The 273655-nt window shown below is 45.3% G+C and overlaps 7 protein-coding genes, 3 long non-coding RNA genes and 3 pseudogenes across 26 annotated transcripts; 9 read left to right on the top strand and 4 right to left on the bottom strand.

Moving 5' to 3' along the window:
* Positions 1-692: 692 nt before the first annotated feature.
* Positions 693-8070, bottom strand: Il4 (interleukin 4). Its single transcript, XM_087194479.1, has 5 exons — positions 7942-8070; positions 7643-7690; positions 7188-7454; positions 2449-2601; positions 693-881 (listed from the first exon to the last, which is right to left on the bottom strand). Exons 1-5 carry the CDS (start codon positions 8068-8070, stop codon positions 789-791), a joined length of 690 nt encoding a protein of 229 aa, XP_087050605.1. The 3' UTR covers positions 693-788.
* A 7989-nt stretch (positions 8071-16059) lies between these two features.
* Il13 (interleukin 13) lies at positions 16060-17834 on the bottom strand. Its single transcript, XM_004836611.3, has 4 exons — positions 17703-17834; positions 16748-16798; positions 16451-16558; positions 16060-16190 (listed from the first exon to the last, which is right to left on the bottom strand). Exons 1-4 carry the CDS (start codon positions 17832-17834, stop codon positions 16086-16088), a joined length of 396 nt encoding a protein of 131 aa, XP_004836668.1. The 3' UTR covers positions 16060-16085.
* A 71-nt stretch (positions 17835-17905) lies between these two features.
* On the top strand, positions 17906-24284 carry LOC110345560 (uncharacterized). 2 transcript variants are annotated; one of them, XR_002388963.2, is made up of 4 exons: positions 17906-18706; positions 19474-19561; positions 21527-21654; positions 22118-24284. It is a non-coding gene; the product is annotated as an uncharacterized LOC110345560 (long non-coding RNA). The 2 variants fall into 2 exon arrangements; XR_015444666.1 differs by having other exon boundaries at positions 19474-21654.
* Positions 24285-24795: 511 nt separating this feature from the next.
* Positions 24796-163485, bottom strand: Rad50 (RAD50 double strand break repair protein). 4 transcript variants are annotated; one of them, XM_087194550.1, is made up of 25 exons: positions 163361-163480; positions 129653-129736; positions 124562-124713; positions 120972-121157; positions 119658-119862; positions 104049-104177; positions 103567-103732; positions 102696-102889; positions 101542-101748; positions 100274-100456; positions 99428-99585; positions 97561-97736; positions 96741-96978; positions 89908-90097; positions 88497-88623; positions 87786-87979; positions 86157-86267; positions 85603-85695; positions 85414-85527; positions 78950-79077; positions 76729-76953; positions 39627-39712; positions 38897-39039; positions 36315-36448; positions 24796-35006 (listed from the first exon to the last, which is right to left on the bottom strand). In XM_087194550.1, exons 3-25 carry the CDS (start codon positions 124627-124629, stop codon positions 34820-34822), a joined length of 3642 nt encoding a protein of 1213 aa, XP_087050676.1. In that variant the 5' UTR covers positions 124630-124713; positions 129653-129736; positions 163361-163480; the 3' UTR covers positions 24796-34819. The 4 variants fall into 4 exon arrangements, with proteins under 4 accessions (XP_087050676.1, XP_004836669.1, XP_087050677.1 ...); XM_004836612.3 differs by lacking the exon at positions 163361-163480 and adding an exon at positions 131155-131540; XM_087194551.1 differs by lacking the exon at positions 129653-129736 and having other exon boundaries at positions 163361-163485.
* Positions 69231-70318, top strand: LOC101718835 (guanine nucleotide-binding protein G(i) subunit alpha-3 pseudogene; annotated as a pseudogene).
* LOC147823013 (WD repeat-containing protein 20 pseudogene) lies at positions 105681-108605 on the top strand (annotated as a pseudogene).
* Positions 115862-118195, top strand: LOC147823014 (nucleophosmin pseudogene; annotated as a pseudogene).
* Positions 143731-146756, top strand: Il5 (interleukin 5). The gene is made up of 4 exons (XM_004836613.3): positions 143731-144061; positions 144271-144303; positions 145561-145689; positions 145791-146756. Exons 1-4 carry the CDS (start codon positions 143918-143920, stop codon positions 145887-145889), a joined length of 405 nt encoding a protein of 134 aa, XP_004836670.1. The 5' UTR covers positions 143731-143917; the 3' UTR covers positions 145890-146756.
* A 12967-nt stretch (positions 163486-176452) lies between the features above and the next one.
* Positions 176453-178828, top strand: LOC101706784 (uncharacterized). Its single transcript, XM_004836786.3, has 2 exons — positions 176453-177739; positions 177905-178828. The coding sequence occupies exons 1-2, from the start codon at positions 177497-177499 to the stop codon at positions 178472-178474; spliced, it is 813 nt and encodes a 270-aa protein (XP_004836843.2). The 5' UTR covers positions 176453-177496; the 3' UTR covers positions 178475-178828.
* Positions 178829-183894: 5066 nt separating this feature from the next.
* Positions 183895-190700, top strand: Irf1 (interferon regulatory factor 1). Of its 3 annotated transcripts, none has more exons than XM_004836614.3 (10): positions 183895-184028; positions 185036-185127; positions 186175-186274; positions 187013-187189; positions 187290-187339; positions 187439-187571; positions 187750-187872; positions 188362-188411; positions 189120-189255; positions 189772-190700. In XM_004836614.3, exons 2-10 carry the CDS (start codon positions 185041-185043, stop codon positions 189894-189896), a joined length of 981 nt encoding a protein of 326 aa, XP_004836671.1. In that variant the 5' UTR covers positions 183895-184028; positions 185036-185040; the 3' UTR covers positions 189897-190700. The 3 variants fall into 3 exon arrangements, with proteins under 3 accessions (XP_004836671.1, XP_087050680.1, XP_004836672.1); XM_004836615.4 differs by lacking the exon at positions 183895-184028 and adding an exon at positions 184215-184301; XM_087194554.1 differs by lacking the exon at positions 189772-190700 and having other exon boundaries at positions 188362-189255.
* Positions 190701-196387: 5687 nt separating this feature from the next.
* LOC106010941 (uncharacterized) lies at positions 196388-273298 on the bottom strand. Of its 8 annotated transcripts, none has more exons than XR_015444658.1 (6): positions 269203-273191; positions 229192-229232; positions 201849-202029; positions 200651-200911; positions 199004-199144; positions 196388-198683 (listed from the first exon to the last, which is right to left on the bottom strand). XR_015444658.1 is itself a non-coding variant. In XM_087194555.1 (3 exons), exons 1-3 carry the CDS (start codon positions 269336-269338, stop codon positions 217184-217186), a joined length of 381 nt encoding a protein of 126 aa, XP_087050681.1. In that variant the 5' UTR covers positions 269339-273276; the 3' UTR covers positions 217095-217183. The 8 variants fall into 8 exon arrangements, 2 of the variants coding, with proteins under 2 accessions (XP_087050681.1, XP_021097181.2); XR_015444659.1 differs by having other exon boundaries at positions 200781-200911; positions 269203-273190; XR_015444657.1 differs by having other exon boundaries at positions 200781-202029; positions 269203-273211.
* LOC106010943 (uncharacterized) lies at positions 218377-229505 on the top strand. 4 transcript variants are annotated; one of them, XR_015444664.1, is made up of 5 exons: positions 218377-220140; positions 220293-220422; positions 225452-227952; positions 228530-228702; positions 229216-229505. It is a non-coding gene; the product is annotated as an uncharacterized LOC106010943 (long non-coding RNA). The 4 variants fall into 4 exon arrangements; XR_015444663.1 differs by having other exon boundaries at positions 218383-220140; positions 225592-227952; XR_002388286.2 differs by having other exon boundaries at positions 218390-220140; positions 225592-226825.
* On the top strand, positions 236879-256130 carry LOC110344347 (uncharacterized). The gene is made up of 3 exons (XR_015444667.1): positions 236879-237013; positions 247649-247996; positions 254052-256130. It is a non-coding gene; the product is annotated as an uncharacterized LOC110344347 (long non-coding RNA).
* Positions 273299-273655: the final 357 nt, after the last annotated feature.

Here is a 273655-nt window from a genome sequence, read left to right on the forward strand (position 1 = left end):
GGCACAAGCATCCTCCTGCCTCAGCCTCTGGAGTAGCTGGGATGGCAGTCGTGTGCCAGCACATTCAGCTTCCCTTCTGAGTGTTTTGTAGTAAATATTTTTAGTTCTATTACCTCTGCAGCTTTGAGTCGCAAATCTCTTGCTCTTGCTCCCCAGACCTGAGACAGTGCTCTCTGACCAACCCTCTCCCGGGGCAACCGGGAGATCAGCCCCTTTCTCTGCTCTGCCTGACTTCCCAGCCGTGTCCCTGTTATGTTGTCAGGTGGGAGGATTTAGGGTCTGCCCTCTGCCCATCATTAAGTCTCGTGTGTCTTGTCTATCGGAGGATTCGCATTATGATGACTTTGAATATCGGTTACTGCAGAGACATCTAGTGAATGCGAATTACTCATTTCTTTCCCCAGTGGGAGAAAAATGTTCTAAGCATCCAACCGATACCTTTTCAGTCAGAAATATGTGACAGCAGGGCTCAGTCTCACTGTGCAAGCTCTCCTGACACACATATTGCGTGGCTTTGTGTTCTGTAATCATCTTGTGTATTAATTTCCCAAGAAGGAAGTCCTTGAGAAAGAAGTAGTCTTTCCACTTGGTCCCAAACCATTTATATCCTCTCAGTAACTACAACTGGTTTCTATAAAAGTTACAAACCTCATTTGCCAAGTAAACATACCCAATACCATTAAACACTGCCATTAGATTTTACATATACTTTATTTTATAATGAGTTATAAATATATAAATATTTTTAAAATAAAGCCATTAAAATTCATAAATTAAAATGTCGAGCGTCAACACTCTGAGTATTTCTTTTTCAGGATCGTTTTTAGGTTTTCCAAGAAGTCTTTCAACGTCGTCTGCTTGAGTTCACTCACAGAACAGTTCTACAAAAGAAACCTCGTGTTAGCTCAGGTCAGGGCCTGGCGTCTTACTGCCGCCCGTGTGCGGGGTCGAGCTGACTGGCATCGCCAGGGCCTGCAGTCTGGCCCGGCTGGGAGTCGTGGCCGCCGGGCCCAGGATTCGCCTGCGATTTGGTGCCTGCGGCACTGGTGACTGCAGCACGGCCCCAGGCCACGTCTGTCTTCAGAGCCCACAGTCTCCAGCTGGGGCTGCTCAGGGGGCCGTGCGGAGGTGCGGCTCGGCCCTGCCCACTGGCCCTGGCTCTGCTGGCTCCTGAGCCGCCAGGGACAGCCGGGTCGCCCTCCCGCCGGGAAGCAGCGGCCAGCGGCACCACGCGGCACTGCTGTGCTTCCCTCGCTCCACACGTGCCCCTGGGCTGTGAGTCCACGTCTCTCTCTCAGAGCAGAGCAGCCCAGACTTCCCACTGCCCGCCCACTCTCCCGTCTTTCTCCCTGCCTGTGCCTCTCTGTCAGCTCGGCCCGTGACCGCCATCGTGCCAAGCCCAGCGGCCTCGTCAGTCCATCTCGTTCGACCTTGCGGGCCAGGACGCAGGGGCCAGGACGGTCGCTCCCTCCCCAGAAGAGTTTCCTCACTTGCCTCCTGGGACCGCAGCCACGCCACGTTTCCCTCCCCTTCCTTGGCAGAGCTTCCCAGGCCCCGTGCTGGGCGCTCCTCTCCCTGCACTCGGGCGTGGACTGTCTCGGGCTCGGCCTGGCTCTCTGTCTCTCTCGGCACTTACACGTTACCTGAGCACTCTCCGCTCCCACTCCTAGTTCCGAGCTCTCCTAGCGGCATTCATCTTAACACCTCTACCTGGGCTCCCGGTGGATGCCCTTCCTTGTGTTTCTTTTCCATGGTGCCGGGGATGGAGCCCCGCAGTGGACTCCCCGAGCAGTGCTCACAGCTCCACGTCGCTGAGCTCCATCCTCGGCTCAGCCCCAAGCCCTGCTTCGCCCCGCGCTCCCCCGTCTCTGAGGCACCAACCGGCCCCAAAGGGCTCAGGCAGGGCAGCAGGACGCCACCCTGTGTGCAGGTCCGTGCGCTCTGCTGTTAGCTGTGCTGCGCCCACACCCAGCAGCTCCCTGCTGCCCTAGCCCACGCGCCCTCTCTGGCTGTCTGCGGCGTCTCCCCCAGGCCCCCGGCGACGCCTCTCAACTCCCCGGCACTCTTTGCCAGTTGCTTAAAGTCAGAGCATTACCCCTGGCCCGCCCAGAGCTCTGCAGGTGTCTCCCACCAGGCTCGGGCTTGGGGGGACCCAAAGGCCCGTGTGGGCTCATCCTCCCGCCGCCGCACAGCTGTTCCTGTGTGTGAACCCCGCGGCCCGCTCCGTCCACGTGTTGCTCAGCGTGGCTGATTCCCACATCGGTCTCCTCGCCCACGGCCTGTGCTCGTGCCCCTCGCTTTCTCCCTGTTCTCTCCCTGGCCGACGTCGGATCGCATGTTTGGCTTTTCTACCTCTGAAGCTGCATCCTGGCTCCCAAAGCAGCACCTGGGGTGGAGCCTGGGCGGAGGCTGGTTATCGGAGGGAGGGTCGTTCCGTATGAGGCTTACCGGCTGAACCATGCTCCTGAGGTTCCTGTAGACCTTCTTCAGGAGAACCAGAAAGACTGATTCTCTGTGTCTGTTCAGGCACGAAAGCCCCACCCCGAGGTAGGATGTGCGATGCAGCACTGTCACAGCCTGGCACAGCTTCTCGGCTGTGTCCTGCAAAGAGAAACGCCAGAGGGCCATGTGCTTCTCTGTTGTGGACACAGGGGAGAGGTTTCTCCTGGTTTCTTCCTTCCAGGAAGACACAGAGAAGGTTGAGTTGTATGGATCTACTCTATTCAAGTAGCCTTGCACCACGAAGGAAGGCCGCTCATCAGCCGTGAGCCTCTGGCAATTGCTCAGCAATGCTCAGCCTTCTACTCAGAGCCTCCCGATTCTTTTCCCATGGAGAGTGTGGTGGAAGGGCCCCTGAACAAAGCCAGGTGATCTGGCCACAGTGGAGCAGGGATCTGAGCACAGGGCCGCGGTCGCTGAAGCCCGTCTCTGTCTTTATGTCATGCTAGCTCCTTTCCTGCAAGCTGACCCTGGAAGCCCCACAGCACGCTGCATGACAGGGGCGGTGTCTGGGCAGCAGGTTGTGGCTTGGCGCCCGCTCCCAGGCGGCGTGCCCCACAGGAGAGCCGTGTGTGCAGGAGTTTGGGCTCCCACAGTGTGGAGGCTGGGCACTTCTTCCGTGCAGCAGGTCAGTAAAAGGGGTGCAGGGGTCTGGCCTGAGGGGTCAGGGGAGGCCGGGAGAAGGACCGTTGGACTGGGCCCTGGACAGAGCTGCTGCAAGGGGCCTTTGGCCAGGAGTGGCGCAGAGTGAGGACTCTGGAACGCGGCCATGCTGGCGTGGTGCTGGGTGCACAGCTCTTCTGGGGACGCTGGGCCTAGCAGAGGGGAGGGACAGCTGGGCGGCAGCTCTTATGGGAAGCTGGGGAGCGACTGTGTCATCTCATTGAGCCCAACTTCATCATCCAGGTCGATGAAGCTGCCTTAGCCTTTGCCAGGACACCCGGGGGCCTTGATCCTCAAAGTGGCCATGGCCGACCGGCGGCAGGGGCGTTGCCAGGAACTTGTTAGAAAAGCGGCTCCTAGGCCCACTGAGTCAGGGTGTGGTGACAGGATCCCTGAGGCCTGACCTGAGAAGCACTGTTCCAACACACTTTCTCCAGATTTCAACATTAGGCATATTTAGCAGTCCCACCAGCCAGAGATAACGACCGATAATATTTTGCTAAACATCTTTCCAGGTTGTTAAATCCCCCCCAGTAAGGACCAACTGTTGGCGCTGTCCTGTGACTTTCACCCTTGACCTAGCCTGCTAGTTTCCCGGAGTCCCCAGAGCAGGGCACTAGGAGCTGCCGGGAGACCAGTTGCACGTTTGCGCTGTAGTTTATCCATGTCCTATTGTGGCCGATTTTTCTTCTGTAAATAGAGTGGCAGTGAGACAGCTCTGTGATCGTAGGGACTTCAGGACGCTGTGGACCCAGAATCCACCGCGCCTCCCTTTCCGCCTGGGGCAGGTGCTCCAGGCCACCCGGCCGGCCGAGCTCGCTTCTGGTCCCTGGCTTAGTGGGAAGTGCGACAGTGGGGCCAGGTCTCGCCTGCGTGCTCTGGGGTGGGCAGAGGGCAAGGACAGCGGGGGCGACCCTGCTGTGCCCGAGCAAGCGAGCCCTTGCTGCTGGTGCGCACATGAGATTCAGGAAGGCCGAAGCAGAGCGCCTTTGCGTTTCCCATCAAAACCTAGTCGGGCTTTTCTGAAACTTTGGCTTGAAGCCCAGGAATTAAACGGCCTGTTGTTGTTTTTTTTTTCTTTTTCTTAAATTTAATTTGTCACATATAAGGTTTTTATATACAATCAGTGTGCATTGTAACAGTTTATATGAAAAGTCAATCAAGTTTGTCTAAAACGTTAACCTGGCTGCATAGCACATTTGACATTATTCCCCATGTGAAAAGAGAAAACAAATGGATTTACAGTAACGTTTGGCTGTTTGGATTCTGAGAGTCTTATACCTACCCTTTAAACCAAATGCATCTGAAAAAAATGTTTCCAGAGCATGCAGTTTAGACTTTCCATATTATATCATCATTTTTTCTTTTACTACAAATATTGACTAAAAAGAGGGGAGGGGAGTAACATGTATCTAACGAAGTATTCAATATAAAAAGGACTAATGGAAATAAGTGGCCACTTTCCCCATTTTTACATTCTAAACAATGATTCCATCAAGACAAATCATTAGTGTTATTACACTGATTTTTTGAAAGGAACAGTCAAAAAAAGCCTGAGCTGCCTGTTGCTTTTAACCAGGAAATAGCCACATCATACAGGGAAAAACCTCTAAAGGTGTTTTGCAAAGGATTTGCTAAAGGTAGTTAGGATGCAACTTGAACTGAAAAGAATCTGCATCAGATGGCAAACATTTTGAAGAGCAAATTCCAAAGGCAGTTTTAGTTAAAGGTCTAGCAATTTAGTTTCCCTGGTTTTGCTGAAGGAGGAAGGCCCTCTATGCTGCCGCAGCTTCTTGGCCCTCTGTCCCCTCTGCCTGGGGCCTGAGTGGCCTTAGACGGCCCCGAGGTCCAGGCAGCTTGGAGCTGCTCAGGAAAAGGCTCAGAAGGTGATCCTGGGCCCATGATGGTGAACCTGTTAGAGCTTTTGGTGATATAAACAGCCCACTGCGGCACGCATGCCAAAGTTCGCCACCACTGTCGACCTAGGCCACAGCAGAAGCAAGTGTATCTCACCCAGATGTCAGAGAATGGCCACCTGGGAGCCGCTCCTGTGGCAGTGACAGCATTCTAAGTGGTTCTCAGCTACCCTCATTTAGGGCTGTGGTATTGTTTTCATTATCTCCAATTCCACCCAAATTTAGTCAGTGCTATAGATGGGGTGGGGCAGGCAATATTGGAGCCAGGAGTAATGGTGCATGCCCATAACCCCACTTAGGAAGCTGAGGCAAGGGCTTCCCAATTCCAAGGTCAATCAGCAACTGAGCAAGACTGTCTCAAAATGAAATGGAAAGGGCTGAGGATGTAGCTCAGTGCTTCCTGGGTTCAATCTCCAGTACTACCAAAAACACCCCTACACACACACACACACACACACACACACACACATACACACACACTATTTAAGTTCAGTATGGAGCTCACTGAAGAATTATGGACTTTAGTTCTCTTTGATAACCAGGAAAGGCCTTCACCCAAAAAGTCCCTCACAGAGCAGGTAGCTTGCTTGACTCCACTTTGCTTTTCCTCAAACAGCCTTGATTTCATCTATGCCTGGGCAGGTGTTGCCTTTAAAGCCTAGGATTTAGAGCAGTATATTCTTCCCAGCAACTGCCAGGACCAGGATGCTGCTCAACATGGAAAAGCTGGAATTCTTGATCCTCAACAGAAAGAAAATGAATGTGTTGGGTTTGGCCCCGGGACCCAAAGAAGCCTCCCACACAGGTTCACGGGTCTGAGAACAGTGTCTCCCGGTCCGACACCTTAGTATAAGCCGGCTGGGCTGAGTCTGAGGGACAGGAAGGAATGAGAGGCTGCGCTTGTTGGTGCCAGAAGGCACAGAGCAGCCTGCGGCGGGCACGAGAGACAGGTGAGTGTGCAGAAGGCGGGGGAGTGGCTTAGGGGGTGTCTGCGTGGGGTGAGGGAAGGTGGGCAGGGTCCTGTGGGAAGGCCTAGAGGGTCACCCCGGGCTCGGAGTCAGGAGGTTCCGATCCTTTCCTTCCTAGAATCAGTGCTGCTCTCCGCCCAGGCTGCGCTTTTAATCAGGATTATATCATCTTACATTAACACTTTCCCCTAACGCAAGAGCTAGATTCCAACCAGCCTTCAAAACCCTTTACAATCACTTTCCTATATTCAGGTGTGGAAACTGAGGCTGAAGGGGGTGGAGAGATTGCCAAACAGCACACAGCTAGTTCATGCTGCTTCAGCCCCAGGGCTCCCTCACCGCCAGTCCTCTGCGCCCCCTCGGGGCCGGTTCCGCTGAGCCAGTCCCTTGCCGTGGCCTTGGCAGAGCGGCCTCAGAAAGCCTGGACAGGGCCAGAGATTTAGCTCAGGGATTCCACCGCCTGCCTCACAAGTGCAAGATCCTGAGTTTGATCCCCGGTACCGAAAAAAAAAAAAGGCCTTAAATAAAAATGTTAAAAAAAAAAAAAGCCTGGACAGCCCAGGAGCTTGGCTACTAGAAGGCATCACCTGGGCCAGAAGGACTTTGAGATCTCATACGTACAAAGATACATAAAACGTCATAGACGAAAGAGTCCTGGAGAAATCTCCAATGAGACAAGGTGGTCCAGATACGGCCTGAGGCAGGATGGTCCTGCAGGTGGCCTGGCTCTGGGGTGTGGCCCACCCACTCGGGGCTCAGGTGCCCCTCTAGTGCACATGGGAAGCAGGCAGCTAGGAGACCACTGTACGTGGAGGCTCTGGGCCTTTCATTCTCAGTTGTGTGTTTCCATGAAAACAGGAACTGAAGAGCTCAGAGCTATTGATACGGCCACAGTCATGTGTTTGTCGGAGCAAAGGCACTATCAGCTGTCACATCTGTCTCCTCCCACTGCAGATGGGGGTGGGGGTGACAGATGCCCAGGCAGCCAGAGGCAGGGATGAAGGGACTGTGCTCAGCAGGGCGGCTCCGGACAGGCCGGAGGGGACTCGGGCAGCACAGTGCAAGCCGAGGCCTCCGGAGCCGAGCGGTCGGGCCCAGCGTGTGTCAGGTGACAGGCCGGGAGAGGAGGGCTCTGCGATACCTTTTCTGTTGCCGTAGGAAGTTTCTTAGACAAAGTGAAAGCTCCCTGACCTGTAATCTCAATATCTGTTTTTGTGAGAGTGTTTGGGTTTTCAGAAAGGCCAGAAAGGGCCAGAACAATCCTTTCATCCTCCAGGCACTTGTGAATCCCCCCACCCCTCCGTGTGCCAGGGGCCCCGATGCCCGGGCAAACCCTCAAGAGTTTTTCCTCGCCTGCTTTTTCCTCCTGGTTAGGGTCACAGAATCCAAGCTTTCTGTAACCCATCTTCTGAATCACACGAAACCAGAAACTCCAGAACAACTTACAGATCAGAATTCTCACAGGACAAACACTCCTAACCCTTATGGGTCACTCGGACCTGCTCATTATCCTTGCAGTTTCTTGTTTAAATGCTGGAGGATCCCCCCTCCCCAGGCGGCCCATCGGCCGAGGAAGACCAGGGAGCAGCCTCTTACCTTGGGGGCAGCGAAGACGTCTGCAGCAGCCAGCTCAGCACATGGAGTCTTGGCAAAGGTGGGAATCACGGAGCAAGAGACAGAGTTAACCTCAGTGGGACACAACCCCCCCAGGCAGCTATCACTCCCTCACCCTGACAAGCGTCCCACAGTCCCCAGCAGAAAGTGGCAGGGGAGAGGGCTCTCTCTGCCCCTGTCCGCCTCCAGCCACCCGCCACCAGCATCTCCAGCCGCTGTGGCCTGTTCAGGGTCTAGAAATACCCGCTGCCTCTGGAGAGATGGTGCCAGATGCAACTTACCTTTTGGCTTGAGAGCACATTCAGATCATTGATGATTTCTTGTAAGGCATCGTTGCAGCCACGGACGAAGGTGCCGGTACATGCTAGGAGGCAGAACAGGGTGACTGTCAGCTGGGGGACAAGACCCATCAATAGATCTCTCTTGGCAGTGACAACGTGGGACAATTAGTTTATCAGGGGAAGCTAACAATGCAATTCTGACAAAGATATCTCTATATATAGATTTAAAATTGCTGAAACCAAGGGAAAATGAGTTTACGTTGGAAATTTTTGTTACACCAGATTGTCAGTCATTTGGGGCCAATCAGTGCCTCTCTTCCAGGAGAAAAAATGCCTCACCAAAACAGGTTAAATGTTCCTGTGAAATCAGACCAAGAGGAAAATGAAACCTTTTTTTAAAATTAACTACAAAGTTTCAGCATAGGAAATTACACCATAATTTGCTCTTTAGATTAATCTTATCAGCTTGGGGTTGGTGCTCCTTTTTGCTTTGCATAGGAGGAAGAGGCCACAGGTGTCCGAGTTTGTGCTAGTGCAGTCCTCCTGGGGAAAGATAGAGTAATATCAAGAAAGTGACTTGCATGGTATTGCGACCTGGCTTCTTCCAGGTACGGGGCGGATGGGGGCACCTGGAGACGCCTGTCATGGGAAAGCTGACCTGGGGCGGTTCTCCGGGTGAAGGAGGGTCACAGGCACATTCCACACCCGGCCTAGCATGGGGGCTTGCTATTCTCAAAAGGTGAGGTCTTCGGAGAGGGACAGGCGACACCAGGTGGGCCCAGTTTGGGTCCCAGCAGGCCCCTGTGGTCTTTACTGATAAGGAGACTTGGTCACATTGAAGCTTGACTGTCCCAAGGTCTCAGCAATGGCCACTTGTGCAGTAGAACTCTGTGCATGCCCTGTGCTCTGGTGGGTGCCCCTCGCCCTGCCACTCCCTGGGTTCTGAAGCCCCCATTCCCCTCTGCAGCAAGGATCCCTGGGCCCAATGTGCACTGCACTTCCCCCACAGCCAGTTCTCTCCATGTCCCTGGCCTGGTTTCTAATTTTGATTTTTTTTTTTTTTGGTGCTGGGGATCGAACTCAGGTCCTTGCGCTTGTGCAGTAGGCAGCAAAACCACTGAGCTAAATCCCCGGCCCCCCTGGCCTGGTTTCTGATCCTTGGTCTACTGACTTTCTCCAGACGATCACCTGGAAATGTCTGTTGCTAAGGTGATGTGTTTTGCACCTTTTTTCTTCATGTTATAGCATTGACAACACTTGTGTGTATTTATAAAACGTATACATTGTGGGATTGTCAAAGCAAGCCAATGAGCAAATGCCTGCCTCATTTACTTGTGGCAATCACTTAAGAGCTGCTCTCCAATATTTACGGATACAGTTTTCTTGTTAACTATAGTCACAGACTTCTGGCACCCCTTGAGCTTATCTCTAACAGGACATTGTATCCTTTTTCCCTCAGCCTTCCTCCCCCTCCTCCCGGTGACTACTGTTTAGCCTCTGCTTCTGCCAGTGCACCTTGTTTGCATTCCACAAGGAAGGGATGCCGTGTGGCCTTGGTCCTGGGTGTGGCTTGCTTCGCCTAGGGCCGTGTCCTGCAGGTTGATGCGTGTGTTACAAGGCTCTGTAGAGCTGCGGGTTTCACCAGCGCTCCCGCCCCGTGAAGCGGGAATCCGGACATTGCTGGCCCCAGACCAGGCTCAGCATCCTGCCCTTGGGCCTGTGCAGCGAGGCCCCAAACTCAATGTGGTGACTTGCGACACCTGCTATGTGGGGCTGGGCCAAACCTGACGGGTGCAGGGCTCGTGCTCCACCAACTCCCCCTCCAGACCAGCTGCATGTCCAGGGGCCTCCAGTCTACTCTCCTGACCAACCAGTTACAAATGTGGGGGTTGCCACCCTCCCAGGGATTTGCTAGAACGAGTTGGAGAACTCAGGCAGGTGCTACAGGAGAGGTCACAGCTCCTACATGGCACAAGATCTGCATAAGAACCTGCCCAAAGAGTTGGCACCGAGGGTGGGTCCAGCTTAGAGCCTCAGCATCTGCCCCAGGCAGGCGCAGCGGCGATGGAAGGCAGTGCCCCCAACCTGGAGGCTCCCGAGACTGTGACAGACCCGGCCGGAGGCCAGTAGTCCTCACCTTCCTCCCTGACCTCAGGGCCCACCTGCCCTACCCACGACTCCTGGAGGACTGGGGGTCCTTTCGTGGTGATGGCCCCCTCTCTCTGTGCCCCCCCAAACATAACATCCACCTTTGCAACTCTGTGTGGCCGGCCACACCCTCCGCTCCAAGGCTCTGTGGGGTGGGATGGCCCATCTGCTTCTGCTCTTCAGGGAACTTCATGGCCACTTCCAGTTGTTCAAGGAAGTTCTCTTATTCCTGGCCCCATGCAACCGTTGGAACAAACCCAGACAAGCCTTGCTCTGCTCCTGAGCTAAGGCTCCCATGTCACGCTCCTCTTCTGCTTTGCCATCTCTGTCCAGGAACCCTTCAGCCCTAGGTCCAGTCCTGAATGGTGCTCCGAGAGCCTGCTGAACACAGCCGTCCATGGCCTCTCAGAGCCTGCCTCCCCACCCATGGGCCCCCGCCCTGCATCCCCCCAGAGCCTGTTCAGCGGGGGCTCATCAGTGAGCTACCGTATCCTGTCCTTGCTAGAGGGTTTCGGGTTTGCAGCTGGGCAGGGAAACAGAAACACTCTGTCTCAAGGTGAGTTAAATGGGGCAGGATGTAGCTCAGATGGAAGATTGCTTGCCTAGCATATGCTGGACATGGAAGGCCTTGGGTCTAAGCCTCAGTATCAAAGGGGGAGTGGGGGGGATGGACCTTTCTGTCTGCAGGGAGGTGGGCAGTGGGAAGGATGGTGTGGATCCAAGTCACTCGCACATGCTAGTGTCAAAGTTAAGGCCAGGAGTCGATGAGACCTGATGCCACTCTGAGTGACCTTGGGAAAATGACCCTTAAAACTGAGCCAATTGTCAGGTGTGGTGGTACACGACAGATCTCAGCACTCAGGAGGCCGAGGCAGGAGGATCTCTTCAGATTGAGGCCAGCCTAGGCTACATAGTGAGTTCAAGGCCAGCCTGAACTACATAGTGAGACCCTGTCTCAAAAAACCAAGGGGAAAAAATAGTGGCTCTTTAGAGAGCAGGAGGTGGGAGGAATGATGAGCTGCCACAGCTCTGAGCCCAGACAGAATGACAGCGCAGGAGCATGACTGGGCGAAGGGAGACAGGAGATGACCCCAGCATTCAGCCCCCAGCGGAACGCAGGCGGAAGGTTTTCAGAAAGGAGAAGCGGGGGCCGCGTATCGCCGTCATCAGAGGGGTGAGCGGCCAGGCCGTTGGTGGGAGGGGTGGGGAGGAGTGAAGCTGATAAGAGGCATCAGCATCAGTGGGCGGCGGGCGTGGCCTGCAGAGCCGGGCTCCGTCTCAGCGTCTCCGTCTCTGTGGGTTCCGTCTCTGTGGGCTCCGTCTCCGTGGCCACATGGGGGCTTCGGGCAGAGGTGCTGCTGGGTGGGACGCACTGTGCTCAGGTCCTCACCGCCCTATGCACTGCTGTGGTGGCTCAGGGAGGTGACAACACTGCCCGGCAGTGCTGGTTAGTGGGGCTGCAGGACCGGACCTGGGAGCCACTTCTGAAATGTTTGAAATTCTCTATGATAAAAAGGTTTTTATTTTATGTGGGGCTTGGCTCAGTGGTGGAGCCCTTGCCTCTCACGTACGGGCCTTGGGTTTGATCCTCAGCACCCCAAAATCAAAATTTAAATGGATGGTAAAATATTTATTCTTTTTTTGGTAGCAGGGATCGAACTTGGGTCCTTGCTCTTGCACAGCAGGCGGTGAAAAATATTTATTCTTACAATAGAACTTGTACATATTGGCCAGACCGGCTCTCTAAGGCCGTCCGCCTGTGGCCTGGCCTGGTGAGGCTCCTGCCCCCTCCCCTGCGCGGGCTCCGCCCAGGCTCCCGAGTCCCCCAGCACAGCCCCTGGCCCTGAGGTCCCTCTCCCTGGCCTCCATCCTTTCCTCCATCTGCCCCTCTGCTCGCATCCCGTGTATGGGGGAGCATCTCTTGGGGCCCCTGGACTCCTGTCTCCCCTGCAGCCCTCAGGGCCCCTACACATCCTCCAGCACCCGGCATGGTGTCTGGCGCCTGTGGTCCCCGTGAACTCCTGGAGGATGAACAGTGGCGCTGCGGTGCCCAGAGGCGGCTGAGCCTGGGCCCAGGTGATGGTGCCGGAGTCACGGACACAGCAGGACTTGAGGTCTGGGCTGACGTTACCCCAAAGTCCTGAGGGCACATTCTGCCTGCCTCGCTGACGGGGGACAGGACAGGGCCTGCTGAGGAGGGCTGGCGGCAGGGAGCACAGCACAGCGGCTGCATGGGCAGCTGGCTTCTCCCGTCTGCCCCAGGCCCTGCAGCGCCCTCCTCTGGTGGATCTGCCAGGCCCAGCCCGGCGGAGGGGAGGCCTCTGCTCTGGCTGCAAGCGCCCCGTAGGCCCCAGCTCCCCTCCTGGGACACTGCTGAGCCTTCTCCGCCCTGTCCTGATCTGCTCCCTCCAAAGGCCAGGCATGGTTTTGGAGTTCTTCGCTTTGTAAATTTGTCTTTGCTCCCTGTTGGGAAACGAATGTGTGGGCCTCACAGAAAATGTGGGAAACAGAAATGAGAGGAACATGAGGAGGAGGCCGCCCCTCTGGACTTGTGGTCACTGCAGGCCCCCGCCGGAGACGCTGGGCGGGGCAGGTGTCCCCCACTCTGGCCAGGGGTCACCAGGTCAGGGGAGGCAGGTGTGGAGGGGATACGGTGGTGCCCCCCGCCCCAGGCTCAGGAAGGGCAGTGCACCCCGCACACTTGTCCACAGCGACGAGAGTTGCTATTTTAACTCTGGGCCTACGTCACCTCTGACCGCACAGCAGCCCGGCAGGGCTTGGGCTGGGGAGTTTCTGATGCTGCTGCGAGAGAATCACTTTCCACAAGAGAAGGCACTGTGGAGGGGAAGGGAGAGGCAGCAACAGAAAGTGAGGTGGTAAGTAGAAAATCGCTTCTGGGATTTCAAATGGCTTCGTCATGGGGCCCTCCCTGACTGCCGAGAAATCAGTTGATCTGGGAAAGTTCGTTGCAAACCTTGTGCCTTGTCGCTCTGGGTGGAGCTGAGAAATGAACGAAGATAACGAGGCCTCGTGACTTATTTTTCAGAATAAGAGAGGGCAGTGCACAGGAGGGTGCCCGGTCCCGGCCATCTGCACCTCCAGAAGCCTCGAGTCGCGGGCAGAGTGTCCACACCAGAGCACGGCCGGCCTCTGCCCCCGGCTCCACGGAAGGGAGAGGGCCAGGGGAGCGGGGTGAGTCACAGCTGGCCAGCTAGGTGAGGCCAAGCATAAGGTGCCTGCACCTCCCTGCTGCTGCACTGAAGAACTGATCAGCTGGCGTCTTGGGAACCCAAGCCTCAGGCCGCTCCTTGGCCTCAGGGAAGCCGGTGTGGGCCTTGTCCCTGTGCCCGCTCCTCCTCACCCCTCAGAGAAACTCCAAGTGACTTGCAGAGCATTCTGACACCTCTGCGGCAGCACACAGAAGTGTTTGATGCGGGGTTCACCAGAAACTCGCATGTCTGTCTCCCTTCTCACCTGAGCCCTGGCCCCTCTTCTAGAAAAACCTCCTGGGCCTGGGGTTTGGGGGTGCTGAGGGCCCCCCCGGGCCCCTAACAGCATCTTCCTCCCACTCACCAGGCACCCTGATCTCCTCTCCCTGGGCCCTGCTGAGGGTCTGGCAGGTGATGAAGAAGCCAGGCTACCACAGGCTGGAGACAGCTCCCACCAAGGACCCCAGGCTTGGTCCTAGCCTCAGTGGCTGACAGACAACACCTTTTTCCTGCTCCCCCTCTTCCTCTCATTCCTAAGTGGGTCACCTCCTTTGTCAAGAGCCACGGCAGTTTTCTGGCTCTCTGCAGCTCACTGCACCCTGCTGGGGATCACAGGCCCCTGCCTGGAGGACAGTCACAGAAGTCCAAGCCAGGCGCCCAGGCCAGGCTGAGGATGTGGTGAGCTGTGGACCCCTAGTGGCAGGGCCCGGCACAGCCCTGTCTTCACTGGGCACCGTCTGCCAGGCCCACTGCAATAAGTGGCTTGGAAGAAGTCCTTGAAAAGAATCCCTTGGGACCCTGCCCCCCATGAGCCCCAGTGCCAGGCTTTGTTCTCGAGGGATTCCCGAGGGACTTCACTGGAAGTATTTCCAGCTTCTTTTTGGACCAACAGGTCAGTGTCTTGGTTGTGGAGAAGATGCTGGGTCAAGATGCTGCTCCAGGGCCAGGGATTTAGCTCAGTGGTTCCACCGCCTGCCTTGCAAGCGCATGGACCCGAGTTTGATCCCCAGTACCAAAAAAAAAAAAAAAAAGAATTATTTCTTGGGCCAGGGATTTAGCTCAGTGGTTCCGGCGCCTGCCTTGAAAGCAGAAGGTCCTGAGTTCGATCCCTGGTGCCAAAAAAAAAGATGCTGCTCCAGACAAGGGGCCACCAAGTTCTGTTTTAAAAATCAGTGTTCTCTCATACACAGCCTCTGTGCAGCCAGCCCAACCCCTGCCCGACAGCCCGTGCTGCTTCCGAGCCTTGTCCCGGCTGGGCATCCTGGCTCCCTGCGTCGCCTCCTTGGCTTCTCCCCTCCCCTCTCGCTGGGTGGCAGCGAGGTGACACCGGAGAGGAGCAACCGAGTCAGTCAGTCACCAGCCCCCGGCCAGGTCTCTGCTGTTGCTTGGATGCTGCGGGGCCTCAAGCAGTCACGGGCTCTGGGCATCCTTCAAGGGCGCCCGCCTGTCACCCAGGATTAGAGGCTGGTCCCTGACAACCCACTACCCACTGCAAAGGCGCTGCGTCCCGAGCCGCCCCACGAGCTGGGTGCCCCCGAGACGCTGTGGCTGTGTCCCGCAGCCTGGGGCTGCTGGCCCTGACATTCCAAGGAGATGTAGAGGGCGCCCGGGAGCCATCTGGACAGGGCCCTTGGCTCTCACGCTCAGCTCTGTGCCAGTCCCCGAGGCCCAGGGGGGTGAGCTCGCTCCTGCTGAACGGTGAGTGTCCAGACACTGACTGGAAGCAGGGAACGCCCCCTGGGGAAGACCCCGGCAGACTGATGACCATGTCTAGAGGGAAGTGGTGTGTCCATGCAGGCGACATTTGGGCAGAGAGACGTCATTGAGAGCGTGGGCGGTCGCTCTGGGTGCCTTTTTCTTCCAATTTCGGCTTTGCTTCTTTCCAGCATGCGGCCCGAGCAAGCCACCTCCCTCCCCTGAGCTCCATCCACCTGAGTCCTCGGTCTAGGCTGTGTCCCTCCCGCCATGTGTCCCTGGTTTCAGGCCCAGTCTTGCCCTTCAAGCCCTCTCCCCTCCAGCCAGCCCGCCGCCCTCAGAGTCCCTGAGTCTGAGGCCAAAAAAGAGGCAAACATCAGCAGGCCTATCCGTCACCATCTTTATTTCAGGTTTCCAGCTGACACGGTCAATGAAACAGCTTGCTCCAGAATCCCTCCGCCATCCCACACAGCCGCTCTCCCGCATATTATTAACTCTTTGGTAACTTAGTTTAAATACTTAAGGGATAATAAACAATAAATTACTCTAGTGAGGGCTGGATGCGGGCTGGTGACAGGAGCCCTGCTCAGGCGAGGCCCAGGGGTGCCAGGCGCCCTGTGAGGTAGCAGAGTTGTGTGCACAGTGCGCAGTACCAGGCCCCTCACTGCTTGGGGCCCTCGGGCAGCAACAGTCTCCCCCACCTAATACCGACAAACACTCATTTAAATAACACACAATCATAAATAATAATAAGAAGAAATGTGCCCAGGCCACTCTCTGTCAGGCTCCTGTGTGAAGTGCGTCCCCTGCCCGCCAAGTGTCTGGCAGGGGTGGCACCCGAGACAGGGCCACAGCTTGGAGTGTGGCCTGGCATGATGAAGTCTTCCGCCCTGGCTCCCCGAGCTTGAGCCCATCCTGGGCACCTTGACAAGGGGCCGGCTGGGTGGAAATCGGGCAGCACAGGCTGAGGTCCGAGCTAAAACCAGCTTCCCTTCTCCCCCTCCTCCCGCCTCCCCAGGAGCTTCTGATGTCAGAAAGAGAAATGGATCCGAAGCATAAATAATCAGCGCCTGTCTCTGCCCACTTCGTGCCTCAGTTGAAGTTTCCGTGGCGATAAAGGCTCTGTAAATATCGGAGCAGTGTCTGCACGAATTGGGCCACTTCAATTTTGGTGTCTCGGTTGTGGAAGCTGGAAACCTGCGCAGGACAAAGAGACCAACACCTCAGTGGGACGACAAGAGGCAGACAGCCAGCACCCCCAGGGGCTTTCCAGGGGCCCTGTCATTTAATCCTCAGAAAGTCCCTGCCAGGTGGGTACTGGTGTTTCCCGTATTTTACAGAGGCTCAGGTCGGAGTCAGGAGCCCTGGAGCCTGGGCCTTGTAAACCCCAAAGTCCACATCCGGCTTCCATGGCAGGCAGGCTCGCCCAGGGTGTGCACATGCAGAGGGCTGCTTACCTTGGCCACGGCCCTGTGCTGGCAGAGACTGCTCAGGATCTTCTGGGTCCTCTGCAGGGCGCTGCAGCTGGAGACGTTGATCAGGGACTCGCGGGCAGCACAGTACCACTGGGAGGAAACCACAGGGTCAGGCCCCAAGCCCTGCCTTCAGGGTGTCTACAGGAAGGGGTGGGCCAGAGGTGGGCCGGCTGGAGGTGTGTCTGGGTGGCAGGAAGGCCCAGCCAAGCGAGCCCAGGCTTCAGGAGAGACCAGCCCCGGGGCCTGCTGCCACCCCCAGCTCCTGGAGGTCCTTACCACGCCAGCTGTCAGGTTGACACTCCACACCATGCTGCCGCTGCAGAGGGGAGTCTGTGGGAGCAGAGAGCCAGTGAGTGGGGTGCTGGTGGCAGTCGCGGGCCCGGCCCAGCAAGCCCGGGGCCAGTTCCCCACAAGGATGGGTCCCACAGGCACCCCCGCTAGAGCCCAGGGTCAGGCCCAGCAGCCCCTTGACAGCCCCAAGCTTCATTTCTACTCCGCTTGAGGGGCTGAGGGAGAACATGTACTCAGTCCTGGAGCTGAGAGAGAAAAGCTGAGAGACACAGCTGGTCAGGGGAAAACCTTACTCAAAGGCCATTGTAGCCAGGGTAGGGGACGGTAGAGAAGGGTCAGACCTGACTGGGGACAGGAGCCCAAGGCCGCTATCGGCCGGGAAAAATCAGATGGAGGGTGATCAGCTCTGGGCACAGAGTACCCTGCCTTCGGAAGGGGCCCTGCCATTACGAGCACAGATGTGCAGGTGTTGGTCAGGCCTTGTCTACTTCACTGACCCTTACTTAGCAAAGTGGTGTCCTCTTGCCCGCCTCTGGAGGGGAGTGGATACAGGGTCATGTGAAGCACCCAGCACTGGCCCAGGATAGGGAGAGTGCTGCCCGTGGGGAGGGGAGCTGTCTCCCCATGAATCCTTCCGTGGCAGATGGATTAACTAAGATGCTGTGAACAAAGGCTGGATTGCTGTGTTCAAAATCCATTTGGAAAAATGGCAAAATGCTCTAGGAGGGTCCTGACCTTTCCCTCCTTTCCACTGCTTGGGAACAGCTCAGGAGGAGCCCTGCTGGGGGTCTGGCAGTTTGGTCCCCCGGGGGCCACCGGCTCCCCTCCCGGGTGTGTTTGTCCCTTGCCGGGCCCAGGCCCCTGGTCCCGGGGACAACTTCCTGAGCCACAGGAACGCGACCAGGCCTGGCTGCTCACGGCCTCGTCCTGAGCCCACACTCACCTTGTGGTTCTGCGTGACGTTGGCCAGCTCCTCGATGAGCTCCCTGAGGGCTGCGGAGGAAGGCACGGGGCCCGGGGCTGTGAGGGCACTGAGGCAGGTGAGAGCGAGGACCACAGTCACCCAGAGCGCCATGAGGAGAGGGCAGAGGGCAGAGGCGCAGACGCGTCGTGAACCGGCCCCGGCAGAGCAGCCTATGGCCTGGGCCTCTGGTGGCAACTTTTATAGGCCCGAGAGGTGACGCCTCAAACTCTGGTCTCGGCTGTGCTGGGCACTATCTACAAACCACATCTTTACTCATCTTGATCTCAGTTTGTGGAAAATCCAGCATCATGTAAAGGAAGGAGCTTGATTTCTTGTGGAAGGTCTAGGGCAGTTTCCTGTGGAGAGCATTCTACATAATTTTGGGGAAAAATCATTTCATAATCGAATTGTCGTTGGGGCTGTCTGAGGCCTGGTCTTCTTGCCCTCCAGTCAGGTTTGGCACTCGGAAACATAACTCCGTTTTGGCTCTGGTCACAGCTGAGGCCTCAATGGTCCCGTTACGTTGTGATGATGAAGACATCCCGGTTCTTCGAAAACCGAGTAGTAATAAAAAAAAATAAAGAAGATTTCATCTGGGGGAAGGACAGATTCCTTATTAGCCTGCTCTCTCGTCCCACCTACGATTGTAACAATGCTCTTCTTACTGCCCTCATCCACATAGGTTTACCGCCACCCTTTGAGTCCTAAACCATCTGACGCTCCCTCCAGCGACTCTGTGCACCAAATAAGTAGTGGTGAGCTCAGTGTCTTGTCTTTGCCCCCTCTGAGGCACTGACCTCCCGGCCCCCTACGTGCTATGAAATTATGCGAGTCTCTATGGTCTTTCTTTAGCCCAGGGTACCCCCCTTTTTAGGCAGATGGGAGGATTGTTCATCCTCCAGTATTTGGTGCCCACGAGCCTGTGAGGGAAGATTCCACGTCAGGACGTGTCGTTCGGAAGGTGTCCAAAGAGAAAGTAAAAGGTAAAGCACTTGGAGTCATGGAAAGTTTCCGTAGCTTGGATAACGGGGAAGAATCAGTCTATACAGCAGCAAAATTACATCCAATTCTTGAGTGCTGCTTAACAGGTCGGAGCGCAAGTTAGTCTGGTACCTTAACTAAAATGGTGTGTGAGATTGTTAAATTCCCGTAGGTGGGATTGGGATAGGACTGGTGAAAATTTAAAAAGAGGTCACAGCAGGGGAGAGCCTATGTCTCCTAAGACCTTTTCAGCTTGGGGCCTAGTAAAATCAGTTTTGGGTCCTTTAAACTCTACCCCGCCCAAGGCTCCTATCCTCCGTCAGGATGAGGAGGAGAAATGTACTAAGGAGGAAAAGTCACCTGACCTCCTCCAGCTCCTGGGGAACACCCAGAATTGGATTAGGGTTATGAAGAGATGCCTTGGCCCGCACCACGAGGCTTCTTAAAGAAGAAACGCTCTGTGCTTTCGTATGTCTAAATATCAACAGCTAGTTAAGGAAGCAGCTATGCAGAGGGACGTTCTTTCAGGAACAAGGCCAGTCCAAACAACCAAAATCAGTTTATTCCTGAACACTAGGTGTTTGACTTTGAACTGCTTAAGGAATTAAAACAAAGCATTAATAATGGAACTCAGGGACCATTTACTTTGGGTGTGTGGGATTCTGTGCTGGGGACTTACCATCTAACCCCACGTGATGCTAGACATCTTGCTCCTTCTTGTTTGTCCCCTAGTCAGTACTTCCATTTTAATGTACAATTAATTTTGTAGGAGCTTGCAGAAGACCAAGCGAGAAACAGGCAGGGGAATACGGCCAATGTAACCCAGGAAATGGGCCTCTGCACCTCTGCAAGCCAAGGTACGAACTCTAACATCTTTGGAACTTCCACTAATTCTTATCTGAAAAATAATGAGTCTGCTGGGCTCCCAGCAGCGGGCCCTTGGAGCCCAAGCTGGGGGCTCACGGGCCGCCCAGGCTAAAAGTTAGAAGCTCCGAAAGTGCCAGCAGCCACGCACAGACCCAAATAACTTACAAGATTAAAATCAATTTGCTTGCTGGTGGTACTAAACAGATATATACAGCTCTTTTATCCCAAATATATCATTTTATTTATTTATTTATATTTTTTGGTACCGTAGATTGAACTCAGATCCTTGTGCAGCAGGCGGCGAAACTACTGAGCTAAATCCCCGGCCCCCAAATATATCATTTTAAAGACTGAAACATTAGACTTTTATTCCATATAAACCCCAGAGACAGTTGTCAAATTTACACTTGATCTTAGCCAAAAGGCTGAGAAGCGATATCAATTGTCAAATTTAAAGCACGACTTCTGAAACAGAAAGGTTGCACAGCTACCTCCAGAAGCACAATTAGATCCTGACTTTCATTTAAAAATCTTTAAATCCACTTGTGGAAAGTAAACGTACTCCATCAGAACTCCACTGGCACAAGGACAAATCTACAGCCACACCCTAGACACAAGTATTGTAAAAGGATGTCCTAACTAAAAGGTAAAGTGGCTCAATACAATTAATAACGTGGGGAAAGGTACGCTTGTGTTTTAACAGAATGGAGAAATGCTAGCTATGGCTGCCATCCAGGAAGCTTGGGTTGTCTTCCGTCCAGGGTAAAGTATGGACTGGTAGATTCGACCTCAACACAGAAAAGAAAAATTCTATGTTTAAAGTTATACCAAAATGTTCAAACTGGTATTTGTATCTATAATCCCTGTTTTCTTTATGGTACAGTAACCTAGAAAGAAAACTCCTTTGATTATAATAACTGTGGACTCAGTCACTGTGTAAAAACCGGACAATAGTGTCTGATCAGGCACTACTGGGTATGGGCAGAGTGCCTAGAGTTGAATACCAGTGACTCTGAGACCCGAGCCTACTCCCCTACATCTTATTTGTTACTTGCTCTAATCCACGGGACTAAAAGGTTGCTAGGCCTCATTATTACAGGAATAGTCTCATCTCAAAGACCTGGTTGGTCCATTCCCCTGAAAACTTTGTGATGTTAACTCTGCGGTCCATTCATGTGGCTGGAGAACAAATAGAGTCCTTTCTACCCAAATATCCGATTTATTAGGTCCATATTACATGGAATGGATTTCATAAAAATGCACCTCCATCGTGGAATATATGTAGGGGTTGATCAGGAAGATATGGAAAATTGGGACCGTATGAATTTATTCATAATTCATAATTCATAATGAGGACCATGGGGAAATTTTATGGGAAGACAGGACAATCATACAGACTGGTATAAATTAAATTGGACTAACCTTGATAACGTGACTAAAAACTCTGTCCCTAGTAAGGAAATAAGTTGGATAGAAGAAGCTTTTAATATACCTTCTTCCCAGTTTTTACATTATGGAAAATTTGGGCTTGTCCAAAAAACATGGAAATTGGCTCTTCCCTATACTGAAGGAAGCTGATGGACTGGGAATTCTCTAAAATCAGACTCTGGCAATATTATGCTGTTCACAGAGTATTCTTGGCCTGTTTGAGCTTCCACGTATATCTGTAATGTATGTTTTCATGTATGGGACTATACCATGGACTATTAATACTTTTACCTGTCAAAAATGCACCTTGAGTCATCGTATTCCCTTCGGATCTGTACAAAATAAGACTCTAATGATTCTAGAGTGTATGCCAGGAGTATGGGTTCCTGTTGATCTAACTGAACCATGGTCATGTACACCTACTGCTCATTTCTTAAAAGTCCTGCTTGATTGTCTTGTACACAGAATAAAGAAAATGCTGGGACTGATGGTTGCTGGCAGAGTCTCTTTGGTATTATTGATTTCAGGTGCAGCTGTTTCCTCTGTGGCCTTGGCCCACTCCGTTCAAACAGCTCATTTCATAGATAATTGGATCATGACTGCTGATGAGGCCTGGAAAACACAGCATTCGATAGACGCTGAGATGCAGTCCCAAGTAAGTGTGCTTGAAATTACTGTTCTCTGGATGGGGGATGACATTGAAAGATTATAGCTACAACAAGGCCTCAAATGTCATTTTAATAATACTTGATTTTGCATTGCTCCTTTACCTTGTAACTGTGTAGCCACCCATGGGAACATGTTAACAAGCATATACAAAGAGCAATGCACAAAACTATGGATCTAGAAAAAAAGTTTTCTGAGGGGCTGGGGATTTAGCTCAGTGGCACCGTGCCTGCCTGGCAAGTGCAAGGTCCTGAGTTCAATCCCTGGTTTTGCAAAAAAAAAGTTTTCTCTGTGTCCCAACAGACTGCTAATTTTGATGGCCAGATTCAAAACTGGGAAAAATTCTGATATACTTGATTAGCTTAGTCCCGTTATTTATCTCAAGGCTCATTTCTGGCCTTATGTTGCTGTGCTAATAGTAATTGGATTGTATCTCCTTGCTCTCATCTTAGTCTGTGGCAGAGGGGCCCAGATCAAATGACGTCCGGAGACGGTGGAACCACAGGTCACAATGATTCAACTTCTACAAGCCGATAAAAAGAAAGGGAGATCTCTCGAGAGAATTCTACATAATTTTAGGGGAAAATCATTTCATAATTAAATTGTTGTTGGGGCTGTTTGAGGCCTGGTCTTCTTGCCGTGCAGTCAGGTTTGGCACTCAGAAACAACTCCATTTTGCCTCTGGTCACAGCTGAGGCCTCAGTGGTCCTGTTATGCCGTGATGATGAAGACATTCTGGTTCTTTGAGAGCCGAGTAGTAGTAGTAATAATAATAATAATAATAATAATAATAATAAAAGTTTCACCTGGGGGAGGGACGGATTCCTTATTGGCCTGCTCTCTTGTCCCGCCTACTATTGTAACAATGCTCTCTTTAGCCCTCATCACCAGCTGATGCTCCCTCCAGGGATTGTGTGCACCCAATAAGTAGTGGTGAGCTCAGTGTCTTGTTTTTGCCTACCCTGAGGCACTGAGCTCCCAGCCCCTACGTGCTATGAAATTATGGGAGTCTCTATGGTCTTTCTTAACCCAGGGTACCCCCCTTTTTAGGTAGATTGAAGGACTGACCGCCCCTGATAGTTTCCAGGATCTCAATGGCCCAATTCCAGGGGCTGGGGGGAGGGTCCTGGGGGCAGCCTGGCGTGGGCAGTGGGAGCTTGCCGTCTGGCATTTTGCCCGGTGACCGCTCTACGTGCACCTCGACATGTGATCTAACGTCACGCTCCCACGCCCCGTGGGAAGAGCAGACGTCCTCAGCCGCACACGTCCGTCTACCAGCCAGGAATGCGGGAATTTCATCTTTTCAAGGAGTAAGTCTCTTAAAGTACCAAATAATGCTTGCTTTGGATAAAAAGTTCAAGCAGGACAAAAGCAGAGAGTAAAGCTCACATCTCCCACCCACCAATTCCTTCTTGGCCACTGTGGGAAGAAATATGAAAGCCCTGACTCTCTTCAGGCAAGGTCCAGCCAGATTCGAGGTTCTCCTGGGATCCTTGATTTTTAGTTGCTTTGAAGGGAACGGCTCGGGCAGCCTGGACGCTGGGGTCCCTCCATCCCTGCACCGGCTGTGGGAGCAGGAGGCTCGGGGTCCCTCCTGCGGGCAGCCCGCCCGTAGGATGCCCGCACGTAGCCTTCTTGGAAGAAGTGAGAAAGCCCCACACCGAGGCCACAGCATTTGCCTATTGAGGCTGATGTCACGACCGCTCCCTTACCCACTTCCCCGCCCTGGGCAGGCCCGAGGACCCGCGCCCCACACCGGCTGCTCGGCGTCGGGCCACTGCAGTGCGCCCGTCCTCACCTGGGGACCCTTGGCCGGCAGAGGCCCCCAGGCGGCTCCTCCCAGCAACCCGAGCCAGCCGCCTCAGGCCCGCACCTGAGGCCGCTGCAGCCCTCGAGGCCGCTGCCCGAGCGCCCTCTGTGCGCCTCAGCTTCCTCCTGCGTCTCCCACGGCCTCGCCAGGAGGAAGGCGCGGGAAAGCCCCGCGCCAAGCCGGGTGAGTCAGGCCTCGGCCCGGCCGGAGCCGGGGCGGCGATGCCCGCGGAGATAGGGCCGCGGCCTTATGTAAGCGATGGCCCGATAAAGCGCCGGAGGTGGCCGGGGGCGACAGGGCCGCGCCCGCCCGAGAGGCGCCAGGCCGCGGGCCCCGGCGAGGACACCGGGCCGGGGTCCGCACGGACCGGACTGCGCTGTTCGGCGCGGTTAACCGCATTCTGCGAGTCCCCCGCGCCCGAGCCCTGCTCCCCTGGGTCGGGCCTGCACCTCGCCAGTGCACGCTGAGGGCGACCCCTCGGGGCTGCCGGGCGGCTGAAAACCCCCTCACTGCACTCTACCGGGCTGTCGGGCAGGAGTGTGCGCGCGCTCTGTGGCCTTTGTTGGGATTTTTTTTTTTTAATTCTTTTATTGGTACATTTTAGGTATGCAACACAATTACATTTCTCATTGGGAATTGTACCTTTACATAATGCATCTTGGTTCTTATTTTTTCCCCATTCCTAGCCCTCCCTTCACCCCCTCCACCCTTCCCTATTTACAAAGACTTTATTTCCGTTTTTTCCATTTCTCAGCATTTTTCCTTTCCCTTCTTTCCTTTCCCCTGCCCCTCCCACTACCCCTACCCCTTTGGACCTTTTCTTCCTATTTTACATTATCGATTATTCATTCTAATCATTGGTACATTTTAGGTATACAATATAATGACATTCATCATTGGAAATTTGTACCTTTACATAGTCTCTCTTGGTTCTTATTTTTCACCCTTGCCCAGCCCTCCCTTCAACCCCTCCATTCCTCCCTATTTACAAAGATTTTGTTCCTATTTTCCCATTTTCTCATATTAATCCCATTCCCTTCTATCCTTTCCCCTAGCCCTCCCACTTCCTTCCCCTTTGCCCCTTTTCTTCCTATTTCACATGACCTATTATACATTTAGTCCTTATTTACACTTTCAGTTTCTCACACCAGAGAAACTATTCGGTATTTACACGTGTGTGTCCTATTTATTTCACTTAAGAGTATGGCCTCAATGTGCATCCACTTAGCTATAAATGAATTTGTAGTTTTAATGTGGAGACACGAAATGAGCAAACGTTAATCCTGCACCCAGGAGCTGCTCTCAGTCTTTTCGCTATGCATTTATGTTTGTTAAAAAATGGAACAATGCAATGCGTAAATTTCTTTTTTTTTCATTTAAAATATAGGAAGAGTGCTCTCTAATATCAATGTTCTGAATTTTTGAAAAGATAAGCAAAAGTGTTTTTGTGTAACATGCAGATATACAAAGAAACAAAAAGACCTCGTAATTCCAACATCGAGACAATCCGTAATATTTTGATAGCTGTCATTCTACTGGATGGATGGTATAGGATAAGTAAATAAACCTGGACTCTTTGCCTTTATAAAATTTAGTCTGGTATGCATTGGATTTTAAACATTTTAAATACATTGGCCCCTCAAGTTACAACTGGCCTGACATACGAACAACTTGGGTTAATTAGGTTAATGGAAGATTCATCTGCCTCTTGTTATCTATACCTTGTAGCCAGGTAAACATCCGGCTCTCAGCTGTATTGACTTTTAACCACCTTGAGTTATAACCAGCCCTCAGGAACTGATCAAGTCCCTGTCAAGGGTCCACTGTAACTACAAGGAATTCCCACATAGTTACAAGTCCGTTTCTGTATTACGTGTTTATTGAGTACTTGCTATGTGCCAGTCACTAGCCAATAACACACCGTCCTTGCCTTGGAGAACTATCAGTGGGTGGAGACAGGTAATTTACCTGGAGAAATGAATGAGTGAAGCTGTGGTAGGTCAGGTGTGAGACGTGCAATAGGGAAGAGTATGCTGGATGTGATGGCACACACTTGTGTTCCCAGCTATTTGGTTTTTTTTTTCTTTTTTTTTGGTACCGGCGATCGAACTTGGGACCTTATGCTTGCAAAGCAGGCGGCAGAACCACTGAGCTAAATCCCCAGCCCCTTCCCAGCTACTTCGGGGGCTGAGGCAGGAGGATCACAAGTTTGAGTTCCATCTGGGTGACTCAGCAAGACTGTCTCAAAAGTTCCAAAGAAAAAGAAAAAAGGCTGTAGATGTAGCTCAGTGGTAAAGCACTTCCCTAGGGCCGGGGATTTAGCTCAGTGGTTCCACTGCCTGCCTCGAAACCTAAGGACCCGGGTTCAATCCCTGGTACCCAAAAAAAACCCAAACAAACTTATTTTGAATTTATAGAAAAGTTGCCAAAATAGTTTCCATATCCTTACCCACATTCTCCCAGTTGATGCCTTATATAATCATAGTGCCATAATCAAAAAATAGAAAAATTAACATTGATATATTAACATTAATTTATTAACATTGATTTGTCAACATGTTTATTAGCACCGATTAGGGCAAGAAACTGCTGCCTCTGCAGTTCTTCAGGGCCCTCACATTTATTTATTACTAAGGAAACTACACATCTCATTCCAGTGTCACTTCTGTTACCAAAATCCTTTTTTGGTTTCAAGATCCAACCCTGATCTCACATTGCATTTAGTTGTTGATTCTCCTTGGCCTCCTGCAGTCTGTAGCTGTCCCTCGATCTTTTCTTGTCACTCATAACCCTGGAACTTTCAACCAGTTACACTGTCAAACGTTCCCTGGTTTGTCTCTATCTGGCATTCTTGTAATGGGACTGAGGTTGCATACTTTTAACAAGGTAATGCAGTTGTGCCTTTCTGGGTGCGCCCTGTCCCAGGAGTCCTCATGTCAGCATATTACCCATGTTGACCCTGACCACTGGCTTAGAACAATTTCTGCCAGTTTTCTCCACTACCACGTTATTGCTTTTCCCTTTTCAGTTAATGACTATATTGGAGGCAATAGTTTGAGACTACATAAAATTGCTTGTCCTCAAATTTGTATCCAATATTAGTTCCCACCAGTAACTCTCATCAGAATCAGTTTTTGTTGTGGTATTTGATTAATGGTAATTTTTTCTTTCTCTCCCATATTTGTTACTTGCAGTTCTATAAAGGTTGTCTTTGTCCATTTTATCTGGTTAAGTGCTCATTCATATCCCCATGTGTTCATAGATATGTGTGTTCCTCTACGAGTTATAATCCAGTACTGTTGTTAATGGCTTGTATCCAGATCTCCCCCCACCTTATGCAGTCATAGGTGGGGCTTTTTGGAGGTGGCTGGATCTAGGGCGTGTGATGCTGGGATTAAGGATGTGCTGCTGGGATTGATTCATGGTACAATGCTAGGATTAAGGCAGCCCCACCCTTTGTGTGAGTGCTATCCGCCCTAAGAGTTGATAGCCAGGATAGGATATAAGGGACAGAAAAGAGGTCAATGCCTGCTGTTTGTTGCTTATCACTTGCTGCTTTGCTGGCTTCTGCCTGCCATGAACTGCTTCTCCTCTGCCATCCCTGCCTTGTAACTGAAACCTCTACAAACTGAGCCAAATAAACCTTTCCTCCTTTAATTTTGGGTGTCAGATATTTTGTTTCAGCAATGAGAAAAGTAACTAAGACAACTGTATATTGTTTCTAAAATTGTTCCACCTTGGTCATTAGGAGTTATTTCAGGTTAGGTTCTGTGGTTTTTGGTGGGGTTTTGTTTTTGTACCGGTGATCAAATGCAGGACCTTGCACTTGCAAGGCAGGCGTGGTGCCACTGAGCTAAATCCCCGGCCCAACAAACCCTCTTATTTATTTATTTATTTTTTGGTACTGGGGATCGAACTCGAGTCCTTGGGCTCGCGAGGCAGGTGACGGAACCACTGAGCTAAATCCCTGGCCCTAACAAACCCTCTTTTAAAAATTTGTTTTTCTTAGTTTCCGGTACAAGGTGTTTAGGCTCTTTTTATATTTTCCTTGCCTGCACCCTAGAATCGCCTACTTCTCCAGGGAGATGGGCTTCCTTAAAGAGGGTATTTTAAAATCAAGATCAGGGCAGAAAATGTGCTCCTTATTACCAGGATGACTTCCCATTTCAGCCCTCTCAGTGGACATAGTAATCCATGTACACATACTAACCTACACACAGGTACATAGCTATATTTCAATGTCTATGTATTTCATTTAAAATTTTTATTTAAATTGTGGTAAAATACACATAAAATTTACCATCTTACATCATTTAAGGGTACAGGTCATGATTAAGTACACTCATGTTGTTGTGCAACTAATCTCCAGAGCTCTTCATCTTGCAAAACAGAAACTGTGCCATTAAAAATCCTCACCCACTAGGGCCAGGGATTTAGCTCAGTGGTTCGGCCACCTGCCTCACAAGCACAAGGTCCCGAGTTTGATTCCCAGTACACACACACAAAAAAGAAACAAACACCTCATCCCCAGCCCCTCGTGAATAGCTTTTTACTTTGGTCTCTATGAATTTGGCTACTCTGGCTTCTTCATATACATGAGATCATACAATATTTGTCCTTTACTATTATTAAGCTTATTTCATAGCTTAATATCCTCATGGTTCCTCCACATTGTAGTATGTTACAATTTCCTTCCGTTTTTAAGGGTAATATTCCATTGCATGAATGCTACATTTTATCCACTCATCTATCTATAGATACTGGGCTGCTTCTGTCTCTTGGCTACTGTGAATAACGCTGACAGTAAGGGTGTGCATGTTTATCTTCCAGACCCTGGTTTTAATTCTTTTGAACTGAAACCCCTGTCTTTATGTTGTTTCTAAAATTCTTTTTAGATACACACCCAGAATGGAATTGATGATTCCTGTAGTAATTTTTGTGTTTTTTTTTTTTTTTTTGGTACCTGGGATCGAACTCTGGACCTTGCATTTGCATGGCAGGTGCCAGAACCACTGAGCTAAATCCTGGCCCCTCCTGTAGTAATTTTATTATAAGGAATTATATCAGAAACGTCCTACATTTTTGAGGAACCACACAGCAGTGACACCATTTTACATTCTACTAACAGTACATGAAGATTCCAGTTCTCCATACCCTCACCAACACTTCTTTCTCCTTTTCTTTCCCTCTCTTTCCTCCCTACTTCCTTTTTTTCTCTTTTTGGTGATATTCTAATGGGTGCGAGGTGATATTTCATTGTGGTTGATTTGCATTTCTATGGTGGTTACTGATGCTGAGCATCCTCTCCTGCTTTTGGTCATCTGTGTATCTTCTTTGATGATATGCTTATTGAAACACACTGCCCAAATAAATTTTAAAATATTCTTGGATTGTAAGAGTTCTTTACATATTCTGCATATTGACTCCTCATTGGATACACTATGATCTGCAAATTATTTTCCTCCTTTCTGCAACTGCCTTACTTTGGGTCCTTTGATGCACAGAAGTTTTAAATTTTGATCCAGCCCAGGTTACCAACATTTTCTATTGTGATCTGTACTTTATGTATTGGTGGACTAGGTTTGGTATTATTTTGCTAGCATCTATTTTCATGAGATATTTGCTCTATGGTTTCCTTTCCTGTGGTATCATGTCTGGTGTTATCAGTGTAATGTTGACCTTGCAGAAGGAGTTGGGTAGTATTCCCTCCTTTTCTATTTCTGGAGGCGTCTGAAAAGTGTTGATATTATTAAGTATCTGATACATACCACTGGGCCTGGGGTTTGCTTTGTAGGAATTTTGTGTTTTGTTTTTTAATTACTATTTAATACCTTGTTATAGGTCTACTTAGAAAACTTATTTCTCATGATCTACAATATATTTATGTATTTTAGTGTATACAAGAGTGATCAAAATACAGTGAATGTTTAAGTTTTAAAAACATTACAATAAGAGATACACTGCCATCAACTCTCCTCAAAATCTTCCCCTCACTTCAAATACACTTAGCTCACCATTCTCATCCCTTTGTAAAGCAGTTCTGGATGTCCTCTTTCATACCTTTATAAGGCATGATAAAAATATGATAAATGCTGCTGCTAAGTATCATTCAATGGAAAGACAGCTCATAAAAACATGATGTGGGGCTGGGGATTTAGCTCAGTGGTTTTGCCGCCTGCTGTGCAAGCCCAAGGACCCGAGTTTGGTCCCTGGTACCAAAAAAACCCCCCCAAAACCCAACAAACCAAAACATGATGTGTCTTCATCTACCTCACTCAATTGATCTGGCACTGCGCAACTTCTGGCTGCTCCCCAGAGAAAAAAGGACCATGGAAGGTAAATGTTTCAATTCATGAGTGGCCACAACAATCAAAGTAGCCACAACAGTGCAACTTAAAACACCCATGAAGGAGTGCTTCCAGACCTACCTCAGAAAGTGGCAAGAGGGATGGGATGTGGGTTCAAAGCGAGGCAGAGTATTTTGAGAATTAATGGCATTGTGTCTTTTACTGTAATAAAGATTTTTAGAGAAATAAACTGTCTTTATTGTATTTCATAGATCCATTTATGATTGTGGTTTAATTTTGAACTATGACAGTGTGAAAGCAACATGCACTTAATAGAAACTGTGGTTTAAATTCTGAACGTTTCCCAGACTAGTGCTAGGAGGCACTGTTCCGTGATGCTGGGCAGAAGCAGTGACCCAGCCAGCCCCGTGGTCTTGAGGGAAAATAACTGACACTCTATTTGAGGGACCGTGTTGCTATGGTATTTGGTAGATTCAGTCTATTCAATGTTTTTGACCTTGATGTTCAGCTTACAATGGGTTTGGTGTGACAACTCCACTGCATATCAATGAGCCCCTGTATTATAAGTTTCAGAGCTGTTTCCCATACCCCTGAGAAAAACCACGTTTACTTGATGTACCTTTTAAAAAGCTCTCTGGCTGCTGTGTTGAGAACAGACAGCGGGAGCAGGACTAAGTCAGTGAGAGGAGTTAGGGTAGAGATGGTAGTAGCTCCGACTTCAGCAGTGTGGCTTGTTTGTGAGGCACGGTCAGATTCTGGAACCATTTTGAAAGTTGAACTCACGGTGTTAACTGATGGATTGGGGGTGTGGTAAACAGGCGAATCAAGGATATTGCCAATATTTTTTTGCTTAAGTGGTTGCTAGATTGAGTTGCCATTAATTGAAAGCCTGTGGGACATGCTTGGTGGGGAAGATTGTTTTGGGTCATCCTGTTTTGGGTGTCACTCAAGAGCATATGGATGTCCAGCGGCCCACAGGTCGCTGGGTGGGAGTCGGGACTTGGGAGGGATCTGGCCTGAAGACAAGCGTTTGTCATCAGCATACTGGTGCTTGTTGCAGGTCTCATGCCTTGCCTGTATCCTAGGAACTGCCCATGCTTTTGGCACTGACCAGCCGATGCCACTATCTGTACCTGTCCAAAAGCTTCTTTGGCTTGTTTTTAAACTGTGGGAGGCACCTCTGCCGGCACAGCCAGGCAGCAACTCAACCAGGCTGGAATGTCCCTTAGTAACTGGAGGTTGGTGTATGAATAGCCCATACTTGTGCCCCGCAGGCAAGATAATGTTGACGGGTGTATTTTACCAAATATCGCAGTCTCTTGTGAGATTAAGCTGCAGTTGTCCACCGTGGTAGCTGGCTTACCAGTTGGTCACCTTCTTTCTCTTACAATTCCCCCAACCTCCCATTGACTGCTTTCACTTGAAGCACTGCTCCAGGCTCTTTTCTGGGAGAACCCAAACTAAGGGAGTAACTGGAAAGCTCCAAGTCTGGATGAGGTCATGAGATAAAAGGGCAGACAATCTGAGCACTGCAGTACAGTAACAGCAAGAGGTCAGGGAAGCGAGGACACAGCAGAGGAAGTGGCCTTCAGAGAGGGGAGCGGTGGCCTCACCCAGGGATGGGAGTAGCCAGTAGAGAGGATGGAAGAAAGACAATGCAGCTGGAGATGATCCAATAATGCACTAAAATTAAAGCTGGGGCAAGTGAAGGCATGAGGGAAAGGTAGAATCAATGGTCTGACATCTTGGAGGGATCAAAGAATTCCTGGGAGTGGTGTCAAGAGGCTAAGGGATTATGGGGAAAGGCAGGCGTTAAGGAGTCGCAGTGCCTGTTATTCAAAGGACAGGGACTCACAGCAAGAACACAGGTATCAGCGTCTTCTCACCGGAGCTCAAGGAGCTCAGGGCAGGGAGTTGCATTTGATCATCACACAGATACTGAAATCACCAGTGAGTAGGAAATTACTTTGGAGAGAGTGGCAGAGAATGGGCAGCTAAAATCTTCAAAGATTACATGGAGTGACCGGGGTGGGGACTAAATTTACTGCGACAAGAAATAGTAAAGTGAAGATAAGAGGTTCTTCTTGAACAAACGCTTGGTGTTTACCATGTGGCAAGTAGTTGTAAGCATTTTATAAATATTAAGCTATTTAATCTTTGGAACAATACTATAGGACAAGTTCATTTTACCCACTGTTACAGATACGGAGACACAAGTGAAAGAAGGTAACTACAGTGGTACCTCAGCTCATGAACTTAAAATTTGTTCTATGATTTTGAAAGATGGCCATGGTAATCTGTCACCTGATGCAGAGTTTGCAAACAAAACAAAGTTTTGCCATATGCTCTGCTTGTGAACCAAACTGTTTACAAATAAAAGCATTCCTGAACCAAGGTACCACTGACATTTATTTGTTCCAGGTCTCTCGGGCAGTGGGCAGTGGTGCTGAGCCTTGAGCACAGGCAGCCTGTTTCCTTCTTCCATGCTGCGATGCAGGTTCATTTCAGGTGTGCCGGAGGCGTATTAATGGAGACCAGTCTAGGAGCAAGAAGGGCACTACCCTGCTTCCAAACCCCCAAATGTAAAGGTTCTGCAAGTGAAGGGGCTCTCTCTCAAAAGGGCTGTGGAGCGAGCTGCATCTGTGTGTGTGGTAGGTGGCATGGGAGAGATCTGAAACTGGGAAGCCTTTCCTTTATAAATCATACTTTTTTTTTTTTTTTTGTGGAACCGGGGATCGAATTCAGGACCTTGTGCTTGCCAGGCAGGCACTAGTGCCACTGAGCTAACCCTCCAGCCCGCATCATAATTTTGTTACACTACCTGTATTTATTTGGTACTGGCCTTGTCATTCCTTATTGCAATAACTACAGCTTTCAGAAACATTAATAGAAGGTACCTGATTTTAATACTTAATGAAAAATAATTTGTTATTGACTGGGTTGATGACAACTAATATTTAGGAAATACTGTTAGGTATCTAAATTTACCCCCCCCCGACTCTGGCTTCATTGTTGGAGATGATTTATCATTTTCTGTAACATTCTTGCATTCTTGGGATAAACACACATTCCCTGTTGTATTTGCTTTAATATATGACTAGACTTGAGTAGCTCTTCGGGGACCTGTGCCCTCAATGCGAATGGTCTGCTCTTTGTTCCTCATGGTATCTTTGTAGTCAGGATTATGTGAGTCCAATGAAGTGTAACTTTAGGTTGTCAAAGCTAACTAGCATGACTGGACATTATCATGAGAGTGGCCTTGGAGCACACAAGACCAGGTAGCTGGAGTGGTGGTCCTACACTTGGCCCACCCCAAATGGGCCTGGGGGCAGCCCCTGGAACCCCATTTGCAACCAGGCTTCTTCATGTGAACTGCTGAACACAGCATGAGCTGAGTCAGCAACCCTTCTCAGCTCTCAAGGACAGTGCATAACTAGTACTATTTTAGATGCAGAGAAACTGATTAGACACAAAGGATACTATGTTTCTTAGTGCTGCTGTAATAAATTAACATAAATGCAGCAGTTTAACACAAATTTATTTTCTTAATGTGCTGGAGACCTGAAGTCCAAAATCGTTATCAGTGAGCTCAAATCTAGGTGTCAGCAGGGCTGGCTCCTCCTACAGGCTGAGGGGAAATTGCTGCTTCAGCTTTTTCATTTCTGGTTGCCCATATCCCTTGGCTTGTGGCCCCTTCCTCTGTCATCAATGTGATCACACCAGTCTGCACCCACTCCTCACCCCAACATCCACCACTGTCATTGGGGGTATTAATGATTACCTTTAGGACCCACTAGGGTAATCTTTGTATCTCAAGATCCACAGCTTTATCACGTCTTCAGAGTCCCCTTTGCTGTATAAAGTAACATTGACAGGTCCAGGAATGAGGACCTCTGTATCACTGCAGGCCACTATTGAGCCCTGCATACATACCTACGCCCTAGGGGCATGATCCTCTTCCAGACTCTAGCTGGGAGAAGCTGTTTAGACACTGAAACTGAGCCAGGGTGACTCACTTTGAATGACAAAACTCCACAGTGGAACTCAAAAGTGGATGACTTGATTGTTCCTTGTATAGAATGCGTGCAAGAGGCTAGCCAACAATTTCAGGGCAAATTGTTGCCTGGGCTTCATCTGAATTGGTGTCTGGAGCGAAAAGGAGAGGCCTGCTCTTCCAGGTCGACTGGAGCACTGCGAGGGGGGCCTGGCTCAGCTTCCACACCAGCACCTGCCCTTGTAGAGCAGCTGGAATTGAGGGTGAGGCTGAGCCGATTCGCGGGAGACAGAAGATGGACAGGGCTTCGAGTGGGCAATTTCCTTTCCCCACTCTGAGCCTTGAGTTGGGATGACCAGTAGAGATGTGTGGGGAGGAAAGATGGTGAGGGTTCATTAGATGATTATTTAAGATTCCCATCAAACCTTGAGACTCCCGTTCAGCTACTTCGGATTTTAGGTGATAAAGCCAAAGCCAAGACAGAGCGGTCACTTGCAGGGATTTATAAGGTTAAATCGGGGCCAGACATTAATGATCACTGATAACTCAGGTCTTTAAACACATGCAAGGAGGGCCAGGGATTTAGCTTAGTGGTTCCGTTGCTTGCCTTGCAAGCAGAAGTACCTGAGTTCGATCCCCGGTACCAAAAAAACCACCTCTTTGCAAATTTAAGGGGCTGGGGATTTAGCTCAGTGATTCCACCGCCTGCCTCCCAAGTGCAAGGACCCGAGTTTGATCCCCGGTACCAAAAAAAAAAACCCACATGCAAGGAAATGCATTCAGATACACTATTTAGCAGGGGTTAGAGCAGGGAGCCTCTGCTGAAGAGCCACACACTCCTGGACTCGGAAGCAGAGGGGCCAGGTCTAGCTGTGCTGCTGCTGAGTCCTGCAGGCTGCTCACAGGGGACGAGATACAGGGGATCAGTCAGATCTCAGGTAAAACAATTTCCATCACCTTAGAACCTCTCAAACATCCTGACAGAAGGTTCCTTTTAAACAATGTATTACCAGTAGGTTCAGCTGATACTAGGAGCAAGGAGCTAATGAACGTAGGATCCCAGGGAGGTAACACTGCATCTCACAATCTCTGAACACTGATCGATGTTCTTCTTAATTCTGTAGAATTTTTCCACATATTCAGAACGTCCCAGGAGCTCCACAAAATCTTCATCGTGAGTGATTATCAGAAGCTGGAAGTTACGCTGCTGTGAGCGACTTTTTATTATCCTGAAACGTATTTAGAAGGCTTCATTACTATAGAGTGTACGTTTTGGAAGATAGCACAAACCTTGTCAGATGTGCTGTGTACGTCAGGGCTCTGACTGCTGTGGAGGAAGTGGGGAGCAGGGTGCCTGGGGTGGCCTGGGTCTCCGGCCCGGCCATGACGTCCCATCTCCGGTCTAAGCAGTAGGAATGTACTGCCTTCTATCTCTGGCCTAGGGACTGTAAGAACCATGTCAAGAATTTGGGCTAGTTTCCCCAGATCAATGTGTTCTACGAAAGAGGACTCAAGTGTTTTAGGGATGCCTCAGATGCTTGGCTTTGGAGTCTGACTTCTTCGACTAGATTTTTTTCATAAATTGCTAGTTTTCTCTGGAAGAAAAATTTAAAAATAACAAAGATAGGCAACAGGGGAATAACACTGCCTTCTTAAAAGCTGGGTCTACTTAGAATTCTGCCACCACTAGTCACTAGATGCATCACTGCTGTGACACACAGGAGACCTGAGTGGGTGTACTGGGGACATTTTTGCTCGTTATTTGTATGCTGAGGTAACCAGCTCTAAGAGTGAGACCTAAAAGACTCTTAAGCAACCACTTGTTTATCCTTTGCCTGGAGCTGGATGCACTTGTGGTTACAGAGCACGAGGAGCCCGTCCTTGCTGGTCCCCAGCACTATGAGGGGTGGCTGGAGAAAGCCAGCCTGTGCTGCTCAGTTCTCCTCTTCTAACCCATGCTGGCAGACAGGAAACACCCGCTCTGCTAGCAAGCCTGTCTGGAACAGGGCTGCCAGAAACCTCTTCCTACCTCAGGGTGAGTGCTGTTCCTCTGCCAGCACAGTGCATAAGCAAGAGCTGCCCAAGCTTGGATCCCATCCCCACATAGACGGGCATGGTAACAAGTATGTGCAATTTATCCTCTCCACATTCCACTTAATCATCAGTATGCCTTCTCAATAAGACTCTGCCATTCCTCATGATTGTCTGACACGTGAAAAGCTGGGCAGACCGTCCTGAACCCACTACCACCACCTACAGATGTCTGGGTAGGGCCTGCTGACACCGGTTCGGGGTTCACAGGAAAACCAAACGGCCTGGAGCCCTCACTGTGGCTTTCCCTACGAACACACTAGGGAGCAGGATGTGTCGGGGCCGCTGTTCGCTATCTAGTTCCTTTTCAAGAACACCTGAAGAATTTCAACAAAGCCTAGAGCCTGGTTTCCCCAACAAGGAATGTCTAAGGAGGGTGACACCACAGAACTCTCTTGATGTTTCTTAAACAAAGATCACGAATGCCCCAGATATGAGACACTTACTCAACCAGAGCATGTGCAAGGGATTCAATGTTTTCTCGGTCAAGATTGGTCGTTGGCTCGTCCAAAGCAAGGATGCCACAGTTCAGGCAGAATGTTTCAGCCAGTGCCAGGCGGATGATGAGGGAGGCCAACACCTGGAGGAAGCCAGGAGTGAGTCATGAGGCACAGACCTGCCATGGTATCATCAGAAGGGGAAGGTGGGGGGTGTCACGGGCCACTGATGGCAGGGGGACTGCTGGTGTGTGGCAGAGCCCAGCACCATGACCAGACTTAAATGCCCCCCCTGGAAGGCAAGCCAGCTGCATTCTCAGCTCATCACTTGCTATGGAATGAAATGCAGAATGTACACACATACAACCATATCAGCTGTATCAAAACCTGAGATCACAGGCTTGGAACAGCTGCATTATCATTTAGCTGTAATAATTTTAATAAAGGGGTAAAATGACCTAACCCTTATAATTTTCTGATAATGAGACATTAGAATATTTAGACACATGGTATTTCTCCAAGCCTCACAGAAACTAACTTTTTTTGGTAGAGTTGTTTTTAAACCTCCATATTCTACAATACCGAAAATGTACCAGGTGTTGTGTTCTAGTCCACCCTGAAATGTGTATAATTTTGACAGAGGTAAAAAATAATTATGGGTCACAGTATCAGGATGTGTATAGAAGTGTAGTTTTATTTATGCTTACATGCAGGACGTCCAAGTCACTGGAACTACCAGGCACTGGTATGGTTAAGAGAAACCTAATACCAGAACCTGTAGACTCAACTAACTGAAGGCATCTGAGCATACAAGGGACACAGGTTCACAGTGTAAAACTATGCTGAGAAGCATAAACTACTTTGTGTGAACGATAAACTCCCTTTCCTGCTGACTTTAGGAGTTGAGGATTTTAAGAAGAGTACAGTACACACCTTCTCTTTGAGGCCCAAGGGCAGGCCAGCAGATTGCAGAAGCCGGGGCACTGCTGCCCCTTTGTGAGAAAGGCACTTCCTTCCTGCCTCTGAGCCCCACTGCCACCACCCACTACTACCACCTACTCGCACGTAGAGCCTTCGGCTGCCTTCAGGCCCCAGCAAAAGCCAGGGTAGGAAGGTGGAGGCCCACTCCCACCAAACCATGTGTCTGTTCTTTCTCCCAATGCCGAAGATACTATTACTAATTAATTCTAGCAACCTAGAGTAGCTATAGGAAATCTACTTTTTTATATTAAATCGGGAGATCACTTCATACTCTTTTATAATTAACACAAAGTCAACAAAGCAAGTAGAGATACCGATTATAGATCACAAATTTGTCACTTTTGCATTCTATGATTTAGATAGAAATCTGCAGATGCCTTAAATTGGTATCAGCTGTCTGGGCTGACATGTGTGGTGTGCTCTTTAAGCAAAAGTTGCAAACTATACAAGTAACTCATAATGTGAACCTCCTCCTCTAGATTTTCAGATTTTATGAAATTAGGGTCTATAGCTAGTATAATCTAATCTGAAAGAAGAAAGCTCATGAACCTGTACAATCTGCTCAGATTTGCTTTGCTATGAACCTGTATGTAACGAAGGTCTTAGGCTTGTTCCTCAGGATGCAGGGCCTCTCTTCCTAACTCCCGTCCCCGTTCTGACTGCTCCATGCTCTCTGGCCTATCTAGGCTGTCCTCTAGGAGCCTTACGTGGAGCCAGCCGGCCTGACCCAGCAAGTGCGTCCTGTCTGTGGTGCTGGGGTTGCAGGCGCTGTGAGGACCAAGGCCACTGATGGCAGACCCCATCCTAGATGTCTGCAGGCCCAGAGCTAGGGTGCTGGAGTGGACTCAGTCCTACGTGGGGCTACTTTCCCAAGGACTCTCACTCTGCAATGCTTCATCTGGCTCGGTATAGGATCTAGTTTGCTAATAACTTATGATTGACAGAATACTAATACTCTTATGATTAACAGAAAAATACCCTCCCATTTTGACTTCTCTGAAAACAGAATGCTGTATTATCGTTGTAACTATGTTCCTTTTGATTTGTTGTTATTGGGTTCATTTTTTTTTTTTTTTTTTTGAGACAGGGTCTATGTAGTTTAGTCTGGCCTCGAACTCGCAGCAATCCTCCTGCATCCGCCTCCCGAGTGCTGGGATTACAGGTATGCACCACCATGCCTGGTCTTTTTTTTTGGTTTTTTGAGACAGGGCCTCTCTATGTAGCCCAGGTTGGTCTTGAACTCATAGCAATCCTGCTTCAACTTCCCAACTGCTGGCATTACAGACTTGTGCCACCATGCCTGGCTGTAACTATGTTTTTCCTAAGTGGTACGCCTTACAACTGAGGCAGCAGTGGCCTTTCTCTGACAAGGATGTCTGTGAAATAATACACAATCTTGAGCTCCTTGTTCCACACTAGCCTGGCCTACAGGAAGCTTCAGGTCATTTGCTCAAAGCCCCAGGGAATGCTGGCATTAGGAGGGCAGGGCACCCTCGGGTGGCTACACCCAGTTCACCTGGCATGGTATCAAGAGTGCTACAAGGAGCATCCCACCCCCAAGGGCAGCCCTGGGGTCCCTGTGGCACTGTCTGTCCTTGTGAGATACCTGCCTTTTGTCCAGCACTGCATCGTCCTCGCATATCCAAGGCTGTATCTCCTTTCAGCATCACCACTCGGTAATTATAATTCCGCCTTTTATCAGAGGCTGATACATTCTCATCAGCATCAGAGCGGATTTCTATGTATTCAATATCTGACACAGAAAGAAGAATATTTTAGAGAAACCTACTCTCTGTAGCCTTCTGTCACATACAGACTTCAACCAGTAAGCCTGGGAGCAATGTGTGAGGCTGGAGTCCCCTGGGGAAAGCTCTGGCTGGGGAGTTCAGGAGACGGCAGTCTGTCCCGAAGGAACCTGATGTCCCCAACTCCCAGCCTCAGCCTCTTTCTAGTAGTTTCCTCCACCTGGCTTTTTATTCACTGGGTTATTCCTATCAACAGAAACGACAATGTCAACAGCTAAATATGATGTCTAATGCAGTCGAGTATAGAAGTCCAGTCAAGCTTGAGAACAGAAAATTTTGTATTTTCTTTTTCTACAAGACACTGCAAGTTAAACCTTTTTTTTTTTTTGCTACCGAGGATCGAACTCTGGTCCTTGCGCTTTTGAGGCAGGTGGCGGCACCACTGAGCTAAATCCCTGGCCCAAGATAAACATTTTTAAGAGAATCTCAAAGAGATGCTCAGAAAGGGGTCCGTGTAATGTCTGCATGAAGAGAGATCACATGTGGAAGAGCTGAGGGCAGGGCCTTAGAGCTTTTATGATGCACTGTTAATTACCTTGTCCACGATAGGTACTCCGCCAAAGATCACGAATAATTTTATTGATTTCTTCCATTTTCATACTGTGAAATTTCATTATTGCTCTGGAAAAGGAAGCCAATGCTACTTTAATGGGAAAATAATATGTAGTATTACATATATATATGATGTCTGATAATTATATGTCATTGTTAAAATGCATAACAGCAATATAATTATACTGTGAAATAACTTCAATAATTATAAGCAGAATCCAGAAATAGCTGGAAAAAATAAACAAGACCAAGCTGCTGCTTCTCTAGAACTGAAAGTTGCAGGCCCACTCCTAGTGCTCTCAGTTCCTTAACTCTTCTCCACTTTCCTCTATCACACATACCTGTTAACATAAGCAAATACTTAAGAACTGCAAAACTCCCACAGCCCATTTGTGCAGCAGGCCTCCTGCCCAGGCTGAGGTGACTGATGGAGAGCCCTGCTGCACACACACGGCAGTGAGCCACAGGGAGGGTGGGCAGCCAGCCAGGGATCTTCTGTCCCCGGGGGATGACCACCCTGGAGGACCACCCACGGCTGCCAGGTCCTCCTCCTACTATTAAAAGTTTGCCAGAAGCCAGCCCCTTATGCTACTTTTATTCTTCAGATCTGCAAAATTTTTACCAACTAGAAAATAGCTTTGGTTCAGAGAGGATGATTTAGAAGCTTAAACTGAGCTAAACCTCAAAATTTTATTTTGCTCTCTTAAATGAAGAATCAGAAATCCTGACTGTAAATATATGCACTAATTTCCACTTGGTCCTTACAGGCCCTTGTCCCCAAAATCTCTTTAAAGTAGACGTTTCTAAACATTAAAAAGAAGAAATACTTGTAAAAACAAAAGTAGCCTGTCAAAATCTAACATTGATGAAAAGTGACTTGTAGCAGGAACAGAGACCTTCAGTTCTTTGGAAGCAGGTTGATGAACTAATAAATGTCAATCCTGTGGTGAAAAGGCAACATTATTGCCATCACCGTACAAAGGATGTGAGGTGGACAACTTCCATTTGCAGGCCTCTTATCTGATACATACAAAAAAAGAAACTGAACGTAATGCTACTGCCTCTGCAGAATCATTTCGTGATCTTCTGGTTCACCAGCAAAAGAGAAAGAAATGACTCAACATAAATACATTTGAAGTATCAGATGAAGGATTATTGAAGTAGTAAAGCCTGGAAAAAAGGACCATATTCTTCTTGATGAGAGTGCAACAAGTCTCCATTTTTTACTTTACACATTTATCTCAGCGTAACATTTTATGCTCCTTTCAAAAAAACACTAAACATCTAAACAGTTCCTCAAAAAGCAAGAAAACTCACAAAATGTTGTGAGAACCAGTCATGTACAGACTTCTTTTCCAGAGCTTTCTACATTACGATCCTGATTTTATTACTGATTTAATATACATTATATACATGTACTGAAACACCATAATGCACCGCATACAGATGTACAAATTAAAATAAAGCCCACACTTTGCAGTTCTTAAGGTATTGCCCACCTCTCATACTGCAGAATGGTAACTAAAAATGGGGACGAGTTACACTGTGTCAGTTGGTACAGGTTAGGTTTTGCTATAGTAACAGAGTCCCAATATCTCAACAAAAGTCTTATACCAAAAAATTATTTAAAAATTCAAAAAGTTATTTCCCATTCAGGTTAAAATCTTCAATAGCTATGATAAAGAAGCATTCCTAAAATAAGAGAACAAATCCCAGACAGGCAACCACGTCAAGGTGCACATGGAGTCCCTGCCCTGGCTGCCTGTACAACACAGGTGGCACCTTTTGCCTGCAGGTGGGTTTGCTGAGACACAGCCCTGCGGTTTCACGAAAAAGCTCTAGATCACAGGAGATCCAGACCTGCTGAAGAGTTTCACATGGAGCTGGGGCTGCCGGTGCTGGCTGGACCATTAGCCCATCTTTATGCCCCCTCTCTCTAGTGTACAGTTTACAACCACACAGTGCAACAGCTGGGATGACTGAGGTGACTACAGTCATCTACCTAAAGGAACACCAGTGAGAACAGTGGATAAGATTGATGAGCATTTACCTTACAGGAGACAGCAATGCCAAACAGTATCTTATTTAATCCTTACAACAATACTGCAAGTTAGATTTTAGATTTTATCTCCATTTACCATTTAAAAAGCTGACATTTGATGAAATTGGTAATTTGCTCATGATCAGAGAAAAGTGGCTAGGATATTAACAGCCCTTGATTATGATGGTTAAAATTACAAAGATGGTGAAAATTTCACCTTTCAAAGCTACTAGACTAACACAGTTTCATGAGTGTAATAAAATCTTCAAGATAAACCTAGCTCCCAAGTATATGAACTATTTAGTAAGGAGAAATATAAGTAAAAAAAAAAATGTAGGCCAGTCAGAAACAAACACTCTAAATAAACCAAATTTAGTAGTAAGGGTACTGAAAAGAGTATATGACTCAGTGGTTTTTGTCCCAAGAAAGCAAAGATCGTACAACAGGAGAATAATTCAAAATAATTTACTGCATTAACAGGTTAAAAGAAAAAAGGATTAGCTCAGTAGCTATCAAGGAAGCCTATAATACATTGTAACATTGAGGTTTGGTTTTGTTTTTTTGGTACCGAGGATCAAACTCGGGACCTTCCTCATACAACTGAGTTTTGATAAAAAAAAATCCCTAGCAAATAACAGAAGAAACTTATCTGACAAAATTCTTCTCTCAAATATCTACAGCAAGCACTTAAAATATATAGGACCCCACCTCACTCCAGAAAGAATGGCTGCTATCATGAAATCAACCAATAACAAATCCTGGCAGGGCTGTGAGGAAAGAGGAACCCTGGCTCCACTGCTGGTGGGAGTGCAGACTGGTGCAAGCACTGTGGAAATCAGTATGGGGATACCTCAGAGAACTAGGGCTAGACGTCCCAATTGACCCAGCTATTCCCCTGCTGGGGATCTTTCCCAAAGAATTAAAAGAATCATACCACAGTGATATACGTGCACCCAATGTTCATAGCAGCACTATTTGTGATAGCTAAAACTTGGAAACAGCCCAAATGCCCATCAACTGGAGACTGGATAAAGAAAATGTGGGTTTTTTTTTTATAAAATGGAGTACTACTCAGCCATAAAAAAAGAGAAATTAGAGACATTTATAGCTAAATGGATGCACATTGAGGCCATACTCTTAAGTGAAATAAATAGGACACATGTGTAAATACCGAATAGTTTCTCTGGTGTGAGAAACTGAAAGTGTAATAAGGACTAAAATGTATAATAGGTAATGTGAAATAGGAAGAAAAGGGGCAAAGGGGAAGGAAGTGGGAGGGCTAGGGGAAAGGATAGAAGGGAATGGAATACGAGAAAATGGAAAAATAGGAACAAAATCTTTGTAAATAGGGATGGAGGGTTGAAGGGAGGGCTGGGCAAGGGTGAAAAATAAGAACCAAGAGAGATTATGTAAAGGCGCAAATTTCCAATGATGAATGTCATTATATTGTATACCTAAAATGTATCACTGATTAGAATGAATAATCGATAATGCAAAATAGGAAGAAAAGGTCCAAAGGGGTAGGGGTAGTGGGAGGGGCAGGGGAAAGGAAAGAAGGGAAAGGAAAGAAGAGAAAGGAAAAATGATGAGAAATGGAAAAAATGGAAATAAAGTCTTTGTAAATAGGGAAGGGTGGAGGGGTGAAGGGAGGGCTAGGAATGGAGAAAAAATAAGAACCAAGATGCATTATGTAAAGGTACAATTCCCAATGAGAAATGTAATTGTGTTGTATACCTACAATGTACCAATAAAAGAATTTAAGAAAAAAAAAAAAAAGGACCACATGTTGTGGTACATGCCTGTGATCCCAGCACTCTGGGAGGCTGAGGGAGGATGATCACAAGTTTGAACCCAGCCTAGGAAACTTTGTGAAACCCTGTCTCAAAGTAAAACAAAACAAAACAAAACAAAACCATACACACACACACACACACAAATCAGAGAAAGATGCCTCCTAGTTTGGCTATTCTAAAATGATGCCCTAGAGGTTATAAACAGTTGAGTAAGATAATAAAAAGAAATGGCTAAATGACAGAAAAAAAAGAGGAAAACCCTCATTGTTTTTGCAGGTGGTGCAATAGTATACCAAGAAAATCAACAAAACTAAGATTAATAAGATGGTCAGAAATGAAAGATAATAGAAAAGTGGATCCTACTCACAATGGCAATAAAAAGTAGGAAGAAATCCAACAAAAACGTATAGGATATAGTAGGAAAAAGCTATAAAACTTTACAACAGGCAAAAAGAACTAAAAAACTGATTAAGGAGATATAGGAAAGGGTCAAAAAATGATAGACTCAGTATTTCAAAGACAGACGCCCACTCTATTCAGATAATCTATAAATAAAATGCAATCCAAACAAAAAATCTCAACAAATTTTTTTATTTGTTTTGGGTTTTTTTGGTACTGGGGATTGAATTCGGGTCCTTGCGCTTGTGCAGCAGGGGGTGAAACCACTGAACTAAATCCCTGGCCCCTCAACAAATGTTTTTAAAAACTGGTAACGAGGGGACGGGGGTTTAGCTCAGTGGCATCATGCCTGTCTTGCAAGCGCAAGGTCCTGAGTCCACAAGCTGACTAAATTTCTAAGAGAAAATGCAAACGTAACAGAGCAAGTCTCTCAAAAAAGATAAAACTTTGATCCCTGGTACCAAAAATCCAAAAACTATCAGAAGAAAACATTTTTATAATTATGGGACTGAGAAGACTTTTCTAATTAAGACAGACTAGAGAAGGCAGAAATTAAGAAGTTAAAGATTTGACTACCTAAAAATTAAGTCACATATGACACCATAAAGGAAGTTGAACAACAAATGACAAACTGGGAATAGGCACTTCATAATGTTAGGGAAAAGGATTCATATCCAAAATCTATAAAAAATTGATATAAATCAAAAAAGAATCTAGTAGAAAATTTGGCAAAAATATATGGTTAGACAATCCTCAGAGAAAAACTACAAAAAGCCAACATATGAAAAGGTATTTTTTTCTGAGCAGTAATGAGGGAAATTAAATGACAGTGATAACATTTTTGGGCAACGGACTGGCAGAAATAAAAATGACAATAAAATACGGACCTAAAAATGGTCACAATCATATACTATTGATAGAAACATAAATTTTGGGTTTTTGGAAGACAAACTGGCATTAAGGTAAAAATGTGCCCATCCTCTGACTCAGTAACTTCATTTCTATGAAGGTATCTTTCTGGTGTATCTGTACAAGTGTGCAAAGACACAGTGCCGCATAATCAGTACTGAACTTTTAAAAGCTTTCTAAAAGTTCATAGTGGTTAAATAAAGTAGGTGATATCCATTTTATAGATTAAGAAGCCATTAAAAATAATGAGGTACAGGGCCAGGGATGTAGCTGAGTGGCACAATACCTGCCTGGCAAACGCGAGGCCCTGAGTTTGATTCCCAGTACCAAAAAAGAAAAAAAAATGATACATATATATATACATATGAATTTCATTGTGTGTTAAGTGGGGGAAAAATCAGAAAAAACTATTCACTTCAACCAAAAAAGATGTATCTGTACATACTGCATTTAAAGGTGTTGTGAGGGAAATAAAAATATCACCAATGAATAAATGTTAGCCATTGTCACGGAAACGAACCGAAATCTTTCCCGAAGTGTGTTCTGAGATTTGCACATTCATAAAGTATGGGGAAGCACAAATTATCTGTAATACAAGGCTGAATGGGTTAAATGGTAGAAGTGGTACAAAGCATAAAGGAGTAAATGGAAGGAAAAAATCACACCTGTTTGCCAGGTCTTCATCAAGGGAACATTCAGGAGAAATAGCACAGGAGAATATGGTGTGTCTTAAGGGGTCAAAACTGTTCAGTTTGGTTAGGAGTGCAGTAAGCAGTGACAGTAGGAAAGTCTTGCTGAAGTGACAGGACAGGAGTCATCACCTTTAGAAAGGCTAACCTGGTAGAAATACAAAGGGGGTATGTGTGTGGGGGGGGAGGGATTCAGGAGGGCAGGGGGAGGAGTTCCATAATAGGTGAATTACTTAACGCCTTACCAGTCCAATCATGTACTAAATACAGGATGACCAAAAATTGCATATTTTTTTGTTAATTTTTATAACTTAAAAATATAAAAACAACTTAAATCAAATTCAGTAATTTTTCTGTGTATGGTGTATCTTAAAACATTCAATACACAACATAATGTTACATTTGGTCAGTAGTATCTAGTCTCTTTCCAAATTCTTTTTTGTGTTACTGTCTTTCTTTGAACAACATACTTTACACTGTTGTGTTGCCTTTTCTTTTTATTCTCTGGGTGGTATAATTTCCATAAAATGTCTACCCACTAAGTGTAATGGTGAGGACATCAATGATGGACATTCTGGTTGGCGTTTCATTATCCCTTATTTTTCAGTTATTTTGTCTATTAGACCTAATCTAAATTGTAAATTACTTTTTGAACCTCCTTATTTTGAATAAATGGCGAGTTCCACATTTGGTCCAGAAGATGCATAAATATTTTATAATATGTTTTTCCTTGCTTTTTGATTATAGGATAGCCTGTTAGATGCTGGTCATGTCTGTCAACACTACCCAGAGTTATTATAATCATTGACCACTACTGGAATATATATATATATTTTTTTTCTGATACTGGGGTTTGAAATCAGGACCTTGCGCTTGCCAGGCAGGCGCTGTAGCACTGAGCTTAATCACCAGTCCTGGAATATTTTTAGTTTCATTTCTTTTCACAAGTTCTATCATTTCTGTGTTATGAATAGTTGACAATAAGGAGACACCTTTTTTATTTTTCTATTTCATAACATAGACTTTTCCTCTCTCCTATGCTAATATTTCTCCCTTTTTCAGATTTTTCTTTTGCAGATCTTTTGGCACTTCCTTCTTATTCAGTCTCAGTGTCCCAAATGTGTCCATTCTGCATTGTAAAAGAATATCATTGAGCCTTGCAAGCACAAGGTCCCGAGTTTGATCCCCGGTACAAAAAAAAAAAAAGAATATCATCAAGTTCTGAAGGAGGATAAAATTATACCTAATGTACTTATGATAAGTTTTTATAGTCTGTAGCATAAAATTAATTATTTTTCACAAATATGAATTAGTAAAAGATAATAATGAGAACTTATTATTAGATTTCACTAGAAACAAACATCAAAGGTGAATAGAATGTTCTAAGTTAAGTATGCAAAAAAGTCGATGTGGCCGGGTGTGGTGGCACACACCTATAATCCCAGCACTCAGATGAGGCAGGAGGACTGCGACAAGTTTGTGGCCAGACTGAATTAAGGGGACCCTGTCTTAAAAAAAAAAAAAAAGTCTATATAAAGCAAATCAACAAGGGGAAGGGATTTAGCTCAGTGGTGCCACCACCTGCCTCACAAGCACAAGGTCCTGAGTTCGATCCCCAGTACGAAAACAACAAAAACAAATCAACAGACGTATGAGTATACGTTGTGCAAAGAAGAATCAACTGGTTGAAATGATAGCTGCCCAGACGTGCTGCCTGAGTGATGGTTGGGTAAACTGTAAAGTGGCTGAGCTGGGGCTGTGGAAAGACAGCAGATCTGAAACTGCACCACGCAGGAAAGCTGGGACAACTGACTACTGACTGAGCAATGGATCAACTAATTCCATACACTTCAGCACCTCGATTTTACAGGGAGTTAATATGAAACACTTGAAAGAATGTCCTTGGCTCCTGAGGCAGATTCACAGGCTAGGTAAGTGTTATCTGGCTGGTGCATCCAGCCCCATCACTGCCTGGAGTGCGCATGTGGTTTGGATAAATGCTTGTACTAATTTACGTGAAGTGATGCACTTTCTTTGTGAAAACTGGTTCCTAAAAGTGAGTGAGAAGGTCTAAGATAACAGTGGTTCATAAATTGCTTTAGTCTTACATTTAGACTCACTAAGAGTCTGAAAGATTTAAACATCTCAGTAAAATCCACTGTGGTTGAGGATAAACAATGGGTTTCATAACATTTATAATCTGGTCATCCATGAAAATCTCAGGATGTAATGTTCACAAATGACAAGGGTCTAACATATTTCTTGTTTGAAAATAGGCATAATGAGACCAGAAAAACAAAAACATGTGCCAGTGACTCTTCTCTATGATACTGTCATGGTAGATACATGCCATGAAATACCTGTTCAAGTCCTCAGAATGCACAACACGAGTGCAGTCTAATGTGAACTAGAGATTCTGGATGATGATGGGGTGCCAGCATAGGTTCACTGCTATAACGAAGTGGCATCTGGTGTGCAGGCTGCTGACCGTGGGGGAAGCTGTGCATGTGTGGGTAGGGGGTGTAAGTACTTCGCGCTTTAATTCTGTTCACATTTTTGTGAACCTAAAACTGCTCTAATAAAGTCTATTTTTAAAAAGTCATGTTCTGGTAAGGTGTAAAGCTGTTTCCATCTGTGGCTTTTCCTTAACATGCTGGGCTGGCTGTACTGTCCTTTAGCACCTCTGCAACACAGTATCTGCCTCAGCAACGAGCTGATTTCCCTCTGCTCCCAAGTTATGCAACTGCTTCCCATATTTGTTCCCTAAGGAGAAGCTTCTGTGAGCCTGCGAGTTATCCTTTTCCTAGCCTGATGTCACAAATGAAGTGGCATGTTGGGCCTTCCTATTACTGCTTCCCTGAAGGCCATTTTTCTACTCATCTCAGGACTTGGCCACTAGCACAGAACAGATGCCTGAGACGCAACTGTGAGAGAACAGGTATCTAAGAAATTAGAATCGTTATCACCTGACCAAGAGCTCACTGATCAGAAGATCCACTCAGTCATTGTTTCTTTCCCATTTAACCCAGCTCCATGATTCAAGCCACTGAAAAGATTAGCTACCACCGTGCAAAATCTGAACTACTGCTTCAATTCAGAAGTGCACATAAAGAGCTAATTGTGAACTGGATTTCCCCATAGTCTCAAACTAGATCACTGACTAAAACATTAACTGTAAAGGCCAATACATATGAAATTCTTTTCCTAATAAAAATATTAATTTAGAAGTATGAAAGAAACTCAGTGAATGAAAATTAAAGTTAGAAAAATCCAGAGAAGATACTCTTACAAAAACTGTTTTTCAATAATATATTATACTCATCTTTGTATCTGAAACTGCACTGAACTCTGAGATATACAGGTTGGTGAAAAACTGGCTAGGACTGTGAGCCATCACTGTACTGGCCGCTCTGCTGTGCTGCCCTGGCACCTCACCACACTGGGGGCCTTCTGGCCTCCCAGCACTGGGCCAGCAGAAGCTTCTTGCACAAGGAAAGGGTAAAACGAGCGTTAAGTGACTTTTCTTATTTAGCAAAACTCAAAATCTTGAATTTGCTAAATTTAAGTTGTATATTTAAAAGTGATTCTGTTTCAAGATAAAACCCTTAAAATTTAGTTTCTTTTAGACAGACTCCTGAATATTAGCTCTTAAATTTGAATATCAGACAATGGTTAAACTATTACTACAGGATAGACATTTGGTTTTTAAAAACCTGCAGTAGATGTGAATCCCACTGGCTATCTTTGGTTTTGTAATCTCCCCTCTACAGGATGCTACTGGTGAGGACAGATGGTAGCCACGTGGTGATCCCTGGGTAAATCCTTACTAAAGCCCCACTTGAACGCCAAGACCCTAAACAGCCTCACAGGCTGAAAGTGTGCTCTCACAAGTATGACCTAATACAAAAGATTCCACATCTGGGAAAAAAATAAGAGCAGAACATTTTGGGTATAGGGTAGAACACTATACTTTGAGTGATATGTTCCAAAATCACTTAATTTAAATTGATGTATTCTATGGGTATGAGGTAATACATCCTAAGTGATGCATGTTTTCCCCTTCTCATCTAGTGTGTTTCTGACCATTGCCAGTGCTTATACTTAGTGATGTTTTTAGATGATTACTAATAACAGATGGTAATCAGCTTTTCTTGAAAATGTACTGCTATATTTCCTGTGTTACCTTAAATAGACAGTCGAATGCAACAATTATACTGATTACATGCTTTATTCCAAGAGGTGAAACAATGAGGGAAATTTTAGACCTTATTTTTTTTCTAGAGGAGAAAGCAAATTTGGGCTCGTGGTATAAGCCTTGAGAAGTCCACTGTTGGCAAGCGTAAGCCCACAAAGTCTCAACTCTGGGGAAATTTGTACCACTTCTCATTTAGAAGACTCCATCTGATTACCAGGTAACAGAACTCAGTCAGCAGCCTGGCTTAATTCCTTCAGGGACCTAACACCTCCCAACCCCGTGCACCCCTGGCTCCACCAACCTCTTTCGCAAGACCTCGCCTGCTCAGTATGACACTTCTGTGACTGACCTATTTTTCTCTGCCAAATGCCCCACCCTCTTTATTCAAAGCCCAGGGTAAACAAACCACTTATTCTCCACTGGACTACTGTTAGTACAATGGCACCTCAGTTCACGAACTTAATTTGTTCCAGGATTCTGGAAAAGATGGCCATGGCCATGTTTGTCACCTGATGCAGAGTTTGCAAACGAAACCAAAATTTTTGCCAAATGCTTCTATCTGCAAACCAAACTGTTGGCAAACAAAAGCATTTGTGAAGTGAGGAATCACTAAGTTTGGAGGAGGGTCAGGGTGTGATCTACCTGTCTTCTCTAATCACTGCATGCTAGAGCAGGAAGAGTGGAATAAATGTGTGCTTTCTTGTGGGAATTCCTCTGGATCCTGCTGGCCCTGCTCTCAAGGTATGCAGGGACAGCTGCAAGGCTCTTGTGCTCTATTAGCGGTTAGCACAAGAAAACCTAGGTCTGGAGGGCCATGTGCAATAAGGGAAGAGCTGACCTTGCATCTGACTTACAAGTAAAAATTTAAAATAAAACCAGCTAAACTCCCTGACTCGGTCCCTCAGTCCCTCTAGGTATGAACCCGTATTCTGGCTACCTTTCACAGCAGAACACACCGTGTCCATTTCTTACCGCACATTCTCTCCTCAGCTAACCTCAACCGGGTTTTAGTTCCAACTGTGCCACTGACTGGTACTCAAAGTAACTAACCACTTCCATTTTATCAAATTCAAGGGCCACTTCTCAGTCCTAATCTTACTCAACCTTTCAATTATTTAATTTTTAAAATAATTTCTACTCTTTGTTTTCAAGATACTATACCTTTAAAATTTTTTCCCATCTTACTGCCCATTTACTGCATTTGCAAACATGATGAGTCTTGAGATCCTTTCTCAATCTAGAGTCATTACAAATGTAACCTCATCCTATACTTTAAACAGTCACAAATATATCGATGATTCTCAAGTTTATGCCTCTCCCCTAGATTCTGAGACTCTGGGTTACGTGTCCAACTGCCTACTTAACTTCTCCACTCAAGATCTCCATGAATCACAAGTTAAAGTGCCCAACACAGAACTCTCCATTTCCCCTCCAAATCCTGTCCATATCAAGAGTGGCAACTTGTTTCCCCAATGTCCTTTGCTCAAATACAAACATGTAGAAATAACTTTTGATTCTTTCCCTTCTCTACACTCAATTCAAAAGAAAGGCCTATTAACTATCTCCAGAACCCATCACCTTTCTCCACTGCCATGGCTACTATCCAAATCCAGACTATCAGTATCTCCTTGGTCAGCACAACAGTCTCAATGGTCTCCTTGTTTCTAATCTTGCCCCCTACAATCTCTTCTCCACATAGCAGCCAGTGCAATTTCTTCAGATAGTATTACTTCCCTGGCTTCCCAATGCACTTACAGTAAATCCAGTTTACCAAGGCCACAAGGCATGACCTACTCTAGGAACCTTCAATCTCTGACCCTATTCCAACCATGCTTGCCTTCTTCCTGTGCCTTGAACACATCCTGTTTATAAAGGTATTGGGGTCACAATTTTAGTTATTCTCTTCCACCTGGAGTGCCTATATCCATACATTTTGTGTGTCTTGCTTCTTCGCATCAGTCAAGTCCCAGCTTAAATGTCATACCCTCAGAAAATGCCTTGCCTTAGAAAAGGCCTCAAGAAGCACCTCAGTTACTCTCGTACGATTCATTTTCACTGTAATGCCTATCATTACTTGTTATTTTCTTAATTTTGTTTCTTCACCCCTGTATATTTCAGTATCTAAAAGAATTATTAAGCATGCACTCAAAATCCTAATTCAACATATACCATGCACATACGTACATATGTTCACACATCACTGAATTATAAAATGTATGAAAATTAGTAATTACTGTGGCTGTAAATCAAGACGTATGAGCTAAGTAACAGTTAAAATATGCTTATATGAAGGAAGGTGGCAGTGTAAAGTACAGTAGCATATCACAGTCTCTCGAGGACCTTCACTTGCAATACCTGGAAAACAACTTAGTGAAGAAAAAAAAGGAAAAATAGCTCCAGGAATTAAGACAGAGCCAAGAGGAAAACTAGAAGTCACTGAGAAACTGAAGACAATGCAGGGAAAAGAAGGAAGCAGTCTGCACAGTCTGCAGTGCTAACCCAGGCTCCCGGGGTGGGGCCTTTTCTCTGCTAACATGAGTGAAACCAGGAGATGGTCCTTAGAGCAGCCCCAAGGATAAACAATGGACCGGGATTTACTCTGAAAGAAACTCCTTCTGCATAGCAGGCTAGAATCAGAAAACAATCCATGGCAGTATCCACCATATTTGAGAGTGATTAATCAGGAGCCATTCTGGGAAGGGGTTAAAACTGAGCAACTCCAGGAATCAGAAGCCACAGAACAAGTACACACACTTCAGGGATTGAGGTCACCCTACCACAGTGACTGGGTGGGAGACGGCCACAAGAAATAGTCACAGAGAGGGTCCAGGCTAGACACAGAACCCCTGAAAAGTTTAAGGTGTCATGAACTCCGGCCAGGAAGGACAGGTGGTCCTGCCCTCTGTGGTAAGAAGCCTGGCTGCTTTTCCGAGGGCGTTGGGTGTGAAAGTGCTGACTGCTTGATGCCCTTGTCCAGCTCCTGACTACGTCCAGCACAGAGCTCAGTGGTCTGTTTGCTTTCCCCATCTGATGGATTCACTGCTGAATCCTGTAAGAATTTTAGAGATCTAATCTCAACACTCTTCAGACTTGAATGAAACTGAAGGGAAGGAGTCCTGCCAAACTCATTCCTGGAAGTTAGCATTACTTTGATTCCAAAACTGGACAAGAACCAAACCAAAAAAGACAACTACAGGACAATCTCTTTAATGAATACAGATACAAAAATCCTAAACAAGATACTGGCAAACAGAATGCAACAAATCATTAAACAGATCATATATCATGACCACTAGGCTTTATCCCAGGAGTGTAAAGACAGTTCGACATGCACAAATCTAACATCCATTCGTGATTAAAAACCTGAAGAAAACAGAAGGGTTATTTCAATCTGATATAGGCCGTCTATGACAAATCTACTTCCAATATCTTTTTTTTTTTTCAGTACCAGGGATAGAACTCAGGACCTTGTGCTTGCCAGGCAGGCGCAGCACCACTGAGCTACATCTCTGGTGCTGCCAATATCATATCAAATGAAGGATACTTGAAAGCTTTCCTTCTAAAATCAGGAGCAAGACAAGGATGTCCACTATTACCACTCCAGTATTTAACACAGTCCTTGAAACATCAGCCAGAAGAATCAGGAAAGAGAAAGAAATAAAAAGGATACGTATAGGAAAGAAAGAAGTAATATTTTCAGATGAAATAGTCCTCTACTTACAAGGCCCAAAAATATTCCACTAAAAGACCCCTAGAATTAATAACCAAGTTAAGCAATGTAGCAGGATGCAAAATCAACACATATAAACCAATAATTCCTATACCACGAATAATGAACTCACTGAGAAAAAAATCAGGAAAACAATACCATTCACAGTAGCATCAAGAAAAATTAAATACTTAGGAATTAGCCTAAGGATTAAAATACCTCTAAAATAAGAACTGCAGTACTCTGAAAAAGGAAATAGAAGAGGACATCAGGAAATAGAAAGATATTCCCTGTTCCTAGATAGGCAGACCCAATATACTTGAAGTGCCTCTACTTCCAAAATTGATATAAAGATTTAACACAATCTAAAAACACCAATAGCATTCTTCACAGATCCAGAGAAAATAGCCCAAAAATGCATATGGAACCAGAAAAGAACCAGAATAGCAAAACCAATTCTGGGTAACAAGAGCAAAGTAGGAGACATCATAATTCCACATTTGAAATTATACTACAAAGCTACAGTGATATAAACAGCAAGGTACTGACACAAAAACAAATATAGATCAATAGAACAAAACAGAAGAAGCAGAAATAACCCCAGAGACATTCAACTATTTGATCTTCGACAAAGGGGCCAAAAACATACACAGGAGGAAAGATCGCATCTTTAATAAACATTGAGAGGAAAACTGGATATTCACATGCAGAATACTGAGTCTAGACCCATATAACTCACCATGCACTAAGCTAAAATCAAAATGGATCAAAGATCTAAATGTTAAAACAGAAACACTCTATTGGCAGACAAAATAGGTACAACTTTTGAAGACACAGGCATAGGAAAGAACATTCTGAACAGAATCCCAAGAAAACAACAAATGGGATCATATCAAATTTAAAAGCTTCTGCTGGGTGTGATGGCACATGCCTGTAATCCCAGCAGAGGCAGGAGGTTTGCCACAAGTTCAAGGGCAGCCTGCACTACACAGCAAGACCCTGTCTCAAAAAAACCCCTAAACTGCCTGCCCCGCAAGTGCAAGGACCAGTTTGATCCCCCTACCAGAAATTTTAAAAAACCCTAAATAAAATAAACAAATAAATAGATAAGATAGATACCAAGAAAGCTTCTGCACATCAAAGGAAACACCAACAGAGTGGAGAGTAAGGACATCTAGAATATATAAGAAACTCAAAAAAATTAGAACCCCTCCTCCAGAATAAAAGGCCCAATCAAACAATGGACAACCGAAATGAACAGCCACCTCGCCGAAGAATTACCGATGGCTAAAAAGTACACGAAAAAATGTTCAACAGCCTTGGCCATTAGAGAAATGCAGGTTTAAACAGCACTGAAATACCATCTTACTCCAGTAAGAATGGCTGTGATCAAGAAATCAAATAGCAGGGGATTTAGCTCAGTGGCACCGCGCCTGCCTTGCAACTGCAAGATTCTGAGTTCAATCCCTGGTACCACCCCCCCCCAAAAAAAAGAAAAGAAAAGAAAAAAGAAATAAAATAATAATGAATGCTGGCAAGGCTGTGGGGGAAAAGGGACCTATCTAAATTGTGGTGGGAACGTAAACTAGTACAACCATTATGGAAATCAGTATGCAGATTCCTCAAAAACTAAAAACAGAAATTCCATTTGACCCAACTATTACCATTTTAGGTATCTTCCAGAAAGAGTTAAAGTTGTCATATTACAGTGATACATGCATATTCATGTTCATAGCAGCACAATTTATAATAGCTAGATTTTGGAAACATCCATCAACAGATAAATGGATAAAAAATGTATTTATACACACAACAGTACTACCCTGCTATAAATATGGGTAAACTTGAGGCATCTATAGATAAATAGATGCACCCTGAGACCATAATATTAAGTAAAATAAATCAGATACACAAGTTTAAATATCACATGGTTTCTCCTATATTAGAAACACAAAATATAAATAAAGAGCAAAATAAAAGATACTAGAAGTAGGGAGATCTATTTCAAATGGAACGGGGGAGAAGAGATGGAAGGAGAGGAGAGCACAGAGGGAAGAAAGAAAAGAGGGATTCTTTTTTTTTGGTACTGGTGATCGAACCCAGGACCTTGCGCTTGTGAGGCAGGTGCAGTGCCGCTGAGCTAAATCCCCAGCCCAAAGAGGAATTTAAAATAAGAGAACTGAGGAAAAAATGAAAATAAAGCTTTTGCAAATGAGAAGGGAAATGAACTGGAAGGAATAGAGAGGGATGGGAAGGGAAGGGGACAAAAATAAGAACTGAGATGTGTTATGCACGTGTACCAACCGATTTGTCCCTATGACAAATGTAATCCTTATGCACTACATATATGTAATAAGACAAACTGAACTATGTTAAAGAAGAAAAAGGAAATCCTGGACCTGAAGTTATATTACAAAGCCACAGTGATAAAAACAGCATTAAACTAGCATAGTAATAGATATGCAGGTCTATGGAACAGAATAGAGGGTTCAGAAACAAGCCCAGGCACACTCAATCAACTTTTTTTTTTTTTTGGTACTGGGGATTGAACTCAGGACCTTGTGCTTGTGAGGCCGGCAGCGGAACCACTGAGCTAAATCCCCGGTCCCAGTCATCTAATCTTTGACAAAGGGGCCACAACATACCCTGGAGAGAACCTATCCTCTTTCAAAAATGATGCTGATAAATGGATCCATATTGAGGCCATACTCTTAAGTGAAATAAATAGGACACACACGTGCAAATACCGAATAGTTTCTCCGGTGTGAGAAACTGAGTGTAAATGAGGATTAAAACAAGTAACTGATAATTTGAAATAGGAAGAAAAGGTCCAAAAGGGTAGGGAAAGTGGGAGGGGAAGGGGAAAGGAAAGAAGGGAAGGAAAAATTATGAGAAAAGAAAAAAATGGAAACGAAGTCTATGTAAATAGGGAAGGGTGGAGGGGGTGAAGGGAGGGCAGGGGAAGGGGGAAAAAATAACCAAAATATATTATGTAAAGATATAAGATCCCAATGATGAATGTAACTATACTGCATACCTAAAATGTACCAATAAACTTAATGGAAAAAAAATGGTGCTGAACAGTCTGTAATAGCTAAATATTGGAAGCAGCCCAAATGCCCATCAACTGAGGAGTGGATAAAGCTGTGGGTTGTTTTGTGTTTTTTTACAATGGAATACTACTCTGCCATAAAGAAGGATTAGGTTCAGACATTTATAGCTAAATGGATGGACCCTGACACCATACTCTTAAGTGAAATAAATCGATCAGACACACGTTTACTGCATTGTTCCTCTGGTATGAGAAACAAAGTGGAAATAAGGACTGAAATGTACAATGGATGTTGGGAAATAGGAGGGAGGGAGAAAGGAAAGGACAAGAAAAAAAGTGAAAACAGAAGGAAAAAATGGAAACAAACCTTTTGTACATAGGGAGGGGAGGGAGCTTATGGGGGAAATGAGATAAAATAAAATTTAATTTAAAAAGTGGTGCTGAAAAGACTGGGTATATACATGCAGAAGATTAAACCTAGACCCATATCTCTATGTACTAAAATTAAATAAAAATGGACCAAAGACATAAATATTAAAAGCAATCTGCTGGAAAATAAAGTAGGTAAAACTTTTGAAGATACCGGCAGAGGGAAGGACTTTCTGAACAGAACTCCAATTGCGTAAGTAATAATATCTACAATCAACAAATGGTATCAAGTATCAAATTAAAAAGCTTCTGCCCATCAAAGGAAACAACCACTAAAGTGAAACTTACAGAATGGGAAAAAATTATTTGCCAGCTACTCTTTGAACAGAGGACTAATATCTAGAATATATAAAGAGGTGGGGGCAAAAAACTCCAAAAAATAAAAGGCCCAATCGAAAAAAGGGCAACTGAAATGAACAGACACCTCTCACAAGAATTACAGATGGCCAATAAGTACACAAAAAAATGTTCAACGTCTCTGGCCATTAGAGAAATGCAGGTTTAAACAGCACAGGTTCTATTTACTCCAGAAAGAATGCTATCATCCAGAAATCAAATACTGTAATAACAAATGCTGGCCAGGCTGCAGGGGAAAAAGAACCCTTCTACATTACTGGGAGGAATGTACACTAATACAACTACTATGAAAATCAGTATGCAGATTATTCAAAACTAAAAATAGAAATTCCATTAGATCAAGCTTTTCTTTTGGTACTGGGGATTGAACATGGGTCCTTGCACTTGCGCAGCAGGTGGCAAAACCACTGAGCTAAATCCCCGGCCCCTAGACCCAGATATTATTCCTCTTTTATTAGTTATCTTCCAGAAGAGTTTAAAACATGCATTTCAGTGATAAACATATACCTATGTTTATTATTTATTTATTTTTGTGGTACCAGGGATCGAACTCAAGACCTTGTGCTTGCGAGGCAGGTGCAGCACCACTGAGCTAAATCCCTGGCTATATACCTATGTTTATAGCAGCACAACACATAATTGCTAAATCTTGTAAGCTGCCTATATGTTCAACAAATGAATAAAGAAAATGTGGCATTTCTACACAACAGAGTAGTACTCTGCCATACAGAAGGATAAATTTGAGTCATTTGTAGGAAAATGGATGGACCTTGAGACAATAATGTTAAGTAAAATAAATGAGCTATGCTTTGAGACAATAATGTTAAGTAAAATAAATCAGCTATGCAAGGTTAAATATTGCAGTTTTTCTTAAATGAGAAACCCAATGTATAAACAAACTAAAAATCAAAATAAAAAATAGGTAATTTGAAACAAGGAGACAGAGCTTTAGTCAATGAGAAGGGAACCAAGAGATGTTGGAGAGAAGAAAGGAGGAAAAGAGAAGGGGAAGTAAAAAGAATTAAGATGTATGCTCCCTGTCTTGCAAGCACAAGGTCCCAAGTTCGGTCCCTGGTACCAAGAAAAAGAATTAAGATGTATTATGCACATGTACCAACTCTCCGCGATGAATGTAGTCATTATGTGCTGCAAATCATTATGTACTATTAAATTTTAAAATATGCTTATATAAAATAAGCTTTAATAAAATGTTATAAGCCAGGCATGGTGGTGCACACCTGCAATCCTAGCACTCGAGAGGCTGAGGCAGGAGGATCACTGTGAGTTTGAGGCCAGCATGGGCTATATAGTGAGTCCAAGGCCAGCTTGAGCTACACAGTGAGACTTGTCTCAAGAAAAAAAAAAAAAAAAGTTATAAAAAGGGCTACCATGGTAGCAGTTTGGTACAGCAAAAATGAAAAGCCTTTGGTTCTGATAACTAATTTTATCTCTTCCATTTAACTGGGTAATCTTGGGCAGGCTCATTAATCTCTCCCATAAATATTTGTCCTTTACAAGGTAGTCACAGACTGAGATTATGGGCAATACACAGTAAATATTCAATTGATATTAGTGTCTCCTCTGCACAGCCCCCAACTTTGGAACATTTAATTTCTAAGAATGTTTAAACAGGAATAGTAGAAACCTGTACTTTCTTAGTAAAGTTAAGTTCCTTAGTGCTATTAAATAATTTAAGATCTGATCCCTGATACCAAAAAAAAAAAAATTTAAGAAATTACATTAAAGAATGGATTATGACAGAAAGTTGGAAGAAACTGCTTTTGAGTTTTCCTTATAACTGCTATATAATACTGAATGCTATTACGGATTTAAAAATTTTTTCTCACTTTATAGCTGAGGAAATGGGGATGTAGAATGTTTGAATAATTTGCTTCATACAATCAGGATTCAAATTCAGTTGCTAAGGAAAATACTTTTAACTCTGTAGTATGGGTTTTTGAGGCCTTAGTAAAATTTATCAATTTTTTGGTTTTTTTGACACAGGGCCTCACTATGTAATTCAGACTGGCCTTGCACTCACTGTGTAGCCCAGGCTGGTGTGAAACTTGCAGCGATTCTCTCGCCTCAGCCTCTCAAGTGCTGGGGTTACGAGGATGTGCCACCATACCCAGCATCAATTTTTATACAAAGTCCACTGTCCTGCTTTGTAATATCCAGTTTTACCTTTCCATTACAACCAATTCAAGTTATCTTATTTCATATAGTAAATTTTTATTGATAAAATTTCATTTTGAGTTTTTTCTTTAAATAAACTTATAAAGTCCTTGTTAGCAGGGGGGACTGGGCATCCTATTCCTTAATGCTTAACAAATGTTTGGTGCTAAGTCTATTAGATTCAGAGCATCTATTGTTAAAGAACCAAAAGAAGTAAAAAGCTGCCTACATGCATAAATGAGGTAGCTGAAAAGACTAAAAAGAAGAGAAAAAGGAACAAAGATATATATATATATATATATATACGTACACTACAGGGAAAAGGCCATTTCAGTAAGTCTTGCCTGTGTTCTTGCCAAAGTTGCACACAAAGACCAGCAGCATTTCTATATGTCAATAGTGAATTATATAAAAAAGAAATGAAGAAATTCTATTTACAATAGCTACAAAACCAAAAATGTGGGAACATATTTAACAAATGAGAGTGATCTCTACAAAGAAAACTATAAAGATATTAGAGGGGACATAAAAAAAAAAGTGGGAAGACAGCCCATGTTCATGAATTAGAAGAATTAATTTTGTTAAGATGTCCTACCCAATGTAATGTACCAATTCAGTGCAATCCCTATCCAAACAGGAAGGACATTCTTCACAGAATTAACAAAGAATGTTAAAATTCACATGGAACCACCAACCAACCAAACAGCCAACAAAAACCCAACAGCCAAAGGAGTCTTGAGAAAAAGCAGAAGGCATTATGTACCTGACTGCAAAACACACTACAAAACTATAATAATTAAAACAGCATAGTACAAAATCAGACACCTAATAAACTAAAGGACAAAACAGAGCCTAGAAGCAAACTTACGCCATCTATAGCCAACTGATCTTCAGTGAAGTTACTAAGAGAATATGTACTGAGAAAGGATAATCTCTTCAATAAATGGTACCAGGAAAACTGGTTATCTAGGTGCAGAAGAATGAAACTAGACCTATTACCATATGCAAAAATCAATTCAAAATGGATTAAAGAATTAAATGTAAGATCTGAAACTATAAAATTATTACAAGAAAAGATGGTAAAATGCTTCAGGACATTGGAACAGGCAGATTTTGTGGACAAGACCCCAAAAGCATAGGAAACAAGAGCAAAAACTGATAAATGAGATTATACCAAACTAAAAAGATTCTGCATAGCAAAGAAAACAATCAACAGAGTGAAGACACAATACATAGAATGGGAGAAAATGTTTGGCAACTATATGTCTGATGATGGGTTAATATCCAGAATAAGGAACTCAGTAGAAAAAAAAGAATCCAATTAATTGGAAGACAGACCTAAACAGACATTTCAAAAAAAGACTTAAAAATGGCCCAGGGGTATAAGGCATGTGTAAAATGTTCAACATCACTAGTCATCAGAGAAATGTACATCAACATGTACAGAAAAGAGAACCTTTAGGCACTGTGGGTGGAAACGTATATGAATATAGCCATTATAGAAAACAGTATGCCAGATCCTCAAAGAATTAAAACTAGAACTACCACACAATCCAGCAATCCCACCACTGGGTATATCTCCAAAGGAAATAAAATCAGTATGTCAAAAGAGACATCTGCATGGCCATGTTTACTGCAGCGTTATTCACATCAGGCAAGAAATAGAATCAATCTGTGTCCATCAACTGATGAACAGGTACTGTGGTAAATATACACAAAGAAATACTATTTAGCTATAAAAACGAAGAGATCAAATCACATGTGACAATACGGACAGAACTGGCAACATGTTAACTGGAATAATGCAGGTACAGAAGGACAAACACCACATGATTACATGAAGTCGAAAAAAGCTGATCTCATAAAAATTGAGAGAACAGTGGCTGCCAGAGGCTGAGGACAGTAGCTGAGAGGAAGGGATGGAGAACAGTTGGTCAACAGGGTCTAAGATACAGTTAAGATGGGCAATGTAATTCTGGTGTTCTATTATACAGTAGGGTGACTATAGATAATGACAATGTTGTGTATGTTTTTAAAAAATCTAGAAGAAGGGATTTTGAATATTTTCACTACAAAGAAATGAGAAAGGTTTAAAGAGTTGTTTTTTTTTTTTGGTGTATGTATTAGAAATTAAAGCCAGGGCCTTTGCACTGAGCAGTATACTTCCCTAGCCTGTCAAAAAAAATTTTTTTTTTAAGGAGTAGGGGAAATGGGAGGGTTAGAGGAAAGGAAAGAAGGAAAAAGAAAAAATATGAGAAAAGGAAAAAGTGGAAACAGTCTTTGTAAATAGGGAGGGGTGGAGGGGGTGAAGGGAGGACAGGGGAAGGGGGAAAAATAAGAACCAAGATACATCATGTACAGGTACAAGATCCCAATGATGAATGTAACTAACTGTATTGTATACCTAAAGTGTACCAATAAACTTAGTGAAAAAATATATATAGTTTTTAAATTTGGATACAGGGCCTCACTAAATCACTAAGTTGCCAAGGCTGGGCTCGAACTTGCAATTCTCCTGCCTCAGCCTCCCAGAGTGCTGGGATTATAGGTGTGCAGCACCACAACCAGCTATTTATCCAGGCTTGAATATTACATAATAGATACATGTATCAAATATCACATGACACTCCATTAATATGTACAATTTTATGTGTCAATTTAAAAATAAAAAAATTTTTCTGAATAGCTTTGAAATTTGTTAGATTATAAAAGGTACCATTAGAGCTAATGATCATTTTTTCATTTTGCAATGTATCATTAAAGACTATTCAACTCTGAAAAAAAAATTTAAAAATTTAAGAACACCGTAAATTCCCAGGAAAACAAACCACTTTAAACTGTTAGTCTACTATCCACAGAAAATATCAACATTTAAAGATATTAAAAAACAAAAGGTTTCCACTTGATTTGGAAACATAACTACATGAGCCTTTCTGGACCCAGGAGCATGGTAATGCTCACCTACTCACAATGAAAGAGGACATCATGCTATGAACATAGATTAGCCCTCAAAGAGTCATTTTAGAAGTCAGACTTCACCTAACAAAAATCTCAGAAATATGCTGGGGTTTTTTTTTTTTTTGCAGTACCGGGGATCGAACTTAGGACCGACCCTGTGCTTGCAAGGCAGGCACAGTGCCACTGAGCTAAATCCCCGGCCCAGAAGTACACTGTATTTTAAAAACCTAATATATTAAAATAATTGGCACATTCACAATACGTCAAAGTAAATGGACTGGACTCATCTCAAATGATTTATTTCCTAAAACCTGTATATTGCAAAATTATCGCTAGGCAATTCAGGGGCCAAGTTTGTTATTATAATTAACGATCCCTTACACTACAAAGTCCTGACTTTCCAAACCCTGCGATCTGATGGCCACTACTAAGGGTGATCTACTGACTGTGCAACAGCTAACCAGAAGAAGCCCACAAGGACAGCCCTTCTGTGTAGGTGTTAATATTGAGGAAGTTATTTTCCATTCTAGAAAAAAAAAACACAATAAAATATAAGGACACAATTGTATATTACATAAACACACACACACAAAAAACCTTCAGGAGCTAAAATCAACAATAGTAGCAGGAGCAGACTCTCTAAAATGTGAAATAAAACATATTAATCTGAAAGAAGATAAACCATACACATACACACATATAAGGGGAGAGAGGGAGGGAGAGAATATAAATACATAATAGTAAGAAAAACATGTTACAAAAAAAGAATAGAAATTTCTGAAAAAGAGCAAAATTAGAACATAAGAAACGAAAAATAATGAAAACAATGACAACTCAATAGGGAGTATAAGCAGCAACTAAAGAATTTACAAGCTTGAAGGTATTTATGAAGAAGTTACCCTGAGCCTAGTATACGGAAGAGGGGTTAAACAATGTGAAGAATGTAGAGATTTATGTCTAATGACAAGTGATGCTAGAGAGAATAGTGAGTATTGGGGAAAAGGACAGTATTTGAAAAAATACTGTAAGAGAATTTTCCAAAATCTATTAAAGATACCAATCCTCTCACCAATAAGCACAATTCTTGAGAAGAACTAAAGCTAAATCTAGACACACTATAATAAAAACGTAGAACATTGGAGACAAAGGGAAATCCTAAAAGAACCATAGGAAAAACAGATTATCTCCAAAGGAATAATTAAATGATTTTTCAACAGTAACCACAGAGAACAAGAATCAATGGAGTATTTTCAAAGTGCCAAGAGGAAGCATACACACGCGCACACACACACACACACACACGTAACAACAACTGCCAATCTAGAACTCTGCTCAGACTATCAAATTGACTTTTAAAAGACTAACAGAGTTTACTGGATAGTCCTTCACTAAAAAAAAAAGCAAAGGATGTACTTCCAAAAGAAGGAAACTGAAGGCAAAGAAAGGAGTGAGATTTAAAAAGTAGTAACAACAATGAAAATGATAAACATGTAGGTTTACCCAAAAAAGCACTGAGTAGGAAACCACAAAAAAAACTGGGATGAATGATACAAAAGCAGAGTGAAACTAAAATACTAGACAGAATAACACCGCAGATGGGAGAAGACAGTTAGTATTCAGGAAGAATACAAAACAATTCAGAGCAGGGCCCCGGATTTAGCTCAGTGGTGCCAAAACCTGCCCTGCAAGTGCAAGGTCCCGAGTTCAATCCCTAATACCAAAAAAAAAAAAAAGTAGGAAAGGATAAAAAAAGATGGCAGAAATACGTCCAATTCTCAAGTAAACATACTATGAAACAAATTCAGTAAAAGATAGGTTGTCATAAAATGCTGCCATATGTTGAACATACTATAAAGCTATAGTAATCAAGATCATGTGGGTTACGGCACCAAGACAGATAACGTAAACATTAAAACAGAGAAACCAGACCTGAACCATTTATACTGTGTATGACAGAAGTGGTACCACATTGACACGGAGAAAAGGACAGATGATCCGACAAATAAAACTAGGACAACTGGTCATTCAAAAGAATGAAACTGGATTCCTACCTCACACTCAACATCTGTGTATGGAATTCAATTCAGAATAATTAAATGTTCTTTTTTTCTTTTTCTTTTTTTGGTACCAGGGATCAAACTTGGGACCTTGCGCTTGGGAGGCAGGTGGCAGAAATAATTAATTGTTCTTAAATGTGAAAGGTAACCTTTGGAAGCAAATATAGGAATAGGAAAAAATTTCTTAAGACAGAGTGAACTAGTAAAGACTGATAAATCAAGTAACTGAAAATTAAATATTATCGTTTGAATTGACATTTATAACATACAGAACTAAAAAGAATGAAAATGTTCAACATTTATAAACCAGTAAGACCAATAATACATAAGAAATGGGTCAAAGATAAATATTTTATTAAAGCGAAAATAACATGACCATCAACACATAAAGATATTAAGCATAGTAAGAAATCAGAGGCCAGGTGTGGTGGCAGACTCCTGTAATTCCAGCATTTGGGAGGCTGAGGCAGGAGGATCACTGAGTTCAAGGCTAGCCTGGGCTACACTTTGCACTACAAAGTGAGACTCTGTCTCAAAAAAAAGAAAAGAAAAGAAATCAAGGGATCAGAGAGATACAAGATGGCTGAATAATAAAAATTAAAAATTAAAAAAAATGGCTGAATAGAGGCGACAAGCTCTCACCTCCTTCCACAAAGAACCAAAGTAAAGGATGTGCTGTTGGTTTTTGATGGTGGGAGAGCTCTGAAAATCAGCATGAGAGACTGTAACCTTGTAAAACTCAGAGACCTGGGACAACAACATAGTAGGAAAATTCAGCAAGACAGAGACTGTACCTTAGCTGGGCGTGGTGGTGCACACCTGTAATCCCAGCACTTGCGAGGCTGGGGCTTGAGGACCATCTGGAGTTCAAGGCCAGCCTGGACTACATAGTGAGGCCCCATCTCAAAAAACAAACAAAACTTCAAAAAGAAAAACAAAAAAAGCAAACAAGAGAGAAACTATACCTTGTAAGATTCAGAGACCTAGACAAGAACATCGTAGGATAAACAAAGCATCTGCCAGCACAGCTCAGTAGGCGGGGAGGTGCAGACTTGTCTTGCAGGGTAAGGGTGAGATAGACTCCCAGGAAACTATCAGTGTGGATGCTGGCAATCCTCCCTACTGTTTCACAGCCCTCAGAGGTTTATGGCCCAGTCAGATGAAGAATCTGAAATCTGTGACCTCACATCACTGCCCACAGATCTCCAGGGGGCTGCAACCAATACCCATCTTGAGAAATGAGCAATTTTGTGACCATTCATCACGAATGTCAACCTGAATGGATTAAGAAACCCCTAGCACATTAGTAAAGCACACTTCTGGGTGTATCTTTTGGGAGTTTCCAGATATGACTGGCATGTGAGCCAGTGAACTGAGGGGTGACTGAGGGTGGCACTATCCAACAGTCTTGCAGCACAGATGGAATGAAAGGCAAAGAAAGAGGCTGGCCTGAACTTTTTTTTTTTTTTTTTGGTACCAGGGATTTTAAAAACCTCCATTCTGCTACTGCCATCATCTGTAGTCATCAGACCCCACTTTCTTCTGTCTTCCAATGCAGACTCATGCCAACAGCTTGGGCTTTCAGTCTCGACTGGCTTTGCATTCCTTGATCCCCCGTTTGACTTCTAGCTTCTCTTGACTGAGTAGCTGCTGGATCCTCTAGCACTTCAGTACACAGACTACCACTGTGGGTTACCCCACCCCGATCCTGTAAGCCTAATATTTCTCTTTGCTTAATTAGATAAGATTTTTTCTATTGATTCTGTTCCTCTAGAGAACCCTAACTAATACAACCGTTTTGAGTTTGGACTGCTCTAGGGGTAAGAAACCCTGCATATTCTCATCTCCGGGACTCCAGACATTCCACTGCACTGGTTTAGCAGGTGGCTGCCTTACAAATGCAACTTGGCTCAGCAGAGTAAAGATGAACCAAGGCTGCTGGGTGCCCAGGATTATAAGGGATGGGTGCTGCAACAAACAGTAATGGAGGGCACTGCCTTTGAGATTCAGTAAATCAGGCTGCTTGCCCTCTAAAGCCAACTGCACGGCCATCTGAGTGTAGCCTTCTGCCACCGGCAGGGCTGAAGGCAGGCACCCACATGGTTCCCACCACCCTTCTCCCCATGCCGGTCAGGCTCTTGCTACTGACAGGTGAGGAGGCAACACCATGATTCCTGTTGCTGCCCTGTCCACAAAGGTGTGCTGAGGGGCGCGTGAGCAACTTCATGGCTCTAGCCATTACCCTATCTGAGTGAGCACAGTGAAAGGGGACCTCTGAGAAGACTTTTTCCTGGCCTCAGCCATGGCCCCACTCTTGGATGGGCACCGCCATGAAACACCATGGTCCCCAAGGCTCCACCTCTGCACCTAATCTGATCATGCATCGCTGTTGGGATGGGTGTGAGTACCAGAGAGGGTTTCTTCCTCTGCATCTCCCCATGGACCACCTAAGCCCACAGTACTGACTGGCTGGAAGGTAAGTGCTACAGGATCACCAGTGAGTAGCACCTGTTATGGTAGTAGGAGAGTTAGCAATAAAAGGGCCAGAGTGTGAGTAGCCACACAGTAAGCTCCCCACACCCACTGCTGTCTATACCACACCCCTATGAACTGTTGGTGTCCCCTCTAGTGTGGCCTGCAGATAATGGATGTCTTAGATTCCACCAAAGTATATACTGTGCCCAAGTCACTAGTCACAGGCAAACAAGCTATAGGGTGACTACACTCTGGTGTCCAGCTGGAAACAAAGCCAACACTGCCTAACAGTCTAGACACATCTTTAGAAGAAAGCCACTGTACGAAAGTGGTGGAGATATCTGATCCACCAGAGGCACAAATCACAACATAAGAGCAAGGTAACATATGAGGCTTCCAAAAGAACTAATAAGTCTCTTAGCAACAATTCCAAAGAAAGTGAAATAGAGGAAATACCTAATAAAGCATTTAAAAGAATGAGTACCAATGAGATAAAAAAATACAGATAAATTGGGAAGGCAATGTAGAATATGAATGACAAATTCAGCAAAGGGAAACGGATTTTAAAAATGAACTAAACAATTCTTGGAAACAAAAGAGTTCAATAAGTAAAAAAAAAATATATAGTTGAAAGCCTCAACAATGAACTATACTAAGTAGAAGAAAAAAAAGTCTTAATTGAAGAAAGGTCTTTTGAAATAAGCCAGGCCAAAATGAGTGAATGAATAAATAAACATTATAGTCAAACTGTTCAAAGAACAAAATGAAGAAAAAACTTAAAAATCTTCAAGCAAAAAGTACCAAACCATATTTAAGGGCATCTCTGTTAGAATAATGGCAAATTTCTTAGAAATAACCTTAAAGGCCAGCAGGGAATGGAATGACACATTACAAGTCATAAAAGAAAATAAGTACCATCCAAGATCATTATGTCCAGCAAGGTTATCTTTTAGAAATAAAGGAAAAATTCCTAGGGATTTAGCTCAGTGGTGCTACCGCCTGCCTCACAAGTGTAAGGGCCTGAGTTTGATCCCCAGTACCAAAAAAAAAAAAAAAAAAAAAAAAAGAAAGAAGGAAGGAAGGAAAGAAAGGAAAAATAAAGACCTTCCAAAAAACGCAAAAACTAAGGGAATAATTCACAATCACCAGATCAGGCTTACGAAAGAGCACTAAGGAAGTCCTATATCCAGAAGTGAAAGAAAGATAACTACCATCACGAATCATAAGAAAGTATAAACCCCACTAGATCAGTAGATACACAAAAGAGACTAGAAAAGAATCAAACATTATCAATACAGTAAGTCATCAAACCACAAAGACGATCAAGAGTGGAAGAAAAAATAAATAGAAATAATTAGAAGAGGGCTGGGGATTTGGCGTTACCTGCCTTGCAAGTGGAAGGTCCTGAGTTCGATCCCTGGTACAAAAAAAAATTAGAAGAAAATCAACAAAATGACAGGAATAAATCTTTACCTATCAGTAATAACCTTAAATCTATATGGACTAAATTTCCAATTAAAAGAGTCAGATTAGCTGAATGGATTAAAAAAAAACAAAGACCCAACATTATGCTACCTATAAGAAATTCATTAGTAAAGATAAACACACACTAAAAGTAAAGTATGGAAAATAATACTCCAAGCAAATAAAAAACTTGAAGTAATCAGAAGTACCTATACGTACTTATATCTGACAAAACAGACTTTAAGAGAAAAACTGTAAAAAGAGACAAAGGTCATTTTATAGAGCAATGTCAAGGGATCAGTTCAAAAGGAGATACAAAGATTTTAACTCTATATGAACCTAATGTTGAAGCACCCAATTTTAGTTAAATACTATTAGACCTAAAGGGAGTGATAGGCTGCAATACAATAATGGGGGATTTCCATACCTCAATTACCCCAATGGACAGATCATCCAGACTCCCTGACCCCCCAAATCAGCAAAATAATACCAGAGTTAAACTATATTACAGATTAACAGGACATTTATAAACAGACATTTATAGAATATTCCATTCAACAGCTGTAGAACACACACCTTCTTTTGTAAAAAGGAAGAATAAAAAACAAACTGTGGGTCAGAGGAAGTTAGAAAGAAAATTCAGTTTTCTCAAAACAAATGAAAATAGAAATTTGATACATAAAACCTTGTGGAATGCAGCAAAAGCAGTACTTAGAGGGAAGTTTACAGCATTCACTGAGTGCCTTCATCAAAAATATGAAACAGGGTCCTGTGGGCGCCAGGCTGCTGACGGAGAAGGCCGCTGCCCCGCAGTAGACGGCGTCTCAGCTAGCGAAGCCGCAGTTCCCTGGGTGTGTGAGTGAGCTCAGGCCTAGTTCCCTCTCCGGCCGCCGCCGCCGTCATGGCGGTGGAGCGCAGTAAGATGATCGACTGCAATTTGCGGGAGGACTGGGAGAAAGCGGCCAAAGAAGCGAAGCTGCTGTTACTCGGTGCTAGAGAATCTGGTAAAAGTACCAATGTGAAACAGATGAAAATCATTCATGAAGACGGCTATTCAGAAGAAGAATGTAAACAATATAAAGTAGTTGTCTACAGCAATACTATACAGTCCATCATTGCAATCATAAGAGCCATGGGACGGCTAAAGATTTATTTTGGGGAAGCTGCCAGAGCAGATGATGCTCGGCAGTTATTTGTTTTAGCTGGCAGTGCTGAAGAAGGAATCATGACTTCAGAACTCGCAGGAGTGATTAAACGGTTATGGCGAGATGGTGGGGTCCAGGCATGCTTTAGCAGACCCAGGGAATATCAGCTCAATGATTCTGCTTCATATTACCTAAATGATTTGGATAGAATATCACAAACCAGCTACATTCCAACTCAGCAAGATGTTCTTTGGACAAGAGTGAAGACCACAGGCATTGTGGAAACGCGTTTCACCTTCAAAGACCTATACTTCAAAACGTTTGATGTTGGTGGCCAAAGATCAGAACGAAAAAAACGGATTCACTGTTTTGAGGGAGTGACAGCAATTATCTTCTGTGTGGCTCTCAGTGATTATGACCTTGTTTTAGCTGAGGATGAGGAGATGAACCAAATGCATGAAAGCATGAAACTGTTCAACAGAATTTGTAACAACAAATGGTTTACAGACACTTCAATCATTCTCTTCCTTAACAAGAAAGACCTTTTTGAAGAAAAAATAAAGAGGAGTCCATTAACTATCTGTTATCCAGAATATACAGGTTCTAATACATATGAAGAGGCAGCTGCTTACATTCAGTGCCAGTTTGAAGATTTGAACAGAAGGAAAGATACCAAGGAGATCTATACTCACTTCACCTGTGCCACAGACACCAAGAATGTTCAGTTTGTTTTTGATGCTGTTACAGATGTCATCATTAAAAACAACTTAAAGGAATGTGGACTTTATTGAAGAAGGGAGATATGTTAGTAAGTTACTACAGTGTGGAGCATTGAGACCAGACATCTTTTGCTGCCTTGTGGAGCAGCTGCAAGCATGACGGGATCAGGGAACGGCAGCAGCATGCAGAATCTTAGCACTTTTTAGCACAATCTTCTGCATTAGGGAACTTTAATTGATATAAGATGCTAAAGTCAGACACTGGAATTTGAACAACTGTCAAGTGTGATGTGATCACCAAGACATCACTTGGATTTCATAATTTTTAAGGGAGATATGAAGTTGAAGTGCTGCATTCCAGAACTTCAATACGTAGCTTACTTTTTTTCCTTCTTAATAAATCACCAACTCATTTCTAAAGTTTTTTTTTTCATCAAGAGAATAACTCTACTAAATTTTATTTCTTTACTTGCAAAAGAATCTTTATTAAAACACAAAGTCTTAACTATGCACATGATGTGACTAGATCATCTGGAAAATATTCTGCTTAGTAGGAACTCTTTGTTTTCAACTCTTGGTATGGTCCAGAATATAATATTTGCATACTTAAAATTCTTTTCAGTGATTAGGGCTAAAAAATATAACTTTTTGAATGAAATTACATTGCTTTCCTGCTCAAAATATCATGATGGTTTCTGAATGGTGATTACATCGAAGAGCTCTGCAATAAGATTCTAGCTCTCTTTTAAGCTTATGGTTGCGGTTAACTTTGTTTATGCTAATTACCAAATTACTAGATAAATGCTGATGTAATATGAAGTCAGCTTCTTGGATAAAGACACAGCAAGGCAGCTGTCAATTAGAAATGCAAATTAAATTCCAAACGGAACCAGTGACTTTGCAGCTACATTACTATTAAATTAACCACTTTGATTCTTGCTTGTTTGTCTCAGTACAGTGTCCCTCTTGTTTTCCATCTTCATGGCCTTTTTTGTTGGGAGACATCTAAAGTATATTAATAGTGCATGCTTTTATTTTTTAAATGTGGTGCCAAATCCCTGTTTGCCATTGTTTTTACTATAGCAATGTTAAGTGTAGTAACCCTTAGTCAGTACATTCTTTTACCAAAACTACTGGATTTTGAGACTTTTTTCCACTTTGTCGTGTGTACAGATTTTAATCTGTTATAGTTCGCAGCAGTATTAAAATGGTTAATAAAGAGTCCAGGTTTGCTCCTGTTTGTAATCAGTAATTTCTGGAAATATTGTCTTTGTTTGTTTTAGCCTCTGCTGAGTGTGCTTTGCGACTGTCTGAGAATGGGTTTGTTTAGGTAGACGGGTTCCCTTAGTGTAATAGTATTATTGAATCTGGACCATGGCAGAGGGCTTTATGTCCTATCTGTGTACAAGTGAAATGCAGTCATAATCCATCTTCCAGGTTTACATTTGGCTTGTGTGGAGCGCTGTATTCACTTCCATTTGCAGGGGCTTTTGAGCAATGTACAGCAAATGTCATTAAATACTGAATGGACCACTGGGAAAAGGCAAATGAAGAGAATGCATTTGGAGCATTTTAAATCAGTAGTTTGAACTATGCCTTTTGCGGTCCAATTATTTGGGGGTTGGATTTTATTTCACCTTTTGTTGTGACCGTCTACTTGTTAGGGGGCAAAAAGGATTGATGATCATCAAAGCTCCTTCAGAAAGCAAGCTATGGCAGTTTCGTGCCTTTGTTGTTATTTTAACTTTTACTCTTTTTTGGAAAATCATAGCTGTGCAGAGGGTATATTATAATATCTAACAAAATTTTCTTTGTGGGTAGGAAAACTTGATCTAGAAGAAAGGAAATTATCAGCTTCAACTGATGGTTGATTTAATGCCCACAGTGTGAATAGGGCTTGCTAGCTCTTAGTAATTTTGAATATATTTTTCCTTAAGTGTATTCTGTAATATAGGATCATCTGGAAATAAGAACTGGTAAAATACTGTTTTCGTAGTATTGCTATACTCTGGGTTTAATAGAATGTTTCTGATAATCTAAAGCAATAGATAACCCAAAGATAAAAAAAAAAAAAAAAATATGAAACAGGGCCGGGGATTTAGCTCAGTGGTTTCGTGGCCTGCTGTGCAAGCGCAAGGACCCGAGTTCGATCCCTGGTACCAAAAAAAAAAGAAACAATTTATAATCAACCTAATGATGCATGGTAAGGACTCAGAAAAGCAAAAAGAAACCAAATTCAAAATCAGTAGAAAAAAAACCAAAGACCAAAGCAGAAATAAAGACAGAGACTAAAAGAACAAAACAAAACCAAAAAAAAAATCAAAGGAAAAAATGGTTGATTCTTTGAAAAGTAAACAAAATTAACAAACTTTTAGATAAATTAAACAAGAAAATGAGACAGAAAACCCAAAAATAAAATTAAAGATTAAAAAGAAGATCGTGTAACTGATACCACAGAAATACAAAGAATCAGTAGGGATTATTACGAAAAAGTACATGCTAACAAATTGAAAAACCTAGAAGAAACAGACAAAAACTAGAGTAGACCAGTAATAGGTAATGAGATTAAAAGAGCAATTAAAAATTTCCCAACAAAGGAAAGCTCAGAAGCAGACAGCTCCACTGCTGAATCTTACCCAGCTTACTTATTTATTTACCTATTTATTAGAGATGGGATCTCACCATGCTGCCTAGGCTGGCCTCAAATTCATAATTCCCTGCCTTGGCCTCTGGAGTAGCTGAGATTACAGGCACATGCCACTCTGTACAGCTTACTAAACTTTTTTTCTTTTTTTTTGGTACCAGGGATGGAACTTGTGACCTTGCGCTTGCGAGGCAGGCAGCAGAACCACTGAGCTAAATCCCCAGCCCAGCTTACTAAACTTTTGAAGAATGACTAATGACAATTTTTCTTGAACTAGTTCATGAAACTGAAAGCATGGAAACCCTTTCAAACTCACTCTATGATGCCAGCATTAGTTTGTTACCAAAACTAGACAGTAACAACCACAGGGTTGGAGATTTAACTCAGTGGCACCTCAAGCGCAAGTTCCTGAGTTCGATCCCTGTGCCAAAAAATAATAAATAAAACAAAACAAAAAACATAGTAACAACAACAACAACAACAAACTATAGGCCAATACTCTGATGAACACAGATGCAAAAACATGGTGAATTTGTCCCGGGGTGCAAGTATGGTTCAATGTATATAAATCAAATCATCATCTCAATAGATGCAAAACAAAAGCATTTGATAGAATTCACTATCCTTCATAAAAGCATTGAGCAAATTAGGTATAGAAGAATCACACCTCAACACAAAAAAGGCCATAAATGGCAAACCCATGCTCAACATCTTACTAAGATTAGGAAAAAGGGTGTCCATCCTCACTGCTCTTATTTCATATAGTAACAGAAGTTTTAGCCAGAGCAATCAGGCAAGACACAAAAATAAAAGACATATAATTAGGAAGGGATAAAGTCTATGATGTGATTCTGTATCTAGAAAACCTAAAGTTTTCACCAAAAGATTATCAGAACTGATAAATTTTGTAAAGTAGGATAAAAAAAATCAGCATTCAGGCTGGGGATTTAGTTCAGTGGCATGGGTGCCTGCCTTACGGTAAGCATGAGGTCCTGAGTTTGATCACCAGTGCAAAAAAAAAAAAAAAATTCAGCATACAAAAATCACCTACTTTTTTATACACCAATAATAAATTTGCTAAAAAAAAATCATGAAAGCAATCCCATTCACAAAAGCTACAACGAACAAAAAACAACCTAGGAATAATGTAGTACATCTATTTTTAATTAGTCATAAAAAAGAACTTGCAGCAAAATGAAGAGAACTGAAGGATATTATGTTAAGTAAAATAAGCTAGATACAAGAAGTGAAACTATGGAATCAAAGAACTGAAAGAGCTCTACAATAAAATTTATGAAACACTAATGAAAGAAACTGTATAAGACACACCAAAAATTTAGAAAAGACCATCCATGTTTATGATTTAGAAGAACTAATACTATTAAAATTTCCATACTAGCCAAAGTGATATACAGATTCTATGCAGTACCCATCAAAATACCAATGATATTCTTCACATAACTAGAAATTTTAAAGTTCATATAGACCATAAAGACCACGAATAGCCAAAGCAATCTTGAACAAAAAAGAAAAGCTGTAGGCATCACAATACCTGATTTCAAGATATACTATGGAGCCACAGTAATCAAAACCACATGGTATTTGCATAAAAACAGACTGACCATAGAACAGAATAGAGATCCTAGAAATAAACTCATGTACCCACAATCACCTGATTCTTGATAAATGCACCAAAAACATACATCCAAGAAAAGACAGCCTTTTAATAAATGCTGCTGGGGAAACTGGATAGTAATATGCAACAGAAACAAGACCCATATCTCTCATCCATTTCAAAAATGAACTCAAAATAGGTCAAAGACTGAACTACGAGACCCTGAAATTTGAAATTACTAAACATGGAGGACACACATCAAGATACTGATACATGCAGTGATTTTTCTGAACAGAACCCTAAGAGCATAGGAAAAAAAGCAAAAATTGACAGATGGGACTATATCAAACTCAAAACCTTCTTCACACACACCACAGGAAATAATCAACAGAGTGAAGAGACAACCTACGGGATGGAAGAAAATATCTGCCAAGTATTCATCTGACAGACTGTTGGTACCCAGAATATATAAAGAACTCAAGATACTCAACAGAAACCCCCATATAATCCAGACAGGCTATAGCTGAGTGGTAGAGCATACGCCTAGTGTGTTCAAGACTCTAGATTTAATCCTCAACACCATCACCACCAAAACAACAACAAAACACACACATACAAACCCAATTTTAAAATGGGTAAGTGATCTGAATGGACACTTCTCCGAAGAAGAAATACAAATGACCAATACATATATTTAAAAATGCTCAATATCATTAGCTATCAGGGAAATGCAAAATAAAAACTACAATGAAATACCATCTTGTCCCAGTTAGAATGGCTATTATGAAAAATAAAAAAACAAAATAACAAAAAAAAGGCCACCGCTTATACATTGTTGGTGGGAACATAAATGAATACAGCCGTTATGGAGAATAGTATGGAGGTTCCTCAAAAAACTAAAAACAGATGTATTAGACGATTCAATGATTCCACTTCTGGATATATTATCTAAAGAAAATGAAATCAACATATCAAAGAAATAGCTCCATGCCCATGTTTACAATGGTACTATACATAAGAACTAGGATATGGCATCAGCCTAGGTGCCCATCAATGGATGAATGGACAAAGAAAATAAAAGAATAAAATCCCATAATCTGTAGCAAAATGTTTTGATACTAGAGGAGATTATGTTAAGTGAAATAAGCCAGACATAGAAAGATAAGTACTACATTAAGTACTACATGCACTCTTTCATATGTGGAAACTAAAATAATGTTGACCTGAAAGCAGAATAGTGATTACTACAGATAAGGAAGGGTATGGGGCTTGGACTGAAAAAAAGACTAGTTGTATTTGATCAGTACACATTGTATGCATATATGGAAATCTCACTGTATCCTACTAAGATGAAAATTTATACATGTTAATGAAAAAACATTTAAAAGATTCTATCATTAAAAATTTAAAAAGAAATCAAGGGACTGCAAATGAGTACAATTATCACTTTAAACCCATTAGGTTGGCAAATACTAAGAAATGTACAAACCAATGAAAGGCTACATCAATGAAAACTCTAGCGATCTAAGTTACTAAAACAGTTTTTGGAAAACAATTTAACATTTCATGAAACTGAACATACTCTGTAACCCACTGCCACATTTATAAATTTTTTTTTTGGTACCAGGGATCGAACTCTGGTCCTTGCGCTTGCAGGGCAGGAGGCGGCACTGAGCTAAAAATCCCCAGCCCTAAAAATTAATTATACCTTTGCTCCAAAAGACAGGACAAGAAATGTTCTTAGAGGCAAGGTTTGCATTACTAAGAACTGGAAAAAACCCAAATGTCTGACTATTGAAGAAAGGATACCAGTGGTATAAACAACATGAATAAAAATAAAACAAAAAAGCAAATCCTAGATGAGTATTCAGAACTACACCATTTTTTTAAAAGCTGGAAAACCAACACAAATATAATAAATCTATTTTTAAAAAAAATTTCCAAAGCAAAAATCTTTGTCGTAGTTACAGGAGACAAAGATGACTGAAGGTTAAGATAAGAGAGGCAAATCTAAGTGGATGCCAATTAGTGATAATGGTAGAGTCCTTGGGTTGATTAGGGGAAGGTGGCATCATGAATACTCCTTAATATTCTTTGTAACTCCAAACCTTAAGTAAGTACATGTGTATGCATACATGCATTTATTTCTCCATTCTATAGTATATATGAAATATCACATTTAAAAATGGAAGAAATATGACTAAAACATGTTAGCGGATATTCACCGCAATGGGTACTAAATCTCTAGCCTAATACTCACTGGTCAAGGGTCTTATAATAAATGTCCAGATCCTTGTTCACAAGCTCTGTTGTTCTCATGACAATCATCATTTCTCTATACTTTTCTTCAGCATCCCGAAACTGAGGTTCTCGGAGTTCTTTCTTAAAACGAATAATTTCTTCCTCATAACCTTTCTGTCGCCCCAATGCCAAATCGCGATTTCTTTTTATATCATCAAGGTTCACTTTTAACTTCTGATGTTCACTGTAAAGGGGGAAAGTGACAAATTCAGACCACTTTTTAGCTTTTATCAACCTAAAGTGGAAAAGTCATCATAGACAGGTGTCATTCTCTCTAGCAATCAGTATATGATAACAGAGTCTTTCCTTGCTTTTTAAGGTTTTGGTACTAAAGAGAATTCTCTCCTCAATTTCTGCAGCAGGTGAGTTTCTGAACAACTAATTTTTATATGCTGAACAAAGAACCCTCATGCTCTGTGAGCACTGAGAAAGTTCCTGACCTTAAGACACTGATTAACCTAAGTAAAGCACAGACGGATATTAGTATTACAAATTCACAAACTTTTATGAACTGAGGATGCACAATTACCAACACTAAGCAGCTACTGTGTAACATGTTTTTGCTCACAATATATAAAAGACAGTACAATTTTTATATGAACTAAATATGAGTATCTATAGTAATATTTGTTAAAAATTTGCATTTTTCTATGAAAATAAATTTCTCTTGTACAAGTATAAAAACCTTAATAACGACTAATAAACACTCAAAATTTTCTGATAATTTGGCAGATTACCCAGACTTTATGCTTTCCAAATCTTCATTTAGCAATCACTTATTAAGCATTCTCTTATGTCCTAGACATTGCTCTTAAATTTATGAACATTCATAAAGTTGAGCTGTTATATTCTAGTTGAAGAAATGTTTGAAAAAGAACAGATATACGTAGTATTCTGAATGAATGTAAAAAGCCTTTTTAAGTACTAATCACAAAAGAAATTTTAAAAGTCTTTAGTAGCAAAGAATAAACTATTTCATTTGAAAGTTTTTTTCTAAGAGCTTTACTTCTCCAACTTCTTGGACAGACCACTAACATTATAGTTACAGAGCAGAGACTTGGGCAATGATGGGATGTTGGAGTCACATTCCTTGATTTCATCATAACTTCCTCTGATTTTTCCAGGTTTCACGTCCAAATGCATAAAAAAATGAAAAGGCTAAAGATGACAAGCTCTTCTAGTTACCAAGTCTGATTTCCTTGATATAGGGAAGAGCTCTTAAATAGCTAAACCAACAGTATTACAATAATACAGATTAACCATTTCTTTGGTTTTACACATTAAAATAAAACTTCACTTTTACTGTTATCTGTAAGAAAATCCTAGGCATTCTTTGACCCAGATTTCTCTATAAATTCAAGACCAATAAAAAAATGCAGAAGGGTTGAATGAATGACATTGGGACTGAACCAGCTGAAGTGGTTCGATATCTAAGTATGTGGCTGGTGCAATCTTTTATCCTAGCTGAGAGATTCTGCATCAACCAGCTTCTCACAGAATTCCTAAGGCAACTAAGAAAGACAGGAACAAAATCTTTTCTGCTGTACCAGGAAGGTAGGAACTACAGCAAATACCAATAAAATCAGATGAAGAAACAATCTGGCTGATCTTTATTTAAAAAAAAAAACTTTGGTGGGTACAAAATCATAACTGGGACAATCCAGTAAGTCTCCACTGGCAACCTGCTAACTGCTCTGGCAATCACTCCACTGGCAATACCACATAGGGTGCAAGCTCTGACCCAGGACCGGTTCATGGCTGTATTTGCTTTGTGATCAGCACCACTATTCTGTGCAGCAGGCCAGAAGTCTGAGGAGTTAGCATATTTAATACTGAGTAAAGCCAGGCATGGTGATGCAGTCCTGTACTCCTACCACACAGGAGGCTGAGGCAGGAAGATCACTGTGAGTTCTAGGCCAGCCTGAACTACACAGCAAGACCTTGTCTAAAAAAACAAAAATCCATAAAACTGATTACTGCCCATCACCCACGGTGATCAATTCTATGTCACTTCAGCAATTCAATTTCTAAGGCCATGAAATATACTTGTGTATCTGTCCACCTTCCTCTAAGTCTCAAGGGATACTAAGCTACAGCCTATTTTATAAAACAGGTATTTGGTGTCTTCACACTACAATAAAGATTTTCACTTAAAATAAGGACTTTTCTTAAAAACACACCTTTTCATCTGCAAAACCTGCATTTGACCCATTTCTTTCAAACGTTGTTTTCTCTCTTCTTCAACTTCTTTTAGTTCCTCATTTCTTTTTCTTAAAGTAAGGTTATCCTGTAGCCACCTTTCTTGTATCTAAATGTAAGTAATAGGTCAGTTAACAAAAATAGCCAAGTTACTAGCATAAGATCCACAACAGACAAGCACTGACAGGCAGTGCTAATTCTGTCTGACTGAGTATCATGTTAAGTTGCACACAGGGAGAACAAACCAGTTTGAAACAATCTCCAGGCCTAGGCTAATCTGGATGGCACCCTCGCAAACAGCTCCAGGTGGGTCATCTCCTGTAGAGCAGTCTTTACTGTCCTTTGTAAAGTCACATCTTCTTGGGCTGGGGATTTAGCTCAGTGGCGCCAGGCCTGCCTTGAAAGCACAAGGTCCTGAGTTCAATCCCTGGTACCGCAAACAAAAAAACCACATCTGTTTGATGGGTAGGTGAGTGGGGCTTCCATAACAAATAATTTGCACAGTACTACTGTGTACTTATTTGCTACTTTATAAAGTTTTAAAGTGTTTAGTAAAAGTTCTATAAAATGTTCATTATTAAACATTCACATAAAACTAAAAATTAAAATGATGAAATAAAAAAATCTCAATGCTGTAACTTTTAAACAGGGCAACATTGGGCAAATTAGTTTTGATTTTCTGAGCCTCAGTTTGTAACTGTGATGATACTAGCTACTGTAAGGAATTGCTATAAGGAATTTAAAAGTTAGTATACACTAGTACAGTGCATAGCTCAATAACTGGCAATAAAATGCCTTTAGGATTAATTTTTCCTTTGTACTTGAGGCCATGAGAATTCCAATTATAGCTTATAAAATATAAAGTATCATAGAAAGCAAGGAAGAAAAACCAGATGTACTTATAGTATACCGGTATTGTGTTCTACTATCCTAGAAATTTGACAATGTAGAGTCAAGTTCTACCTGTGTTACTACCATCATGACCTTAAGCAAGTCAGGTTACCTCCAGTTCCCCTCATATACCCTTTCATCTCAAATATGACAGGGGGAGACTATTAGAGTTTAAATTATTTTATTCTTTGGACCAAATTTAATAGGGCTTAAACAAGCATGTAAACAAGTGACTGTTAGGTCCTCCAGCTTTTAAATATTAACCCCAATCATCCAGCTCATATGACACGTTAATCCATGCAGCTGGTCACCCATATTAGTGCTCTAAAGAGACAGAACAAACAGGACATAAAGATTTACGAGAGGAGATTTATTAGGGCAAGTGGCGCATGCAGTTATGGAAGATGAGGCATCCTACAATAGGCTGTCGGCAAGCTGCAGATCCTGGGATGCCAGAAGCATGGCACTGGCCAAGTCCAAAAACTTCAAAATCAGAGAGGGCATGATGTAATGTTCACCCTGCGGCTGAAGACCTGAGAATCCAGACCTGGTCTAAATCCTGGAGTCCCAAGGCCAGAGAGCCTAGAGTTCTGATGTCCAAGGGCAAGAGGAGGAAAGTCTGTTTCAGAGAGACAGAGCAAATCTTTCTCCCGCTTTTTTTTTTGGTACCGGAGATTGAACTCGGGTCCTTGCACTTGCGCAGCAGGTGGCGAAACCACTGAGCTAAATCCCCGGCCCTCTTTTGTTCTATCCAGGTCCCCACTCAACTGGATGATGCCCACCATGCTAAGGGCAGATCTGTCCCACTTAGTCCACTTACTCATAGGCCAATCAACTCTAGAAATACCCTCACAGACACACTCAGAAGTAACATTTTACCAAATCTCTAGGTACTCCTTAGTCCAGCCAGGATGACACCTAAAGTTGACTACTCTAAGTCCATCTCTTCAACTTGGCACCCAAACATATCTCCTTACCCATAGTTAATTTCCAAATAAACACAAGGTAATAGTTCTGCCCAACATGATATAAATGGAACAACAGAAAACTCTATTTTACCAATTGCTCAATTTTACTAATCGCTTCCCCAGAAGAGGTGAAGTTCTTAGGTGACATTTATTTTTCTTCCGATGTGCATATAACTTAAATAATACAATGCAGAATTAACAATAAGGTCATATAACACATTAGTTTTCAATCAATGATGGACCACCTATACAACTGGTCCCATAAGATTATATCACCTCATGATGTTGTAGCCATCTTAGTTTGTACAAGTTCACTCTGAGGCTTATACCATAACGAAAATGCCCTGTAATTGGTTTCTCAGAACATATCCCTATTGCTGTCCAATGTCTGACCATCTACATATACCCAAATGTATTCTTAACAAAACAGAGACAAAATACTCATGAAAACTAAAGTCCTATCATGTAACTGGTATTTGTAACTACCTTTTTGCACTACGCACTCTGTATTCCCTCTGCCTTTAGCAAGCACCTCAGCTAGTCATAGTTCTTTACCTCGTTGGTGATCCAAACCTTCATTCTTTTTTTTTTTTGGTACCAGGGCAAACCTTCATTCTTGAAGGGCCTGGGACATTCAGTGATGCTGGATTGGATTGTTCTAATTTCCCATTTGATCTTCATCACATGGCATGGTAATACTGAGACATGCTAAAAGTTCTCTTGTATTCCAGACATACTTATCTTTAGGCCCACTGTGGAATACTTCAATTTCCCCTTGGTAGTGTGAATTAATCACCCCAGCCAATACTGTCTTGTAACTTGTTAGTTTGTTAAGGCAGAGACATAAGGAGCTCAAGGTATCTGGGTAGTCCCAGTTCAATGGGAATCACTGTTTTGTCTCCTGGTGACAGCATCTCTCTGGAACTAAGACTTGTAAGCCAGCAGAGCATGAACTCATGGGAAGTGAAGCAAAAATGTTGCTAGTGGGTTACCAGGGTTTAATGGTAAGTGGAGCTACTTACATTTCCATCCCTTGATTCTGGGACCCATGAATCCTGGCTCTAGTGAAAACAGCACTATATATTGGTCACTGATTCAGTGTAAAGCCTCTGGGGAACCTGGCCCCAGCCTTGCAAGGTGCTGTCACCTAATTGGCACTGTAAATGTGGCTTCAAAAGGTTATTTCATTGTTAAGCCAACTGCTTCTGGATAATGATGAACATCTTAAATACAGCTTTTCTTTTATTTTTATTTTTTAAATATATATATTTATTGGCACATTTTAGGTATAAAATATTTACATTTATCACTGGGTGTTTGTACCAGAACATGATGCATCTTAGTTTTTATTTTTTCTCCTATTACCTGTGCACCCTCCACCCCCTCCACCCTTCCCTATCTACACAGAGTTTGATTCCATTTTTTTTTTTCCTCATAATTTTTTTCTTTCCCTTCTTCCCTTTCCCCTATCTCTTCCACCATCCCCAAACCCTTGGACCTTTTATTTCAAATTATCAATTATTGATTTTAATCATTTTCATCCTTATTTACACTTTCAATTTCTCACACTAGAAAAACTATTCGATATTTACACGTGTCCTATTTATTTCACTTAAAGAGTATGGCCTCAATATGTATCCATTTAGCTATAAATGTCTCTAGTTTCTCATTCTCTATGGCTGAGTAGTACTCCATTTTATAAAAAAAACCACATCTTCTTTATCCAGTCTCCAGTCGATGGGCACTTGGGCTGTTTCCAAGCTTTAGCTATTACAAATTGTGCTGCTATAAACATAGGTGCACATATATCGCTGTGGTATGATTCTTTTAATTCTTTTGGGAAGATCCCCAGCAGGGGAATAGCTGGGTCAAATGGGAACTGTAGTCCTAGTTCTTTGAGGTATCTCCACACTGATTTCCACAGTGGTTGCACCAGTCTGCACTCCCACCAGCAATGGAGAAGGGTTCCTTTCTCTCCACACCCCCGCCAGCACTGGTTATTGGTTGATTTCTTGATAGCAGCCATTCTTTCTGGGGTGAGGTGGAATCTCTGTGTTGTTTTCATCTGCATCTCTCAAATGACCAGTGACATTGAACATTTCTTCATATATTTACTTGCTGTTTTTACTTGTCTGAGAAATGTCTGTTCATTTCGGATGCCCATTTTTGAATTGGGTCTTTGAATTTGGGAGGTCTGATTTTTTTAGTTCTTTATATATTCTTGATAGTAGACCTCTGTCTGAGCTACAGCTAAATATTTCTTCCCACATTGTAGATTGTCTCTTAGCTCTGTTGGTAGTTTCTCTTGCAGTGCAGAAGCTTTTTAATACGATGAGACCCCAGTTGTTGATTCTTTGTGCTAGCTCCTGTGCTACTGAAGATTTGTTCATAAAGTCTTTTCCTATGCCAATGTCATCAAGAGTTCTACCTAACTTATCTTCCAGCAAGTTTAGTGTTTCTGACTTAATATTTAGATCTTTAATCCACTTCGATCTTAGTGCGCGGTGATAGGTATGGGTCTAGTTTTAATTTCTGACAGGTTGAAATCCAGTTTTTCCAACACCATTTATTGAATAGGCTATCTTTCCTCCAATGAGGGTGGTTGGCTCCTTTGTCAAAGATGAGGTGACTGAGTATGTCTGGAGTTGTTTCTGCATCTTCTAATCTATTCCACTGATCTTCGGGTCTGTTTCTTTGCCAGTACCATGCTGTTTTTATCACAGTAGCTTTGTACTATAGTTTCAAGTTGGGGATTGTGATGCCCCCAGCCATGTCTCTGTTGCCTAGAATTGCTTTTGCTATTCTAGGTTTCTTCTGTTTCCAGATGAATTTTTGGATTGTTTTCTCTAGTTCTGTGAAGTATATTGTTGGAATTTCAATTGGCATTGCATTGAATCTATATAGTAGTTTTGGAAGTATGACCATTTTCATTATATTGGTTCTTCCTACCCAGGAACAAGGGATATCTTTCCATTTTCTTATATCCTCTTCAATCTCCTTCTTCAGAGTGTTGTAGTTTTCAGTGTAGAGGTCTTTTGCTTCCTTTGTTAGGTTGATTCCTAGATATTTCATTTTTTTAGATGCTATTGTAAAAGGAATTATTTCCCGAATTTCTCTCTCAATGGGTCTATTTGTGTATAAAAAGGCTATTGTTTTTTGAGTGTTAACCTTGATAAATACAGTTTTTCAAGGTAATTTTAATTATTTTGTAGAAAATAATTTCCTTAATAGAGAAAAATAAGTGATAAAAGAATCAACTGCAAAATGACAATACTACAAATATTCTTCTTACAGGGAGTTTTTAAGAATATCTTACACTTCAATCCCACTTTTGTGAATTTATCCTACATAAAGATATGTGAGAATAACAAAACACAAACAGATGTAGAAAGACAGACTGCCATATAATTTTTTTTTTTGGTACCAGGGATCGAACTCAGGTCCTTGTGCTTGCGCAGCAGGCAGCGAGACCACTGAGCTAAATCCCCAGCCCCAGACTGCCATATAATTTGCAATGAGGAAAAAAGTAATTAACCTGGTAAGTTTATAATCATTGAAAAGAATAAAATATGAGTTGACATATAAGATCAAATTATGTTAAATGAAAAAAGGTACGGAATATAAATTGTATGATCCTGTCTATAAATTTAAATATACACACATAAATCTAAACTTATTTGTTGATACATAAATAAAAAACGAGAACAAATTAGATTACTCTTAGCACTTATGGAGGCTGAGGCAGAACAGTAGCAAGTTTGAGTCTAGGCTGCACATCTTAGTTTTGGGGGACTTTTTTTGGTTTGGTTTGGTTTTTGAATTTTTTGAATCAGGGTCTCACTACACAGTTTAAATTGGTCTTAAAGTCACTATGTAGTCCAGACTGGCCTTGAACTTTCGGCAATCCTGTCTCAGCTTCCCAAGTGCTGGCATCATAGGCGTGTGCCACCACACCCAGTGTACCCTGCACACTTTAATGAGACCATCTCTCAAAGTAAAAATTAAAAAAAAAAAAAAATGAACTAGGGATACAGCTCAGTGGTAGAGTACCCACAAGTTAGATACTCAGTACTGCAAACAAAACAAAACCACCAAAACAAAAACAAGAGAAACTGGAACAGAAATGACATCCAGGAGAGAAGACTGGGTATTAGAAGGAAAAAGACAGTTTTAATTTTATGCCTTTAGGGGCCAGGAACTTAGCTCAGTGGTGCTGTTACCTGCCTTGCAAGTGCAAGGTCCTGAGTTCGATCCCTGGTACCACAAAAAAAAAAAAAAAATTTTATGCCTTTAAACATTTACCACATGGGCTTATTGAAAATAAAAATGAAAAAAAAAGGAAATAAATGTTATTAGAATTGATTTTCTGTTTGCACTTTTATTCAGTGGATCTTCTATTACAATAAAGCTCAATATAGGGCCGGGGCTTTAGCTCAGTGGTTCCGCTGCCTGCCTTACAAGTGCAAGGACCCGAGTTCGAGCCCTAGTACCAAAATAAATAAATAAACAAACAAACCAATGATCTCAAAGCTCAATATAGAAAAAGTATTCCACAGGTCTACATGATACCATGAACAAACACTTACCTTCTGTGTATCAATATCTTGTCTCATGGTTCCCATTTCTTTATTTATCTTTTCTTTTTGTTTGTCACATTCACTTAGTTGAGCTATTACTGTATTAAGTTCAGTTTCTTTTTGCTACAAAGAAAGAAAATTCTTGAAGCACTTGAAATAAAAATACAACCAAATAAATGATTTTAAGTTTTAAATTACCTTCTTATAGTCATCTTTTCCATCCTGAACGTAATTCTCTATGTTTTTCACATAGCCATGAATATTTTTAACCTTCTCTTTGATATCATTCAGCTGTGGAAAAATATTTATTGAACTTACATTGGTCAGCACTAGGATATTTAATAAGAGAACATAGTGAAATACTGGCTTGAAAGTTAGGATATCTTGGGTTCCAGTTTCTGCCACTACCTAATATGATCTCAGGTAAATTCCTTTATTGTCAATGGGAATGAATTAAATAGTCTCGATTCCTAACTTCTACTTTAAAATCATAAGGTAAAATATTTGAAGTTTGATCCTTATTTAATCAAAGAACTTCTAATGTCAAAATTACTTTATGAGGGCTGGGAACGTAGCTTAGTGGTAGGGTACTTGCCTAGTATGCACAAGAGTCTGAATCAATCCCCAGCACCACCAAAAAGAAAAACAAAAAAAGAATTATATCATGAATCTGAAAAACACTATCTTAAGCTATTTACTTTCATATGAAATAACAGTACAAGATAGAGATTTGAAAAATAATGAAATCTTACTTTATCCTGTGCCATTTTGTTGCTCGCTTGTTTTTTGTTGACTAATTCTTCTTTTTCTTGTTGGAACCTTTCCAACGCTGTTTCCAAAGGGTTTACTTGCTCTTTAGCATCCTAAAAATGTACGAACACATAACATCTTATGCAATATCTCATTATGTTTTTTTTGGTTTCTGACACAGGGTCTTGCTATGTAGTCCAGGCTGGCCTTGAACTCACTATGTAGCCAAGGCCATCCTCTAACTTGCAACAATCCTCCTGGTTCAGCCTCCCAAGTGCTGGGATTACAGGTGTGTGCCACCACGCCCAGCTAGCAATTACTTCACAATAATAAAAATACTCTGATGTTGGTGCAGCCATCCCTATTTGGAAAGGAAGGGGGACTTTCTAAGTATTGGATTATTTACCCTCATATCATCTCTACAATATGTTTACATGATAACCACTGTTCAATGATCATCAAGAACCTTAAGATTCTAAAATATCTATTGAATCTCTCTTTTTCTTTTTTTTTTGGTACCGGGGATCGAACTCAGGTCCTTGCACTTGCACTGCAGGCAGCGAAACCACTGAGCTAAATCCCCAGCCCCATATCTATTGAATCTATAAAGGTAGATACAATTATTTAGTATTGTTTCAATGTAGGTGAATTTTCTCATACTAGGATGTGACACAGTGTGGTGGGAAGCCAAACGTCTTTCAGTGTCGAGAGACCGATCTGAAAATCACCTGTCTCCTATTAGGTGTATGCACTTGGGCAACTCATGGGACATTAGTAAATTTCTTTTTCTATAAAAAGGAGATTTAGGGCCAGGGATTTAGCTCAGTGGTTCTGCCGCCTGCCTTTAAAGCGCAAGGTCCTGAGTTCGATCCCCAGTACCAAAAAAAAAAAAAAAAAAAGGAGATTTAGTCATCTCTTTCAACAGAACTATTGAGACATTAAACATTTTAATGCCTAAATGATTTATAAACAGTAAAAAAAATAATAAAATGCAGGGTAATCTATTTTATACACTAAGACTGATAATTTGCCATCCAAAATTATTTTAATAAAGAATTTACAGGAATTGATAAAGAGATTTAGTAATTTATTTGGTACTTAACGTACAAGTATAATTATGAAACCCGAGGTCAGGTTGCTGTTTCTAAAACTATTAATGAATTTAACTGGTTGAGTCTTAGATTTGATTGTTACAAAGTTTGGCAAATGCAATGTAGTACCTATGGCAACTCCATCTGCTCTGTTCCGATGAGGACTGCGAGACTATATTTGGAACTGCACAGAAACAGTGCTATGATGGAGAGTGTCTGCCATGCACAAAGCATTTGCAGCTAACACAGACCTCCCTCAGGACAAGGACTCCTTATGTAAAGTTACCCAACCACCAACTAACCACATCCAATGACATGAAGATCACTGCTTAACCAGGCAGCTGCTTCCTTGCCATGTCCAAACCTCTCCTTTCAGCAATCTACTTATTAGTGCAAATTCTGTCACTCAGAGACCACACAAAGAATTATATCATTTTCATTTGATTCTCACAATAACCACAGTCCTGGCCACTACATCAATAAAAAGGACTCCATGTATTTCAGCTAATTAAAAAAACAAACATATATAAATGATCTTACCTTTATCTCTCTGTGTAAAGACTGAACTTCAGTGGATAATTCCACAGTTTGCTCCTCAAGCTGCTGACGACGCTGCAAATTAGTGGCTATCTGAAGTTTCTCTGATTTAAGTTCATTTGTGGTACTTTTTAAGTGTTGTATTTGTTCCTGCTGGTCCTGTATAAGCTTACGATTCAATTCAATCTTACTGGAAACTGCATGAAAACATTACTGACACAGTGATTACAGTAAATACTATCAGCATCATCCTTCCAATTTTCGTAGACCTATGGAATCCAGGAAGGCTGAATTTCTTTCAGTTCCACCAACTGCAACAAAAGTGTCACAAGAACTCCAGACTTCAAACTCCAGACTTTCTGCTTTCTGACCCTTCCTGGACACTCACAGGCAAAGTGCATGTGATACTCTTCTACCATCCCAAATTTATTGTGCAAAGCAAGAAAAAAAAAAGAGAGAGAGAAGCGATGCTTTTGAGAACAGAGAATGACTACACTATGGCTGGAGCAAGGAAAGTTCTTTTTTTCTTTTGGTACCGGGGGATCAAACTTGGGACCTTGTGCTTGCCAGGCAGGCACCAGAACCACTGAGCTAAATCCCCAGGGCCCAAGAAAGTTCTTTATCCATGTAACAGATATAGATTTACTGTTACAAAAAAAGGTGCTGGTGATAAGGAAGTCTTCAAGGGTACAATGAAGAAACAGATCACATTACCTGTATCTAACTTGTGTTGTTTTTCTTGTTTTTCCTTGTTTACTTGTTGAACAGTTCGATCCAAATCTATTCCCTGTAGTTTAGCTGCTTGTTGTGCAATTTTTCTTTCAACATCTTTAAGTTCCATCTTAACAACAAAATAGTTATTTCCTCTAAGAAACTTATTGTAATGTGATAAAGCAAAAGTTTTTTAAAAAATTAAATAGAATAAAAGCAAAATTATTTTTAGTAATTCAAATGAGGGTTAAGGTTAGAGGAAGAGATAGATGGAGGGGAAGGGGAAATAAAAGAAATTACGATGTGCTATGTACATGTACTAATTCCCTACAATGAATGTAATCATTATGTACTGCAAACACATACTAATAAATTTTTTAAAGTGAGACAAATGAAAGAAGTTGATTAAAAATGAAAAACATGGGCCAGGGATTTAGCTCAGTGGTTCCACCACCTGCTTCACAAGCCAAGGACTGGAGTTCGATCCCCGGTACCAAAAAAAAAAGAAAAACAGAATTATGTAATTTCCATAATTTATGAATAAAAAATGTAATCCCAGGAATATAAATGATCAGTTGCTCCTGGAGGCTATATGAATTCTAAACACAATCTGTACATGCAAACTAGCTTAATACTCTAACGTCTCACATTCAAGTCATCATGCAACAAGTTTTTATTTATTTAGTTAGTTAGTTAGTTCTTTTATTGGTGCATTTTAGGTATACAATTCGTTTACATTTGTCATTGGGTGTTTGTACCTGTACATGATAGATCTTGGTTCTTATTTTTTTCCCCATTACCTGTGCACCCTTCACCCCCTCTGCCCTTCCCTAATTACATAGATTTCATTTCCGTTTGTTTTTTCTTTTCTCATAGTTTTTCCTTTCTCTCTTTTCCTTTCTCCTTCCCCTCCCTTCACTCCTTCGTCTTTGGACCTTTTTGCCTATTTCAAATTATCAATTATTCATTTTAATCATTTTATCCTTTGTTTACACTATCAGTTTCTCACACTAGTGAAACTACTCGGTATTTACACATGTGTGTCCTATTTATTTCACTTAAGAGTATGGCCTCGATATGCATCCATTTAGCTACAAATGACTCTAGTTTTTCATTCTTTATGGCTGAGTAGTACTCCATTTTATAGAAACACCACATTTTCTTTATCTAGTCTCCAGTTGATGGGCAACTGGGCTGCTTCCAAGCTTTAGCTATTACAAACTGTGCCACTATGAACATGGGTGCACATATATCACTGTGGTATGATTCTTTAATTCTTTTGGGAAGATACCCAGCAGGGGAATAGCTGGGTCAAATGGGACCTCTACTCCTAGTTCTTTGAGGTATCTCCATAATGACTTCCACAGTGGTCATGCAACAAGTTTTATTCTGCCTTAAGCTACAATAATCTTACCTGGAACCTCTCCATAATTGTAACATCTGTCAGACATACTTTCGCACTTTCTTCCTCAGGCATTATTGTACCCAAGAGTGTTTCCTGTTCTTCTATGTCATTCTTTAGGCGCTGTATGTCTCTGTTGACATTCTGCAGTTTGTTTCTTAATTCTGGTATTTCCTTCTCCTTCAAATCAATTATGTTTTGGCTTAACAGAAAACACACAATTAAAAACAATCTATCTCATATTGTTCCATAATCAGATTAAGGTTATGTATTCTTGGCAAGAATACCACAGAAGAGATGTTCCTTTTTTTGGCATAACAGTGGCTACATAATGTCACACTATCTTACTATCGGTGATGTAATCTTATTCACTTTGTTAAGATGGTGCCAGGCATATTTCTCCCTGTAAAGTTACCATTTTTTTCTTTGTAATTAAAAAATATTTTCACAAGAGACATGTTGAGAATATGTAAATATCCTGCTTCTCAAATTTCTGCTTACTTTTAGTATTCATTGGTAGAGCTTGCTTGCAATAATTGTCATTGTGGTGTTTGCCAAACTAAGAGCTATTCTACAAATTAACTGATCACATTCATCAAAAATGTCAAGGTCATAGGAGGAAAAAAATGGAAACAAAGTTTTTGTAAATAAGGAGGGGAAGAAGGAGAATGGGGAAAAAAGAATCAAGATATATTATACAGGTACAAATTCTCTATGATGAATGTGATCATTATGTATATCAAAAGTGTACTCCCCCCAAAAAAGTGTACCAATAAAATTAATTTTTTAAAATGTCAAGGTCATGAAAGACCAAAACAGACTGAAAGGGCCAGGGATTTAGCTCACTGGTTCTGATGCCTGCCTTGCAAGCACAAGGTCCCGAGTTCAATCCCCTGTACCAAAACAAAAACAAAAGTTATTCACCCTTTTTATTGTCAATATTCTAATGAATTACTGTCTCAAAGGCACATACTGGCTCCATATCTATTTTTAATTGAAACCAGTGAAGCAATAAAATTTGTATTTGAGTTTTTAAAAACTCAATTTATTTCTAAAAACTTCCAAATTCTGATTTGAAATTAGCAGAGTAAAGTGATATAATAAAGTAAATTAAGTGCTAATGGAAGTCTTAACAATAAAAAGAAAAAACCATAAACTCAAGAGTTGGCTTTTACAGTCTATGATCACCTAATGATTTTAAAAAGTGCATTTATGACCAAGAGGTGCCAACCTGAACTGATCTCTACCAAAAGACCTATAATTTTTATACCACTGAAATATGACATGTAACTGGGCCTGTCTTTGTGAACTATAAGTGTACATATAATTTTAATCCATTTACACACACACACACACACACACACACACCCCTACCTTTCACCAATGTGACAATGTGGTGCAGGTTTTGGTGCCTTCTTATTTGATGCTAGGTCCAAAATGCTAAAATAATTGTTCTAAGAAAAAGTAAAGAAACTTTCCTAGAGAATGAGCTACTGAGAACTATTAGGAGTCTCTGGGTTTGTTTTGGCTTTTCTCTTTTCACTTTTTATGAGATATTATTTTTGATTTTTTTTTTTTTTTTTTTTTTTAGTAGTGGGGATTGAACTCAGGTCATTAGCTTGTGAGGCAGGTGGTGGAACCACTGAGCTAAATCCCTGGCCCTTATTTTTGATTTTTTAAGTTTAATTTTCTCATAGTTTATGAGCTTTTTTACATGATTTTCAATGAACAAATCACAGCTTCACATTAATGAGATGTGATGTTTTCATACATGTATACGATGTGGAATGATTAAATCAAGTGAAATAATATATGCATTACCTTGCTTACTTATCTTTTTTATGCTAAGACATTTGAAATTTATTCTCTTTGGGTTCTTCTATGAACTCAATTCGTATATTTTTGGTTAGCATTTTTTTTCCAAGGGAATTATATGTAAAAGGACTCATACAGATATAGTACTGAAACTAAATTTTAGGAGAAACAGGGAAAGTGAAATTTTATTTAAATGCAGTTCTATAATAAATAAACCCATGTCAGTACTAAACAAATTGAGGATCAAGTATATTTTCAGCTGAGATTTCATTCATAATGGCAGGCTCATATTAAGTGTTGGTTTGGGGCTTTAAATGGAAAGTATTATTTTCCCCAAAGAGGATCTGGACTATTATGGCTTGTATCTAGATGTTCCTCTAAAGCCTCATGCAGTCATAGGTGGGGCTTTTTGGAGGTAGCTGGATCTAGGGTGAGTGATGCTGGGATTAAGGGTGCCCCACCTTGGGTATGGGCAGCACCAATCAAAAGGCTACATGTAGGGGCCGAGGATTTAGCTCAGTGGTTTTGCCGCCTGCTGCGCAAGCGCAAGGACCCGAGTTCGATCCCTGGCACCAAAATAAAAAAAAGGCTACATGTAGCCTGGATGCAATAAAAGGCAGAGGCAGGCCTGCTGCTGTCTTTGCTGCTTTGCTGCCTTTTACCTGCCCTGCTTTGCCATGAACTCCTTCTCCTCTGTGATGCCCTTCTGCCATGCCATTGCTATGGTGCCAACTATGGACTGAAACCTCTACAAACTATGAGCCAAAACAACCTTTCTTCCTTTAACTTGGGTAACAGGTATTTTGTCTCAGCAACGAGAAAAGTAAGACATGGCCCTTTACCACCTCCTTAGGTTTATCTTCTACCACTTTTCTCTTAGGCCTTTGGGTCAGACATGCCTCACTGACTTCATACTGCCTGGAGTGCCCTTCAGGGCAACTGCATGGCTGGCTCCTCAGTTCTCTCAGGTTTCCACTCAAATGCTACCTTCATCTGTAACTCCCCCATCACCCTCCAGCTACTCCCCATGCCTTTATCCAACTGTGTATTTCTCCATGGCACTGATCATCACCTACACATTCTATATAGTTATTTATTAGCTGTCTTCTCCCCATCAGCAAATAATTCCATGAGGGCATGAACTTTGTCAACTTTGTTTACTGCTGTATTACCAGTGCCACAGAACAGTGTCTATTATGTAAGTAGGGGCTGAATGAATACATAGTTCTTGTTACAGAGCTGCCACCAAGGGCTCATTTTCCAGTGAAAAAGAAATGTATGACAATCCTCCAGCTTAGTGATTGTCACAAATACACCTCTATAATGTCTCTGAAAGTGACACTGGAAGTGTATGACAACAGAACCAGTTGTAAGAGCTCAAAGGAAAACTTCTGATCACCTAAGTCAACACCCTCACTTTACATGGGGGAAATTAAGGCCCAGATAGGTCAAGTAACATCCCTAAGGTTGCATCAGAGCCAGAATTAGAAAATTATCAATCTGTCTAACTACTGTACACCTCTAAGCCGCTGTTTTTCCACACAGTGGGGAAAAAAAAGTCCTCTTAGTTTATAACTGCCCTTTCATTTGTGGATTTATGTGGATTTAAACTTTAAAAAAAAATGTGGAGCCAGGGATTTAGCTCAGTGGTTCCTGCACCCGCCTTGCAAGGTCAAGGTCAAGAGTTCAATCCCTGGTACCAAAAAAAAAAAAGTGTAAATTTATAAATGAGAGAGACATCTCATTTTCCTAAATTCATCGTTGTAGAGTTCACCAGGATGCCGTCCTACTAGAGCCTGGTGAGGAGACGGAGGCTCACCATTGGCCTGCTCTTGTTTTCATGATGATTCTTTCAGCAGAAATAGTTCCACCATACACATGTCCTCACTTAGCAGTCCTCCCAACATCTTGGTCCACTTTCGGTGCTTCCTCCAGACTTTTCCTAGCCTTAGCTTTATTTAATATGTGGTGACCAGAATGGCATACAAGTGCTACTGTGGACCTAAGATTACTGATTAAGGCCAGCCACAAATACTGTGACTCTTCTCCTAGCAAGTGGTTAGATGTCTTCTGAGTCTTAGCACATTCTGTGACTACTCTAACCAACCGAAAGGGACAGAAGTTCCATTGTGCAGTTGCTAGACCCAGGCCCTAAGGGACTTGCTGCTTCCAATCCTGTCTCTTGGAATGCTTGCACCTGGAGGCTGCACTTGGAATCCAACCCCTCTGCTGCCAAAGAGCAAGTCACATGTGGACATCATATGAAGGCATCCTGTTTGACAGCCCCAGCACAGTTCCCAGTCAGCAGCTCTAAGTGAGCCATGAATGTTCAACAGCCAGCCCGGTGAGCCCTGAGATGACTGCAGGCAACCTTAGACGAGAGCCACCCAGGCAGCCACAGAATCATGGAAAAAAATTCACTGCTGCTGTGAGGCACTACGTTTTGAGGAGGTTTGTTATACGCAATAACAGATGCTACAGTTCTCCTTCAATTAGGAAAGTTAACAAAGTTAGAAGAACAAGGGACTGTGGAGACATGACAGCGTGAGAGTGTTTTACTCTGAGAAGGGAAGCTGTGTGGCAAGGGTCCTAGCACATAACACCATGTATCCACTCAACACAGATCTACCACTAATGGCTTCACTTTTCTTCTGTGTTCTTTCTACAAACTAAGTTTTATCTCTTATTCGATCTTTTTCAAGATATTATATTATTCTATTTCCTTTTCATTTTTGAACTACTGCTCTATCTTATCACATTCTTACTAGGGCCCCAGCTATCTCGTTTTCATTCTTGATGCTTTTGTTAGTTATCTATTGTTGTATAGCAAAATACCCTCAAGGCTAGCAGCTTAACACAAAAGCATTTATTTTGCAGATGTGAAGACTGGGAGATATGCTTCTGATGCAGGGTCTCTGACAGAAGCTGCAGTCCAGCTGTCAGCTAGGGCTGCAATAATCTCAAGGCTGACTGCTACAAAAACTTTGGTGCTAAACTCACTTTTTCAAAGGCCTCAGATCCTCCTCCTATGGGCCTCTCCATGAGGCTGCTCACAACATGGCACCTAGATTCTCCCAGACTGGATGGTGAAGGAGTCACAGTACCTTAGATAACCGAATTGTGCAGAAACTTGCTATTACTTCTGTCCTGTTTTATTGGATACTGTGGATCTTAGGTCCCCAGTAGCACTTATGTGCCATCCTCATCACCACATAGTAAGTAAACCTAAGGCAACAATACAGGAGACCACGAGGACCATGTTAGAACCTGGCTGCCTCAAAGCACATCTTAGAACTTTCCCTGAAACTCTTCCTTGGTTTTCCTAGACAGTATACTCTCTTGATTTTTCTGCTTTTAGAGATTTTTCTCACTCAAATCTACCCAATCTTTTTTTTGGGTACCAGGAATCGAACTTAGGACCTTCTGCTTGCCAGGCAGGCACAATGCCACTGAGCTAAATCCCCGGCCCTACCCAATCTTATTAATACCAAATTAATTTTCCTAAAATACACCTTTCAGTAAATCCCTTAGGAATGGTTCCTTATCAGCTGTAAGAATGAGTCATCCTTAGGCCTGAACATTATGTAACCCTATTTTCTCAACTTGAGGGAATCAATCAATCCCTACAAATAATCCCCCAAACTCCAGATAACATTTCAGCTGGGGCACACATCACTTTCCCCTTCCCGGTGCACAAACTGTTCCAGTTTCCCTTCTCCCTATCCTTTTCTTTTTTTGGCACGGGGATCAAATTCAAGACTTTGTGCTTGCAAGGCAGGCACAGGGCCAGGAAGCCACATCCCTGTCCCTCTTTTATCTGAGTTGAACCAACTTCTCTTGGATTTATATTCCCCTTCCCTCCTCATTCGCAAAATTTTTTTTTTTTCACTCTTCTTGACTCATTGGCTCTGTCTTTTTTTTTGGTACCAGGGATCCAACTTGGGTCCTTGCGCTTGCGAAGTGGGTGGCAGAACCAAGGAGCTAAATCCCCGGCCCTGGCTCTGTCTTCTTAATGCATTTTTGGAACCACTTTTGAACACTTTACTAAAACGAGCTTTTTAATTCTGAGAAGGTTTCTCTTTAATTAGCCCATCCTTGTGGTCTAATTAGCTCCTTATAGGTCATACCTTTTTTTTTTCTTCCCCAGTACGGGGGATCAAACTCAGGAACTTGCGCTTGTGAGGCAGCTGCGGTGCCAGTGAGCTAAATCCCCAGCCCTGGGTCATGTCTTAAAGATCTCCATGGCTAGCCTTGTGCTCTATGCTCTGGGAGATACCAGGGAAATCACTGTATATAAATATAGCTTAACATTTTGTTTTTGGGAGCGCTTTTAAGGACTTTAATTCTTTTGCTGGATTAAGAAAGTGAGGTATCCACAAACAGTTCTAAATCTGTCAAAATTTATGCCCTCAAGGGCCGGGGATTTAGCTCAGGGGTGCCACTGCCTGCCTTGCAAGCACAAGGTCCCGAGTTCGATCCCCAGTACCAAAAAAAAAAAAAAAAATGTATGCCCTCAAGCCAAGTCTGTTATACACACACAAACAAAGACTATACATATTTCCTGACTGGTTTAAGAAACAAGCTTAGCGGGCTGGGGATTTAGCTCAGTGGTGCCGCCGCCTGCCTCACAAGTGCAAGGTCTTGAGTTCCATCCCCAGTACCAAAAAAAAGAAAAAAAGAAAAAAAAAGAAACAAGCTTAGCTTGCTTTATTTGTTTTTTCTGAGACACAGCCTCACTTTGTGGTGTACGCTGGCCTTGAATTAGTGGCAATCTTCTGGCCTCATCCTCCTGGGTGCTGGGATTACAGGTGTGTGCCACCATGCCTGGCTACAAGCTTAGCTTTAAACTAAAACTATTGATTCTACTACCATGTATGTAACATGAAATAGAATATACTAATTCAGAGTATCAAAACTCTGACTTTAATTTTATTCTTTCAACATTTCCTTACCAAGTATCTATCACACTCTATGAATATCTTTTACAACACTGCTGTTGATTTACAATAATGATAAACCCCTATTCTCACCTCATGGGCACAAGCCCCAGCATTTCATCTCGACGCTTTTCTTTTTTCTTTAGCTCTAACTCTGTTGACTTGAGTTTATCAGGAGCAAGCCGCAGCTTAGATTGCAAATCACTGATGACTTCTTGTAATTCAGCCTCTGTTTGAAAAACTCTCTGACAGACAGGGCAACATGACTCGTTTTCATCTGTTAGCTGAGTAATGAACTGAGAGTAAACTGCTGTGGCTCCAGCCAGCATAGCTATTTTAGGAAAATCAATAAATCTCCAGTGAGAAAAAGGTACATCTTCTCTTAACTATATAATTGTTCCTCTTGCTTTATTAACCGATTACAAATGAAATAAAAGGTCCCTCATATTTAGATCTTCTTCCAAAGGGCATAACATATTCAGATTTGTATAAATTATTTTCTTGTAACCTGCAAAAAGTATATCTACTGAAAGCTTTCTATGGGCCAGATACTGTTCTTAGTACTTTACTTATTATCTTATTTATGCCTCTTTAATACCCTAGATCAGTACTGGCGAACCTTTTAGAGCTTTCAATGCTAATAAATACCCTGCTGCCGGCACATGTGCCATAGGTTCGCCACCACTACCCTAGGCGGAAGGTAGTTCTTCATTTTGCAGATAATGAATGTGAAACACAGAAAGGTAGCGATATACTGTCCAAAGTCACACAGCAAGTGTGTTATACAGCCATTATTAAAAGTCAAGGCATTTGGCTCCATCAAAGGTATTTAAACCTCCCATCCTTAACGGTTACCTATAAATGAAAATTCAAAGTGTCAAAGTGCCATGGTAACATGAAGTTGGTAACTTACCTCGCTGTTTTGAAGATTTTTCAATATCCTCTTTAAGCCTGTCTAAATCACTTTCAAAATCCTGGCTACCACAAACATCAAATAGCTTGTCTTCATAGTTGGACAACTGTTCTTCCTTTCTTTTTAGCTCATTACTTATATGATTTTTATTTTGCTCAGCTGAAGCTAGTTCCTTGCTAAAATAAAAACAAATGTAGATTATAATCCAAACAAATTCTTCCAACAAAGCACAAGGTTTGGTATGACCAAGTAATTTTCTAAAATTAATTGATTCACACTGGGGATCGAACCAAGGGCTTTGAACAATGCTAAGCACATACTTTACCACTTAACTACACTCCCAGTCCAAATATTTTTCTCAGAAGTCATGGCAAAAGTCCACTCCTACTTTAATGATCTCTACAGGACATGGATCACCTGCTAATCCTGGTAATGGGTCTACCCCCAGAAAAATGTACACAGGCATAGTTCTGCCTGATTTCTGGGAGTTCATGGCCTTAGATTCCAGGATAAGAGAAGAACTAGGCAGAAGAATTATTCTGAAAAATCTGCTTGAGAAAAACATGTAAATACACATATACTTCATCATACTATCCATTGTGAGTCTTGCTAAACATCTGGAACAATATAACTGATATGTAAGATGCTTTCATCATCCAGCACTTCTCATCAGTCATCAGTGCAGGTGCAGGACCTCTAGATAGCAGCAAGTGCTTTGGATGCTCTCCTTAAAGGATCATCTTCCCGAGGCACCTCAGATACTGCTCCTGCTCAGCTCTCAGCCTGGCCCCTAGGGATATCCTTGTTTCCTTCACTTGCTCCTCTCCTTTTCCATGCCTGTACTTTTTTTTCACTTGCACACATTCCTCATCTTTAATTTTACATCTTGTTATACAAAGGTACTGTTAACACACGATTCTAATTCTTTGTCAAGCAGCAAGATGACAATGCATCATAACACAGCACAGAATGCTTCCTTGAAGAAACCACATCAGTAGTATTTGGTAAATGGTTATGCATAGAACTCACCTGGAGGGTAATGTTAAACATTCCTCATACAACAAATGGGAAATGTAACTTTAATATAAGATAAAATGTCACTCTTTATGCTTTAAAACTCTGGGACATTTAAATCCAGATGATACAAGGTGCTTTAATTCTAGATTCCATAACTGAACACTATTCTGTTAGTTGCCTGAGAGTCAATAAACTATGAGGACTGCTTATGTCCATGTCTGTATTTTTAAAAGCTGGTGCTTCCCAGCAGTTTACTGTCTCTTTGCTTTGCAAAACTCTCTCAAGGTAACATGCTTATCCTAATGATGTTAAATGTCCATTACATAACAACAACTTCCAATATTCTGAACTTCAAACTTCAATATTCTATTCCCTAAAAGACCCTTCTGCAACAAATGCATATTTAACATGGTCAAAGCATAATCTATTACCTCCCTAAAAATTCGGTGTAAAATTTTTGATCCTCTTATCCAACCAGCATCTGAGAAAAATGATATTTTTAGAGACTGTTCTTTTTTTGGATTTTTTTTTTTTGGTACTGGGGATTGAACTCGGGACCTTGGTCTTATGAGGCAGACAGCAGAACCACTGAGCTAAATCTCCACCCTAAAAAATGATATTTTATAATGGGTTAATAATAGAAATGAAAAGAAAATTTCAGAATTTTAATCCTCTAAGATCTACACACTTCCAAAGGAGAGGAGAGCCCAATCAATACCAATTTACTTAACTTGCAAAGAGCAGGCCAATTAATATGACATACCATTTCATGACAATATATTATTTAAAACAATGAAAAAGAAAAGCAGAAAGGGATTTCTACTACAATGGCAATGTATCAACTACTCACTTCAATTTGGCGAGTCTATCCCTGGTCTGATTAATTTCTTTTGATTTACTATGAAGCCAATCTTCAAGCTGTTTTTTGTTAGGAAAATACCCCAAGAGTGAAGTTAACTCATCACTATGCCTAGATTTTATCTTTCTGATTTGTTCATCTTTGTCAGCCTATAGGGAAAAAACAAAAACACTTTAGAAAACCAACTCTGTATCTCCACATTGTATCAAGAGCAAAAATAAATTCCAGATTGACTAAAGTTCTTGACACAAAAATAAAACTATAAAAATGCAAGTGGGTAATTCTAAGCCTTAAAAGAAGATTAGCAAGTCTAATGATGGAAAAATTTAAAACTTCCATACATCAAAAATAAAGCAACATCAAAAAAAATAAAAAACAAACAAACAAAAAAATAAAGCAACATAGGTTGGGGATTTAGCTCAGCAGCACCATGCCTGCCTTGCAAGTGCAAGGTCCCGGGTGCAGTCCCCATTACCAAAAATAAACAAATACATAAAGCAACATGCATGTGTATTTATGTGTATGTACTTCTGCATTATTAACTTTTTATAATTAAAAAATCACTGTTAGTCACAGTGGTGCAAGCCTAGATGCTCAGGAATGAGGCAGGACAATCACTTGAGCCCAGGAGTTTGGGGATAGCCTGGGCAACAGAGCACAATCTTTGTCTCAAAAACAAGAACAACTTCGAAACTTAAAAGTCTATTTTACAGTGTTTAGCTCACTTACCTTTAATATACAAAGCAAATACCAAATTAAAACTCACTGTCAATTATTTAGGCAACATAAGCTGTTTTAAATACTTGACAGTATAATTCAAACAGAAAGCAAACTCACTTTGTCTTTAGTTAGCATCTCCATCTGGGTACGGGTTGTTGTGTGATGATTTAACTGCTCCATCTCCTGGTCCAATTTACGCAAGGTCCTGTCTAGGTCTGCTTTCTCATTCTGAAGGTTTATCACTTCTGTTTTTAGGGTTTCTATATTGCTGTTTTTCTCAGCCTTGCTTAACTCATGTTCCTAATAAAAAATTCAAACAAATGCACAGGTTAATGTATTTTGCATCAGAACTAAAATAATGAAAACTGTACTAGAAATGACTAACAATGGTCAGAATACTACTTTGCTTGTATCCAACAAGAGAAGAGACATAGGCTATGTATGCTTTAAGGAAAATCTTACTGGGTTCTAACGGTAGAAAATCAGTAAAAAAACCTAGATGGGTCTAGTTGATGTTGACTTAAATTATAAAGATGGGTTTTAAGAGAGGATTTGCCGGGGCCGGGGATTTAGCTCAGTGGTTCCACAGCCCGCCTTATAAGCACAAGGTCCCAAGTTTGATTCCCGGTACCAAAAAAAAAAAAAAGAGAGGATGTGCCAAGCTTTAAAATGCTTACTTTTGTGAAGAAAAGAGACAGACTAAAAACAAAGAAGAAAATTTAGAAATTCTTGAAAAGAAATTGACTAAGAATGTTCACCACAGCAAACAGTGATAAAAAGACAAAAACCATATAAAATTATAGTGTGTAGAGCCTAGAGGGAAAACACTTGTTTTCTTGCTCAAGTAAATGGTTCCTAACCAAGATGCCGTAACCATCGCCTGGCTCTGTTCTGCCTAGAACACACATTCCCATGCTCACTCTCGAGACGGAGGTTGGAAGGTGTAGACTTTAAAGTCCAAGCACAAGTATCTTTACAAAGTTCCTTGGCTGATTCTAATTTTCAACTCACTGGGTTCTAGAACCAAAGAGCTGGATGATTAAGATACTCAGGTAAGTTCATTTTATGTTAGATCATAGAAAAAGTAGACATTTTTATTTATAATAACCTACAGGAAACAGGGAAATAGATCCTTCGCAAATAAAGAGGCCCAACAGATGTAAGGGAGGAGGGGAAGGGGACATAAAAAGGAACTGAGATGTGTTATGTACACGTGCCAACTTCCCACGATGAATGTAATCATTATGTACTGTAAACATGTACTGATAAAAATAAAAACCTTTTTAAAACCATAATCTTATGAGTAGTAACAGATAAAATAATTCAGAATGAAAGATTTTAAATATCTTACACCTTAAGATGATGAGATTACTTAAATATCTTACAGCTTTTGTGAGCTCCTGGTCCAGTTCAAGAATCCTGTCTGAAGATCCTTCCAACTGTTGTAATTCATACTTCACACTTTTCAGCTCATTTTGCTTCTTACTTAGGATTTCTGATTTTAGCTCCATTATTCTTCCAAGTCCTGTTTTCTTATCTCTTATCTCATCTATCTGTTTTTGTTTCAGAGTTTCTTTTTCTTCAAAGTCATTCTAAATACATACATGGAAGTGTGCATTAATAATTTTTCACTACACAATTGATTAAGAAAAAGTTTCTTCACTGCAAAACTAACATTGTGAGTCAGGCATGGTGGACCACAGCTGTAATCCCAGCACCACAGGAGCTGAGGCAGTAGGATCCCAAATTTGAGCCAGCCTGAGCAACTTAGTGAGACGCAGTCTCAAATGAAAATAAAAAGGGCTGGGTATATAGCTCAGTGCAAAGGCCTTGAGTTCAAATCCCAGTACCAAAAAAAAAAAAAGTAACATTGTGTACAATGAAGAAAATACAGAAAAGTATTTTTTATAAATGTGAGAAGTGTTATCCAGAGATAATCATTAATAACTCTGAGCAAACTTTTTGTTGCAATCAGCCTTAAAAAGAAATTTTACTTAAAATAAAACTGTCTAGCCAGGCACAGTGGCACATGCCTGTAACCCCAAAAACTCTGAGGTTAGGACAGGAGGCCTGAAAACTGGAGGCTAGCCTCACAACTTAGTGAGATCCTGTCTCAAAATAAAATCAAATAAATCAAATTTAAAAGGGCTGGGTAATGTAGTACAGTGGTAGAAAGCCTGCCTAGCATGTATGAGCCACTGGGTTCAATCCCCAGGATTCCCCTACCCCCAAAAAAGGGGTCCACATTTTACTCATATTTGTATCCTTATGAACTTTTAAAAATTTGCTTCTGTAAAGTTTTTTTTACAATAGTGCAGCTTAGACTTCATCTAAAAGACAAAACAGAAAACAAAATCTGACACAAAAGAAAATAGGGAGAAAGGAAGGGACAAGAAAAAAAGTGAAAATAGAAAAACAAGGAAACAAAGCCTTTGTACATAAGGAGGGGAGGGGGGTGTGAGGGGGGGAATGGGATAAAAAAATAAAATTTATTAAGAAAAGAAAAGAAAATAGCAAACATTTATTTCAAAATATTTACCATCAGCTTCTTAGCAGTTTCTGCTTCCTGTTCTTGTCTCTCTCTCACTAGTCTGTGAAAATTTTTAATCTGTCTATCACTGAATGGTCCATGTTCAAAGCCCTCCAATTCCAGGTGTGTTGCCAATGACTGAATTAACGAATCTCTAGCTTGGATATGTTCTTGATGCCGATCTGCTTGTAGCTGTAGGCGGCCTTTAAAGAAAACAACCTAGTAATTTTTTTCAGTTGATTTCTTAAAAGCTGAAATAACGGTAAATTCAAGAAGCTGAAAAAAAAATACAGTGTGATCTCTTGATACTTAGCCCAGTTTCCTCCAATGAGAATGTTTTGCAAAACTGCATTATAATACAACAGCCAAACTACTGACATTGATATAACCCATCCATCTTATTCAAATCTCCCAATGTTACCTGTACCAATTTATATGGGTACACGTATTAGGTTTCAGATAAGTTTTCTTCACTGCCAGGTTTCATATAATTTTATCACTAGCAGTCAAGATACTGAATCATTCTACACCGTAAGAACCCTCTTGTTGCTATTTTTTAACCTTAACTATATCCTTCTTCCTCTTGCCCTTCCTCCTATCTAGTACCCTGGCAACCACAAATCTGTTCACTACTTCCTAAGTTTTTTTTTTTAAACTGGGGATCAAACTCGGGACTCTGAGCTTGCAAGGCACGTGGTGGAACCACTGAGTTAAATCCCAGGCTACTTCCTAAATTTTAATGTTTCAAAGACATTATATATATAGAAACATACCACCTATAAGCTTGAGACTGGCTTTTAAACATAAGTCCCTGGAGATTCTTCATTCAGGAAAGGTATATCATACTAAGAAAAAAGACCAAGTAAATACTTTGTCCTACCTTGTTCAACAAGTAGTTCTGACTTTTCTTGATTGAGAAGCCTAGATTCTTTATTTAATTTATCCAGTTCACGCTGACAGTCTACTAATCTCCTTTCTTTCTCCCTTACTGTTCTCTGATGATTGTGATATAAGTCATTAAGTTGCTCATCAGTACCTTGAAAAACCTGTGTGAAACAAAAATGAAATCCTTTAATGTATAAATATGAGAAGATACAATCACACTAAGTAAACAAAAAAAATATTATTCAACATCCTTCTTTTTTTTGTTTTTTTGGTACCCGGGATCGAACTCAGGACCTTGTGCCTGCGAGGCAGGCAGTGGAACCACTGAGCTAAATCCCCAGCCCAACATTCTTCTTTTTAACATACACACATAAGTAACACAAACATGAAAATGTGAGTGGCAAAACCTGTTTCTAATGAGGTCCATTATAATCATCCCAAAATTTTCAAGTAGAAGAAAACTCTATTACCACAAACCTTTTCCATTTTCTGTTCTAGTTCACTGTTATCTTTCTCCATTTGCTTTTTTCGGCTTTCCAAGGCTTTAATTTCATTATCAAGTCTCATTATTTTAGAGAGATTATGCTCAATTTCTTCTAGACGATTCTAAAAATAAAAAATTATACATAAATAAAATTTGTTGGGAGCAGTTCTACGTAATTTTGGGGGGAAATCATTTCACAATTAAATCATGATTAGGGCCTCGTTTTCCTTCCCACAGGCCAGCTATGGCATGTCGAGACATAGCTCCATCTTTGCCTTCAGTCACAGCTAAAACCTCAATGGTCCAGTGATGCTGTGATGCTCCAGGACAAGATTACACCAGCTGAAGACATCCTGGGAGGAACAAAATCTTCATCTGCGTAGTTCCTCATTGTTTCAGGATTTTTGCCACCGCTATTGCCGCTGCCCTTTGAGTCACCTTTTATACATCTGTTAATCTCCCAAGTACTGAACTCTCTGCCCTGAGTCATCTGTTACATTTGTTTCTCCTGATGGACTGAATAAAGGTGTGGCCAGCTCAGGGGCTTTCTTCTTTGCTGCCCAGAGCAGCACTAATCAGGCCCAAAGCTCAGCTTCTTCTCTATGTCTTATTTCTTCTCTTCTCTGTCTATATATTAATTAATTTGCCCTGTGCTGTCATGGCTTGAAGGAGACTAGGACTTAGTACAAAGGTTCTAGTAAGATCCCCTTTCTCTGTTCCCTACAAAAATTCACTCTAGGGCCGGGGATTTAGTTCAGTGGTTCTGCCACCTGCCTTGCAAGCAGAAGGTTCTCAGTTCGATCCCCGGTACCCCCCTCAAAAAAAACCCAGTGTAAATTAGAGTGAATGGGGGGGGAGGTACCAGGGATCGAACTTGGGACCTTGTGCTTGCAAGGCAGGTGGCAGAACCAGAGCTAAATCCCCGGCTAGTTTACACTGCTGGTGGGTGAAAAGAAACAGGATCTGCAAGAGCCAGTACTCTCATTTAATGCTAACAGGACTTTAAAAGAGGCACAGAGAAAAATAACTTGCCTAAGGCCTCACAGCTAGTAGAGAAGAGCATAACTTAAATTCTTTTTGTTTTTTGGTACTGGGGCCATGTGCATGCTAGGAAAGGGCTGTACCACTGAGCTATATATACCCTTAAATTCCACTTTTGATTTCAAAGCCAATGCCCTGCCCATGATAACTCCCACAAAAGTCATTCACTCGTAGGGTACTGAGAGCTACAATATGGAAAGTACCACATTTTTAAGAACCTGATCTTTAAAAGGCCAATTATTTTTGTTTTTTGTTATTTTTTTCAGTGTTGGGGATTAAACCCAAGGCTTCACACATGCTGGGCAAGGCCTCTACTATTCAGCTATACCTTCAGCCCTAAATTATTTTTTTAAATATCACAACTGAGCCAGGTGGAAACTTATGCTGAGTTAGTAGCACATTCTGAGCCTGTAGGCAAATATGCATGAAAGATTGTATTTCAAACCTAACTGTTCTTAAGCACAGAGGCCTGTGAGGTGAAGTATAACAAATGATCTTGGCAGTTTGTTCCCAAGGCCTATTTCCATGGGTAGCTGGCTGACTCGTCTCCTAGGAATATGTGTGACCTGGTTTAGGGTCTTGTCTCCTTGCATGATGTTGGGAATACTCTCCAAGGCTGTGGCACTGATTCCAAAGCTGACCAACTATTCTAAGACAACCGTAGAACTTAATTTTTAAATACACTGCATTTTAAGATACTGAAGTGCTTAGATATCAACTACAAACCTTCACAGCTGAATCAAAATGATCATTAACTTTTATTACTAACATCTGATGAGGAGTTCTCTGCTAGATAAAATGGCTCCGGCAGCCCCACCTCCCAAATGCCTTTTCCTGGCAGATAATAAATCACTCAGGGAAACAATAACCTAACTTTCCCTCCTTGAAGCTCTCCTGCTTATAGTCCTTCCCACTGAGTTCAAACTTGCCAATGGATTTAAACCTCACCTCTGGCTGCAGCCAAACATCTACCTCCACTATGGGCCCCTCATGCCCCTTGCCCACCATATAAGAGGTCACCTAGCCAGCCCTGGCTGCTGCTCTCGTCATTGTTTGAGACAGCCCGACACCCTGTCCCCTAATAAAGGCCGAGTCTCGGGTGTTCGTGTTTTCGGCTCATTCTCATCCTCTCATTTCTGGTCCCAAAACCCAGGAAAAATATGATCACGATTTTGTGATGATCCCCTGCTGGCCAGAGTTGATTGGCCTCCCAACTGTCCTTCTCAGATGCTGGTAAGCCAACACCTGAGCAGGGGCCTTTATCCTTGCTGTTGCTGATACTCACATCCACACCGGCCTTCAATTCTTGGGTCTGTGTCTCTCTCCCTCTCTCTCTTTCTCAAAAAATCTTAGCGCTGGCCTTCCCAGGCCTGCTTGAGGGGATCCAACCCTGTCCGTGTCTCCTTCGTAAACCTCAATGACCAGTCTAGGAATGGCAACCACCTCTGTTTCAATGTGGGCCAGGAGCTCTACTTCTGTATCTACAAGGGGGCCGCAAGGCTGCTGACTTGAGTAAACCAATAGATAAAAGGATATACAAAGGAACACAGCCTACTTGTCATGACTTCAACCACCTAACAGCCACAGCAGAGTGTCTCTCTCTTAGTGGGCTTTTCTACAGGCCAAGTCTAGCTTATAGACCCAACCAAAAAAGAAACTAGCAAACTATTTAATGAGGAAAGACTAATAGACAAGGGACACGTAACCTGTGTCAAATGGGTGCCTGGCTCAGAAAGCCTTTTCCTAGTAGCCCATTCGAGTGGGAACATGTACTTGTATAATGTGGAGCACACTTGTGGCACTACAGCCCCCCCACTATCAGCTCCTGAAGCAGGGAGAGAGCTTTGCTGTGCAGAGCTGCAACAGCAAATCCATGAAGAAACCTCTTCTTAAGTGGACAGTGGGCGAGGGGGGCCTCAGCAAGTTTGCTTTCTCCCCGGATGGCAAGTTCTTGGTGTGCATGAGCCAGGACAGGTTTCTGTGGGTGTTCAACTTCAACTACATGGAGCTCCATGGTACGGTGAAAAGCTACTTTGGAGGCTTGCTGTGTGCTGGAGCCCTGACAGCAAGTACATTGTGACAGGCGGGAGGACGACTTGGTGACAGTCTGGTCCTTCATAGACTGCCGGGTGATAGTGAGAGGCCACGGGCACCAATTCTGGGTCAGTGTTGCGGCGTTTGATCCCTACACTACTAGCATAGAAGAAACCGACCCCATGGAGTTTAGCAGCAGTGATGAGGACTTCCAGGACCTTCTTCGTTTTGGCAGAGATCGAGCCAAGAGCACGCAGTCACGGCTGTCCAAGCAGAACTCTACCAAGAGCCGCCCCATCAGTGTTATCTATCGGTTTGGCTCGGTGGGCCAGGACACACAGCTGTGCTTGTGGGACCTTGCGGAAGACATCCTTTTCCCCCACCAACAGCTCTCAAGAGCAAAGACACACACCAATGTCATAAATGCCACAAGTTCTCCCACCGGAACCGATGGGAACAGTGTCACAATGCTCGGGAACTCTGTGCCCCTGCCACTGCCACAGTCCAAAAGCCTCCCCCATGCAGCTGTCTCAAACACTGGCAGCAAAAGCAGCGTCATGGATGGGGCCATTGCATCCAGGGTCAGCAAGTTCGCCACCCTCTCGCTGCACAACCGGATGGAGAGGCACCATGAGAAAGACCACAAGCAGAACCACAGCACGGGGCACATTTTCAGCAAGAGCAGTGACAAACTGAACCTCATTACCAAAACCAAAACTCTGGGGGCACTCCTGTGTCCACAGATGGAAGACGTTCCCTTGTTAGAACCGCTGATCTGTAAAAAGACAGCACACGGAAGACTGACTTAATTTTTTTGAAGACTGTATAGTCAATGCTTATCAGGAGGGATTTATTTGCACATGGGGAAGGCCTGGTAAAGTGGTTAAGTTTTAACCCTTAATGCTGCACCAGATCTAGAACTTGAATAGGCAGTGATTTCTTTTCTTGCAGGAGGGGCGGGGTGTACAATGAATGTGAATGACACTTTTTATTCTTTTTTTTTTTTTTTTTGACAGGGATGACATCCCTTCCACTTCGAGACAAATTTTTTTTTGACACTTTTTATTCTTAATGTAAATCTAAATGCATCAGAGCCATAATTTTGGATACTGCATGCCATGTAATTCCGAGTCATTTGATAATTCACCTCAGAGCATTTAAAACTATATAATCAAACTAATTGCCAGCCAAGTCTGTCACCCTCCAGGGAGCCAACAGAGCCCCAGATAGCGTCTTGTATCCGATCCTGCAGTTTAGGGAATCATGACTGTGGGGAACAATGACTTCAAATTCTGAACTTAAAATCGATGCTTTAACTGGAATATTTTTCTTAACCACTCAACTAGAATATTGTACACCTGATCAGAGAATGCGTTCAGTACAGATGGCCATTAATTGTCATTTATAGTCCAATTTTTTACCTTAATCAAAATGTTTAGTAATCTATGAAATTTAACTTTAAGAACAAAGCATCGGGCAGGGTTGATGATATTATTTTCACATTTTTCTGGCAATCCACAGAAAAAGAGCCTTAATTTAAAAAACCCATTTTAGTCATTTTATGACAATTTAAATTGTTTAATAAACATCTTTTTCCAAAGGGGAAAAAAAATCTTAGTGCTAAGTCAGACAGACTCTTCTCAGCCCGTGGCCAGGACGGCTGCCCCATCCTCCTGATGAGGACACCCCATCGGCTCAAATCCTCTTGCTCACACTGTCTCTCCGGAGAGCAGAGATCGGAGATCATCAAAGGGGAGGAGGACGCTCCTCCCTCTTGCCCTTCTCCTCAGGAGCTTTTCGGATACTCACCTTACACATCTGGCCTCCCTTTACTTGGACTCGCTGATGACGTCAAGCCTAAACAGCTTCTTTCCTATTGAAGCCAGGCGTGGTCTCTATATAGATTAGATAATGGGTCCCAATGGCCAGAAAACAGAACATTTGACCCAAATGTACTTCGGGATCTCCTTACTTTCTGTTATCGCAATGGCAAATGATCTGAAGGCCCCTATGTGCAGGCTTTCATCTGCCACCACACTCACCCTTCTCTTTGTGAGTCCTGTTCCACCACCCAAATTCTCCTTGCCCACGCGGCTTCAACCCCCACTCCCAACCTCAGCCCAGACTTGGACACGACTACCTTTGATCTGGCTAACCAGAAGCCCCTCTCGGCCCCGCCCCGCCCTACAATCCTGCCACCTCCTCTCCTCCTCAGTGCCTCAACCACTTCCTCTGCTCTCCCTCCCCACAGCGCTCTCACTGGACAGAACCAAAACTGCCCAGCCCCCTCCCCTCCTCCCCTCCCCACACCCATGCCAGATACCCCACACTTCCAGCCCCTCCCGCCACACTCGTGCCTCTCTCGGAAGTGGCAGGAATGGAAGGCATTGTCGGAGTCCATGTCCCTTTTTCGCTCATGGATCTTTCTCAAATCGAAAAGCATCTCAGCTCTTTTTCCTCTGATCCTGACTCCTACATCAAAAATTTCGTTACTTGACTCTCTCCTATGACCTCACTTGGCATGATATCTGTATCATACTAACTTCTACTCTCCCTCCCAAGGACAAGGAAAGAGGCTGGACAGCGGGCCAAACTGCGGCAGATGAATTTCATGCTGCAGATAATACCAAGACGGTGGCAGCTCAAGCTGCACCCCGGGAAGATCCCCAATGGCACTATCAGCCAGGTCAGGCAGATCAGGACCACAGAGATCATATGATTATCTGCCTTATTAAAGGCCTAAAGAACACAGCCCACAAGTCTGTTAACTTTGGTAAGATCAGGGAAATAACTCAGACCCATAAAAAAATCCAGCGCAATTTCTGTCGCGCCTCACTGAGGCCCTTCAGAAATACACCAAAATTGATCCTACCTCCCGGGCTGGCATGATTGTCATTAATACTCACTTCACCTCTCAGTCAGCCCCTGACATTAGGAAAAACTGAAAAAGATTGAGGAGGGTCCTCAGGCAAGCCAACACGATCTCCTCAACATAGCTTTTAAGGTATATAATGGTGGAGAAGAACAGGAAAAACAGGAAAAGGCTCTCTGAGATAAGGCTAAATACCAGATATCTGCAAGTGCCCTGCATGGCTCAAATGGCTCACAACAGGGCCCCAAGACTAAAGGGGCTATAAACAAACCACCTGCTGGGGTGCCTCCAGTCCCTGTTTTAAATGCAATCAAACTGGCCACTAGGTGAGAGAAATTGTCCCAATCCTAGGCCACCTCCTGGCTCTTGCCCACTTGAAAGCAGGAAGGTCACTGGAAGATTCTCTCTTCTCCAGAGAGGGAGGGGGTCACCGAATGGGAGATCACCCTAGACAGAAAAGAGCTTATACAAGACTTGCCAGTGCCCACCTCCAAAGCTAAAATCCTTTCCTTTCTTGGACTGGCTTGTTACCGCCGCCTATGGATACCCAATTTTGGCCTCTTGGCCAAGCCCTTTTATGAGGCTGCCAAGGGCGACCCTCTGGAATCGCGAGACCCAGTACACATACATGCCTCATTCAAAGCTCTCAAAACTGCCCTCCTAACAGCCCCTGCTCTCTCTCCCTGACGCTCTTTCCTTTTATATGTCTCCAAGAGACAGGGGATCGCCTTTCGGGTATTAGGACAAGATAAGGGCCCCTCCTTCACACCAGTAGCTTATCTTTCCAAACAAATGGACCCTACAGTTCGGGGCTGGCCTGCTTGCCTTCAGGCAGTAGCAGCTGCTGCCCTTCTAGCCCAAGAGAGTACCAAACTTACTTTGGGCCAGTCCACTGTCATCAGGTCCCCACATCACCTACAAGATCTCCTGACTCACAGGGCTCTAACAAACCTGTCCCCTTCTCGCCTCCAACTCTTCCATGCAACCTTCCTCAAAGACCCCCACTTCACTTTACAATCTTGCTCACCATTAAATCCTGCCTCCCTCCTACCAGATCCTAAACACAACCTTTCCCACTCATGCCCAGAAACCCTCGATCACTAACTCCCCTCGCTCCCAAGTATCTCTCTACTCCCATTCTGGACCCTGATTACACCTGTTTCATAAATGGCAGCTCTTTCTCTCCTGCCCCTGGTCCACGAAGAGCTGGATATGCTATTGTCTCCTTAAAGGAGGTAATCGAGCCCCACCCCTTCCTCCAGGCACCACCTCCCAAAAGGGAGAGCTCATAGCCCTTACTAGAGCCCTGACGCTGGCAGCCTCCAAAACAGCCAATATCTACACAGATTCAAAGTACGCCTTCCATATCCTTCACTCCCATTCAGCTTTTGGCAGGAGAGGATTTCTTTCCACTAAGGGATCCCCCATCACCAATGGGCCACTTATTCTAAAACTCCTTAAGGCGGCCCAACTTCCAGCATGAGCAGGAATTATCCACTGCAAGGGACATCAGCCCTCTGAGGATCCTACTGCTATGGGCAACAATAAGACAGACACTGAAACACAAAGAGCCGCCCTACAGACAATCGAGGCCACACAACTGCTGGCTATTCTACCCACATCTCCTCAATACAACCCACTAGAAACACAAAAATGGCTCCAACAGGGCACATCTCAATCAGGAGACTGGCTTCCCTTCAAAGGTCGACATGTTCTCCCAGATTCCCAGGCTACCAATATCCTGACTGATATCCACAATACCCTACACATTGGATACATACCTCTCCTCCAGCTCATTCACCCCTCCGTACATTATCCCTCTCTAGTCTCCCTTGTCCAACAGAAAACCCACAGATGCCCCATCTGTTCTGTCACTTCCCCACAGGGCGGTCTTCACCCCAGTGCCTTCCCTACACACCAAGCACGTGGTCACCTCCCAGGGGAAGACTGACAGATTGATTTTACACACATGCCCCCACAAAGACAGACACGTTATCTCCTCACCCTGGTAGATACTTTCTCAGGTTGGATCGAGGCTTTCCCTACCACCTTGGAGGGCACTGCCCCAGTTGCTCACATCCTGCTCACTAAAACCATTCCCTGTTTCAGGCTTCCCCGTTCCATACAGTCTGTGACAACCGAACGGCCTCTGTCTCACGTGTCACCCAACTCGTGGCCCAATCTCTCAACATAAATTGGAAACTACACATCCCATACCGACCTCAATCTTCTGGAACACCAGAAAAGGCAAATGGACTAATTAAAACACACCTGTCCAGGGCCTGGGATTTAGCTCAGTGGTTCCGCTGCCTCCCTCGCAAGCTCAAGGACCCAAGTTCGATCCCAGGTACCAAAAAAAAAAAACCACGCACCTGTCCAAACTCACCTTGGAGTTCCAGGCCCCATGGACCGAGCTCCCCGCCCCCTTGCCCTTGCCCAATTAAGAGCAGCACCACGCAAGCCTCTCAATCTCAGCCCATTTGATCTTATGTATGGGAGACCCTTCCTCCTAAGAAAACTTCCAGAATCCCTTCCCCCATTAGCGGATTATCTCCCTACCCTTAACTCTCTCCGTTACTTTCTTAGGACCCATGCTGATCAGTTTCTACCTAGCCCATATCCCACCAACCACTGCCATCTACAGGTTGCTCCTGGAGATCAAGTCTACCTCAAAACCCTTGCCACAGGGACCTTACAGCCTAGATGGGAGGGCCCTCTAGAGGTGGCTCTCACCACCCCTACAGCAGTTAAAACTTGTTAAGAAAGACACCCTGGTTTCATCTCTCCAGGACAAAATGCTTTGCTTTGCCTATCTCTTCCCCAAAGTCTGACCTGTCTCCGACCAAACCTAAATTTTCCTCCCTCCTAACAGGACCCACCAAGATCAAGCTCACTCACATCCCCAAAGAATAAATGATTTCATGTTCCTTCCCCGGCTAACATCCCATTTCTCTGACTTCATCTTTGAATTACAACAGGACCTTCAATGGTTTGACCCTCGAGGTAGCACAGTGAGAAAAAAAACTCCTTTGGATCGAAGACCTCTGTTTCCAAGGTACTCTCTCAGACTTTTCACCTGATGAGGTTTGGTTGTTAACATTCCTCCTCTTATGTTGGTTAACACTACCCTCACTCCACTTTCATGACATTCCCTTATCTTAACCTGCCATCTAGCCTTTTCAGCCTTTTACATAGCCCTGTCCCTTATTTGGGCAATTGGACTCTTTTTCCATTTCACCCCAAGACTAGTCTCATACACAAAGATTCCTCTTCGCTCTTCTTTTCCTTCTCCTGGCAGGACTTATCGCCACTCCATCATGCTCCTCTCTCTGGCCACCAGCCGAGCTCCTCTCCTGTCACCCCTTCATAAAGCCCTACAGGGCCTAGACATAATAACAGAAGAAAGAGGGGGAACATGCCTCCTATTAGGGGAAGAATGTTGCTACGTTGTAAACCAATCTGAAATTGTTGGAGACAAGGTAAAAGAACTCAGGGAATGCATAGAAAAAGGTAGACCTAGACAGACCACAGTTTCTACCAGGATATCTGGACCAATGGCTTCCACAGCTTCTTCCTTTGCTGGGTCCCCTCATTATTCTCTGCATAATCCTACTTTTCAGACCCTGTCTGTTCCGTTGTTTTCAAAATTTCTTAAATGGGGAAAAAATAAGAACCAAGATATATCATGTAAAGGTACAAGTACCCAATGATAAATGTAAATGTATTACATACCTAAAATGTACCAACAAAAGAATCTAAGGGAAAAAAAAATTCTTGCAGGAGCATATGCGAGCCTTTACCAACCTGCAGTTGGCAAACTCATCATGGCTCATTACCAGCCCCTCGCCATGGAGGACCACACCTCTGTCACATAAAGCCCTATCCATCACCCCAGACCCTTTTTCAACGCCCCTTGCCAGCAGGACACAGAAACAAAAAAAGAGACCTTCGCCCCTATTTCATAATAACAAGAGGCTGGGATGATAGAGTTCTCTGCTTGATAAAATGGCTCTGGCAGCCCTACCTCCTAAATGCCTTTTCCTGGCAGATAATAAATCACTCAAGGAAACAATAACCTAACTTTCTCACCTTGAAGCTCTCCTGCTTATAGTCCTTCCCACCGAGAAGTTCAAACTTGCCAATGGATTTAAATCTCACCTCTGGCTGCAGCCAAACATCTACCTCCACTATGGGCCCCTCATGCCCGTTGCCCACCATATAAGAGGGCACCTAGCCAGCCCTGGCTGCTGCTCTCGCCATCGTTTGAGACAGCCCGACACCCGGTCCCCTAATAAAGGCCGAGTCTCGGGTGTTCGTGTTTTCGGCTCATTCTCATCCTCTCAAGATCATACTAGGGCCAGGATGTAGCTCAGTGGCACCTTGCCTGCCTGGCAAGCACAAGGTCCTGAGTTCAATCCCCAGTACAGCAAAACAAAAGAAACAAAAAACAAAAGAAAAGATCATACTAAGAATATATCTTGTGATCTGTATGCTAATTGATAGTACACAAACATTATACAATAAAAACTTTGTTTACTTTGTTCCCTAATATGTATCTCCAACACAAGAGGTGTTTAATGGTAGCTGAATGAAAGAGATTTGAAAAAAGTTTACTAATAATTATGTCATGGGTATCACTAATTGAATGCTTCCTACAGTGTGTTCAGACATTGCACAAGGTGCTGCTATAAACTCTCTCTCATCCTCACAGCACTACAAAAAAAAAAAAGAACAACAAAAAAACTAAACTAAATTGAAATGGAGCATATGATTAAATATAAGAACTCAAACTACAAATCTTCAAGAAAAAAAAACAGAAATTTTTGTGCATTGTGTCAGGCAAAGATTTCCTAGATATGAAACAAAAAGCATAAGTCAGAGAGAAAAAAAAATGATTAACTATACCTCATCAAAATTAAAAACTCCTGCCTTTGAAATAGTTAAGAAGACCAAATATATGCAAAACACATCCCTAAAAGGGCTTCATCCAGCATATATAAAGAACTCTCACAGTCCAATAATAAAGACAAAAAAATCTGCTGAAAATAGGCAAATACTTTACCAAAATAAGATATACAGATGGCAAATAAAAAAGATGCTCAACATCACATTACTAGGAAACTGCAAATAAAAACCACACAAAAAAGAACTTCTCAGTGAGTTACTACCATACAACTACAATGGCTGACATGAAAAAGGAATGGTACACTGATCATGGAGGAGCATGTAGAACTGCATTCAATACATTGCTGGTTGGAATGCAAATGGTTCAGCCCCTTTGTAAAATAGTTTGGCGGCTTCTAAGGTTAAACATACACGTCATATAACCTAGGAACACACAACTAGAGTTAACCAGGAGAAATGACAACATGTTCAAAGACCTGTACCAAGAAGTTTAGAGTGCTTGTATTTGTAAGAGCCAAAAGCTGGAAATATCTCAATGTCCATAACCAGGGAATGGATAAACAAAAAGAAATTAAAATATAGATATATAATGAGATACTCCTTAGCAATAAAAAGTAATAAAGTACTCATACGTGCAGCAACGTAAATCAATTTAAAAGCATTACACTAAGAAACCACACACAAAAGTCTGTATGATTCCATTTATGTATCATTCTGGAAAAAGCTAAAACTATAATGACAGAAAATAATGAGTGATTACTGGGGCTGGGAACAGACGGAGATTCTGAGAGAAATTTGTGGAGAGATGGAAATATTTTATATCTTGATTATGATGGAGATAAATTTTACTATACACACCAGTCCAAATACACAGAATTATACACTTTAAAAGGGGTTTTACATGCTAAATCCAATAAAGAACAATCCAGTAAAGAAGCTAAGAGAAACATCCAGACAACAAAAAGTAGAGCACAGTGTTTAAAACTTAGGTGCTACAATGAAATGAGACAAAAGGAAAGAGTAGCTGGACTATCATGCACAGGAAGAACATGAATTTGTGTGTGAAAAAAGTAAATCAGAAAAAAGTATCTCAAGCAATTCTCATATAAGTCAAGACATGAAAACGGGTCTAGGCCAAGATCAGAGGACAGAATATGGAAGGATGAGAAAATATTTTGAGAGAACTACCAAAAATGGAGGTACAGAAATCTATAAAAATGAAAAAGCATGCATTATAATACAGTGTAGAAATGAAGTAGTCTTTTGCGGACAGATGCTGAGAAAGTGAACTATCCTAAACTTTTGAAGGGAAAATCTTCATAGGTCAGAGGTAAAAAGAACTTTGGAAATCATCCTTATAACAGCTACTGAACTATCTGCTGAGTTAGGCTCTTGAGGATAGAGACAAGAACACAAACTGAGGGAACTAATTAAACACGAACAAACAAGTACACAAATATCTCAACCTTTGCAACACCCTTGGTTCGAATAGTCACTATTTAATAAAGGCATTATCACTTAGCCCTACCTTGACATTTCCATACCAACTCTCCAACTATATGAATTTTCTTGACAGTGTTCAAAGACAGCTTTCAATTTACTGTCTCTATGTCTTTAATGATCTACCCATTTATAATCAATGAAGTTACACCCCCAAATTCAATCCTATGAAATCCTCTCTGGCCACTTTAGACAGAAATCAACTTCCTTCCTCCTCCAAGCTCCTACAGCTCTTGTCTTTCTTCTGCCTTTACATTATGTGTGTGCTTGTCACCTCTCCAACAAGGCATGCCTCAAGAAAATAAAATGTGCCCTGGCGTGATTCTGTCCTGAGCATCTGTTCTCTGGGGCAGCAGCTGTTTATTTCCGTTCGCGTTCTCTCCCACCTAAGTGCGTGCCACCACTCCATGGAAGATTTGATGGATATGGACATGAGCCCCCTGAGGCCCCAGAACTATCTTTTCGGTTGTGAACTAAAGGCCGACAAAGATTATCACTTTAAGGTAGATAATGATGAAAATGAGCACCAGCTGTCATTAAGAACGGTCAGTTTAGGGGCTGGTGCAAAGGACGAATTGCACATGGTGGAAGCAGAGGCAATGAATTATGAAGGCAGTCCAATTAAAGTAACACTAGCAACTTTGAAAATGTCTTTACAGCCAACAGTTTCCCTTGGGGGCTTTGAAATTACAACACCCGTGGTCTTAAGGTTGAAGTGTAGTTCAGGGCCTGTGCATATTAGTGGACAGCACTTAGTGGCTGTGGAGGAAGACGCAGAGTCCGATGAGAAGAAGGAAGAGGATGTAAAACTCTTAAGTATATCTGGAAAGCAATCTGCCCCTGGAAGTGGTAGCAAGGTTCCACAGAAAAAAGTAAAACTAGTGGCTGATGAAGATGATGATGATGACGATGAAGATGATGACAACGATGATTTTAATGATGAGGAAGCTGAAGAGAAAGCACCAATGAAGAAATTGATACGATACTCCAGCCAAAAATGCACAAAAATCAAACCAGAATGGAAAAGACTCAAAACCATCAACACCAATATCAAAAGGTCAAGAATCCTTCAAAAAACAAGAAAATTCCTAAAACACCCCAAGGACCTAGTTCTGTAGAAGATATTAAAGCAAAAACACAAGCAAGTATAGAAAAGGCACATTGAACAGTCCTGGGCACTACTGATAAATTTAAGCCCAAAGATGGGGAGAAAGGAAAAGGAGAGACAAGTAATAGTCCATTCTGCATATCATCAACAATCCAGTCTGAAGTCTTCTATTTTAATCTCAATCCCCTTTTCTGATTTGCCACTCAGACCCTCTTCCAACCTGGAAGCAATCTTTTTCCTAAAGCACCATTTTTTCCTTTACTTTTTTGACTGCTGTGATTCAGTGAACCTTACATAATGCTTTCTGTTGTGCATATGCCTCATCTCTTCTTTTAATTACCTTTGTATTTCTTAGGTGCTCAATAAATATTTGAATGAATAAAAAAAAAAGAAAAGAAAAGAAAATGTGCTCCAACTGGTAACTGCCACAATACCTACACAAGACAACTCATCCTAAAATATAACACACTCAGTCACACTTACCTTACTGCACGGTGTGAGTAAGGTAATAATAATATGACCCTAATTCTTCCTTCTCATTCCTTTTTATTTTTTTGCAGATCAAAACTGAGGCCACATACAAGTTAGGCAAGCATCTGCCACCAAGCTACACCCCAAACTCTCACCCTTTTATACTGATTTACTTAACTAAGAGCTTCTCTTCACACAATCCTATTCTGATAAGCCTGTGTGGGAGTACATACAAATATCCACCAGAGTATTTGTATGTATTGCATATATGCACAAAGAAAGCCATTAGCAGGATATACTCTGAGAGATCAGAGTTGAGTATCTTTCACTTTTCAGATTTGAGTATTTTTCATTTTTCATTTAACATCCTTTTATAGTTTTTGCACTGAGCACATTTTTTTTTCCCCAGTCCTGGAGCTCAAATTCAGGACCTTGCACTTGCAAAGCAGGCGCTGCACCACCCAACCTAAATCCCTGGCAAGCACATATTATTTTTAAGATGTCTTCCAGTTTATTAATTTGATTTCTCCCCATTCTTTAAGGCTGAGCTCATCTTTGCCCCTTTTCTGAAGCCTTTATCAAACATTTCCAGGCATGGTCATCATTTCTAATCAGTATTTATGGGCCAAGGATTTAGCTCAGTGGTTCTGCCGCCTACCTTGCAGGCGCAAGGACCCGAGTTCGATCCCCGGTACCAAAAAAAAAAAAAAGACAAATCAATAAATTTTTTAATGGTTAAAAAAATCTTCTAAAAAGTGTTCTATCTGAAGCTTAGCAGTCATTTTTAAGAATGCTCTTAGACTGGCTCAAGACCAAGAATGCTGTTATAGTCTTTCTTGACTCTGTAGCACAAATCATAGAGAACACTCAGTAAATGCTTACTAAGTCAAGGAATGGGATTTCCTGCAGGCTTTATTATAAACCACAGGATTCACTTGGAGTTTGAACTACTCAGGAGGCTGACTGAAATAGAAGGATCCCTGAAGGCTAAGGGTTTGAGGCCAGCCTGGACACCAGAGCAAGATTTTGTTTCAAAAACAACAAAAATCCATAGGGTTTAGAAAGCTATACTGATTTGCAAACATATAAATATTATAGACCAATTTCAAATTTTATGCTATGTCAAAAACATGCTGCAAATTATAAACTTCTCTGGAAAGACCTGTCAATTAAAAAATTCTAAAAACAGAATTATAAGGTTGGCTAGTTACAGTGCTATTTCAGAACTAGTGAGCTACACTACCAATTTAATTTAGTGTGATGGTATAAATTTTACTCTCAAATCCAAGCTCTTTGTGAAATATAAAGTCTAATCATCTAATACAGATCTAAGACATTAGCTGTAGTAAATCTTCTAATTTTTTGAAAGAAATGTACATGCCATTCAAGTTCAAATAATGATAGAATATTTTAGGGGTGAATGTTACCGTGGCAAAAAAATGACTTTCTCCTTAGTATAACAGATAGCAACTATTTTACATCATTGTGACAACAGTTAATATACTGTACATACGAAAACTGCTAATAGATTTTAAGTGTTCCCATCACCAAAAAACTGTTGAGTTAATGTACATTAATGAGTTTGATTTAGCCATCCCACAAGACATACTTATATTAAAACACATCTATAAATAAATGTAATTTTTGTCGACTAAAAAAAAACCAAATTACCTCCAATGGCTCAAGTTCATTTTCATAGGATTTGATGATTTCCTTTGAAGACATTAATTGGGCCTCCTTACTAGTAATCTGATCACGAATTTCACAAGCTTTTTCCTTGTTTTGCTTCAGGTATTTCAGTTCTGTTTGACATTCTTTCACTTTCTGACCTTGCGCCTGACGTACCTGACGGAGTGTTTCCAAGGCTTTGATATACCTTTGAAGACACCAATAAACCTGGCTAAGTTAGGGTGTATTTATACAGTAAGCTAATATGCAAGGGATTTGTAATAACTTGGCAAATGCTCATGACATAATGGTGAGAGAAAAATTACATTTATTCTGTCAGTCAGGTAAATAAGCAGACAAAAAAGAAAACGGAAAGGAAATATACCCAGTGGCTGCCACTGGGTAAAAAGTAATAACTGATGAACTTTTTGCTTTTAAAATTTTTCTTTTTAATAGATAAAGCATGGAAACAGCCCAAGTGCCCATCGATTGGAGACTGGATAAAGACGTGGTTCTTTAATAAAATGGAGTACTACTCAGCCATAAAGAACGAGAAACTATGGAGACATTTATAGCTAAATGGATGCATATTGAGACCATATTCTCAAGTGAAATAAATAGGACACACATGTGTAAATACCGAATAGTTTCTCTAGTGTGAGAAACCAAAAGTGTAAATAAGGATTAAAATGATTAAAACGAATAATTGATAATCTGAAATATTAAAAGGGCCAGGGCCAGGGAATTAGCTCAGTGGTTTCGCCCCCTTGGTCCTCTAGTGCAAGGACCCGAGTTCTATCCCCAGGACCAAAAAGAAAAAAAAAAAAAGATCCAACGGTGTAGGGGTGGTGGGAGGGGAAGGGGAAAGGAACGAAGGGAAAAGAAAACTTAAAAGAAAAAAAATGGAAACGAAATCTATGTAAATAGGGAAGGGTGCACAGGTAAAAGGGAAAAAATAAGAACCAAGATGCATCATGTACAGGTACAAGCACCCGATGATAAATGTAAACGTACTGTATACCTAAAATGTACCAATAAAAAAAATTTTTCTTTTTAAAAAAGAAGAATCCAAAAGATAGACATAGTGTTACACATCTACAGAAGGATCTCTTGAAGCGAGGAGTTTAAGGCCAGCCCGGGCAGCACAATGACACTGTCTCTCAAAAACAAATACAAAAGGGCCAGGGATTTAGCTCAGTGGTTCCACCGCCTGCCTCAGTAAGCGTAAGGTCCCAAGTTCGATCGCCGGTACAAAAAAACAAATACAAAAAAAGGCTCAATAACTTAGTGGGCTAAAAAGTCTTAAGAATTACAAACCTTGTTGCAGAAAAAATTTCATCAAACTTTTGCTTCAGAGCCTTTCCTTCGCTTAAAGGCCAATTAGAGTCTTCTTGGTGACAGAAAATGACATTGTTTAGCACAGATTTAGAAACCCCAAGAGCACTTATCATTTCTCGGTCAATTTCTGCACACTTAGAGCTGAGACTGACCTTTTCACCATGCCTGTAGGAAAGAAAAATCAAGAATATAAGTAAAATAACCTGTTCTACTGCTTTATCAATCCTTCATGCTGTACTTCTTTAAATAGCTTCCTTATGCTAAAAAGCCTAACTCTTAAACAATTTACCAGTTTACTGACAAAAAGATTATATAAAACATGATGGTATAGGAAAGGATGCCAAACTTTTTATTTTTTTAACATATTTGGAAGGGGGCTGGGGATTTAGCTCAGTGGTTCCAGGGCCTGTCTCGTAAGCGCAAGGTCCCGAGTTCGATCCCTGGTACCAAAAAAAAAAAATTGGACTTTTAGTGACAGTAATTTAATATATTTTTATGTAGTACATAGAGAAAAACACTATCTTCCACCCCTAGAACTCAAAAATATGAAATTTAAATGAACAAAGCATGATCATCAGCAGACAGGCAAAAGTGACTTATACAAGTAAAGGTAGTGTCTGTCTTTACTGTTTTTCCCTTTTTTTTCTTTTGAGACAGAATCTCACTATGTAGTTCAGGGTGGCCTTGAACTCACTACATAGCCCAGGTAGGTCTCAAACTTGTGGCAATCCTCCTGCCTCAGCCTTCTGAGTGCTAGAATTTTACTGTTTTTTCATTTCAACTTTTCTTTTTCTTTTTTTTTTTTTTTTTTTGGTACCGGAGATCAAACTCGGGTCCTTGAGCTTTCAAGGCAGGTGACGGAACCACTGAGCTAAATCCCCGGTCTCAATTTTTATTTTTAAAATAGATCCTGAGTATGTAAACATGTTCTGTAAGGGGCTAGAAGGGACACAAATATATCAGCAGGTTATCACATTAGACCATGGAAAGATCATGCAGCTTGGACTAGAATACATAATCACTGCAGAAGTGGAAACAAAGTCAAAAAACATTTAGTTTAAATCCATAGACATAGTAATGGATTGAATAGAGAGAGTAGCAATGTATCCACACGTAGGTTTCTGGCTTTGGTCACTGGACATGTAGCAGTGTCATTCACTGAGACGAAAAGTAATGTAAGACAATCAAGTTGTAGGAAGTTTATTTTAGGAGGGGTCAAAGAATCATAAGCTTTGGGGCATGCTGAATCTGAGATACCATTGAAACAACTAGTTGAAAACAAGAGAGGTAGTTAATATACGAGTCTGGAAACAAAGGTCTGATTTAGACAAATCTGTGAGTCACCTACAAACTCATGGTAACTTGAGCAATTGATACGGAGATGACCTAGGAAGAGAGTATGGAACAAAAACAGAACTAACCAGGACTAAGCTTGTGGCACTCCAACTTTTATCGGCTAGATGAATGAAGTAAGATGTGGTTGTGACGGAGAGAAAGAGGGAACAGTGTTGTATAATGAGGTCTAGGGAAAAAAATTCAGGCAAGAACTGATTAACAACTGCCACTTATTGATCTGCAGTACACAGAATTTGTGAATGCTAGATTACCTGGCAAAGCGGAATTAAGATTACAAACAGAATTAACTGCTCATTATGTGACCTGAAAAGATTATGCTGGGTCATTTGAATGGGGTCAATGTAATCACAAAGGTCTTTACATGTAAGAGAGGGGAGAAAAGAGGCAAGAACGATTCAACATGAGAAATAACTCTGCTCACTGCTTCATGGAGGGAGAGCCATGGGCCAAGATACATGAGTGGCTTCTAAATGATGAAAAGAACAAAACAGATTCTCCCCTCCAGCCCCCAGAAAGAAACACAGCCTACTTAACACCTTGATTTTAGTCTGGTTGCACTGTCTTAAGCATAACTGTTTGTTACAGCAGTCATATGAAACTAATACATGAGCTTTTACTATGTAGTAAGCATTTTATATTCATTAGCTCAATCCTTACAACATTTTTCTAAACTATGTATAGGGATAATGAACCCCTACTTTACAAAGGAAGAAACAGAGGCCCACTATAGGTCTACTTTGCATAACACCAGCATTATTCTAACCAATAAAAAGGTTATTAGTGACCTCAGTGGAGCTGTGTCAGTGGAAGAATGGGATGAGAGGAGGGAAGAGATGAAGAAATGGAGACAAGTATTGTGTTTCTTTTCTCTTATTGCTGAGACAAAAATACCTGACAACCAACGTTAAAGGGGGAAAGGTTTATTTAGCTCACAGTTTGTAGAGGTTTTAGTCCATAGCAGGCTGGCTCCAAGGCAAGGATGGCAAACAGGCCTCACAGAGGAGAAATAACATGGTGTGCACAAAGTAGCAAAGGCAACAAGAGAGCTTCACTGAATCTTTCTGTCTCTTTTATCCCACCCAGACTGCAGGGATTAGGGTGGTGCTAACCCACTCACTCACATGCAGTGGTTTAGGAATCACACACCCTTAAACCCAGCATCACACATTCCAGATTCAGCCACCTCTGACCGAATCAGGCTTTGGCAGGGACATCCAGTCCCAAAAGGTAACAAGTATCTATAACTCTTCTGAGAAAACTGGCTGCAAAGGGCAAGAGGGAGACAAGAAATAATGAAATCCAAAGGTATGAAAAAGGTTTGAGTGTGATTAAAAACCATGGATAGCCGGGCATGGTGGCGCATGCCTGTAATCCCAGCACTCAGGAGGCTGAGGCAGGAGGATCGCTTTGAGTTTGAGGCCAGCCTGGGCTACATAGTGAGTTCAGGGCCAGCCTGAACTACAAAAAACAAAAACAAAAACACCACCACCACCACCACCACCAATGAAAAGAACCTGCTTGAAAAACCAGTGCCTAAGGCAGCACCTGTAGCAGGCACTAAACATTACTGGCTACATAAGGAATTGCTTAGTTTAATAAACAAAAAGAAAGTTAAGTAATTTTCTCAGCAAGGATAAAGTTTTGAATCCAAGGCAGCCTTAACTCCAATTGCTGAAGATGATACCTGAATCTAACAAAATGATAATGGTTAACAGAGAAATTCTCACTCTTCCCTGACAGCTTATCTCATCCACCTGTATACATGATAAGAGCATTTTTTTATTCTTTTTTTTTTTTTTTTGGTACTGGGGATCGAACTCTGGTCCTTGCCCTTGTGCAGCAGGCGGGCAAAACCACTGAGCTAAATCCCCGGCCGTTATTCATTTAACCTACATTTGAATGAGTATGTATTCAATTCAGAACTCTTCCTAAATCACTCAAGGAAATAGAACATTATCACTAAATCTTCAATGGGATCATCTGATAAACAGCACCAAAAAATTAAATGTTGGTAGTGGGAGATGTATGAAGGGACAGTGAATATATGGAAACTCTATACTTACTACCCAATTTTACTGTGAATCCAAACTACTCTAAAAAAGAAAGTTCATTAAAATTAACATGCTCCCCTAAAATAAATAGGGGAAAAAACACAGTATATAAAACTTAAGACTGAAAATAAAGAGATTTTCAAATATAGTGTTAACACCTACTTTATTCTGGAAATGATGCCTTCCAAGGTTTTAAATTCTGTCTTTTTGCTCTTCTGAGAACACACCATAGATCGCTGCACAGCTATACATTCTCCATTGACATCACGAAACTGTAGACGAATCTGGGCTCTCACGTCTGTTTCTTGAGCAACCTTTGTGGGTAAACAGAGAAAATTAAGCACCAGAATGTTAGTTCTGAAAGAAAAACCATAAACAATCTTACTCATCCAAAATGAGGCACAAAGAAAAGCTTAAATATCCAAAGTAACATTTTTCACATGCTGGGCCAGGGATTTAGCTCAGTGGTTCCACCACCTTGCCTCGAAAGCACAAGGTCCCGAGTTCAATCTCCGGTACCAAAAAAAAAAAAAACAAACATTTTCCACATGCTATTCAAAATATAGGAGAAGCCAGGCATGGTGACACATGCCTACAATCCCAGGACTCTCAGAGCCTGAGCTAGGAAAACCCAAAGTTCACGCCCAGCCCGGTCAACTTAGTGAGTACCTGTTTCAAAATAAAAAATGTTTTAAAAGGGCTATGGATGTAGCTCGGTGTGAAGGCCCTGGGTTCAGTCCCTAGTACTGCCAAACCTCAAAATATGGGAAGAAAAGAATACAGTTTGAGTTAATAAAATGGTACAGTATTATCTACCTCCTTTACTCAGTGCCATTAAAAGTATGTAAATTTTTAGGTGGGGGATTTAGTTCAGTGGTTCTGGCACCTGCCTTGCAAACACAGGGTCCCAAGTTCAATCCGCAGTACCAAACAAACAAACAAACAAACAAAATGTAAATTTTTAAAATGAATTTTATCTTTTTAAGTTTAAAATTTTAACTTACAAATTGTAACAGAAAAATGAAAATACATGTAATGTTACCTTTGACCCACTTGAGAATAAGATGCATCACCAATATCTTATAAAATAAGTTTTCAACCACAAAAATCAAGAAATTGATACTGATATATTACAATAGGATTCACAGATCCCATTCAAGTTTTGCCAATTGTTCCAATATGTCCTTTACAACAAAACAATACCGTTCAGAATTACAGATTACATATGTCAGTCACATCATTTTAGTTTGGTGTGTTTTTTTTCTTTTTTCTTTTTGAGACAGTCTCGCTATGTAGTTCATCCAGGCTGGCCTCAAACCCACGATGATCTTTCTGCCTCAGCCTCCCAAGGGCCGGGATTACAAGCATGCACCACCATATCCAGTCTCTTGTTTCTTCCAGCCTAGAATGCTGACTTATGACTGATCATTTGGAAAATTACAGACCATTATTTTGTGGAATACCTTCCAAAATTTAGGTTTGTGTGGTACTTTCTTGTGACTGAAATAGTTACACATCTTTGGTAGGAATATTACAGAACTGATGGTGAGTCCTTTTCATTGTCTCATCAGGTAGGGCATGACTTCAATACATTTCATAACTTGAAGTATTAACTTCAATCTCTTGATCAAGGTATATTTCCCAGCTTCTCTATCAAACAAATGTATTTTACTTAACAATTATTAAACATTTGAGGGAGCTGCACTGACACCATGTAACTATCCCATACAGTATTTCATTCAACTTTCCTCTAGTTTTAACTATTGGTTCTTAACTGAATGACTTACTATTACAATCTCAATCAACCAGAAATTTTCTAGTTCCATTATTCCTTCCACATTTATTGGACAGGATTCTACTAGAATAAAGGCCTCTGTACTTTCTCTGTTTTTTCCTCTTCATATTTTGTAGAAGTGTGAACTCACATTCTTGTTCTCCAATCCACCAGGTTACCACCTCTATCCTTTGTGTATCCATTTCTTAATTAATCCTACCTAATGGTCTTTGGACTGAATTACTCAGGAATAACAAAGAGATGATGAGCGTTTTTACCGTGATTATTAAATTTACAAGCCTTTCCTGTATCTATTAGTGCTCATGTGATTTTCCTTTCTGTTAATGGTACAAACTACACTGACTGAGTTTTGGGTGTTAAACAAACCTTGCATCCTTAAAGTAAATCTCACTTGGTCCAGGTGTATGATCTTTATATATGTGTGACTTTTCCTTGCTAATATTTTGCTAAGGATTTTTCCATCTACCATATCATCAGTAGTTACTGTAGTTATGAGATATCAGTAGTTATCTTGGAACGTGTAGATTTGGCATTAAGGTTATGTTAAATTTGTAAGCTGGTAAGTACTCCTTTCTGCCTCTTTTCTGAAAGTTTGTGAGAAACGGCATTATTTCTTCCTAAAATATTTGGCAGAGTTGTCTTAGTCACTTTCTCATCACTGGGACACAACATGTGACAGCCACAACTTAGAGCCAAAGGCTTATTCCGGCTCACAGTTTCAGTCTATGATTGGCTGAGTCCAAGAAGAAACAGCAGGGCGGGAGGGAAGGGTGGAGGAAAGCTGCTCAACCCCTGGCAGCCAGGAAGCAGACAGAGAGAGGAGCTGGGGACAGACACAGCCTTCCAGGTCATGTGCAAGTGACCCACCTCCACCCAGGTCCCATCTTTAACAGCAAGGCTTTTGCACCACCCCATAAGCCAACCATCTTTGAAACATATAAGACATTTGCGGGACACTTTAGCTCTAAATTATAACGAGAATTCACCAATGAAACCATCTGGGCTGGAGTTTTCAGTAGCAGGTTTTAAAATAAAAAATAATAGGTATATTTCTTCTCGAGTGAGCTTTGGTAGAATTTTCCAAACAGCTGGAAATGCTAGAGCTTAAGAAAGAAATCAGAGTTAAATACATAAATTTGGAGTCTCTAGAACATAGTTAGACTTAAAGCCAGGGGAATGAATGAGATCATCCAAGAAGGAGACAGAAAAGGGGCTAAGTCTTGGGGCACACTAGCATTTGGAAATCAACCAAAGGCAAACCCAACAAAGACTAACAAACGGCTAAGGAAAAAAGAGGTAATCCTAAAATTATGTGCCATGGAAAGCAAAAGGGAAATTTTAAAAAAATAATAATAATAACCAGCCAGGTATGGTGGCCCATGTCTGTATTCCTAGCACCTGGGAGGTTAGGGGAGGAGGATCACTTCAAGTTTGAGGCCAGCCTTGTCTCAAAACACAAAACAAATAAATAATAATAGGGATGGGGATGTAGCTCAGTGGTGCCGCCACCTGCCTCGCAAGCACAAGGTCCCGAGATCAATCCCCGGTACCACAAAAAAAAAACACACACACACAAAAAACTAATAGTAATCTACTGGATCCAATCTGTTAAGACGTTAATGAGAATTAGAAACAGACCACTCTATCTAGCAACATGAAGATTACAGAGAACCTTACAAGTGCAGTTTTAGTGGAGGGGGAAAAAGGAAGAAAATCTGAGTGTAGCAGACAAAGAAAATGGGAGGTAGGGCCAGGGATTTAGCTCAGTGGTGCTGCGCCTGCCTGGAAAGCACAAGGTCCTGAGTCTGATCCCCGGTACCACAAATAAATAAATAAATAAATAAATAAAATTAAAAATTAAAAAATAAAGTAATTTTTTTAAAAATAAGGACTGGGTTTTTAGCTCAGTGGTTCCACTGCCTGCCTCGCAAGCGCAAGGACCTGGTTCGATCCCTGGTACCAAAAAAGAAAAGAAAATGGGAGATAATGAAGTGAAAACAATAGGTATATATAATCTTGTTAATTTTGCTACCAGGTGGAACAAAAAAAAGGGCAATAGCTTGAGGATGTTTTAGAGTAAAGAGGGTTTTTTTAATTGAAGATTGGACCATGTTTACACACTGATGTGAACTATCCTAAGAGAGAAACTGCTGATGCAGGAGAAAGGAATGAAAGGGCAAAATCCCTCAGTTAATAAGAGAGATGGACGGGCTTTAGCCTATAAGAGGAGCTGGTTGATGTTTAGATAAGGCAACAAACAATAACCCTTAACACACGAGAGAAAACAATATGGGTACATGAATAAGGAGTTTGGTAGATTTTTTTATTAGAAAATATGAAATTTTCATCTGATTTCTACCTTTCAACAAAAAAATGGCAAGATCATTAACTGAGGAAAGTAGATTATAGGTTTAAGGAAACAGAGGTGTGAAATAGACATTTCATAAAGGGCTCAGTAAATGTTTTACCATTTTAAGATGAAAATTCATAATTATAAGCTCAGCGGCACAGCACCTACCTGACAAGCATGAGGTTCTGAGCTCGATCTGTGATTATCAATGGGGGAGGGGTCGATTAAATACATAAACTGCAGGATATAAACTCAATAGAATACTATTTAGTCATTATTTTAGTAAAAATAATGAAACAGAAGAGTATTTATATACTCACACAGGCGTGGCTTTATAAACACAGAAAAAAATCCTAGAAGTATACAATGAACTGGACTTAATGGGACTATAAGCAAAGGATAGAGAGAAAAGTACACGAGCTCACTAAACAGGTATATTCTTGTTCCATATATGTATACAACAAATAAAGTCTATGGGCCAAATTCTATGCCCTTTATACATGCTAACAGTATAAACAGCTAATTCCGAGAAGGATTCACGTACGAAGATTTTCATCAGGCTACTTTGTGTGCGTGTGTGGTTTTTTTGTCTCACTAAGTACTTCAGGCTGGCCTTGAACTCTCTATGTAGCTCAGGCTGGCCTCGAGCTCAGTGATCCTCCTGCCTCAGCCTCCACCAGGCTACACTGTGAGCAATCTAAATAGAAAAAAATTATGCAACTATTAAAAATGTTCACAAAAACATCACTTATTTTAAGTACAAAATATTTCAGACATACCAAGGCATGAAGATTAAAAGAACCACCCACATACCACTCATTAAGAATTTATTATGTTTTAAAGACATGAGACTTTTTGATATTTAGTGAGGAGAAAGAAAAATAAAAACCATGAATACAAAATTAGAATATGACCTCAGCTATGTAAAACAGTATGTAAAGGAGGAAAAAAGAAAACACATGAAAATATCAGTAATGGCTATCACTGAGTGCTGACTGTGTGTAGGTGACTCATCTCTTTATACTTTCCCACTGCTAGGTTTTCTATAATGATTGCTTTTACAATTATACAAGATTTTAAAAATAAAAAATTGTACTAGCACCATTACCTTGGGATCATGAACAAATGTATTTCCTTTGGTTCCAGGAGGGAAATCTCCAGTACAAATATATTTTAGACATTCTATGATGGTCTATGGAAACAAAAAAATATTAGTTATAAAAGAACTGAAGATATTAATCATAAAGAGCACTCATTATATAAATATTTATTATGTGAATCTGATGCTGGAAAAAGAAAAGGGGGGTGCGGGAAGGGGGGGAAAAAAGAATTAAAATGTATTATGTACACGGACCAAGTCCCTACAGTGAATGTGATCATTATGTACTGCAAACACATTCTAATAAAAGTAAAAAAAAATATTATGGAGACTATAAAAATGTGGTCAGATAAAATCTAACAATATAAGCCCACATAATTAAGAATTTAAGGGCCGGGGATTTAGCTCAGTGGTTTCGCCACCTGCTGCGCAAACGCAAGGACCCAAGTTCAATCCCCGGCACCAAAAAAAAAAAAAAAAAAAAAGAATTTAAGTTCACAGAAAACTATATAATTAAAAGGTACCTTAAAATAATTGTTAAAAGAAAAATTATTTCCAACTCTTTAATAACAACGGCGAACAACTGCATAGAGCTCCTTACGTGTCAAGTATTGTTCTAAACACTTACATTAACCTTTTAATTTTCCCATTAGCCATATGCTGCAGAAACTTTTCCATTTTATAAATGAGAAAATAAGATACAGAGCAGTTAAGCTACTTGCCAGCGGTCATATAGGTAATAAATGATGACAGGAAAACTCTGTATCCAGGCAGACAGTGACTAGTCTGTCTTTCAGTAGCGCACTTAGTATAATGCTAAATATCCATAAACAAAAAACATAAACAAAAGTAAACAACCATCCAACTCTCAACTTTCTCTGTGTGTTTTCCACAAATTCTTCCCTTAGACTCTTCTGTTTTACTGGTATTGTCTTGCGTTTTGTCAAGCCATTCTTCCTGACCCAAACGCTTCTTCACTCAATTTTTAAAATATTCCCTGGACTTTTAACAACCGCTGTAAATAAGCTGTGTTCCAACTTTTTCAGTGTTTTGAGCATCCTAACCAAGTAACCGTTCTCTAATTTAATTAAATCTCATTACACCAGTTTCATTTTAAAGGTAAGCCATTTTCTCTAGCATCCTTAACAGCCGGTACATTTAGCAACTGTTAATTATATACTGTAACTTTTTAAGGAATTTCTGTATAGGACAACTACTGGGAAATGAATGCTACGCTTCAGGAGCAAGGGGCCAAGGAGGGAAAACCAAAGGCTTCTCGTAGTTCCGAGCAGGTGGAGCGAGAGCCGCAGCAGGTCTAGGTCTCTGGGGCTGGCCTGACGCGCCCACTCCTCACGTGGCTGCGGGCTAAAGGCCACAGGAGGCCACGCCCCGAGGCACTTGCTGGGCGCGCCTTTCCTTCTCCTAACCAGAGCTCTGAAGGCTCAGACTTTCCATTTCCCGGATCCCTAAACTGGCTACCCGCAATCTGAGGGGGGCTACTCAGGACTTACCGTCTTCCCCGCCCCATTGGGTCCAACCAAAATTGTGAGCGGGCTGAAGAAAGTGATAATTTGCTTATCTTTGTCCTCTATTCCAAAACTCCGCACGCCCAGAATGCTCATCTTTTCGATCCGGGACATGTTTGCAAACACCAGGGCCTGGCTCCTGGGCGAGCGAGGGACCGAGGAGCCACGGGAGGCCAAAAAGGTCCGCAGAGCAAGGGCCAACCAGGGCAGCGGCTGTGGCGGGAGCCTTCCACACGGGTTTCCTGAACGGGAGGCACACAGGGGTGGAGGCCGACCGGGGGCTGCCCTCCGGGGACGTAAAGAGCCAGCCGAGCGACAGCGGCAACCTCACGCACTCGGATTCCCGCCTCGGCGTCCCACGCGTCACGTGGGAGCCGCGTACGAGGCGCACGCCGCACGCCGCGCCCCTGGGGCACGCCGGGAAGTGGGAGACCGCGGATGCGCGCGCAGCCCGGCGAGGCACCTCGGCTGAGGAGCCGTGTGTACCGATTGCTGTTCCTGGTGGCCGCGGACTTCCCGCTTCTTGCTAGGGCAGGGGCAACACCTAGAGGTCTGAGGAGGAACGATGAGATGTAGGTTGTTGCGCGCTTCTTAAAGCGTGATCCGGGGACTCGGCATGGGGTGAACTGGGGTAGAGCAAGAGACCCGTTGAGGGGCTCTGTTAAGGTCAGAACTGTTTGCCTGACGACGTCAAGACATTGTTTGCGCTTTTCGCCCTCACTCCCTAACGAGTGTAAGGACACCATCACAGTGGAATGTGTGGTTTTATATTCTTGTGCTTAAAAAAAAAAAATCTCTTAATAGGCTGTAAATATTGCTAGTTAGACCCACAGTTGTTCTTTGAGGTCCTCAGTAATATCGGGGTGGGGGGCTGGGGCTGGAACTCGGGGATTCACTCATGTAAGCAAACGTCCCACCCAGTTACATCCTGAGCTGGTTAATAATATTTTTTTCCCACGTAAGTCTAAGGGATGTTTAAGACTGAAAGCTTGGGAAATGCTTTTGTAGACCAAAGCTCAGATGCTATTTTAAGACTGTAAAAGTGTTTTTGCAAAGTCCAAGAAATGGGCCCCAGTCAACACTGCCACAGGATAGGGATAGATATCTTTAAGGGAAAGAGCCACCGCCTGCCTCGAAAGCCCAAGGTCCTGAGTTCAATCCGCAGTACCAAAAAAAAAAAAAATAAGGGAAAGAGAAATCTCCTTTCAAAAGTGACTGAGAATACTGGTTTCTTAGAAACTTAATGGTAGGATATCAGACAAGGACCTGTAGGTAAATTAAGAACAACAATCACAGTAGTGGAAGATACTGAAAACCAAACAAAAAATTTGGTATAATTCCCCCCCCCCGAGATGGAAAAATGTAGAAAATGCTCTGCACTCACACAATCCAAAGAAAATCATTTACAGAACCTAGTATATAAACTGGAAACTTGTGTTGCACTATGCAGCAAATGAGGAAGGCCAGTAAGAAGTAGTCTTTGGCCCTGCTATGTAGGTAAGAGGACAACATATCAGCCACTGCAAGATATTTAGCATTAACAATGGAAGGAAACACTGAAATTATTAATCTTACTTGACAAACCAAGTGTAATAGAACAATGGGAAAAGATTAAAGACTTTTCCCCCTACTTTTAAAAACTAAGGGTGGAGGATTTAGCTCAGTGGCACCCCACCTTCCTCAAGAGCACAAGGTCCTGAGTTTGATCCCCAGCACCAAAAAAAAAATTGTAGTAAAAGACACAAGAATTGTAAAATACACATCATAACCATTTTGAAGCATACAGTTTATGGCGTAAGTATTTTCACATTGTTATGCAGACACCACCGTCTTCCATCTCAAAATTTTTAATTTTGCAGATTCAAACTAAACCCATTAAACAATAATTCTTCACTTTCCCCTACACTCATCTAGAAACCACCGTTCTCCTGAAGCTAGGAGGTAGGGGAAGTTGCGCAGACAGGACACAAGTCCTGAATAGTTCACCTAAAGTTCTAAGTTAAAGTTCAAGTGAGTTAACGCAGCAGAGGGCCCAAATAACTTAAACTATCAGGGCCTAATGAAACAAGGGACAAAAAACAAGACCCTAAGCAAATGGGAAAAACCTTGGAGGAAGTGAAATGCAAACAAAGCAGCTTGCATTCTGAACATCAAAGAACTATCTGCAACCAGGAGCACCCTTGCTTTCTGACATGTTCACCCCTACCAAAAACTGTAAAAAAGACAATAGACTTAAACATAGAATGTCTGCCTTTAACCTCTCCAACTAGCAGGGAGCTTTTCCTTTTATTCTTTCTAATAAACACTCATTTGGCCATTCCCCACCGCTCGTAGCTTGTTTTGTCAGCTTCTGTCTTCATTGCCCTAAAACGAGGACCCAAGAGCTAGAGGGAACTGGTGACACTGTTTCTATGATTATGAACTAAGTATCTCAGATGAGTGGAATCACACAGTAGTGTATCTGTTTTTTTGTAACTAGCTGATTTCACTTACCATTGTGTCCTTAAAATTCATCTATGGTTTAGCATGTGACAGAATTTAGTCCTGTTTAAGATTAAGATTCCATTGTATGTGTTTACTACATTTTGTTGATCCATTCTTCTGTCAGTGGATGCTTGTGTTGCTTCCATCTCTCTGCTATTGTAAATAATGATGCTCTGAACCTGGATGTACAGATGTCTCTTCTAGACCCTGCTTTCTTTTGGGCATAAACCCAGATGTGGAATTGCTGGATCATATGACAATTCTATTTTTAATAACTACCATAGTGTTTTCTATAGCGGCTATACCATTTTATAGTTCCACCAATAGTTCACAGGGTTTTCAGTGTCTCCACATCCATACCAACACATGTTTTTTGTTTGTTTAATAGTAGCAATTTATATGTATAAATTTATGTATACATACCCTAATGATCGTGAGGTAGTATCTCAGTGCAGTTTTGCTTTACATTCAAATGTGATATTTATATATCTTCTTTGGAGAAATATCTATTCAAGTAAAGGCCACTTTTTAAAAAGTCAGGTTTATTGAACCATAATTTACATACAGTAAAATTCATCATTTTCCGTGGTACAATTCCATGAGTTTTGGGTTTTGGGTTTTTTGGTTTGGTTTGGTTTGGTTTGGTTTGGTTTGGTTTGGTTTGGTTTTTTGAAGCAGAGTCTCCTTTTGTAGTTTGGGCTGGCCCTGAACTCACTATGTAGCCCAGCTGGCCTCGAACTCGTAGTGATCCTCCTGCCTCAGCCTCCCAAGTGCTGGAATTATAGGTGCGTGCCCACCACGCCTGCCGCCCGGCTCCTGAGTTTCGAAAATTGTCTTAGTTACTTTTCTCATTGCTGATACAAAATACCCAACACCCAAAGTTAAAGGGGGAAGGGTTTATTTTGCTCACAGTTTATAGAAGTTTCAATCCATACTCGGCTGGCTCCAAGACAAGGTGGCTTAGCAGAGGGGCATCACAGGAGAAACCATTCGTGGTGGGCAGAAGATGGCAAAAACAAGCAGGCAAAGGACCTTAGCAGCTTTTTTCTGCCCCTTATATACTTCTCAAAGCTACTGGGATTAAGATGGTGCACACACCCTTAGTACCAGCATTGCACCAAGAATCAACCACACACTCTAGATCCAGCCACCTATGACCTGTGACATGAGGCTTTGGGGGGGACATCTAAACACAAGCCATAGCAAAAGTATAAACAGTTGTGTAATCGAAACCATTTACCCCCCACCAGACATTTAAATAAATTCTGTGGACACCTGGATATTAGTAGAAAGAACAGAGCAAAATTTACACCTTATTTTAATACCACTACATGTTCCAGATGGATGAAGATCTAGATATTTCTGAAAGCAATGAAAAGTCAGAAAGGTAATTACATTTTTAAAGGAAAATTCTATGACTCAAAGTAACTAGAAGTTAGCAATGAGACAAGAAGACATTACATGTTTCTGATCTCAGTATGAGGTATCCAACATCACCTCTCATGGATTTTTGCTTAAACAAGAAAGAAAGAAAAGCTTAACTTGAATCTAAACACAACTTTTAACTTTCAGTTAATAGGAATTAAAAGGATTAAACTAACAACACTGTAAAAATGGAAAAGGCCAATCCTGACCACAGAACATGTCATACCACACTGGCCTCTCAGGAGATCAGTGTCATTAAAGCAGGGACTTTTGTACATTTTTATAAGACTTTAAGGAATTGCTGCAAATTAAAGAGACCTAGATGTATCACATGGTCCTGGTTTCACATAGATATGAAGGAAATTTGAGGAATACGTGGGGAAATTTGAATGTGGACTAGAAATTAGATGATAAAAAGTGTTAATTTTAGGGGGCTGGGAATTTAGCCCAGTGGCACCACACCTGCCATGCAAGCACAAGGTCCTGAGTTTGATCCCTGGACCACCAAAAAAAGTGTTAATTTTATTATATTAGCCATGATAATATCTTGCTATATAAGAAAATGATATTTTGAGATGCATGTGAAAGTATTTGTGTTAGCGCCCTGCTATCTGTAATTTAAAATACTTCAGAAAAAAATCTTCAGTTGAGGGGAAAAAAATGAACATGACAAGGTAGCTAAATTTCATTACAAAAAAATACAACTTTGAAACACTAGGAAACTAAAACTAAGATTAAAGCCCTAGGATTGGGGGAGGGGAGGTTAGACTAAGCCCCCAAATAAAAATATCTAAAAAGGCAAGCCAGGTGTGGTGACGCAACCGTGTGGTCCCAGCACTCAGGAAGCTGAGGCATGAGGATTGCTGGGAGTTCAAGGCCAGCCTGGAATACATAGTGAGCTCAAGGCCAGTCTGAGCTACATAGTGAAACCCTGTCTAAGAAAAACAAAATAAAAAGCAACTAAAAAGGCAACTCAATGAAGTCTTTACTTCTCAGTAAACTACTACTTACTTTTAAAAAACGTCTGGTTGCTTCTATGATAATTAATGTGCAGGCCTGCCTGGCAAGCACAAGGTCCTGAGTTCCATCCTCAGAACCAAAAAAAAGAAAGAAAATTAATGTGATGAAAAATAAAACCACCATGAGATACTATTTTATACCTACTAGTAAACTTCATCCTTATAATACTTTCTGACATAAATTGTCTTGTTTTTTTGTTTGTTTGTTTTTTGGTACCTAGGATCAAACTCAGGACCTTTCACTTGCAAGGCAGGCCCAGCACCACTGCTAAATCCCCAGCCCAATTCTGTCTTTTTTTGCTATCGATATTAGTACGTTAGTTTTCTTTTTATTGTTTGTCCAGTATATCTTTCTATCCCTTGATTTTCAACCTTCCTACATCATTTTGCATTAAGTGCATCTCTTGAAAATAGCTGGATGATTTTAACACAATTTAAGAGTATTTGCCTTTTAATATATGAGTTTAATTTGAATAAATGAGTTTAATTTGTTTTCAATTACTGTGATTATTGATAAATTTGGACTTATATTTTATTTTGTGCTTTTCCTTTGCTTCTTTTTCTTCTTACTTGCTTTCTAGATTAATCGAGCTTCCTTATTCCCTTGTTTTACTCTACTGGTTTGGAAGTTATATATTTCACTTTTTTTTTTTTTGTACCAGGGATCGAACTCAGGTCCTTCTGCTTGGAGGGCAGGTGGCAGAACTACTGAGCTAAATCCCTGGCCCTATATATTGTACTTCTGTTACTTTAGTGACTAGTTTTAAATTTTTCACATGCTTATCTTGAGTCCAAAGTTAATATTTTTAGCATCTACCTGAACCTTACAAAGACTCAAATGTTTCCACTCTCATCACCCACACATTTTCATGGTTTTTTGGTTCCTTGTTGTCTTGGGATAAGGGACAAAATAAGTTAAATAAGATTTTGTTTTGTTTGTAACCAGCATTACTTATTTAGGTTTAACAACACTGTGACCAAGCTCTGGTTACCACTGCTGCTTACGTCAGTCCTATCTGGAATCCTGCATTCATTACATTAGCAAAACTACTAACACATGGTGCTAATCGACCTTCAGGTGAAGTTCTGATACCAGAATCAAACAAAGTTATTTTTGTGAAAGTGCTTTACAGTTGTAAAACACTAAAAATACAAGATATTTTCTTCTTTGTTCATTGAATATTTTCAGAAGGTGATCTGGTAAAATATAACAAAGCTATAAACATGGTCACACAATTTCCTTAGCATAAGAAAATAGTTTTTTAATTCTACAAAGAAGTTTCTAATGGTGTTATTTAAATTTGTGGAATGCTAGAGATAACCCTAATGCCTACAGGTTGGGAGATGGTGAAGTAAACTGACACATGAGTTTTATTGCTAGCAGGTAACCATTAAAATAGTAAATAGGAAAACTGTAGAAATACTAGTAAGCAAGAAAATGAATATTGCCCATATTCATTGATCACAACTCTGTTAAACTGTCCATATTTTAGTAAAGATCAGAGGAAGCAATCAAAAAGCTGGTGGTTTCTATGACAAGGGGGAGTCCAGGGTTTATTTTCCTATATCGTCATTTATGCAATAAAAATCATATTAAAGATATGCTTGGGGATTGAAAGGATGTAAGTTAAAAGAGAACCAAGAAGAAAGAGAGATGCTATCAGTTTAGATTTAGTCACCATGAAATCTTTGAGAGATCATGCCATTCATTTAACTTGTGAAAAGGATAGTTATCAGTTTTTTAAAATGTTACCAGTTTGTAACTCACTAATACAGAAAAAGTTTTAGGGCAAAAGGATGGATATCACCTACTCATGTACCTTTTCAAACAGCATTATTTTTTAAATGTACTATCCGTTATATGTATACTATATACTATGTATTATAAACATTTAAATATCAGAAAACATATAATATTTTACTATATTATTATAAACATAATGTAGCCAAGCATGGTGGCACACACCTGTAATTGCAGCACTCGGGAGGCTGAGGCAGGAGGATTGCTGTGAGTTTGAGGCCAGCCTGAACTACACAGTGAGACCCTGTCTCAAAAAAACAAAAAATAGGGGCCGGGGATTTAGCTCAGTGGTTCCAGTGCCTGCCTCGCAAGCGAAAGGCCCCGAGTTCAATCCCAGTACCAAAAATAATAATAATAATAAAATAAAATAAAACAAATAAACATAATGTGACAGTTATTTTTCTAAATTATATAATTACCAATAATTCCTTAAAATTCAGAGTATTTATTGCTAATTTGTTTTTTAGGGGGGAGACAGGGTCTCACTATGTAGTTCAGGCTGGCCTTGAACTCACTTTGTAGCCCAGGTTGGTCTTGAACTTGGAGCAATCAGACTGCCTCAGCTTCCCAAGTGCCAAGATTAAAGGCATGCACCACCATGGCCAGCTGCTAATTTCTTTCTACTCCCCTAAAGTAATGTGGGGGGTTGTTTTTGGGGTTTTGTTTTGTTTTTTTTGGTACCAGGGATCAAACTCAGGTCCTTCTGCTTGCAAGGCAGGAGGCAGAACCACTGAGCTAAATCCCTGACTCAGTAATGCAGAATTTTTTAAACGTCCTGATAGTTCTCACTGGCTTGTTCTCTATAGCTGAGCCCTGGAACTTCGCTCTGAGTGGTGTTTTTTGGTGTTTTTTTGTTTTTGGGGGGGTTTTTTTGGTATCAGGGATCCAACTCCGGTCCTTGTGCTTGCAGGGCAGGTGGCAGAACTACTGAGCTAATTTCCTGGCCCCTGCTCTGTCTTTTTGTTTTTTTTGGGGGGGGGGGGGTTGATACCAGGGATTGAACTCAGGACCTTGTGCTTGGAAGGCAGGCGGCAGAACCACTGAGCTAAATCCCCAGCCCCTGAGTGTTTTTTTTAAATAAGTTTTATTTTATTTTATCCCATTCTCCCCCTCAAGCCCTCTCCCCTCCATATGTACAGAAGCTTTGTTTCCATTTGCTCTGTGTTTTTTCCAGGAGTCCTGCACATTAATTTGTTCAATTAACACAACCAAGGGCATCCTTATTCATTCAGTTATATACTCAACAAACTTTCAACGGGAGCCTGTAAGAGCTAGTCCCTGAGGATAAAGAGATCCATTAAATAACAACTGTATTCTTAAAGAGCTCACAATCTGGTAGAAAACTAAAATGGTCCCAAGTGCATGGTGTTTGTGGTATACAAAGTCTTTTTAATAATAATAAAAAGAGTCATTAACTTTTTTCATCTTCACCGTTTTGTTTTGTAGTGCTTGGGTCTGAATTTAAGGCCTTACACATGTACACTGTGGTACATCCCTTGCCCCCAGGGTTATTTTATTTTATTTTGGTACAGGGGATCGAACTCAGGACATTGTGCTTGCAAGGCAGGCAGCAGAACCGCTGAGCTAAATCTCCAGCCCCCCAGGGTTATTTTAAAATAAACTTTTCAAGTAGTTTTAGATTTACAGAAAAGTTACAGAGCATTACACAGAGTTCACTGAACCTCTCACCGTTTCCCCTATCTTCACATTGCTATGGTACACCTGTCACTGCTAAGAAACCGACATCAGTATATTACTAGACTCCACATTTGCTTTTTGCTTTGGTTTTCTTCAGATCTCCTTAGTTTTACCTATTATCCTCTTCCCGTTCCTGGACATCATCCAGGGTAGCACATCACATTTAGTCATTATGTCCCTTGTGTGCTTCTGGGCTCCCACAGTTTGTAGATATCTTTTTCAGGATGATCTTGACAGTTTTGAGGCGCACTGGTGGGGTATTTTGTCCTTCCGTTTGGGTATGTCCAGTATTTTCTCTTGGTTAGATGGAGGCTGATGGGTTTGGAGAACGAAGACCACAGAGATAAAATGCCATTCTTATCACATCGGGTCAAAAGGCACCTGCTATTAATATGACTTGTCATTGTCACTGTTCATCCTGTCACCCAGCTGGGGGCATGTGTATCAGGTATCTGCTCTACAAAGTTCCTCCTCTCATTCTCTCCTTTCCATACTGACTTTTTAAAAAACAAAGTCATGGGCCAAAGATTTAGCTCAGTGGTTCTGCTGCCTGCCTCACAAGCGCAAAGACCTGAATTCGATCCCCGGTACCAAAAATAAATAAATAAAAAAAATAAAAATAAAAAACAAAGTCACTGTGTGCATCCCACACATAGTGAAGGAGGACTGAGCTCCATCTCCTTGAGGGGGGAATATTTACTTAAATTATTTAAGTGTTTCTGCAAAAGAGATTAAAATTATTAGCTTGTGTTTAGAATTTTATATTAAAATGGTCTTGCAAATACATTTATTTATAATCCCTAATCTGAGAAAGTTTGCAGTCTGCTTGGGGAGATCATAGAGGAAAAGTTAATGACAAGAGAGAGTTATAAAAAAAATATAATTTTAGCCGGACATGGTGGTATGCACCTATAGTCCTAGCTATTTGGAAGGCTGAGCCCCGGAGTTCAAGGCCAGCCTGGGCGAAATAGTGAGACCTCAGCTTAAGACAAACAAAGATGGAAAAAAAGAAAAAAGAAATACAATGTCGTACACCCATGTTCATAGGTAACATTATTCATCTGAAAGTTGGAAGCAATCTAAAGTATCCATCAATAACACATGGATTTTTTAAAAGTCTATACATATAACAGAATATTATTTAGCCTTAAAAAAGGAAATTTTCACACATTCTACAACATGGATGAGCCATGAGAGCTGACGTTTTGACAAGTGGAATAAGCCAGCAACACAAAGACAAATAGTGTACGATTGTGAGTCCTTAGAGTGGTCAAATGCATAGAGACTGAGTAGAAGAATGTTTACAGGTGCTGGGCTGAGGGGGGATTGGCATTTATTATAACAGATATAGAGTTTTAGTTTTTCAAGATCAAAAAAGTTTAGAGATCTATCATACAATATTATAAATGTACTTAACACTGCTGAACTGCACACTAGAAATGGTTTTGGTGGTAAATTTTGTGCTATGTGAACTTTAACACAATTTTTTAAATGTAAAGGAATTTGATTTTGAGTAGGAAGTATGTTTTGGAATTAACCCTCCAATAGGAATCCACAATTATTCTGTAAATCAGAGGCTGCAAAAGGACCCTGTGTACAGCTACCAACATATAAAACTCGAGAGATCGTACATAATAATCAGAAGTTCAGGCTTCCTCGAGAAACTGAGTGATCTGGCAACAGAAGCCCAAGGGAGTTGCTTGACAACAAGCGGCTGGAGCTGAGCAGGACCTGCCCCTCTGGACAGGCCGCACGTGTTGTGGTTAGTATAGCCACTACCACTTTTATTGCCACTTCCCCTTGCCAACTGCCCTCACTTTGATAGCCAGGCTGTGTTTGTCATTCCCCTAATACTCTGAGTGGTTGGTGCTGTCTGCTTAGCTAAGGCTTGTACATTGTTTCTCAGTCTGCCACCACCACCTGAGCCGTGTAGCCCTATGATAGAATTTAATCATGCCAAGCTCTGTTTAAGTACTAGAATTCCAAGGTATTTGACAACTCCTCCTCAGAGGCCCTCCTTTACGCCCACAGCTCCTCAGGTGTCCTCAAGGCACCAGAGGGAATGCTGGCTCTCGTGCCCTCAGGGAGAGAGTCTTGCCAGAACCTGGCTTGGGCTCTGCAGCACTATTTTAAGAGGACCTTCACCTGGGCCTACTGTGACTCTTGCCTCATTCCTAAGAGACTGGTGGAAGTGTGTCAGTGTCTCTCCTGAGCTCTCAAGGAAAACTTCTGTCAAGGGCTCCGATCAGACACTTCTAACCAAGAACCCCAAACCTCAGCACACAAACACCAAACCAAAGCAGGCTGCCAATGCTACACCCCCATCCTGCCGGCGCAGGCCTGGGTGACGTGCATGCTGACGTGTGTCTACCGCCCAGCCGCCCCTGCTCCTCATGCAGAGCTGTCCCCAGCTGTGGAAAAGCGTTCTGGGCAGCAATTTGTGTTTGGTACCATCCGACCTACCAGCTCAAGAGCGTCCTGAAGTAAGGCTTCCAGGCCAACACGGAACCACTTTGGGATGCACATTGAAACCTTCCCTTAACAGCCTAAAACAGGCATGAAGGCACACACCTATAGTCCCAGCACTCAGGAAGCTGAGGCAGGAGGATCTCCACAAGTTTGAGGTCAGTTTTCATAGTGAGACCCTATCTCAAAAAAGAAAAAAAATAAATAAACAAAACAACCACCACCAAAAAAACAAAAACAAAATCCCAGCCCCCGAAACGACAGCCTATACTTCCATTATGTGTGCTAGAGCCAGGAAAGAAGGCAGTGTGGTGTAGAAGGGAGCTTCGTTTGTCCTTTTGTGGGATTATGGGCCTGAGCCTAAGAAGCAAAGGCTGACTGCTCTGGTCACACACACTCGCACGTAGCGCGCCCAGCGTGGAACCCGCCCCTGCGGGAGGGACGCACAGCGCAGGATGCATCCGTGTGCCCCGTAGCTCTGAGGACATTTCTGGGTGGCCTTCCCAGCATCTGTGTCCTTCTTACTACTACCTAGGACCCCACCTTCCTCCGTTGTGAGTTTGCATGAGATCAAGTCAACCTTCAAATCAGGGGAAGCACGGGTGAACGTGTGGCACTAGTTACAAGGAGACGGTTTCAACGGAATAATCAGAAAAGCAAAACTGGCTTTTTCCTGCTGTTCATGACACGACAGGTACATAGAGACTCAGAAGCTCCAGCATCATCGTAGGGCCACAGTGGGAAGCTGTTTGGCAATGGAGTCTGGGGACAGCAGCTACCAAACCAGCAGGACACGACGGTGGCTCCACCCCAGGCTTTGGTTACAGGGACCTGAGAATTCCCGGCTTGTCTCCCCCTGCCGAAGCCAGGTGCTGTGGTGCACACCTGTGATCCTACCTAGCAATTGGAGGGCTGAGGCTACAGGAGCGCAGTGGATTTAAGGTCAGCCTGGGTTACCTAGTGAGTCAAGGCCAGCTTGGACTACGTATCTAGACCCTGCATCCAAAGGAAAGAGGAGAGGAGAGGAGAAGACAAGGAGCAGAGAAGACCCTACCGAACACAACTTGACCCGGCTGCCAAGGTCTCTACTTTAATTAGCATCTCCCTACTAGTATTTTCAATTCCTTTTGAGACAGATCAATTTAGCTACAATCATGGTAGAATTTAGCTGATCTGAAAAGAATCTCCCACATTTATGTATTTTAGCATAAAATTCTGTTTAGTGGTTTATATTCCATTTCTTTTTATACACACCATTTAAAAAGAAATCCAGTTGGGCCGGGGATGTAGTTCAGGGGTGCAGTGCCTGCCCAGCAAGCGCAAGGCCCTGGGTTCAATTCCTGGTACCAAAAAAGAAAAGCGAAAAAAAAGACCAAAAAAAGCCCCTTTAAAAAAAAAGAAATCCAGTCTTCTGGTTTTAATATGAATATAAATGTAGGGCAAAGATGTTATCAACTCAAGCATTTTCTTTTGTCATAGAAAGTTTTTAAAGGGGGAAAATTAGGGATTTCTATTATGAAAAGATAAAAATTTACTCTGGGAGTCTGAAGGTAGACAATTACAAGCTTAAGCCCAGCCTGGACAACTTCATGAGACCCTGTCTCAAAAGGGCTGGTAATGTAGCTCGGTGCAAAGGCCCTGGATTCAATCTCCAGTATCATATATGTATGTACGTATGCATATTAAAAAGATACAGGGCATAGGAAACATTTAGTTTCACTTTGCCGTTATTAGATATTCTCTATCTGATTGTTATAAATTATTCATTTCCTCAGAGAGAGAATAAATTGGCTGGGGATGCATTCTTGTGCTATGCACTTTCTCTGCTGAAGGTTAGCACTGAGCTGTAGGAGCCATGAGAGTGCTTCTGCTTTGGGGGCTGCTAGCTCTGGGAGCTGTGAATGTTCATCCCAGCCCCATGGGAAGTTCCATGAGGACAGTGGTGAAAGAGACCTTGACTCTGCTTTCTATTCATCAGACTCTACTGATAGGCAATGAGGTGATTATTTTTATTTCTACAGTTCTTTAAAACACAAAACAATCATTTGTGCAGGCATTTACCAGGTGTAAATATCTCTTATAAGCAATGAAATTATGGGCACGTTAGTAGCACATAGGTAAGAACCACATCAATTGCAGACATCATATTAAGTGCTGGGAATGTTAAAAGAGTGCTTTAAAAATGATTTTATGTGTTTTCCTTTTCAGACCCTGAGGATTTCTGTTCCTGCACATAAAAATGTAAGTTAAATTATGACTCAGTAAAATGATCATACGAATATGGTAAATTTCATATTTTGAGCTGTAAGTCCTTAGTTTTCATTGGAACTACTGAATTTTCTCTATTTCATTTTTATATGGAGCGGATGTGAATGTATAAATATGAGAATGACTTTCTAGCCAGGAAAAGCCATACAATTGGATCAGGCAGGCCCTTTGGCAAGGGTGTCGGTTCTCCATCCCAAAGAGCCTCCAGGGGCAGGGGATTTAGCTCAGTGGTTCTGATGCCTGCCTTGCAAGCGCAAGGTCCGGAGTTCGATCCCTGGTACCAAAAAAACAAAACAAAACAAGATTTACCAAAGAGCCGCCGGTCAGGTGAGAATTCCATGCAGGGTGAGAGGTACCCACTAGAATCCTGTGAGGCTGTCTGTGGGCTTCCTCAACGTAATGTCTTTTGGGATTAGTAACCTAGGGTTATGTTTTTAGAGTCATGACCAGTAGACATTAAAATATACAAGTGCCCTCTCAATAATGCCCACATAGCTAGATGATTATGACTGTATAATGGGTTCATATACCTTTGAAATATATCATGGTCATTATCAAAGGTAAAATACATTATTTCATAAGTCTAAATAGAATATAATTACCAATCTGAACTGTGAAAGAAAACACTGATATGAGTTCACTTACTAATGTAATTGCATTAGGGCCAGGGATTTAGCTCAGTGGTGCCACTACCTGCCTCTCAAAGCACAAGGTCCCGAGTTTGATTCCTGGTACTGAAAAAAAAAAGTAATGTAATTGCATTATACCTTCTGAACATTTTAATCCTAGTTAAGAGGTTTTTTTAAGCATCTTTTACATGTCTCCTTAGTAATTATATAACTGCACCTATCTGTTGAAAATGTCATCTCTGTGTGAGGTGGTTTACCACTTGGCAAAGGAACATGCAAAAACTCTTTGGAGGAAAAAAACCCCCCACAAAATAAAGCCTAATGTTTTAGACCAAAATTGACAAATTAAAATTGTATACATTTGTAGTGTACAATGTGATGTTTTAAAATACGCATATATTGTGTATGATTAGTGGACCAAGTTTTTTTTTTAATGGACCAAGTTTTTAATGCCTTGTTTTGATTATTTCTATTTTTTATTTATTTATTTATTTTTGGTTCCGGGGATCGAACTCGGGTCCTTGGGCTTGCACAGCAGGCGGCAAAACCACTGAGCTAAATCCCCGGCCCCATTTCTATTTTTTAAATCTTCCTTGTTTAGCACCAACTATGCATTGAAGAAATCTTCCAGGGAATAAACACATTGAAGAATCAAACCACACAAGGGGATGTTTTAGAAGAACTATTCCAAAACTTGTCTTTAATTAAAAAACACATCGACCTCCAAAAAGTAAGTTACAAACATTCCATGGGAACTGTATTTGTCTGACTGTACCTATTTCTACAGAAACCGATCACTCCTATGATACTTATTATCTATTCTTTTCACAGCAAAAATGTGGGGAAGAACAGCGGAGGGTAAAGCAGTTCTTAGATTACCTGCAAGAGTTTCTTACTGTCATAAATACTGAATGGACAATGGAAGGCTGAGACTAAACTGGCTGATTGTATCCAAAGATGTGGGGTTTTGCGGGGGAGTTTTTGGTACCGGGGATCGAACTCAGGACCTTGTGTTTGCCAGCCAGGCACAGCGCTACTGAGCTAAATCTCGGGCCCTCAAACTTATTTTTGAACAGATATTAACAGGAAAATTAAACTTATTAATAGGATATCGTGTGACATTTTAATACATGTATACATTGTGTAATCAGGTTAAATATATCTATATCCTCCAACATTTATCATTTATTTGTGGTAAAAATATTCAAAATCCTTTCTTCCAGCTTTCTGAGATACACAGTACACAACCACTATCTGAAGTCATCCTGCAGTGTGATAGCACACCAGAATTTCTTACTCTGATCTAACTGCAGCTTAGTACCTACTGATCAATCTTTTCCCATACTTCCCTCATTCTACTTTTAACTCCTATGAGATGAACTTTCTTAGACTCCATATATGAGGGAAACTATATGGTACTTGTATTTCTGTGCCTGAAATAGCCAAAGATTTTGGACAAGCAAAGAACATAAGAACAAGAGCCAACCAAGAAGGGTGGGGCCTTAATTTTCAGTGTCATTAAACTTCAATTCAAATATTTCAAGTAAATATTTCAAGCACACTTCTGCTTTACCACCTCCTTCTAAGCAGGGAATATAAAATAGTTGAGATGTATTTCAGATGTCAAAATCACTGAAGTATTTTGCTGCATTTTGCTCCAGACAAATTTAGCTTAATGTTCTGTAAAATAACTGTTAACTTAATAGTATTTATCAGATGATTAAGAATTTGGTAAATTAATATTTATTTTATGCTATGCAATGTTCCAATAAAACAAAAATGGACAACTGTGGTTAATTTGCTGCTGGCATCTGTCTTTTTTGTGCTGTTTTTTGGATTGTGCTCAGGACCTTGCACTTGCAAACCAGGCGCATTGCCAGAGCTAATTCTCTGGCCCCTTGCTGGCCTGTCTTAATGCTTGAAGTTTGCGGTCCATGCAAGGACATCGTGTTTGGAGGGATAGTCTGAGGGCAGGCGGCCTGGTAATGAGCGTTCCCGTCTGCCCGGTGGCAGAAGTCTCAGGGTTGCTAGGCACAGCGAGGGTGGAAGAAATCCAGTAGAATGTGCGAACGTGTGGGGAGCAGGGAGAGGCAGGAACTGAGACTGTTCCCTCTCCACAGCAGTCCACCCAGACCCTAAGATGGTGCGGGGAAACAGCAAGGAATGAATGAATGAATGCACCTTCTAGAATGCTTTCAAAATTGAGTTTTAAAGGCTTTCCCTGGGAGGAAGGCAGTGCTGGAACCTATAACTAGGTCTTTTCCAAGCCTATGAGAAGAATTTGGCAGACATTCTCACAGCCAGTTCAGAGAGGTGATGGCACAACGTAACAAAAAGAGCAGAGAAGGGGTAGTCAGGTAGTTGTATCCTGAAGGCTGAGTCCCCATGCCATATTCCCAGAGCAACACCAGGCATAACAACACTTCAGTCTGAGCGTTTATGACTATCGTAGCATAAATGGAGCTTTCTCTGCTTGAGAAAATCTATCAAGGATCCAGAGAATATTTTAAAACTGACATTGACCTAGTAATGATATTGAGCTATGCCACTGATTTCTTCAGTCGTTGTCCAACAAATACTTACTGATCACAGGCCCTGTGCTGGGTGTGGAATACAGATGGGGTCTGCGCTGGAAATCCTTAGGGACCAAAGCCATCATCCAGGGCACAGCTGCACACGTGGCATCGGGGCCAGGTTCTGGGCAGGTGTGAAGCAATCGGCCCTCCTACTTCCAGGCACGGCAGAGGGGCTGAGCAGCCAGACACAGACTCCCCAGTGCGTGGTGCAACGTCCTTCTGTGGAAGGAGACGTGTTTGCCCTCTACAGCAGGTCCAGTGGGCAGAACTCTGCCACTTACTGTGCCCCGGGCCCCCAACTCGTGGCCACACCAAGAGTCACAAGCTGAGCCAGTGAGGGAGGAGATGGATTTGCACAGCACCAGGCTCTAGAAATAGACAGGAAACGGGAAACTCAACTTGCAAAAAGACTGACTCAAATGACTCAAGTATGAAGCTCCAACATATTCCAGGACTTTTCTAGAGTGTAAAATCTATCAATGAATAAAACAGACAAAAATCTCTATTATTGCAGACTAACACCACCCCCCGAAAAAAAGAAAAGCTCATTTCCCACTTCTTTATCAGGATCTAATATGGTTAATGTGAATTTAAGACTAGAATACCATATTTTAAACCCTCACCAATTTACTAGGTCCCAGAGAAGCAAGGTGGGTTGTTTGTAAGTAACGGAAATGGAACTTCTTATGCGTAGTGAGGTTTTTAAAGGCAGAATCTACAGTTCTCCAGGTGCCCCCCTCCCCCAAAAGCATCCTTCCTGACTCCCCCTCGCCAGCGGGAACTGCTCCCCTCAGCCAGGCCTGGTGACGAATCAGGGGAGAGTGAGTTAGAAGGAAAGCTTGTTCCAACAACAGTCCATTTTCACTTGGCAACGCTAGTGTCCAAGCCCAGTGGGAGGAGCCATGTGGACTATCGGGTTGGTTGGGGGAGGGCCCCAGAAGAATCTTCCCAGACAGTGATGCGTCTACAACGCGTCACTTCCTGCCAGCCCTATGCCACAAAACCTGTTGCTGCGGCTCCTCGTCCTTTCTCCTTCTTCTCTGAGTCGCTGCTCTGGCTAATGTACCACGACCAACTCCTCATTACTTTTCTAGCTGACTTCCGGACTTTGACCCTTGGTGTCTTCCCATCCACTGTTCAGCCTCCACACTGGCTCTCTGGTCCCCTCAGCTCCATCCCCACGGACTTCGCTCACCTGCCTAGGCAGTCATCGGCTCTCTGCGTCAGGCTCTCCCCATGCTGTGGAGTCAGTTCCCACATGTCACTGTCAGGGATAAAACCCCTGACCCGCTACCATCTGAAGAAAGTCTACCTCCACCCCTTTCCACTTAACACTGTTTGCATGAAAAAATTATTCCGGGAACCCATTCCTATTGATTTAAATGGGAAATGTTTCAATGTATTGCATCTCAATCCCAAATCCTCAATTTCTTTTCTTTTTTTTTTTTTTTTTTGGTAACGGGGATCGAACTCGGGACCTTGCACTTGTGAGGCGGGTGGCAGAACCACTGAACTAAATCCCTGGCCCCATCCTCAGTTTCTTAAAACAGAAAACATAATAAAAGACTCATGAATAAACAGCAAACTAACACTTTCAGAAGTAAAATATTTTTTAAATGTTTGGATTTTTGTGCATTTAATTGTGGTATAACAAGAATGTAAAGTTTACCCGGGGATTTAGCTCAATGGTTCCAGTGCCTGCCTCGCAAGCACAAGGTCCTGAGTTCGATCCCCAGTACAAAAAAAAAAAAAAAAGAATGTAAAGTTTAAAACAATAATTCTTGATCACTTGCCAATTAATGTGACTCTGCTTTGTCCATCCCCTTAGCTGACTTTCAAAACCTATCCAATTGTTTTCTGTGAACTTTGATATGCTGTGAGTTGTAATTGGAGAGTTTGTGTTCGTCCGTTTTCTGTTACTATAACAAAATACCTGAGAAAATCAACTTAAAAAGAGGAGAGGCCCATTTTGGCTCACATTTGGAGGTTTCAGTTCGTGGCTGGTTGGCCCTGTTGCTTCGGCCTGTGGCAAGGCAGCACACCCTGGTGGGAGCACATTGTGGATCAAACTGCTCTCATGGCTTCTGGGGAGCAAAGAGCAAAGAAGAGGTGAGCTCTCACAAATCCCTTTAAGGGCACACCCTTAGTGACTTAGCTTCTCCCCTAGGGCACCTCTTCAAGTTTCCATTGCTTCCTAAGAAGACCAAAGGCTGGGGATCAAGCCTCTAAAACACAGGCCAGTGTAGTTTGGATGTGAAATGGGGGGACATGTCACATGTAAATTATAGTAGTCTTTCTCCACTGAGCCCCTCATTACCTTGTCTAAAAGTTTGTAGCTGGCCATGGTGGTGCACACCTATAATCCTAGCACTGGGAGCCTGAGGCAGAAGGGTCACCATGAGTTTAAGGCAGCCTGTGCAATATACAATAGTGAATTCAAGACCAGCATGAACTATATATCGAGACCCTGTATCAAAAAAAAGAACACAAAAGTTTGTAATGTTTGGGGACATAAACATATTTTCCAGTGTATGTGTTGGTGGAAAAGCATTGCACTGAGAGACAGCTTATGAAGAAACAATCTAGGTGGAAAACATTGACTGGGAGGTGTTCAGTAGGAAACGCAAGCTCTTATTCCTCCCAGAATACCCTGTGAGATTCCATACTGTGCACCTTTGCCTGCACTGTTCCCTGTGTTTCAGGACACCTGTCCTTTCCCTCTCATTGTTACAAGTTTTTCTGCTATGTCATTCAGGCTGACCTCAAACTCACTATATAGCCCAGGCTGGCCTTGAACTCACAATGACCCTCCTGCCTCAGCCCCCCAAATGCCAGAATTGCAGGTGTGCACTGCCATGCCCAGCTTCCCATAGTTTTACCTTTTCCAGAATAACATATAGTTGAAATCATAGCCTATGTGGCATTTTCAGATCAACTTCTTTTACTTACTAATATGCATTTAGGGTTCTCCATGTATTGATAGTGCATTTCTTTTTAACACTAAATAGTACTCCATTGTTTAGATATACTATACTTTATCCATTTCATCTACTGAAGGACATCTTGTTTGCTTCCAAGCTTGGAAGCTATAAATAAAGCTGCTATAGGGCCAGGGATTTAGCTCAGCCGCACCACGCCTGCTTCACAAGAGCAAGGTCCTGAGGTACTGAGTTCAATCCTGGTACCACAAAAACAAACAAACAAATAAATAAAATAAATACAGCTGCTATAAACACCCATATGCAGGTTTTATATGGACATAAGTTTTCTACTCGTTTGGGAAAATAGCAAAAAGCACTACTGTTAAACTGTGTGGTAGAAGTAAGAAACTGCCAACAGTTACCAAAGTGGCTGTGCCATTCTGTGCTTCCACCAACAGTGGATAAGTTTCTGTTGCTACACATCATCAGGAGCCTCAGGTGTTGGCAGTGTTCTTTGGATTTGGGTAATTTTAATAGGTAAACAATGGTATCTTGTCATTTTGATTTGGAATTCCCTAAGGACATATGATGTTGAGCATACGTTTATCTTCCATCTGTATATCTCTGGTGAGAGGTCTATTCAGGATTTTTGTCCATTTTTTAATCAGCTAAATACCTGTTTGATGCAACTAAAAATGGGAAGAGCTCATTACCAGTAAACTCTCACTAGAAGAACTTTGACAGGTTGCACTTCTGAAAGGAGAGAAACACCTCGAAGGAAGGTCTGATACAAGGAGGAAACCACACAGTTAATGATTTATACAGAATGGTGTTATCCTCCAAAAATGATTTACTTTACTTCTAGCAAGCAGTCAGGGTAGGGACAGATAAACTTCAGTCTGACACACCACTGATTGGAAGTGGGTTTTGTTTTACAAGACTGATCTTTTTTTTTTTTTTGGTACCGGGGATCGAACTCGGGTCCTTGTGCTTACGCAGCAGGTGGCGAAACCACTGAGCCAAATCCCCGGCCCCAAACACTGATCTATTTTGAGTTAGCTCTTATTCTTAGGGTATAATGCTTTGGGGTTTCTGCTACAGCCTGGAAGTATTCAGAGGAACTCCTCCTATTTGGTGAGCCATGAATTCCAATTTTTGTCCCACCAGGCCCATGAGACTCCCTAAAATGCTTCTTTATTCTGTCAGTCCTCAGTCACAACTGTCCTCTTCAGGTTTTCTGGTGCTCAGCCTCTAGATCTCTCAGCCCTACTTACTAATCAGTAAGCACCTCATGAAAAAAGCTATACTAAATGTCAAACTCCCTTCTAGGCTTCTCTCTTCCTTAGAATGTTGCTCCCTTGAGTCCTCATTGTCTTGATTCTTGCCAACAGATTTTTTTTTTTTGCAGTACCGGGGATCGAACTCAGGTCCTTGCACTTGCGCAGCAGGCGGTGAAACCACTGAGCTAAATCCCTGGCCCACCAAAAGATTTTCAAAAGGCTATTTGAGCCAGGTGTGGTGGTGCCCACCTATCATCCCACCAGTCAGGAGGCTGAGGAAGGACGATCACAAGTTCGAGGCCAGCCTAGGCAATTTAATAAGACAGTCTCAAAATAAAAAGGTTGCGGATGTAGCTCAGCTTACAGGCCCTGGGTTAAATCCCTAGTGTGAAAAAAGTAAATAGGAAGGGAGGGAGGGAAGAAGTGTAGGTTAACTGACCAGTTTTCTTAGTTCTTGGCGACAAGGCTGGCCTGTTACAAGCCAGTCTGTCATAGCCTGAACTATAACCATCCTGGTTATTGCAGGATCTAAAAAGGTAAACTGGGCTGGGGATTTAGCTCAGTGGTTCTGGCCCTTGCCTTGCAAGCGCAAGGTCCCGAGTTCAATTCCCAGTACCAAAAAATAAATAAACAAAAATAAAAAGGTAAATTGAATGGGAATGTGCTAGAAAACCACTAGTGCATGGTTCAAGTCTTCCATGTGACAAAACTCCTTTCCTTCATCCAGGAATACAATATTGTCTTTGAGGTACCATTTTGATCAGGCAGGCTAGTTTAAGATCTTCCTCTTGACCTTTACTTCATAGGTCAGAGAACCAATATTCTCTAAGAATGTTCATTCCATTTATAAATAGCTGGGAAAATAATCACAGGGTGTGAGAAAGATTCATGCTAAAGCACCACTTATCACTTGTACTAGGTGAGTCCTCCTCTAGGCAGAGAATCTAACAATCCTTGAAAAGTCTGGATATTTTCTTTTACCAGTGCAGTTATCCTGATGAATAGCTCTAGGCCTCCTCAGTAAAAGGCTGAAGAAAGTATATTATAAAAATAAATAAATAAAAACAAATAAATAAATAAAAAGAAAGTTTATTACATGTGTGTGTAGTGAGGTGTCGAGTTCTCCCATTTGATCAATGGACAGTGGGGCTATGATCTGCCTTTGATCTGGGAACCACCAGAGGCAGGGCTTGGTTTTCCACTGTGGTGGCTGATGTCAGCCTTCTACGCACAAGGTCTTGATTCTATCTGATTACATGAATATGCTGATTGATTACCTCCCTTGCCTCTAGAATCGATTTAATCTGTTAGCCCCCGTCATAGATCCCTGGAGGTAAAAGGTAACGATGCTCTGATGGGTCTTGTGGCCTTGCTGCTCACTGTAGTCACTGTGTCCACCTGGCCCTCCCTGGTTGCATGCTCCCAACCTGGCCTCATTCCGGAAATCTCATCTTGCTCTGACTTGTAGAGGACCCCTACAGCCAGCCTTTGCAGGGATGCTCATTTCTCTTCATCAGGGCAGCCCTTGCCACGTTAGCAAAGGAAGCATACTCCGTGCCCTCCAGGACATAGTCAGACAGTGCTTCTCACACAGGTACAGCGACTGCATTTTAGTACTCCTACCTCCCAGAGCTATTTGCTCCTTTCCTCCACACTAGGGAAGGTAGTTCTGGTGTCTCCACCTCACAGTCTGTTCAGCATCATCAGGGTGAGGTTCCAAGGGGCCACTTTAGTAAAACGTTAGGAACCGTTTTGGGTGTTCTTCAAGAAATGTTAAATTCTGAGCGATAGTGAATAACCACCATCCCAGTGAATTCAGTCCTATTCAACTCTAGTTCCCCCAGATGAACGGCCTCAGAATCCACTGTGTCCTGATCCTGACAGCACATATCAGTGAACCCCTGTGGACCCTAGGATTCCAAGACTGTATGTCTCATCTCCTAATCCCCCTCCTGCACGCTGCTGGAACTGGGATTCAGGAACTAGTTTCTTTTGCTAGCTGAATCCCTGTCAAGATCTATGATAGGTCTCCCACCACTTCAGCAGCTATTATATATAGTAGCTGCCCTCTTCCTATGGTGCCTTGCCCCCTCACCTGTGTGACGTCCTGCCAAGATGGTTGCTCCCACCAAAGAACAAACCCTTCTTCCCAGCATGCCCCTGTTCCCGCCTAGAAAGTAACCTAATACTCACTCACCTCCTACCACCTAGTGATGTCACCGGCTCCTCTGCTAGTCACTAACTCACTCAACCCCGCCTCAGCCCCTACACACCCCACCCCAGTCTCTAGAAAAGACTCTCCCTGCCCCGGCCATATTGCTTTTGTCTCTCGTTTGGTCAGAGACAGCCCGGCAGATCTATTCCCCTAATAAAGGCTTGTTGTGGCCTGGTCTGGTCTTGGTCTTCGGCCTTTTACCTGACAATCTATCCAGAAGGAGTGCTAGCTAAAGTAAGGATTGCTTCCTTCCTATTTCTTATTTTTGTTTCCTATCCCTACCCTTTTCTACCCTCACTCCTAACCCTAACATTAACCCTGGTAGCACTGATTCATTCTGCTGGCAACAACTGGTTACGGTTTGCAGTTTTTCTACCTTTCCTAGAACTAACTTCCACAGAGCCTGCCCGCTCTGAGACCTCAGCACTGGGACAAGCCCTCTCGAGAGGATCCCATGCCCATAGGACCCCTGTTCTGAGCTCAGGGCAGTGTCTTCTCCACAAACATCCCAGGAGCTTCAGATTTACAAGTTTTAGCAATTCTAACATCTTCCCTTTGTTTTCCAGTCATAGGGGTGGCAGGTGATTTCCACAATTGCCACCTCCATGATACCTGTTGTTTCCCTTTTTCGCTGGTCCAGTTTGGAATACCTGCCCAAGGATTCCTCATAGTCAGTTCTCTTTATTAAAAAACAGTGGGATAGTTTCCATCTCCTGATGAGTCCTTAAGGGATACAGGATGGTCTTAGATCTGGCTCGGCTTATTGGCCTGGAGAAATGAGGGGTGTTGAGGGAGGGTCATAGGGAGAGGAAATATCACCTTATATTCAAGAGAAATCACTATTCTATTTCCAGGCAAGGGGAAGCCAGGCTACCCTGGTGAGGAGGAGTCTGCTGCTTTTGCTGATCACAGGGACCTGGGGAGAACTTGGGGGTTGAGTCTCAGGTTCGTGGATCCGGATGATCCTACCTCAGGCTCCACAATCCCATCCTTTGACACAGAAGAGTATCAAAGGTACACAACTGTTCTCCTTTGCTGCTCCTCAAAGACTGAGAAATAACCAGACCCTGAGCCTAAATTTTAGCTCTGGCTTCCCCGTGGCTGCAGGAGACGGACATCTCTTGAAATCACCATTGATTTAATAAATGGTATTGGAAAAACTGGATTTCAACCTGCCAAAGATTAAAACTAGATCCCTGTCTTCCACCATGCACTAAACTAAAATCAAAGTGGATTAAAGATCTAAATATTAAAACAGAAACACTAAACATGCTGGAAGTTAGTAGAACTCTTGAAGACATTGGCATAGGAAAAGACTTCATGAATAAAACCTCAGTAGCACAGGAACTAGCACAAAGAATCAACAACTGGGATCTCATCTTATTAAAAAGCTTCTGCACTGAAAGAAACCACCAAGAGAGCTAAGAGACAATCTACAATGTGGGGAAAAATTTTACCAGCTGTTTCTCAGACAAAGGTCTACTATCTACAATATATAAAGAATTGAAAAAATTCAGACTCCCCCAAATTCAAAGACCCAATTCAAAAATGGGCATCTGAAATGAACAGACATTTCTCAAAGAAGTAAAAGCAGCAAATAAACATATGAAAAAATGTTCAACATCACTGGTCATTCAAGAGGTACAGATGAAAACAATGCTGATTCCACCTCACCCCAGAAAGAGTGGCTGCTACTAAGAAATCAACCAATCACAAATGCTGGCAGGTTGTGGGGAGAAAGGAACCCTCCTCCATTGTTGGTGGGAGTGCAGACTGGTGCAACCACTGTGGAAATCAGTGTGGAGATACCTCAAAAAACTAGGACTAGAGGTCCCGTTTGACCCAGCTATTCCTCTGCTGGGTATCGTCCCAAAAGAATTAAAAGAGTCATACCACAGGGGCTGGGGATTTAGCTCAGTGGTTCCACTGCCTGCCCTGCAAGCCCAAGGACCCGAGTTTGATCCCTGGTACCAAAAAAAAAAAAAAAAATCATGCCACAGCGATATATGTGCACCCACGTTTATAGCAGTACAGTTTGTAATAGCTAAAACTTGGAAACAGCCCAACTGCCCATCAACTGGAGACTGGATAAAGAAGATGTGGAGTTATTTTAATATAAAATGGAGTACTACACAGCCATAAAGAACGAGAAACTGGGCCGGGGATTTAGCTCAGTGGTTTTGTTGCCTGCTGCGCAAGCGCAAGGACCCGAGTTCAATCCCTGGTACAAAAACCAAACAAAACAAAATGAGAAACTAGAGACATTTATAGCTAAATGGATGCACACTGAGGCCATACTCTTAAGTGAAATAAATAGGACACACATGTGTAAATTCCAAATAGTTTCTCTGGTGTGAGAAAGTGAAAGTGTAAATAAGGATCAAAATGTATAATTGATAATGTGAAATAGGAAGAAAAGGTCTAAAGGGGTAGGGGAAGTGGGAGGGGAAGGGGAAAGGAAAAAATATGAGAAATGGAAACAAAGTCTTTGTAAAGAGGGAGGGGTGGAGAGAGTGAAGGGAAGGCAGGGAATGGGGAAAAAATAAGAACCAAGATCCATCGTGTACAGGTACAAGTTCCCAATAATGAATGTAACTGTATTGTACACCTAAAATGTACCAATAAACTTAATGGAAAAAAAAAATTAAAAGTTGTCATTGAAACCTTCTAGTGTTCAGAGGGCTGGGGAAGCTACAATGAGATTCTCCGTGCCTGACCTTCTCTTCTCTAGCACGTGCGAAGAGGTCCAGAACTCTGCAGTTTTTATATTAACACTATTCTCATCTACCCTGGATCCACCGTGTTCTCTTGCTTCACTCTCCCCTCACGCTTCAGCCCAATTAAAATCTTTAAAATTGCAGTCTTTGCAAAAGTCATCGCTCATCCACTTATCCTCAGCAACATGGGTTCCTATCATTTTAGAGAAGTGAACAATCCAACTTCACAATGCCATTCCTAGGCTTTATCAAAATTACAGCTGATAGTAGTTGTGACAGCCCAGGCTTTTCCTTCAGCAAGCTGAGCCTGAGGTAAAGGGCAAAGCATCAACATTTCATTTAGAAATTATAGCCTCCATTCGTGAGGTTGAGGAAAAAGCGGAAGTTAGGCAAGGAGAAGAGTGAAACAGGGTGGTTGAGCCAGTACTACACTGGCCTCAGCTTCACACGGAAGCATGACGAGGCACACCGGGTTTCCGGCAGGTGTGTTTGCATGCAGGCGGATTCATGCAGAGTGTTGAGCACAAGGGCGATTGTGCAACAGCGCAGAGAAAGGATGGAGCTGCGTCCCATTCCATACCCCACGGTCCATGGCACAGGAGCTCGATTCTCTGTCCTTTCAAACTGCATCATTCAGTCACCTGCAGCCAGATGAGACGCTGGACCCCATTTCATCTCCGTCCAGAGTGGAAGGAGTGGCTTGGTGAAAGCCGGGGGCCAACCGAGAGAGGTTAGGGCCTGGAGGTAGCCTGAGAAGACACACGACGCAGGGCCAAGTTCCACCTGTGAGCATCAAGGAAACTGAGGGTGTGTGTGTGTGTGTGGACTGAACCCAGGGCCTTTGCCCTGAGCTACATCCTCAGCCCTTTATTGGAGACGGGTACTGCCTCAGCCTCCCAGAGTGCTCAGACTACAGGTGAGTACCACCGTGACTGGCGTGAATTCGTGGGTTTGTTTGTTTGGTACCGGGGATTGAACTCAGGATCTTGTGCTTGTGAGACAGGCGTCCGCACCACTGAGCTAATCCCCAGCCCTTGAATCAGTCAAATTTTAAATCTCCCCTCAAAGGGGGAATGTACAGTTTTACAAGTGGGTCTTCAATCACATGCAACTCCAAACGTATAGAAACTCCTATAGAAAATAAACAAACCAGAAGCTAACATGTATCATACAAAAATAAGATAAAGGCAGCATAAAGAAATAAAATTATGGCCAGGGATTTAGCTCAGTGGTTCTGCCACCTGCCTCGAAAGCGCAAGGTCCTGAGTTTGATCCCAGGTACCAAAAAAATAAAATAAAACAAAATTATGAACCCGTACTCACTTATGAAAATGTTTGTAAAAATCAGACAAAGGATTCTCCATTGAAATCCAGGGTTTATTAAAAGAGATGTCGTAATGACTAAGTTGAGTTTATTTCAGGAATTTAACATATATTAGAGAATCTTTTAATGTAATTTAGCACATTAGCCTTTTTTCTTTAAATAGAAACATCACAGGATCCCAGGTTTGATCTCCAGTACAGCAAAACAAACAATCCCCCAAACAAATAAGCAAAACTAAAAAAATGTAGAGGGGGGCATGGTGACACTTGCCTGTCATCCTAGCTACTCAGAAGTCTGAACCAGGGACACCACTTGAGCCCAGGAATTGGGGGGCACCCAGGACAGCATAGCAAAAGCTTGTCTTTTAGTTTTCTCCTTTATTTATTTATTTTTGGTACTGGTGATCGAACTCGGACCTTGCACTTGCGAGGTAGGTGAAGCGTCGCTGATCTAAATCCCCAGCCCTAGAAAATGTAGTTTCAAAGATGATATAATTACAAACATAAGTTTTATTACAATTTTTTTTTTTGGTACCAGAGATCAAACTCGGGTCCTTGTGCTTGCACAGCAGGGGGTGAAACCACAGCTAAATCCCCGGCCTAAGTTTTATTACAATATTAAAGAATTTAAAAAGTTATTGAAAGACACACAGAGAACTTTCACAGATACGAAGATGATACTGTAATTTGGGAACTCATGTATAAATGTAATGCAACTCGTATCAAAACCCCAACAATTCTCTTCATGGTATCAACCAAGCCGATCCTAAAACAGCCTATTTATTCTTTTTTTTTTTTTTTTTTTTGGTACCGGGGATTGAACTCAGGACCTTGCACTTTCGAGACAAGTGGCAGATAGCCTATTCATTCTTGTACATGGAAGAATGAGGGTCTAAGAATAGTCAAAGCAATCCTAAAGAAGTGGGAGAACTTTCCTTACTTGATGTCAGACTTTGACAATTATATTGGTGTGGCATTGACAACTGGATAGAACAGTGGTTCTCAACATGATTCTTTCCCCAGAGAACATCTGGCAATTTTCAGTTTCCCAGCTGGATGGAAGGAGCACATACTACTGGTAGAGGCCAGGAAAGACAGAGCCCAGGGAAGCTGATCTACGATGCGCGAAACAGCTATCTACCGTCAAGAACTGGCCCATCCAAAACGTCAGTAGTGCTGAGGCTGAGAGACCCTGGAGTAGAGACACAGATCAACAAAATCTCGTTTTAAAAAAAGATAGAAAATATGACCTCGAGGTGGGTATGACCAGCAGAAAACAGCTGTGGCACTAACAGTGGGTAACTTGAGAGTCCGTTGAATAGGGACCATTATGCAAGCAAGAACAAGAAGCAGGGACAACCAAGTCCTCCGGGGCTCGTAACAAGGAGAGGGACTGGTCACTGCAACTCGAGATAAAGAGAGCTCTGTGGGCCGGGGATTTAGCTCAGTGGTTCCACTGCCTGCCTCGAAAGTGCAAGGTCCCAAGCTGGATCCCCGTACGAAAAAAAGAGAGAGAGAGAGCTGTGGCCGGAGGACCTCTCGGTAGGAGCCTGGACCTTTACTCAGGGGTCACCGCCAGCTCGCAGCAAGCTCAGGTAGCTCGAGTTCCCTCACTTCTCACCCCCTCATTTCCGCTCAGTGTTTGCCATAGCCAAGCCCAGTGGAGAACCTATGAACAAAGAAGTAATTAATGCCATCCGCAAAGGCCACAAGGACACAAGGCAGGCTGAAAGGAGGGTCTGAGTGAATCTGGAGGGGCAATGGGCCCTCTCCAGGCCAGGATGGAAGGAAAAAGAAGACACAAGGCTCAGCTCAACAAGAAAAAAATCAATAGGGCCGGGGATTTAGCTCAGTGGTTTCACCGCCTGCCTCGAAAGCGCAAGGACCCAAGTTCAATATCCAGTACAAAAAAAAAAAAAAGAAAAAGAAAAAAATCAACACATTCAACATTCATCAAGTTGTACCAGTCAGAGAATGAAGGCAACCCACAAGCTAGGACAAATACCTATGTCATGTATTTAAAACAGTGGATTAGTTTCTGGAATATATAACAAAGTCTTAATAAGAAAAAGATAAATAATCAACTAAAGGTAAATGACATGAGTAAACACTTCTCAGAACAGGAAACACAAATGGCCAAGAAACATAGGAAGAGATGTTCAACCTTGTTAGTAGTCAGGGAAATGCAAAACTAAACCACAATGAGATAACACTTCATTGTTACCACAAGCCTGGAAGAATTAAAAAGTCAGACACTACAAGTCTAGCTCAGAACGTGAAGTAGAAGGAATTCTTACATATTGTCAAAGTAAAATGGTACTTTTGAAACACAGTTCCTAGTAAAATTGAAGGCAGATGTACCCTGTAACCCAGAATTTCAATCTAGCCCAACTCAGAGAAATTCTTGCCCTTGAATCAAGAGACATAAATACATTAATAGCAACACTGATTTTAAATAAACTTTTAACTTTGGAACAATTTTACATCTACAGAAAAATTATGAAGCTAATACAGAGTTCCCATGTACCCAATTTTCTCTTCTTACATTAGTATGGTACAGCGATACTAACAGCTATTATTAACTAAAGTCTACACCTTATTGAGATTTCCTTAGTTTGCCTAACGTCTTTTAGGCAGCCTGCTTTGATGATGCTGGGGATTCAACCCAGGGCCTCACACATGCTAAGCATATGCTCTGCCACTAGCTAAACCTCCAACCTCTGAAGCATTGTTTTAAATAACTAAAACTTGGTGGGTCGGACCCACAAAGCGCCCATCAGCAGTAAAACAGAAAAACAAATTGAGATTTACTCATTCCCAGGATTACAGTAAACGAATGAGCCACTGTATGTCAACATGGATGAATCTGAAGGAATTCTGTTTTACAAATGAGGAGAGGACCAAGAGTTGGGGGGGGGGGGAAGGGAAGGGCATGAAAAGAGAATTCCACTGTGCTATGTCTCTGTACCAACTCCCCACAAGGAATGGAATCATTATTACTACAAATGTATACTAATAAAAAATAAAAACTAGACGAAAAAAAGTAAAAGGAAGTCTTGAATAAATACATCCGGCTGGGAGTGGTGCACGCCTGTAATCCCAGCCCACGGGAGGCTGAGGCAGGAGCATCCCCATGAGCTTGAGGCCAGCCTAGGCTACATACTGAGTTTAAGTCCAGCCTGAACTACATAGCAAGACCTTGTCTGAAAAATTAAAAAATAAATAAATAAATAAACCTATCCAACACGGTTCCATTTATAAAATGGTCAAAAATAGGCAAAAGGAAATCATATAATTTCAGGACATTTGTATATGAGATAAAATATCAAGCCTAGCAAAGAAATGATTAAGCCAAAATACCAGCGTAGTGATTATCCCCGGTGGGAGAGAGTGAACACTAACGGGAGGAACGAATTCTTTCCCTCGTGGGGAGAGAATATTCTTTTTAATTGAGCACTAGAAACTTGGGGGTTTCCTGTGTTTTAGACTGCGTGGGTAATATTTTCTCTGGTATGTGGGATCTGTTTCTTAATAAATGTTTTTTAAGCTGTCGTTTCTGTTCTTTTTTTTCCTTCCTGAAAGCACATTTTCCTCATCACCCTCCCACATTCCGGGTTAAGGGAAAAAGTGATGCTTTGGAGTCCGTGCACACAGGAGCCCAGGTCTCCTGGCCAAACCGGAGAGGAAGGTGCCTCTTATCGGTCTCTTCCAGCCCTCACACCTCGGGGGCTTCCTGTTTCTCAGAAGCTGAAAAGGTGCTGACACACGCGACGTGTGGAAGCCAGGCCGCTCACATGGAGCCGCCCGGAGCCCTCGGCTGGACTCAGCAGAAGTAGGGAGCAAAGCCAGACCCCGAGAGTGAGGTTCACACAGCAGGGCTCTGGCGCCTTCCGCAAGCCACCTCTCAGCAAGGGCTCTTACTGGGCGCTGCTGGGCTCGGGCCCTGGCTGCTCCGACCCGGCCGGACCCTCCTCGCTCTCCAGGCTCATGCGCCGCTTGTCTGTTCATTTGCTTGCTTATTCTCACTCCTCAGCAAGCACTCAGGGCCTGACCCAGGAAGCTCTGCTCTAGAGCTGGTGACACCCCAGGGAGCAGACAAAGCCCTGCTCTAGCACAGTTGTTCCCGTAGAGAGTCAGTCAACAAACAGAACCACTACACTGTGGTGAGTGCGATGGAGAAAAGAGGGGCAGAGCCAGGCATGGTGGTGCATGCCTGTAATCCTAGCACTCAGGAGGCTGAGGCAGGAGGATCCCATGAGGTCAAGCCATCCTGGACTACACAGCAATAACCCTGTGGAGGCCTAAGGCTGAAGTCAGGCAGAGTTGAGGCTCTGCCTTCTCTGCCCGCACGCTGGGCGCGAGGGGATGACCAGACCTAAAGTACAGGCTCCACGGGAGGCCCGTTCTTCTGAGAAACGTGCACGCGTCGCGTCTACGCCAGGCGCCAGGCCAGGCGGTGAGCAGGAGCCGCGCCTCCTCCGCGGCGGGGGAGAGTGACCGACAGGTCAGGCAGAGGCGGAGCCGGCTCCCGAAAGCCTGCCTGGACAGCGGGGCCGGCCGGGCCACAGCGCCGGCGCGAGGGTGAGGCGCCCAGGGGAGGGAGGGCTCTCGGCCGCAGAAGGACCCGGCTCCACGGTGGTGTCGGGAAGTCCCCGAGAGCTCACGGCAGAGCAGGGCCAGCGCGGACTCGGAAGCCCTGTGGTCTGGCGCGGAAGCTGTGGCCGCGCCCCGGCGAAGCGGTCGGGAGGCGGGGTGAGGGGAGGAGGCAGAGGCCCAGCGGGCAGCGGGCACCGACGGCTCCCGCCTCCTCCGCACGCAGCGCCCAGACCCGAATCCCACTCGGAGCCGGACAGGCCCCGCCCTCCCACTGCGCGTGCGCCTCCCGCGACGGTGTCCGGCCCCGGGCTGCCCCCTCGAACGCCGGGGAGGACGGGCGCTCGGCTTCTGAGCCCCTCTGCCCGCGAGCCCGAGGCCCCGCGGTGCCAGCCTGCGCTCGCGCTGGGCCCTCGCGGCCGCCCGTCCTCCTGACACTGCCGCGGGGCGCCCCCGAGTGGGGCAGCGGCCGACCTGCGAGTGCCGCCCCGGCTGACTTCGTCCTCGCAGCCAAGCCGGACCCGCCCAGCTCTCCCGGGGCAGAGCCCTCCTTGGCAACACTAGCGTTCCTGTGGGCGTTTCTCCCTGCACGAGGGTTGAACCAGGCCCTTCACACTAGCTGCGTCCCACCCACCCCTCTTGCCAGACTGGTCTCGAACTTGCGACCATGCCACCTCAGACGCAGTGTGGGAGCGGTCCCGGGCCTTTACCCGGGCGGGGCTTCCTCTCAGCCTAGGGTCTGCGACGCCTCCCTCTCGCACCCAATCCTCTTTTACCTCTCTCTGTTCCGTTGCGGTTGCTGCCGCCGGAGACGAACCCGGGTCCTTCGGCTAAGCGCGCGCGGCACCGCGAAGCTCCCTTCCCGCACCCCCTTGTCCAACCCGAGACCACGGTTACAGCCCGGAACCCTCGGTTTCGGCCCGCCACCTCCCTCTCCGGGCCGAGCCGAGTGCTTCCGGGAGAGCGACCCTGCGCGCCGAGGAAGGTGCCCCCTGGCCCGCGGACCTGCACCGGCACCGCCCCCGGTGGCCAGCGCCAGGCCGGAGGCCCGGTCCCCTTCTGCCCAGGAGCCGTGAGCCCTGCGGGGATCCGCCCCAGCCGACCCCAGCAGCATCCTGAGTCCAGTTCTGAGGAGAGAGGGCAGGTTTCAGAAGAGCCAGAGCTTGGGAGGCCTGGAGAGCGCCTGTCTCGCCCCCGAGCCTTCTCTGGGCTCCTCTATGCCTCACCCTCGGCATACGACCCAGCAAAAACAAACCCGGAAATCAGGGGCCAAATTCATGGACAGTCGTGGACAAAATTGCAGCTGTATCAAAACTTGCTTCTTCCCCAGGATTGGAGATTGATCCAAGGGTCTTCTCACTGAGCCACTTCCCCGGCCCTTTTCTTTTTCTTTTCTTTTCTTTTTTTTTTTTTTCATTTTTCATTTTGAAACAAGGAATAGCTAAATTGCCCAGGATGGGCTCAAATTTAAGATCCTTCTGCCTCAGCCTCCCAGAGTGCTGGGATTATAGGCGTGAGTCACCACGCCCAACCGAAAACACCACTTCTCTCTCTGACTGAGCTCTGTGGAGAAAGAGGCTGCAGGAAAAAGCCAGTGGGCATTTCCCGTGAGTGGGACTCTTGCCCACATCCTCCTGGTACAGGAAATAATACCGGAGATGAAATATGAAACATTGTATCTCCCAACCTGTTAGATGTCTGATATGCTGAGCTAGGTGTTCTCTAAAAATCGAAGAATGAATTCTAGGAACAACGGCGGTTAAGAGTAGGAAGATATTTATTGATAAGATAGCTCCTAAGAGGGAGGAGGGGACCCGAGTGGGCAGCCCTGGGGACCCCACATTACAGAGGAGTTTTACAGAATGAATTCTAGGAACAACGGCGGTTAAGAGTAGGAAGATATTTATTGATAAGATAGCTCCTAAGAGGGAGGAGGGGACCCGAGTGGGCAGCCCTGGGGACCCCACATTACAGAGGAGTTTTACAGAGCAAAACCCACCTGGGAACAATGTGGGCCACAGCCACATTGTCCAATAAGGTTACAGGTACAGTCACTTGGGTAACGGTGGTCCAGTCGGGAGACAAGTCACGTAACAAGCGTGCATGGGAAAAACAAAGATTCTCCTAGGAAGCGGTGGGTCCAGAGGTCTCTGGTCACCCACGGGGCGGCTGATGTCTATCTAGACTTCATTAGGCCCAGTGTCTGTTCTTTGAGGAAGCATGCAGGTCTGGTCATCTCGTCCTTTTCTTGAGGCCTGGCCTTCAACAGATGTGTCTCTGGCCGCTGTTGCGGTGTGTTTCACCTTTGTCCTGACCCTCTCCAGGACCTGGCCCTATCTGACTGCCTGTAATATTTCTACCTAGCTCGGCTGTCTGTAATACTTCTGTGCCTGGATTTATGAAGCCCATGAAATCTATTTGCTGTGCAGAATATTCCAGATCAAGGGACGTTGGGCCTCTTGAATAGGAAACCTTTCACAAACAGGAGACAGACCAGGAACCGATCCTGAGAACAGCAGGCACCTAATCTCCTCCTTCCCTTTAATGCCCTGTCAGCCCTTCCTCCCCGAGAGGGAGCTGCTTTGGGCACTGTGGAGCCCTCGGGCCCCTCTCAGGTCTTTATCCTGAATAAAGCCTGTCACTACTGAAGTTTTTCTTTCTCGCTCTTTTAATTCGTACAGGGGGTAATCCTACTCACTCCCCGGATCCCAGCACAGTGCTGGGGTGTAGGCAACACACACAGCGAGTGCTGTGTCTCTTTAAAAGAGTTCCCTCTCCCAGCACCCAGCTTTCTACTCCATTTCTGCCCCCTTTTGGATCTCGTTTGGGCTTTTGTCCCTAAAATCTGTCCAGCTGTCAGAGCCCTGGGCTGGAAGTCAGGTGTGCTCTCTCTTGGGGCTGTGAGCGGGCAGGTTTGTTGACCCGTTGTGGAGAAAGAATTCTCCTGATGAGTCAGGAAGAGGCAAGAGAAGGTTTTGTGGGGGGTTTTTTGTTTTTGTTTTTTTGGTACCAGGGATAGAACTCAGGATCTTGAGCTTGCGAAGCAGGAGGAGGCGCCACTGAGCTAAATCCCCAGCCGTAAGAGAAGGTTTGATTAGACAGACCTTCTAGGACACGCTCAGGAGTGGGCGGAGTGCGGGTGCTCAGAAACCTGAGACGTGTAAGGGGCTGGAGTTGGATGTGTTTAAGGGGTGTCTTCCAGGAGGGGTATGGAGGTGTGGGCCTCACTGTGTCTGGTTAGGGTGGGAGCCATCTACGTGTGTCTGAAGTTGGGATCTGCTGCTGACCAGTGTCACTGCTTCATCGGGGATGAAGGAAGCAAGTTCACAGGTGAGAAGGACAGGTCAGAAGCCCGGATTTATAGGTTTATTGTAAAAGTGTTTTTCTTTCTTTCATCTTCCCTCAGTCCAGGACGTGAGTGGCATAGAAAAGCACCTGGTGCCCTACCCACAGATGCAGCGCCAGCTCTGTCAGTGTCGTGGGGATCATGGTTATCTTACCACAGGTTCCCTGGAAGCTACATCGCAGTTGAGCAATGAGTCCGTAGTAGAACATTAACTTTCCACCTTCCACACAGACATCCCTACATGACCTCATCCCTTGACACTTCCTCCCCATCCCAAGACGACCGCAAAAGTCCCTTTCAAGTACAGACACATGTATTTCATTCTGATGTTCTTGACCGCTAACATTGGCCAATATTTACATATTTGTTAATTCATTTTACCCGGGAGAACTGTTTCTAGCAAAGCCCAGGGCAGGGCACTGGACCCTGTCACACAAGAACATTATGCCAGTCTTCAAACAACACTTGGCTGTCTTTGGACTTGAGACAGATGGACCGCAGAACCACTGAGACCTGATGAAATCATCCCTGGGGTGGTATTTCCAGACCCCCTGCATGTTAAACTCAGATATGAAAATCTCAGCTCTTCACCCCGGTGGAGCGGCCTTTCCTTGGACACCCCCACATGCCCCACAGTGTGTCAATAAAGTCTTAACGTTTCTGTATTCCTTGACTGTTGGTAAATCCCTTTACCACCGTGACACCAGTCTCTCCTACACTGAGTCTTGCGAGGCAGGTATGCAAGCCAGGTGTGGTGGCACATGCCTGCGATCCCAGCACTTGGGAGGCTGAGGCAGGAGGATCGATGTGAGTTTGAGGCCAGCCTGGGCTACACAGTGAGACCTTGTCTCCAAAACAAAATGAAAGAACAAACAAAAAATGTGATCTTTGTTTTAACCATTAACATAGTTTAAAGAAGTTAGGAGCAGAACTGGATGTTATGTTAATGTAGATCTTTACTGTTTCTGTTGGTCTTCATTCCTGATACTCCAAGTTAATTCCAACATCATTTCCCTTCTGTTTGAAGAACTTCTTTAAGAAATTACTTTTGGAGGTCTGCTGTTGAGGAACTCTCTCTTCTTCCCTTCATCTGAGCACGTCTTTGTCTTCCTTTCACTCCTGAAGCACATTGTCACTGGATAGCCTTGAAACCACGAACAACAGAATTATGAGTTGATGGCTCTTCTCCTTCTGCACTTTAAAGATTTGATTCGCCTTCCTTCTGATCTCCACAGCAAGACTCTGGGCTCTCCTCATGAGAAATGGGAAGTAATTGGAACTGTTGGTTTCCTCTACAGAATGTGTTATTTCTCTCTGGCCATGATACATACAGCATATATTCTTTAGCTGTATGCCCTTTCACACACTCAGGAAGTCTTCCGCCAGGATTTCTTCAGAACTTTTGTTGCACTGCAATCTTTCTCCACTCCTTCCGTAACTCCAGTGAAACGAGCATTTGACCTTATGGAATTGTTTCATTCATCCCTAGCACTCTATTCATTATTTATTTAGTATGTTCTATTTCTTTGTTGAGACTTTCTATTTTTCCATTTATTTCAAGAGTGTTTACTTGGAATAGTCTCATTATTCTCCATAATTTTGTTTTGTTTTGGTTTTTGGTAATGGGGATCGAACTCGGGTCCTTGCGCTTGCGCAGCAGGCGGCGAAACCACTGAGCTAAATCCCCGGCCCTATTCTCCATAATTTTAAAGTCTTTGTTACTTAATTTCAATATCACATTTTTGGTGTCTTTTGATTGTGTCCATTTCCCATGCAAATTGAGATTTTCCTGGACTTCCTATGGCAAGAAGATTGTAATTTTACTGTTCATCCTGGGCATTTTGAATTTTACATTATGGAGAATGTGGATGCTTATTTTTTGTAGGCAATTAACCCAGCTGGTATCAGGCCACAAGGGCTGACAGGCTTTCTGCGATTATGATTTCAATGTCAGTTGCCTCTTCTGGGCCTTGGAAGTCTGACGTCTCCAGGGTCAGAGTGAAAACCGGAAGTTCCGTTCTTGAGTCTTCGGTAAGCTGGATCTACGCATGTTCAGCTTGGAGGTGAGCCCAGGAGCTTGCAAACAACTTTATGGGGTCAGTTTCCTGAGTTCCCCCACGATCTCACTGATAACTTGCTGGTCCCTCTGGTCTCCTCTTCTGGGTCCTCAGCAGAAAACTGGAGTTTTAGCTGTCTCGCTCTGCTGTGCACTCATTTGGGGGGTAGGGTGGGGGTGAACACGTGAGCAACAGTGTTTGTCCAAATCTGTTGGAATTCCTCTAACAGACAGGGTTTATCTCTAGAGCTTTAGATGCTTTGGGTCTCCCGTCCATTGCAGCAGGAAGGTCAGGGGCTGAGGACTGGGAGAATGGAGAAAAGACCAAAAGGGAATATTTTCTCCCTCTGTGAGCCATCTCCACCCTCAAACCATAAATAAAGGGCTCCCCCTGCAGTTTTCCTTGTCTATAGCCTGTTGCTGACTTTAGCTTTTAAACTGCTTTCAATCCAGCCCAGAGAGTGTTGAGGGGAAAAGGGAAACGCCCCCAATTCAATGGTACTTCATATTCTTATGCTCTTTCCTAGTTCACCTGCTGCTGTTTACTCTTCCAAGTCTGCCACTGCATTCTGCCCATGTTTTATTGCTTTATTTAGTGGGACAGACAGGGTGGGGGATGTTTACCTCATCTTGCCTCAACCTGGAACTTAGTGGTAGCCCACTGTACCAGATATATTAGAATCATTTAGCCATTACTTTGTTGATGGCCAATTTTGTTGTTTCCAGTTTGGGCCTCTAACAAATCAATCTGCTATGAAGATTCATATGCAAATCTTGGGTATAGACACACACTTTCATTTACCTTGGAATTGTATGGCTAGGTTGTATGGCATGTGTTTGTTTAGCTTTATAAGAAATGGAAAAATTGTTTTCCAAAGTGACTGTATTATTTCCCTTTCCTACCATGTCATGGATTAGATCAAGAGCGATGCCCAAAACTCTCACGTGCAGGGCTTTTGGAAGGTGATTGGATCCTAGGGTGTAATAGCCGACATGGGGTCTAATCAGAAGGGGTGGTCACTGGGGGTGTGACCTACAAGGGAATTAGCTTCTGCCCTGCCTCCTCGCTTTTCTCTGCTTCCCGACCACCATGATGCAAGCAGCTTTCCTCCCCAGCAGGCCCTTCTACTGTTCCTCTTTTCCTTTGGATGGGCTGACTTGCATGGACTGACACCTCTGAAACTGTGAGCCAAAGTAAACCTCTCCTCCTTTAGTGTGTGGGTTGCCAGTATTGTGTCCCAACAGCGAGGACAGTGACTAAGATCACCACCAGCTGAGGAGCACTCCACCAGGCAGAGTCAGTCCTTCCCATTTTGGCCACCCTAGTGGATGTGTAATGGTGTTTCACTGTGGTTTGAATCGCCATGCCCCAAATGACTATGGTGTTGAGCACTTTTTTCATACATTTCTTTATTCTTTGCACATCTTTTTTTCTGTGTGTGTGTGTGTGTGTGAAAAATCTATCCAAATCTTCCACCCATTTAAAGAATTGGGCAGTATTGAATTGTAAGCATTCTTTACACATTCTAGATACAAACCCTCTGTGGATATATGTTTTACAGACATTTATTTCCTCCCCTTCTGCAGCCCCCATATTTTGTTCACCTGTTTGTCTTCCCCTCATCCTCTGCCTGGATCCATGGCCCCATTCTCTCACTGTTACCACCCGGTCCTGGGTCATCCCTCCTGGGTCACCATCCTACTCCTAGGGGCCTCCCTGCCTCCACACAGGCCCCGCTGCAGTCCACTCAGCACAGTGCAGCCTGGGAGCTTCCAAAAATGCACACTGGGTCATTTCATCCTTTTTCACATCTTTCAAGTGGTCTCCATCTCCTTGCTGTAAAGCTCAAGTCCCTGACCAGCGGCCCCAAATGCCCCACATCATACCACCCCAGCCTACCTCCTCTGCCCCATTTTCTGTCCTTCTCCCCTTTGCGTCCCATTTTGTAGCCACATTCACCTTGTCCCTCAAGCACACTCAGCTCCCCCTCTCCCTGGCCCTGGCCCTGGCACTGGCCGTTCCCTCTGCCGGGCATACTCTTCCCCCATTCTGCCTCCTGCCACCCATCTGTCACTTAGAGAACTAAAGTGTCACCTCTCATACAAACATTCCTTGGACGCCAGATCTAACATGACCACTTCTATACTATAAAACCGTGCTATTTTATTTCTCTACAAACACGACACTTTTCTTGTTTATATATTGCCTGCTTCCACTGGGAAATGAGTTTCGGGAGAGCAGGGACTTCGTCTTGTTCATTTCTGTATCCTAGTGTTGAGAGCCAGGCCTGGCATGTAGCACAGGCTTGAAACACTCTTATTGGGTTCTATGCCCCTAGCACACTTCTGTGCCTGGCACCTTGGCACAGAGTAAACGTGTGCTCTCTGAATTCGTCACAGAATCCTTTCCCATGGCACCTGTGGTGAGTAAACTATCTGTGGCTAGAAAGGCAAGAAGACACATGTGCAAGACAAAGACAAGTGACAAATCTGCAGAGAAGATCAGTCCCTTCACAAGTACCTGGGAGTGTCGTGACGCAGTTGCCACATCTCTGGTCCTGGTGTGGGCCACCCCCGGGGAGCCCCGGCTGCTTTGGCTGCTGGTGCTGTTGGGCCCACACCTGATACACCCAGGGTGACGGCACCGTCGGCAGCACAGCCCAGCGGCCTTTCCGAGGCCTGCCTGTCAAAGGACCCAATGCCGTTTACTCTGCTCCTGTGCCCCTGGTGTGTGCAGGTTGCTCTTCCCATCCCACTGCCTCTGCCTGGGAAACCAGCTCTCCCCCTGCTGGTGGCAGTTCAGAGCTCCCAGCACTCTGGGCTCCTCTCCACCTGGCTTGCCAGCTAAGTGTGGCCCTGGCTGCGTGACTCCATTTGGCTTTGTGGACTCTCCTATGGACCTCATCCCTTTCCTGGTAGCTGAATGGTACAAGAAATCTCTGTGCAGAGCTTACACTGCCCTGGTGAAACAAATGGCAGCCAGCACCAGACCTGGGATGCGGGAAGGAGCTGCTTTCCTGAGCTCAAAGCCCTCTCTGAGTCCCCAAGAGAAGTGCTGTCTTGTCCTGCCAGAGAAGCCTCCCTGCCTGTGCTCCCAGGAGCCACACGAAGCCTCAGCTGCCATGGAAACAAACTCCCTGAAGGGCTGGCTTCTTATCTGGGGAGGGGACTCCAGGTACCAGAGCTGTGGTGGGCAGGGTTCCTCAGGGAAGGCTGGCCTCTCTGCTTTGTGGTGGAAACTTTTCTGGGAAGACACATGGCTTCCGGGTCTCATGGCCCACGGGGTCAAGGCAGCACCAGGCCCTGTCACACCTCTGTCCCTTGGGTACCTCATCCAGTGCTTCAAAGTGGTCCCTGTGCCCCAAGGCACTAGCCTGAAGGCGGGGGGTTTGTCTGGACAGCCAGGCAGCTGGTCATAGATTTGCTCAGATTTTAATCTATGGGCATGTCCCTTTCTCTGTTCCCCTCCTTGGCTTCTTGGGACAGGAATTCTAGGAATAATTCTTTTTTTTTTTTCTCGTTGTCCACGAGACCTTTACTGGGAACTCGTTAAGATGCCTGGCGTAGCATCCTTTCACAGTTCTAGGCCAAATCCTCGTGGGCCTGGGGGCTTGCTCAAGGGAACTTGAGGCAGTGCCTGTCCCCACCTGGAGAGCCAAGGCCTCTCGTGGGATGCAGGGCCTCTCGGGCCATGATGCCCCGGGGAGAGGCGGGGACTCTGGTGAAAAAAGGCTTCCTGTAGCAGCCATTTTAGAAAGTCCCATCTCTACTCTGCTTGGGTCCTGGCCTTTCTGGCATCTGTTCAAAGGCTACTAACCAAGACAAAGGTGCTCTGTTTACCAGGGGACACCTGTCTGTCTACCTTAGCCACAGTCCATCATTCATTCCCGCCGTGCCCTCGCCAGCAGTGCTGTCCCTGCTCCCTTCTTTCTCCCTTCGACCCGCCCCCCATAAGAAGGTGTGGTTCTCCGCATTGGCCAGCAGAGGGTGCTGCTGTCACAGGGACCAAGCTTCAAGAATAAGGGCTGGGGCAGCCAAGGCGCTAATCCTGTGGGAGCACAGGAGGACTTGGGGCTTGACTCTGTTCTTTCTGGACAGCAGAGGCGATGGACTGATAGACCCACCCCACCCACAGGGGGCCAGCCTTATCCACCCTTCCCTGCCTGGTGTGCTCACACACCTGTGTCCAACGTACAAAGCTGAGCAGACTTGTGGCATCGTTTCAGATTCTAGTCGTGGACACCCGTGACCGTGCTGGAACCCCTACCTCCTGCCCCACTGTAACTCAATGCCCTGGGCTCCCTAGACTTACAAACTGGGATGGAAGCTAAGGCCCAAGGTCTTGCCTTGGCCGGACTGTGGGCATATTTGCTCCCTGAACAGGGAACCCAGGGAGGGCCTGAGGGGCCCCCACTCTAGCCCATCCCACATCCTGGCCATCCTCAAATCTTGTGTTCTGATTTGGGGATGGCCAAGATAACTCCAAATATTTGCCAACTTAGGCCACAGCCCTAATCCAGCTGGGTCACCTGAGCTGCCCCCTGTCTGGCACCTGTGTGCAGCAGTGTCCTGGGCTAGGGTGAGACCCATGAGGTGCCCGCTGATTCCTTCAAGGAAGCACCCACTCTCGGGCTGGTACACATCAGCGTGGGTTCCCGACAGTGAGTGCCTCCTTTGCGTGCTGGTGTCACAGGCTGGGTCTGAGGGTCCCCGAGGCTGAAAGGACCTTCACCCACAACTTTAAAATAAGTATGCAGGTTCTCTGACTCCCATCACGGAAAAAGAGCTTTCAGGACCTGTCAGTGACAGAGGCAGGAGAAGGATTTATTAGAGGGAGATACAGGACACACTGCAGAGTGGCATGCAGGTGCTCAGAGTGCTGAGGCACGAGGCACAAGCCAGGGTGGGGGCATTTACAGGCTGATTTCAATATGGGTGATCTGGGATCTGTAGTCTCGCTGTCTGCTGCGTTACAATGCAAGCCACCCACACAGGTTTGAAGTGGAGATGCATCTCCAGTGCAGCTGCTTTCTGGGCTGTGGGGAAGGGCAATGTGCAGGTGAAAAGGGAACGGGAGGACCAGTTTGGAGCTCTTGAGCTGCCCAGGTTTGCTGTTTGGGGGGAAGAAAAAAAGTAAATAGCCCAGGCTTATGTTCTAAAGCTGCAGTTTCTCTTTAAAAGTACAATTTTAGGGCAGGGAATTTAGCTCAGTGGCACCTAGCCTGCCTCTCAAGTGCAAGGTCCTGAGTTTCATCCCCAGTACCGGAAAAAAAAAAAAAGGTACCAACATTCCTCATGAGGAGTTGGTACATGTACATAAAGTACAATTTTTTTGGTACCAGGGATCAAACTCAGGACCTTGCACTTGCAAGGCAGCCGTGGGCACCACTGAGCTAAATCCCCAGCCCAAAAGTACAATTTTAAATTCTCGCTTTCCTGCTCTCCTTTCTACCTAGTTTTATTTCTTCTGTCCTACTTCATCCCCGTCACCACCCAGACTTTGCTCCCTTACACTCTGGGGTTGCAGAAGGCCGATGTTCAGGCTAAGGAGGGCACTGATCTAAAGGAGACGTAAGAATATCTATTGGGTCCTCTCTTTCGAAGAAGCATCATCTTTTGATAGTTTGAAAAAGAGGGCAAGGACACACGAGACATTAGCCTACAACAAGGACGAGTCGCTGGTTCCTGACAGCCAGTGCCTCCTTCAGTGCAAGGAGATTCCTGCCTCTACCTGGTGCCACCTGTCTCCGAGGCAGTCACAGAGAGCTTTCCAGGGCACAGCTCAGCCCTCAGTGGCCCTCACAGGGCCCAGCCTGGAGTTTGGCTCAACAGACACCCTGGCCTGGGCCTTGGGCCCAGAAGGGAGAACTGTCAGTGCTGCCCTGAGTGCCGCTGTCTTCCAGTACAAAGCCCATGCCCTATGTACGGCACATGGCTTCTTCCAGGGGGGCCCTTGGGGGGGGCAGCTCAGCTCCCGGGACAGCCGACCCAGGCCACATGGAGAGCAAGGTCCGGCCTGCACTGTGGTCCTCAGGTCTTTCCGGGGGCTGCTCCTGCACCCTGGAATGCATCTCCTGCTCTTTGCCTACTGTACGTTGGCTTAGCCCTCTAGGGCTTGCTCGTGGCCCCTCCTCAGAGTAGCCATCCACAAATACCAGCTGAGACAACTTGCTCCTGTCCTGCTTGGGTATGACATCCGTCTGTCATTCTATTATACATAGTAAGGTAGGGAGAACTATTACAGGGAGTGAGACTGCACCGGGCCCTTGAGGGAGTCAGTGCAGAAGATGAAAATACAACATAACTGTGGCTGGAGGGCGTCTGTCAAAGCTCAGGCCTCAAGATAAAGACAACATGACCAGGCCTACATGCCTCCCCAAGGGCTAAGCAATAAATTGAAGATTAGATTATAATTGATATCACCTGGTCCAATAGTCTAGATAGACAGACATCAGTCAGTCACCCACATGGGTGACTGGGACCTCCCGATCCATCCCTTCCTAAAAAGGTCCTTGTTCTTTCTAGGTATACTCACTACGTGACCTGCTTCCCCACTGGGTCAATATTTCCTAAGCAGCTGTACCTGTAATTATACTTTTGACCCATGTTGTACCCACCTTGTGATTTTGCTCTATGCAGTGAAGTCCATGACAACCCACTTTCAGGTCCCCTCCCGTCTCTCAGGAGTGCCCTCTCTCTCTCCCTCTCTCTCTCTCTCACACTAATTTTTCCTCCCCTTCACCTCCATTGTTCCTTAGAATTCATTCTTTGATTTTGGGGAACATGACCTCAGCGTATCTGACATCTAGCAGCTCGAGAGTTCTATTATTTTCCCTATATCAGCACCGGGTGAGACAATCAGCTCCTGTGCCCACAGCCCCAGCATCTCTGTCCCTTTGCCTCATACTTGGGTGCGATGTGCATCTGTCATTCCACACTTACTAGATCCCTGCTCTCCACAGGCAGAGTGCTGGGGCGGGGGAGGTGGCTCCTCAGGACAGCTCCCATGCAGGTTAGGGTTGGGGACCGTGGCCCTGGCTTCTAAGTCCCCCAGCACAGGTCCAGGGCTGAGCAACACTCGGTGACCATGGGAGGTTCCTAAGTCTTCAGCTTTCTGAAATCACCCGCTCCACTAAAAGCCCCCGCTCCACTAAAAGCCAAGTAAGAGCCTCATACACAGCTCACAAGGCTGTGGGAAGCCTCTGATATTCACAAGGGCTCTCAAGGAAGCAAGGCTGGCTTTTGTTTCCTGGAAGTAGCCAGTCACTAGAGGTGTACTGGCTCGGAGAGCCTTCTCCCAAAATATCTCCACCCACTTCTTGCCCCAGTTATGGACTCCAGTTCTCTACAACAGGCTCAGTGCAGCACTTGGTGCTGGCTATCAGATACAGGGGCGAACTTGCAGTGTGCGTCACTGTGTGACACGCTTACTGGTGTATCACCTGTCGAGCTGGACAAAGGGCAGTTAGTTATGCTTTCTCCTGGGCCATCCAGGCAGGTGGGTCTCTGTGGACCGTTCACTCTTCCTGCAGGTTAACCAGTCAGTGTACAGATGTTTTCTGAGGACTGACAGGTCCAGAAAGGACTGGACCATCTTATGGCCAGCTGAGGTCCCATCTACATTGAGACCTGCCTTCCAGAAGGAAGACTGGCACTCACTTGCCCTGTCCCATGTTCTTCGACTGGGAGCCCTTGCCACTCGGTTGCTAATTCAGCCTAACTTTCAGGGGTCACACGTGTGAACACGGTGATGCAGAAGGGCGCCAAGTCCCCTCTGGAGAGGCAGAGACAGGTGGAAACAGCACCAGGGCTGGAGGAAGCCACGCCACATCCTTCACTCCTTCCCGTTGGAGCAGATGTAGGTTCCTGTAGAAACCGTCACATTGCTGAGACTGTCTTCCGGGAAAAAGGTGTACCTTGCTGGACCCTGCATCCATCCATCAGTCCACACCATGCTGGTTCACGTAAGATGGTTGCTTTTTGCCCAGCCAAAGCTGGCTCCTGAAGCCACAGCAGCGAACCCACAGGATCACCGGAGCGTCACCTACCTCTTGACCAGTTTTCCTTCCATGAACGTACCTAGCACCCAGCTCTTGTTGGGCTGGACCCACAGACACATTCCTGTTGGTGTTTTCTAGTTTTTGTTACATCTGCTGTTTCTGAGACGCGACCTCCTGTCACACAGACACTGAGGACCAGGTCCCCTCCCAGTTCCAATTTGTGAGCTAGGACTGGGGCTGGGCTCCCTGACGCAAGGATGCTATTTGGACTGGGCAGGGCCCTGCGTAGTGGTCGATGGGCCCAGCCCTGGGGCATGTGAGAAGGCAAAGCATATCGTTACCTGTTTGGTCTGGGGCCTCACTAACCTCACTGCCCTGGACCTGATTTTCAAGACAGCCCCTGGAGACGGGATTCCCAGGCTGAGTCACCAGTCACCAGGGGCTGTGCTCACAGCACAAGCTCCATTCTTGCAGCTTTTGGAGTTTCCCTGGCCCTCTCCCAGGCGGGCCGCGCTGCTCCTGAGCCTGGGCTGGAGGATGCCGGAGGACCTGCCAACCTACTCCTCCCGGGGCCAGCTGGCTGCCTCCAGAAGGGCTAGGGCTGCTACCTCCTCCCCTTTCCAGACAAGGAAACATCACCGGGTTTGGTTTATGACTTTCTAAGAGCTGTAGTCTCAGGACCACAGGGAGCGAGGCCCCCACCACACACCTGCAGCCGCAGAGGCCAGAGTTTAGGAAACACAGGCTTGAGGGTGACACTGCCCACCTTGACTCCAGGTAGGGCCTGGGCTGGAGAGGTGAGGGCGGGTGCTGGGGTCTGCCTCCCCATCCCAAACCCCTTCCTCGCTTGATCAAGGCCCCACCCAAAGGCGTCCCAGGCCTGAGCTCCAAGCCCTGGGGAGGGAAGGAAGTGGCCGACCCCACAGCTAACATTCCTGTGCCGTGACTTCCCCTTCCCCTTCCCCTTCTGGCGCCCTCCTCCCAAAGGGCCTGAGATCTCTCTTACGGCGGCCGGCGGGCCCTCCTTCATCCGGGGTCATCCACAGGCTCTGAGGGAGCGAGGGGCAGGGGACGAGCACGCAGCCCGCAGATCCTCAAACTCACTCCATTCTTCAATTTTCTAAAGAATTCCTCACGAGCCCCTCCTTGGGGTCAGCTCCTCCTAGACCAGGCCCAGCAGGCAGGGCTGCAGGAGGGGCTCACACTCCCAAGAGGCTCCGGGTCGTGTAGGGACATCTTCCAACACATAACCCAAACGCCGACGCCGACACCGAGGGCAGTTTCAGGGAGCAGAGGCGCTCACCACAGGACAACAGTCAAGAGGCAAGAGGCGGCAGCAAGGGGTACAGCCGGGGACCTGGGTGGCCGTTTGAAGGGGTCTTCCCCCTCCTCAGACCCACTGCCCGCTCCCGGCCCTCCTTTCCCGCGCATACATCTCCCAAACATGGGCCCCTCCAGCCCCGACTTCTGGGTGAACCCCAGATTCGGAGAGCACTAGGGCAGGTGTACCATGGGGGGCTTTTTGGGAACCGGTTTTCCCCGGCTCCCGGCTCCCGTTGGAACTTCCAGAGCGCCGCGCCCCGGGACCCTGGAAGCCCGCCCGTCCCCGCCCCCCGCGGCCGCGACCTCAGCGCTCCCGGTGCGGTTCCCGGAAACTCCTCGATTTCCCTGTGGCCTCCGCTTTTGCAAGAAACCGAAACCCAAGCCCCGCCCCTCCGGCGCGGCCTCGCGGGACCCGGCTGCTCTCAGCAGGGTGAGGGCACCCGCGCCCCCGGCCCCGGTGGACCCGGCAGACCAAGCCGCGTGCGCGCAGGGCCGGGGAGCTCGGACCCCAGCGGGCTGCATCTCCTAGAGGCTCAGACCCCCCGCGCCTCCCACGCGAGAGTCCCAAACCTAACCCGCGTCTCTCGGGTTGCAGGGGGCGGTGGAGCGCAGCGGCAGTGACCTAACGGGGCCTCGCCTGCAGCTTGGGAGGCGGCTCGCGGTGTACTGGCCACATGGGGTGCGGAGTGTGGGGGCCCAGGAGCGTTTACAAAGAGCTGCCCCCTGCCCACCCCGCGTTGCTAGTTTCGCGGCGGCGGCGTGTCTTGGGCGCAGAGGTGTCTGGCGACCTGCCCGGGGTCACACAGCCTGCAGCTGGAGGCTGCGCACGCCCTGGCCGCAGCGGGAGGCGGGGCGCCCAGGCCACCCGCAGGTGAGCCTGGGGCCTGGGCCGCAGCTAGGGTCAGCGGCGCTCCCGCCTGCCCGGAGCGGCCCCGCGCCCCATTTGGGGCGGAGCGGCGAGGTGGAGGCTGGGCACCAGGGCCTGCGCCCCTCCTCTCCCGACGCCCCCAACTCCAGCCGGGTCGGCGCGCGTGCGCCCCCTGGGGGAGAGGGCACCAAGCCGGGGCGGAGAGGGGCCGAGCGCCCTGAGCAGGGTCTCGGCCGCCGGGCCCGCCCCCGACACCTCCCCCGGCCTCGCCACCCTCCGGGCGGGTGGGGAGCCTAGCGCTTTCCTCCCAACGCGGTGTTTATAAGAAACGAAAGTCGCGCGGAGGCCCGGCGGCCCACGCGGTCGCGCCCCACGCCCTCGGGCGCTGGCTGCGGGGGCCCCGGAACAGCCCAGCCCGGAGCGGCCCTCCGTCCTGGGCGCTTTCCGAGCCGGCTGCAGCCTCCACTCTACTCGGGATTTTCTAACAGCGCAACACGGATTCTGCTGTGTCATGCCGCATTTTTTGCGAACGCTTGGAGAGGGGAGGGGCTGGTCTTGTGCCCCGGGGAACCACCGGGGCCAAACCCAGAGTAGACCCTGAGCAGGAGCGTGATTCGTTCGCGTGAAACGAATTAAAAGATTTTCTTCCTACCTACGCGTCTCGCAAGCCGGGGGGTAGTGACTGGATTCTTTCATCGAGCTTTTGGGTGCTTTTGCTTTTATGCCTGCTGTCTTCCGCGCTTCAGTTTACCACTGCTTGCCCCCAGGTCTGCTGTGAAAGTGGGGGACAGGGGAGGGGCTGTGAGCATCTCGGCTCTGAACCTTCGAGGCTGGGGCTCAGGCTGAGGTTTGTCTGCTTTGAAGGGCGAGCCTCGTGCACCCCAACTCTCCCAAGTCTGATTTCTGAGAGCATTTCCTGTTCCGCACACACGTCAGTCAGCAGATGATCTGCCTGGAGGTTACCAAGAAACACCTCTATCAGAGAGAATGAATACGCCGAGAAAGGATGGTGCAACGCATCCACGGAAAAGGGATTTCCTGAGCGGGGACGCAGGGACCGGCGCAGCGCTCAGCGAGCTGTGCGCGGGGTGGGGGGTGGGGTGGAGCGGCCCGGGTCCGCACCAGTCGGCCCGGGCCCCGGGAAGGTGAGTTCCGACAGACAGCCCGAGAGCGGGCCGCCGGGCCCGGCCCTCAGGGGAGCGGGGAAGGGAGAGAGGGGAGGGTCCCGCCGGGCGTGCGCCTGTCTCTGCAGCTCTTGCCCCCCGCATCTGGATTCAAGTCACCCCGGGGACCAGCCGGCCGCTCGCGTCGAGCGTGTGGATGGTGCTGAGCAGGCGGGGCGTCCCCCTCGGTTAATCCCCGGCCAACGCAGGCCGAGAGGTGTAAAGAGCCTGCTCCGCTCTCCTGCGGAAAAAGTGCAGATTGTGTTCCCACCGCACCACTCAGAAGATACAGGGTGAAAAGATAGCACGTAGGAAAGATAAAGCCAAGGAGTTCTGGGTTGGCAGCTTTGGGGGTTCTGAGTGGGCCTTAAACAGAGACAAACTGGGATGTGTGGAGAGGGGAGAGAGGGAAAAGTGAGTGTGGCTCGGTGTGGGGGAGACTGGGATGAGGGGGAGAGAGGCGGAGCGAAGGCCTGAGCTCAGGGAGAAAGACAGGCGCGGAGGACGGAGTGCAGTGAAAAGTCGGTGCACTCCTGCGAACACATTTCAGACTGATGCTGTCCACTTCGGAAAGGATTTTTTTTTGGTAGTGGAGATCGAACCCGGGACCTTGCACTTGGGAGGCAGGCGGCGGCACCACTGAGCTAAATCCCCGGCCCTGGAAAGGATTTTGATAGTCCACTAATTCGGTCTTGTCAAAGGACGAGATTACTATAAATTTAGTTATAGATCTAATTGGCTTTTATTTCTGATTCATGAACCAGGTGCTCTCCATTCTCCTAAATAGAATGAGAGCCCCCTTTGGGTAACAGCAAAAGAGTGGGCTTTGTCGGCTGGGAACAAGGAAATGAAACAGTATGGGGGGGAAACCTGACAGGTTAGTGCCAGGATAATTCAGGTTATGTTTTTAAAGCAGAAAGGACTTCCGTGTGCTAATTTGAGTAATTAGGGTCTCCTGTTTTTAGGAAAATGTGATCTGGTTTGGGAATTATCTGCTTCCTGAAATTTTCAGTCAGTTCCAAGCCACTTGGTGGGAGTGACTCCATTTTGGTTTGGTCTGGTCCCGCTGGGGCCTCCTGCAGTCAAAACAGTCAAAGCAAAGGCCACTCCTAATCTTCCCAAGTGGGAGAAATGGGCAGAGATTATCTCTAGTTTATAGATAAGAAACAGAGAGAAAAAGAGAGAGACAGACTCACAGGAAGTTCCTACATTATACTGCAGGCAAAAGTACAGTGAGAACCCAAGCATTCAGCAAAGCCTGTGTTCTCTTTCTACCCCCTATCCCCCTTCTAGTTATTGTCAAAGACGGAGGAGCCTTGTGGGGAGAGAGCAGGCCTGTGACAGGAGGAAGGGACTGGATTGAGCAGGGATTTGAATGTGGGGCCGAGGGGCCGTGTAGGGGAGTGCAGAAGGATCCTGGTGGCCTTGGGTGGTGTCAGTGGGCTGTGGCAGCCCACTGGCATTCTTTCCTGCCAGGTCTGAGGGAGAGGGGCCCCAGGGAGGCTCTGGTAACAGCGGTCCAGTTCGGCCCTGGAATATGAAATCATGACCTGACACACAAAGGAAGCCACGGAGGACCAGGTGAGGCCAAACGAAGTGAGAGACTCCAGCAGGAAGCACAAGGCTCCGGGGTGGGGGGGGTCTAGGAATGGAGTTGTAGGGGAACTCTGTTCAGCAGCAGGCAGGGCTTGGGTCCTCGGGTTGGGAGGACACCTCCCCAGACCAGATAGCGAGAACTCGAAAAGAATTTTGTGATACTTTGGGTCAGAGGGAAGAAGGCCTGCCCCAAATTACTACGAGACTAGAGGAGATCGATCTGCTTAGCATCACAGGGAATGTGTGAGATAGTGCAGAGGAGGATTCATCAAAAGCAGTTACAGCGGGGGATTTAGCTCAGTGATTCCCCCACCTGCCTCGAAAGTGCAAGGTCCCGAGTTCGATCCATGGTACCAAAAAAAAAAAAAAAAAAAAGCAGTTACAATAAAACCTTTGGGTACTGGGGCCTGGGATTTAGCTCAGTGGCATCACACCTGCCTGGCAGTAACAAGGTCCTGAGTTCAATACCTGACACCAAAACCCCCCAAAAAAACACTTTGGGTAATTAAACAGGATTAGCTAGAGTATAACATTCCCAATCATGATAAACAGCTTGTGTGTGTGTGGTACTGGGGATTGAACCCAGGCCCTGTGCATTGAGCTATATCACCAGCCCTTTTTCTAATTTTTTTTTTAATCCAGTATGGGAATCAAACTAAGGACCTTGTGGTTGCCAGGTAGACACAGCGCCACAGAGCTAAATCCCCAGCCCTTTCTCTAATTTTTATTTTGAGACGGGGTCTTGCTAAATTGCCCAGGGTGGGCTTGAATCTGAGATCACCCTGCCTCAGCCTCCCAGAGTGCTGGGATTATAGGCCTGTGCCACCACACCCAAGGGTAAGCAGATTCTTATAGGTTTCAAAATAAAATAAGAATTCCTAGTGTTAAAGAGGGAAAAAATTTTTTAAAACACTGAGATATAAATGAGTTTCACTGGTAAATCCTAACACGAGGGAATTTCTCCTAAGCCAAAAATTATTGATGTGTGCAAAGATTTAGCTAACATTGTTTGTATTGTGGAAAAAATGGAAATAACCTAAATGTCCTACAACAGGGGATTAATTGGGTAAATTTTCATTTATTCTTATAAAAGAAAATATGGACCCATTACAAATAATACCACACATGTATGTTTAACATGTAAAGATTCTCATTATATATACATTATACATATTACAGGTGATTATCTGAATTAATATAAAATTTGTTTTAAAACTTTTATAATCCCCCGTTGCCTTCAGGATCACTGTTGTCAATTTCTGAGGCTGAGAGTTGAAAATTTCCTCTCCCTAATCTCATTCTGAATTTTCCAGTGGCTGTCAGGTCCTCCAGGGTCAGGACAAGAATCTGTCTCTTACACCAAGAACAGATGTCGTGACCCATGAGTTACTTATTTTCTGTTCTTGCTGAGAAGGTCTAGGTCCCTGTAGCAGATTCTCACTCTCACTTGTCACTCAAAGCACCCGAAACCCACCTCCCATCCCCGAGCCTGGGTGCCTCCCACTTCCCTTAGCTTCCAGCTGGGCTCCTTCTTTCAAGGCCTTCCTCTCTGCCTGCCTCTCCTGCCTCCCGACCCTCCACCACCTGGGAGAGCTCGGACCCATTCCTGCTGGTCTCCTGGGCACCACACTTAGTCCTGGCGCACCACCGGAACTCCCCTCTGCTGTGTGGGAGTGAAAGGGTCTGTCCTATGTCTATTTATAGGGAGGGCTGGGTGAGGGTGACACACTTGAGAGAGAGAGAGACTTGTACTTCTGAGTCAGCAGCTTGGGGAGCTGAAGGAAGAAGCCTGAGGGGCCAGAGTTCTGCATGGAAAATGCACTCAGCCCAGCCTGGGGTGAGGTCCAGCTGTGAGCACCAGAGTTAAATTGCTGCCCTCACCAAGGAGCATGGACCTGGACGCTGGAACGGTTTGGCCAGATCCCTAGCTGTGGCCAGCCCTGAGCAATTCCTCCGTGTTGCCCTCCAGGGTCAAGCCTTGGGGACCCAGAGATGCCAGCAGGATGCCACTCGGAGGAGTGTCCGAGCAAGGGCAGGAGAGGTTGTGAAATGGCCGGAGGCAGGAGCGACAGGAGGAACCACCACTGCTTCCCCGAACACAGGGTGGCCAAGGGCAGGGTGTGGCCTTGATCACCTTTAGAACCCAGGGTCGGCCGCCTTGCAGACCACAGCACAGTGCCTTGCAAACATCTCCTTTTCCCATAGGCAAACCAGCAAGGTACGGCTCCTGTCTTTTTGCAGGCAGGGAAACCGAGGTCGAGTGCTTTGTCGCGTGCCTGAAGCTGCCAGGCTAGTATTTCCTCCCCTGCAGCAGGCCCTCAGGCAGGGCAGGTGCTTGGCTCCGGAGCCTCTCCGGAGCAGGTGAGTGACTGGGGTGGGACTAGACAGAGGTACCACGAAGGCCGAAACCCACCCTTCTGGACACCCCATTAGCGGGCTTGGGGAGCCAAGCTGGTTTTCAGGGATTCGGTACTGGTGCGGAGGGCAGCAGGTGCCCAGGTGACTTCTTCCTGCGCTCGGGAGCTAGATGTCCCCAGAAGGCGCGGAGAGGGCCGAGGGAGCCAGGAGGCCGGGAGGCGGTGGGCCGAGGCATTCCGCTTTCCAGGACAGCCTCGCTCCCGGGCGGGAGCGGGGTGGAGTGGCGCGCGGGGCGGGCCCTCGGTGGCCCCGGGCCTTGGCGCCGCGGAGGGGGCGGGGAGGAGCAGCTGCCCTGTACTTCCCCTTCGCTGCTTAGCTCTACAACAGCCTGATTTCCCCGAAGTGATGAGGCGGCGCCGGCCAATGGGCGTGCGCGCGCTCGGGGGAGGCGGGGCCCGGCGGGGCTCGGGGAATCCCGCTAAGTGTTTAGATCGCTGCTCCGCACCGCGGCCGGGGCAGAGCGCGCCACTCCTTCGTCGAGGCAGGACGTGCGCCCCAGCCGGGCCGGACCGAGCCGAGCCGAGGCCAGCGAGAGTCGCGTCCAGCCGAAGCCGGCTGTGCCCCGCGCGCGGCCTCAGGATCCGGGCATCCTCCGCCCTCTGCCCGCCTCGCACGGCAGCCCCCGCCTCTCCGGGACCCTTGGGCGCAGCCGGCGGGTCGCCCCTGTCGCAGAGGTGAGCGCGCCTTCGCCGCGGGGAGCCGCTTCGTCGAACAAAAGGCGCGCGGGGCACCAGGAAGTGGGGGCCGGGAGCCCAGCCGGGCGCCGCGGGCGCGCGAGGGCGCTGGAGCGGCGGCGGGAGGCGGGCCGCGGCGTGGACCGCCCACTGCCCGAGCTCGCGGCGCCCGGCTGCCTTTGCAGAGCTGCGTGCTCGCCGCTGCCGCTGCCGGGCCTCTAGGTGGCCGGCTGCGACCGTCGCTCTCATCCACAGCGCACGCAGGGGACTCAGGTGGGCGCCCAGTGTTCTGGCACCGGCTTTGGCGGTCCCAGCTTGGCGCCCAGACCCCAGGTTTCGGGCTCCGTGTGCTTGCTGCCCTGAGCGGCTGGAGGGGCTCTTAAGGGGGCTGCGCGCGAAGACGCCACAGGTGTTCCTTTGGCCACTTCCCTCGAGGAGAGGAAACCAGGCCTTTCTGGGAAGGATTGTGTCCCGGCCTTAGGGTTTCGGGCTCTGTGGCTGTCAGGCAGAGAATGGATGCGAGGCGGGGGGGGGGGGGGGGTCGCAGTTGGGGGAGGTGTCCAGGATGTAGGGTGACCAATCGGCCGTTAGGGAAGGTGCGTAGCTAGTGGCAACAACGCAAGTCATAGACATTTCTTCTTGGCATCAAGCAAAAGAAGCCTTTCCATCCTCAAAGGATTTGAATTTTTAGGGAGACGGTCTGGTATTAAGATACCTATGCATTTTGTCTCGTCCAGCACGTAAATCCCGGAGCTGTCACTTGCTCGTCTATTTCTTCCTGAGAATGGCAGGGAGGGAAGGGAAGGGCCAGGTGTTTTGCCCAGGATGCTCTCCCAGGATTTGGAGAGCAGTTTATTGCAGCGCAGCTCCCTTCCCCGCGATTGTCAGGACCGGGTACCTAGCTCTAGGGGAGGGAGGGTAACTGAGTGACCTGGAGGGGGGGGGAGGGTAATGCCCAGGACTGTTCAACAGACTCCAAACGGGAGCCTTCTGTCTTCTCTTTACAGCCAACATGCCCATCACTCGGATGCGCATGAGACCCTGGCTAGAGATGCAGATTAATTCCAACCAAATCCCAGGGCTGATCTGGATTAATAAAGTGAGTGTAACTCTTTGGGGTTTTCTGCTACCGTTTTAACCCATGCTCTAAAAAGGTCCAAATCTTCAGAAAGGGAGATAATAAGGAGGCAGAAAGGAGGCAGACAGGTACGGCTCCCGTGGGTCTCACATGTGAGGCCCAGACTTGTGCCTTCTTACCCAACGCTTTCCTCTTTCCCCCTCTCAAAATATAGACAGGACACTCACCTAAAGGCACTTAAGTTTCCAGCAGCAAGAATCTCGTAGCGTCTTTAAAGCTTGGGTTGTCCCCCTTGAAGGAGAGCCCTGTGTATGCAGCATTCTCTAGGACTCTGGCCAGACAGATAGGTGGGCACTGCTAGGCAGGATGGTGGCTGCCTCAGCAGAGGACCCAAGGACTAATTTTGCATCAGTTGCTCAGGCTTGAGAAGCCTGTAGTTGGTGCACTTGGGCAACATAAAGCCTGTAGACTTAATAGCAATAATAGTAATGGTAATAATGATGGCTAACAGTTAACTGTGTGCCTGGCACCGTACTATGTCCCCGCTTATGTTGTTTCTTCCTCAAAGCAGTCCTGTTTTTTTCATTTCAGAGGAGAGAAAATTGTGGGGGCAAGGAGGTACAGGGCCAGGGTCAACAGGTGGTCAGCACTCAAATCTGGGGCAAGGCTCCTCGGGGTGTGACCAGGACCCCCATGTACGAGCCTGGGGATCCCCGGTGTCCTGATTAGACTCTTCTAATGGAAGCCACCTTGGTGCTGACAAGCCGGAGAGGAGCATCCCAGAGCCTCCAGACCAGGGCTGTGGGGGAGGGAGGCTGCTCTGTGTGGGTCCCCGAACATCTGTCAGGCTGACGGGGCTGTGCTGAGCTGATGGTATCACATTTTATCAGAACTTGGGCCCCTCCTGAGAGACAGAGCAGCCTGTTTAAGCCACTGTCAAGGCGGGTCAGCCCATGGCAGATGTCAGGGTGAAAAGGGGAAGTCAGCCTTTTCCCAGACCATGGGGGCTGGGCATGCTCAACTGCAAAGCCTGTGGTCTCTGAGCTGACCCAGCTGTGTGTTGTTCAGGAGGAGATGATCTTCCAGATCCCGTGGAAACATGCGGCCAAGCATGGCTGGGACATCAATAAGGATGCCTGTCTCTTCCGCAGCTGGGCCATTCATACAGGTGTGTCCTTGGGACTTGGGCCAGAGGCCTGGGGAAGAGCCGGGTGGCCCTAATGTTCACACAGAGGCTCCCAGTGGTTTCTGTGCTCCCTTAGCGTGCAGAATCACTGGGGAGGGCGCCGCAGGACAGACCTGTGTTTCTGGAAGACACAACCCATCATTTCTACAAATCCTCAAAGGGATTCATAAAGCCAACATCGTAGCGTGGCTTTGGACAGTCTGTGGCTAGACGAAAGTTCCTCCTGGAGAGCCCTTGTGAGCCGGGACACTGAGAGAGAGGCCCAGGTCTCCCTTCTTCCAAATGTTGACCACAGTTCTTGGTTTGAGGTTCTGGTTGGCAGCCTCTTTTTATCCTTGGGGCACGGGCCCCAGCTTGGAACCATCAGCCACCTATTAGCAACTGTTCTTACTACCTACTCTGCCCATTCTTTGTTTGGGAAAACCAGAGCAGCTCCAGTCCCTAGTCTCTGGCTGCTGATCGAGCAAGCAGGGAGACGACATGGTCCAGGAGACAGCACACTTGGGCCTAGGAGCGCGCTAGAACTTCTCGTTGTGCCCTTTGCTGAACCTGCTGGACGTTTGAGCCAAGCCTGGCTATTTGAGAAGCCCCATGGCCGAGGGCCCATAGTGGCCCAGAAACACGGCTGGTTTCACCAGAGTGGGTGTCCAGGGTGCTCTTGCCTTCTTCCCCTCAAGCCAGGGGGCAGCTGATGATCCTCCTCACTGTTTTGCTCTCTAGGCCGATACAAAGCAGGGGAAAAGGAGCCAGATCCCAAGACGTGGAAGGCAAACTTTCGCTGTGCCATGAACTCCCTGCCAGACATTGAGGAGGTGAAGGACCAGAGCAGGAACAAGGGCAGCTCAGCTGTTCGGGTGTACCGGATGCTCCCACCTCTCACTAAGAACCAGAGGAAAGGTAGCCAGGGGTTCTGGGTCCTCTGGAAGCCCTCAGGCGGGAGAAAGAGGGTCATCTAGGGCTTGCCTCTGCCAGAGCTGACAGCCTGTCTGTCCCACAGAGAGAAAGTCCAAGTCCAGCCGTGACACCAAGAGCAAGGCCAGGAGGAAGGTGAGTGTGACCAAAGGCAGCCAGACTTTTGGTTCCTTCGGACTGCGGTGAGTGGTGAAGGGTGCTTCAGTGGGCCTGAGCTGCCTTTTCCTTTTGCAGTCATGTGGGGATTCCAGCCCTGACGCATTCTCCGATGGACTCAGCAGCTGCACCCTGCCTGACGATCACAGCAGCTACACAGCTCAGGCCTACCTGGGGCAGGACCTGGATGGGGAGCGGGCCCTTACTCCAGGTGAGGGGCTGGGGCTGGCTGGGGACCCGTGGGTTGTGGGATGGTTCTTTATCTCGGATCCAGAAAGCATCTCGCTGACAGGGGAGGTTTGTTAGAGCAGACTGCAGGGCAGGGGTCTGGGGATCTTGCAGACTACCCAAATACACAGCCTTGACCTTCGATCTCTGCCATTCCGCAGCGCTGTCGCCATGTGCCATCAGTAGCACTCTCCCAGACTGGCACCTGCCAGTGGAAATCATGCCAGATAGCACCAGTGACCTGTACAACTTCCAGGTGTCACCCATGCCTTCCACGTCTGAAGGTTTGTACTGCCGGGGCCTGACCCGCTTGACTATTGGAGTTCCGGGAAGGGCCTCCTGGGAAGAAGAGATGCTCAGGCTCCACCTGCCACTGAGCTGACAGAGCCAGTCAGTGCCTGCCCTGGAACCTGTGGGGATGAGGCAAGGTGCTGGATACCAACCAGGAAAGCAATTTGGAGCAGTCTGCAGAGCTACAGTGGGAAAATAAGACCAGGGAAGGGGGTCAAAGGTTGCTAGTTGTGCGGAATCCTCTGCAGCCTAGTGTCTGAGGGTGAGGAAGGAAGCGAAGGGGTGAGAAGAGGTGTGGCTTCGTGGTTTGGGAGGCTGAGTCACCAGCCTGTGTCCTGTTGGGGAATCTCAGTGGCAGGCAGACGTCCTGGGAGGCTGGTATGTGTCTGGTGTGTGTAAGAACACAGGGAGCTTGTGGGGCTGCAGGTGCAGGCCAAGCGTGGCTGACTGCCAGACAACCTTTCTGCTCTCCCCATTCACAGCTGCAACAGACGAGGATGAGGAAGGGAAGATCCCAGAGGACATCATGAAGGTAAACCCCCTTCCTTCCTGGGTACTCTTGCAGTGGCTGTTTCTCATCGAGGAGAGAGACAGCCAGTGAGAACTCCAAACCAGTGTGGGCAGCTGCTGTCACCACCTGGCTGCTTACAGTTCTCGCTGCCTTTCTTGGCTGGTGGGGAAGATGCTGGGTAGTGGAGGGCAGCTGGGAGGCCTCGGGGCCCAGGCAGCTCAGTGAGTCAGCTGCCATCCGTGCTGGGTCTCTGACTCTGTCCTCTGTCCCAACGTGCCCCGTTAGTTTGGGAAATGCACATCAGGTTTCAGTAATCTGCCTCTGGGATCTATAATGTGATGGATTAGAAAAAAGTTTGAATCAAATTATCTTGGTTTTTTTCTACTTCAGTTATGGTTTGGTTTTTTTTTTGGTACTGGGGATCAAACTCAAAACCTTGTGCTTGTGAGGCAGGCGCGGTTCTAAAGTGAATATAAAAAAGATTTTGAGGTGGTTTTACCTTGACTCTTCCCTGGCAGCACAGAAAATTGAGATGTGGGCATAGTTCTTTCTGTAGCTCTTACGGTTGTCTTTTCTTGTTGTGCTCATCTTGCTTTAAGCTTCTCTGCCACTGCTGTGTCCTTACCCAGTTAAGGGAAGTCACTGAGAGTCTGGGCGTGCCGCTGGGGTTGGGACCCTGATTGGAAATATAGGCAGCAGGAAGGCAGCTGACGTCCCCTCTTCCCCTAGCTCTTGGAGCAGTCAGAGTGGCAGCCCACAAATGTGGATGGGAAGGGGTACCTGCTCAATGAACCTGGAGCTCAGCCTGCATCTGTCTATGGAGACTTCAGCTGCAAGGAGGAGCCAGAAACTGACAGCCCTGCGGGTAAGAGGCCCCTAGAACCTTGTGGCTGCTCTGTCCTTTTTTTCCGTTGCCATACTGAGGACTGAATGCAGGGCCTTTGCAGTGAACTACCTCCCCAGACTTAAAAACTTTGAGACAGAGTCCCAGTCACTAAGTTGCCCGGTCGGGGTTTACCTTAAGATCCTCTTGGCTCAGCCTCCCAGAGTGCCAAGATTATAGACATGTCATTATGCCCTGGCCCTTAGCAATTCTTAGAGAAGGAGAAGTATGTGGGGTTGGGAAATGCTTGAGGGCAGGGCCAGGGCACAGTGAGGTAAAGCATTCTTCTCACCGGGATGGGTACAGGCAGCTTGTGAGAGCTTGTACAGAGCTGCTGCTCTGGGGGTCACCTACAGATGGTGGTGCTTGCTGTGCTGAGGTGTGGGCACCAGGGGCCGTGTCCAAGGCTTGCAGGGGTAGAGCTGTGAGTAGGTGGCAGGGGGAAGCCCACCTTCTGCCCCCCATCCCCTGCTCATACAATTTTGTTCTCCCTTCCAGGTGATATTGGGCTGAGCCTACACCGTGTCTTCACAGATCTGAGGAACATGGACCCCAGCTGGCTGGACAGCATGCTCACCCCAGTCAGGCTGCCCTCCATCCAGGCCATTCCTTGTGCACCGTAGCTGGGTCCCTGAGCCCCTCACTCCTCTAGACAAGCAGGACCTGGCATCATGGTGGTTGTGGTGCAGAGAAGCTGCCCCTGCAGCCCCTCAACATAGCAAATCGTGACTCCTCTGCCAAGCAGGGATGGCATCTTCCCCCCATGGACCTGCAGGCCAGGGACTGGGCTTGTCCCGTGGGGTGAAGCTGGCTTTGCCTCTTGGGAAGAGGGCGTTGGGGTTTTGAGATTGGTGACTCAGGTGGAGCCTTGGACTGGAGAGGGTCTCGCTGACACTGAGCTGCCCCAGGGGACAGGCCAGTGACCTCAGGAGCACAGCACCCACCCCAGGGCTGGCTCTGCACTAAGAGACAATTGCACTAAGTGGATCTACTCCCAAAGAACCACCTCCCTTCCCAGCCGAGCCCTGGGGACTGTTCCAAAGCCAGTGAAATGTGAAGGAGGAAGGGACCCCATGTGGCGGTGCCCCTCGGCCTCAGAGCAGCTCTGCCCTGCTCTTTGCCCGGGCTGAGGGCCTTGGAGGAAACGTGGCACTTTCTCTTGTGGACCTTGCCGCATTTCCTCCTCGAGGTGGACACTAACTCCCCAAGTTCTTGCGCTTTGCATTTATTTATACAGTGCCTTGCCCCGTGCCCACCACCCCATCGGGCCCCGGCAGCCCTCAGCAGGCCCAGGGAGGGGTGTGTGAGCGCCAGGTGTGACAGAATCAGAAACGTCATCTAGCCACTTGAGTCTCGTGTGGCCAAATAGAGACGTGTGTGTAAATATGTACATTTATCATTTTATAAAAAGTCAATTGTTTATAAGGGGTGTGGCCTTTTATTTACAAAGAAATTATCACTGGCTTTACTTGTATGGGAACATTCTGGTGGACTCATCATTGGCGTCCTGCCGGAGCCTGCAGTTGGGGGAGCACTGACGTGCATCCATGTGAATCCTTCCAGTTACAGTCAGAGAAGGTGGTGGGAGGAGGGGACAGTCATGTCTCAGGGACATGCCCACGTAATCATAGCTTCCTTGTCCTTCACCGTATAGCCCTAGTTAGGAGTTGATTCAGGGTCCAGGGGCCCGGACAGCGGTGGGTGTTAGGTTTTAGGAATGTGTCATGCATGGACTGTGTCCTGCAGAACATGCAGGTGCTATTTCACAAAGTTAATAAGTATGACACAGTCACACATAATAGGAACAGGCAATAGCCAAGAAAGGTCTCTGAGGCCTGCTACACTGGCATGGCTTACTGTACAGTTAATACCGTGATGGGAATGTCCCGACTCCACTGCTCAGTATGGTAGCCACGTGTGCAAATTGAGGTCAGTGACAATCAGGACCAATTTTAAATTTTAATTAAAATTAAATGGCCTCACGTGGCCAGTGGTTGCCTTTTTTGGGCAGTGCAAGTAGATAGTGGCTTGGGAACAGATCTCGGTGAGGAGCTTGGTGGTTGGAGGACACTGGGGAAGGGGTTTAGGGCTATTTACTTCCCAGTTTAAGACTTAAAAACGAACACTGAGTTCAATCCGCGGTACCAAAAAAGAACAATAATGGTATAGGTGCTGAATACCAGCCCTGCAGTGTTTCACAACAGCTCCATGCACAAATGCATTAAGACCTTGGGAGGCAGATTTTCTAAACACATCCAGGGGGCCGGGGATTTAGCTCAGTGGTTTGGCCGCCTGCTGTGCAAACGCAAGGACCCGAGTTCAATCTCCGGTACCAAAAAATAAAAACCCTTAAACACATCTTACCAGAGTTCCACCTGAGATAGTGTACAGAATCTGATCAGCGTATTTGACTAGGACAGTATCTGAGAACCATAGGGAATCACCAATAAATGACAATCCCCCTTAGGTAAGGCCCAAGTCACAGGAATGTGAGTGGAAGGTCTAGAGATGGGCGTTCCCATCTCCCTTCCTGGTCTCTGGCTCCCTGGTATGAATAGCACCCTGTAGTGGGTAGGGTGGCTGGATCGCCAACACTGCCGAGGGGATGGGGTCATGGCAGGAAGTGTTGCTCAGGGACACATCTCCCATATCCTCACCCCCAGACACCACTGGGACTGGGACTTCCAAGGGACCAGTGCCCTGGGAGGATTGAGGACCCTTGGTTGGACGAGAAGGGAAGGCTGAGTGAGAAAATGATGGGGAAACTGGAAAATGGGCAAAAGTTGGACTGACATTCTCTGGCAAGCTCAGGAAATGGAGTTCCCTGATCTCAGAAATGCCATGTGAGGGGCAGGTGGGCTCCTACTGGATGAGTATTCTTACGCTGGTGTCTTCACAAACCCCAGTCACAAGCCCTGTCCATCATGAGATCCACTTGGAGTTTTCAAGAGCAGCCTCAGCTGGGAGCAGGGAGATGGACAACATGGCATTTCCCAGCTCCTCCAGCCCTTGTTAAGAACTAGATTGTGGTGGTTAGCTTCCTATGGCTTCTACCTAGGGCTTTTTAGTAGGTGTTCTTCTAGTGGTTAATGATGGCTGGGGGAATGGCATGAAGCCAGGGTAATGGTGAGGAAGTGAGGCAACCCATAACAAACAGTAGGGTCTGCTTCTGACTGTTCTTATCCTTCAACCTGATCCCTGATGGAGAGTAGGCATGGGTCTGATGAAGTCCCAGGCATCTGTAGAAATCTTCCAAGTTCTAATAAGCAAAATTTACCACATGTATATTACCAGAACATGAAAGGAATTATGTCCATTGGCTTCCAACCTCCAGAACCAAGATAGATCTGATCGCTAATTCTTGGTTCCAACCCATTGGAATGTCCAGAGAAGGAACCTAAAACTCTGCACCCAAAATTGCAAGGCAGCTGGGTTCCAGGGAAGAGCATGTGTGATAGGGACCGACCTAACAGGATAGGGAGCTGTCGCATCACATCTCACTGTGAACCTCGGCCCAGGCCTAGAAGTCAGACCTAAAGGTGATGGCAGCTGGGACTATCTCATTAGCAAACAGAGTCTGGAAAGGATCAGCCTCAGTATAATCTGAACCAAATTTGGGCCTAAAAGTTTAAGATCATTCAGGACTTGTCAGTGCTTCCTAAGGGTAGGTAATTCCCAAGATTTTCAATCTAAGCACTCAGAATGGAAGTTCTTGGTTGAAGGAGCTAGGAGGTCATTGAAAGATGAGCTTTGTTGGGATTACTGTGACATTATGGTCATTGAGGGCCACTTTGCAATGGGGTAAAGTATCAAAGGGGGATTTCAGGTACACCAGCTAGTCTCAGGCACACCCATGATGAACCAAGTTTACAGACACTGGAGGGCATTTCTCATCAGCCAGAGGAGTTTCCTTGTTTTATTCCAAAGGTGTTACTTTAATCGGGTTGGTTTATTTATTCAGCTACTTGCAGTAGGATGAAAGCTGAAGGCTAATGTGAAAATCATCCCTTCTTAGAGTATCAGCTTTCAGCATCTCTCCATGCACGTGTATAGGGTGTTGTGGTCACCCTGCCTCCACACATAAGAGCTTGCTCCCGGTCTCTGGAAGCCTCCAGTGGGGTCTGCCCAGGGCACAGCTGAAATCCTGGGAAAAGCCTTGAGCTTGGTTGCAGGTGGAGCCCTTTTCTCTGGGAGTGATGCCACCTAGTCCATGGAGCTGGGTCATGCCCAAGTTGTCATTCTCTGCGACCAGTGGGCCGTCTTTCTCACTGTTGGCCCAGACCCAAAACTCCACTCTTGCATGGGGTCGGAGTTTCCTCCACACAGCCCTGCTGAAGCATCCAACAAGGAACTTTCGTCTGACCTATGTGATGCTGTGTCTTAACTGAGGCAACCACTCACTGTCCGCACGGAAGATGTGTAAAATCCATCTGAACTCAGCACTGGTCTCTCCCCACTTTCACCAGCTCTTACAGAAACCAGAGCCTGGGGCGCTGGTGTGCTCCTTTTCCAGAGGTGAAGGTACGTGGCAGGGTGGAAGGCGGCTTCGCCGGCCAGAGCTCCCTTGTGGGGTCGAGTCTGAGGAAGACCTAGCTGGCTGGCTGTGGTTTTCCTGGCTCCAGGCGGCTCCCAAAGGTCCATTTCTGCTGCTTTTCTGGTGGTGGGGGGGCAGTTGCAGAAGAAGCCCCCACTTCTGCGGGCTCAGTGCAGTCTGCAGCTTGGAAAGGAGCAGAACTAGAGCAGACCTCAGATCTGCTTGGATAATGAAACAGACCCGAGTGTTCCCTTGGGACCAGGGACTGTGCCAAGCTCCCCTTTGCACTGTCACTCAGGCACAGCTCCCCACCCCCAGCCTCATTCACAGACCAGGAAACCATGCTCAGCACGCACAAGGGGCTTGCCCACGACGGGTGACTCAGCTAATCGGTATGGAGGCTGGATTCCAACCCACACCTGTCCATGCCCAGAACACAGGTGGGTTCTACAAGATCAGGCTGCCTACAAAGGAAGAAACTGAAGCCTGGGGGGGAATTTGGGGAGTGCCGGCAAGGGACAGGGCACTAGGAACCTATGACAAGAAGGCATCTGGAGACCTTGACGGAAGACAGCAAAGGTTCAGCTGCTGTGTCGCCTTGGCATCAGCGCCCCTGGCCCCTCCTGGTACTTCAGACAATATGGCTCTGCCGCCACAGGCCCCAGGGCCCCAGTGTGGTGGAGTTTGGCTTGGGCCCCAAGAGAAGTGATTCCCCACCTCTACCCGGGAGGCCACCTGCATGCAGTTCTGAAGGCCAAGGCCAGGGCTGTGACCTGACAGGCTTGATACTTGGCCTCAGAGCAGGGAGCAGCTTAGCTACACAGTCCGTTTTCTCTAGGGGACTCTGGCCTGGTAGGTCTCAGCTCTAGGGGTCAAAGGGGACTTTTTAGACACAATTCTGTCTGCGAAGCCAGCTCTTCTGCCCTAGGCCAGACGGTTTTGGCCTCTGGGGTCCCTCAGAGGTCTGGACCACTCAGAGGTGCATCCTAACTCCTAGCCTTGGGCCGGGCTCAGGCCCTGTGCCTCTAGTGGGTCTAATTCCTGAGAAACTGCAGCACCCAAGGCAGATGCTAGTTGCCACACCAGGTAGACACCAGAGCTCACTACTACCTTCCCTTCAGGGGAGGCCTGCCCAGCCTCCATAGCCAGCCAAGAGGTCGCCAGGTTGGGGCCCTCACTACTTTGTGTGGCCGAATCCTGAACTGGCCTGAATCCCTGTCTCCGTTCCTACTGTCCTCTTTCCCTTAAAAACCACATGGATGTGGGGAGTGTCCAATTCTGCTATCACTTTTCCCTCACACGTTCAGATTCCCAAATCTGCCCAGAATTGAGGCAGGACTAGCAAGGTCTTCCCTAGCACTTAAAAACACTCAGTTTAGGGGCTGGGGATTTAACTCAGTGGTTTTGCCACTTGCTGTGCAAGCGCAAGGACCCAAGTTCGATCCCCAGCACCAAAAAAAAAAAAGAAAGTAGTAAAAACACTCAGCTGCAGCTTTGCTTAGGGAGAAGGGATAGAGCAGGATCTTGGCTTAGGGGCGAGGGTGTGGCAAGGAGGGGGAAGCACATGCCAGGCTTCTCTGAGAAAGCTGACTTCCTGGGTCAAGAGAGTTGTGTGAACATGGAGTTGTGCTTGGGTTCTGGGTTCAATAGGGAGGGATCATTAGGCCAGAACACTTACTACTTTTCCAAAACAATGAACAAGGTCACATGTTGGCCTCACCAGGACAATGGTGGACTAGGGTGGACTAGGGTGGGGAATGCTGGCCCTGTATGTAGGAGGTGGAGGGGTGGCTGCCTCTACTGGAGACCCAGGGCTCCCTTCCAAGTGCTCTTGCTGGGCTTGGGGTGGAGAGAACTGCTTGGTATCAGGAGACCAGACGGAGGCAGCCAGAGGAAGTCTAGAGCCTGGCACTCCCAAAGAATACGAGGGGAGAGGGCAAGGAGGAGGGCCCAAGGGTGCCCAGCTGTCTAAGAGTGGAACATCTTGCTGACTGTTCTTGCCACTCTTCTGTCACAAAGTGTCCAGCAGCGAGTTCTGGGACGGGGAGACCATTTACCCCGAGCTTGGGGGGCTGCCTCAGGTCACTCAAGAAAACCTGTTTTGGCCTCTGGCCATTCTAAGACAAGTGCAGTGAGGCTCCTGGGTCTCCCCTATGCGACCTCGGACAATCCTCACAGGCAAGGCCTCATCCAGTCCACCATGCGCCACATGGTCTGTGGGGTAACCCGAGCTCTCCAACCAGGTGCCAGCTGCCTGGAGGCAAGAGCTCCTCTCCCCATCATTCTCAGTCCAGAGTGGTGCTCAAGAGCATCTCCCAATGGCCAGCCACATCCTGTGTGTCCTCAGCACCTGCACCCCTGCTCTGCCAAGAGAGAGCACATCAGGCTTTTGAGTCTTCACTCAGGGAACAAGCCAGGCTGGACCCTGGGTGCACTGTGGGGCCGAAGGACACGGAGGAGTAGCTTCCCTGCCCTTGCAGTAGAGCTTCGGGCAGAATGGGGCCATGACCAGCCCACAGCCAAGGTCACAGGTGCCAGCACAACTGCTCGTGTCCCTCAGCAGGACTGGAGATGGATGGCTGAGTCACCACTGGCTTTCTTTTATTAAAAACATACAGAAAGAACATGGCTTACTTGTACAGAGAGGAAGAAATACAGAGGGGGAACTCAAAGTATTTATGAAAGCCACCTGCAATCCACCACTCAGAAGTGACCAGGCTGCTAAGTGTTTAGAGGTTTCCTTTTCACCGTCTTACGCACACTGCTCCTGGGAGCTCTGTGCCCCGCAGACACCAGCTTGGTCTTCACTGTTGATGGCTCCTCTGCCGGGCTTGCTGGGGCAAGAGCCTGCTCCTTTCTGGCGTGGGCCTGGGGTCCTTCCTCAGCCCCCAGGTCTTTCTAGTATCCAGGAGTCCAAAGAGCTGGCTGTGTAGCAGCGGAGATGACCCAGAGCGGAAGAGAATGTGATAAAGGCCCTGGAGACAGGGTGACCAGCTGTCTCGGTTTGCTCTGACCGAGTTCCAGGGCTTGGACCCCCACTGCTCAAAGTGGGAAAGTCTTAGGCAAACCAAGCCCAACTGGTCACCATACTTGAAGACCGAAGGCCCTGTCCAGCTCCTCCTGCTTTGCTCTGCTGTGCTGATGAGACCTCTTGCTGGGGTCCTGGATCCCCCAGGTCCTCACCAGTACCCAGGGACAGATTTGATGGGGGCCTCCCCTCCTTGGGAGCCTCTCAAGGTCCCAGCCCCAAAAAGGACCACCGAGTGCCGGAGGGTAGACAGGCTGTTGTCACCTGAGGAAGGGAGGCCGAGAGGCACAGGGGATACGTGTGTCTCCGATATGTGCCTGCCTGCCCCTCCGACCCTGCAACTGCCCTCAGACTGTGAGTCCGCGACCGCAAAGGCTGGGCTCTGGCTCCAGCCCCTGGAAGACAGGCTGTCTGGCCGGGGAGGGCTCAGCTCCCTGGGCTCCCGCGGCGCATCTAGCCTCACCAGCTTCCCTCTACGCCAGAGGGGGAGCAGAGGATGAGAGAAGAGGAGGTGAGCTAAAGCAGGGAGGGTGTCTGGGCAGAAAGGACCTCTCTGCCAGTGGTGGGCACATCCCGACTGGTCTGGCCCAGCCCACTGTCTATGCCTGAGGATGAGACCCTTGGAAAAGCCACAGGAGAGGTTGGCTGGGTGTGCAAAATAACGGTCCATGGTGGAATAAAGATGTCCACGTCCAAGTGGGTGGGACCTGTGGATGCGCCATGATACGTGGCAATGGAGAATTAAGGTTGCTGGAAGTGGGAAACAGAGAAATTGTCTGGGGGGCCCAATGTAATCACTGGGCTCCTTAAACAGGGAAGAGGGAGGCAGGAGAGGTAGAATCTGAGAGATGGCATTATGTGGAAGTCCTGACCAGCCACTGCTGGACTTGAAGTCAGAGGAAGGAGCCACAGGGCAGAACGCGTGGAGCCTCTTGACCCTGGGACAGGCACAGAGCCTCGGTGGAGATTAACACATTCCCGCTGACACCTTGAGTTTAGCCCACTGAGACTTATTTTGGATTTCTGGCCCTCAGAACTTTAAGAAAATAGATGTGTGTTTTTCTAAGACACCAAGTTTATAGTAATTTGTCTCAGTAACAGGAAATGGACACACAGGAATTACCTGGGGACGACGCTCCCCAAATGCCTGCACCTTGGTTGGAGTCGACCACACGAGGCTCCACAGCCCCTCTGAGAGACCGTATTCCAGCGGGCAGAATGCGAGACACTGGAGCCTCAGGCACAGAATGAGCCTCCTTAGCTTGGGTGTCAAAAAGGATGACCAACCAGGGCCGGGGATTTAGCTCAGTGGTTCCGGCGCCTGCCTCGAAAGCACAAGGTCTGGAGTACAATCCCCGGTACCCTCCCCCCCAAAAAAAAGGATGACCAACCGGGCATCGTGTCCAGCAGTAATCCCTGTACTTTGGGAGGCCAGCACTGCAAGTTGGAGCCCACCCTGGGCAATTTAGCACTTATCAAAACCCTTTCTCAAAATAATTTTTTTTTTTAAAGGGAGCTGAGGATACAGTTCAGAGTGAAGGCTGTATGTTCCATCCCCAGTATAGAAAAAAAAAGAGTTTGTCCCAAGGACATTACCTCTACTGGACATTTTTATAGGAAACAGCTGCCCCCTCGAACCCACTCCTCCAACTTCTGATGAGCAGAGATACAAGCTCCGAGATGTCCCGGGTGGGCTGTCGTAAGGGCAGGCCCCTGGGACAGCCAGCAGAACCTTTGGGGCCTGGCTCCAGGCTCCTGCGGTACAGTCTGTCTCCTCCACACTCTGGAAATATGCCATCTCGACGTTCTCGGTGCCCTGGCCTCCAGTTTGGCTTAGGAAAAGTAGAACTAAAAAGGAAAGAAAAAAGCTTGAAGAAAAAGTCACTGAATTAGATGCCAGGCAGATCTGCAAACGCTCCTGCTTTGTCAGACAACTAGCTGTATGGCCTCATAAATAGGCAGCCGCCGGCTGGTAGCTTCAGTGTCTTTGCCTGCGATGTGGGTGCAGCAGTGTTCGCCTGATCTGTCGAACAGGGTGCTCACGTCTCAGGTGAGACACTGGAGAAGGCGTGTGTGCTGCTGTTATTAATGAATAGTGTCTGAGGGGTGGATGATCCCAGCATCCTGTTGGAGAAGGAAAGGCCATGCAGCCTCATCCAAACTCTCACCTGTGAGCAGGAGGCGCAGCCTGGCCTGGGAGAGAAGAGGGCCTCAGGGCCACAGCCGCTGCCTTGCAGTTCACACAGGATGGGAGGCCGGGCGCTGCACTGCTCCACAGGATATCCTCCGGCCGCTGAAGAATGGGCTCGCTATTTTTTTGTTTTTAAGGAAAATGTTTTCTAGAGTTCCGTCTGCATTAAAAACAGTCCTTCCTTCCCAGAAAACACACAATTTTATATGGAAAAGGTGGAACATGAAACTACATACAACTCTAATCTAATGAATATATAATATATAGTTTTATGTGTAATATGTAGAGAAAGGAATTACACTGTAATACTCATGGTCCCTGGATAGTGGGTTATAAGTGACTATATTTTCTTCTTTATATTTCTATAGTTTAAAAGCCCAAGCCAGACATAGTGGCTCATGTCTGTAATCTCAGCACTCAGGAGGCTGAAGCAGGAGGATCACCATGAGTTCAAGGCCAGCCTGGGCCACATAGTGAGTTCAAGGCCAGCCTGAACTTCCATAGTTGAGACTCTGTCTCAAAAAAACAAAAAACAATTCAGGGCTTGGTGGTGCACACCTATAATCCCAGCACTTGCGAGGCTGAAGCAGGGGGATTGCCATGAGTTCGAGGACAGCCTGGGCTACATAATCAGTTCAAGGCCAGTCTTAACTATACAGTGAAACCGTGTCTCAAAAAAAAAAAAAAAAGCCCTATAATTACAGTGATTTATAATTCCTTTACAAACTGGCTGTGGTAGCACATGCTTGTAATCCCAGCACTCAGGAGGATGAGGCAGGAGGATTGCCATGAGTTTGAGGCCACCCACAGCTACATAGTGAGTATTGAGTTCAAGGCCAGCCTGGACTGCAGAGCAAGATGCTGTCTCAACAACAAAAATAAATAATAAATAAAAAAATAAAAATTCCTTTTACAATCAGAAAAAAATTATAGCTATACATAGGAGAAGAGTCAGGGCTCCCTGCTGCAGTGCCATGAACTAGGCTGGAGGAGCTGTCTGGACTTGGACTTGCCTCTGCACAGGCAGGAGTCCGGGCTCTGGCCTCGGGCCTGGGCTTGTGGCCTTGGAGACTCACAACTTCCCAGCTTGTCTGCCTGAGAAGACAAGGTGCTGGTCGAGACGCTGTCTGGATCTTCTCAACTTGGTGCCTGAAGCACTCACCTTGGTCCTAACCAGGCTGCTCCTAGAGAGAAGGGCCCACTCCCTGTGCAGCTTGCTGAGCCCTCACTCCCCAGCCGCTTCTCCTAGACATGCCTCGAGGTCCTTGCTGCCTGGCCTTCGCCTGACTACAGTCCACACTTCTCAGAGCCCTGCCCTTCCTTGAAGAACAAAGCCTGGCCAAGCCTGGCCAGCCTACTGCCCTGCCCTGACCCCTGCTTCCCCCTAACTTCTGTGTAACAATAGCTGCTTTTACTGACTCTTAACTTCAGGTTGCAGGTGAAAGAGTGCTCACCCTGAGTCCCAGTCACCAGAGGCTGGAAAGGCTAAACTGTGAACGGCAGCCATGGACTTCTGCAGTGTGGTGACCTGGTTTGATCCTCTTGTGCCTCTGAGGGATAATTGTTCACCCCATTTCACCCCATCGATAAGATAACTGAAACTCAGAGAGGTCAAGTAACTCACCCATGGGCACAAAGTGGGTTTGCAGCAGAGCTAGGACTCGACTCCTAGCCAGTTCACTAAAAAGTCCAGGGAATTTTCTCCCATAGGGGTGTCTTCTTCAGCCACTTATATTCCAGGACAGGAAGGATGCGTTCTAAGTTGAGCACACAGAAGGCAGCCAGTGATGTCTGACAGCAGAGGTGTTCATCACAGGGACTACAACCAGGATTCATCATCCAATCAACCAGTCTTCCCAAGTGCCTGGGAGCTCCGCAGGTAGGGCTGCATTCCAGCATCGAGCAGTTTTTGGCACACAGCACATGCTCATTAAATGATATGAACGTCGTCCATTGCAATGAGAAAATAACAAAGCAAATAGTACTAGCTAACATTTAATGGAGTGCCCACCACCAGCCAGCTGCCTTCGGGGAGTTTCCAGGATTGTGGAGGGAAAACTACTCTGCTCACAAGAACTACAACATGAGGTTTGGTTTTTGGGGGGTGTTTTGGTATTGGGGATTGAACTCAGGACCTTGCACTTACAAGGTAAGAGGCAGAACCACTGAGCTAAGTCCCCAGCCCTACAACATGAGGTTTTATAGCACAATATACCTACATAAAGGCCACGAGAACACCAAAGCAAGAAAGACAACGGGCAGCAACCCTGAGCCTTCCTGCAGCACTGGAAGCCACACTGACGGCCGAAGGAAGCATGCAGACCTAAATCTTCAATCCTCATCCATGCTCTGCCTGTCCAGACGACACCTGGATCCTTCTGTGCCTCTCCAGACTGGAGGGACAGTCAGTATGTTAAGGAACTGTGGACTGGCCACGTTCAGCTTGGAGAGGAGAAAGGAACCCTGTCTGAGCCCTGTCAGCAGGGCTCGTGTGCGAAGGGCTGGCAGGCAGCAGCTCTGGGCGTCCTGAGAGGCTGCTCCTGCTGGTGGCTGTCTGCTAGGCCCTCCAGAGAAGTGGGAGCCGGTGGGCGGCCTGTCCAGCAGGGTCCTAGTGAGCCCTTATTTCCTACAGCACACACTGCACACCCACTTGACACCGTTTGTTAACTGTCAGGCAAAGCCTGCATCAGATCTGGGAAATGAGGAAAAATAAAACAAGATCTATACCCTGAGAGAATGCCAAGCTCATGTGCACGAGTCCCCTGAAGTCCAGACAGATCTTGGCCGTGGTTTCTGCCATTCCTTTTTCCCACACTACTCACCTTCCCTGCCTGCAGTAAAATGTCACAGGAGTCCTCCAGTCCTTCACTCCACCGAATCTTCATCTTCAATCCACAGAGCAGCTGTGCATAGCAAGCAGGGTGGCACTCCGCAGTGCTGTCTCAGTAAAGGAGCAGCACTGGGACAGACCCATTGGGCTGTAGTCCATTCAAAGCACTGGTCCTGGCGAGGAGAGATTCACATGCACTTTTTATTTTTTATTCTCAAACAATACTTTTGCAGAAAATTACGTAAAATATATGCGCAGTTTAACAAATAATCATGAAGCAAATTGCTATATAACCACCGTTCAGGCTGAGAGGTAGCACACAGAGCATCCCCAAATCCTGTGTGCTTCTATTAATCACATGACTAAAGTGACATTTAGGATAATTTCTGTGCTTTTTTCTTTTTTTTTTGGTATTAGGGATCAAACTGGGGACCTTGTGCTTGCAAGGCAGGTGGCAGAAACACTGAGCTAAATCCCTGGCAATTCCTGTGCTTTTTATAGCTTGGCCTTCTTGCAGATGTACTTAACAATACAGTCGAGTTTTGCCAGTTGTTAAACGTTTTTTTTTCCCTCATTACCGGGGATCAAACTCAGGACCTTGTACCTGTGAGGCAGCCATGCAACTGAGCTAAATCCCCAGTCCCTGTTAAACTTTTCATGAAAGGAATTGCAGTTGTTTTTCTTTGAAAAAAAAAAAAAATACAGTTAACCCAGGGCCTTTGCACTGCGCTACATCCCCAGCCTTTTTATTTTATTTTTTAAAATTTATTTATTTATTTATTTATTTATTTATTTATTTATTTATTTAAGATAGGGTCTTCCTAAATTCCTAAATTGCCCAGGCTGAGCTTCCAGAGTGCTGGGATTACAGGTGTGCACCATCATGCCTGGACTATAGGTATTCTTTTGCTCTTCACTATGTTGATAAGAGCCATTCACCATTACAGTATTATTACCCAGTATTACAGCCATGGCAAGTTGCTATAGCTGCCTTGTTCTCACTGGAGAAATGCCACATGGTTTATTTGTACTGTCTGCTGTTGATGGACACTGGATGCTTGGGGTGCTGTGTGAATTTACTGGGGCACATGGGGAGGAGTAAAGGGTATATGTGTTGTCAGCTTTACCAGATCACGTGTATACTTTTTAATTCTGAAAACACTCTCAGAGAAACAGTGCTGTGACTCCCAGCACTGCCTGGAGTATAGGAGTTGAGGGATGCTTGCCCTAACAGTTGGACCTCTCCAGCTTCTCACCTGAGGATCTTGCCCCTTCCAGCCCAGCCAACCCTGTCTTCTCCAGCACTCAGGCTGGGGGCCTCCAGAGTAGCAGTCTCCTCTGGCTCCCCATGTCCGGGATGCAGTGGGGTGGGGGTGGGGGACAGTCAAGAAAGAGGAAGTGGAAACCAAATATGAGGGCCACAGCGAAGTCTGGTCCATAAACCTCAGTGTTTCAACAGCATGCTTCGCTGTGGCAGAGAAACAAGCAAGCTACTAGCAGAACATGGCTGGGGGACACCAAAGCCACCACTGGCGTGGTATACAGTTGGATAACCCACTACTCTGCATTAGTTTCTCAGGCATAAGTCACTCCACGCGATCCTCACCCCTACTCTGGGAGGTATAATTACCCCCAGGTCCCAACATGAAGACACAGAGACACTGAGTTACTGCAAAGCAGTGCAACGGTTAATAGCATGTGACATGGACTTGTTTCAACTGGGTTTAAATTGTGGCTTTTCTACTTGTTAGTGGTGCAACGCTGAGCTAGTACCTAACTTCCTTTAGCCTCCATGTCTATGAAATGAGACTCACTGGCTCACAGGGTTATGTAAGAGTTAAAAAATATCATGTGGGGCCAGGGATTTAGTTCAGTGGTTCTGCCACCTGCCTTGCAAGCACAAGGTCCCAAGTTCGATCCCCAGTACCAAAAAAAAAAAGAAAGAAAGAATGAGCCTGGGCATGTGATGGGGGGGGTCCCGCTGGCAAGCTGGGACCAGGCCACTGCGCCAAGGCTATAGGTTTGCTACCGTGAGGATCAGTCAGGTGGACTCTGAAACCCAGATGCCGGGCAGTCGCGCCCCACCCCCTTGTCCACCTTTGTCCAGCTCGCTGTCCCTATCTGTGGGGCTCTGAGGACAGTGATTTCTGACAGCAGAGCTGGGTCTCTGCACACGCGGAAGCACTGCCCAGGTTCCAGCGTTGCCTTCGTGAGACCACATTGGCGGGCGGCTGCAGTGGCAGCCAATGGGCAGTGAAGCCTGTTGCTAAGGTCACTGCAAACCTTATTTGGTGGCGTGGGGCTGACCCTGCTGTCACCTCTGAGAACCCTGGGAAACGCCAACCACAGATGTAAAATGTCTCAAAACCGCAAGTGCATTTCCTCTGAGAAGAGATTTGGCTCTTCTCCTCTCCAGCCTGCCTCTTTCTGGCGTGGATGCCTTTTGGCCAAAGCTCACTACCCTAAGAGAGGAGACTCTGGGCAGGCCCAGATGTGGAGGGGGCAGAGGCTGCTGCGTGGTGCCCAGGACCCAGAGGGACCTCGAAGAGTCTGTCCTGGCGCTGGCAGTAGCCAACCCTGCCTGGGCCTCCCCCGCACGGGGAGGGCCTGCTCCTTGGCCCACTTCCTGCAGCCTTGGGAAGCTGGCTAGTGTGAGGAAGAGGCCTAGCAGGCAGGGAGGAAGTGGGCCTGCCTGGCCCTCACCATCTGCACCGGCCCATGGCTTCGGTGCTCCTGCAGTTCAAACGGTCGGTGGTTTCGGTTTGTCACCTCCCTTTGGTGCATCTTCTAGCTTAACAATAAATAAGTAAAACTGTTGTCCCTCCCTAGACAAATGTGGGAGGAAGCTGTGCTTCGGTATTTCCAAAATAACGCTCCTTGGGTCCTCACATTTGCATGGTGCTATCAGTCCAGGGGCTGCGCTGATCGCCAGCTCAGGGGATCTCACAACCCGGGCTAAGATGCCAATAATGACTGCTGACTAAGCCCTCATCCTGTACCAAGAACATGAATTCAGGCACAGAACTCACCGTAACTGCTCCCATTTTACAGAAGAGACGAACAAGGCAAAGATTCAGTCACTAACTCAAGGGTATACAGCCCATGAATCACAGAGCTGGATGTTTTATTCCAGATAGCTCAGACCCAGTCCTGTCACCTGTTAGACAGCGAGGTGGGTGGGGCCTGAAGCCAAGGCTGCCTCCCAGCCTACACTGCCCGGAGACCCTGCCCCAGCACCTGCCCCTGCTTCCTCTCTAAAAATCACTGTCATCATCCCAGCCCCCTGGGAGACTGAGATGGTAGGATGGCGAGTGCCACCCCAGCCTGAGCAACCTAGAACCCAACAAGACCCTGTCTTAAAGGGGTCTGTGCGTAGCTCTGGGTGAAGACCCTGGGTTCAATACCTAGTGCTGAAAAAGAAAAATCTCCATTAAGACCCAAGGCCGCTTGTCTCCTAACTCCTGGCTGGTTAAGGTGTCCCCTCTCTCCTTGGGGACATAGGAGACACGAGCTCCTGACTCTGTGGAAGCCCGTCTGTGCAGGTAAAGAAAGGGTCACACAGGGACAGGAAGGGGAGACCACGGGTGACCACCCCAGCCCCCCACTTCTCCCTGCTGAGCCCTCAGATGCTGCACATACTGGGGACTGGGGCAGCACAGCAGGGGCATCTGTCCACATGGCCTCAAGGGAAGCCACTTGGAGACCCCCAGCCCCTGCCGTCCTCCTCCGGCTCGGCAGGCCCGCCCTCACTCACTGCTCACTGGACAGATCTTTGTGCGTCCATGCCAGGAGGTATTCCAGGGCCTGGGGACACACAACTAACAATCCAGACCGGGGCTGGGCCTTACAGTTTAGTTTGGTGAGGGAGGCAGACATTCGGCAAACAATCACACAGCTATCTGACAAATATAGGGTGATGGGGTCTTGACTTTAGGGGTCTTAACCTAAGAAGGGCTTGGGGTTCGGGGGTCAGGATAGTGGCTCCTCCTGGGAGAAGAGGTGAGAAGGGGCGGACAGGGAGGCGGACAGGGACAGGGTGAAGCTGGCAGAGGGCTGGGTTCTTGACTCTCCCCCTCGCTCCTCCCCTGCATTCCAGTCCCTTCAGGAAATCTGCTGTTTCCAAGAGAGTTGCCCTACAGCAGTGCCTCTGCTGGCAGCTGCTGTTCCCGATTGTGCCTCCTTGTGTGTGTGTGTGTGTGTGTGTAGCTAGAGGAGAAGGGAGCCCAGAGTTTTTGGTCTTTGATCCTCAGTTAAGCTCCAACTGTTTGAGAAAGCGCCTCCTTCCTTCAGCAAGGCCCTGGTGCGCGTGGGGGAGCCTCCCATCAGGCAGGGGGTTAAGGCAGCTGACATGAGGTGGGCTAGATTTACTCCTAAAGTACCGCTCAAAAGCATTTCCACATGAGCATGAAATTAATTTTTCCTAATTGCCCTGGAAAGGAAAGCCTCCCAGGGCTGACAGTGAGCCGGCCCGACTCTCAGCACCGAGGCCGATCAGCCGCCAGGCTGCACGTCCCCCCTCCCTCCCCGCTGCCCTCCGCCGCCTGGTGCGCTTCTTTCTCCCTCGGGGACTCTCCCTGTGGAAAGGAAAGCCCAGCACCCGGGGGTGTGAGGCTGTGATTTCCAGTTTCATTTTCCAGTTTCAGTTTAGAGGCAGCACTGCCAGTTTCCGCTCCCTGGCATGCCCCAGGACACGCAGAGGAGCTGGAGACAGGAAGAGGTTCCAGCCGGCCTGCTCCTGGGCTCCCAGAGGGTGGGTGGTGCTGGCAGAACAGACTGTGGGGGAGGCTGTGAAACGCGGAATCCTGGCTCCACAGACTCTGAGGTCATGGGTTTGGGCCCTTTGGCGATTCTGATGTGGCCTGTGGACTGCACTGTGACCATCGAAACAGCCGAAGCAGACAGACAGCATGGCCTGGCCCTGCTCCGAGGCACTTCCAGGACACGGCTCACTCAACCCCGACGCCGTTCTGCGTCCCCTGTCCCTCGCCTGCTTGGCTTTGGATGTAGCTCAGTTCTTTGGAACTTTTGGTCTCTAGGACACGCAGGCTATGATATTCACACAAGCTTCTCTTCCTCACATTCCAAAATTTCCCTTTAAACTGCTAATTCGCGAAGGCGTTAATAGGAACAGAAACAAGAAAGAAAAATTCTGTTAAAAGCCCTGAGGCCTTTGCCCTGTGCAGGGTTCCATTTATTTGCAGTTTATGGCCGGATTCCAAAAGGACGGAGGACTTTTGTGTTTCTGCCATGTGCGGGAGCTGTGTGTGTGTGTGTGTCTGTGTGTGTCTGTGTGTGTGAATCAGGCCTCCAGTGTACCTGTGCCCTGGTTTGATCCTGGAGGGAGCAGGTGGAGAGGTCTCCAACAGCCTGGCAGATGTGAACCTTTCCTAATCTCTAGGACAAATTTGTTTTTCAGTGTTTCTAGTATCAGTTTTTGATCAATCATTAATCAAAGTTGCAATAAAAAGATAATCTTCTCAAGACTGGGCTGTAAAGATCCTGGCTGCAGCATTAAATAAACCCTTGTGTGGAGGCCTCAGAGACAAGAGACAAGGGCTGTGTCTTGGGCTGGATTTGGGGCAAATGAAGGCACTGCCTATCTTTGTAAATTTTATTTACTTTAAGGCACTGGCTATCTGCACTCAGTGAGCATGAGCGTGAGCTTCAGCCACCGGAGTGACTGTGGCCTCCTCACTCACCTCTACCAATGCAGTCAGCGGTGCCCTGGCTCCCTGACCGGGTGGCCAGGCTGGGGAAGAAGCTGTGGCTGGGCGCGACTGCAGGGGCCTGGGGAACTCCGCAGGGCGTGGCACTGGGACTGGGCCTATGGCAACCGAGGCATGACACCCCTAGGACCCACAGCGCCCCCGCGGTGGAGCGAACCCCGACTGGCTGCTTGGTCCCCCCTGCTGGCTTGCTGCCGGTATGCGGGCACACAAGGAGGCTCACTTCTGGGAGAAGAAACAGATCAAACAGCTACAACGCCTGCTCCCGGGGCCCAGGCACAGTCCAGGGCTGGGGAGTCCTTGCCCCCCATCCCCCTGGGAGCTGGGGTGGAGCAGGGCTTGGCTCAAGAGAAGGCAACCTCCTGGAAGGCTGCAGACTGGGTCTCAGGGTGAGGCCCAGCACCGCATCCAAGAAGCAAGGGCACCGGGGCGGGGGTTGGGGACCCCGCCTCCACCCCCGCAGCTGGCCCGGCAGGCTCTGCAGTGCACAGAGCCGGGGTCGGGGCCCTCGCTAAGAGCGCGGACTTCACGCAGGCGTGAAAGGCCCTTGCTCCCCTCCGCAGCCCTTCCGACCTAGCCCCGCCCCATCACTCTGGGAGGCACCGTTCTAGACACACAAAAGGAACAGACATTTTTCAGGGAAGCACAATCCTGGAAGTGTAGGGCAGTAAAATCAGCAAGGAGAAATCAGTGAGGACTGAGTTCTGAAACAAGGGCAGACCTGCTGTGGACGGCTCCAAGGGAGGACGCAGCACCCAGGACGCAGCACCCGAGGGAGGAAACAGTCTGGAGACAGAGAGGAGGCTCTTCCTCTAGGTCCAGTGTGGCATCTTTCTCTCTGTCTCTCTCTCTCCCTCTCTCTCTCTGTCTCTCTGTCTCTCTCTCCCTCTCTCTCCCTCTCCCTCTCTGTCTCTCCCTTCCTCTCTCTTTCCCTCCCTCCCTCTCTCCCTCTCTCTCTCTCTCCATCTCTCTCCCTCCCTCCCTCTCTCTCTGTTTTTTTTTTTTTTTTTTTTGGTACTGGGGATCGAACTCAGGACCTGGAGCTTGCAAGGCAGGCACCGGAACCACTGAGCTAAATCCCCAGCCCATCTCTCTGTTTTTTTTTTTTTAAGAGCGAACAAAAAACAATGGAAAGATACATTGAATTTTAACAGTGGCTGCCTCTGCCTAGTGATTGTGAATGGTTTTGAGTTTTTCCTCTGTGGTTATCCTCACAGTATACCCACAGTGCCTTTTTTCATTTATCATTTTAACCATTTTCAAGTATACTCTTCTGGCCAGGCATGGTGGCCCACACCTGTAATCCCAGCACTCAGGAGGCCGAGGCAGGAAGATCTCTGGGAGTTTGAGGCCAGCCTGGGCTATATAGTGAGACTCTGTCTCAAAAAAACTATACTGTTCTGAAGCATTAAGTACACTCACACTGTTGTGCAGTAACCCCAGCCATCCATCTCTAAAACTGTTTCATCACCCCAAGCTGAAACTATGTACACAGCAAACACTAACCTCCCTTCCTGTCCTCCAGTCCTTGAAAACCACCCTTCTACTTTCTATCTCTGTGAATTTGACTGTTTTACCTTCTGTAAGTGGAATCATATGCTATTTTTCTTTCTATTTCATATGATGTCTTTCTGGTTTATGTTACTTAGCATAATGTCTTCATGGTATTGGGGATCAGGAAACGCTGTCCTCAAATATGCCACTTTGGACTTCCAACTGAGCTCACTCAGGTAGAGGCTTTCTCGCTTTCCCGGACCTCCAGTCTCTACCCATCAGCCACACCCACCTGTAACACAGGTGCCACCCAGCCCTCTCAGTGACCCTCCTTTAACCAAGGGACATCAAATCACACCGCAGAGGAGGAGAAACTCCAACACCTCACTGAGAGCCCAGGGGAACTTGGCTCAGGCCATTGTCTGCTCTCTGGGCTGCTTCTCTCCCCTAAAAATAATTTACTACCCTACTAAATTGTTTATAACCCCAATTCCATTTCCCCTGCAAAGCAGAGCGTACAAGTTTCTGGGGCTGGAGGTGAGAGACACGCGCTTAGCATGCACAAGGACTGAGGTTCATCCTCAGCACCAGAAAAAAAAGGTATGAAAGCATCTGAGTCTCATTGGATTACTGGGCAGTCGTTCTCGGAGTCCTCTGTGTGTAACCACGTTAATAAATTTGTTTGCTTTTCTCCTGTTAATCTGCCCACTGTCACTTTGCCTTAGTAGAGCCAGTTATCACATCTTCGGAGGGAAATATGAACTTCCTTACAGTGTTTCTCCATGTTCTAGCATGCATCACAATTTTTTTTCTGGCTCGGGATTCAACCTTGGGTCTTATGCACACCAGGCAACTGTGCCACACTGAGCCACACCCCCAAGTCTCATTCCTAATTTTTCATTTTGAGACAGTTCTTGATAAGTCGCTGGTTTCCCAGGCTGGGCTCAAACTTGCAATCCTCCTGCCTCGACTTCCCAGAGTGCTGGGATTACAGGTGTGCACCACTATGCCTGGCTGTCCTCATTCCCTGCAAGACTGAATATTTCATTGTATGCATATAACATTTCTGTCATGCACTCATTTACTGATGAACATTTGGGTTGTTTTCACCGCTGGCTATTTGTGAATGATGCCGCTACAAACATGGGTGAACTCATGCTATAGTTTGGCTCTGAGTGTCCCTAAAAGGTCCATGGGGACTTGGTCCCCAGCCTGTGGCACTACTGGGAGATGGTGTAACCCTTAGGAGGTGGGGCCTACTGGGAGTAAATTAGGTCCCCTCTGCCCCTCCTCCTCTCTCTTTGCTTCCCAGCCTCTGTGAATTGAGCAACTTCCTCCCGATGCAGTCCCTGTGATGATGTGCTGCCTCTTCACAACAGGGCAACAACAGGGCCAACGGACCACAGAACCAAAGTAAACCTTGCCTTCTTTTTTTTTTTTTTTTTTTCGTACTGGGGATCGAACTCGGGTCCTTGCGCTTTCAGGGCAGGTGGCAGAACAACTGAGCCAAATCCCCGGCCCAAACCTTCCCTTCTTTAAGCTGATTATCTTGGGTATTTTGTTACACTGATGGAAAGCTGACAAATATGACAACTATCCTTTGAGTCCTTGCTTTCAATTCTTTTGGGTTCATTCCTAGAAGCAGAGCTGCTGGATCATATGACAATTTTTTGAAGAATCACCATACTGTTTTCCAAGGGGCCATTCCATTTTACATTCCCAACTGGCAATGTACAAGCCTTCCTGTTTCTCTTATCTGTTTTGTTTTGTTTTATAATAGTCATCCTAAAGAATGTGATATGGTATCTTACTGGGTGGCTCTGAGTTGCATTTCCCTGATCCAACTTACTTTTAAATCAGTTCTGTCTATCTGAATCAAAACACTTGTCCTGTATTTCTCAATAACATAGAACTTTTTTCCTTTTCTTTTTTTACATTCTTTGCACTTTAAAAATTGTGGTAAGGGCCGGGGATTTAGCTCAGTGGCACCACGCCTGCCATGCAAGCAAAAGATCCTGAGTTCAATCCCTGGTTCTGTGGGAAAAAAAATTGTGGTAAAATAAACATCTCATATAAAATTTGCCTTCTTAACCATGTAAAGTGTGTAATTCAGTATCAAATATAGTCACATTGTTACCCCCTAACCAAAACACCTTTTATAATGAGGTAAAGAGACAAGAAACTATCTAAAACAAGAGAAGAAACCATATATTCTTGGAACCTGGAGATACATACACACAGGTTGTATTGATCTTGGCAGGAACTTTCATTCATCAACTGAACACCCCCGCTGGCTGGGCAGGGGTTTCCCAGGGATGTGACCTGGCTCTCTGCCTTTAGGTTGTGGGGAGCAAATACAGTCAAGGACTGCTGTGGGCAAAGGAGGGCACCCTGTTGTGTGGTGAGGGTCAGGAAGGTGCGTATATGAGGAGACCCGTGGGCTTGGGCTTGCAGGTGCGCAGGTGCAGAGAAAGGACTGGCGTGTGCTGCTGGGCAGTGGGGCACGCATCCTAACTGCCAGGACATAAGCGTTTGTTAACAGTTTGTATCTGTCTTCCCTACCTGATTACAAGTGTCAGGAGAACAGCGCTGGTGAACTCAGTCACCAGTGAGTCCTCCCATGCCCAGCACAGAAAGGTATAGAATCAATATTACTGAACAAATGAGTACTTGAGGTGGAGGAAAGAACTTTGGCCTTCAGGAGCAGACAGCAAGGCTTCCCTCCACGACAGGGTGGAGGGGAGCGTCACAGATAAGGGAAACGGACAGGTCAAGTGCTGCAAGACAGGAGCCAGCAGAGAAGGAGTTTGTAGACCCAGGAAGAGAGAATGGAAGGGCACGAATACTGGGGGCTGTGGGATCCCTGAAGAACAGGCTGAGGCTGGGAAGCAGGCTCAGGGTGCTACAGGAAATAATACCAAGATGCAATATGAAACACTGTATCTCCCAACCTGTTAACTGTATGATACGCCGAGTTCTTGTTCTCTAGAAGTCGAAGAATGAGTCCTAGGAACAACGGAGGTTAAGAGCAGGAAGATATTTATTGATAGGAAAGCTCCGGAGGGGCAGGAGGGCTCCCTAGAGGGTAGCCGGGGACCCCACTTTACAGAGGGTGAAACCCACCTGGGAACAATGTGGGCCACAGCCACATTGTCCAATAAGGTTACAGGTACAGTCACTTAGGTAACGGTGGTCCAGTCGGGAGACAAGTCACGTAACAAGCGTGCACGGGAAGAACAAAGATTCTCCTAGGAAGCGGTGGGTCCAGAGGTCTCTGGTCACCCACCGGGTGGCTGCTGTCTATCTAGACTTCATTAGGCCCAGTGTCTGTTCTTTGAGGAAGTTTGCGGGTCTGGTCATCTTGTCTTTATCCCGAGGCCTGGTTTTCAGCTGATGTGACTCCAGTGCAGCTGTGGTGTGTTTCAGCTTTGTAACCTGTTGAGGACCTGGCCCTGTCTAACTGCCTGAATTTCTACCTACCTCATCTGTCTATAATAAGGGGAAGGCTTCTCTTTTTTTATGAGACTCAGATGGCCAAGGCAGAGAAGACAGAAACTACCAGTTGTTGGCAAGAACGAGAAATAACTAGAACTCTCCCACAGTACTGGAGAGACAGTTTTTCCTGTCATTCCAGGTTCAGAGAGAATTCTGGTCACTAGCTGGCACAGGCTACCATGTGGGCCAATCAGAAGAACCCCAACTTCTGTACCTGGATTATCAGCCAGGAGGTGCTCTCTGCCCAGAGCATTTTCCAAGGTAGGCCTTGTTGTGGCAGGGTGGGCTGTACGCACCACTCCTTGTCTGGAACACGCTGTGGACGGAATGTAACTCTCAGCTTCAGTAACGAATTAAGAGACAGAAGTTTATTTGGGAGAAGATGGAAACAAAATAGGATAGACAACCACGGTGGGATGGTAGGAGGCATCAAAGCTGATGTTAAAGCTGACTACCCTCAACCCCAGCTTTCATCCCTGGGTCTTTATTTAGGTCTAGTGTCTTCCCATCTCCCAGGTGGGCCCTGTCACCATCTGATCTGCTCTCTAGGCCGGCTGTCTTTGATCCTAACCTAGGCATGTTGCCTACATTCTTTCTGGCAGTTTGATTTCTTCCTGTTCCTTTGTGATGAACAAGTGTGTGTGTGTGGGGGGGTTGTAGGAAGATAGCTTAGACTTGATGAAGGGGACATGTGCAAGTGTGTGTATCTGGTGTGTATATAGTGATGTTAAAGTGAAAACACACGTACATGTGTGTGTGTGTGTGTGTGTGTGTGTGTGTCTTACATACTAGATAAGAGTCCTTAGGTGGCTGCCCCTTATCTCCCTTGCATTCTTTCAGGTGGGTGAGGGGAGCTGGCTTTCCTGGTCGTTGAGTTTCTGGCTTCCTCAGGGTGAACTCTTCTAGATACATTCTTAGGGTAATCGTGTTACCTACCTGGCGCCTCTCTCAGTGTAGCTTCTCTCTCCCTCCTTTGTCTTTCTAATTGCTCTAGCAGCAGTCTGCCTGTAGAGGCAGAAACTGCTCTGAGTAATTTCCCTACTGATTTAAGAAAACTGAATGAGGCCTTCATTCTCTTTCCCCTACCCATGGGGTCCCCTGTCCCTACAGGCCTGAGCCCCTGGGACGTGACATGACTCAGCGCAGCGTCAGCTGCACCATGTGCCTCCTGCCCCTCATCTAAGGCTGTGCAGGGGACAGGATTTCAACGGGTACCTGCTGTTCTCAGAAAGCACAAGGGAGGCACCCATGAGCCTGCCCCTCCTGCTGAGCTCTGGGCACTGTGGTGGGTTCCACCAGAGCCCACTGTGCTCTGCCTGAGGGGACTTTGTGGACAGCCAGGGCCAGCATCCCAGCCCCAGCCTGGAGGTGCAACTCCAGACGCCCTGCACAGAGCTCAGCAAGTGTGTGGCCCAGGCGCTAATGCAGACAGAGCCCATGGGGCAGACTGGCTCCACAGCTGCACAGCTCCAGGCTATATGTGGTCTGCATCTTCCTTCCTGAGTTGGAAGATGCTGTTGGGGCAGGTAGAAACAATGGAGCCGAGAAGTCACTGCCTTCCCTCCATTTAATTCAAAACAGCACCTTACAGTTATTCCTGATTCCATTGTCCTGAGAGGTAGAAAATAAAATAACAAAAGCTTAGGAGGGCCAGGGACTTAGCTCAGTGGTTCCGCTGCCTGCCTTGCAAGCACAAGGTCCTGAGTTCAATCCCCAGTACCAAAAAAAAAGCTTAGAAGATCTCTGATTCCCTAGGGAAGAGCACCTGCTCGTTGGATCTCCTAGCCTGAGCCAGTCATCTTTACTCCCCTTCCACCTCATTACAGGCTCATAAATATGCACCACAGCTCAGAAGCATAATTAAGATCCATGAGTCCTGGGATGAGCATGCGCACTAACAGCCCCTGAGAGGGCTCAGCACCCTGTCAGTCAGTCACACCTAGAGAGTCAGGGAGAGGCACCTAGAGCAGAGGCGTCTGGCTTTAAATTCTGAGAGCCTGAGTTATCGGCTGCTTTTTCGTGTGTGGCTCTTGCGACCTTCGACCTGTGTGCCGTGCTTTTCTGTTGCCTGGCACCTTTCCCGGTCAGTGTTGTACCTTTGTTGGGATGAACTGGCCCTAAGCACAACTTCCGGTGATCCTCAGCAAAAGTGGCTGCTTACTACTTACTGCTGGGTGTATGCTTGACAGTTCTTTCCTCATCATACCCAAGAACCTGGATTATTATTGGATCATTCAACTGCAACCCTTACTGAATTAATGGATGTCACTTACTTGTGAGCTAAGAGCCCTGCAGTCCAGGGCAAGATGAGCACAGATGATGCAATGGGGACTCGGCCGAGGCAGCAGGTAATCAGGAGCCGCCCGGTGGCCTCACTGTCCACCACTGGGCGAGGACGAGCGCAGGTCAAGGAGACCGGGAGGCCAGGCGGTGTCCTGGAGCAGGGTCCCCGGGGAGTTGAGAGTCCAGCACGAAGGGCAGAGAGGCCACTCCAGGTGAGAGGAGCCCCCAAAACTCAAGAGCTGGCCTGGCCCGAACCCTGGTGGGAGAACCCTACTGAAGGCTTTCCCCCAGACCAAAACGCACAGACAGGAGGCCTCCCTCAGCTCCAGCCAGGTCCCTGGAATGTGCTCCATGGCTCCCAGTCTGACCACAGTCTCACGAGAGTGAGCTGCGTCCTGTCCACAGTGGCCTAGAACCTGGGAAGCACCTGGCACGGACCCTCCACTTCCTACACATGATTGCTCGGGACTCCCGGGGGAACAGCAACAGGGCATTTTTGTGGTCAAGAAATGTCTGTGGCAGCCATGGACACCCCCGGACCTCCTTGGACCCTGCTGAGGTGCAGGCTACATTCCTGAAGATTCTCAACTGCCAGCTCTGATCTATGGCTGCTTCCTGGGAGGTACATTTGGGCTTTTTTTTGTTTCTAATGAATTTTATTTTATCCCATTCCCCCCTCAAGGCCCCTCCCCTCCCTCTGTACAAAAGCTTTGTTTCCACTGGGAGGTGCATTTGAGCAGAGTGTGCGTGCACGTAGGTGTGTGAAGATTCTCTCTCTCCAAGTCCATGTGATCCCTCAGATCCAAACTCTAAATTCAAGGGATGGAAATTGAGAAAGGAACTGGCAGATTCTAATTTGTGCTTTAGTTCAGTGGTGGGTTTTTTTTGTTTTGTTTTTGGTACCGGGGATCAAACTCGGGTCCTTGCGCTTTCGAGGCAGGCGCTGGAACCACTGAGCTAAATCCTCAGCCCAAGTTCAGTGGTTTTCAACCTTGGCTGCACAGTATAGTTACCTAAGGAGCTTTAACAAAACCCACTCTTACCCAAAATGTAATAGACATTTCCAAAGAGATGCCCTAAATGGCCGATGAACTTATGAAAAGGTGCTCAACTGTATTAGTCCTCAGGGAAATGCAAATTAAAACCAGCTGTGATTGTGATGCCACCAAACACCCACTAGAACGGCTAATGTGTAAAAAAGAAAATACTAATTGTTGACAAAGATGTGACACAACCAGAACTCCGACACATTGCTGGAACGAGTGTAAATTGGTAAGCACTTTGGAAAATTATTTGGTATAAGTTACTTAGGCTTGCTGGAGATTTAGCCCAGTGGTTCCGTCGCCTGCCTCGCAAGCGCAAGGACCCGAGTTCGATCTCCGGTACCAAAAAAAAAAAGTTACTTAGGCTGAGGACACAACCATACTTACCTAGCTATTCCACTCTTAGGTCTGTACCCAAGACAAATGTATAATGGGCTTGGGATTTAGCTCAGGGGTTCTGAAACCTGCCTTGAAACCTCAAGGTCCTGAGTTTGATCCCCGGTACCAAAAAAAAAAAAAAAAAAGAAATGTAGAATGTGCTCCTAAAGGCACACACTAGAATATTTACAGCAGTAGCAGTTGTAACAGCTCCAAACTGGAAACAACAATTCAAACATCCATCAGTAGTAGAATGGATAAACTGAGGAAAATCTACACAGTAGAATACTCTTTTAAGGCAGTGGTAGCGAACCTATGGCACACGTGCCGTAGTGGGCTGTTTGTATTACTAACAGCTTGGAAAGGCTTGCCATCAGTGATCTATGGTAATAAGAGCGAACAAACCACAACAAGCATAAGCAATGAGGTGAGTCATCTCATAACATAACGATGAGTGGAAGAGGCCAGAGAAGAAAGAACATGTACCATGTAACTCTTATGTACTGTCTGAAAACAGGCAGAAGCAATTGATACCAATAGAAACCAGAGCCGTGGTTAGAGAGAACTTTGGAGCCCACAGTGACTGGAAGAGGACCCCACTGGGGCTGGGGATGCTCCTTATTAATCTGGATCCCAGTTCCTTGGGTTAAGTTCACTTTGTGAAAATTCACCCAGCTTTACACATATGGTTTGTGCTTTTTAAAAAATTGATGTGGGGTTGGGGATTTAGCTCAGTGGTTCTACCACCTGCCTTGCAAGCGTAAGGTTCCCGGTACCAAACCAAACCAAATCAAACCAAACCAAAAATTGATGTGTGTGTTAGCCTTTGATAAAAACTTTATTTTAAAAGTTATTTGAAACCCACATCAACTTAAGCAGAATCTTTGGGGTGGGGGTGAGGTCCAGGTTCAGGCATCGCTATTTTCTAATTTCCCAGATGATTGGTATGTGCAGCCAGGAGTGAAGGTACTGGAAGAGCAGATCCACTCATAGGCCTCAAGAGGACCTGACAGAAGCCAGCCCAGCCGAGAGCAACAGGATGCCAGGGTCTGCCAGGGTCTGGGCAGAGGTGGTGTTGCGGCAGGCTGCTGTAATGTTTCTTCCTCTGCAGACTGTGGAAAGGGTTGCATCAGGGCATCACAGTGTGTAATGGTAACAAGACGGGCTCCGCCTCAAGGAAGTGGATCACCACACAGCACCACCGCTACAGGGCCACTTACAGAGAGGTGGCAGCTGGGTTTCCCAGGGCTGCCGGCCAGGCAGAGGCACTTCTTTCAAGCCGGGTAGGGTGGGGAGCTCTGACTCAGGGTAGCAGCCAGCTCTGGGCTCCAGACCATGTCCTTGCTCCTTGGCCTCTGTGTCCAGATTAGGAATTTGCAACGCCCTGCTTGCCTCTCAGTGTGCGGCTGAGAACTTCCTATTCCGTGTACAGGATGGCCACCTCCCTGGCCATGGCCGACTTCTAGCATACTCTCATCAAACTGCAGGCAGCCTAGACAGGGTAACGCAGGACACAGGCTCACACACGGCGCCATCTGCCCTTCCAGAAACATGGACCATGTGCTCACTTCAACAGCACTTTGACAGAAATGGACCATGAACTTGCTGCTGTGGCAAGGCCCGAGCCAGCATCCTCTCGCCCTCTGGGGCCCTGCTGTCCCCAGTGGATGGACTGAGCTGCAGGCTGGTCTTCTGGCGCTGGCCCTGCATATCTACCTTGCAGTGTGGTGTCTCAGCCTGGCCCAGCCTGCACTCCTGCTGGACAGGGACGCTGGGCACCTCGGTTGGGCTCACTTGGTTAAGGACTCTGAGCAGTGTGGGCTGCAGGAGGACAAGCTAATCTGGTAGCAGGTGTACCACTCGAGGGTAGCTAAGGTTTTTTTTGGTGCCCAGGATCGAACTCGGGACCTTGCACTTGTGCAGCAGGCACCAGAACCACCGAGCTAAGTCCCCAGCCCTGAGAGTAGCTAAGTTTTTCAACATCCCAAGAGGTCAAAGCAGCATGGCTAAGGCAGGAGTGTAAAAGCATCTCTCTCTGCTGAAGCTGCAACCTTCCACCTCCCTGGCCGTCTCCTCCCTGTTCCTCTGGGACCCTTCCTTCAGCCTAGTGCTGAGGGCCCAGAGCTCTGCAGGAGTGGGCTGGAGGGGTCTGGCTGAGCCAAACATGTGTGGCATGTCACCTCCATGCTCCACCTTGCCTCGTGTGGGAAATGCCACAATGACAAGCTTTTCCAGCCAGAGTGACACTACCCCTTCCTGTTGTCTTTTTAAAGCAGCGTTTATGAAATGTTTCTTTTTTGAGCTTCAGGAAGTGAGTGGCCTGAAGAGGTTCTTGATTTTGCTTTGTTTTGTTTTTTCCCACAGAGATATGCGTGCTTAGAAGAGTTATAGAAATTAGAGAAAAATGAGGGCTGACGGGTGCCAGGACAGAGAGGAGGGAAAAAAATCCAAGGCGTGACTGCAGAGTGGTGCAGGCTGGACTTGAAGCCGAGCACAGGGGAGCTTGGTGTGACATGTGGACAAGGCCTGGGCCACTCTGGGCTCTAGTGTGACCTCATGCCAGTGGACAGACCCGTACACGACCCTCCTCAGAGCAAAAGTCTCAAAGGGCCAAACTTGCTGGGTGTGGTGGCAGCTCATTTAATCCCAGCACTCTGCAAGGCTGAGGCAGGAGAAATGCAATTTCAAACCCAGCCTGGGCAACTTAGTGAGGACTCTGTCTCGAAATAAAGAAAATAATTAAGCTTATGCCAGGCATTGTAGCGAATACCTGTAATCCCACCACTTGGGAGGCTGAGGCAGGAGGACTGTGTGAGTTTGAGGCCAGCCTGTATTACATAGTGAGGCCAGTTGAACTACACAGTGAGACCTTGGCTCAAAAAACAAAACAAGGGCCAGGGATTTAGCTCTGGTTTCGCCGCCTGCTGCACAGGTGCAGGGACCCGAGTTCTATTCCCGGTACCACACACAAAAAAAGAAGCAGCTCAATGAGAAGGTCCTGGGTTCAGTCCCCAGTACCACAAAAATAAATAAATGAATGAATGAATAGAATAAAAGTAAACAAAACTGACTGGGAGCCACATAGGTAAGGCAGGTCCACCTGCGGCACTTCCCCTTGAGGCGTGGAGGAAGCCCGCCCAGACACTGCCTGGCTGTCCCCCAAAATTCAACTCAGCTTGCAGACCCAGCAAGGGTCTGTGGTCCAGGATGGCGCTGAAACCTCTTCTAAAACTGTGGGTGTTTTCTTGCCATACAACTTCAGGAAGTCATAAATTCTGTCCTATTTTCCCTTTATTTACATACCTATTTTCCTTTTTAAAACACTCTAATAAAAACTCACTAATCCAGAGCCCTCTATTACCCGTATTACAGTTAAGAACTAGGATGTGAATGGCGACCAAAAAAAGCCCGTGTGGCCTAGAGTGGTCCCAAAGCTCACACCCAGGACCCCTAGGAGGGTCTTATGTTACATTCAGATCAGAAAAGCCTTCCTACTGGTCAGAGTCTCAGCAGGAAACAGATGCACACCCCTCAGGTCAGGAGGAGAGTTTAGGGACGGGACTGTTTACAATGGGTAGGCGGGAAGAGAAATCCATGCGCCAAGGCCCAGCAGCAGGAAGCGGTGACGGTGATGCTCTGGCGGAGGAGCACAGAGGTTAAGGCTGGAAAGGGCGCCTGGCAGAGGTTGTGGTTTGAGGGTGAAGAATACAGACGCTGCAGACCCGAAGCCTAGCGAGGGGAGGAGCTGGGGTATTAAGTGCCCCAAGACCAGTCTCTTCCACCCTCCAATCGTGGCAAGATTCTCAACTGGCCAGACCCAGGAGAAAACCTGAGGACACGATTGTGGCTCATGCGCTCCGCCAAGGTCAAAACCTGGGAGGAGTGGGGGAGGGCAGAAAGCTGACAGGCACAGGACTGGGCGGGAGATGACAAGGGCTGCTGGGCCTGGTCCTCTGGCTTAGCCACGCTAAGATAATGAGTCAGAAGTTAACTTGGTACCACGTGTCTCCTCAACAGGTACATGGGATCATGGGATGAGAGGCAGCCAGAGCCAGAGATAGCCAGAAGAAAGGTCTCAAGAATCCCAACGCAGTGACCAGGTCCGCAGCATGGAGACCGAGACTCTCCCTGGTTTGACCATTCCAAGGTAAGCATGTATGTTCATGAAGATGACCCTGACTTGTCAGTGAGAGGTGTGGCCACTGTGCTACTTAACACTGTACTTTTACAGGGCTGAAAGGACTGTAACCAAATTAGAGATGTATTCATCCATAAGAGGTACAACAGGCTTCCAGCCGACACGCCAGGTTGTTCATGTCCTGCAGCAGCACTAAAACTCCAGCCAAGAAGTCAGATGGTATAAACCCTCAGAGGCCCGGAGCTTGGGAGAGGGGACGTGAGTGGTAGAGGAATCTCCAGACTCCTGGCTGCCGGAGAGAGTAGATGGAGGGGCCATGGCTGACACAGCCAAGCCAGTCCCCCAGGGCGGAGGGGCACACAGATGCAAGGCTTCACCCCGAGAACCCCAGAGGAGCTCAGACTGGGAGACTAGGTATTGTGGGTGGTAGGGTCAGGTGCAGGGGCCAGTGGGGTTAAGGGACCAGGAAAAGTGGTTGAAATCCTTCCCAGGTCCCGCCCCTGCATGCAGTGGCACATGGGCTGGCAGGAGGGTAAGTGAATGGAGGGGTGAAAACAGGAAGAGAATCAAGTGTGGAGCCTGAACAGTAGGAGTCAATGTCCCACCCCCTTGCCTCCACTTGAACTGCCCTAGACCTATACCACCCTATTAAATTTAAACAGGGCCGCCAGTTCTTCAACACTTCTCTCACTGAGATGAGGGTCTGTCTTCTTCCTTCAGTCTGGCCTTTTTGTGACTAAAGTGGAAGTGATGCTGCATGACTTCCAAAACCAGGCCATAGAACCTTGTGTAGCTTCCATCTTACTGGCCAGAACACTTGCCCCTGGAGATCTGAGCTATACCACATGAGTTCAGCAGCCTGGCCACTGTGCTAGGCAGGCCGTGTGTGCTCTCTGGTCAACGGCGCAGCTGAACCCAGCCTTCCAGCGATCTTGGCCCAGTGAGTAAACCATCTTGGATGAATCCTTCAGCCCCGGCTGCTCCAGCTCCCAGCCACCATTCCAGTCACCCTCAGTCATTCTAGTCATTCTGGCTTAGCCCCAGATACTGCAGACTAGAGATGAGCTGAGCCCTGTCTGGGTCCCTGACGTGCAGCATAATAAAGTGGTGCAGCAGTTGTTTTAGGCCACAGAGTTTTGATAACTATACGGCAATAGATAACTGGAACAAGGAGACAGAACATGTCTCTTAAGAGTCTGCATGGCTCTAGAGAGGTGCTAATTTCTTTTAAGATTACTTCTGGGAATTCAGTAGGAGTCCTTGCTTTTCTAACTCCCAACAGAGGTAAAATGCTGGGTTGACTGAAGGTGGGTGAGGAGTCAGGCTCAGGGCTGGAGTCACAAGGCTGCTCTCTAGATGTGCTAGCGCCATGTTGTCTCAGCAGGAGAAGCCTGAGCGTGCTCATTGTCATCTCAGCCTGGGGTAGGTGGGCCTTAGCTCTCCATGGCCACCAGCCTTCTGGCCTGATAAAATGACCTCTCCCTTCACCCATTGTCTTTCCTTTACCCTCTCTGCCCTGCCTCTCTCTCAGCCCTCCAGAGCTCTGTCCCAGGGCTACAAAGCTGGCCGGCCTGCCAAAGGCAAAGGTGCTGCACCCCCAACCTCTTCAGTTGTTACTTACTTTTTTTTTGGTACCGGGGATTGAACTCAGGACCTTGCGCTTGCAAGGCAGGCGGCAGAACCACTGAGCTAAATCCCTGGCCTGTTACTTACTTTTAAAAAAGTATACCATCGTTACATTAATAGTATGTATTCCTTGTAGAAAAATAATAAAATACTAAATACCATTCAATATTCTTCAGCCAAAAATCCAACCAAACATCCCTTTCCCTGATGATCTCTAGGCTTCTACACAAATACGCATTCTTTAGGTCCACGTTCCCCCTGAGCCCTCATCTGCTGAGCACTTGGCACACTGCAGGCCGTGCTGTGTTCCTGTCACCACGTCCTCCCAATTTTGAGGTAGGCCCATTTTACAGGCAGGAGACAGAGGCTCGGGAAAATCACATTTTTTGCCCTCTTCTCAGGCTGGCTAAGAGATCGGTCATGTGTAACTCCCCATACAGAGTCTAAGGCTACTTTCCTTGTATGTGATGTAAGATTTCTGTTTTTCTTTTTCTTTGCTCAAAAACAATATATCTAAATACATTTCTCGACAAGTACACCTCTACAGCATTCTACTGCACGACACACCCTTGCATAGATGTGAAAATTTTTGAATCACCAATTTATTGGGCTTTCAGATGTTTGCCTCCCCGCATTATAAACAACACAGTTATAAATATCTTTGCACATACACCTTAGCAAAAATATGTTTATTTTCCTTAAAAAAGTAAAGTAGAATTGTTTGGTCAAAGGTTAGACCTTTTTTGTGATACTGAAGATTGAACCTATTTATTGATATTAGTATTAGTGTGTGCTTTTAATGATATCTGTGTTGACGAACTGGCACATACATATAACAAATCTTGGTCCTTTCCAATCTTCTTACCTTCCCTCCTTGTCTCCTCCCACTCCCTGATCCCTTTCCCCATCTCCAAAAAGTCTGCCTTCTTATTTCCCACCATCACTTCTTTATTATACCCATTCATGTATTTATTTACTCATATTTTAGATTTCTCATATGAGAGAAAGCATGCAATATTTAACTTGCAGTGTCTAATTTTGCTTCATTTTCTGTTCTCAAATCCCACCCTTTTTCCTACAAATAACATGATTTTGTTCTTCATGGGTAAATGATGTCCCACTGTGTATATATGCCACACCACATTTTCTTTATCCACTCATCTGTTGCCTGGCATCTAGGCTGTTTCCAGAGCTTAGCTATTGTGAATTGATCTGCTATAAAAATTAGTAAACATGTATCTCTGAGCATAATGTGCTTAATTCTTTTGGTAAGATACCCAGGAGAGGTATTGCTGGGTCAAATCGAATTTCTATTTTTAGTTTTTTGAGGAATCTCCACACTGAGTCTCTTGTGCTTGCACAGTGGTTACATTAGATTACATTCCCACCAACAATGTAGAGGATTTCCTTTCTCCCCATATCCTCGCCAAGATTTATTGCGTTTGTGTTCTCGATGATAGGATTTTGACCAGGGTAAGGAGGAATCTCAGAATTGTTTTGATTTGTATTTCCCTAATGGATAACGATGATGGACATTTTTCCATGTACCTGCTGGCCATTTATACTTCTTTTGAGACATGTCTATTCAGTGCATTTGCCCATTTTTTGATTGGGTCATTTGTTTTTCGGGGTTAATTTTTTGAGTTATTTATATTGTCTAGATTTTACCAGAGGAGTAACTTGTAATTTTTTCCCATTCTGTAGGTTGTCTTTTCACTCTGTTGACTGTTTCCTTTGTTGTGCAGAAGCCTTTTAATTTGATGTAATCTCATTTGTTGACTCTTGATATTACTTCCTGTGCTATTGGAGTTTTCTGTTAAGAAAGTCTTTGCCTGTGCCTATGGCTTCAATTTTTTCCCCTTTATCTTTCAGCAGTTTCAGAGTTTCTGTTTTTATATCTAGGTCTATGATCAATTTTGATTTTATTTTAATACAGGATGAGAGACTGGGATCTAGTTTCTTTTTTTTTTCTTTTGGGTAACGGGGATTGAACTCAAGACCTTGCGCTTGCAAGGCAGGTGGCAGAACCACTAAGCTAAATCCCCGGCCCCGGGATCTAGTTTCTTGTCTTTCCTTTTTTTTGTGCTGGAGATCGAACTCGGGACCTTGTGCTTGTGAGGCAGGCAGCGGAACCACTGAGCTAAATCACTGGCCCCCAGGGATCTAATTTCAATCTTCTGCATGTAGGTAAGTTGTTTTCCCAGCACCATTTATTTTATTTTATTTTTTTGGTCCTGGGGATCGAACTCACAACCTTGTGCTTGGGAGCCAGGTGTGGTGCCACTGAGCTACATCCCTGGCCCTACCATTGGTTTGTTTTGAGACAGTCTTGCTATGTACTTTAGGCTGGTCTTGAACTCCCTATGTAGCCCAGGCTGGCCTGGAATTCATGGTGATCCTCCTGTCTCAGCCTCCCAAGTGCTGGGCATGCTCCACCATGCCTGGGTTCAGCACCATTTGCTAAAGAGGATGTCTTTTCTGCAGCATATGGTTTTGGCCCTTTGTCAAAAATTGTTGGTGGTAGGTGTATGAGGGTGTTTCTGTATCTTTTTTTTTGGTACTAGGGATTGAACTTTGGATCTTGTGCTTGTGAGGCAGGCATCGGCACCACTGAGCTAAATCCCCAGTGTGTTTCTGTATTTTCTGTTCTATTCCACTGGTCTACATGTCTACTTTTGGGCCAGGAGCATGTTGTTTTTCTTACTATAGCTTTGTAGTACAACTTTAAATCTGGTATTACGATGTCTCCAACTTTTATTTTTTTCTCAGGATTGCTTTGGTTATTCTCGGTCTCTTCTGGTTTCATATGAATTTTAGAATTGTTTTTGGTAGTTCTGTAAAGAATGTTGTTTATATTTTAACAGGGATTGTATAAATCTATAGAGCACTTGGTAATATGGCCATTTTAGCAATGTTAATTCTGGCTATCCAACAACCCATTTTCTTTCTTTCTTTTTTTTTTTTTGGTACCAGGGATCGAACTCAGGTCCTTGTGCTTGCTCAGCAGGCGGCAAAACCACTGAGCTAAATCCCCGGCCCGATGTGTTCCCATTTTCTACTGTCTTCAATTTTTTTTTTTTCTGGCACCGGGAATCAAACTCAGGACCTTGTGCTTGCCAGGCCTTGGCAGCGCCACTGAGCTATATCCCGGCCCAATATATATGTTTATTTCACATATTGTTCTACCCCCACCCCTTCCGGGGGACGAACTCAGGACCTTGTGCTTGCCAGGCAGGCGCCACACCACTGAGCTACATCCCTGGCACTTTCTTCAAAGATCTGTAATTTTCATTACACACACCTTTTACCTCCTTGGTTAGGATGATTCCTTGGTATTTTTAGTCTTTTTTAAACTATTGTAGTCTAATACAGGACATATAATTTATAGGATTATTTTATAATATTCACCCAGAAAATGAAATGTGGAGGAGTACAAGAGATCTGTACACACACTAGAAACCCAAAGAATCCAGCCGATGGCCTGGATCCCACAGCAGTGGCCCAGCTAAAGGCCTAGAGCCCACGGCAGTGTCTCATGCTTGTCCATATCAGAGATCTGTACCGGCAAGCCACAAAGGCCACTGGAAGCTAGAAAGCCTGAACTGGTGAGGTGAAGGATCAGTGCCACCAGGCTGAGGGATCTGCACTGGAGCCAGGAAGTGATTCTCCAGGTAAAGACCAGAGCTCTCCTGCTGAGAACAGTAGCCATTCCCAGCGCCAGCGAGACCCCAAGCACCTCCTTCTATGAGAGCAGCCAAGTTTGCATCAGGAAAACCAGCCACGGTAAGCTCCCCACCCTGCCCCGTGCCCCAAAAATCAACAGCACACGATCTTCCCCTCCAGTTCTTTTTCTGCCATTGGCAACAATCCTCAGGTGGGTCTTGCACACCCAGAACCACCCTGATTCAGTTCAGCTGAGCATTCCAACTTGACCGTTAGTTAATCCACCACAACTATCATGAACAGAAATGAATTCCTGATTTCTTTCTTGATGGATTCATTATTGGTGTATAGAAACACTATTTGTATGTTGATTTTGTATCCTGGCATTTTGCTGAATTTGTTTATCAGGTCTAAAACTCCTCTACTAGAGTTTTTTTGGGGGGTCTTCTATGTAAATAATTATATCATCTGCAAAGAGGAATTGTTTAACTTGCTTTCCTATTCGTACCCCTTTTATTGCTTTCTCTTAAACCTGCTTGCTCTCACTGAAGTTTCCAGTACACAAACACTGAGGAGGACTGTCGAGAGTGGACACTGTAGGAACCAGCCTATGAGCTTGAACCTGACCAAGGGGTGACGAGGATGAAAAATAAGGAGACGCAGGGCTGGGGATTTAGCTCAGTGGTTTCGCCGCCTGATGTGCAAGCAAAAGGATCTGGGTTCAATCCCTGGCACCAAAAAAAAAAGGAGACACAGAAACAGGTTAAAATTTGGAGTGCCAGGAGGCTCATGTCTCCCCTCCACATAGAGCCCCAAGTGCCTGGTGCATGTTGGCTTTATTCGCTCAACTCAGTCAGAGCCATTAGAGTTCCACAGGCCGCATCTGTCTGTCTCCGCCCTCCACGGTGCTTCTCCGGGTGAACACCTCAACCTCAGGTGTTCTTACTTCCCCTGCAGCGTGTGAGCACGCTCACACGCCCTCTCTCTCCTCAGGGATCTCCGAGCAGGCCAGTTAGGCCTCCTTCTTCCCATCTGGTCTCCACAGGACACCCGCTCCTCTTTCATTTAAGAAAAAGCTTTGTTTTCTCCACTTAATATGACATTGGCTGTGGGTCTGTCATAGGTGGGTTGTATCAATTTGAGGTAAAGCCCTCATTTACACCTATTTTCATCCGAGTATTTTTTTTTAATCATGAAAGAGTGTTGGATTTTTGTCAAGGCTTTTTCTGCATCCTTTTAGATGATCATGTGATCTTTATTCTTGGCTTTATGGACTGTATTATATTTATGGATTTATGTGTGTTGAATAATCCTGTATCCCTGGGATGAAGCCAACTTGGTCGTCATGTGTGATCTTTTTAATGAGTCGTGAATTCAGTTTGTAAATATCTTTTTTTTTTTTTGGTACCGGGGATCGAACTGAGGACCTTGCGCTTGCGAGGCAGGCATGTCGCCACTGAGTTACATCCCTAGCCCTCTGTAAATATCTGGCCCCCTTCACTACTGGGGATCAAACTGGGGTCCTTGCGCTTGCGCAGCAGGCAGCGAAACCACTGAGTTAAATCCCCAGCCCTCTTATTGAGGATTTTTGCATCTATGTTCATCAAGGATATTGGGCTGTAGGTTCTTTTTTTGTGGAGTCCTAATCCAATTTTTTGGTATCAGGGTAATGCTGGCTTCCACATCACCAAACTATGTAGCCCAGGATGGCCTCCAATTCATGGTGATCCTCCTGTCTCAGCTTCCCAAGTGCTGGGATTTGGAAGCATTTCTTCCCTTTCAATTACATGGAAAAGTTTGAGGAGTACTGTCATTCTTTAAAGTTCAGATAAAATTCAGTGGTAAATCCTGAGCTTTTCTTGGTAGAATTTTTTACTACTGCATGTTATGGCTTGTGTAGATGTTCCTCCAAAGTCTCATGTGGTCACTGGTGGGGATTTTCAGAGGTGGCTGGATGTAGGGTGTGTGATGCTGGGATTAAGGGTGTGTGATTACTTAATTAGTCCACTGATTGGTTTGGTTATAGTCAGTCCTGAGTGTAGATAATGAGAAGGCCAGAGGTAGGTGTGAGTGCTACCCACCCTAAGGGCAGGTAGCCTAGATAAAATATAAGGGACACAAAGCTTGCTGCTTGCTTCTTCTCCAATACTTCACTGCTTTGTTGCCTTCTGCCTGCTATGAACTGTTTCTCCTCTGTGATGCCTCTCTGCTTTGGAGCCTGCTGAGTATGGACTGAAACCTCTACCAACTGTGAGCTAAATAAACCTTTTCTCTTTTAACTTTGGGTGTCTAGTATTTTGTCTCAGGAATGAGAAAAAATAAGACACCACATCAATTTAATTCCTTGTTATTGGACTGTTCTGAGTTTTTTTGGGGGCGGGGGAGTTATCAGGGATTGAGCTCAGGACTTTGCACCTTCGAGGCAGGCGCCAGCACCACTGAGCTAAATCCCTGGCCCCGTTCTGGATTTTTGTACCTTTCTGATTCAATTTTGTTAAGTCATATGTGCCTAGGAATTTATCTACTTTTCCTAGATTCTCTGATTTATTTGAATATAAGTTTTCAAGATAGTTTCTAAATCTAGCTCTTTAAATTTTAAGACAGGGTCTCCTAAGTTGCCCAGGCCAGACTCAAACCTTCAGTCTTCCTAGTACTAGGGTTGCCATACCCAGACTAGACAGTTTTTTGTTTGTTTGTTTGTTTGTTTTGGTACCGGGGATCGAACTTGGGAAGACTAGACAGTTTTAAAAGCCAACTTTTTCCAATCACATTAGCTGTGTGCATTCTCTCACATTCATTATTCATTGAGCATTTTCACTTTTTACAGTTTGTACAGAAGAATCCTATGCTTGAAAGATTCTAATAAATTCAAACAAAAACAACCCTAGATCCTCTCTGCCAAGGCTGCTGTGGCTTCAGAGTGCTAGGCAGGGGGCCTGGAGGGAACCAGGAAAGAGGAGCAGGACGCTGTCCTGTGGGCCCACACTGGGCTTTCCCAAGGTAAGCACTGTCCCCCTCGGAGCTGCCCTTAGTCTCCTCTGAACCCGGGGAAATCTGAGGGCCATTGTGCTGGAAGAGGGGCTTGCAACAGGTGATCAGCAGAGGTTGTTCGAGGTGAGCCCAGCTCCTCTGGCTTCCTGTTCCTCACGCTCACCTCCCTTCCCGTCCTGGCCACCTCACTCACTACAGCAAAGGACCAGATCCATCCCAGGTGCAGCCCCTGCTCTTGGACTCCAGAACTGTGGGCCTAAATAAGCTTCTTCTTAATAAATTATCCAGTCTCACATACTCTGTTGAAAACAGATTAAGACACAGGATCTAAGGACCCCCAGCCACTGCTGACAATGCTGAGCAGTCCCCTGCCCCCAAGGTTCACACTCTGTCCAGGAGTCAGAAAAAGTCCCCGGGCTTTCATTTTATTGGGCTGCTGACACTTGGAGCACCAGGTTCAGGAAGTCTGAACCAATCACAGTCTTATTGTTCTCTTACCTTGATGTTGGTTTTCCCCAACAGGCTGCAAACTCTGGCACCTGAAGAAAAGAAAGGACAGTAAATGATTAAACAGCGCTGGGGGATGGCCTTTGAGGTGAGGAAGGCAACATCTGCAGGGAGCTCCTCAGAGGAACCCCAGCCGGCTGCAGGCCGCAGGCAGACGGTGGCAGCACGGCCTCCAGCAGGGGCATTGTCCACTCAGGCATGTCCTTCTCACTCAGCCTGCTAATGCTTCTATGCTGGCAGAGGCCCCAGTGTTTTTTCCATCTCTTCTCAAAACCTTATATAAACCATTCACTCATTTTCATTGATTCGGCTGGATTAATTTGATACCTATGTAGCAGATACTTATTGAGTACCTAGTCCATGCCAGGCACTGTCATAGAGCTCCAGAGATACGGCAGTGGATGAAACAGACAAAGCTGCCTGCAGTTTTGTGGTCTACTAGGAGATACCAACAACCCACAAAAGAAATACATTAAAAATTTAATAGTGGGGGGAGCTGGGGATTTAGCTCAGTCGTTTCTCTGCCTGCTGCGCAAGTGCAAGGACCCAAGTTTGATCCCCGGTACCAAAAAAAAAAATTTAGTAGTTGGGGACTGGGGATTTAGCTCAGTGGTTCTGCTGCTTGCCTTGCAACCGCAAGGTCCCGAGTTCGATCCCCGGTACCTATATATATATAAATATATAAATAAATATAATAGTCGGACATGTTAAGTGCTATGAAGAACACAGTACAGCAGAAGTGGGGAATAAGGAGGGTCAGGAAGGAGTGCCAAATTCTAAACAGTGTGTCAGGGAAGGCAGGGCATCTGAAAGGGAAACTCCAAAGGAAGACTCGAAAGAAGTGAGCCCTAGGACAGTGCATGGAGGAGCTGAGGTGTGGTCAGATTGCAGAAAGTAGAGCCAAGAGGATCTTCTGATGGACTAGAGAGAAAAGAAGAGTGGAGGAGGACTCCCAGGATTTAGGCCTGAGCCCCTGGGAGGATGGGATGCCATTTTCTGAACTGCACATGTCTGCAGATGGCGCACGGTTGGGAGGAAGCTAAGGAACCCAGTTTGGGATCTGTTAACTGTGAGATGCCTTTCAGACGCTCGGGTGGGTATGAGAGTCTGTATTTTAGGGGAGATGCAGAACTGACAATCTGCAAGTCCAGCAGGTAGGTCTTCAAGGTCATCGCACAGGAGACTATCCCTGGCAGGATGGGCCTCAGCAGGGAAGCGGTCCAAGGGCCGGGCACCTTCCATATCTCAGCAAAGGAGAGTGGGAAGGAATTGCAAGTACAGTGGGGGGGCACGGGAAGCAATCCACTGTGTAGGTCAATTAGTACAAGGGCAGAGAAGTACAAGTGGATTCAGCATCTTGGCGTCATTTGTTCCTGGTTGTGGCAGAGTCAGCAGAATGGCTACATGATGAACTCTTACATGGAGAAAGAAGGTGAGGGTGTGAATGGAGTGGGGACAGGGACACAGAGATACCTGGTAGCCGAGGGCTGGACCCAAAGGGGACGGGGAGACAAGTCAGTGCCCCCACCCCTTCCTCAAATGGGAAAGGCAGGGCACAAAGCTGGCTCATCTGCACCTGTAAGTGGCAGCTCCTATTGCTGATTCCGAGCCAGGGCCTCCTGGTCGCCAAGTGTTTCTGGCCCCAGAAGCCAGCTCTCTGCCTGTTCCCGAATCCCATGACATTGTTCCCATTTCTCACTATCATAGGCAGCCTTAGCATAAATGCTTATGGTGTGGGGTGCTGAGCAAGGCCTCAATTCCTTACCAACTGCAGTCTAACCTGAGCCCCTCCTGGGATGGGAAGTCAGAGTGAGCAGGACAGACAAGGTGCCATCCCATGGAGCTTGCCTTCTGATGGAGACAAAGAGCCACCAAGCAGACAGATAAGCAATCACCTCAGATGTAAGCAAGAACTGCAGGGCAATAAAAGGAGGTAGAAGACAGGAGTGTGGAAGCTCTCTCTGTGAGGTGAATTTGGGAAGGTGGCCTCTCTGGGAGAGGGCACTTGGGACAGACCTGGACCATGACGGCCAGCTAGTTCTCAAGCAGGCCCTCCTCCCCTGCTCCCAGGCTTTGCACACAACTTCTGCAGCATCTGCATTCCAGGAATGAATGGAGCCAGGGGCCATCTAGGTAAGGAGCCAAAAGTAAACCTCTGTCCACTACATACTGTGGATTTTTTTACTCCATGATACAAAGGACATGCATTTTCACTGAGGGAGATTTGGGAAATATCGAAAACAGACAAGCCACTTAAAATTCTACTGCTCAGAGATAACGACAACTAACATTTCATATGCATCCTTCCAGGCGTTTTCTATGCATATATAAATGTATTTTTAAAAAGTGAGATCACGTACATTGTGCTTTGTGACCTGAATTTTGATTAATCTATTATAAAGCGTTCTTCTCTGGTCATTTTCTTCTGCGTGATAATTTTAATGGTTGTATAGTACTTAATTATGAGTAAGTTTCCACAGTATTTAAACCCCTAGCACTGGCCGTTTCAATTATTTCCAGTGATTGCTACTGTAAGAAAATTCTCTAATGAACAATCGTATTTTTTTCTTGATGGGGGTGTGGAGGTTGCAAATCTTAGATTGCTGCTTTTTTTCTTTTTAGGTATAAGGCCTTCCACCTGCCATGCAAATGCTCTACCACTGAGCTACATCTCCAGCCTCCCTCCTCTTTTTGTATTTTATTTCTGAGATAGGGTTTTGGTAAGTTGCCTAGGCTAGTTTCAAACTTAAAAATCCCCTGCCCTCACCTTCCTGAGTAGCTAGAATTATAGCTCTGTGCCACCATGGTAGGGTCAGATTGTTTCCTTGCATTAAAAGAAATGTCAGTCCCCAGTGGAGGGGTAACAACCTCAGGGCAGCAAGAGGCAGCCAGGGAGCACCAGGGAGGGCAGGAGCTGAGCCCAAACACAGGGAGCCACTCAGATCTGAGGCTTATTTAGTCCTGCCACCAACCGTGGTCTTCCATTTTCTTCCCTTGAGGGCCTGAGCTATAGGAAAGCAATAGGCCCCTCCCATAAACCCAGAGAAACCCAAGGGGATTCCCCACCTCAGCCCAGAAGTAGGTGCCCAGTGATCCCATCACACAGACTACTCCCATCCCCTTGGGGAATCCATGTGGGAAAAGCTCCTTCCTCCCTGGGGAAACCATGGGGGGGGGGATGGGCATCAAGCATTCAACCAGCCTCAATGAGGGTTATGGCTGCTGGAACTGGGGGAAGTCGGGCAAACAGAGGTCTCTAGAAATGGCAGCCAATGGGTCAGGCTTGCTCCCGAATCCTCAGTCCCAAGGTGCTGCCAGGGGACTGTCTGTGCTCTCCAGGAGTGGAATGTTCTGAGGGCAAATCAGTTCACAGGTGTGGTAGGAAAAGCACCAGCCCTGGGTTTGAGAACCAACCCTAATGTATCCCACTTCCCCCTGGGCAAGTGACCGCCTCTGAAGGCAAGTGCTAGGAGGGAGTCTGTTTCGTTTGTTACATCTGTAACACTTAGCACATAGTAGTTGCTCAATAAATATTATACCAGGTCAGGGCAATGACCTAAGCTTTGGTTTGTTCATTTTCAAAATAGGGATGATAATAGCTATCTCACAGGCTGTGTGGAGACTAAATAAAACATGGGTAAAATACACAGGTGCCTGTGCCCAACAACACCAAAGTCTGAAACCCTGGAGGGTTGTGGCCAAAATGCTTTATGCCTGGTTGATTCCTGGGCCTGTGCTCTAGTCTAGAATATTCTCTCCCAAAGGCATGGGGAGTGAGGAGGAAGCAGCCAATTCCCAAGCCCCTAATGGAGGGAGGCAGAACTCCAGACAGAAGGAGGTCCTTGGGGAGTCAGCAGGGCGATGGACTCTCCTGAGCCCACCATCTTTCTGTGGATTTTAGGGGGCGTCAGCAGCTGTATCTCAGGGAGGGGCCTCAGCTCTGGCCAGGCTGGGACAGGCTGACGGAAATGGGCCCCGGGCTCCTCTTACCAGTGTGGAACCCTGCCAGCTCAGGACTTGGGGATCCTCAGCCCAGGGTAGATTTCTATGGTCTCAGCAGCAGGCATGGTGGCTGATGGCCACCTGCTGAGGAGCCAGCCTAACTCCAGCTGGGGCAGAGACCATAAGCTCCTCATTTACTCATTTCCGTGGGCCCAGGACCCTCTGGGGCCCTGTGCCATGAAGGCCGAAGGAGGAACTCAGCCCCCAGCATCAGGGAGGAAGCAGGAGGGCTGGCTAGACCATAGCCAGGGGTGTGAAGGGGCCCAGGGCCCAGGGCCCAGGCGGGAGGATGTAAGGACAAGACTTGCTTTGGTCTTCTTCCCTCTTACTAAAGTGCAGATGTTTCTGGAGGGCAGGTCCATGGCTGATCATCTTTCTGTCCCTACCACAACCAGTAGATTGTCTTGCAAGCGTAGCTTATTGGCAGAGGAATGAAGCCAGTGTGCTGGATGACAGATGGCATTTTCTCTGCCTGAGTCCTTAGGAAAGTGCCAGGCCTGCTGGCCCAGATGTCCTGACCAGAAGAGCGACAATGACTCTTCACTTGTACATCCACAAAGTGCATCTCCCTCTGGAGCCCAGCCCAAGCGAATAAATCGCCCAGTCTTAGCCAAGGAAAGACCTGGGAGGTCTAGGTGCTTCCCTGGTGCCCAAGGAAGGGACTCGGCATGTGGTGAAGCATTCTTGCCCCCAGGAATCTTCGAGCTCCTTAGGCCACCAGAAAGAAAAATACAGGCCAATTATCTCCGTATTGAGACGATGTCCCCTGTGGCAGGCTTTCTGTGCAAGGTCAGTGCAGAGCTTGTCTTACAGAGCTGACTCGGGTTGGCTCCACATCGCCTGTCTGTGTGCTTCACCTGAGGCTTCGATCTGAAGGTACCCAGACCCTGGATAGGACGTCCTCGAGGACCTGCTCACTGTGCCGTACCTGTCCAGTGCAGTCAGAAACAATGGGGCCGAGAAGTCACTCCCTTCCCTCCATTTAATTCGAAACAGCACTTTACAATTATTCCTGCCTCTACCGTCCTAAGAGAGGTAGAAAATGAAATAACAAGCCTAGGAAATCTTTCGATGCCTTAAGAGAGCACCTGCTCGTTGGATCTCCTAGCCTGAGCCAGATCATCTTTACTCCCCTTCCACCTCATTACAGGCTCATAAATATGCACCACAGCTCAGAAGCATAATTAAGATCCATGAGTCCTGGGATGAGCATGCGCACTAACAGCCCCTGAGAGGGCTCAGCATGCTGTCAGTCAGTCACACCTAGAGAGTCAGGGAGAGGCACCTAGAGCAGAGGCGTCTGGCTTTAAATTCTGAGAGCCTGAGTTATCGGCTGCTTTTTCGTGTGTGGCTCTTGCGACCTTCGACCTGTGTGCCGTGCTTTTCTGTTGCCTGGCACCTTTCCCGGTCAGTGTTGTACCTTTGTTGGGATGAACTGGCCCTGAGCACAACTTCCGGTGATCCTCAGCAAAAGTGGCTGCTTACTACTTACTGCTGGGTGTATGCTTGACAGTTCTTTCCTCATCATACCCAATGTAATATCATTGGCCCATTCAAATGTAACACATCCATCATGGCCCTAAATTAAACCTGAGGTGTAAACGGCTCAGACAGTGGCCTAAGGTGACAGGCCAGGTGCTGGTCCATCCCACCTATCCATCCCCCTCCTCCATCTCCCTCTTCACTCACCTGTACCTGAGGTGAGAAGCAGTGGCCAGGACTAGCTGGTTTTGGCCTATGCTAATGGTTCTCAAAGTGCAATTGTCAGACCAAATTCTTGAAGTTTATAGATCTGTTCATCTACAGCTAGCTTTCTGTATCCTTTTTTTTTTTTTGGTACCAGGGATCGAACTCAGGTCCTTGTACTTGCGAAGCAGGCGGCAGAACCACTGAGCTAAATCCCCAGCCCTTTTCTGTATCCTTCTTAAGCAGTCTTTACCTTACTTGATATCAAGTCCAGAGATCTCAGAAATAGTAACAGAAATGATTAGTACTAAGCAACACAAAGGAGCGAAGGAGAAACCCTGAGGTGCACGGGAGGACTGCGTCAGATCATGAGGGTCTGTCTACTGGAGTGTGCCGGGAGAAAGCCTGGCCTTGTGACATGCGATGTGTTGATGGGAGCCAAGCTGCCATCAGCTTGACAATAGGTGCAGTTGTCCCGTTTGGACGTGGCAGATGCTGGGAGTGGCTCTTTGGGGTTAGGAGGAGTCTGGCTGATTGGTTTAAGAGGAAGATCACCCTTTTCATGTGTGTTAAACTGGGTTCAGCTCTCAAACCCTGCAGACTTCCCTTAGCCCCGGCTCCGCTGCGCCAGGGCCTGCTACAGAGCAGGGCTGACACTGTCCAGCTGGCTCACGAAGGGGAAATTCTCCCCCCCTGAGTCACCACACAGACACCAGGAGCTTCGCATGACAAGCGCTGGACTACAAACAATCGCTAGGCTCGCTTCACTATGCTGCATCACTTCCAAAATCCCCTTTGATGCCTCTGGATGAACTCTGGATCCGAAAACTTTCCCTGTTTTCCCCCCACTTGAACAGAATAATACCCTGAAATCACAAGCTGTGCTGTGAAAACGACATCCCCAAAGAGAATGAAAGAGATCTTGGTGTCCAGGTTTGAGTTTAGGGTCTGGAAAGACGGGGCCTTGGGTCTTCAGCAGGGATGTGGTGGTGGTGGCAGGCCATCGGCTCCTGTCACCTTGCCAAAAGGACCCCAACCCCCGATGGACACTCGCCACCACCTGCCTCTTCCAACAGCAGTGAACTCGAGTTCCTGGGGGGTTTTCTCTTCATCCAGCTTCATGCAGGGTACCGAAGGCACAGCACCCCGGCCCCTCTGCCAGGGCTGTGCGTCACTGCTGACGGAAGGATCCCTTTTCCCTAGCACAGGCAGTGAGCACAGTCTGCAGCCCTCACTCCACAGTGATATTTTCCCAGGACTGGCCTGGGTGAAACCGTGAAGTGAGTTTTCACTCTTAAGTTCCTTGCCTGTCCATTTTCCCTGGTCTTCACCACCGCCTTTCCCCATTTACCGCTCTTTCCTAAGAATCAGAATCCCAGGGCAGGGCCAAAGGGGTCCCTGAGACCTCTAAATGTAAGCACAGTTCTGGATGTCTGTGAATTTTCCTGGGGAACGGTTCCATCTACTCCATTAGATTCTGGAAGGGATGTGACCCCAAGCAAGTTAAGAACCATGGGATCAAGCCCTCTTTAAATAGAAGCACATCAGTTTGATAAAGCTAATTTACACTAGTGAGTAACATAGCTTTAGCTAACAACTGCATTTCTAAAACAGCCATCTGGGAAAGGAGAATTCTTAACTAAAAATATTTCTCAGGTCAAAGTTGAGGTGCACTTGAAACCTGAGTGGGGAAGGATGATGTTAAGCCATTCCCACTGGCATACAGGACCAAGGACACTGCAATGAGGGCAGGCCCGGAGGTGTCAGAAGAGACCAAAAGAGAGAAGGGAAAGGCCCCCACCAGGGGCTCGGGAACTCTTCCTACCTTCCTGTCAGGTGGTCTGACGGGAAGAGCACGCCTGGAACACACTCCCTCCCCAAGGGCCCAGCCCCAGAGGCCTGTGTCTGCTCCCTCCCGCGCCTCCCGTGACAGGACACAGCTGCCTGCCGCCGCTGCTGAGGAGGTCTGGTGCCTCCCGCCCGCCCACGGCTCCCTCCTGCCTCTGCCGGCCCTGCCCCCGCGCACTCCGCAAGCCAGAGCCCTGCCCGCCAAGCCAGCAGAGGGAAGTGACTCTGCAAAGCCTCCCAGGGACTCCCAGGCTTGGCTCAAGGCACCAATTGTTAAGTAAGTGGGATTTTTTTCAGTGCTTTCACAAAACGTTGTTTAGAATGATATAACCATCCAAACTGTTTTGCAACCCTTGAGAAATCTTAAAGAGATATAGTTCCCTATCCATAACTGTGGCAGGCACTTAAAAAATAAATGTGGAGGGGCTGTCAAAACTGGAGAGGTTATCATGTTATAGTTGTGGTCTTGCATGACTGAATATTTTGCTCTAATTTAAGAAGTTTCACTTTTCCCCTTTTCTGGGTTTCCTCTCCTCTGGTGCCCACTGCCATGCATTGGATACTCCTGATGGTTTCTGCAACATCAGAACTGTCTGCCTGAAGTGGAGACCAGAATATACCCAGAACTCAGGCTTGAAATGGGAGTTCTTAAAATGACTGAATAATGATAAATACAGGGATTCATTCAACAGCCTAGCAATATTCCAATTTTTCTTTTCTTAGGTCAGTACTGGGTATCGAACTCAGGGCCTTTGCACTGAGCTATATACTATCCCTAACCTTTTTAAATGGGTCTCACTAAGTCACTAAGTTGCCCAGGCTGGACTTGAACATGCAATCCTCCAGCCTCAGCCTCTCAGGCAACATTCTGTTCTTACTGCTATCCTATTGACACACTATCTGCTGTGTCTCTGCACTGTTCTCCCTGGAGGAGGGAATCAGACCACTGGGCCTAACTCTTAAGGGTTCAGTCTCTGGATCTGTAGCAACAGAGCCTGCAAGGTCCCTGTTAATATGAACTCTATTACGGGGGAATTGCAGAGTTTCTGGGGGACAATCTCAGTGTGGAGGGGAGATCTGGGCTTCTTTCTAGAATCATCCTGGGGCCCCCATTACTCAGCACTGGGAATCCAACTAAAGTCCTGCTCTTACAGGAAAACAGCCTCTTCTGTATTAGAAAAGCTGCTATTCTTTGGGCCCACAGACCTTTTTGGTGAAAAGGAATCATGAGAGCTATGCTTCCACCACATGCACAATTTGATAACACTTAGGGGGTGGGTTCGGACCTCCAAACAACACTCTGGACCTGGAGATAAGAACCCCCGGCATACAGGCTTCCACTCACTGCAGATCTGGAAGAACTATTAACCGCTGCTAAGGCTGGCCCAACAGCTGAGGCTCGGGCCACAAACCCCCACTCCCACCTGCCTGCACTAGAGAAGATGGAGGCCACGGCCCTGGCTTCGATGGAGGAACCCTGCAGCTTCCCCTGAGGGCCAGACAGGGGCCAGGGACGGGACGGCCACCCCAGCTCTAGCCGCCTCCTGCTGACCAACACAGCCAGGAGACGGCTCGGGACATCTGAAGGGGTGCAGAGTCCGGGCCAGCTCCGCTTCTTTGCTCTCTCCTTCTTCCTCACCCACCAGCCCTGACATCAGTGCCCCGGTTGCACTCCCCACAGGCCCCTCCCAAGGACGCTCTTCAGGTGGCAAGTATGGAGAAGAAAAAAAGGGAAAATGTCATTTCCACCCTCCAACCTTCCCCACTCTGTGAACCTCTAATCAGAACATGATTGTCCTCATCTGCCCTGCAGATCGCATCCCAAGTATCATAATGGCTCTTCTTACACTGTAAAGAGAATGAAAAATGGTGAACTGAAAAATCTCAACTTATGAAAATGTGGTTGAAAAAGGGAAGATTCCTAAAAGTACCCATCTGTTGAGCAGAGACAATAAAATGATTATTTAAAAAAGAAAAAAAAAAAAAAAAGCCAGAGTGGTGGCAAAGGCCTGTAATCCAACACTTGCTGAGGGGCTGGGGCAGGAAGACTTCGATGAGTTTGAGGCCAGTCTGGACTACCTAGTGAGTTCAGAACCAGCTTGGTGGGACCCTGTCTCAAAAAAACCCAACTAACCAACAGCCCCCACCCCACCCCAAAAAACAACAAAAAATAACAAAACCACCTCTGGCGTCTTTCCCACTCATGGAGAAAAATGTAACAAAGGAAGAGAGTCTCTGCTCTGAAAACTGACTTGGGCCCAGGCTGGGTGATTCCCCGGCACAGGAAACAGCCCCGGCCCCACCCCACCCCACCCCACCCCACGCGCCCTGGGAGCCACGCCCACGCGAGGCTGCGCCCACAGGAGGTCCTGAAGAGTCAGTGAACATTTATGGGCCATTTTGCTTCCAACCCATTCCAGGAGCTGGAGTTCTCCAACCTTAAGATCCTTTGGGAGAAGAAGGAAGCGGCTTTGCATTTACTGTGCACCCACACCAGTGATGTTTAGAGGTTGGAGGGGGCAAGAATCCAAGGGGGAAAAAGCAGCTAAGAGACACAGCCTGGGATGTACTCATCAACAAACAGTACCACGTGAGCAAGGAGCAATTAACTGTGTAGCAGGGTCAGGAAGACGAGGCAGGAGGCGAGGGGCCTTGAAAACACATTAGGATTTTGCTGGCATAGCTGGGAAGGAGTGGCTTTCCAGGCAGAGAGAACCGAGTGAGCAGCTCTGCAGGACGCTATGGAGGAGGCTGGTCCTGTGGGGATGGGATGTAGTCAGGCCAGTGGTGCTGGAGGAGCTTAGGGTCTGGGAGCAGGGAGAGGAGATTAGGCTAAAATGCAGGCTCTGGTTTACGGCAGCTACGGATCCTGGCGTTCAGAGGACCTTCTGCATGGGCTGCTTGGCTGATGCCCTGCAGCTTCGGGATCTGCTCGGTCCCTTAGGTCAAGGCCGCGCCTGGGCAGCTCCCAGCCAGCGGTGGAACGGGGGTGGGAGGCTGGGGCCTGTCCACTGCTGCCCCAGGGGAATCTGTAGCCAGAGGCCCTGGGCTGGGTGAGACACGCTCAGGGCTGAGGCCCAGTCTGAGGCTCTTCCCACCTGATCTTCCTGTCTGAGGCTCTTCCCACCTGATCTTCCTCCCTGCCTTCCGTTCTGAGGAGCTAGACGGCCATGGCCATGGCCGCTGAGGGCTGCCCTTTCTCTGCCTCCTTCTGCTCCCTGCCCCCTTCTGCTCCCTGCCCCTTCATCTTTCATAGGTGTCATGACCCCCGCCCCCCGATCTGCGGTTCCAGTTCTGCTTGGTGTCTGCCAGGATAAATACTCAGAACTTGTTAGCAGTTCGAAGCCATTTAAGTATTTCAAACAGAGAAAGCCACAATTAGATCTGGATGTTTAAAAAGTTAATCCAGCAAAAGGGTGAGGAAGGAACTAGGTAGGGAGAGAGAACGAAAAATAACATTTAAAAGGAAGTGCCTTAAAAAAAAAAAAAAGGAGGGCCCGGGATTTAGCTCAGTGGTGCCGACAGACTGTCTTGAAAGTGCAAGGTCCCAAATTCAGTCCCCGGTACCAAAAACAAAAGGAGGTTCCTTTATCAGTAGAAGGTTTTGATGAGGGGCAACTTCCAGTTGTACAGCATACTATGTATACATCCCCCTTAACTATCCCAGTGTTCAAATCTATCTTAGGGAAATGGGAGCAGAAATGAATAGAAGTAGAATGAAGGTGTTTACAGTAGCCTGTATATATTAGGTGGGTATTGGCAAAGTTCACGCTCGTTCCTCAGGGGAGAAGAAATAATGGTACATCCATGCAGCAGAATACTACCATGCAGCGTTTGAAAAGAACACAGTAGGTCTCTATTAACCATCTTAGAAAGATGTACACAATATACTGTTATAGAAAGCAATTGATGGGGCCGGGGATTTAGCTCAGTGGTTCCGATGCCTGCCTCAAAAGTGCAAGGTCCTGGGTTCGATCCCCGGTACCAAAAAAAAAAAAAGAAAGAAATTGATGAAGAAAGTATAGAGCATGATTTTTTTTGGGGGGGGGGGACAAGGTCTGGCTATGTAGTCCAGGCTGGCCTTGAACTCTCAGTGATCCTCCTGCCTCAGCCTCCTGAGTACTAGGATTACTGGTATTGTGCCACCATGCCCAGCCTGAGTATCACCCTATTTTCATGAGCTAAACTCTGCATATATGTCATATCTCTCTAAAGATTTACCTTTGTTTGTATAAATCAGTCTAGAGGGATATATATCAACTGTTTACAGAGGTTGGTAATCTCTGACTAAGAGGTCATCTTGGGTATGGTAGGGCTTGGGTTTTTTCCTTTATATGCTTTCAGACAGTTGTAGTAGTAGAGAGATTCTGGGGCTTATTTTCTTTTTGTTTGGTGTTTTCTGTATTTTCCAATTTTAAAAATGGTGAACATGGGTCATTTTTCTTATCAGAAAATAAAATTTTAACTTAAGAAGCTCTGTGCCTACTTGGAAGGAAATATTTAAAAAATTCGTCATACTGCCTTTCCAGAGAAGAAGTAACAAAAGGCAGCTGGGAAAGTCGGGTGGGCTGTCCCTGTCCTGATCTAGGTAAACAGAAATCAGAGAGCAGTGGAACAGTGCTACACAGGCTGGCCCAGTTCCACAAGAAGTGGAGAGTGGAGCTCAGCTAGTGGGGAGGATCCACAGCAGGAGGAAGAGAGGGGGTCTGCTGGCCCATGTGTCAGTCTTCAGGGGGCTCAGGCCAGGGCAGGTGGTGTACGCTAAACACTGGCTCCCATGTTGGTGCGCAAGAAACTTGTGACCTACAAAAGATTAAAAACACACCACCAGGGGCTGGGGATTTAGCTCAGTGGTGCCAATGCCTGCCTCGCAAGTGGAAAGTCCCGAGTTCGATTTCCGGTACCAAACAAAACAAAACAAAACACACCAACAGAACCCACCAATGGACGAACGTGCTACATGTAAACAGTGAAATCATTTTAAAAACTGGAAAAATATTGGTGAATACTTACCTAATCTGATTGGAGATCTTTATTTTTTAAAATTTTTTTGGTACCGGGGATTGAACTCAGGACCTTGTGCTCAGGACCTTGTGCTTACACAGCAGGCACCAGAACCACTGAGCTAAATCCCCGGCCCTGAGTGGAGAACTTTAAACAAAAGAACAAATAGCGTTTTAAAAGTCTGGAAATTTTATCTACATTGAAAACAAACACCAAAACTGGGCTTGGTGGTGCACACCTGTAATCCCAGCACTCGGGAGGCTGAGGCAGGAGGACTATGGAGAGTTTGAGGCCAGCCTGGGCTACATAGTGAGGTGAAGGCCAGTTTGAACTACATAGAGAGCCTGTCTCAAAAATAACCAACCAACCAAACATCAATACCTTAAAAATAAAAGCAACTCACAAAATATGAAGACAAGCAAAACCAGGTGGGACTGTTCACATCAAGACTGACATACGGGGAATATCTTTAATATGTAAAAAAAAAAGATCAGAAATGAAAACACTGCTCCAAAAGAGACACAGAACATTTTGTATAGATTAGAATTTGACTATTACATGAAACAGAAAACAACAGTGGCTTAAACAAGGTAAGAATTTCTCTTTCACATCAAAAAAAGGTCCAGAGTTGTCCACAGTTGGAATGGCGGCTTCGCCTGGCTTGTCCTAGGCCTGTACCTAAAGTGCAATCCTACTCTCAGGACCTCTGGGCTTGCTGGAGTGCTAACTGCCACACCTATAATTAAGAGAGCGGAATGGGGAAAGGAGGGTGGGAGCGTGCCAGAGAGCAGAGTGCCTCCTTTTCAGGAGCAGTCATGGAAGTCCTGCGTAACACTCACACTTACATCTCATTGGCCACCACTGGGTCCCAGGGCCATACCTGGCTGCAGAGTTCCCTGGGAAACTGGTAGCAAAGGGGTTGGCTGAAAATTGGACTCACTACTAAGAAAGAGTAAGGGAACGGATACTGGAATGTAATGAGCAGTTTCTAATATATATGGGAACAAAATCATCAAAAGAGACACAAACGTAAAAGATTTTTAAAAGGGTTGACCTGCCTAACAGACAAATAAATCTATGTAAAGCAGACTTTTTATGGTCTTTCCCAGCAGAGCCCTTAAAGGGCTGGCAAGACAGCTCTGAAGACAGTCAGGACAAGGCCTGGACACATGCTCGGGAGAAGTTCTGGTCACCAGGCCCTCTGGCCCACTGGGACTTCTTGGCCATTGTCCCCAGTCTCCACCCAACCCCAAGTATGTCAGACTAAAAATGCTGGAAAGTGGAGAAAATTCTGCATCCAGAGATTCTCTAAAGTACAACTAGAATTAAATTTTAGGTGTTTTTGAAAGTTCCTTCTACAAGGTAACAGTCTCATGCAAACTGAATCAGCAGTTTCAGAACTTAAAAAAGAAAAGTACCTCTGTCCTGTGCCTGGGTTATGGAAACTAAGCATGAACACTGGGCACCAAATGAAGAACTGGTGTTGAGAGTGGGAGGCAGCATTGGGCAACCTGTTCTGGCAAATGCAGGACTTTCCTTCAGCCCCCACCGATGACCTCAAAGCTGAACACTTCGGAAGGCACAGAGAAGAGCGGAGGGCACCAAGACGTCTCAAGTTCATGGCCCAGGGTAACAGGAGCTGTGCCCTTTCTCCACCTTGGACCATCCCAGTCACTTCTCATTATTTATGTGGAAGCTTAGCTTCAGTGCTCACTTCTAATGTCTGCACTTTTTTAAGTACTGGAGATTGAAACCATGGCCTCATGCATGCTAGGCAAGCACCCTACTCCTGAACTACATCCCTGACCCTTTTTATTATTCTGTTTTGAGACAGGTTCTCACTAAGTTGCCCAGGCTGGCTTTGAACTCAGGATTGTCCTGCCTTAGTCTCCTGAGTAGCTGGGATCACAGGCTAGCACCGCTGCACCCAGCTTAAAGTTTGTACTTTTTTTTTTTTTTTTTTTTGGTACCGGGCATTCAACTCAGGACCTTGTGCTTTCGAGGCAGGTGGCGGCACCACTGAGCTAAATCCCTGGCTCTGATGTTTGTACTTTTTGTTTGTTTATTTGTACTTTTTAATGGGTATGGATTGGGAAACAAAATATCAGAATAAATGATATTTATTCTCTCTTCATAGAGACTGGGGAGGTGGTCTTTAGTGTATGGGAAGCAATATGCAAATCAGGAAACATGCCTGTGCTTCAGAATCAGGAGCACCTGGATTTCAGACCTAGCTCTACTATTTACCAGCTGTCTCTACCAGTACACAAGTTATTAAATTTCACTGGGGCTTGGTTTCCTTCTCTTAAAATGGGGATAAGAAGAGTATTTATCCCTAAAGATACCATGCAGCCAGGTTGGGTGGGCAACGGATGGGATCCACCTATTCACAAAGGTATGGGCAGGGCAGAGGGCAACCAGGAAGAGCTGGGAAGCACTCTGGAGCTAGCCATAGTGGGGAACCGCTACCCACTGCAGCTTGTGAGGGGACCCAGAGAGGGGGCTGCTGGAATTGGCATCTGCCAGGAGCTCTGGGCGTCAGTGGGGGGAGGATGCAGGGGGCCTACGGTGACCAGACGGAGGCCTGGGGAATAAACTCTTGGCCTCATCTTACGGTGCCCTTCCACTTCTTGCTGGAGCTCCCCCATTCTGACCAGAAGCCAGAGGCAAGGGCGATGTGGAGGGCGGGAGTGGATCTTCACGGGCAAATGGAAGATAAGGAAGAGAATGTGATGAGCTTAGCATGGTGTGGGGAACACAGTAAGTTCTCTGCACACGAACCTTTATTTTGGACTCTGGACTCTGTCTTACTGCTTTTTTTTTAATACTCTTACTGGTTTTCAACAGACCACGAATGGCTAAGGTGACTTAAAGGAATCAGGTGTTGTGATCTATTTTGGAGGCTTTTAAAGGAGTAATGCATGTATAAAAAAGATAACCAGAGACTGAGGTCTAGAGATGAGAGAGGGAAACAACAGAAGGGGAGTGGGTAAAAGGATGGGAGAAAACTGTATGTTTCCAGGACGCTGGAATGAACACAGGATTATTTTATTTTAAAATCAAATTATACATTTATTGGGATGTAATAATAGCTCCTTTAGAATTTTACACCTGGGTAAGACTTGCCAGAAAGGGATTTTTCAAAGAGTATCTTGCAGTAAATGCAAAACTTGGTATTTATTTCCCGGATCGATGACTTTTAACTCAGATTCCCAAAGTCCCAAAGAACCAAGTAGTCAAATGTTCACCGGGACGCTCAGATACTGGCACAGTCCCATCTGTATGCCCAGTGAAGACCCACCTTCCATCCTGTTCTGGAAGTCGATGAGGTGGTCCTCCCACAGGGCGGCTCCCTGGAGGGTGCTCTGGGCAGTGTCCCATACACATAGCTCTGTTTGCAAAGCCTTCACTGAGCTGCTCCCTTGGTCCCTTAGGAGTATGAGTCCAGAAGCTATTCTCGAGTGCCCAGTTAAGGCTCCAGAGCATTCAAGGTCTTTCATGACTAGTCCCAGCAGCTGCTCACCTCCAAGACCCTCCAACATCCTTCTCATATTCTCGCCCTGGCCCCAGGCCTTTGCACAGGCTCCTCTTTCTGCCTGGAATATACTCTCTTCTCCTGGCTATCCTCACCTCACTCTTCAGGACCAGACTGTGTCATCTCCTCTGGGGCCCTCGTCAGACAGCAGCTCCTTCCCTGATGCCCTCTTCACTCTCCTTAGCCTCTGTGATCCTCTTGGCCATAGTTCTTATCACACTGCCTTGGTTTTGTGGGTAACTTTCCCAATACACCAAATGCCCCTTGAGAAGGAACCCTGACACATTTATCCTGGCTGGCACACCAAGGATTCCCAGTAAAGGGTTACTGAATGAATAATTAGGGCATAATTTAGAAAACAGGAGAAGAAGCTAACCAAACTATATGTCTTAGAACTCTCTTCCTGGGCCCCAAGGAGACACCTGGCCTTTCCCCATTCCCTTTCTCTTCCAGGTGTCCCCTTAAATGCCACTTCCTCCTAGCCTATCCCTGACCACCTAGTCCAAAGCAGTCATTTGATTACACATGAGAGTGTTTTAATTGCTAGACAGCACTTACTGCTAACACTAACAGTTTATTTCTGTGTTTGTTTCCTCTTTCCACCACTAGGATGTAGCTCCATTTGAGCAAGGACCTTGTTTGTCACCACTGTGTGCCCAGCATGTAGAACAGTGTGAGATATGTAGCAGAATATTCATGAAATATTTGTCAAATTAATCCATGCTACTGCTCTTACAGGGAGATTTAATTTGATGTATGTCGCCTATCTTTGCTGCCAGTTTAGGTGCCCTACAGATATGTGGTGGGGCTACAGATCTGCCTCCCTCATGGTGTGAAGGGTGGTGTGTGTGTGTGTGTGTGTGTGTGTGTGTGTGTGTGTGTGTGTGCCTGTGTGATGACTCAGTTCCCTTCCTAGGCCAAGGTGGGCTACGCTGCCTGCTTGTAGCTTCATGGCCTGGGCTTCTGCACGAAGGCCAGATTCAGAGGAACCCCAGCCCATATTCTGCATGTGTGTGCAAGCTCCACATGCTGCAGGAATGCTCGTCCAGCTTCCAGTGAGAGCAGCTTGAGCCGCCCATTGCCCAGCCCAGAGTGACAGAGAAATGTGCCGGAGCTCAGAGCTGGCCTGGTAGCCAGCAGCAGGCAGGTGCAGGGCCATACATGGAGGACTGACTTCCTTTTCTCACCTCCCCACCCTGAGATTGCTGGTAACCGCCTAACTGGGAGCAGGAACTAGCCCCACCTCCTGCACCCATGCAAGCAGGGTGGCTCTCTAGGGTGCTTGAGAACAAGGATAATCTCTAGGAGCTGTCCTTGCTGCGCTGCAGAAACTGCTCTGCCAGCTGGCCAAGGGCCAGGTCTGGGGTTTTTCACCTGCCCTTGGCCTTTCCTTAAAGTCTTCTTGTTGCTGGAAATCATAAAATGTAAGACAACCTTATCACATGTGAACCATGCATTCTTAATGGTTAATGCCAGAGGCTAAAAGAACTAGACCGCAGGCCTCCTGGTTACTCCCAGTGACTGATGTTTGCACCTTGTAATTGAGGTCAGGTTTACTTCTTTTAAGTCATATGATTTGCTTCAAGGCAGGAAGGTGTTGGGGCCACTTGTTGCAAAGAGACCAGGAGGTAATCACAGAAATGCTGCAAACCAACTTTAGCAGAAAAAAAATATTTTCAGTGGGAGCCAGTTCTGGGAGCAGGGAGCTGAGCTGGGAGCTGAGCGGGCAGCTTGTAAATGACTCCCCAGGGACCCAAATAAACCCAACATTTCACTCAGAGAAAGCTCAGGATGATTCTTCCCTCCAAAGCAATTACTGAATGGAGCTACTCTGAATACTTTCTGGAGTGGGACAGGGACAAATTAAATAGTTAACAAACTAATTAAGCACCTGGAGGAGCCACCCAGAAAACACAGGTCAGTCAAGGGTCTCTGAATCACTGCACAGGGCCCACCCTGGCCAGACACTAATCTTGTTCCGGGCTTTGCTTAATCTCAGGTATTTATCATCTGGTTGTCATGGAAGCTGCTCAGATAAACAGCACAGCCACGCTGGCTCCTCTGCCAGCCTCAGATCCTTCTGAGAGCACTGGGGCTCCCTAGTGGCCAATGGCTACCTGGAATCTAGGTCCAGTGCCAAGTTAGGTGCTGGGGTCTCTAACATGGCCTCTGCAGGCACACAGTAGGTGGTCAATAAATACGTATTGAGTAAAGGAAGTCCTGGGGTATGTTAGTTCTCAGGCTTCAGGGGTCCTAGGTAAGCAGATCCACCTCTCCCATCACGCCAGTCATCAAGCCAGGCTGAACACAGCTAGTCACTCAGTTCGTCAGTGACCCCACTGGCCCACACACCACTTCCTCTGCTCCCCACAGCCAGATGGATGCAGACCTGGGTGGCAGGAACCAGCTGCAGTCAGGCAACCAGCTGCAGGGCAGCAGGAACCTGGCCTGGCTACCACTCGCAGGGGACACCACAGACCAGACCAGCATGGCACCAGGCCCTGTGCCCCATGCTGCTGAGACATCACCCTCACGGTCTGCGTTTCCAGATTCCCACTGGGGGACTGAGCACATCCTCAAAATGGATCTCCTAACTCTTGAGGTTGGACAGCTGGCTTCAAAGGGACACTGCAAAGGGACAAAAGGAAGAAGCTATGTCCCTCCAGACCCTCAGGTGACTACCAAGCAGGAACCAGCAGTCTTCTTTGGAATGCTTTTAAGGTAAGACAGATTTTGCCCTCAGCCTAGCCAGGGGTGTGGAGGACAGAGCAGGTCACCAGGTCACCCATTCACCTGTACATGCTCACTGCCATGCTTGGAGTGGGGCGTGTGAAACTCAGTGCTGCTGCAGGACAGCAGTGTAGTCTCCGGCATTATCGAACCTCCCTGTTTCTTCATCTGGATGTTATGTGAAATAAAGAGGATAATTTATGTAAAAGTCTCAATATAGTAAACTTTCAATATATTTTAGCCTCAGAACTATTTTTCCTTGCAAGAACACTGAACTAAATAGAAGAGAAGCAGGGGCAAGGAACAGTACGGCACTGCCCTTTAGCAGACTTAATTATCCACTGAGTAACAAAGCATCACTGCAAGCAATGTAGCGAAGAAACCTTCGAGCTCTTTGCTTCAGTGTTCTAGCATCCCGAGGAGCCACAAATGGCCAGCTTCCGGAAACTGGGCCACACAGGCAAACTGTTTCCACCCACAGACTTCTAGAGCCCCCTGACACATGCCTAATAATAATGGGGGTGATAAAAATAGCTAACACAGACCTGCCTGTACTGTGCACTCTGCTCAGGTTATTTTACTTTATCCGTACTGCAAATCTATGAGCTAGGTATTCTTGCTTTCCTTTTACAGTAGCAGAAACTGAGAGTTAAGAGGCTGAATAATTTCCCAAGCACACCCCCACTTACCCACCCACATATACGCAAGGGCAGAGGTGGGTTTCAAATCCAGGCTTGACTATGTGTGGACTTCTCCCTTGTGCTACATTGCCTAAGACCAAATGCAAAGTGTTACAGTTTCCTGGAAAACCCACTGGGTAGTCCTTAAATATACTGTCAGGGGCAAGTGCCACCACTCTGTATCTAAGGCCAGTGGGGAAAATCTTCAGACCACAGGGTGACCAGGATAGCTGGAGACCAGTGTCTGATGTCCTTGCCCCCAGGGCAAAAGTCAATTTTTCTTTGCAAACAACCCTATGGGACCAAATATTTAGGGAGCCTTGCCTGGGGCCAGGCTGGAGGGGCGGCCTGCTCCTCGGCCAGGCCCCTCCCCACTCCAGGCTCCTAGAGGTCCCTCTGAAGGCCCAGGGAGGCCCACAGGATCTCAGGCAGGGGCAGGGGAGAGGAACCCTGTTAGTTTCTAGGGCTGAGGGTCCTGTGCTGAGGGATCTGTCACCCAATTCCCCACAAAAGCTAGGCAGCCACTAAAAGACTAGACACAGACACAACTGTCAGTATTGATGTTTGTTTCTCAGTGAATCCTGGATCCCTCTGTGTCTCCCTGTGACCCTCGTGGGCTAGGCTTTCCTCCCTATAGAGTGGGATCACTTCGCACCATGGACATCATCCCTGCCACTCTGAGAGGTCTGACTCGGCCGCATGCTGTGCTGAGTGCACTGTCAGGGCTACCCTCAGAGTGGCCGCTGCAGGAAGTGCTCTGTTCATTCCCGTTTTCAGATGAGGACACTACGGAATGGGTCAGTTCCGGAACAAACCCAAGGTCACAGTTAGCAGAGGTGGACCTGGCTGTCAGCACCACGTCTGTTTTTCCATGCTCCTAACCAGACATGCAGAGTCATTTTATAAACATCAAGGGCAGATGTAAAAGTGTTTTGAAAGCAAAAAAAAAGAAGAGGGCTTGCATAAAGCAAATATAAGTCACAGCCCTCTGGACAACTCAAGGAATATTCCTAATCCTCTTAGTAGTCAGTGGAATTTATTCACAGAATCAGAGGCCTCCAAGATGGAAAAGACCCTCCCTAAGTCATATTTTTCTTCCTTCCTCGCTCCCTTCTGGCAGGAATAATGTAACTAACCAAATTATACACGTGGTAGCAGAAGGGTCACAAGCAAGTGGTAACAGCTTAGGTCCCTCAGCTACAGCAGAGGAGACAAGAGTCCCAGACTCAGCTTCTAGGGGAAGGCATGGTGATGATGATGATGATGAAAGGCCCCTTTCTGGGCTCAAGGTTGAGTCTCTAACCAAAATTAAAATATTTTAGAAGAGCCTAGCAGATCTTTTCTCATCTGAAAGATCTGATTCACTAGAGTCGGTGGTCAGTATTTAATTCTATAGCTAGCCCTCCCTCTTCCCTGAGGCTGGGCAGGTTCAGGGCTGCAGACAACAGAACTGATTAGTGATGGTTAGTGTAGCCGGAGAAGGGACGGCTCTCTGGGAGGGCTGGAACTGTAGAGGCCAGTCAGCCACCCAGCCAAGAGTGTGTGTGGAGCAGGGGAACAAACCTCCACCTTAACCCAGCCCCTCCTGCTTTCCTAGAGCCTTGATGGGCCGGGAAGAGCCCTGCTCAAAGTCCCTTTCACCTAATAACAGTTGAGCCCAGGGAGTGACACTGACAGGCAAATGCAGCCAAACGGGACACAGGGGTCACACAAGGCGAGAGCTGGGTGGAGCCCAGCCCAGCGGTCTGTAGATAACGCATAATGCCTAATGCCGCCAGCTTGTGCGCAGACTAGGGTGTGGCAGCCCCCACTCCCACCAGCTGTGTGGCCTTGGAGAATTATTTGAAAAGAACACACTGCTTTTCTCAGGTACACAGTGGAGAAAAAAGTTTCTATTTTAATAGTATGCTGACCCCTGTTTGAAAGTCCATTACTTCCTTTAAAAAAATATCAAATTCAAACTCATGGGTTTATATCCAACCAACCTCCCCAGCGCACTCCCTCTGGATGCCTTCCTCCCCTATACACTCTCTGCTCTTGTGCTTCTGGGACAGCCACCAGTCTTCTTTCCTCCCCTGTGAATTTACTAAAGCCCCAGGGGCAGGTCTCTCAAGTCTCCTCTGACTCGGGCTTTTCTGGGCAACCAGTGATGCAGGTATTTTGTGGCCCTAACAGGCAGAACGAAGTTCCTGGAACACAGAATCCTTGGGGACAACTGTCCTGTTCTTAAAATGTCTGTACCTACCAGGCATTTAAAAATTAATATGAGCAGGCTGGGGGTTTAGCTTAGTGGTGCTGCCGCCTACCTTGAAAGCACAAGGTCCCGAGTTCGATCCCCAGTACCAAAAAAAAAAAAAAATTAATATAAGGGCTGGGTATGTAGCTTAGTGTAGAGACCTTGGCTAGCATGCACAAGATGCTAGGTTTGATGACTGGAGCTCTAAAAAATACAAATACATAAAGATGTATATAAATTCCTGATGAATGACTCATCTGAAATTATAAGTTAGAATTTGGCTAATAATGCTTTTCAAACTTCCTCTATTTCCCAAGGAAAGGAAAGACACAAATTAAATTGGAGACAAATATGAGGTGTGATCACACTCAAGTCGCTCCCATTTCTTCACGCTTGGTCTATGTGGGGGAAAAAATCATTTCTATCTCTAACCTAGACTTGACAAGTAGAGAAACTCCTTAAAAACAATGTATAGAAATAAATCACAAGAATTAGTCTCACTTAAAGATTTCAGGAAGGAAAACACAGTTAAACTGAAAACTGTTAACTGGTACTTAAAAAAAAAAAAGCCCGGAAATGTTTTTAGGACTATGTTTATCAAAGTCTCTTTGAGGGATGATTTGTCTTTCAACACATGTCTCATAGCACCTGGTTTTACTAAAAAGCAACAGCCCAATATTAGAACTTTTTAAAGTCAGAAGCAGAGTGAAACTGGATATGGAGGCACAGAGCTATGAACCACTTCACCCCAACAGCAAGCAGCGGGCCAGAGCCTGTGCGGCCACATGGATGCAGCCCTAAACCAACAACAGATGGCAGCTCCTCGGAGCACCCCCTCCCCCGCCCCCCATCAGATACAGCGGGGCAGGAGGGGCGGGGAGTCCTGCACAGTCAGTCCCCACCCAATCCAACTCCACATTCTTTCACAGGATACCTCAAGAACAAACTTTTGTTTCTTGTTTGTATTTTCTTCTTTTAAACTAGAGTATTAAAAGACAACTTTGAAAACTCAATTAACATGAAAAAGAGTTAGATCTTCATACCTTTAAATTTTTAACCTCAATATATTACTCGGTTTAAGATTTCTTTAGTGCAGTTCTGGGTATGAAACTTGTGCATGCTAGGCAAGTGCTCTACCACTGAGCTATTCCCCAGTCTCCTCTTAGTTAATCCTTTTGAATGCAATTCTACCTCTACACAAATAAATTATTCCTTAAAATTTAAATAACCTTAACCTAGTTCTCTCGCTCTCTTAGACTTTTTTTTCTTTGGTACCGGGGATTGAACTTGGGTCCTTCCGCTTGTGAGGCAGGCGGCAGAACCACTGAGCTAAATCCCCGGCCCTCTCTCTTAGACATTTAAAAACAAGAGTTGTCCACTATAGCCTACAAGGCAGAGTTGCAAAACATAATCATAGTCTACATAAAAGTGTTCATAGCATTATTCATAATAGACAAAACATGGTAACAACTCAGTGTCCATCAAATGGTGAATGATTAAATAAAACAGGATATATTCATATCCTGTCAAATAAAAAGAAACTCTGCTGGGGATTTAGCTCAGTGGTTTTGCCACCTGCTGCGCAAGCGCAAGGACCCGAGTTTGATCCCTGGTACCAAAAAAAAAGAAAAGAAAAAGAAATACTGATACATACTACAACATGGATGAATCTTTAAAACATTGATAAGTGAAAGGGATCAGCCACAGAAGACTCCATGTTGGGTGATTCTATTTATATGATATCCAGAATAGGCAAATATATGGAGACAGAAAGCAGAATCATAGCTGCCAGAGGCTAGAAAAGGTGGGGAAGGGGGTGACCTAGGGCTATCAGGGTTCTTTTGAGGATATTGAAAATGTTCTAAAATTGGCTCAGGTGATGGATACATAACTCCAAGAATACACTAAAAAACAAATGCATTGTACATCTTAAATGGATGAGTCGCACAGTATGAAAATTGTATTACAATAAAGTTGTTATAAAAGGACAAGAAAAAAATACTCTCATATCACAAGATAGTGGTTAGAGTAACTTGCCTCAATACACCAATCTGAACTACCCACAGTTAACATGTCCTTGAGGTCACTTGTCCTGAGTGGCCAAAGACATGCCGAAAAGGAGTGCTTCATGTATAAAAGGTAGCTTTGTTTTCACTAACCACAGTCTAGCCGTAATATTCATTCGGCTATCAGTAGGCACTTAAGGTATGAGTGACCTGGTTTTTAAAATCACTGGTTTTGATAGCCATTTAGAGAGAGGTTGAGGACATTTCTGTTTTGCATCAGTTACTCTAAGTAGGCTGAGACAGAGTCATGGTTTTATGAGTTTAGTGTTCATTGCCGCGTGTCCTCAAACATGTCACCAAACCTCCTGGGTGCAGAGAAAGACTTCAGGTTTTTTTGGTACTCGGGATCAAACTCAGGTCCTTGGGCTTACAAAGCAGGCGCAGTCCCACTGAGCTAAATCCCCAGCCCAGCTTCAGGTTTGTTTTTTTTTTGTACCGGGGATCAAACTTAGGACCTTGTGCTTGTGAGGCAGGCACCAGAACCACTGAGCTAAATCCCTGGCCCCAAGCTTCAGGTTTTTTAAATCAAACTTTTTCAACTTATGGAGTTTACAAGACCTTCAAATGCATAACAGTCAATCAATGTTGCATCAACAGGCAAAAAAAAAAAAAAAAAATCTTTAAAATTTTGATGCTGGGAATCAAACCCAGGACCTCATGCAGGCTCAGGATGCACTGTTTGACCGAGCTATACCCTTAACCCTTAGCTGGTAAAACTTTAATGAGTGTGCAAATTTTACCAGTATGTGCCAACAATTCAAGTTAAATGAAATAGGCAAGAAAAATAGTACTGCTGTGGTGGTGGCGCACACCTGTAATCCCAGCACTTGGGAGGCTGAGGCAGGAGAATCACCAGGAGCTCAAGGCCAGCCTGGGCTACACAGTGAGTTCAAGACCAGCCTGAACTACATAGCAGGACCTAGTGTCCAAAAAAAAAAAAAAAAAAAAAAAAAATATATATATATATATATATAGTACTATATTAAATTAAGATAGGAAATTTAGAGACAAAGGTTGTTTGAAGATTACGTTTCTCATTCACTTCACTTCACTCTTTTTTTCAGGTCAGTACAAGAATGAACGTGATTCATCTTCTACCTATCAGTGGCCAAGCTCACTTCCTGATAAAAGGCAAGAGAGACAGAGACCTTGGGAGGCTATCACGGCTTGCTCTGTACATTTCAGCTCTGTAAGTAATTTAATCTCTGGGCCTTGGCTTCTGTATTTGTCCTTCTTCTGATTTTTTTTTTTGGTACCGAGGATCGAACTCAGGTCATTGCACTTGCGCAGCAAGTGGTGAAACCACTGAGCTAAATCCCTGGCCCTTGGCTTCTGTATTTGTAATAAAGGAATGATGTCACTCATTTCTCCATATCTTGTGAGTCAGGTGCCTGATCCATGGCAGGCACTTGGTGTTAGTCTGTCTCTCTCTCTCTCTGTCTCTCTCTCCTTCCATGGGGACTGAACCCAGGTCTTGTGCATCCAAAGTAGGCATCCCATTGCCAACCTACATCCCTAGCTTAGTACCTAGCTTGTTTCTCTTACCAGGTTGTTGACTATACTAGAGAATGAACCTATACCCACAGGTGAAAAATAAAAGCACAGTTTTAAGAGCTATAAAAGGACTCAATTTTAAATGAAATACACAAATTTGAAATATATTTAAAACTAATAATTTTGGAAAAAAACACTTAAAGACAAATTTGATTTGTAAAATATTGCCTTCTTCAGAGCATAATGAACTCTCACTGAGACCTGGGGTTTGGAGACACCATCATCTAATATTCCAGTTGTATATGTTCATGATTTCATGTAGTGAGCCCAAAATACAACCAGTGCAGGGGCAAAGCTGGCACAGGTTGGGACAATGAACAAGGAATCTTGATGTTTCCTGAAAAAAAAAGTGTCATGAACCAGGGGACGATGTCACAGTATTGCAGATGGTAAGTTAATTAGATATCCTGCAGTCAGTTAGACAGGGCCGCCCTCAAGGCGCCAGCCCTCCAGGAGCCAACATGGAGAACAACTGAGGCACACTCAGTGGTTAGCATTATAAAAAAGAAAAGGGGCTGGGGATTTAGCTCAATGGTTCCTCTGCCTGGTTGGCAAGCACAAGCTCCAGAGTTCGATTCCGGTACCAAAAAACAACAACAACAAAAAAGAAGTATTACTTCCCCTAGAGATGGATCACAGTGATTGATAGTCTAAATGGGAAATTCCTTGTATGGGACTTGTTTTCCCATTTAATCAATGTTACCTGGGTACTTGTAATCTTACTGATTGGTCATGGTTTTGTTCCACCTCATGCCCACCTTGTGATTTTCCATTGAGTCTTATAGTTTTGTCCCACTTTGTAGCCGCCTCATCTCATGGCTTTGCTGTATAAAATACCTTTGAAAAGCAGGGTGGGTAGGCAATCCATTTTCCAGTTCCCCTTCTGTCTCTCTTAGACAGAAGCTATCTTTCTCTCCATAAATTTTTCCTACTCTTAACCTCCTCTGTTCCTAGAATTCATTCTTCGATTTTAGAAAACACGAATTTGGATATCTAGCAGATTTGAGAGTTGCATCTATTCCCCTATATCAACAGGATCCTTGTCAGGAGGGGCCTTACAGGGGTTGCAACGAAGGGAAAGTCATTGCCAGACCCAGCAGCTGCTGGAATTCAGGGAAGGTCTTTGCTGGATGCCTCAGTACAACCAAAAAGGGTGTAGTCGCCTTTGGCACAAAGGGGAAAAGGTACCCTTATTTCCCAATATACTTAAGAGTTATTTTCTACTGAGCGCAAAGCAAAGAAACGGACTTGAAGTAGAGCATGAACAATCCCTATTCAAATGCTACAACCGCTGCACAAATTGGAGTTTTAGGGTGAGTAAGCTGTAACCGTGACTTGAGTAGGTTCGGGAGAAGAGGATCAGAGGGGAACGTCCGTCAAGGGGCTGTATGGTCTGCACTGGCAGACAGACCCTCGGAGACACGCTGGGCCAGGAGGGCTGGGCGCTCCGTGAACGGTCAGCCCCGAGAACAACTGGGAGGAGCACAACGCCCCTGCACAGAGCGCCCCACACCCGCCAGCTTACACCAGGGAACTTCCTGGGCTGGGCAGCCCCTCCGGCCACCCCAAGGCCAAGGTGAAGGCCCAGGGCGCTGCCAGGAAGGGAAGCCGCAGTGATAGTGCAGGGGGTAAGCCCCGCATCCCTCTTCCCTTCTGCATCCTTCTAGGAATAGTTCTGCCTTCCCGCTGTGGAGTGGGTTTTGTTAAAAAACAAAAACAAAACTCCAGAAAATCCACAGACAATCTTAAAATCGTATGCATGATTTATGCCTTCCCTGTACTAAAAAACAAACAATGTGGAAGGCGTAAGAGAGAAACTCCAGTCTCGCTCACAATCACCCGGCTGGGGGCGGGCAGTGCAGCCCGCCCAGGAGAAGGGGGTCCATTTTCCGGTCTCTGGGTCGGGCCTCAGCACCGGGCAGGGTGGGCCAGCGCGTGCTGCCACCTGCAGGCGAAACAGGAAAAACTCATCAGCAATGGACAAAATCACCGCTACAGTCCCCGCCTATCCCAGGCAGCTGAAGGTCTGGGTCCAGCCCTGCAGCAAGAACGGGAGGGAGCACGGACCCAGGTCACAGGCTGCTGAGCCACCTCCAGTCTGTGCTGCCACTTCACCCCGACAGCGCAGTCAGCCAGAAGCTAAAACAGCCAGGTTTGGGGTGCTGAGGATTCAACACTGGGCTTTGAGCGTGCTAGGCAAGGACTGGACCACTTGCATGGCCTGGATTCAAGGATTTCTTAATAGCACTAAACTCTCAGACAGGGCTGTAGTTGTCAGACGCTGCTCTAAATGATTTACATTTATTAACTTATTTAAGCCTCACAGCAATGGGTGACTGGTCTCTGCCAATGTGCCTGGTTGCTGAACTGGGTTAAAGAATTAAAATGAAGAATTCAATAACACCTGATTTCAAACAGGGGCCAAAAATGAAAAAGGTGGGAGATTCTTAGCACCTGCAGATCATCCCCCAAATAGTTACTGGGTGCTCACTGTTGACTAGACACTGCCCTGGGACCCGGGAAAAGAGCTACGCACAAACAAGGCAAAGTCTCTGCTCTCAGGGAGATTTCATGGGAGTCGAGGGAAGTAACAGTAAAAAAAGATAGGGGCTGGGGATGTGGCTCAGCGGTACAGCGCCTGCCTGGCATCTGTGAGGTCCTGAGTTCGAGTCCCAGTCCCCAAAAACCAACCGAACAAAATGATAAATGCTTAGCAGAAGAAAAAGCAGGGTAAAGGGGGTGGTGAGTGATGTTAGGCTGTTAATGTTCACTCATTTATTCGTTTCCAAGTACTCATGAACCGTGTCATTTCTTGACCATAACCGCATGCCAGGCGCCTTGTGAGACTATAGGCAAGAAACAGACATGGTCCTGGCCCATATGGAATACTTACATAAGAGGAATATTTGATTAATCAATTAACCATGGTCCCTGATTGCATGGACTATTTACACAAAAGGAGCATTTGATATTAACCACATAATCCCCCAAATAAATGCAAAGATGTTAGGCTGTGGTTGTGCAATAGCAGAAGGGCACAGAATTCCTCCGAGAACACCCCGGGGCCGGGGGAGGCTGGGCTGGAGCGCGGGAAGCAGCAGCAGCCCTGACAGAGAGCAGGCCAGGCGCAGAGACCGCGACACGGTGAGTGGGGCAGGGGCACCTGCGCAGGGCGCTCCCAGCCACAGGAGCGGTGGAGCCTTATCCTGTGTGAACCAGAGCAGGCACAGGGGCTCAAGCAGAGGAGGAGCGCGGCTGGATATGTGTTTTTAACAGACTGCGTCAAGTGGTAGACTGAAAAACAGCCCGCCGAAGATGTGGAGGCTGGGCACACGCACCTGTCCCTGGCAGAAGGGGCACTGCACATGTGACCGAGTCCGGGCTCTGGAGATGGACAGGTTGTCCAGTTAGCCCGACGTAACCACAAAAGACCTAAGAGTGAGAGCACAGAAGTGACAGAATGGTGCAGCGTGAGAAAGCCTCCTTGGCTTTGAAGACGGAGGAAGGGGCCATAAGCCAAGGAATGCAGGAGGCCCCTAGAAGCTGGAAAAGGTACCAAAATGATTTCCCTCCAGAGTTTCCAGAAGGAACACAGCCCTGTCAAAACCTTAATTTTAAGACTTCTGACATCTGGAACTGTAAAATAATAAATTTTTGCGGTTTTAAGCACCGACTTTATGGTGATTTGTTGCCGCAGCAGTGGGAGGCTATTTTTTACAGAGTAGCACTTACGTGAAAGAGCAGACCGTAGGGCAGGGGAGAGGAGGTCACTTCTACTGTCCAGGTGGGAGACGTGAGAGCGGGCAGCACACAGCGGTCGTGGAGAGGGCAAGAGTGGAGATGAAGGGCCCAGGATGGGAAGAGTTAGTAGGCAAAACATAGCACCTCCTCTAGGATCAGGATTTGAGCAGTTCACGGGCTGGACCCCAGTACCTTCACTGAAGGAGGAAGCATCGCACCAGAGCCTGAGACCACTTCACCTTCTCAGTCAGCAGAAACCTGCCACTCCATTCCCACAAAAGATTCCAGAAGTCACCAGGAACCCGCTAAGAAGTAACAGGTGGAGTTCTTACTAGACAAAAGGTAGCAAGTATTCCTGCCAAGTACTAGGCCTCACAGTGACCTCTTCCCTGCCCTCTCCAGGGACAAATTTTTTTAAATTCTGGAAAGAATGTAGCCAAGTTTAAATATACACATCTTTAATTCAGGTAATGCAGAACCACAATTATATATAACTTGAAATTTCATGGTCAGTAGGATAATGCAGAAGTTAAAGGAAGAATAAATAAGAAATTAAGCAACTTTCTCTCAGAATCTACTCCATTCCTGCTTTATGATACACATAGTAAAATAGTGAGATCCTAATTTAGTCCTGCCTAATGGGGCTATTGAGAAGAAAAAGCAATAAAAATATTTAAGGGGATTTTAGAAATACTCCCCCACTCCACTCCAGAAGTATAAACATACACCCAAGACCAAGCACCTTGGAGTGTACTGAGAGACAACAAGGGGGTCTGAGGGTATTGTTCCCTTGTGCTGTGTGGCCGGCCGCACAAACCTAACTGGCTTCTAAGAGCACGATGAGACCCAGTAGCACTTGCAGAGGGCCAAACACTATGCAGGCTGGGGATTTAGCTCAGTGGTTCCGGTGCCTGCCTCGAAAGCTCAAGGTCCTGAGTTCGATCCCCAGTACCAAAAAACAAAACAAAACAACAGCACTATGCAGTCCTCTTGGGGCAGGAGCAAGTTAACTAAAAAATAGGTATATGTACATATTGTTTTTTGTTTGGTTTTGTTTTGTTTTTTTGGTACCGGAGATCGAACTCAGGTCCTTGCGCTTGCGCAGCAGGTGGCGAAACCATTGAGCTAAATCCCCGGCTACATATTGTTTTTTGTAATGGCAAAAGTGGCATATGTCTATTACCAGAAAACACAAAAATCTCCTGTAGTTCTAGTCATTCTGTTAACCCATTTAGAAGTATTTTCTTAAACTGATTTTGGAGTCATATACTATATGTACATATATATACATATATATACATATGTGTGAATTTTTAAAACAACATGCATATATTAATATACATACTTAATTTTAACAAAATCAGGATACTGTATAGTCTCTTTTGCACCCAGTTGTTTTGCCAACAGTATACTGCATAATTTTTCATGTTATTAAATATACTTTTTCATACTTGGCAGTAGTCTATCAAATGAAGGCACCCAAATCATTTAACTAATCCCATAATTTGGACAACTGGATAATTTCTAATTTTATGATCACGTAAATCACCCCATGAGGAACATTCACATGTATGAGAACATCCCTGGTATAAGTCTGTGTCTGTAGCTCTAATTAATTCCTTAGGGGTGTGCTTCCCACATCCATGCATCGCTATTACTACTTTGCCATAATCAAATACCATATTTCTATACTTAAAATTTCTCTAAATCAACTCATTTCTGCCATCAAATAAAAGTATTTTAAAGCAAATCTTATTATTGCAAATAAAAAACCTGCATCCTATGCCATAAATGAAGGCAATCATAAAAATAAATACAATTAATTAGAAAAAAACAAAAGGTGTAAAACATAGTTAAGATACTGCTATCTGTTCAGCAGGGGATGGGGCAGGTTAGAGAGGTGTTAGGGGCACGCAGGGCAGGGTGCGCTGTCCCTCCATCAGAGGACTGGAAGGAACTGACAGGGAGCAACCTTCTCCATAAAGTCAGCAGTGCCCCACCCAGGGTGACTCTGTATCACCTGGGAAGACTGCACACGGGAGACATGTCTTTGGACGTCTATTCCCAGAAGTAGAATTGGGATAAAAGGTATGGACACCTGGGCCGGGGCTTTAGCTCAGTGGTTCTGTCACCTGCCTCAGAAGCACAAGGACCCGGAGTTCGATCCCCAGTACCAAAAAAACAAAGAAAGGCATGGACACTTTAAAAAGCTTTTGATAAACTGAGCCCAAACACTATGCGTAGTGTTTCTCACAGTTTCAGCGTGAGAATGCTCATTTTACTTCACCCGCCTAAATATTAAGTATTATAAACAAAAGTATCCGACCTTAAAACGTTTAAGCTTTTTAGAGTAAAAGATTCAGCAGCTAATTTCCAAAGGCTTTTTTTCCTACTCCTTTAGCCAGTCCCTGATTGCTGGGCAGAGCTAGTATATGAAGCTTCTGTTAGTAGCAAGTTTATACAAACTGATATCTTGCTTGGTTTAACCAAGCTAAAGTAAACTCAGGGTAACAGAAGGAAGTGGCTTCGGCATTTGCAAATATTTCAAAATGTCTCTGTGCCAGCGAAGTTCAATGGGGGATCAGAACAGCATGGATCACAAAGTATTCTTTTGAGAAGTAAAAGCACCAGAGAAGCGTCACTCAAAAGACAGAATTCATTACAAATTTTCAGTAAGCCAAGGAAATAGCTAAAGAACCAAATGTTTAAATTTTCCTAGACGGCGGTAACACAAATAATTATAGATTAAAGCAAGTGTTAAGATTTCTAAAATAAAAGAAGTATATTTTGAAGCATGAAGAATTAATAACAAGTGGAGACTTCTGGATTACTTGAAAAAACCCTGAGCAGATATTTTGCATGCACGTACTTGTTGGGGAAAAATAGGGAAGAAGTAAAAACATGTTAAAAGGTTCTGGGCCAGGGAGTTAGCTGGGTGGCACTGTGCCTGCCTCAAAAGTGCAAGGCCTAAGTTTGATTCCTGGTGCCAAAAAAGAAAAAAACCAAAAAGGTTTCTTATGTTTGGAAAGAAGTTATAGATTCTGATTAATTTTTGCCATTGATAGGACAATATGTTTAAGAACTGGCCAGGTGTGGTGCACAGCACTCTGGGAAGCTGAGGCAGGAGGATTGAAATTATTTTTTTTGGTACCGGGGATCGAACTTAGGACCTTGTGCTTGAGAGGCAGGCTCAGCTCCACTGAGCTAAATCCCAGGCCCCAAGGAGGATTGAAATTTGAGCCCAGCCTGGGCAATCTAATAGTTTAGCAAGACACTGTCTTAAAATTATTAAAAAAATTTAGAAAGAGCTGGGAATGTAGATTCAATTCCCAGAATCAAAACAAAACAAGACCAATCAACCAACCAAAAAAAAACCAACCAACCAACCAAAAAATCCCCTGAATCACAGCACCTTGTAAGAGGCATGGTGGCACATGCCTGTAATCCTAGCACTCAAGAGGCTGAGGCTGGAGGATCACCATGAGTTCAAGGCTAGCCTGGGCCCCTGTCTCAAAAAAATTTAAATTTAAATATTAAAAAGTATCCTGTAAGATTAAAAGCTTCTAAATAAAAATATGGAAAGAAGAAACAAGGGACAAAGATAACTTGAATCCAGAGTAATAAGAAAAAAAACCTCATGACAGATGGCAAACCAAAAGGACAGAAACAAGACCACTTACCAATGTCCAAATTAAATACAAATGAATTAAATTCCACAATTAAAAGACCAAGTCTTTCAACTTAAATGGCCATGAATGGCAAATGGATAAATTGTGTGTACACTGCAGAAAGAGGGCCATGACTTACACAGTTTGGAAAGTTGTAGAGAGTGTTTGTCGGAGATAGGAAAGGGTCCAGACAAAGCATAGCACCATGATAAGTGTGGCTGCTTTTAGAGATCGGGTTGGAAGGAGGCAGGAGTGGACTTCCTTATCGCACGTTATGAATTCCTGTACTGTTTGAATCTATTACAACACACATACAACCAGTGAAAGATGAAGACGTGAAATAATACAAGTACAGAATCAGTATACTGGAGGATTTTGGGAATAAGAAATAAAGATGGGTGATAAAACCCAAAGTATGTATTTGAGAACAGATAAACTTCTGGGGCACTGACAGTAAACCTCTTAGAGACTGAGAGGCAAACTGCAATCCCAAATCCACCTACATATTGCAAAGCGCCAACACTGCAATTAAACCTGAATACTGAGGTTTTAGTTTAGAAAAAAATGACTCTACATTAACATCTGTCTTCAAAGAAAAATACAATAACACATGCACCATAGGTTCACCACCAACTGTTCTAGAGAAACTGATCAAGAATAAGTGACAGAAGATAAAAAGGGATTATAGAGTTCAATCTCCAGTACCAAAACAAAAAACAAAACCAAAAAAAGGATTATAGAACTAGAAGAAAATAATAAATGTTATACATTTAAACATATGAAATAATATAGACATGAGGGTACATTTTAAAATATAGATTAAAAAGGTCAAGAAAATAAAATTTTCCAAAACTGGCACAAAAATGACAGAAAATGCCAATAACCACTTAATAAATTAAAATAATTTTAAAATCTCTTTCCCATAAAGTCTCAGACCCATGTTTTACAAGTGTATTCTAACAACTTTCAAGGAGCAGATAATTTCCGTCTTAAATGTGTTGATCCAAAAATAGAAAAAAAGAAAAAAGAGGAAACATTGCCCAACTTAACGTTATTGTAAATTGGCAGGAGACATCAAATGATCATCTTGCCACATACAGAACAAACATTTGATGAAGTTCAATACCAATTCATGATTACAACACAAAAACAAAGTAAAACGTTTTAGGTAAAATTAGGAGAACAAGGCTTCTTTTCTACCACCTTTATTTGCTTTATGTGATACACTTTGTCATTAAATTTTTATGGATAGTAAGGGTTGGGATTTTACTTATTTTGGAGGAGAGGAGAGGGGATTTCAGGCCCCAAGAAAAGGGACTTCTACAAACCCACAGATTACATCCTTCTTATTAGAGAAATTGTACCCATTCTCCTTAAAACACAAAACAAGACAAGGATATCTGTCTGCTATCACCACTACCATGTAATAGTGTTACAGAGGTAGCAGCTACTATGAGGAGATATTAAAAAAACAAGACACATATAACATTGGAATAGGCAAAAATTGTTTCCAACTGGCCTAATTATTTACATAGGAATTTTTTTTTTTTTTTGTACTGGGGATCGAACTCAGGTCCTCATGCTTGCACAGCAAGCAGCGAAACCACTGAGCTAAATCCCTGGCTGGAATTTTTTTAACATAGGAATTTTGAGCAAATCCACAGAAAAACTTCAGGATGAATACGAGTCCAGAAGAGTAGCTGGATATAAGACTAACCTCAAAACAATCAATTCATTTTTCCATACCAGTAATTACCAACAAAAAAATAAGAGAAAATATGTAACAAAATTATATAACAAAATGTCACTTATAATAGTGATATTACTGAATCTGAGAATTATCTTAATAAAGAGTGCATAAAAGCTTTGTAGAGGGCCAGGGATTTAGCTCAGTGGTTCCGCCGCCTGCCTCAAAAGCACAAGGTCCTGAGTTCGATCCCCAGTACCAAAATAAATAAATAAATAAATAAAAACTTTGTAGAGAAAAATTCAAAACTTTATGAAAGTGCATAAAAGAAAGGAATAAACCAAAGGCCATGGATGAGATTACATGACATTGAACAGTATTAATTCTCCCAGACTCAAATCAAAATCTCAGGAGGAATTTTTATGAAATACTCAAGCAGATTTTAAAATGTTTATGGAAGAACAAAAGTCCATGACAAGCTAAGAAATATTAGAAAAAGAAGAATAAAAAGATAAGGTACATTTCAAAGCCATAGTAATAAAATCCAATCAGATAAAAAATGTAAACATGGAAGAAGAAACTATAAAGTTAATAGGAGAAGCCAGGTGTAGTGACGCACACCTGTAATCCTAGCACTCCGGAGGGTGAGGCAGGAGGATCACTGTGAACTTGAGGCCAGCCAGGGCTACATAGTGAGTTCAAGGCCAGCCTGGACTACATACTGAGACCCTGTCTCAAAAAATTTTTAAAAAGCCGGGGATTTAGCTCAGTGGTGCCGCCACCTGCCTCACAAGCACAAGGTCTTGAGTTCAATCCCCAGTACAAGAAAAAAATTAGATTTCTTAAATATAAATGGACCATACATTTTAATATGCGCTAAAACCGTAAACTTCTTAGATGAAATCATAGGAGTAAATCTTTGTGCCCTTGGTTAAGCAAGGATTTCTTGGTGCAACAAATAAAGTGGAACAAATAAAGGAGATAATTTTTTTTTTTCTGGAACTGGGGATCGAACTCAGGACCTTGCACTTGAGAGGCAGGCAGTGAGTGGCACCACTGAGCTAAATCCCTGGCCCAGGAGATAATATTTTTAAGAATTTTGTACTTCAAAGGACACCATCAAGAAAGTGAAAAGACAACGTGCAGAATGAAAGAAACTACTTGCAACTCATATATATAATAAAGGATATTTATTAAAAATGGATATGAATAGAATTTTATTTAAATAGATATTTAAACAATGAATGTGAATAGAATTATCTCCAAAGAAATAGACAAATGGCTAAGTGCCTGAAAAGATGTTCAACATAATTAGCTACCAGGGAAGTGCAAATCAAAGCAATCAAGTGCCACAACTTCACACCTACTAGTATGGCTATCATCAAATAGCCAAGAACAGGTACTGGTGAGGATGAGGAGAAATGAGAGCCCTCATGTCTGGTTGGCAGGATTGTGACATGGTGCAGCCTCTTTGGAAAACAATCTGGAAGTTCCTCAAAGTTCCACGTGTTCACAACAGGGTGGGGCCTGTAATTTGAAAACCTTGCTGGGGGAGGGGGAGGCAGCTGTCCCTTGGATTCTATTGGCCCGCCAGCTTGGACTCTTCCAGGTACAGTACCTGCATGACTGAAAAACTGAGTGCCACTGTGACTGCCAGAAAACCCAAACCCATTATGACAGTTTGCACTCTGCACAAATCAGCTGCCCTTAGGTATAAAATGTTTTAAACAAATTCATAAATATGATTTTTTCATTTAATGAAATAAAATTGATTATTGCAGTACTTTTTAATTGTTATGAATAGTATTAATTTATATTTATATTTGGGCAGGAATTACTCAAATTCAAGCAACTAACTAGATTTGGTCTGTTTATAGACCTTTAAAAATTTATTAGTATAAAGAACCATAAAAGTGATTAGATCTGCTTGTACCACCAGTGGTGCAAGCCCCCTGATGGGACAGTTATGCATGTCCCACCTGTGGTTCAACACAGAGTTACTACATGACCCAAGAATTCCATTTCGAGGTATATACTCAAGAGAAATAAAACTATAGTATTTTAGTAGAAACTGCTATCTTCCACTAATTTGCCAAAATGACCAACACAAGGAGAAAGAGCAGAGGCACTCAGCATATGTGTTCTGGGCCTTTTAGAAAACCAAGACTTGCTCCTTTGGCCACACACAAGTGTGAAAGGTAATACAGCAGACATCAAGGAAATGGGTGCTGTTCAGAAAGAAAGGCCCCACAAATGTTACCGTGGCAAGCCTGGAAGCGTTTACAAGGTTTCCTGGCACACTGTTGGCATTGTTGCAAAAAACAAGTTGAGGAAAAGATTCTTGCCAAGAGAATTAGTGTACACACTGAGGGTATTAAGATGTAAGAGCCAAGATAGCTTCTTGAGACATGTGAAGAAAAACCATCAGAAACAGAAGGAAGCCAAAGAGAAAGGTGGTGCCAGCCTGCCGCACCCAGAGAAGCACACGCTAAGAACTAGTGGGCAGGATCCTGCCCTGTGAGTACACAGCATAACAGGTGCAAAAACAACACTGAAGAAAGATCCTTGGAGGCCAGGTGTGCTGGTCCCTACCTAATCCCAGCACTCTGGGAAGTAGATGCAGGAGAATCACAAGTTCAAGCCCAACCCAGGCAACATGGAGACTTAGCAAGACCTTATCTCAAAAAAACAATTTTCGGATTGTAAAATAAAATACATGATCATTACTTGTACATGAATGTTCATAGTACCATTATTTATAGTAGTCATAAAGTAGAAGCAATTCAAATGTCTACCAACGAATGAATGTATAAACAGTTGCAATATATCCACATGATGGAATATTACTGAGCAACCTAAAGGAAGAAACTACTGAAACATATTATAAGGTAAATAAACCTCAAAACCATTATGGCTAAGTGACAGAAGCCAGATACAACAGACAATAATAAGTAATTCCATTTATATAAAATCCCTCCAAAATATGTAAATCTATAAAGACAAAAAGTAGAGTAATGCTTAACATGGGCTGTGGAATGGGGATATTGATGGACCTTGAGGGGTGACTGCTAATAGGTAGGAGGTTACTTTTTGGAGCAATAAAAAATTTTTAAATTAGATTATGTAGATGCTTACATAGGTTTGAAAATACTATACTAGAAACCACCAATCTGTATACTTTTAACAGGTGAATTTTTTTTTGTTGAGATTAGGTCTTGCTATGTAGTTCAGGCTGACCTTGAACTCACCATGTAGCCCAGGCTGTCTTTGAACTCATGGCAATCCTCCTACCTCAGTCTCCCAAGTGCTGGGATCAGAGGTGTGTGCCACAGGTGAATCTTTTTTATTTTTATTTTTTGGTACTGGGCATTGAACTCAGGACCTTGTGCTTTCAAGGCAGGCGGCGGAACCACAGGTGAATCTTACGTGTTATATTCGAGTGAAACTGCTGCTGTGGCTGCTAATAATAATAATAATAATAATAATAATAATAATAATAAATACCATAAATGAAGTTAACTGATGGATGCCAAGACAAGAAGACTTCCAACATCTACATCTGATAAAGAACTACAATTTTAATACACAAACATAAATATACAAAATGCAAGCTACATAAAAAATATCAAAAACCTAAAAGAAGAGCAATTAAGGTGGATAGGCAACTGACAAACAACAAAATGATATGGGGCCGGGGATTTAGCTCAGTGGGTCGGCTGCCTGCCTCACAAGCGGAAGGACTCGAGTTCGATCCCCAGTACCAATAACAAAACAACAACAACAACAAAAACGATATGAAGAGATACTCTACTCAATTAAAACAAACACAAAGAACTGCTTTAACCTACCGGACTGACAAAAAATAATAAATTAGGTAATAGTAAGTACAGGCAGATGTTGGAAAAAGGACTCTTCATGCACTGCTGGTGGGAAGAAACCAATGAAGCCACTCGGTAGCACAAGAGTGGAAATTTTTAGTAAGTCAGCATGCAGATGTCCTACAGCCAGCAATGCCGTATCTATCTACCTCTGTGTATCTCTCCACCCATCCATCTATCCCAGAGAACTCTTGCAACAGCCAGAAATAATGAACTAGATTTACGGATAGTGACATAGATGACTAAAACACATAATGCTAAAGGAAAAAACAACAGTATGATATTTATAGCACACTGGTGTGTGTTTAGGCAAATTCAACAAAAGCAAAACATGACCTATCTTTCAAGGGGCACATATTTCTGAAACAGATATAATGTAAAATTTCTCCCAAACAATAAATATGCACATCTAATGTGACTGCCTAAGGTTAGGGGTGTTGGGAAAAAATGGACGGTAAAAATAAAAAGCGCCCTTAAACAGAGCAAGGATGATATTGTGCTACAAACTGAGGAGCATGACAATTCAATTCTTTGGGCCCAATAGCCTAAGGAGACTAAACAAAATCCCATGCATTACTTCCTAATGAAAAATGTAATAAAAATAAACTATCATATACTTGTGGGTAAAGCAATGGATAACCCAACTATGGAGAAAAGGTGGTGGAGAAGCCCGGCTTGGTCATCGGCTGAGTCACTCGGTCTTCAGGAAGATGGAAGCGAGAGCCTGGGGTAATAAAACGTGGTGGATGCCGTCCAGGACCAACTCCACCCCTCCACCCTCTCATCCACACACAGAAGAGCGCGAAGATGAAGAACCATTTAACCATTGCAACTTAAATTAGAGACAAAAATCTAATTTTTTGGCTCACGAAAACAGGTTTTTAGAGCCAGGGATGTAGCTCAGCGGCACAGCGCCTGCATGGTAAGCGCAAGGACCTGAATTCGATCCCGATACCAAAAACCCCAAAGAAAACAGGTTTTTACTAAAAGCAATGAATACGCAACACCACCCTGGGACGGGGTAGAGGGGGATCCCTATGTGTTGGTCACCTTTCGTCGAATTCACATGATTTTTTCAAAGATCAAGTTTTACTTCAGTGTTGGGCCTTCGATCAGATCCAGCTGATAAGGCTGGACTCATTTTTACTAGGACAACAGTGACACGGGGGTTCTGGGCCTTGGCAGACCGAGAGGGACGGGCGTCCCTGAAGTCGTCCCGCCCCCAGCGCTCAGGACGCTCACATCCATTCCCGTCGGGCGCAGGTCTGGCAGGCAGCTTGCGCACACGCCTTCCCCGTGCAGCCTGGCTGGAGCCCGGAGCCCCGGCCCGGCTCCTCCACGCTCTGGGGGGCAGGGACAGGTGGTTTCCGGTCCGAGACAGCGAACTGCCTGGGGGCGGCCGAGTCCGAGGTGGGCTGGGGGACGCGAAGCGGCCCGGGCCAAGCGCTCCGCTCCGCATTTTGGACGCATCCTCTCACTCCGATTTGAAAAGCGTCCAAACCTGGGCAGGTCGGCGTCCGACAACGGGAACGTGTGCCGGGGCCTGCCCGGCTCCGGTCCCGCCCGCCCCAGGCTGCTCGGGCCTCGCGCTCCCCATCGGTCTCCCGGGCCCCGGCGCCCTGCGCCGAGCCCGCCCGCTCCGCAAGGAGGAGCCCGCGAGGCGCCGCAGGGCAGGGGCTGCGCTTACCTCGCCGCGCGCCGGGCCCAGCCCGGTCTCCTCGGCCGCCGCCGCCGCCGCCGCCGCCGCCCTCTGCGCCCCTCGCCCGCCGGGAACGGCAGCTGCGCCTGAGCTGGCCCCGCTGCGCTGTTTCCCTCAACGACATCGGCGGGAAAGCGAAAGCGAAAACCCCGGGGGGGCGGGCGCCGGGCCTGCAGCCAGCGGGGGCGGGGCGGCGGCCTCGGCCCGGGATGGCGGCGGCCGGGGTCTTGCGACCCGACCACAGGCGCGGGCCCTCGGTCCCGGCCCGCAAAGAAGCCTGGAGTCCGTGACGGGGTGGAAGGGCCTTCGTGTGGCGAGGCAAGCGGAGCAGAGCCCACGCCTGGGACCCCGCGTCCGAGGGGCGCCCCAGGAACCAGGGGTTCGAGATTCCAGGGCTCGAGCCCCGCCCTGTCTCGTACTGACTGATTTGGGACAGAATATTTAACTAGTTAGTCTTAGTGTCTTCCCTTGTAGGATGTGGAAAATAATCATACCAACCTCCAAGTTTTAGGAGGGTGATGAAACAGTATGAGGAAGAAAGTGCATGGCACAGTATTTCCTGTCAGCCTGTGGTGGGTTCTTTGAGGGCAGCGGCCCGCGGCGGTGTCTGGAGGCTTGAGGATGGGCATACTCCACTGGTCCGGGAGCAGGACCGTCTCCATGGTAACTGGATGGTTTTCAAAGTTTGGACTCTGTTATCTTGACTTGGAAGACTGAGGAGGCGCTACAGTCTTTGTGAAAGGTGCCTCAAACTTAGCCTGATGATTAACGCTCGTAATTAGGCCATTGGATCAGGGTACTGTCACCAAGTTGGATGGAATCCCCTGCGTCTCTCAGCACACCCCTTGAGACCTGAAAATATTTCTCCAAGCATTTCTACTCACTTGATTTTGGAAAACGTTGACAAGACTCTCTACTCCACATGTAGTTGTGACAGAGCAAATATAACAGGTTTTTTTTTTCGTCACAGAACAAAGATGAGGCAGTTTGAAAACTGGAGCAGAAAAACAAACTGATTAATCTGCCTAAATCAATCTGATTAATCTGCCTAAATTCACTTTAGTTTGCATTTGTAATTTGTAATTTGACCTGCCTGATTGAGGGCTTGGTATGACTGAGGTGGGGCTTTCAGTTTCCCTCAGGAGCTTGTTGAGTAATGGGCAGGACAAATGATGATCTTGGAAAAACAGCAGCCCATGCTTCCTTCTTCATAATATGATGCCTTTGTTCTGCAGTATTAAAGAAAAGGGGGCGGGGTGCAAAGGCATGTTTTGGAGCAAAACTCTTCCTCATTGTAGGCCAGTCCTTGACTCCAAGGGCATAAAGTGGAGCTAAGTCTGCTTCCGTATAAAAAGTATGTCTAGAAAATGAAGACCAGGAAAAGACAAAGAGTACATGAAGGTATAGCCAAATTCTGGTTTCCTCCTACACATCTTAAAAGTGTAAACAGTGCCAAGAGAAGGCTGGCCTAGAATCTTTAATCTTCGTGATTTCCCACGCTCCAGATTTGTTCTTGTCCTTGTGGGACCAAAAATTTTGTCTGATTTTCAGTATTCTAGGGTTGATTAGCACTGTTGTATAAAATCAGAATTTTACATTTGGTGTGCAAAGTTAAGTAAAAGTGAAAAAAATGAAATAACCCTTTTAGATATGTCACTCAACAAATGTTCTACGGCAACCACAGAATGCAATCACCTTTGTAGTGCTGGGATCCACTAAGCAAAAATAGAAGAAACAGACTTCAGGGAGGAAATCAGACGACCAAGTAATTAGTCAAATATGGAATACCATCCTAATACTACTAAGTGCATGTGATGCTAGAAGAGGGAATAACATAGAATTGGAGAACCTGGGAAGATAACTGAGTTTTGGAGGGCTTGCCTTCTGTACATGTTAGATGAGTCAGGTGGGCCAGGAACCTCCATGTCTACTTTCTCACTGTTAAGACCTACTTGTGCTTTGGTACCAAGCTATCAACCACGTGCTCCCTGTGAGCTAGGTTCTGGTTTTTCTTTTTTGGTTTTTTTTTGGTGTCAGGGGTCAAACTTGGGAGCTTGTGCTTGTGAGGCAGGTGTCGGAACCACTGAGCTAAATCCCCAGCCCCTGGTTTTTCTTTTTCTTTTTTTTTTTTGTACCAGGGATTGAACTTGGGTCCTTGCTCTTGCACAACAGGCGGCGAAACCACTGAGCTAAATCCCTGGCCTGGTTTTTCTTTTTTAATGGTTGTTCCATGGATGACCCCCAATCATCAGTTTAGAACTCAATTCTAGAACCATTTTCATCCAGAAAATTCAACTTATCAGTAGCAAAAGATATCCTTGCAGAGTCAAAAATTTTATAAAAGGAAAGGGAATGATAATTTATCCTGAACCACCAAAGGTAAATAATTTTGTGTGTGGGGGTTCCTGTATTTTGGGGAAACAGACATCTTTTATGTGTTCCTTCAGGACAAGTCTTACCTATGTGGCAGCACAGATGAAGTTACCGCCATTTCGTAGTGAAAAGAAGCTAGCCCTCCAAGAGCACCCTTGCTGAGTTCGCTTCTAAGAAGGTGCCCTTGGAGAGCTGGGTGGTGTAGGATGGCTGTCCTTGAGGTTCATTCACCAGTAGCCTGTCGGAGCTAATTACTTGTGTAGGGCAGAGCCCTTCAAATCACCATCCATTCTTCCTGTGAAGCCCCCATTGAAGACAAACCATGACTACTCCGTGAATATTTGAACAAGCTCTCTAGGAGATCAAGCATGGCGTTTTCTTCACTGACTGCACACCTCAGGCAGCCCATACCCAGCTCAAGGTGCAGGGTGGAGGCTAGGGGTAGGTGAGTTTGTGTGCTTTGTTATCAGGCTTCTTCAGGAAGCACAGGTACCATTAGTCTGCATAGACTGAAAATACAAAGATGTGGGCTTCATGAAGGATGTTTTTTCTGAGTGCTGTCTCATTAAGGATGAATGATTAAAGTATCTGTTAAGTTAAAAAAATACTACCAAATGTAATGGATGTGTCTACTTAAAAGTACCCTTGAGGCAGAAGGTCTGTCTTTACTACCAAAGGTGGTTACAATTTCCTCATGGACCCAGACAGAATATGATAAAGACTAATTACTAGTAGAGTCAATGATTATATTAGGGAGGTCAGGAGGGGGAAGAATAGCAATGCTATTATTGTCAACAGAAATTTAGCAATGCCAAGCATTTTATGAGCATGATCTAATTTAATCTTTATAGAAACTCAATGAGATAGGTTATTTTACAGATAAGGAAACTGAGTTTCAGAAGAACTGCTCAAAATTAAAGGGCCAATAAATGAAGAAGTCTACTTTTGGGCTACACAATCAATCTGTCTGCTCCAGGTCTGGACCACTTAACCAGTAAGTACCTCCAAGGAAGAAGATGTCCTTATCAACCTTGAACATGGATAGAACTGGAGTAATCAGAGATGAAAGCAGTTAACATAGGAGTGGCAGCAAAAGTGTTGGAGAAATAGAAAACTGGAAATGTGTCATATCAGGAGTTGAAATGCATTAAAAATATTTGAAGGAGGGTTACAGGCATTTTATAAATATTAAAAACTACACCAAAGAAAATAATTCTTCCTTGTTCTTAGAATTAATCACTGTACATATCTTGCATAATTATCTTGTTTTTAATTAAAAAATTTTTTTTGGAGACACAGTCTCACTATGTAGTTCAGGCTGGCCTTGAACTTGCTATTTAGCCCAGGCTGGGCTCAAATTCACAGTGATCTTCTTGCCTCAGCCTCCTAAATTCTGGGATTACAGGCGTGTGCCACCATACCCAGCCTAGTTTTTTATTTTTATAATTAAAAAAAAAATGTTGATGTTGAGCCCAGGGCATGCTAAGCATGTACTCTACCACTGAGCTATATCCCTAGCTACTCAGTTTTATTTTAAAATAAAAAATCACTTCACAACTTATACATGCTTATTAAAGGGATAAAAACACTACAGAAAGTATAACAATGATTAAGAGTTCCTCAAATCTTACTATTCAAAAATTACTATTTTGACATTAGGAAAATAGTATTAGATACATTTTCTTTTTATTTATTCAGAGAGGATGGATAGATGAAAAATGCTATCTCAATATAGTTTTTATTTGCATTTCTTTTATTAGGAATAAGGTACATAATCTCATATGTTTAAAACCTATCTGTATTTCAATTTCTGTAGACAGTTTATACCTGTGTATTTTTGGTTGAGGTTTGTTGAAATGGAGTTGTTGATTTTTTCTCTTATTTGTATGAGTTACCTTTATACTAGGTAATTTTCTTCTTTGTTTTGTAAGTTTCAAATATATTCATTCATTAATTGGCTGCATTTTATGGATACTTTACAAAAGGATTCATAAACCTAATGTTTAAATTATTGCTTTTAGCTGGGGATTTAGCTCAGTGGTTCCGGCGCCTGCCTCGCAAGCGCAAG

The sequence above is a fragment of the Heterocephalus glaber genome, unplaced genomic scaffold (genome assembly GCF_053883595.1).
Source record: "Heterocephalus glaber isolate CG9 unplaced genomic scaffold, H.glaber_assembly_v1.0 deba00001606, whole genome shotgun sequence".
NCBI classification, from domain to species: domain Eukaryota; kingdom Metazoa; phylum Chordata; class Mammalia; order Rodentia; family Bathyergidae; genus Heterocephalus; species Heterocephalus glaber.

Coding starts and splice junctions, on each gene's coding strand:
- Il4 (XM_087194479.1), bottom strand. CDS start 8,070: ATGGGTCTTGTCCCCCAGCTGACAGTCACCCTGTTCTGCCTCCTAGCA. Junction 7,691..7,941: donor ATGTGCTCTCAAGCCAAAAG/GTAAGTTGCATC, acceptor ACCTTTGCCAAG/ACTCCATGTGCTGAGCTGGC. Junction 882..2,448: donor TCAGGAGCATGGTTCAGCCG/GTAAGCCTCATA, acceptor TTTCTTTTGTAG/AACTGTTCTGTGAGTGAACT.
- LOC101706784 (XM_004836786.3), top strand. CDS start 177,497: ATGGGGGGCTTTTTGGGAACCGGTTTTCCCCGGCTCCCGGCTCCCGTT. Junction 177,740..177,904: donor ACCCGGCTGCTCTCAGCAGG/GTGAGGGCACCC, acceptor CTCGGGTTGCAG/GGGGCGGTGGAGCGCAGCGG.
- Irf1 (XM_004836614.3), top strand. CDS start 185,041: ATGCCCATCACTCGGATGCGCATGAGACCCTGGCTAGAGATGCAGATT. Junction 188,412..189,119: donor TCCCAGAGGACATCATGAAG/GTAAACCCCCTT, acceptor CTCTTCCCCTAG/CTCTTGGAGCAGTCAGAGTG. Junction 189,256..189,771: donor AGAAACTGACAGCCCTGCGG/GTAAGAGGCCCC, acceptor TCTCCCTTCCAG/GTGATATTGGGCTGAGCCTA.
- Rad50 (XM_004836612.3), bottom strand. CDS start 131,283: ATGTCCCGGATCGAAAAGATGAGCATTCTGGGCGTGCGGAGTTTTGGA. Junction 102,890..103,566: donor AGAACTACTTGTTGAACAAG/GTAGGACAAAGT, acceptor TTTTCTTTAAAG/GCCGCCTACAGCTACAAGCA. Junction 85,528..85,602: donor GAAAAGATGACTATAAGAAG/GTAATTTAAAAC, acceptor CTTTCTTTGTAG/CAAAAAGAAACTGAACTTAA.
- LOC106010941 (XM_087194555.1), bottom strand. CDS start 269,338: ATGTCGTTGAGGGAAACAGCGCAGCGGGGCCAGCTCAGGCGCAGCTGC. Junction 229,233..269,202: donor TGGGCCCGGCGCGCGGCGAG/GTAAGCGCAGCC, acceptor TCTTTTCTTCAG/GTGCCAGAGTTTGCAGCCTG. Junction 217,388..229,191: donor TGGGGAAAACCAACATCAAG/GTAAGAGAACAA, acceptor CCCTTTCCACAG/TCTGCAGAGGAAGAAACATT.
- Il5 (XM_004836613.3), top strand. CDS start 143,918: ATGAGAGTGCTTCTGCTTTGGGGGCTGCTAGCTCTGGGAGCTGTGAAT. Junction 144,062..144,270: donor CTCTACTGATAGGCAATGAG/GTGATTATTTTT, acceptor TTTCCTTTTCAG/ACCCTGAGGATTTCTGTTCC. Junction 144,304..145,560: donor CTGTTCCTGCACATAAAAAT/GTAAGTTAAATT, acceptor TTCCTTGTTTAG/CACCAACTATGCATTGAAGA.
- Il13 (XM_004836611.3), bottom strand. CDS start 17,834: ATGGCGCTCTGGGTGACTGTGGTCCTCGCTCTCACCTGCCTCAGTGCC. Junction 16,799..17,702: donor ACGTCACGCAGAACCACAAG/GTGAGTGTGGGC, acceptor CTGCTCCCACAG/ACTCCCCTCTGCAGCGGCAG. Junction 16,559..16,747: donor GTGTCAACCTGACAGCTGGC/GTGGTAAGGACC, acceptor GTTTCCTCCCAG/TGGTACTGTGCTGCCCGCGA.